General features: G+C 44.5%; 1 protein-coding gene across 1 annotated transcript; it reads right to left on the minus strand.

Moving 5' to 3' along the window:
- Window positions 1–25,855: 25,855 nt before the first annotated feature.
- PCP4 (Purkinje cell protein 4) lies at window positions 25,856–234,342 on the minus strand. Its single transcript, XM_078655934.1, has 3 exons — window positions 234,229–234,342; window positions 114,547–114,598; window positions 25,856–26,230 (listed from the first exon to the last, which is right to left on the minus strand). The coding sequence occupies exons 1-3, from the start codon at window positions 234,235–234,237 to the stop codon at window positions 26,094–26,096; spliced, it is 198 nt and encodes a 65-aa protein (XP_078512060.1). The 5' UTR covers window positions 234,238–234,342; the 3' UTR covers window positions 25,856–26,093.
- Window positions 234,343–288,358: the final 54,016 nt, after the last annotated feature.

The raw sequence follows: 288,358 nt of genomic DNA on the forward strand, positions 1-288,358 counted from the left end.
CTCCTACAAGGCAGTCCCCAATTCAGTGGGGAATAAGCGCACTGGCGCCGGGCATGAGCACTACGCTCTCTCTCTCTCCTGATTCCACCGGGCGCTGACACAGAGCGCGGTAGGCGCCCCCGGGGTCCCGTTCACGGCGCTGGCCTCACAAGACTGCCCAGGCTTAATGGGACCTTCCTCCAATCTCCAACACCTTGTCAGTTAGTAAAGTGTCGGCTCCCTGCCAGTCCTGACACAGGTAAGAGATGCCCAGTGCCACCCAGGCCAAAAGCTTACTTCTTGCCCTCAAAAGGGAAGGGGGGATCAAAGGGGCTTCCACAGGACAAAGCCACAGTGCACTTTTTCAGCTCTAGAACACCAGCCCTCCTTACTGGACAGATAACAGGAGTCCTCTTTAGTTCAGTTCCTACCACTGGGCAGAGGACTGCGCTCCACAGCGCCGCAGTCTCCTTCTCCTGCTTACACCCCACTATTTTGAAGCTAGGGGTCAGTCAGGCGCCCAGGGTCTCCCATAAACTTCCACAGCGGGGACAAGACAAGAAACCCACAGGAGAAGTAGAGAAGTGGAATAATTAGGCTGCTTCCCAGTCCAGGAGCTCAACCCTTACACTAGTCTCCCCGCACCTGCCAGGATAGCCTGTCCTCCAGCTGACTCTCTCAGGTAGACAAAATGGCTGCCCCGCATTCCGCCTTATATAGGCTGCCCCTCAGTGGTCCAGAATGGACCAGAAGGTTCTGGAACGCCCTATACTGATCTATGGGCAAGTTCTGGGTTAGGCAGTTAAGGCAGTTGGTAACCACCATTTTGTGTGGTTCCAACTTTTCCTGTCAGAACAGGCCTCTGGGCCTGAGGTGAAAAACTATGAGGGACAAAAGAACCCCTATCCCCTTGGCCAACACCTATAAAAACTAGTGGACACAAAAAATATTAAGGGTATGAGGGGCAAAAAGGGGACAAAATAAATAATAATTTGGAGGGACTACGAAAAAAAAACCAGACAGGTCTAACACCCACCATTCTACTTCCTTCATCTCTTTACCCCAAATACCTTATCATCCAACACACTCCCAAAAATCCTATGCACGCAGTTTAACAATGAGGGCCTCATTTATGAGGTTTTGCTGTTGTGCAGCATCGCAGGCCTTCCTTCTACACTGCCCTACGACAAAGCACTCCTGCCCTTTTCCCTTGCGCTGGCACACAATCGGCTGCCACGTGCCAATGCAGGCACCTTTGCACCATGGTGCAAGGGTGCCTGTGTTGCGGGGATGATTATTTTTGTGTAGTAAGGGAAACCTTCCTGCACAAAAACAATCACAAGAGGCATTTTTCTCTTTCTGCAGTACACATAGAAAAAGGAAAAATCAGGAGAAATAAAGATATTTCTCCTCGTTGTGCCTCCCTTACGCCTCCCTTAGAGAGGCATATGTTTTTGGCGCTGCCTCAGAGTTACGATTCCTCGTAAATCTGGGGACTGTCAAAAAGCCATGGATGTTGCTGGGAACGCCCCCAGCAACCCCCATTGCACGCCCCTTCAATGCAGAAGTCTGTGTTAAAGGGAACGATATTTACGAGGCAGCAATAAGCCCAAAAAAGTGGCTTAGTGCTATCTCGTAAATATGGAGCAGGCTCCTGCCCACGAATGTCACAAAAAAGTGACATTCCGGCGGTGCAATGGGCCTCATAAATGAGGTCCTGAGCATATAGCAGTGTTCATCCATTTCCTCAACCAAAAAGTTTACCAGGTTCCAACTAACCAACATAAGAAACAACTCCCCAACCTCCCCTGTCTCTAGTCAGATCACTGATGTATACACTGGATATATGCATAAGCAAGGGGATTGCAACTTTTCTCTTACAGGTCTATCCAATTTGCCTTTTTCATTGACAAAACATACAGTTTTACCTCTTCCAAAAGACGTTGTCAAGACTATTTACAGCGCTTCTGACCAATACAGCGCTCTGATGCCATGATGGTCATGTTCACGCTTTAGAAAACACTATAAATAAATAAAACTATCGCACTTGTTTTCAAAGACATTGGCAGCACTAGCGCAGAGGTCCTTTCTGCCATTCATGGTCCTTCTTTAGGGCAATTAGCCAAACCCTCTCCCCTTTGTTATACACCATTTAAATGTATTCAAATTGCTCAGTCTAAAATCGTGATTCCCAACCAGTTTATTGACACCTACTCCTGTTCTGAATTTAAACTGACTCTGACAGCTTATTTCATTAACTCTGAAAGCACCACCTTCCGAGCATCTCAAATGTGCCAGTTCCCTGCCAGTGACATGTACTCTTGTTTCATTGTTTCCAGTTCTAGGGGGTTTCTGAATAAATTCAAAAGATATAAATGCCCTTTATTCCTAGGGGCTGCTAGCTTCTGCTTCTGGTCCAACTGGAGTGACAAGGTTTGTGGGGTCACCATGAGCTTGGTGTTTTCTTCCAGAGTTGCCACCTGCTTCCAGCAGCCAAAATGTCCAGGAGAAAAACAATCAAGGCAAAACACACATAGGGCCTGGCACGGTATTTCGAATCACTTTTAATACCTCATTTCTTAGTGGACATTCATGGTCCAACTGATAATGGGACAAACTATTCCATTCCCAAATTTACCAGTACCCCTGGTATTGGACACCTCAGGGATAGAGGAATTCCAGCCAGTTCCCCAGGCCACTTGTAATGAGTGAGAACCTATCTGGGTGTAGCATAAATATTAGGGAAGTTGGGTTAGGGTAGGAATGGAAATGGGAGAGGGGTGGGTGAGGGATTTCTTTTGACTTATTATTCACCATATCAGAAAAGGGAGCTTCAAAACATGCTTAACTTTGTAGGATCTAGTCCCAGACGGTAAGACAACTGTAATTGTACTGTGATGTATTCCTATAGGTTCTGTATCGATCCCCCTATTCCTGACCCTGTCCTGGTAAATAATTAACTAGCAGCCATCCCACGGTACAAAAAAAACGTTATCTGATTAAGCCACACCACGGCACAGGAACGCGTTATCTGATTAGGTAATAACGCTTGCCATCTAATTAGGCAAGCACTATTCCTCCAGCCCCTGATAAGGCATACGGTGTTCTCAAAACAAATCAAACCTATGACAACCTGGGAAAATCCCTGCGGCCATTGTTTTGATTTCACCAAGAACTTCAGTAAAGAATGTGCTAACGACCAGTCCGTATGACATCCTTATTGACGTATCTATGTTCATCCATACGTCAATCTCGGCACCATACAGGTATAAATATTACCGACATTGCCTTAAGCAAACACACGCGGTGGTGACGAGATCGGAGCAGCGAGACTTTCCGAAGAGGCCAGCACAGAGCGGACCCCGCTGGCGCTGCCCCGCCTTCCTGACGCGCTGAGAACGAGACGCTGCTTTTCTCCTGCCGAGAAATCCAGCTACGGCGCTTCCAAGCAGCCCTCGCAGGCAGCTGGAATATCAAGACCAGGGACGAGAGATACCAGCCCTCAACCATTCTAGATCTCAGGTACAGAACTGAATAACCCCTTGAAGAGAATTCTTGAGTCAGTCACTTGGCAAAACAAACTTAACTTAAACTGCTACTTATCTACTCCCGCCCACGTATTAGGCTTAGGTCAGGTACACTGGGGTAGGCGTGGTTAGAAGCACCAGTTGAGTACGATTAGTCAAATGTATATAGGTATGTATCTATTTTATCAGTTTTAAATATCATATGGCTTAGAAACCATATCAATGCTTCTGCAGTATTATTTTATACTCCTGCTTTTATTGTATGCACTTTACTTAACCATAAGTATCGCAATAATATCGATTCATTTCTCTTGTACGAGAAAAGAGACTGATCAATAAATAACATCTTTTATTGAACACGCCCGTCTCTTCCGTTTCTCTACAATCTGGTGAAACTAAGAATGCACTGAACTGACTGAGTAAAATAAGTTGTCTTTTGTTTTCACACGACTCTAGAGATACACTCTTGATTAGGGGAGAGCAAAGTTGTCATGTTCTATGGTTGTCAGAAACTAAATCCCTTCTTGTCTATCCAGGGAGGTTAAACTCCTCCGTGCCTATTCGAGAAAGTTTCTAGTGAACTCTGAGCTAGCTGGCAAAACCAAAAACTTTAAGTCTAATATCGTCAGTAGAAGACCTAGTTAACCTCTGTCCTAGGTCTATACTATTGAAGGTATTATTCCAATGCGCAGAGCCTATTGGGATAATAGAAACTACACTACATGGCGCCCAAACGTTTGGATAGGCGATAAAACTAACGCAAGACATTAGAGTAACTCAGTCGTGCTTTTTCACACAGAAACCCTTTTTTCCCATAATACTCCAAAGACGTCTGGAGTGGGTGAAAGGTCATATCCGCCAAACCTCGCAGGAGGAGACTCCTATGTATGGTTCTTGGTTTAGTCAACGTTGAAGGATACACTGTTCCAAAATATTGTGCATCTAATCTTTGTTTCCATAGAAACCTGATCTGCAAACAAACAGAATAACCTTCCTGTTGGTAAAATGATAGACAGTGATGAAGAAAGGGAGACAGCTAGAATAGCAGCTGACCTCCTAGTAGCAGACAATACTCTGCTGGAAAATGACCCAAATGCAATACTCATCCCGGTCAACATAAGGAAATCTATAACCTTAAAACTTATAGAAAATGGACTGACATCGAGAGGTGGTACAGTCATATTCGTAATTGAGGCACACGAATATCGGCAGACAGAGGTATTCTATTCATGGATAAACTTTCCAGCAGCAAACGCTGTAACAAAAGAGTTCCACTATTATAAAATAGAGGAACCACCGGATATCTACACTCCTTTCGAGGAGGTGGAAATACCACTCAAATTCCAAGAGCACCTGCTCTTGTTTCATGGCACCCTAAAACATAATAATCACATCACCAGGCTCGGTCCACTAGGTAGACCAGGAGCAACGTGGCCGGTCCTAGCCGGATATACACCACATCCAGACATTGAAGAAATGCCTGCAGCAGAGCTTTTAATACGGTTAAAACAACTAATCAAAATACATAGACAATTAGTCCAATATGTAATGCGGACTTCAACAGTCCAACCAGCAATTAAAATTCCACAGCTGAACCCTCATCAGGGTAACACAAATAAAATTACACCACAGAACATACAGTCCTGTCTGGGTAAAGTACCCGCAAAACGGGAACAAATACCTTTCTGGCTAGCACAAAAAATCACTCAAATAGAGGCGGTGTTTCCAGACACCACCCCGGTAGAAAAACACAGGATTCTGACTATCTGTCTTCCAATGGGAATCGCACCACACGTGGAAGACTGTGACACTTGGGGTACAGTCTTTGCTTCCATATACACAAAAACACATGGTGTACCATCCATGTCAGTAATACCAGATGTGCTAAAACAAATTCAAGATGAATATGGTCCAGAACCCGCCTTAACTCTTGGTATGAAATTACTGAAAGACTTCAAGCAGGTCTCGGCTATATTATTAGCCAACATAAAGGGAGAATCAGCAAACGTGGCGATCCGCCAAAGGTTAAAAGAGACAGATATAGCAGACCAACCAACTGAAATTGCCAGAATCATAGAGAAATCCTTTGAAGAATTAGGAAGAGATAGTCTGGGTGGAATACCGGTAAAACCTCAACTGATTGAAAGTCCTGAAAAGGTATTTATTAAAAATAATTTAAACACTCAAAAAAAGAGCTGGGATGGAAACAAACAATCCAATCCTAAAGAAACAAGATTCCAGTCCAGAGGAAGGTCTCCTCGGCGGAGAGAAAGATCTCCGAACCAAGGACGCAGGTCTCCCCAAAGTGAGCCCTCTGGGAAAAAATACAACCTTAGAAATAGGGATAATATAAAGAAACCTGATAGATATCAAGATAATGATACACGTCCCTCTCAATCTTTTCAGACTTCCTCGCAGAAATCGGAAAGAAGAGGACGATCAGAACACAGGGAAGAGCACGTCAAGTCCAAAGACAAGGAACCTACTCATCCAAATAAAAAGTTACAATTTCCAAAAAAGAAGGTAGCCAGTATTAAAGTAATCAAAGATGCCGAGAATACTGAGAACACAGCTGAAAAACGGAGAATGGGCTCAGACAATGCTAGACAGCGCAGCAGAAGTGAGCATAGCTCGCAAAGTCCTTATGAATCATCTGGAGACAGTGGACACGAATGAATACATTCAGGTGGAAACTGCAGATACCAGAGTTAGCAAACCTCATAAAATATATGAAATTACATTGCGTATAGAGGGGGATAAGACTAGAAAAATAAGGGGACTATTTTGGGATAATCTGTCCAAGGGCTATGACATCCTTCTAGCTGAACGAGACTGGCCTCCAGAGTTTATCAGGGAGTGTCCTCATGGCGAAGAAATAATTATATGCTAATCAAATGGATGGGGGAGAAGGGAAACGCTGATCCCTCAGTTTCCTTAGGTAGTTACAAATAATCAGAAGGGGAGGGATCACTTATCCTGCGTGAACCAGGGTATGCAGGAGATCGTACAACGGTGTCTCCAAATAAAAACCCTCATGCACGTGTTGGGTAGTGTGGTAAGCGGTATATCTTGGTTCTCCGCTCTTCAAACACGTGTGTGCATAATCATCGGGTTCGTTTCGGTATGCAGCCTCCACCAGGAGGATCTTACCCTCGGTAAAAACAGTAGTGACCCAGTGATGTGAAGGGAGTGTAGAACAATTAAAAATCCCCCGGAGACCCAGTGGTAGGAATTTTATTAGGTCTGGGTTCGGGTGGATCCCATTAGGGGAATGCTCAAGTGGCGTGCGCTCTATTGAAAAGGTTAGGTTCTCAGGACGCACTAGCATTAAAAATGATTTAAAATGGCCGACATGTTTCAGCCCTCTATGCCGGGAATCGGACTTTAGGGCTTTCTTCAGGACCCGTGGTGAAAGGTGACAGTGATACTAGTTTACTAAATTATAGCAAGCAAGTGTATAGAAAAGGGAAATTTTCAACCTGTTTCTTTTTTTCTCAAGGTCACGATGTACCTGAAATGCACATCAGTTACACCTCCTTCGGGTGTGACAAGGGCTTCGAGGGGGCTAACGCTCCTCTCCTCGCGCCTCGCGTTGCGCTGCAGCTGCCTCTTGGGACCCGGGACCCAAGAGGCAGCTGCAGCGCAACGCGAGGCGCGAGGAGAGGAGCGTTAGCCCCCTCGAAGCCCTTGTCACACCCGAAGGAGGTGTAACTGATGTGCATTTCAGGTACATCGTGACCTTGAGAAAAAAAGGAACAGGTTGAAAATTTCCCTTTTCTATACACTTGCTTGCTATAATTTAGTAAACTAGTATCACTGTCACCTTTCACCACGGGTCCTGAAGAAAGCCCTAAAGTCCGATTCCCGGCATAGAGGGCTGAAACATGTCGGCCATTTTAAATCATTTTTAATGCTAGTGCGTCCTGAGAACCTAACCTTTTCAATAGAGCGCACGCCACTTGAGCATTCCCCTAATGGGATCCACCCGAACCCAGACCTAATAAAATTCCTACCACTGGGTCTCCGGGGGATTTTTAATTGTTCTACACTCCCTTCACATCACTGGGTCACTACTGTTTTTACCGAGGGTAAGATCCTCCTGGTGGAGGCTGCATACCGAAACTAACCCGATGATTATGCACACACGTGTTTGAAGAGCGGAGAACCAAGATATACCGCTTACCACACTACCCAACACGTGCATGAGGGTTTTTATTTGGAGACACCGTTGTACGATCTCCTGCATACCCTGGTTCACGCAGGACAAGTGATCCCTCCCCTTCTGATTATTTGAAGAAATAATTATGCCTGCCTTCTCAAATCATATTCCAATTCATAAAAAATATACACTTGCTAGAAAGTGGGCAGTAGCTCAAGCTCCTGCTTTATATAAAAATCATGTAGGATGGGATGAGGACTCTCCTCCCCACAAAATCCAGTTAAAATCACAACCTACTGCACAGAGGCAGTACCCAATTAAGCAAGAAGCTAAAAAACAGGTAAAAGAGATCCTAGATCAACTTGAATACCAGGGGGGGATTGAAACTTGCACCTCACAAATGAACAATCCTTTGTTTCCTGTCTCCAAACCAGACAACTCATATCGTCTAGTTTTGGACTACAGACACCTTATCTCATGTTGCAAAACATTTTCAGTACAAAACTCGCATAGTGCTGCACTAATGAATAACATAGTGCGCAAAAAATACAAAACAACATTAGACATCTCTAATGGATTCTTTTGTCAAAATATAGCACCAGAGAGCAGATATTTGACTGCGTTCTCGGTAAATGGCTCGCAAAAAGTTTCTGCCGTTTACCCCAGGGGCACAAGAACAGCCCAGGATTATTCTCAACGAGAGTAACAGAATAACTACAAACATACGATGACGAGGCATTATCATATGTCGACGACATTTACCTAACAGATGATGACTTGGATACTCACTTGAAGAGAGTGAACACCATAATACTTGGGTTCGCAGCAGAGGGTTACAAATTCAACTTTAAAAAATCAAGAATTGCCCATCTAACAGTCCTGTTTTTAGGATATGAATTATCAAGTGAAGGCAAAAGCCTGGCTGACAATTTCCTAGAGAAATGTGCTGTACTCCAAGCTCCTAGAACACTAAAAAACTTACAATCAATTCTAGGCTTCCTAAATTTCGGAAGAACATACATTGCAAATTACGCAGAAAGGATCAAACCCCTTTATGATCTAATAAAACCAGATTTTAAAAGAATCAATTGGACTCAAAAACACACAGAAATTTTGAGATCTTTACAAACAGACATGTTAATTAAAACAAAATTAGAAACACGTGACAACACACGCAATCTTGTGATTCGAGTCATCCCAGGAAGATGCGGATTCACATACCTGACCTCTAATGAGGGAGAAAAGGTACCAATTGCATACAAATCACACTTGTACACAAAGGCTGAAATGAAATTTAGTCCAACGGAAAAAATTCTGACCGCGGTACTGACTGCTGTAGCAAAGGAGCGGGCCCTAGCACAAGGTAAACGAATAATCATCGTGACACCGATACCAGCCCTGGAGGCGGTAACAAAGGCAAGCATTCCGAATGCTAAAGCACTCCATCCAAGGTGGATACAGTGGGCTAATTCTCTTGCTGCAACAGACGTGGTATACGAATTTGATCCCAACTTAAAAACACAAGAATTTCTCCAATACGAATTTGAATGTCCTCCGCCAATCGAAATTCTGCCTCTAGAACATTACGGCTGTATAATATATACAGACGGATCAGCACAACCCGCAGTTGGGGGTAAACAAGCTTACAGTGCTGCGTGCGCGATTGTTAAAGGTCGCTGGCACGAAGGGAAATTTAAACCAGCGGTCACTAAAACACAATCTCTAGGAGATTGTACAGCTCAGCGAGCTGAACTACTGGCATTCAAGATGGCGCTTGAAAATACCGATCGAGAATTCCCCACACTCATAGTGTGCGATTCGTATTATTGCGTTCAGTCTTACAATGAATACTTGCAGATCTGGCTTCAGAATGGTTTTAAGGATGCAAAAGGAGGCACAATCAAGCATAAAATGCTTTGGGAACAAGTAGTTCATTTGCAAAAAGAACTACCAAAGACTCACGTGATACATACACTGAGTCATCAACGTGATGGCGTTCACGTTGCAGGGAATTCATTGGCTGATGAGGCCGCGAAGGCAGCTGTGCAAACGGCTTCCGTAGCTGCCATCACACGGTCAAAAACAAAAATAGACAGCGATATATTGCAAGCTGTCAGCGCTACAGAAAAAGATTCGATAGAAACACTCCCGAAAGGCTTTCCAGTGAAGTACTCATATATAACTGATACAAACAATGTTCCGTTTGCTCGAATCCCTGGAGTGGGGGATAGGGCAATTCCAAACATGGAACATAGGTTAGGACTAATCATAGCGGCACACGAAGGACTTGCTTCGGTACATGCTGGCGTCTCAGCCACAGTATCGTTATTAAAACAGAGATACTGGTGGCCACAAATGAGAAGACAAACACGGAACTATGTTCCAGAATGTGAAATATGTCAAAAAATGAAAGTATCAACAGTGAGACGACCAGCGCAGACGCCCCTTCTAATCTCGGATAAACCATTAGCCTGTGTTTACCTGGACCACTGTGGTCCCTTACAAAGGGATGGTAACTATAAATATATCTTGGTTGCAGTGGATTCATGCACGAGATTCATATGGATGTGGCCCCAGCGATCGGCTGACGCCAGAACTGTTATAAAAGATTTGCGGGTCTTTATCGGCACATACGCAATTGGCATGCTGCATTCTGACCAGGGTCCTGCTTTTAGCTCTAGAGCTTATAAGGAGGCCATGACCAGCATGGGCATTGCATTGCGGTATTCTTGTCCATTTCATCCTGAGGGAAACGGAATTGTAGAAAGAAAAAACTGTGACATAAAGCAATCTATAACAACAAAGGTATTAGGTTCGGGAGCTGGGTGGGTCAAACATCTAATAAGTGTCCAACGTAGTCTAAATAACCTGCCAAGAAATTCTCTGAGGGGATTCAGTCCGTACGAATTATTGTTTGGAACTAGAATGATGGTCTTAGATCTTGACAGTCAGACTTCAGTGGTTAAAGAAAAAAGCTTTGATATCAAAGATCGTTTGGCTATTTTACAGGACTTAAACGAAACAAGGAAAGACCTGAGCAACATAAAGTTGAAACAACAGCCAACGACCACTGAAGAAAAACCACCTGTCCCAGCAAGAACTGTCTGGATTCCAAAAGTCGGGGATCTAGTCAGAGAAAAGATCGCGGTAAAGAAGGAATTTGGGCCTTCTTACAGAAAAGCAGTTCCTGTCTTGTCTATCAACGGGACAAGATCAGTAGTACTACCGCCCCTTGCTGGTAAAAAGGAGAACAGAGTTGTATCCATCGACCTGATAAAACCACAATCATGTGGCCGATAACGAACAGTAGGCCGAGTGGACTCCCGATAAGTAGTAGAACACCAAGGTTTGCTACAAACACAGAGGTTCAATCTAAGAGGCTACTCACATTTGAAATGCCAACAGAACAACAACAAGGACTATGCAACAATGCTATGGAACTTAAACCTCTAAAAACCCAAATAAAAACATTTAGCAGAGACACACCAATCTACAATGAAGTAACAAATGACTATGCTGCTGCAACAAAACACAATAATAAAGCAAACAGCAATCCTGAAACAATAGGAACAATAGACAGAACGGCATCCAGTTACTTCATCAACTTCAATGATTCATCTGAAAACCTGAGTGAATCAAAGGAACAAACATCAACAAAAACCTTTAAAGACAAAGCTAAGGAACTTTTTCAACATCTGAAAGAAACCTATCTGATTTCTCCATGTATTGAATTCTGGGTGGCCTTAGGTGCACTTATCCTCATACTTTGGCTCATCATGGTACTATGTTTGGGACACTTCATTGAGGGAAAATATGCTAAAATGGACACAGCAAGCCAGAAAATCAACTTGGTCCTCAAACCACACACGTCTTCACACGTCGAGAAAAGAGAACTTTCTTCAGTCAACTTCACAGCCAATCCTATACCCGGTGGGGTAGCATGGGACAATACTGATTATGAAATCTATGGTCCGGTTGAAATCCTGAAGTATCCACATCAAATCAAGATCTCATTGAGTGACTTTGTAAAACCAGGCTCAGTTGCTGATGATTGGGACGTTGAAAGCATTAATAATATGATGTCTGACCTAGTGATGTCTGCTAAATTTACAAAACATGATTATTTGCAGGGTTCGTCTAATTATGATAAAATGTTCTGCTAAAATCACTATAGTAATCATTATCTGCATAAATCTGCACAACCTAGAAATGTTTTAAATTATAATCAATGGGAACACTGTGCAACCCCTCCAAAAGGTAGCTCAAGACCTTTTTATGACAAATATTCATATTTTTCAGGGTTCAACACAAGTAATGCAGAAACATTTTATTTCAAATTATCAAATAAGACAGGTACAAAGACCATGCTTACAAACACTAAATTGATATATTCAGACTCATTTTTTGAGCAAATGAGTACATTTGATTTTGAATACTGGGACAAAAATGTTGAAGTAAAAAGTGTTTGGGGTACAAAGGAATGGCAAGTACAAGGTATAGAATCATTGTTTAGAGCCTGCATGATCCCAGAACAAATTATGTTTTTGAATGACACTGTTCAACAAACTACCTGTCTTGGCCTAGCCAAAATCAAAGACTTAAACAAACCGTCTATTCCAAAGCCATCAATGAACGGTAATATATCTTTAGATGAGGAGATAGACGTAAACCATATATTAAGCCAAAACAGAACACATCCTGATTGGAAACAGTGGTTGATCTGGCCCACAGATACTAATAACTGTCAAGACAGATTCCTGAACAAAATCCAGGGGTTCAAATTGACAAGGCCAGACCCTAGATATTCCCAAAGACAACACCCAGGGATAATTACCACGTACAGTGTGGGCAAGCTCTGCCTTCAATGGCTACAAACATCCACGCTGGCAGAAATTAAGCAACACCTGACTTTACTTACTGGTGGTGCTGACTTGCGTGATTTCATTATGGGACCGCGCAAACAGCGTCAAAAATGCTTCATAGCAGCCTCTGTATATGCAGCTTATAATGAAGCCTGGAAAATAACTCAAATTGAAACGTCAGAGAGAATACGGGAAATTGACCGTATTAATTTGGAAAAATCACTTTCTGTAGTGGACAATGGGTTAATGACTCTGTCCTCCAGAATATACTCTTTGGACAGCATTGTGTCTTCAGCAATCGACATAATATCGCAAGACTTACTGTTGTTACAACACGGTCAGTCCCAATTGCGTTCTATTGTACAACTTGGCTGGACGTTACAAAATCTGCGTTCAGGCTATGTGCCTTGGCGTTTAATCAACACAACGTCACTATTCAATATCTTTAACCTTACTGATAAACAAATCAGTATGGCACAGAAGGGTGCTGATTATACAATCCTGAGCATTGAGAAACTCGAGAGATTACCATTGACAATGTCAGAACGACCTGTCAGTGAATGGATAATACATGGAATAATTAATATTCCAATATCTACTTTCAGGTTTCAATACTGCCAAAAATATATACAGGCTGGCATGTACGAAAAATTGGGTAAAGGGTACATTAAGTCAACATGGAACTTGCCCTATTCACATGCTTGTGCCAGTAATAAAGGCCGGAAAGTGTTTCTTAGTGGCAATAATTGTGCGATGTCACTAAGCGGTACACTTCTGTGTAATGGTATTAGTTTACACGGAGCCTGTGAAGGGTCCTCAAATAACCTTTCATGTCACCAGCTAGGCACACCTGCGACACAAATAGAACCATTCTTTAGGAGACTATCGAACGGGAGTTACATTATAATTGTAGACCGCAGATGTTGTAGCTTGGTGCCCGGAATACCTTATCTCATAACTACGACGGCGAAGGTCATGTGCTGTGAACGAGTATTGTTCCCCAGCGCAATGCCAGACAGGGAGGCAAGGTTATGGCCGAATTTGAAAATTGCTTCCATTCGAGTTGATACCTTAAGCAGAATGAAAACAGTGCTCCTTCAGACGCCGACCAGGCTCACGTCATCAAAAGAAACGTATGATCTCCAAGTTGCAAGGACAACGGCAGAGATTCATTCATTGTTATCAACTAATTCCCCCATACATTTCGCAGAAATCCTGAACGAAATCTTAAATATTTCTGATACCAGTGGAGTCTCAAATGTATTTAAGACAGTGTTTTCGGGGGCTTTAACACCATTTAAAACCATTCTGGGTATTTTTCCGGACTTTGTCCATTCCATCTTTGGTGGACTTCCGCTCCTTTTGGGACTAGTGGCAGGAATCCTATTTTTGATCCTGTTATTTCGCTATGGCAAACCGTGTCACAGACAAAACACCTGCGACAAGGGAAGAAACAATCCTAGCCATTGGATACCGGGACCAGATATCTAAAATCCTTGGACTGTCCCGGCTTAGAGACCTGAACATGACTTGGTTTCTTTCATTTAGACCAATGTGGCAAAGCTGTGTTTTACCTGTATTAAGGTGCTTGCTATGCGGAGAAGAATGCGTGTTGGACACCTGTCTGACGCTACAATCGGATGCACCAATGGATGCAGAAACTTTGTTGGGTCCGGTCACGGCTCATGCATTGTGCTGTCCCCAGCGGCTACCAATCCTGATGACGGCATTCGTGGAGACTTCACCACTACGATTGAGGGGTAGTGAGGTTCAAGATGAAAGCAGCATCGATCAGGTACGACCTTCTGTCAGCTATGCTGATCGAAACATCAATGAAGGCAATCATGCTCATGAATGCATGGTAACATCTTTTTCCGAGTTAATGGAACTTTCACAGGAAGCTGTTGACAGCTTTTTCGAGAGTCTGAATGATATGATGTTCTCACCAGAGCAGAAATAATGGCTTTTGAGCAAGCTAGCACACGGCGTTCCCAACACCCTGAATTTGGCCTTCAACTTTGATAATAAAGTATTGTGAACAATTTTTCTCCAGTTTACGGACAGCGGAACATAATTTTTTCAGCGGCCCCAAAATATGTTGCAATTTTTCGGGACACTTATCTTCTGCTTAAAGTAGAAACTATTCTTAGAGAACTAAAATTCTATTTTAGGAACTTTAGAGACATTAGCTGCCCTCTGGCATGTTCATATATATTTTATTTTGTGATGAAATGGTCTCGCATTTTTTTCTTCTGTCTTAAGAGCCATTTCATGTGTAATTTTCATATTTTATTAATAATGATGTATGAATATGCGTAATTTATTTAGCATTGTTATACTGCTTGAGTGCATATAATGCATATATATATCTTTTCGTATATTTCATGGTTTCAAAATGCATATGGATGTATTTTGGGGTGGTACGGTATACACGTGCTCTACTAGTATATTTACTATGCCTAGATTTGTAAATATGGACATAGTCTGCGTGGAGTGGGTGTGATGTATTCCTATAGGTTCTGTATCGATCCCCCTATTCCTGACCCTGTCCTGGTTAATAATTAACTAGCAGCCATCCCACGGTACAAAAAAAACGTTATCTGATTAAGCCACACCACGGCACAGGAACGCGTTATCTGATTAGGTAATAACGCTTGCCATCTAATTAGGCAAGCACTATTCCTCCAGCCCCTGATAAGGCATACGGAGTTCTCAAAACAAATCAAACCTATGACAACCTGGGAAAATCCCTGCGGCCATTGTTTTGATTTCACCGAGAACTTCAGTAAAGAATGTGCTAACGACCAGTCCGTATGACATCCTTATTGACGTATCTATGTCCATCCTTACGTCAATCTCGGCACCTTACAGGTATAAATATTACCGACATTGCCTTAAGCAAACACACGCGGTGGTGACGAGATCGGAGCAGCGAGACTTGCCGAAGAGGCCAGCACAGAGCGGACCCTGCTGGCGCTGCCCCGCCTTCCTGACGCGCTGAGAACGAGACGCTGCTTTTCTCCTGCCGAGAAATCCAGCTCCGGCGCTTCCAAGCAGCCCTCGCAGGCAGCTGGAATATCAAGACCAGAGACGAGAGATACCAGCCCTCAACCATTCTAGATCTCAGGTACAGAACTGAATAACCCCTTGCAGAGAATTCTTGAGTCAGTCACTTGGCAAAACAAACTTAACTTAAACTGCTACTTATCTACTCCCGCCCACGTATTAGGCTTAGGTCAGGTACACTGGGGTAGGCGTGGTTAGAAGCACCAGTTGAGTATGTAGTCAAATGTATATAGGTATGTATCTATTTTATCAGTTTTAAATATCATATGGCTTAGAAACCATATCAATGCTTCTGCAGTATTATTTTATACTCCTGCTTTTATTGTATGCACTTTACTTAACCATAAGTATCGCAATAATATCGATTCATTTCTCTTGTACGAGAAAAGAGACTGATCAATAAATAACATCTTTTATTGAACACGCCCGTCTCTTCCTTTTCTCTACAATCTGGTGAAACTAAGAATGCACTGAACTGACTGAGTAAAATAAGTTGTCTTTTGTTTTCACACGACTCTAGAGATACACTCTTGATTAGGGGAGAGCAAAGTTGTCATGTTCTATGGTTGTCAGAAACTAAATCCCTTCTTGTCTATCCAGCGAGGTTAAACTCCTCCTTGCCTATTCGAGAAAGTTTCTAGTGAACTCTGAGCTAGCTGGCAAAACCAAAAACTTTAAGTCTAATATCGTCAGTAGAAGACCTAGTTAACCTCTGTCCAAGGTCTATACTATTGAAGGTATTATTCCAATGCGCAGAGCCTATTGGGATAATAGGAACTACACTATAGTACAATGGCTTTGTAAATGGTTTTGTCCCTATGATGGTGAAAATGCTCAATTAAAGGAACTTTGAGAAAAAAATATATATATTAGTGCAGGTCCAATCTGGAGGCCTGTTAATTTATGTTTTAAATGGGACTAGTCATGGTTTCAGTGCTTTCCTCAAAGTTCGGCAGACTACGACCCCTTCGATGTTGCCTAAGAGAAGATCCACTTGACAGTGGGAGGTTCCAAGAATGAACATCCTGCTGTTTGGGTTTTGTGGGAGCCACATGACCGTCATGGAAGCTTCTGATGATCACAGAGTATGCATCTCAACAGTCTGGTCCTCCCTCGAGGATGGGGTCATGTGACTTTTAAAGGTGAGTCCATTGACTCAAAGGAAATTAAGCTTGGCAGTGATGAAGATTTTAGGGCAAGTGATCCCTGGCAGTTGATCCTTTTGGCGAAGTCCAGATGGAAGGCATTTTGCTTGTTGGTTACCAAGGGCTTTGGGTGCAATTCTGCAAGCAATAGGATTGGCAGGAGAGAGCATGAAGTGCTATTCTGGCTCTTCTGTTGACAGTAGAGTCCACTTTAAGGGGCATGTTTATGAAAATGTAATGCAGCACAGCAAGTCACACTGCTGCGCTGCGTTAGAGGGAAAGGGCAAGAATACGCCATATTTATCACAATACTGCGCATTCCTGTCTTTTCCCTAGTACTGATGCACAATAGGCTATTTAGCGCTATGGCAGGCACCCTTGTACCATGGTGCAAGGTTGGCTGCATTGCATGCAGGATTATTTTTGTGTAGGAAGGGACGCTTTGCTGTGTTTGCTTTTGCCGTGCTGTTTGGAATTTACCTGCAACTGCTCGCGGAACCCGCTACGCGGGTCCCGCTTTGCAGGGGTGCTCATTGCTGGCTTTAAGACTCTGGTCCTGGAGCTTGAGGGATTTTGAATCGAGGAAGAGGATCTGTAGGCAGGGCTGCGAGCGTGCAGCGGGCTCGGGACTCCAACTCCCAGGAGCGCCCGCCGCCAGTCCAAATCTCCAGCACCTGGGCCGCTCTCCCTGCCTGCGCCTTCCAATCAATTGTCTTTAAAAAGCCCAGCCCTTGAAACCAACGTGGGACGCTTTGCTGTGTTTGCTTTTGCCGTGCTGTTTGGGATTTACCTGCAACTGCTCGCGGAACCCGCTACGCGGGTCCCGCTTCGCAGGGGTGCTCATTGCTGGCTTTAAGACTCTGGTCCTGCAGCTTGAGGGATTTTGAATCGAGGAAGAGGATCTGTAGGCAGGGCTGCGAGCGTGCAGAGGGCTTGGGACTCCAACTCCCAGGAGCGCCCGCCGCCAGCCCAAATCTCCAGCACCTGGGCCGCTCCCCCTGCCTGCGCCTTCCAATCAATTGTCTTTAAAAAGCCCAGCCCTTGAAACCAACGTGGGACGATTTGCTGTGTTTGCTTTTGCTGTGCTGTTTGGAATTTACCTGCAACTGCTCGCGGAACCCGCTATGCGGGTCCCGCTTCGCAGGGGTGCTCATTGCTGGCTTTAAGACTCTGGTCCTGGAGCTTGAGGGATTTTGAATCGAGGAAGAGGATCTGTAGGCAGGGCTGCGAGCGTGCAGCGGGCTCGGGACTCCAACTCCCAGGAGCGCCCGCCACCAGCCCAAATCTCCAGCACCTGGGCCGCTCTCCCTGCCTGCGCCTTCCAATCAATTGTCTTTAAAAAGCCCAGCCCTTGAAACCAACGTGGGACGCTTTGCTGTGTTTGCGTTTGCCGTGCTGTTTGGAATTTCCCTGCAACTGCTCGCGGAACCCGCTACGCGGGTCCCGCTTCGCAGGGGTGCTCATTGCTGGCTTTAAGACTCTGGTCCTGGAGCTTGAGGGATTTTGAATCGAGGAAGAGGATCTGTAGGCAGGGCTGCGAGCGTGCAGCGGGCTTGGGACTCCAACTCCCAGGAGCGCCCGCCGCCAGCCCAAATCTCCAGCACCTGGGCCTCTCTCCCTGCCTGCGCCTCCCCTTTGGGTCCACCCCTTTAAAAGGACTGCTATTGATCCCGCTGCGCGGGAGCGTGCGGGAGTGACCGGGAGAAGCCCGGGACAAGGGCGGGACCGTCTGTGGCCGTCAGGGGCCGAAGGAGGCCGGGCTGGGCCCCCCCTCTTTCACATTGGTTTTTATCTCTGTTATACTTTTCCATTGTTAAATTGTTGTGATTTATCTATACAATTACTGCAAAGAAACTCCGCTCTGGTCGCTTACTTATGGGGAGGTCATGTTCTAAAACTAAATCGAACCCTCTTCGGAATAAGATTAATTCATCTTTGGTTTTAAAAGGGCAATGTCAATTGTATAGTTTATGGGAAAGAGGGAAGGATAGAGTAACACTGGATAGTATAGATCCTGACGAACATATAATTAAAGAAACAGAGGTAGCCACTCGTCCCCCCAAGGATAATATTGATTTAATTGAAACTCCCTCTCCGCCCCTCTTTGAGATCCTATCATCCGAAATAAACTCTGAAAACTTTAATGACATTTCTTCAAAAATGCCCGATTTAACAGTGCTTAATATATTACCGTCTCCTAGGGAAGAACAAAAAGTCTTGTTTGACTTATCTAACACTCCTGTAATCCCAGAGGATGACTTTACATTACCAGACATTGACCTGATCTCTCAGAAGAGGCGCTTGGATTCGTTTCGTGTTAAAACTGGGGCTAAAACAAATACTAAGGAAACTCTCCCTCTCCCTAATCTTCATATCCTTAGTAGCACCCCTACTAATAAAACTGATTTTTCCCTAGCCCAATTAAATCTTACATCTAGCCCCGGATCTAACCTGAACCATTCCTTGCCAAATCCCCCTATAGAAAATGATAATTTAATCTCAAAGTCTCTTTCTTCTGTGGTAGACTTGCTCACATCTATTTTGCATTTATTGGAAAAATTCGTAGGAGGCTCTGACTGCGTCCTCGATACGGTAACTAAGATTCTTAGGGTGCTCCTTCATAATAAAGGTGGGTCTGTTTCAGTACCGTTCTCCGAGCTTGATAATATATTCCCAAATTTAAATAAAGCTATGAGGTCCCCACAAGAGGTGTTAACTTTAGACCCAGCTTTAACGATTTTAAGGCCGCCTTCTGAAGATCGAATTGGAAATAAGTCTGTGGTTTCTCCTAAGGGCCCCATTATCTTCAAGGCATTGTCAGCTGGAGGAAATTGTATTGCCCTAGCTGACGAAGCGATCGAACCCATGATAGATTCAGCCAACGTACAAAAAACGGAAGAGCAACCCATATTTCCGATATGTACTGTTCACTTAAACCCTGATGATGAGGCTGTCCCTTTAAAGCAAAAAAAGAATCGTTTAAAAAAAAGGAAACCGATTCGAAGATTTTATCAAAATAAACAGAGAAAAATACTTTTTGATAATAATCTAGTGGTCTCTCCTGAAAAAGCTTGCTTGAAAGAGTCATCCTTTGATATACCAGGTGATATAGCTGGTGTATCTAAAGGGGAATTTTTAAATCCTACTATTGTTACTGCAGGTCTTTTGAGTAATTCCTATACTGCTGAACCGTCACTCGCAGTAACTGCTTTTCCCTCAAATCTTAATCCATTAGCTACTCCATTCCAAGATTTTCAAGCAATTGAGCCTGCCCCCGCTCTTCCTGTTCAAGAGAAAGAAAGTGTTGATACCTTTTTCTTAGTATTTACCCCCCTATTTGATACAGATCTTATATTAAATAGATCAGCCCTTCTCAAATGTTTTAATGATATCGATAGTTTGAAATTAATTCAAACTTCCGATTTGGACTTGGTAAAGCTCTCGAATTCTACCTCCGGGAAAACTGCCAGGGTTAAATTCCACTCCAAGCTGGTTTAAATCACATTTTACAGCGGGCAGAGGAGCTACAAATTAGAGGGATAGATGTTACCCCTCTATTTATTAATGCACATGGTGACAAATTATTTTCCAACTTGTCCTTGACCTATGATACACATTTGAATTCTATAGATAGATTACCAGCTAAAACTGAGGATCTAAAAATCTGTGTATCTCACAACAAACGTCAAGTACTATACAAAAATCCTCCTCCTTCTAAACCATTTTTAATGGATGACACTACTAAGTGGGGATGGTTGCCTGGTGTTCTTTCAAATAAAACGACCTACTCCGCTAAACCGCAATCAAATTTTTAACAGTGATTTAAAAATTATCTCCTGAAATATCGCAGGGCTGAAGAATAGTCCATAAAAATTGTTATTTTTACAATCCTTAGAGGCTGATGTTATCTGTCTTCAGGAAACTTGGGTGGAAGGAAAATTAATAATTGCAAAAGAGTATTTTGTTTTAGATGGTAGTGCATCACCCTCTAGGAGAGGACATGCAAAGGGTGGAATAGCATGTCTTCTCTCCAATAAGATTGATTGGAAATTTTCTTACTTTCTAGACCCAAGTAAACTGTTTCAGGTAATATTTTTAGAAAACCTGATTAAGGATGGCACTAATAAAACAATAGTTTTGATAAATACCTATATTCCACCTAATGCTTGTTTTAATGTTGCTCTAAAATCACTGTTTTCGTTTATTTCCTCTCTCATGGATGTTTGTTCCCCGCCACATATAGTATTAATGGGTGACCTTAATTGCAAAATTTCAAATTGTGGTCTTGATTTATTCAGGAATACGCTTAGGGAAGAATCTCTCCATATTCCTCAAGCCCAGTTTCCGGCAAATATCAAGTCTGATAAAAGAGGGAAACTAACTCTGGAAGGTCTCTCTAAGGTAGACTGTTTAGTAATAAATGGGAGGCTCCCTTCTGACTGCCCCGCTACATTTACACATAAAACAAAAAATGGACAATCAATCATTGATTATGTGGTATCTGATAGTGCATTCTTCCGGTTTCTAAAAGATATTTTGGTTATGGATTCTGATTTAAGTGATCACAGGGTTTTGATTGTCTCAGTCTCCCTAAGTCCTCCTTTGTCGGATTCTTGGCAAATGGATTCTGATCGGGTGAACTTTGGTACTAAATCTGGGAGATGTTACTGAAATCCTGTGATTTTTGAGACTCTGTTGAGTACATTGGTCTCTACCGTATCAAATTTGTCCCATTGGGATGGGAGGGAATTTGCATGTCTTTCAGAATTTTGGGAAAAAATAATTTTAATAGCAAAGAAAGTTCCCTCTGACAAAAAATATATAGTACTACCCAAACAATTTCGGCAACTAAACATTGAAATAAATAAATTGATAAGGGGACAATATTTATTATTTGACCAAGAAAGGCACCATAAATTGGCCTTACTAAAAAGAAGAAGGTCAAGGCTAAAAGCAAGTATAAAAACTCCGGGAATCCTCATATAAAGGGCAAGCTAGGACTTTTTGGTCATTAATCGGTAAAGGCTGTGGTTCTAGAAGTTGTCCTATGCCCATCTCTATTGATGAGCAGATCTGGATTCAATATATAGATAAACTATATAGTAATAATGGTTTGTTATTGGTCAAGGATCTTCTATATGAGGACAATTTTCAAATTGTCTCTCCTTCTGAAAAAGATATTGAGCTAGCCATTAGGGGTATGCGCTCTTCTGGCGCAATGGGTCCAGATGAGATCCCGATTTCTGTTTTAAAACAACAGAGTGAATTATGGAGCAAAATCCTTTATCCAGTGTTTAAATTTTACTTCACCAGCGGAACTGTACCTACTTCTTGGAAAGGGAGTATATTAGTCCCTCTTTTCAAAAAAGGGGCTAGAGACCTACCTCAAAACTATCGTCAAATTGCCTTACTAGATGCCATCGGTAAGGTATTTGCAAAATGCCTCCTTAAGTTAATTAATGAATGGGTTGCTATGGCTAAAATTTTGCCATTTGAACAAACTGGTTTTAGGCAAAGGCACGGTACCCTTGAAAATTTGACTGCTCTCCAGATTTTAACGGAGAAATATGTTAGGGTACGTGGTGGGCGAGTTTATGGCGCCTTTATCGATTTCTCCACAGCTTTTGATAAGGTGGATAGAACATTGCTGTGGGAGAAATTATTCGACTTAGGGATGCCTTCTCCTCTTATTAGATCAGTACGTGCCTTACACTCAGATACCTGGTGCAGAGTTCTGTTGGGTGGAGAAAGAGGTTTATCAAGAACGATTCCCACATGTAATGGGTTAAAGCAGGGTTGCTTATTGGCTCCTTTGCTTTTTTCCCTTTATATTGCTGATTTACCCCAGACTCTGTCTGAAAGCACAGGTATAGCGCCAACCTTGGGGGGGTCTCCTATTGTTTGTTTAATGTATGCTGACGATATTTTAGTTCTCGACTTAACGCCAAGGGGACTGAATAATCGCCTGCATGCCTTACATTTATACGTAGGAAAACATCACCTATTGGTAAATATCGCAAAAAGCAAAGTGATGTGTTTCTCTGGTAAGAAGAAATTTAAATACCCTAACTTTTTTTGGAATGTGGGGGGCCAAAAACTGGAAACAGTGAAATCTTATCCTTTTCTTGGCAAAATTGTTATGAGTAATTTAAGTGAAAAAACACATATAGCTAATAACATCCGCAAAGCTATTGTCCAGGGAAAGAGTTTGTTGTCTTTATATAAAGCTACTGGTAGAAGGCATTTTCTAATATTATTGGATGTATATCGAGCAAAAATCCCCGCGTCATTACTCTATGGATTGGAGTTAATTGATATAAAAAATTGGAGCTTTTTGAACTCTACTGAAGGAAAAATCCTCCGTAGCCTTCTATCCGTCAATACAGCTAGTCCTACCGCTGCTCTTAGACAGGAATTTGGTTTACGTAGCAGTTGGGTTCAAGGCTTAGCGGGGAGTGTGCGCTGGGTCTTTTAATCTATCAAAAGGTGAGCCTGGCACATTAAGACATCTCATTAAAACTGAGCTGCTGGGAAGTCTTAATGATCATTCTCTAATTCTAATTTTTTTTAGATATGCTGTAAACCAATTACGATTAGATAAAGTTGTCTTATTTTCTCTTACGCAATTTCAGTTAAAAACTCTTCTGAAATCCGCTTCATGGGATTTAGGGTGGAGATTGGATAGAGAGTCCCGTAGTTTGAAAAAAGGTCTTACTCCTGTTATTAATTCATGTCTGGTAAGGTCTGCACAACCATATGTTCACTGGAATATTCCCCATGGCATTAGGCGGTTACTATTCTTACTAAGACAGGATTTACTTCCTCTGAAATCGCTCTTATCTAAATGGCACGGAACCTCAGCAGTTTGTGACCTCTGCCATATGAAAGATCAGGACTTGCTCCATGTTGTATTTGTTTGCCCAGCTTTATTGTCGCATAGGCGAAAGCACCTAAGATTATTTTGTCTTCAGCTGAATATTTTGTCTGCTGCTGATTTCATAGTTGCAATGAATAACCCCCTCAATGAAATGTTTTGTTTTATATTGTATACATTTTTTTAAATGTTTTTTGAATTTGTATTAAGGTGGTGTCATTATGGTTTGTTTTTATTCTTGTATTTTTTAGGTGATGTTATTACTATTCAGTTCTATTTTTGTATTTCGAAAATGTTCTCTTCTTTACGTAATATTGTTTCTTTTGCATTTGAATGGTTGGAATGTATTGTTTTACTCTTTATGTGGACATCTTTTGAGTTCCATTATCATAAATAAAATAAACTAAACTAAGTGTAGGAAGGGACACCTTCCTGCACAAAAACAATCCATCACCCAAGAGCATATTCCTCTTTCATTCTGCAGCACACATAGAATGAGGAAGTAAAAAGGAAAAATTTAAATATGTCTCCTTGTTACGCCTCCCCTGGGAAGGCATATCTTTTTGGCGCATTCACAGGTCTACCACTAAAATGGACTGCAAAAGACAAAGAAAAAAATAGTTCCCAGATGTCATCAGTGGATCGGTAGAACTAATGCAATCAAAAATATGGTAAAGGACTATGCTCCGGGGTCAGGGCAAAAAAATAGGAAGGGAAATGAATGAATCTAGATCATCCACTTGAGATAGACCCAAAAAACAATCCAGTAATGTGCAAAGGGTTGACCCTGCGCTGTATGTAAAATATGCATGGATTGTACAATAGGTCTTCGACAGCAGGCAGATAAAGCAGTCTTTGGGCTAGACCTAAAATTGCAGCTTCGAAGCTGGAAGAATTAACAAATATATTACGACTTGCATAACATAACACTGTTAACAGCAGGCGGTAGCGACAAACTTCTCTGCACTTCAATTATCTATAATAGAATGATTAAATATTTACACAGCAGCTGCACAACAAGGAAGGCAATGCAAGGGCGAGATACCACAGAAATACAAAACAGGGCGAAGAGATGGGAAAGTAAATAGGAGGGATCAGAACTTCTGCTATACCAACAGACTGCACGCCACAAGCGGCAGACAGACTTCCTTGTACACTACATTTCAAACTCATGTGGCCTTTGCTGTGGCAACTGCCTGAGCAGAACCACAAGATTTATTTTGGAATAGATGCGCTTGGTTGATAGAAGTCTGACGTCCTTAATTCGTGTTTATCATAATCCGCCTGATTTGCGCTTTTTCTGAAACTGCCTGATCTGAATAAATCAATAAACTGCTTGATTTGTGTTTCCCAGAGAGCTCCTATCGGATCAATTATTGAGCTGTTTGTTTGATTTTGTGTCTGACATTTGATTACCTGATTTGTGCGAATTCTATAACCTCCTGAACAGATTGATTTTCGCCTATGACAAAACTGCCTGATTGGGGTTTATCAGAGGTCTGTTTATCTTGGAACCAGTTGACTTGTATTTTGTGTCTTCGGTTGATCACAAAGCGGCGTGTTTTTTGTTGATCCAAGAATCATCCTATTTGTGCTCATAAAGGGGCGCTTTATATGCATTGATCCTGCGTCTGCTTGGTTGATGCTGTTTATGGATTTTTTTTCTTGGTGTGTATGTGTATCAGAACTGTCAGAATAGTGTTTTTCTCGTTATTGGCTGATTGCTTAGGTCTGGTTGGCATTTAGTAGTGAATTGTGCTTTAAAAAAAGATGCCTGATTGGTGCCTCGCTTAAAACTGCCTGATTTGTGCTTCTCAAAGACCTGCATACCTTTTGTGTCTCACCCCACAGAAGCACAATTGCTCCACTGTGTATGGGCCTAGTGTGACTCTACTGTGAGAAGACAGGGATGTACAACTTTCACGAAACCTTTGACCCAGTGGGACTATTTTGTCTGTGGAAACACTCCGCGCGCAGTGGTAAGGAGACAACAGACCTCCCCCATCCAGCGATGAACCCCTCCTGACCCCGGCAGCGGCTCCTCATTGTCACTAGAAAGAAACAGTTTTATTGCCATCTCTAGAACCTTGGTGCACCAGAAAGGGCTGGAAATGTGTCCCAACCTCCATAACTTCTTCCCTCCTGGCTAAGGTCAACTATAACCTCAAACATCTGGCCACAATTCACAAAGGCAGCCTCACACAAGCTCAGAGAAGACAGTTTAGGAAACAGTTGCAAGTTACTCATCTTAACCATGTTTTATTACAACACCACGTGAAATAGCTGCTTACAGATTGGATGAGAATTGAGATAAATTTTTGCAAGTCAGTCATCAGCAAGATCCTTGCTGTCTTCCTGCCTACAGGGCTATAAATAGTTAGGACGTCTGTACATGCATTTTAATTTAAGTATTTTTATTTCCTGACAGAGCACTCTAGATTTTTTTGGGGTATACAGTTCAGCTACAAGATGAGGTAGACACTAGGAGTCATCGCTCCCATGCTCCTTCTTCTTCTGGAACTTTCTGAACTGAGACTGTATCGCCACCGCTGCGCGTTCTGTCTCTGGAGCTTCCATGTCTATGTCAAAATCCTCTTGAGCTTCTTTCTTCTGGTCATCTGCGAAAGAAGAACATGCCATTTAGTCCCATAAAGAAGGGGTGATGGGTTACACTTTGGAGAGCACACTACACAGAGCTCACCAACATGCAAAGCCTCTGAATCAAAAAGCAATAAGCAGTACATTAGGGGAGTTTGAAGTGAGATGGAACAGGAAGCAAGTCATGTTGCTTTTATTATTATTGTTGAGCATCTTTTGTGTGATTTCTAATTATGTTATGTTATGGTATTCTTCTGCTGTTAAACCAATCCTTAGTTCAGTTAACAATTGTGTTGGCAGAATGTGTGCTCTACAAATGCATGTAACATAACATAGCAATTATACTTCATGGATGCCTGGACAGAGTTCGAGAAGTTCGGCGTAAGTGAGATCCGCAAACAGCAGAGTATGTAAGGTCGTGCTGTTTGTGTTGAGTTTTAGTGCCAGGTGTTTGTCCTGCTCTGGAAAATCAGCGTGAACGGCATCATGAGCAGCGCAAGAGGGCGCTGCTTTTTTTTGCCTCCGAAGCAGATGTTCAAGCAGCAGTTTCCTCAACGTGAACAAAAAGTTTCTCAACGTGAGCGGTAGCGGGCATCCGCAACTGCACACGCTAAAAAATCTCACCGGGAAGTGGTCTGAAGTAAGATTTTCCTCCCTCGCCAACTTAACATTGGCGAGTGAGGAAAAAACTCCGCTAGGTGGAGATGAGTTTTTCAGAACTCCGCGCACTATGCAGAGCGGGAAAAACTCCACAAACTCCACGAGCAGAATTTCACACTTAGGCCTAACTTCATACTAACTTTGATACTGTTTATGTTACCTGCACTCCTGCTGAACTGAGAAGTATCTAAACTGCCACCTGTTTCAACCAAAGAAAGGATAATAAAAAACAACCCAGTAAGCCTGACACTTCTGACCACTCTTGTTTAATCCACACTCTTGGCTGATGCCATTCTCCGACCCTCACCCACCACATCTTCAACAGGCCCCCCTATTTATATTGTTTCAATTTGACCTCAGCACTAACTCCCAGGTCGCCTAATTTGCCAATTTTTCAGACGCCATCATGCAAGAGCCCTTACAGAACCCAAATCCCCTCATCCCTTTGTGGGATCTTCAGGAATCCTCAAGTGGGAATTGCAGTCAGGCATGCCAATTGGCTCAATAGACTGCCTTCACTGTTGGTGAGAGACAATCATCTTCACATAGCATGGAAGAGGCACTGCTAATCTGCAGTACTTCATGTAATGTACAGGTACGGAGAGGGAGCAAGGATGGATGGGTGGTGGGGAAAATATATGGATGAATAGGTGGGAGGGTGGGTGGACGGATGGTTGGATGGGCGGATGGATGGAAGGATGGGTAGGTGGACGGATGGATGGACCGATGGGTGGATGAGTGGATAGATGGATGGATAGGTGGGTGGGTGGATGTATGGCTGGATGGATGAATGAATGGATGGGTGGGTGGCTGGGTATGGGTGGATGGATGAACGGACAGATGGGCAGATAGATGGGCTGGCGGGTGGGTTAGCTGAGTTTTGTACTACACAGGACAGCAGCAAAAGATTGCAACATTTCGGAGCATGGAAGATGCCTGGAATTGAATTCATCTCAATTTGTCATTTAGATAAGTGGAGAACCAACAGAGTTAGAACGTAGAGGCTGGCCAATCTTAAATTGAATATAAATTTAGTCACCGTACACTGTGGCAAAGGATGCTCCACTGGACTGACGCTCAGGTTAAACTGCAGCTACATTTCCCCATAAAATAGCTAAATTATGTTGCATCATTTTCTTAAGACTATGGCAAGCAAAGGTCAAATATTTATTTCCAGGTCAAAGTTAATAATTTGATTTCCTCGTATTGTTAAGAAGTGATGAGGATTGTTTTCCCAATCAAGAGTAAATTCTTGTTTATAAATAACTTTCTGTGCCCTGCCTGGAGTTCCTATACAATGGGAAAGGCTATTCTGACTTTTTGGCTGCAGGAGCCTGTATAAGGACATACAAGTTCCTTCTATCTGCTTTGTGAAATATCAAGTTCTTTTTAGAGCAAGTCTTTGAGGCCATTAGAAGACCACCACCATTTTCATTTTATCCACAAGACTTTTGTGAGATATGCCCAGACAGAAGTCAAGTTTTACTAGATGTGCATTACGTAATTTGCATTTGTTTATCCCATGGCATAACAGGTGTTTACTTTAACAAAAAAGAATTTTGGGGACTATCACTGACAGAAATCAAATTTGAGTAGAATTGCACTTCATCATTTGGGTTTTTTATCCAATGGCAGAAGAGGAATTTAATTTAACAACAAAAAACAGCTCCGCTACAAATTCTGCATTTGTGCTTAAACAGGTGAAGAGCAATCTAAGAAATGCCTATTGTACATATGTTAATCATCTTTTGCTTGGGGTGAAGGGCCCATGAAAATAGAGTCTTGTTCTTGTCAGTCTGGCTGTCACATATTACAGATACAGTCACAGGTAAACATGTACACTCCAGGGATTTACAGATGAAGCCAACCTGGAGGTACCCGGTACAAGGTCTAGATCCATAAACTCCCTTGAAGAATGTACTCATTTGGCAAGAGGAGGAGTAGAGGAAAACCCTGATCAGGGTGAAAGGGATTACAAGTACATGGCTGGAACGATAATCTATTATGTGCACAGAGACCTAGACCGGTCTTTGACAATGCGAGGTCTAGAACCTGTCCTTTGGCCTAGCGGGACACACCAAGCAAGTCCACTCTAGAGACAGTGGACTACTGCCTCTGTCCTGAGTGTACCATATCATGCAGCAGTGGCAGCATGTGGTTTGTGATTTATAATTTGACCAGACCTTTCTCTTTGTGTTACCAAGAGTGTGGTCTACTTATCCCACTTGTGTAAAGATCTGCTGCTATTTGAAACTCTAAACTGTGCAGTGACATACCGTGAGCATGTCGATTGTGTGTGAGTGTGTGTGCAGCATGCATGTGATACCAGCATGGTAGTACGACCTTGAGTATGCCTAAGTACTAAACCCTGTGGGATCTATCTTGGATGGCCTTAGTTTGGCATGGCTCAAGTTGGAGGATGAGGACCGCTTTTTCATACAGTGGAACTGTATTGCCTGCGTTCATGTGGCTGAAGGGTGGAGATTCAGCTCCTGAAGTGAGGAAGATGAACACAGAGCTTAAATTAGAAATTCCAAAAAGGCTTTGTTAGCAAGGAGTTTTAAAAATCCCATTAAGAAGTTGTTAGAAGGGGCTGCTGATTACTTTTTTCTGAGTTCTGCCATTTGGATGATAATTGGGGTCAGGGATGGGACTGTAGTCTCTATTATTCAAGGTGAGGATGTTTGTAGGTCAGACATGCTCTTTTGACTGCATCTGATTACTGCTTCAAGAAGGCTGATACATTGAGGTGCAGAGAGTTCACACCCCATTATGGTCATGTTTTGGCTATCCCTTGCTTGGAGCCAGAACTATGTTTGATCGGAGCAGTGGGCCGTGGCCTGGTCCTCTACAGCTCAAGGATAAACCTGTGTGGGTGCAGAAGTAGGGGTGGTTGCCTGGAAAGGCGGCGCCTACCAGGGACACATCCTGAAAGACCAAGCAGTCATCTGGAGGCTGCAAATGCATTGCTATAAAGCCTATCTGCTATAGGGCAGGGCCACAAATGCAGAAGATGCCATGACTGCGACGACAGGACCTGCTGTGCTGCATTTGTATGGCAATTCCTGTTCCAAAGGGAGGCCACAGACATAGACTATGCCCGATTTTCCCCACCACAACTGCTTCATAACCAACAAGCAGGTAACACAAGACTCTGACTACTGTCAGAACAGAGAGACTGGTGTGTGCGGAAGATTTGAGGTTGAGGACCTGGCAATATTGAGGGTAAAAACGAGCGAACTAACTGAACATCTGAATCAGTGATTTCGGTATCAAATAATCTGTACTCATGCCTAACACATGCCACTGCCACAGAATACTGGGGGGATCATAACTGAGGGAGAGCGAACTGGAGAGAGAGTGTAGCACTCACAGGAGTTTCTGTAAACAATTTTAGCAATGTAGCAAGGATGCCACGGGCCCTGGTGCAAGCAGGGGAAATTGCTCCTTTGATTGCTGTTAAGGAAGTAAAATAAAGCATTATTAGGGTTTAATGGACTCCTCAGGGCTCTGGTCCCCAATGCCACTGCACCTGCTGCACTGATTCGTAGTTACGCCCCTGATCACATTGTTTTGTATACCATTTAATTCGGCGGTGTGCTTAAAAGCCCTTTCTTTTACATAAAACAGTCACTGGTCTGGATGTTGAGTTGTGTGTTATTTGGCTCTTACGTTCAAAGCTCGAGCCCCCACACTACCTCCCTGAGAAGCCTACAACTGCTCGCCTTTGATATCCTGAGAGTCAAGGGCAGAAAGGATTGTACTTGACCTAGTTTGTAAAGCTATAGTACCACTTGCTCTCCATGACCAACCACAATTCCAAGCTGCATACAAGGTCCACACTCAGGGCCCGATTCATAGAACTAACTTAAGACAAACTCCTAAATTTACTACCATTTTCGTATTCACAGAAGGCACTTACAGATGTTGGTATTCACAGAAGACACTTACTCATTTTGGTATTCACAGAAGTTAGGAGTCCTAACTTTAGGACTCCTAAATGCCTTCTGTGAATACCGAAATTCTTAAAATTAGGATTTTTCTCAGTTTAGGAGTCCTAACGTTAGGAGTCCTAACTTTACTACTACTAAATTTAGAAAAATCCTAATTTTAAGACTTTTGGTATTCACAGAAGGCATTTAGGAGTTCTAAAGTTAGGAGTCCTAACTTCTGTGAATACCGAAATGAGTAAGTGCCTTCTGTGAATACCAAAATGAGTAAGTGCCTTCTGTGAATACCAAAATGGTAGTAAGTTTAGGATTTTGTCTTAAGTTAGTTCTGTGAATCGGGCCCTATGTCTTTAGTCCATGTTTAACCAGAACCTGATGCTCAATCTGTACTCAAAGCTTAACATGAATTCCATGCTCAAAGTGAACTCCACAATCATTATTTATATGCTCTATGGTCAGCCTGAGATCCACATGTAACCTCAACTCCATGCTCAACCTGAACTCCCTGACCAGCTTTCATTCCAAACCCAAACTCAACTCCGTACTTAGCCTGTACTAAACTGGAATTAAATTCTCAAACAGAACTCTGCATGCAATCTGACCTCCATATACAAACTGTAATTCAAAGTAAATCTGCAACCCACATGAAATCTGTCCTTCAAAATAAATGTGAACTTTACCTGCAGCTCAAACTCTGTGATCAAACTGAACTCATCAGTCCTATCCTTACCTCTAGACCATCTCTTCCAATCTCACTCTCTATCTGGGCTAACCTAACATCATATCCTGCTCCCCAAAACCCAAAATGAACTCCCTTTCCTAACCATAATCTTCTCCTTACCAAACATTCTGCACTTAAACTTGAAGATAGGTGGCCTTGTAGTTACACTGTCAGCTGTGGGAACAACAACCTCACTTTTAATCCCATGTGACTCATTTGATCAAATTATAGTATATAAAGGCTAGGCGCAGTTCGAATCTGGTTAACTCTCAAACTTATACAGAACTATTAATAGCGTCTGAACTCCTGCTCCTAACGTGAACTACTGCTCTGTGATCCACACCCATCCGAACTAACATGTTCAGTGGACCTCACTCTCTTCCTGGACTCCACTAGTCATCTGAAACTTCATTAACTAGACACCCAGGGTGTCTGGCTTACATCACCACCCCCCTTTTGTACCACTTTTGGCCGCCATAAGTGTGGCAGGGTATGCTCAGACGTGAGTCCCTTGCTCACTTTGCCACTGGATTCAAGCAAGCCGGGCTGAAGATGGCTGGAATGCCAGAAGCCGGTCCTCGGAAGCTTGTTTCCGGTCCAGGGAAGGCATGGCTTGGCGGTTCGGGCTGGACTATTCCCATGAGGCACAGGGTCAGACTGATTTGCATATAGCCATGTCTGAACTGGGGTGGCAGAGTGGGCTAAAGAACGGTGATGGATCCAACCCAGATCTTTTGACTGGGTGTGAGTGTTTGATTGATTCAGATGCTCCGTCCATCACCACCCCCTTTTGTACCACTTTCGGCCGCCATAAGTGTGGCAGGGTATGCTCAGACATGAGTCCCTTGCTCACTTTGCCACTGGATTCAAGCAAGCCGGGCTGAAGACGGCTGGAATGCCAGAAACCGGTCCTCGGAAGCTTGTTTCCAGTCCAGGGAAGGCATGGCTGGCGGTTCGGGCTGGACTGTTCCCATGAGGCACAGGGTCAGACTGATTTGCATATAGCCATGTCTGAACTGGGGTGGCAGAGTGGGCTAAAGAACGGTGATGGATCAAACCCAGATGTTTTGGTTCTGATGCTCCGTCCATCACCACCACCTTTTGTACCGCTTTTGGCCGCCATAAGTGTGGCAGGGTATGCTCAGACGTGAGTCCCTTGCTCACTTTGCCACTGGATTCAAGCAAGCCGGGCTGAAGACGGCTGGAATGCCAGAAACCGGTCCTCGGAAGCTTGTTTCCAGTCCAGGGAAGGCATGGCTTGGCGGTTCTGGCTGGACTGTTCACATGAGACACAGGGTCAGACTGATTTGCATATAGCCATGTCTGAACTGGGGTGGCAGAGTGGGCTAAAGAACGGTGATGGATCTAACCCAGATCTTTTGACTGGGTGTGAGTGTTTGATTAGTTCTGATGCTCCGTCCATCACCACCCCCTTTTGTACCGCTTTTGGCCGCCATAAGTGTGGCAGGGTATGCTCAGACGTGAGTCCCTTGCTCACTTTACCACTGGATTCAAGCAAGCCGGGCTGAAGACGGCTGGAATGCCAGAAACCGGTCCTCGGAAGCTTGTTTCCGGTCCAGGGAAGGCAAGGCTTGGTGGTTCGGGCTGGACTGTTCCCAAGAGGCACAGGGTCAGACTGATTTGCATATAGCCATGTCTGAACTGGGGTGGCAGAGTGGGCTAAAGAACGGTGATGGATCAAACCCAGATGTTTTGGTTCTGATGCTCCGGCCATCACCACCCCCTTTTGTACCGCTTTTGGCCGCCATAAGTGTGGCAGGGTATGCTCAGTCGTGAGTCCCTTGCTCACTTTGCCACTGGATTCAAGCAAGCCGGGCTAAAGACGGCTGGAATGCCAGAAACCGGTCCTCGGAAGCTTGTTTCCGGTCCAGGGAAGGCATGGCTTGGCGGTTTGGGCTAGACCGTTCCCATGAGGCACAGGGTCAGACTGATTTGCATATAGCCATGTCTGAACTGGGGTGGCAGAGTGGGCTAAAGAACAGTGATGGATCAAACCCAGATATTTTGACTGGGTGTGAGTGTTTGATTGGTTCTGATGCTCCGTCCATCAACACCCCCTTTTGTACCGCTTTTGGCCGCCATAAGTGTGGCAGGGTATGCTCAGACGTGAGTCCCTTGCTCACTTTGCCACTGTATTCAAGCAAGCCGGGCTGAAGACGGCTGGAATGCCAGAAACCGGTCCTCGGAAGCTTGTTTCCGGTCCAGGGAAGGCATGGCTTGGCGGTTCGGGCTGGACTGTTCCCATGAGGCACACGGTCAGACTGATTTGCATATAGCCATGTCTGAACTGGGGTGGCAGAGTGGGCTAAAGAACGGTGATGGATCCAACCCAGATCTTTTGACTGGGTGTGAGTGTTTGATTGATTCAGATGCTCCGTCCATCACCACCCCCTTTTGTACCACTTTCGGCCACCATAGGTGTGGCAGGGTATGCTCAGACATGAGTCCCTTGCTCACTTTGCCACTGGATTCAAGCAAGCCGGGCTGAAGATGGCTGGAATGCCAGAAACCGGTCCTCGGAAGCTTGTTTCCGGTCCAGGGAAGGCATGGCTTGGCGGTTCGGGCTGGACTGTTCCCATGAGACACAGGTTCAGACTGATTTGCATATAGCCATGTCTGAACTGGGGTGGCAGAGTGGGCTAAAGAACGGTGATGGATCTAACCCAGATCTTTTGACTGGGTGTGAGTGTTTGATTGGTTCTGATGCTCCGTCTATCACTACCCCTTTTTGTACCACTTTTGGCCGCCATAAGTGTGGCAGGGTATGCTCAGACGTGAGTCCCTTGCTCACTTTGCCACTGGATTCAAGCAAGCCGGGCTGAAGACGGCTGGAATGCCAGAAACCGGTCCTCGGAAGCTTGTTTCCGGTCCAGGGAAGGCATGGCTTGGCGGTTCGGGCTGGACTGTTCCCATGAGGCACAGGGTCAGACTGATTTGCATATAGCCATGTCTGAACTGGGGTGGCAGAGTGGGCTAAAGAACGGTGATGGATCCAACCCAGATCTTTTGACTGGGTGTGAGTGTTTGATTGATTCAGATGCTCCGTCTATCACCACCCCCTTTTGTACCACTTTCGTCTGCCATAAGTGTGGCAGGGTATGCTCAGACATGAGTCCCTTGCTCACTTTGCCACTGGATTCAAGCAAGCCGGGATGAAGATGGCTGGAATGCCAGAAACCGGTCCTCGGAAGCTTGTTTCCGGTCCAGGGAAGGCATGGCTTGGCGGTTCGGGCTGGACTGTTCCCATGAGGCACAGGGTCAGACTGATTTGCATATAGCTATGTATGAACTGGGGTGGCAGAGTGGGCTAAAGAACGGTGATGGATCCAACCCAGATCATTTGACTGGGTGTGAGTGTTTGATTGGTTCTGATGCTCCGTCCATCACCACCCCCTTTTGTACCGCTTTTGGCCGCCATAAGTGTGGCTGGGTATGCTCAGACGTGAGTCCCTTGCTCACTTTACCACTGGATTCAAGCAAGCCGGGCTGAAGACGGCTGGAATGCCAGAAACCGGTCCTCGGAAGCTTGTTTCCGGTCCAGGGAAGGCAAGGCTTGGTGGTTCGGTCTGGACTGTTCCCATGAGGCACAGGGTCAGACTGATTTGCATATAGCCATGTCTGAAATGGGGTGGCAGAGTGGGCTAAAGAACGGTGATGGATCAAACCCAGAGGTTTTGGTTCGGATGCTCCGTCCATCACCACCCCCTTTTGTACCGCTTTTGGCTGCCATAAGTGTGGCAGGGTATGCTCAGACGTGAGTCCCTTGCCCACTTTGCCACTGGATTCAAGCAAGCCGGGCTGAAGACTGCTGGAATGCCAGAAACCGGTCCTCGGAAGCTTGTTTCCGGTCCAGGGAAGGCATGGCTTGGCGGTTTGGGCTAGACCGTTCCCATGAGGCACAGGGTCAGACTGATTTGCATATAGCCATGTCTGAACTGGGGTGGCAGAGTGGGCTAAAGAACGGTGATGGATCAAACCCAGATATTTTGACTGGGTGTGAGTGTTTGATCGGTTCTGATGCTCTGTCCATCAACACCCCCTTTTGTACCGCTTTTGGCCGCCATAAGTGTGACAGGGTATGCTCAGACATGAGTCCCTTGCTCACTTTGCCACTGTATTCAAGCAAGTCGGGCTGAAGATGGCTGGAATGCCAGAAACCGGTCCTCGGAAGCTTGTTTCCGGTCCAGGGAAGGCATAGCTTGGCGGTTCAGGCTGGACTGTTCCCATGAGGCACAGGGTCAGACTGATTTGCATATAGCCATGTCTGAACTGGGGTGGCAGAGTGGGCTAAAGAACGGTGATGGATCAAACCCAAATGTTTTGGTTCTGATGCTCCGTCCATCACCACCCCCTTTTGTACCGCTTTTGGCCGCCATATGTGTGGCAGGGTATGCTCAGACGTGAGTCCCTTGCTCACTTTGCCACTGGATTCAAGCAAGCCAGGCTGAAGACGGCTGGTATGTCAGAAACCGATCCTCGGAAGCTTGTTTCCGGTCCAGGGAAGGCAGGGCTTGGCGGTTCGGGCTGGACTGTTCCCATGAGGCACAGGGTCAGACTGATTTGCATATAGCCATGTCTGAACTGGGGAGGCAGAGTGGGCTAAAGAACGGTGATGGATCTAACCCAGATCTTTTGAGGGGTGTGAGTGTTTGATTAGTTCTGATGCTCCGTCCATCACCACCCCCTTTTGTACCGCTTTTGGCCGCCATAAGTGTGGCACGGTATGCTCAGACGTGAGTCCCTTGCTCACTTTACCACTGGATTCAAGCAAGCCGGGCTGAAGACGGCTGGAATGCCAGAAACCGGTCCTCAGAAGCTTGTTTCCGGTCCAGGGAAGGCAAGGCTTGGCGGTTCGGGCTGGACTGTTCCCATGAGGCACAGGGTCAGACTGATTTGCATATAGCCATGTCTGAACTGGGGTTGCAGAGTGGGCTAAAGAACGGTGATGGATCAAACCCAGATCTTTTGACTGGGTGTGAGTGTTTGATTGGTTCTGATGCTCCGTCCATCACTACCCCTTTTTGTACCACTTTTGGCCGCCATAAGTGTGGCAGGATATGCTCAGAGGTGAGTCCCTTGCTCACTTTGCCACTGTATTCAAGCAAGCCGGGCTGAAGACGGCTGGAATGCCAGAAACCGGTCCTCGGAAGCTTGTTTCCGGTCCAGGGAAGGCATGGCTTGGCGGTTCGGGCTGGACTGTTCACATGAGACACAGGGTCAGACTGATTTGCATATAGCCATGTCTGAACTGGGGAGGCAGAGTGGGCTAAAGAACGGTGATGGATCTAACCCAGATCTTTTGAGGGGTGTGAGTGTTTGATTAGTTCTGATGCTCCGTCCATCACCACCCCCTTTTGTACCGCTTTTGGCCGCCATAAGTGTGGCAGGGTATGCTCAGACGTGAGTCCCTTGCTCACTTTGCCACTGGATTCAAGCAAGCCGGGCTGAAGATGGCTGGAATGCCAGAAACCGGTCCTCGGAAGCTTGTTTCCGGTCCAGGGAAGGCATGGCTTGGCGGTTCGGACTGGACTGTTCCCATGAGGCACAGGGTCAGACTGATTTGCATATAGCCATGTCTGAACTGGGGTGGCAGAGTGGGCTAAAGTACGGTGATGGATCCAACCCAGATCATTTGACTGGGTGTGAGTGTTTGATTGGTTCTGATGCTTCGTCCATCACCACCCCCTTTTGTACGGCTTTTGGCCGCCATAAGTGTTGCAGGGTATGCTCAGACGTGAGTCCCTTGCTCACTTTGCCACTGGATTCAAGCAAGCCAGGCTGACGACGGCTGGTATGCCAGAAACCGGTCCTCGGAAGCTTGTTTCCGGTCCAGGGAAGGCAGGGCTTGGCGGTTCGGGCTGGACTGTTCCCATGAGGCACAGGGTCAGACTGATTTGCATATAGCCATGTCTGAACTGGGGTTGCAGAGTGGGCTAAAGAACGGTGATGGATCAAACCCAGATCTTTTGACTGGGTGTGAGTGTTTGATTGGTTCTGATGCTCCGTCCATCACTACCCCTTTTTGTACCACTTTTGGCCGCCATAAGTGTGGCAGGATATGCTCAGAGGTGAGTCCCTTGCTCACTTTGCCACTGTATTCAAGCAAGCCGGGCTGAAGACGGCTGGAATGCCAGAAACCGGTCCTCGGAAGCTTGTTTCCGGTCCAGGGAAGGCATGGCTTGGCGGTTCGGGCTGGACTGTTCACATGAGACACAGGGTCAGACTGATTTGCATATAGCCATGTCTGAACTGGGGTGGCAGAGTGGGCTAAAGAACGGTGATGGATCTAACCCAGATCTTTTGACTGGGTGTGAGTGTTTGATTAGTTCTGATGCTCTGTCCATCACCACCCCCTTTTGTACCGCTTTTGGCCGCCATAAGTGTGGCAGGGTATGCTCAGACGTGAGTCCCTTGCTCACTTTACCACTGGATTCAAGCAAGCCGGGCTGAAGACGGCTGGAATGCCAGAAACCGGTCCTCAGAAGCTTGTTTCCGGTCCAGGGAAGGCAAGGCTTGGCGGTTCGGGCTGGACTGTTCCCATGAGGCACAGGGTCAGACTGATTTGCATATAGCCATGTCTGAACTGGGGTGGCAGAGTGGGCTAAAGAACGGTGATGGATCAAACCCAGATGTTTTGGTTCTGATGCTCCGTCCATCACCACCCCCTTTTGTACCGCTTTTGGCCGCCATAAGTGTGGCAGGGTATGCTCAGACGTGAGTCCCTTGCTCACTTTGCCACTGGATTCAAGCAAGCCGGGCTGAAGACGGCTGGAATGCCAGAAACCGGTCCTGGGAAGCTTGTTTCCGGTCCAGGGAAGGCATGGCTTCGCGGTTTGGGCTAGACCGTTCCCATGAGGCACAGGGTCAGACTGATTTGCATATAGCCATGTCTGAACTGGGGTGGCAGAGTGGGCTAAAGAACGGTGATGGATCAAACCCAGATATTTTGACTGGGTGTGAGTGTTTGATTGGTTCTGATGCTCCGTCCATCAACACCCCCTTTTGTACCGCTTTTGGCCGCCATAAGTGTGGCAGGGTATGCTCAGATGTGAGTCCCTTGCTCACTTTGCCACTGTATTCAAGCAAGCCGGGCTGAAGACGGCTGGAATGCCAGAAACCGGTCCTCGGAAGCTTGTTTCCGGTCCAGGGAAGGCAAGGCTTGGCGGTTCGGCTGGACTGTTCCCATGAGACACAGGGTCAGACTGATTTGCATATAGCCATGTCTGAACTGGGGTGGCAGAGTGGGCTAAAGAACGGTGATGGATCTAACCCAGATCTTATGACTGGGTGTGAGTGTTTGCTTGGTTCTGATGCTCCGTCCATCACTACCCCTTTTTGTACCACTTTTGGCTGCCATAAGTGTGGCAGGGTATGCTCAGACGTGAGTCCCTTGCTCACTTTCCCACTGGATTCAAGCAAGCCGGGCTGAAGACGGCTGGAATGCCAGAAACCGGTCCTCGGAAGCTTGTTTCAGGTCCAGGGAAGGCATGGCTTGGTGGTTTGGGCTGGACTGTTCCCATGAGGCACAGTGTCAGACTGATTTGCATATAGCCATGTCTGAACTGGGGTGGCAGAGTGGGCTAAAGAACGGTGATGGATCCAACCCAGATCTTTTGACTGGGTGTGAGTGTTTGATTGATTCAGATGCTCCGTCCATCACCAACCCCTTTTGTACCACATTCGGCCGCCATAAGTGTGGCTGGGTATGGTCAGACACGAGTCCCTTGCTCACTTTGCCACTGGATTCAAGCAAGCCGGGCTGAAGACGGCTGGAATGCCAGAAACCGGTCCTCGGAAGCTTGTTACTGGTCCAGGGAAGGCTTGGCTTGGCAGTTCGGGCTGGACTGTTCCCATGAGACACAGGGTCAGACTGATTTGCATATAGCCATGTCTGAACTGGGGTGGCAGAGTGGGCTAAAGAACGGAGATGGATCTAACCCAGATCTTTTGACTGGGTGTGAGTGTTTGATTGGTTCTGATGCTCCGTCCATCACTACCCCTTTTTGTACCACTTTTGGCCGCCATAAGTGTGGCAGGGTATGCTCAGACGTGAGTCCCTTGCTCACTTTGCCACTGGATTCAAGCAAGCCGGGCTGAAGACGGCTGGAAGGCCAGAAACCGGTCCTCGGAAGCTTGTTTTCGGTCCAGGGAAGGCATGGCTTGGCGGTTCGGGCTGGACTGTTCCCATGAGGCACAGGGTCGGACTGATTTGCATATAGCCATGTCTGAACTGGGGTGGCAGAGTGGGCTAAAGAACAGTGATGGATCCAACCCAGATCTTTTGACTGGGTGTGAGTGTTTGATTGATTCAGATGCTCCGTCCATCACCACCCCCTTTTGTACCGCTTTCGGCCACCATAAGTGTGGCAGGGTATGCTCAGACATGAGTCCCTTGCTCACTTTGCCACTGGATTCAAGCAAGCCGGGCTGAAGATGGCTGGAATGCCAGAAACCGGTCCTCGGAAGCTTGTTTCCGGTCCAGGGAAGGCATGGCTTGGTGGTTCGGGCTGGACTGTTCCCATGAGACACAGGTTCAGACTGATTTGCATATAGCCATGTCTGAACTGGGGTGCCAGAGTGGGCTAAAGAACGGTGATGGATCTAACCCAGATCTTTTGACTGGGTGTGAGTGTTTGATTGGTTCTGATGCTCCGTCCATCACTACCCCTTTTTGTACCACTTTTGGCCGCCATAAGTGTGGCAGGGTATGCTCAGACGTGAGTCCCTTGCTCACTTTGCCACTGGATTCAAGCAAGCCGGGCTGAAGATGGCTGGAATGCCAGAAACCGGTCCTCGGAAGCTTGTTTCCGGTCCAGGGAAGGCATGGCTTGGCGGTTCGGGCTGGACTGTTCCCATGAGACACAGGTTCAGACTGATTTGCATATAGCCATGTCTGAACTGGGGTGCCAGAGTGGGCTAAAGAACGGTGATGGATCTAACCCAGATCTTTTGACTGGGTGTGAGTGTTTGATTGGTTCTGATGCTCCGTCCATCACTACCCCTTTTTGTACCACTTTTGGCCGCCATAAGTGTGGCAGGGTATGCTCAGACGTGAGTCCCTTGCTCACTTTGCCACTGGATTCAAGAAAGCCGGGCTGAAGATGGCTGGAATGCCAGAAACCGGTCCTCGGAAGCTTGTTTCCGGTCCAGGGAAGGCATGGCTTGGCGGTTCGGGCTGGACTGTTCCCATGAGGCACAGGGTCAAACTGATTTGCATATAGCCATGTCTGAACTGGGGTGGCAGAGTGGGCTAAAGAATGGTGATGGATCCAACCCAGATCATTTGACTGGGTGTGAGTGTTTGATTGGTTCTGATGCTCCGTCCATCACCACCCCCTTTTGTACCGCTTTTGGCCGCCATAAGTGTGGCAGGGTATGCTCAGACTGGAGTCCCTTGCTCACTTTACCACTGGATTCAAGCAAGCCGGGCTGAAGACGGCTGGAATGCCAGAAACTGGTCCTCGGAAGCTTGTTTCCGGTCCAGGGAAGGCATGGCTTGGCGGTTCGGGCTGGACTGTTCCCATGAGGCACAGGGTCAGACTGATTTGCATATAGCCATGTCTGAATTGGGGTGGCAGAGTGGGCTAAAGAACGGTGGTGGATCAAACCCAAATGTTTTGGTTCTGATGCTCCGTCCATCACCACCATGCGTCCATGTACCGCTTTTGGCCGCCATAAGTGTGGCAGGGTATGCTCAGACGTGAGTCCCTTGCTCACTTTGCCACTGGATTCAAGCAAGCCGGGCTGAAGATGGCTGGAATGCCAGAAACCGGAGCTCGGAAGCTTGTTTCCGGTCCAGGGAAGGCATGGCTTGGTGGTTTGGGCTGGACTGTTCCCATGAGGCACAGGGTCAGACTGATTTGCATATAGCCATGTCTGAACTGGGGTTGCAGAGTGGGCTAAAGAACGGTGATGGATCTAACCCAGATCTTTTGACTGGGTGTGAGTGTTTGATTGGTTTTGATGCTCCGTCCATCACTGCCCCCTTTAGTACCACTTTTGGCCGCCATAAGTGTGGCAGGGTATGCTCAGACGTGAGTCCCTTGCTCACTTTGCCACTGGATTCAAGCAAGCCGGGCTGAAGACGGCTGGAATGCCAGAAACCGGTCCTCGGAAGCTTGTTTCCGGTCCAGGGAAGGCATGGCTTGGCGGTTCGGGCTGGACTGTTCCCATGAGGCACAGGGTCAGACTGATTTGCATATAGCCATGTCTGAACTGGGGTGGCAGAGTGGGCTAAAGAACAGTGATGGATCAAACCCAGATCTTTTGACTGGGTGTGAGTGTTTGATTGGTTCTGATGCTCCGTCCATCACCACCCCCTTTTGTACTGGCTTACAACTGAGAGCACATCAAACAAGACTTTTACACAGGATGGGATCAAATAGAAATTAAACATGAAGATGAAACCAATTTCGATAAAGTGGCCCGACAAATTGTTCACTATTTTATCCTACATCAAATTTGCAGAATGTTACTTGTTAGACCTGTCAACCTTAGGGTGGTGTTTCCCCAAACGTTTTGCCTTACTCCTCCATTTTGATCTCATTTTTGTTGGCCTTAGGACTCTGTGCACTTTACCTCAGCTAACCAGTGCTAAAGTGAGTGTCCCCTCTCCTTTAAACATAGTGAATTTGTCTTACATCCACATTGAGTTTACATGTAAGTCCTTAGTAAAATGGCACTACATGTACCCAAGGCCTGTAAATTAAATGCAAGAGGGCCTGCATCACTCTTTGTGCCAAACACTTAAGTAGCCATTTGAGCATGTCTCAGGGCTGTCATTGCAGCCTGCATGTGCAGCTCTAAACTGTTAGTTCAACATGGCAAAACAAACTTTTTGGCAGGCATAAACCTTCCTTTTTAATACATACAAGTCATCCATAGGGTAGGCCCCAAACAGCTCATAGGGCAGCGTGCAATGCATTTAAAAAGTTGGGCATGTGCTTTTAACTTTTACATTACCTAGAAGTGAAAAACTTTTACACTTGTTTTTCACCACTGCGAGGCTTATCTTTTCAATAGGATAACTTCGGATTACCTTATAACATTTAATAATTGACAATTTTCAATTCGGAGCAGGTTGGGATGTGGAGTTTGGTGTTTAAAGAATTGTAATTTGAACCCTTAATTAATGATAAAGTTGGATTTTAAGTCACAATTCTGAAAATGCCACTTTTAGAAAATTAAGAGGGTAACGCAGCAGCGTTTGCACTCGATAATCTAATTAATCTGATTTTAACTAGTTGTTTTGCGTGTAATAACTTAACAGTGGCGTGCAGCAGTCTTAGGGGTTCTGCTAGAGCCCTTGTTTTGAAAATATCAGTGGAGTTCCTGGATTCAGTCCAGGCTACTGTTGCACTGCTATGATCACTCGCAATGAGTGTAAATCCAGAATTTCAAAAAGTATACAGACTATTTCATCTTAATTCGTTACTTGTACACATTGTAATCATGCATAGTTTCACAATTTAACTCATTTTCATTTTATTCAATTGATAGTTTCATATATAAATACACAAGAAAGCGCAATATGTGACGTTGTTGCAAATTCACAAGCATCTACATGTAAACAACAATATGATTATACGCATCCCAATGCATTTCGGGCAGATAACAGTGCCCTTCTTCAGGGGAATCTGTGAAATGATATAACATAATGTAAGTATCTATTGGCGGCAGAATATACAAGGAGACATACTAAAGATTGTCAGGATTTATCAAACTCAACTATCTGTGCCAAAGTAACTAAAACAGTGTTTGAAAACATGAGCAAACATAAGTGGTTGGTGATTACTAGAGCAAGAGAGCATACTCTTCATAAACACAACAAGTGTAGTGTGCTGTGTCCTATATTAGTATCCTTAGTCGAAATGTTAATATGTGCCAATGCAATTTCATGCTTATGGTGACTAAAGTTTTGTGCCATGCAGGTCTTGACTTAGTTGGAAACGGTGTCAAGCAATTTTGGTGGCCCGAGGTGAGCATGCATGAAGTGAAACTTAGGCGCTTATGGAAAGCCTTACTTCAGTGCGCTAATTCGATTTCCGGATATCAGGAGATACCCTTCTGTGGTTCCAGCCCTATTATGGATAAAAATAACCCAACATATTTAAACTAATGGCCATGAGGTGTACTCCCATATTATTAAAAAAACAGACAGACGCGATTACCGTATAGGCAGATGTACACGATCCTCTGTGAAAAAACAGACAGCACGGGTCAATTAGTTATCGTATGCTGCTACGGCGGTGCTCGACATGTAACGTGTGCCATTGTTGGGCTTACCGTGAATGTTAAACGCGGGTGCTCTTCAGCGTAAACGACGGTGCCGGTATGGTGGAAAATGCTAGCAGGAAGTGACTATTTGTGTGGTGAATAATAAACATAAATGACGGACCGCGGTCGCGCCATGTTGGAAGAGTGAATAAGGCTAAAGAGATCTCTACCGAACATACAAACTTATCTGGATATGGGAACCCAATTGAGCGCAATGTGTCGGTCCATGTGCAATTCATTGCAAAAAACTTTATAAAGATGTCTGCCACAAAAAGTGTGCACAATCTACTTAATTAAGTCGGATACTTGGCTCTCTGTCAAACAAAGGTGAACATTAATGACAGACTATTGGGTTCCCATATCCAGATAAGTTTGTATGTTCGGTAGAGATCTCTTTAGCCTTATTCACTCTTCCAACATGGCGCGACCGCGGTCCGTCATTTATGTTTATTATTCACCATATTTACGCTGAAGAGCACCCGCGTTTAACATTCACGGTAAGCCCAACAATGGCACACGTTACATGTCGAGCACCGCCGTAGCAGCATACGATAACTAATTGACCCGTGCTGTCTGTTTTTTCACAGAGGATCGTGTACATCTGCCTATACGGTAATCGCGTCTGTCTGTTTTTTTAATAATATGGGAGTACACCTCATGGCCATTAGTTTAAATATGTTGGGTTATTTTTATCCATAATAGGGCTGGAACCACAGAAGGGTATCTCCTGATATCCGGAAATCGAATTAGCGCACTGAAGTAAGGCTTTCCATAAGCGCCTAAGTTTCACTTCATGCATGCTCACCTCGGGCCACCAAAATTGCTTGACACCGTTTCCAACTAAGTCAAGACCTGCATGGCACAAAACTTTAGTCACCATAAGCATGAAATTGCATTGGCACATATTAACATTTCGACTAAGGATACTAATATAGGACACAGCACACTACACTTGTTGTGTTTATGAAGAGTATGCTCTCTTGCTCTAGTAATCACCAACCACTTATGTTTGCTCATGTTTTCAAACACTGTTTTAGTTACTTTGGCACAGATAGTTGAGTTTGATAAATCCTGACAATCTTTAGTATGTCTCCTTGTATATTCTGCCGCCAATAGATACTTACATTATGTTATATCATTTCACAGATTCCCCTGAAGAAGGGCACTGTTATCTACCCGAAATGCATTGGGATGCGTATAATCATATTGTTGTTTACATGTAGATGCTTGTGAATTTGCAACAACGTCACATATTGCGCTTTCTTGTGTATTTATATATGAAACTTTTAGAAAATTGACATTTTCTTAACCCAACCATTTGGTTCCTGCATCCTGTAACATGGATCACACGATTAGGTGTAGCTGGCAGTTATCTTTGTATATTGCTCCCAGACAGTGCGACAAAGGGGTATATTTGGCAGGATGGGCCTTCTCTGACATGATAGGGGGAGGTTTTTTCGATTCTCACCTCAAAATTACGATAGGAACAGGCTGTATTATAATTCCGTTAATGAAGCGGCGCAAGTGACAATTATTTACAGTGAAAACGGTGAATAAAGTGCCCAAGTGACAGAATCAGTGTATTGTACATATAAGTGAAAACCTACACATTGGTAATGCACTTACAAGTAAGGAAGGAAGTTTGAGAATAGGTCCAATTTCATAGTATAATACAAGTGTCTCTAGCTCAAGAATTGATCCACAGTGATTTGTAAGCTGCGAGACCTATTGATATATGGGCATCTAAAATTGTTGACGTTTCGACCCTAACAGGAGCATTATTAAGGGGTTGTCATGGCGGGTCTTCTTCAGGACAAAGAAGTTGAGCGGCCAGCCCATTCCACAAGTTAAATGATGCCAATGCACATGTCAACGAGTGTTGAGGTGGACATGAAAGTCCTAGCAGTCGGCCTCGACTAGCAAAAGAAACCTTCTGATGAATCTTTATAAGTTTAAGTAAAATACTCTTTTTGAAATTACGAATTACTTTGTCACTTTCTATGTGTTCTAGCGTTGTCTTCAGATTCACTAATCTACATAAATGTTAAGAACTACAAAGAAACTTCATCACCCGACAGAACCAATTGTTATTTGTATTATACATACCCAGGTTCTGATGGATACTGGGTTACCCCTCTGCTTTGTGTATGATAGGGGGAGGAGATGTCACCTACCACACTTGCACATCACAAACCCTCTGCCACAGCACACTCACAAAGGGTTTGAGACTCGTCTTTTGTGCCCCAGACAAGCTGGGGCCAGGGCAGGGAGGCAGGAAATTTTAAGCACCTCTGTAGGTAGAAACCTCCAGAACCTTCTCCTACTTCAAAACTGGTACCAAGTATAAATATTGGACCCTGAGATCTAACTATTCAGTACACCTCCGTACCTGTGGAAGACTCAGAAGGACTGCTGTGCTGCTCTGCTGCAAGATGGACTGCTACTCTGCTGCCCCGCTGCCTGAGTGAAAAGGACTAGACCTGCATCTTGATCCCAAGACCACCAGAGTGACTCCAAGGTCTAGTTGGCTGACCTCCTTATCAAAGCCTCAGGGATAGAAAAGGCTCTAACCAACTTGAACTCAGCATCTGAACTCTACCTGTTTTGTGTCTTGCCCCCGCTCCCCCCAAGTGGTGTAACCCTAGCACTGGACCCTTGGACCCATGAGACCACAGCTGGACTCAGCCAGCCCAGCTGTGGTCTCATGGGCAGAACAGACGCTGCGCAAACTGACGTAGCACAACCCATCACTTTGTAGCCTCACAACAGAACCCCCGCTGCTCAATTAATTTCAGCGCACCCTAACGCAGGTCTTTGCATTGCAAGCCTGTGTCAATGGCATCCTCTATGAAAATGTAAGGTCTCACTTCGCAAGCCTCATTAACTGCTTCATTGGTACCGTCGCTGCGCAATGCTTTCTCGACGCAGGACCTCCCATTGCCACCCACACCTCCTCAGAAAAGCCTTTGCATAATGCACCTTCAACGCAGGATCTCTCACCTCTCTGCAACCAGGGAAAAGGTACTTTATTCAGTGGGCCTAACTTGGTCCCTGTATCCGGCTCCAACACGGTTGCCCTGAACTTGTGACTTTGTCCTGGTCTGGCACTATTCCCTCTTAAATCTTTAAAATATCTCTGGGACTACTCATTTGACTTTTGCCGTTCTAGTCTCAATTTATTACATTTTACTCTAAGTATCTTTTTGATTTTTTTTGTGTGTTGTGTTTTAACGTAACTATTGTTTGTGTCCTGCATAGATACTTCACACATTGCCTCTAAAGTAGGCCTGACTTCTTTGTGCAAACTACCAGAGGGTTAAGCACAGGTTAATTGTGAGGTGTGCTTGTGCTTCACCCTGACTGAAATTGTGGTTGCTGCTTGAGCAGGATTCTAACCCCTCAGCCAGTAAGCCAATTTCCTACAGTACTGTAAAACCTTTTTTACAAGTGTTTTGCTTCACCCACTGTGTTCACTTTTGTGCATTTTGTTCAACTTACATTTAATCTCTACCCATCATATTGCTCTTCATTAACACAAAATGAATGACTTAGTCAGTCGCATTACACAAAATGATGGATTTCCACCTGCCGAATGTAATGAGGCCCCCTTAGCCAACTATGTCATTGAAATCTTCATAGGCATTTAGTCAGAATAGGGGGCCCCTTACGCTACAATGGCTGCTGGATTCTGCATTATGCCTCTGGATTTAGGCCCATATTTATGGAAAAATAATGCAATGCTGCGCAGAATCTAATCATGCTACACTGCATTACAGGAAAAGGGCAGGAACGCACCGTATTTAAAAGAAAACAATGAATTCCTGCCTTTGTCCCTGCGCTAGTGCTCTTTTGGCTGCCTGCAGGCACCCTTGCACTATTGTGCAAGGATGCCTGTGATGCATGAAGGATTGTTTTTGTGTAGGATGAGACACCTTCCTGCACAAAAACAATCCCCTGAGGGATTTCACACTTACAAAGAGAAAGTAACGAGGATAAATAAAGATAATACTCCTTGATACATCGCACCTGAGAAGGGCTATCGTTCTGGTGCATTCCCAGGTCTGTCACCTTTGGTAAGTAAGTTTAGGAATCCATCAAAAACTAAGGGAGTTGTGTGGGAAGCTGGGAGTACTTTCCCAGGGCAGAGTAAAGTAACGCAACGCAAGGTGGCCTTGTGTGGTTTCATAAATATCATTTTGAGTTGTGTCGTGCATGCACCACATTGCGCGATGCAAGTGTGACCAAACTGGCCTCATAAATATGGCCCTTAATGAATACAGTTACTGCATATCTTTCTGATGTGTAGTGTGTAACCCCTCCCTAGCTTTGGCAAGACATTCTTCATGACAAAGACATCCAATAATATCACACAATCAGTATTCCTGTCTGTTTCCTGTGCAGTAGAGATGCGTGAACCTATGCAATCGTTTTATGAGACGAGAACAATAGCTGAAAGAACATAAATTCCCCCAAATGAAAGGAAACATATTTCTCATTGACTTTTTAATTTTTAACACGCTCGCTGAGAGAGAGCCTGTTTAAAAAGTAATAGCAAACCATAGAACAATGCTATAAATTTACGAGCCCGCTTCTCAGTTTAAATGCCTAATGTGCCACTGGCTCTGATACAATATTGATCATCGGAAAATCTACTCCCCGTGAAGATGCAAACACAATTTCTCAGTGACCTCGACCTGCCACGGGCTCCAAGGCGTGGGCTCTGTAACGAGTTTAGTAAATTGCCTCTGGCGTTATTATCCCACGCGTGGGACATTTGCATGCAAATCTCAAATGGCCACAACAAATCTTTGCAGCCTGATGTTTATTGGAGGACTGGCCGTGCTAATGCTTGGGGCTGTCACAATGATGTAAGTGGCTAATAGCATCTCCTACTAAATGTGGGAGGCAAAATGTCAGACAGCGGGGAGCCTAGCTGAGCACGATTGCATATTAGGTTAACCATGTTTGTGGGTTAGCATGCATTAAAATGAAGAATTCTTCCTCACATCTGAAGCAAGGATGGGAGCATTATTTAATGGCACTCCTGCTTTCTTAGACCACTGTGGCATTTCAGCTGAAAACACCCTCTCCACGGACTTTTAAATAGAAATTTAAAGTGCTCTAGTTACAGTATGTGTTTCCTCCTGAGAAGTGTGGGTACTCTCCCATCCATTAAATGTATGGCGCTAGTGCTGAGAAGTGCAGGTATGGTCCCATTAGATGTATTGTAGAAGTGCTGAGAAGTGTAGGTATTGTACCATTACATGTATTGTAGATGTGCTGAAAAGTGCAGGTACTGTCCCATTAGATGTATGATTGAAGTGCAGGTACTGTCCCATTAGATGTAAGATTGAAGTGCTGAGAAGTGCATTTACTGTCCCATTAGATGTAAGGTAGCAGTGCACATAGAAGTGTAGGTACTGTCCCATTAGATGTATGGTAGAAGTGCTAAGAAGTTCATTTACTGTCCCATTAGATGTATGGTAGAAGTGCTGAGAGGTGCAGGTACTGTCCCTATAGATGTATGGTTGAAGTGCTGAGAAGTGCATGTACTGTCCCATTAGATGTATGGTAGAAGTGCAGATACGATTCCAATCAACAATTATTATTTAACTGAACATGTTTTATCACATCAGTACTGGTATTTCACTTTTTAAAATGGAGGCTGCCGTACTTGAAGGTCACTAGTGTTCTATCCTTTGCATTTATCTATATGACCCATTCTGAGGAACCGATGCATTCTCTTATTCCATGTAGCAGGACCGGACTGATGACGCAGACCAGCCCAGGAAATTCCTATGGACAAGACCCCCAGGGGGGAATAAGGGTGGGAGGTTTGGGGCATGCTGGTGGGAACACTGCTGCTGCGCTTTTGTTACAGAGGGCCAATATTGCAGCACTGCTGAAAAACCGCTCCCCAGTAACAAAAACAGCCCCCACCAGTCCAAAACTGGCCCCATCATTCAGGCCCACTGGGAAAACGCCTGGTGCCCGCTACGGCTAGTCTGGCCCTGCTGTATCGGAGTGTTCAAAATTTGTATTAACAAAGCAATGTTTCGGAAAATCCCTGATTTTCAGTCTTTGCATAGTTTGCAGAATTTCCTGCTTTACCTTTATTTGTGTAAAATTGCTGCACTTACCAGTACAGTGTAATATTTTCTTCTTAGAGTTAGAAGTTCCCAGAAACTAGATATCTGTTTCCTACTGTGAAACTGCTTGTGGGCTGAACTTGCCATATTTTTCTTGCAACAGTGAAAATGGATGGACAGCACTAACACCGGGGAAAGGTACACTAAATTATCACACTACGGTACAAAGCAAGCATTGGCAAAGCAAATAGGTCTCGACTTTCAAAGACATTAGCTGACCTTTCAGCTCTATCAATGTTTCTTAATAGCATCGGCAGAAAGAAACAAGGATTGGCAAATCCAATAGGTCTCACCTATGAAAGAGCTATTCGCTTTGCCAATATTTTATAGCCATGTTGTTCACCAGCGTGACTGCTGCTCAGCATGGCTAACAGTTAGTGGGGTAAAGGAGAGTGGCAATGAATGGAGCATCCAAAAGTGGAGTAGAGTGGACTGTTATGGAGTGGCATAGAGTGGTGTAAAGTAGAGTTGATTGGGTGAAGTGGAGTGGAGTGGTGTGTCATTGAGTGTCATGGAGTGTTGTGGATTGTCGTGGAGGGTGTACAGTGTCATTGAGTGGAAGGGCGTAGAGTGGAGTAAGTTGAGTGGCCTAGAGTGGAGTAGAGTGGAGTAGAGTGGAGTGGCTTAGAGTGGCGTAGAGTGGCGTAGAGCAGAGTGGCATTGAGGGTGTCACATAGAGTGGATTAGAGTGTTGTAAAGTAGAGTGGCGTAGAGCAGAGTAGATTGCCATAGTGGAGTGGCATAAAGTGGAGTAGTGTAGAAGAGCTGAATCGCATAAAGAGTGTCAAAGAGTGGAGCGGGGTGGAGTGGAGTAGAGTGGAGTAGTGTGTCATAGAATAGAGTGGAGGCAAGTGGCATTGAGTGGCTCAGAGGGAGGTGCATACAGCATCTTAGAGTAGAGTAGTGTTGAAGAGTGGCATATAGAGGGGGATAGTGTTGTAGAGTGGAGTAGAGTTTAAAGGAGTAGAGCATAAAAGAGCAGAGTATCATAGTGTGACGTAGAGAGGAGTAAAGTGGCCTAAAATGAAGTGGCATAAAGTACAGTGATGCAGAGTACAATGGCACAGAGTGATGTGTCATAGACTGCATTGGTTTTCCGTAAAGTGATGTAGTGTGCATTGGCATAGAGTGCCGTCACGTACTGTAGAGTGGCAAAGAGTGCAGTTGAAAAGAGTAGAGTGGAGCTTAGTAGATTGCAGAGGCTTAGAGTAGATTGTTTCAGCGTACAGTGAAGTGGCGTAGCATGGAGTGGTCCTGGGTAGAGTGGAGTGGTGCAGGGTGGAGTGTAGAGTTGAATGCAGTGGCGTGGAGTGATGTTCTGCAGAATAGATAAGAGTGGCGTAGAGTGCATTGGCATAGAGTGCAGTAAATTGACGTAGAACTGAGTAGTGCAGAGTAGAGGACAGTGGAATACAGTGCAGTAGCACAGCGTAGAGTGGTGCAGAGTAGGGTGGTTCAGAGTAGAGTAGTGCAGAGAGCAGTGGCATAGAGTACAGTGGTGCAGGTTAGAATACAGTGGTGTAGTGTGCCATGATGTACAGAGCAATAGTGTAGAGTGGCGTAGCTTGTAGCGGTGTAGAGTGCTGTGGTGTAGAGTAGAGAGGTGTCGAGTTCACTGGTGGAGAGTGTGGTCTTGCAGAGTATACTGTAGTAGATTGCAGTGCTATAGAGTAACGCAGAGTAGAGTGGCACAGAGTAGAGTGGTGCAGAATAGAATAGAGTGGTGAAAAGTACAGTGACAGAGGTCAATAGTGTAGCGTGGCATAGCGTGCAGTGGCTTAGTGTGCAGTGGTGCAGAGTAGAGTGGTGTTGAGTTCAGTGGCAAAGAGCTCAGTCTTGCAGAGTAGAGTGTATTAGAGTGCAGTGGCGTAGAGTAGAGTGATTTAAAGTAGTGTGGCACAACATAGAGTGGTGCAGAGTAGAGTAGTGCAGAGAGCAGTGGCATAGAGTACAATGGTGCACAGTAGAATAGAGTGGCTTCACATGCAGTGGCATAGATTACAGTGGAGTGGAGTGATGCAGAGTAGAGTGCAGTAATGCAGAGTGAAGTGGAGTTGAGTGGAGTGGAATGGTGCAGAGTGGAGTGCTGCTATGTGCAATGGCGCGGAGTACAGTGAGAGTGGTGTTGAGTGCAGAATAGATTGGAGTGGCGTTCAGTGGATTGGTGTAGAGTGCACTGGCATAGAGTGGAGTGGTACAAAGTAGAGTGCATTGGCATAGAGTGCAGTGGCATAGAGTGCAGTTTTGCAGAGTAGAGTGGCATAGAAAGCAGTGGCACAGAGTGGAGAGGTGTAGAGTGCACTGGCATAGAGTATAGTGTAGAGTAAATAACATAGAGTGAAGTAGCGTAGAGTGGAATGGTACAGAGAAGGGTGCAGTGATGCAGTGTGGAGTGGTGTGGAGCAGAGTGAAATAGTGTGGAGTGTTGCAGAGTTAAATAGAGTAACGTAGAGTAGAATTTGCTTGGTTTAGTAGCACACTACCATTAAAGACAACACATCTTTCACTGAAATTACCATTACATTTTCACAGATATATAGTTTTACTAATAAAAGTATAGAGCACAGAAACGATAATGTGTGGAAATGTCATCACCTACTGTATTTTTTTTTATCTTATTCAAATATTTGTTTCCACCACACTTCAGAAACATCAAAAATGTGCATCATTTGTGCTGTTCTAATTCTGAAATATTTTGAAATATTTGCACAGTTCATTTACAGACATTTAACTTTTGTTGTTTGCTAGAAATAAAATACCATTGTACAGGCTTCCTCAAGCACTCCCCATGTAGCCAACATGATTGTCACATACATTCTCCCTCTTTGAAGCAAGAGAAAGAAATGAAAACACCAAGCTTCCTGGAAGACAGAGCCTCACAGTTGAGCTCTGTAGGTGAATGCACTGCAAATGCGACAAGATAAGAACAAACCTTAATGTCATGTTTTCAGGAATCCAGCACTGGGGAAGAAGACAGAAAAAAGGTTTTGGGAAAGGGAAGGGACGGACTCAAGCTGGACAGCCTAAACGAAATAGAGCCAGCAAATTGAAAGCAAGCAAATGTGAGTTACAAACCACAAAGCCAATGGTAAACAATGGGTGGAATGTATTCCCAGGGAAGCTTTCCAAATGTACCCTGGAAGTTATTGTTCTTTTGAAGGTTACAAGGTACACTGTCTACTATTTGACTTACATCTGCACTGCTGCTGTATTGTTTTAGGTATTCACAAAGTCAAGGGTTGAGAACAGCAAACATTACTGTATTAAAGTGAGTTATTAGTTGAGAAGAATGTGTGTAATAAGTTTGCAAACTTCATCAACTGGGAACTACATTTCACATTGTAGCACCTGACTGTCTCAGGATAGCGAGTCAGAGTATTACAGGTGATGTGGTTAATACCCCAGTCCTTAGGCATGCCAGCAAAAATGCCTAAAAATCTTGTCTAGTCAGTGCTTTTACTTATGAAAGGAAACGTTATTTATTAAACGCACACTAATCAAAACTATGCATTTATTTACAAATATGTACATAATGGCAGGTGAAAATACCTAGGGTGACAGACAGCTTATTAATGATTCACATCCCTTACGAGCCCTACCCTCACATATGCCAGACACCATACAACTGGGTCAAGTTACCAAAAAGCAGGCCTGAAGGCTTTGTCAGGTTGTCATCACATTAATAAAAAGCATAAATATATCACAATAAACCACTGCAACACCATTATAACCCACTATGAATTATACCATCTAACAATGACATCCATAGAAGCATGTAACGATTCACTGTTAACTTTGTGCTTGCCAATAAAACATTTCAAGTACCTTCATTCAGATATATGATTGTTAAATTTGCCTTTCTCAATCAAGTGTTTCAATGTTCAATAAACTAGGTGCATGTGTTTTTTCTACTATTAAGCCTGCTGCACAGCAGTCTTATGGAATAGGTGACGTTATAACGCATGCCATTACATAGCATACCGTTGCAATGCAAACTTTTACTCCGGCTTTCTGTTGGGGGTGCTGTAAGTTGGAATAGATTTTTATTTCAATTCCAACTTCAGTGTGTGCAACAGTAGGGAATGTGTTGGAGTTAAATCCAACACCTTCTACCCACTACTGCACAACTGTTGCGTTGCAACGACATGCGATGTAATGGCATGCGTTGTAATAGTTTTGTTGTAAAGGTTGTCTCCCGTCTTATGACCCACCCACAGGGGCTACTGCAGTCTAGTTGTGTTGGGCAAAAGTCCAAGGTGCAGGAGTGTTTCAAAGGTGAAAGCACGTTTCCCCAGGTCAGAATTCAGTGCACATATGAGACTTAGGGTGGTACTCCTACTAACAAATCAGAGGGTCCTGCATTGAAAGGGACTACCACTGTCCAAAGTGACCCCCACAACCCTTTAAAGGTAGCACCCCAGTGAACTGCCCACTGGGACACCATGGGCTAAATATGAAAACGAGGGCTACTTCACCCAAGGCTATGCTTTTTTTTCTTTCTTTTTAGCCACTGCCTTGCACTGCAGCCAAAATGCCTTTTATTTTTATTTAGACTTTTGGAAAAGGGCCCCTTGAGCTTCAAGGGGGCACCGAGACCTGTTCTACCAAGAAGCTGTGCAGGAGCCTAACCTCATGTGCCCCAAGCCAGCTCGCCGCCTGGCCAACACTGCTTGGGGTCTGGCGCAGGAGATGGCAATCCAATCTTCTTCTGCCTGCTTGGCACACAGCTGCTTCGCCTCTCCTGCTCCTGCAGGAGAGCACCAGTGAGTGAATTTACAATGCAGTTTTACATCTATAACGTCTGGCATCTTTAGTCATTATTTAATGTGTGATTTCTATTGTTTGTGTTACATTTGTACAGTAAATGTATGTATTTTTCATTTATTATGCAAGCGTTGTATACTCACAATTCTGGCTGGGCACTCACAGCTAATGGCCTCATTACGAGTTTGGAAAAGGACCCTATGGGCGCTGAAATCCAGGTAAATCAGTATTGCAGTATTTAAGCATTGACTGGACTCATGTGGACACATATGGAGCAGACTCCAGCAATGGGAAGGTACTCGTAGTAGGTATTTTTTCACATTTGTCATGCATATGTGTAGATTTAACACTTGTGCAGTCAAAATGTACACCTACGAAAAAATATTCCCCGCCCACAGTAGCACCACTGCTGACCCGTCAGTGACATTGTAATATGGTGCGGCTGACTTCTTGCAGCCGCCGCCGCGGGGGTATGGCAGTAAAACCCCTAAACTCATAACCAGACCCTTAGTTAATTTATTTGTACTATACTTAGAATCTATGTTAGAACTGAGCTGGTCCTACCACCAACCCCCCAGCCCATTGCAGTTAGCCTGTACCTACTCACCCACACAGTCTTGGCACAGAGGTAGATGTGGCATGAGGAGGCTACAGCAGCAGGAAAGAGCAACATGAATGCTAAAGCCATTCTGTGATGTGGCCATCGACACAGCAAAGTGCGCCGGGAAACAATAACAGGCAGGGAGATGGAAGCCACAAGCAAGGAAACTCGGTGGTTTTAGTGCGGGTCTTTCTGAAGGTCTCTCGCTGTGTCTCACACACAGGGCCGTTTCTAGGTGTTTTGCCGCCCTAGGCGAGAATTGAAAAATGCCCCCCCTCCCTTTTACTACCATCACTCTCTCCCCTGTCTTAAGAAGCCACCGGCTGGCTATGCTATAAAACAGTCTAGGCTCCAAAACTGAGAGCCTAGTATAAAGTACTATATAGACGCTCATGCACGTATTATTCAGAAGCATCCGAGCAGGCTGAGGTAACAGCGAGCAGACAGACTCCCTCTCTGACCCCACTAATGCCCTCGTCTCTCCTTCGCTCGTGGCCCATTCTTAAAGAAATGCAGGCCGCCCACATCAATGGACTGCAGGCAAGGAGCGGCCTCCAGGGAAATGTCTTTACTCTGTCCCTCATTTCAATTTCTGGACTGGAGTGTCGTGGGGTCCTCTTGCTGATACAATACCAGTGAAAGAAAGGAGGGGTATTGCAACCCCAGGGCACCAGAGACGCATACACCCTCTGGAAAGATTCAGCTATACAAGGATCTGTCATGATACTGACACACAATCCTGCTTCATTTTTTATGCAAATGATACTGGTCTCTTTTCCGTAAGCTACTTGGCTCGATGCTTCTTTCTTAAGAAAGTACAATTCGATTCCCAATCACGATCCCTAGTAACAAAACAATAATCGACTCCTAACATAGCACAAACAAAAACTGAAAATTGTACACGCAGATCTCTGCCGCATGTACACTAATCCACTGAGCTGTCCAGTCCGCACTGGGCGGCCCTTTCTTTAGCTGTCTAAACATGGGAGGTGTTAAGTTGAAAGGTTACGTACACAGACACTGTCCAAGCACCCGGAAGCAGCCCTGTGCTGAACGCAGTACTATACAACACTCACAATAACAATATTGGAGTAGGGCATTTCATAGGTTTCTCTTATCTTAATTTTGTGAAAATGTATTAAGCTCAAACCCTTCAACACCAGTTCCTTCTAGGCACGTTGTCTCACTGAAATATCTTGTCAGTTCAATTCTAAGTGATAGGGGGTCTGATGCCAAATGGTGCAGTTTTCTATTCTGCAGTGTGGGAAACTAGTTTCATAGTTTTGCAGGGTGTCTGCCAAGTATGCATAGCTTGGCTATGGATGAGAAGGGGGCATCTAGACTTCAGCATGACACTTGTAAACAAGAGACACCGAGATCCACAGCTGCCCTCAAAAAAAGTTTGTCACTGTATTCCAACCTGTCCCCTAATCCCTCACTGCCTCCCACATACTCTCCTAACCCATCACGGCACTCTCGCACATTACCCAAGTCACACTAAGCACCCCAAGTCCCCTAGAGGACCCTCACCACCACCCCCTATATGCTCACACTTCAGGTTTTCACTCTTCACATCTCCCTTAGCGCCTTGCGGATCCACCTCCCTTCTGGGTTCTCTAAGTGCCCACAGCTGGCCTCCTAGACCCATACCTGCACCCCACTTCAGCTCATCCACATCCTGTCAGCACCCCTCACCTGCCCACACATACTGTCCCACACTCCTCACATGCCCTCCTCCACCACACTCCTGCAACCCTTCTGGACAATCTTTCTGCACCCCTACACCTCCCTGCACCCCCTCGTGGGGAACTTCAGCCCCGCTGCCAACCTGAAACTGGCCTGAATCTTGTGCTGTGAGTCTTCTGGTGAGATGTAGCACAGCAGGATAATGCATCCGAGGCCTGTCCTGTGAGTCTTCTGGGGGAGATGTAACACTGCAGGATAATGTACTCGAGACCTGAGCAGTGTCTTCTGGGGGCAGATGTAGCAGCGCAGGATAGTGCACCTAAGGCCTGTGCTGTGAGTCTCTGGGGTGATGTAGCACGGCAGGATGATGGACCCGAGGCCTGTGCTGTGAGTCTTCTGGGGGAGGGGTGTGTAGCACGGAAGGATAAGACACCTGAGGCCTGTGCTGGGAGTCTTCTGGGGGAGAGGGGTGTAGCACGGAAGGATAAGGCACCTGAGGCCTGTTCTATCAGTCTTCTGGGGGAGGGACGGTGTAGCACACAAGGATAGTGCACCTGAGGCTTGTGATGTGAGTCTTCTGGGGGAGGGAGGGTGTAGCATGGAAGGCTAAGGCACCTGAGGCCTCTGATGCGTTGCGAGTCTTCTGGGGGAGAGGGGGTGGAGGAGCACAGAAGGCTAATGCGCCCGAGGCCTGTGCTGTGAGTCTTCTGGGGAGACGTAGCAAGTCAAGATAATGCACCTGGGACCAGTGCTGTGAGTCTTCTGGGGGAGGGAGGGTGTAGCACGGAAGGATAAGGCACCCCTTAGGTCAGTGCTAGGGTACCAGGAGAGCAAGAGATTGTAGTGTGGAATAAAGCACCAGTCCTGAGGATAGCCAGAAGGCACCCTTGAGGCGAGGGCTAGCACATCAGGAGGATAAGTCACACATCCACACAGTAAATCTGACACAAGTTACCAATTAAGAAAATGCCTATAAAAAGGCACATCCTTAGAGGGAAACTATCCCAGTAACCTCTTCAATATGAAGTTCAACTTGCTAAGACTGCTCTTGTTCTCCAGACCTGATACAGCTTCACCCCTTACGTAGGTATTTAGACCTTGCTCCAGTTCCTGCGATGCTCTCTCTCCTCCACTCGGATATTTCACTTTCTCTTGTTCCTCCCTACTTTGTGACATTGTCGTAATCGAACGTGATGGGGCCCCCCTGAAAAATGTTATGAGGGGCATGTGGGTCTTCCATAGCTCCATTCATGGGCTTTGGGCTGAATGGGCCCCCTGAAGGATTGAGGGCCCCCTGAAGGATTGGGCCCCCCACTGCTTTGGGCTTGCTTTGGGCCCCCTTCCTGCCAACCTCCCATGCTGACTCATTGCAGTCATGATCCAGAAAATCTGTTGTTGGGGTTCACTATGACTGGCTCCATTCACTTGAACCTGAAGTTGCTGTTGTGGCCTTAAATTATCAGCAACAATACATTCTGTGTCAGGTAGTACACTTGGGAAGTGTAGCCATGGGGGCATTGTGTTGATTATTTAAGGCCTTGGTTTCACTTTGTACCATGAGGCCATCTTACTGTTTATTGCTCTTGTTTAATTTAATCTCCCTTGGTATCACTGCTATCTCTTTCCCTAACTCAGCATGAAACCCTGTGCTGTCCAGTCGTATATACTGCTGAACAGGGAGTAGTAGACAACTCTTCTACCAAAATTGTTCATACATTTCCTACAATACCCAAGACATCTAAATCAACAAAAGTGAAAAGGGAATCATGCTAGCATTTAATCTGCCTGCGGTGGCGAGGATCAGACACCTGCCCTACAGAACCACCCTAGAAGGCCTTAACTACCTGCCCATTCCTACAGACAGCTAAGTAGGCTTTGAGAGGCCAGCTGTCCTTAGCTGACCAAGGGGCATATTATTGAGGACAGCAAAACACACAAGATGATGGACAGAATGTTGCACATTGGCAAAACATTCACCCCCAGTCACAGATCTGGGTTTAATCCATCGTTATTTTGCTCACCACACCACCACAGTTCAGACAGGGCCATATGCAAATCAGTCTTGACCCTGTGCCTCATGGGAACAGTCCAGCCCAAACTGCCAAGCCATGTGTTCCCTGGACTGGAATCAAGCATCCTAGGACCGGTTTCTGGCTGTCAGCCGTCATCAGCCAGGATAGCTTGACTCCATTGGCGTAGTGAGCACGGGACCCACGTCTAGGCATACCCTTCCCACATAGGGCGAACAGCAAAACACACAAGATGATGGACGGAATGTTGCACATTGGCAAAATATTCACCCCCAGTCACAGATCTGGGTTTAATCTATTGTTATTTTGCTCAGCACGCCACCCCAGTTCAGACATGGCCATATGCAAATCAGTTTTGACCCTGTGCCTCATGGGAACAGTCCAGCCCGAACTGAGAAGCCATGTCTTCCCTGGACCATATTATCAAGGGCCTTATCTCCGCTTTTTTGGCTTTAAAAGCCAAAAAAGCATAGATATTGTTCTTGCCCTATTTACAAGGCAGAGCTAACATGCATTAACGCATGTTAGCAGCCTTTTTACTGACGCCTCGCTTTGCATCTCTAATGAGATGCAAAGTGGGCGTTTCCTTCAAACACAACACGGGAATCATGGCTAACAGCACTTCTTCCTATCAACAAGCTGGCCCAGGACACCCATACCGACATTAAAATCCGCGCTAACTGCGGATATCGCCGAAAACATAACGTCTGCAAAAAAGCAGACTTAGCTATACATATGATGGGAGGTGGATCCTATGGCTGAATCCACATCTCCCTATTTGCAAGGAATACCTTATCGCTTCCGTTGTTGCGCTGGATTTCCAGCGATGTTCGCGGTTTCGCCGCTATCGCTGGATTTAATATCGCCGCAGAGATATGCGCTGTAAATAACGCGATATCTCGGCGATTAAATCCGGCGATAGACGGCATTAAGCAAATCCGTGCTAAGCACGCTCAGCGATATTTAACGCTGTTCTTTGATGATGTGCCCCCAAGTGCCATATGCTGTGGTTAAGAGTGACCTTAGCATTCTCATTTTTGGAGGGCTTCAAGACCCTGCAGCTGCAGGATCTGGACAAAAAGACAGACATTACCAGAGACTCCCCTGCAGGATTTCTGTAAAAGTAGCAGGCAGATCTGAAAGGACTATTGGCCACATGCATCATTGCACCCGTTTGCGATTCCTAAATTGCGAAAATTAGGGAATCGCAATTTAGAAATCGCAAACTGCAATGCATGAAAAATTTGCATTTTTTTTTGCGATTCGGTATTTTTCCTTAATTGCGATTCACAATTTGTGAATCGCAATTAAGGAAAACCCTTCCCATTGATTCCTATGGGCCAAAAGGCCCATAGGAATCAATGGGAAGGCATTCACATTTTGCGAATTTGAAATTGCGAATCGCAAAATGTGAATGCAATTTCAAGGGTGCAGGGAGGGTCCAAAGAACCCCTCCCTGCACCCCTGAAATGTAACTTCAAATGCAATTTACACACACACATGACCCAAGGGCATGTGTGTGTGTGTAAATTAATACTTTCAAAAATGCAATTTGTGCATATTTGAACGTTTTCGGTAAATTAGCATGAAGGTCAACTTCATGCTATTTTACCACTTCCAAATTGCGAATTTGCAATAAAAAAATGATCGTGCATTGCATTTAAGAAATCTGAAATTGCGATTTCTTAAATGCAATCGCAATTTTAGAAATCGCAACATGGTTGCGATTCCTAAAATTGCGAAATGCATGATGCATTCAAAATTAGTCAATTGCATTCGCAAACGGCCGAAAATTGCGATTCGCACCGTTTGCGAATGCAATTGACTTTGATGCATGTGGGTGTATATATTTTCATTTTCAGCGCCTTGAGACCCTCACGGGTGAGTAGTCGCGCTATACAGACCCCTGATTGATTGATTTCGTATACATTCTCTTTCTCTTTGAGCCTTTCCTCGCTCTTTATAATACAACCATTGGCTGCATTTAGACTATGCACATGATTCTGCTTCCTAAAAGGGGAAACATGAAGACCGATGTGCAAATGGGGTGCAAAATGATGAGGGAATTTCCCCCAGCCACCCCATGGACATACACTAGTCAATGCTCCTCATACTGACCCCCTCCTTCAAACACCATTCTTGCTTGTACCTCACATAACATAACGTGTATTTGTAAATCCGCGTTCACCCAAGGGTATCTTGGCACTGAATAACAGATGCTTATTGTTACCCAACTAAAAGGTACTTATTTTATCGACCTCAGGAGGATGAAAGGCCCATGTAGATTTGAACCTGTGATCATGAGGTCAAACACAGCCCCTATAGCGGATGCATAATTCCACTAAACCACCAGACCCAGCATCTTGTACCTCCCCCCCTACCAGATATATGCTGGGCTCCTGTCGGTCTGATCTGGGTGTCGATTTTGTCATGACAGTTCGTATGAAATGAGCTTACATTGATCCATTGCCTGCCTGTTCTCTCTCCTAATTCGTCACGAAAAGGACACATTTCCACTAAAATTCATTAGAATTACTTAATCGATACACCTTCTTCCCCATTTCCTACAGACGCAGCCCTTTACTGCCATTTTTGCCTCTGGGAAGGATGTGGTGTTGTCTTTTGCAGGGAGTTCAAGGACAGGACGCCCAATGTGCAGTGTAGGCTGGCACTGCACGTTCTGACAAGTGGAGAGCCTCCTTGACAGCAATGGCCTTATTCTGTGCCCCTCATAAGTTGTAAAATTGGGTGCCAACGTTGTTTGCTCCTGGTTTTACCTTGTGTAGGGCAGAAATTGCACGCAGTCGCAGTGTTCTTAAAAACACACTGAATTAAATTCCTAACACAACACAGGGGCAAATTTACAAGCCCCCTGCGCTACTAGTATGTCACTTTTTGTGACGTACTGGTGGCGTACCTTACTGCTCCATATTTACAAGGACAGGAAAAGCCACCCTGCGTGGCTTTTCCTATCCTTGTAAATACGTTCCCTTTACACGCAGCACTCTGCGTGGAAGAGGCGTTCCATGGGTGTTGCTGTGGGTGTTCCCAATCAAAACCCATGGAACGCGACACATTTCCAGATTTACGAGGAATCGTAAATCTGGAAATGCGTGTGAATGCTATGCCTCCCCAGTGGAGGCGTAGGGAGATGCAACGAGGAGAAATATTTTCATTTCTCCTCGTGTTTTTTCCTCTTTCAATGCATGCTGCATTCTACAGGATGCATTAAAAGAGGAAAATGCCTGTAGTGATTGATTTTTTGCATGAAGGTGTCCCATCCTGCACAAAAACAATCTCCCCACGACCCAGGAATCCTTGCACCGTGGTGCAAGGGTGCCTGCACCAGCGCATGGCAGCAGTTTGTGCGCCAGCGCAGGGGGAAGCACAGAGATGCGACATATTGTTGTAAATATGTTGCATCCCTGTGCTTTGAAAGTGACTTAGTGTGGCGCAACCAAATGGCTTGCGGAATGCACTGAGTCGCTTTCATTGTAAATCTGCCCCACAGTGTGTTAAAGAAAATGCCAAGTGGTAATACCAGTGGAAAAAAAACAATGGGCCCGATTCACAGAATGAACTTAAGACTCAATCCTAAACTTACTACTATTTTGGTATTCACAGAACGCACTTGCTACTTTTGGCATTCACAGAATGAACTTACTACTTTTGGTATTCACAGAAGTTAGGATTTTGTCTTAAGTTTGTCTTAAGATAAACTTAAGACAGACTTAAGTTAGGATTTTGTCTTAAGTCTGACTTAAGTCTGTCTTAAGTTTGTCTTAAGTTTGTCTTAAGACAAAATCCTAACTTCTGTGAATGCCAAAAGTAGTAAGTGCATTATGTGAATACCAAAATAGTAGTAAATTTAGGATTGAGTCTTAAGTTCATTCTGTGAATCAGGCCATTTGTTCTCAAGTTAGTCCCCTTTGCACAGGTCAGAATTCAGACATTCAACTTATCATGTGTATGTTTGGTAGTAATATGTACGTTTTTTTGAGTCATGAGCTTGCTTGCCACTGAAAAACCTTTTCAGATTGGGCGATTTGCTTTCAACAGTAAATTTGTTAGAGTCATATTCGGGTCTATTGGCTTATATATTGTTCAAAAATGTCTAAAATATCGTAATGATTAGGTTTAAAGAAGAAACAGAAATTGAAGCTAAGTTGACAACGTGTTAGTCCGGTCCATATATTTCCCAAAAACACGCGGGCATATTTAGAAGAAACTGGTGGAGTGAGGTGTTACACCAAAATTGTTAACACCATGCTCCGACAGTTTCAAAATGCAGGGATGCGCCATGTTCACAAGAATGCGGAGCAACCCTGCATTACCCCTAGCGCTGGTGCTATAAAAGCTGCCTAGCACCAACGCAGGCACCCTAGCGCCATTATACTAGGGTGCCCGCGCTGCAGGGGCAATTGTTCATGTGCAGGACAGGCCACCTTCCTGCACATAAATAATCTTTACAGGCAGTTTTCCTCTATCTATGTATACAGCAGCATGCCGTAAAAGTAGAAAGAGCAAAATACAAGGAGAAATAAAAAAATTCTCTTCGTATTACCTGCTTAAGACCAGGTATTCCCTGGTGGTATTTTTTGGCCCTGCCCCGTACCTTGTAAATATGGGGCAGCGTCAAAAAGCAATGGGTGTTGCGGCGGAATGCCCACTGCAACACCCATTTAATGCCAAGTGCTGCGTGAATAGGGCCATTATTTACAAGGCATATGTAAATAAGGGGAAGGAGTTAACGCCAACAGAACGTCGTAAAAAGTGACGTTCTGGTGGTGTTAAATACTTGTAAATATGCCCCACAGGGTCTAATATCTTTTTGGAATAATCAAGAAAGGTATGGTGAAATGACGCAATAGACATAAGCAAAATTTGTTTTCTGATGCGTTAAAAACATCTTTTCAGTTACTCAACATTCTAAGAAATAGCTAATGGCATCTGTCAAAGGAGTCCTTAAAAGTTTGACAAAATATTATTTTTACCAATGTAAGTGATTATTCCTAGTGAGTTGAATAGTAGATATAAAAACTTGAGATTACATTTTCTGAAACAGACAACCATTGCTAGGCACCAGACGCCAGGTTCAGGGGTGTCCAAAGTTGCATAAATTCACAGCTCGCAACTTTGCGTTATGTTTTTTTGGGCAGCTTCGGGGCACCAAGGGAAATGGGGAACTGATGCTGCATACCAGTTGCCCATCCTGGCGCCCGAGGCAGCAAGACAGATTTAGAACCTCTGTCCAAACCAGCCCAAACCACCCAAGATGATCCACAGCCAACGTCTTGCCCTCCCACAGTCTTTGCCAAGGCCCCGTAACACCCTGGCCTCTACCCCCCCCCCCAAAACCATCTGCTTCATAGCACTGCCCAGGTTCCTCTCCCTGCACCTATCAGTGTTCCGTGAGGTTACATCTTGTCCCACCGAAGAATGTCTTGAAGCAGAAATATGGCAAAATTCTTTGCTCGACATGCATTGACGGAAGAAGCTGAAAAAACTTCAGGTACTTTGCATAGCCGCCATTTTTCCATTGAAGTCAACTACGCATGTGCAGTGTAAATATTTGCGCAGCTCTAGCCCTATCGCGTAGATTGACTGACCTACATACAGTGAGTCAAGCACATCAGGTGGGGCAGTTTACCCCCCTCAAGCTGCATAGCACAACTGAAGGATTATACAAAGTAATCGATCTTTAAAAGTAATGTCGAAGCTCAGCTGTAGTGTCGGCAGCAAACTCATCTGGCTCGGTGGGATTAGCCGCATTCCCTTCAACCGAGGCCTGACCGGAACGAAACCCACTCCCACCTCTCACTTACCCAGCTCAAAATATTACCAAAAATATCCTGGTACAGCTGGTCCTATTTGTGTGGTGCTAGTCCGTGCTCTTTCACATGTGTAATATGGCACTGCATTACACCACTGATATGTAAATTGATACTTGTATAGCGCACCACTCACCCGCAAGGGTCTCAAGGAGCTTGTGCGAATACCACTGTGGAAGCCATCCTGGCTTTCCCTGTGAGGTGTCCACTCCTGGGCACCCCCAAGGTGGAGGCCAGGCATCCTTAGCGTTGTGGGGGCCGTTGTGGAGATTAAGCAAGCTATCGCCCAGAGTTGCAGAGTGGGACTCAATGATTGGAATAGGCACCAAGGAGAGAATTATCAGGTCCGTGGAATTTTTGAGCCCAAGACCCGCCGAGGCGTGGAATTGAACCCTGGTCCCAGGCTAGACCTCTGCATCAGGGTCTGCCGCTCTAACCATTGAGCCACACTTCTCCACAATGAGGCAAATGGATAAGCTCACTTGCAATATGGGCACAACCTATGCAAATTTGAAGCACCACTGCAGAGAGAATTGCTCTGGTTCGCCCCATTGACAGAAGACGAAACCCAAGACCCAAGGCTGGCTTTAGCGCTGGTGGCGCCCAGTGCAACAATAATTTTTGGCGCCCCTACACCCCATGATCGCCTCCCCGGATTCTTTCACTACCACCAGGCATAAGTGCCCCTTATCTCTCCAATCACTTACTGCTCAACACAGCGCCCCCCCCTGAGGTTGGCGCCTCGTCCACAGGTCAGCGCCCTGTGTGGCCGCACCAGTCGCACTGCCCTAAAGCCGGCCCTGCCAAGACCCACAATCCACCTCTCTGACCAGCTTGCATAATGTGTACGCCACTGTTGACACTGCCAGTGGTATACACCATATTTCACATAAGCATGAGTACTATTTCCAACAATATCCATTTGGAACAACTTTTACCACCTACATTTTGGCGCCCCAGACTCCCTAAAATAATATACGAGGCTCTGAAAAACATCGCCCATGAGTGAATGTGTCAAATGTCGGAGCTCTTTATTATAAGACTGACAGCAGATCTTTCTGGTGATGAACTCACGAGAAGCTTGTGGGTACAGCTGCTCTCCAGAGGGCGCCCTAAAGAGCACATCTAAGGAAGCTGCCTGACTACAAGCAGTGGGACAGGGTCTGATCTCGCCCTATTAAAGTCCACATTAGAATTTCGACATGGAAAGAATGCCTTCATTAATCAAGCCTGATCGCTCTTTCTGGGATTGACCTTTACTTTGAAAATATGATATTCTTATCTAAAATGTGAAAAATGGGTTTAGGGCTTCAATGAAGAAAAAAGGTTGCTTTTATGAGCTTTGTAAAATGTTATTGTAGTGCTGGGGCCTTTGAAGTGCCAGACTAATCTCTTTTTTCTGTCTTGTGATATGAAAGTGATCATATTATTTCTGAGGCAAAATAAATGAAGGCACAGAAATGCAATATGAGTATTAAAAATGACTATAGTTGTGGAATCGAAATGCTAATTTCAGAAAATTCAATAATATACAATTGAATCAAAGTGCTGCTCTGTTTCTGTTGAATATGGTGTCAAATGTTTATTTTGCTCGTAGTTGAATGTTACTGTTTACACACAAAGGGGCAGATTTATGTTGGGAATGCGCCACGTTTGCGTCACGCAACTGCGGCGTAAAAGTTGCGCATCCTACGACCCATTTACAACGTGACGCATCTAGGCAGATGCGTCACGTTGTAAAGCCTTGTGGGCGTTCCGGCGCAGGGTGGGCGTTCCGGGGTAGGTGCGCCTCGCAAAAGTGGCTGAGTGAAATCTATAAGATTTCACTCAGTCACTTTCAGGCCAATGCTGCGTCAAAACCCTGCGCCTGCTCGAAGCAGGCGTAGGTCTTGACGCAGCATTGTAAAGATGTTGCACCCCCGAGCCTTGCTGGAGCTGCGTCACCAGCAATGCGCCACCTTTACGGCACAGATGCGTCACGCATCTGTGCCGTTTCTGCCCCATGGTGCGCCGCATTGTAAATGTGGCGCACCATGGCTGGCGGAGCAGCGGCGCAAAATAACTGGCGCATCCCTGGGGATGCGCAAGTTATCATAAATCTGCCCCATAGTTTATTCTTCATTCCACAAATTACGATTCATCAAACTTGTACATATGTGAAAGCAAATATATTTATTGTTAAAAGATACGCTTATTAATTAGGTCAATTCTGCCGAAATGTAATGCACAGACAAATTTAATGTAAAACATTGTTTGCATATTGCCCCTTGGGGTAACGCCTATACATTTTGCTCGAGTCAATATCACATAAACCTTTCTTCAACAAGGGAAAAGAATTGAAGTCAACAGATCGTATTGTTTTGTACTAGCATTTATATAGTGATTCACATTGCTGGCAAGGCGCTGAAACACTTAAGTGGAAGGGTAGCAGGTTAGTCTGTAGAAATGCAGGTTAGTCTGTAGAAATGCTTGGATGAAATGTGGGTGTCTGTCATATGGGGTAGGTAGTGTTTTATCCTCTTGCCTGAGAACCAGATGGGTGTCGTTAGTTTGTTTCACATTGTGAATACGGAGCAATGTAATTTTGCAATGCAATAAAAATCGCAACACATTCCCTTAGACTTTCATGTTATGCAACCAGACAATAAAACATTAGCCTCTTTTGTTAAGATGAAGACTTAACTAAAAGGGCTGGTTCTATGGCGGGTCTCCTGAAGGCACTGGAAGTTTGATGAGTGGCCGCCATGTTTCATGCAGCAGCTCAAGCAGCGGCGGTCCATGCAGGTAACAGCAGTGGGGCGGTGGGGCCGCCTGCGGGGGTTTTCGATGGACGAAGCCAAGGGAAATTTAATCAATTATTTAATTTTCCCTCTGCATTGTCTCTCAAAATCCTCACCACGCGGCCCCACTGCTGTTACCTGTTCGGACCGCGGCTGAGCTCAAGAAATGTTCTTGTTTTACAAAAACAAATTCCCACAGCATAAGTTTGTTTTTGGAAGCAATAACACTAATGGTACTGGGAGTTTTCTCCAAAGGCGTGGGGTCTGTTTGGGCAAACAAAAAAACTTACATTGGATTGCCCACGTTAAATAGGGTGTATGTTCTGAGGTACTTCCCATGACCGCCTGAGTCCATTGGGTTGTTGGTGTAAAATGTCTGCCGGCTGAGCCAGCGGGACCACTGCTACCTGAAACATGATGGCGTGCCTCACTCTAAATAGAGAAGGTGACCATCAGTGTGGGGGACGGGGTCCTCCACCACATCTGTGGCTGAAAGAGTACCCTGTCTGCCGAAGTAAACATGAGACCCTTAATGTCAAATACCCCCCCCCCCACCTTCCTACACTTCTATAGGCTTTTTTTTTTTACATGTGCAGATCAAAGGTACGGTGGGAGCAAGGAAGGCAGGGCATTTGGCTTTATGTTTTGTGATTGACAAGAAAACTTCATGCAAAAACCTCATTCTTGTCCGTTTCTCCACACAGAGTTCAGGCTGATTCATGATCTTGTGGCAGCCACACCTACGGCTCTCAATCAAGGCCATGGGACATTTGTGTCTTCTCTTTGTGGGATCTGTCAATGCCATCCATGCAAAGTCACTTTCTTGAGGGATGTATGACGTTACAACGCCCCCCAGCGCAATGCGTTGTAATGCCATGCGTTGTAATGCCCGCGTTGTAATGGTAGTGCGGAGTAAAAGTTGCGTCGTAACGGGTGTATACCTTTCTTGAGTGCCACCTTTGTCTTGCATGTCCCAGTTCTTTCCAAACCAATACAAAGAAAGCATCTTCTTTGCTTAGCTTTTTACCAAGGGCTGTGCACACAAATACACCACTGAGTGTGATCCTTCTGAGAAAACAAAGCAATGTTTTCATGTAGGGCACTCAATTTCCGTTTGGAGACTCTGGCAGTTTGCGTGGACCAATGGTTACTGTTCATTGTATAGATAATTACAGACATAGAGCTCACATACTAGAACCTGAAATATCGTTTCAATTAAAAAAGGAAATAAAAGGCTAATTGTTCAGTCTAATTATCTTGAGATAATTGTTTTCTCCCAGACGTGTTCAACCATTGTTCTTTATTGGAAGTGAGCAGAACAGACCTAAAGTCTGCTGACAAAGGCGGCCTTTTTTGTTCTTCAATTTAACAACTGCCATGATGAATTTTCCCAAGCTATGCAATTTCAGTGTGTAATGAATAGTTCGATGTAAAAGACAAAAATAAAGCCTGAAAGAGAAAGACTAAACTACTGGAAGTTGTTACCTTTATGGCAGAAGGTGTCCTTGGTAGAGGAGCTGAAGAAATGGGGTTCAAGTCTCAAGCTACTTGGGCAAGATGGAGATAGGCTTCTGGGAAAGGGGTTCGGCAATCGTAGAATAGGGGAACATTCCCCAAAGTTGGATGGACATCACCAGAAGTGAAAGTCCTCACCTGGAGCAACTCTTCACCGCCAGCTAGAGACTAGTTTTTGAAAAGGAGGCACAGCACGCATCTCCTACAGAGAGGCTTTATAGAGCTACATTGATGTCCAGCTCATACAGAGTGGATATCAGGAAAAGCAAATGGACAACTCTTACAGAACAAATATAATGATATTTATCGATGTACTGCGCCAGAAGTCGTATGGAAGTGTGTGCTCTTGTTCCACCTGTGAAGGCGGACAGAAACTAGTACCGGCAAAGGATAGTGCAAGACAGGTCTCTTACAGAGACTCGGCATAAGGAGAGACAGTCGGTAATTCTGGGTCAACACTGTGATGCTAAAGCACCAACCAAGACCCAATACCTCATGAGTCTCTTATATTCCACACATAATGGAGGTGGCATGGTGACAGGATAGTTGTGCTAGCATCCAGGGCACAATGATTGCAGAAGCAGCTTGAGATGAGAATGGAATCAATAATTCAGTGCTCCCAGGTTAGTTGTGATAGGATAAAAATCAAGAAGAACAACTCCTCTTCGTCTGGAACTGAACATCTTGTTGAACTTTTTGCTTCTAACCCAGTTCGCACCTGGCTGTTTCATCGCTGCCACAGATGACATCTCATGATCCTTGACAGAGAAGACAGAGAAGCCCTTTTTCACCTGGACCTCTCTATAGCATTTAACACAGTCTCTCACCCAATTCTTATCAGGTCCCTGCACGAAATTGGCATCCAAGCATCTGCTCTCCACTAGATCTGCAGTATCTTAACGAACGGAATATAAGCTACAGGCCTGGCACTTTATTCATCGGAAGCCAGAACCTCATCTGCAGAGTGCCTCGTGCTTTCTTGCTCAGCCCCACCCTCTTCAACACATACTTGATCCCTCTGGCCAAAGTCACTCATGCACATGACATCAACATCCTACTCTACACAGATGACACACAACTGACACTATCTCATCTCAACGCATGAAACAGGTTAACGGTCTGCATGTCTGAGGTCACTAACTGAATGAAAACCAACTGTCTGAAGCCCAATACTTACAAGAAAGAAGCAGTATTTGATCTTCAGATCGTAATAATCATCAACAGCGAACTGAACATGTCTGCAAAAGTCAATGCTGTCACTACATCTTGCTTCCACACACTGAAGATTGTAAGGATTGCATCTCAGGATAGAGGATAAGTAGGTATGATGGAAGCCCCATTGGGAGCAGCATCCTTGCTGCTCAGCCCATGCATCCAACTGACACTCTCTGAAACCATGCACACACCAGCATTCTAATTTCATCACAGTCACTCTGGCTGAGCAGCAGGGGACATGACACTAAGAGGAGAATGCATGGCAAAGAAGAAGATGCCACGGGAAGATTTTCCAAATGGCTTGCAAGCGACACTAGAAAAACTGTCATTCATGCCCTAGACACCATCAAATTGTACTTTGGGAACACCTGTGCTGGACGTGGCCCTTTCTGCAGGGTCAGTCCTAAATCTTTTGCCTTATCCATCTGGTTTCGGAACCCATTGTTGTTGGCGTTTAGGAGTCTGCACACTTTCCCAATGCTAACCAATGCTAAAGTGATTGTGCTCCCTCCTCTAAACATGGTAGAATCAGCTTACACCCAACTGGCATATTTAAGTGCCTGCAGCCTGTTATTGTGTAACAAGACTAGATGTAGCTGGCAGTTGGTATTTGTGTATTGCTCCCATACAATGAGAACAAGGGAAGATAGGAGTTGGCAGGATAGGCTACTCTGAGTTGATGAGGGGGAGGAGCTGTCACCTACCACACTTGCACATTACACAGGCTCAGTCTGGGCACTCTCACAAAAGGTTTCACACTAGTCTAACGTGACCCCAGAGAAGTTGGATTCCTGAAACCTCAGGGGGGTGATCGAGCAGGGTTTCACAAAAACGAAACCTGCTCAAATTGAGTACCCCTCTAATATGCACTAACAATAAGTAGATATAGTAAAATTAACAGGCACCCAACATAAACATGGGAAAACTGCATTGCGCATGCCTGAACTAACACGTAAATCAATATTAACGTAATAGCTTTATGGTTTAAAAGAAAATGCAAGAATGCATGTGCTCCAATATATTGCCTATTGCATCATGCTATAAAGTAACGATTATTGGCGCTTTTCGCGCTAGGCTTATGCTAGGTAACATTAATGGGAAGTAGTGAATGGTGGGAGGTAAACAGTGATGGTTTCATTATCACATAATTAATAAATGTTCATTTCTATTTACTTTAGTGTGCTGGAGGAAGACGCCATTTTATTTAACTTAGCTATGGTGGGAGGGGGGAACTGTTAGGAGAGAGTTTGTTCTGCCATGAGGCGAAAAAGATGTACTGTGCACCGCGGATGACATGAAGGAGTGGAGTCCAGTGTGTGTCTGTCGCCCGCCATCTACTGTACCCAAGCGTGGGACCGGATATGTTTTCTGCAAATAACTTTAATTCATAATAAAAAGAATGTAAATTTGTAACTGATGTGGGGAACATGTCAATAATCTGAGATTCAGACCATAGGAACTGTTGTACACAATAAAGTTGTTGAATAGAAGGTGAATTCATGGTGGCGTAACAACGCCACCTCCCCAACCCACCAATCCCTGTGCAAGTTAGAGGGTAAAATGCAACATTTGAGGGATGGACATGTCAATTTAGACTATAATTAGGGTGCCTTTAGGGGTGTGGGAAAAGTAAGCTTAGGATGACAGGAGAGAAGAGGGGAGATGCGTTGTTGTTTGTTGGTTGGCAGAGAGTCCTAGCTGTTCCTGTTGTGTCCTGTTTCCTGTCCTTATATCTTTTGTTTCCTGATTCCTTATTGGGAAGCCTGCATCATCTCGTGGGTCCAGGGGGTGTTTTTTCTTACAGACCAATAGGTTTGTATTTAGTATATATCGGTCTCAGAATCTCAGCATTAATGTATTTGTCTCTGAATCTTTTGTCTCTCCACCTATCCACTACATCAACAATATATTGATATGCATTTTTAGATGACCCTATTGTCTCTTCATCTATCCCTCAATCAGGTATATTGTCATCTGGCATAATTATTTGCTGAACCCTTTGTCTCTTACTCTATCCACTCCTGATATGCATAATGTCATTGCATAATGAGTCTGTATAAAATGCATACATTCTCCTGTCATGAGATTCAATGTTTGTAATTGTGACCTGATGAAGATGAGCATTTACCTTTAAATTGAGATAAAATGTCATTATTAACCTTACCGAGTCCGTAATTAATTTTGACTAAATACTTGGTAAGTTAGTAATTATCATTTCCATAAACTATTCAACTAATTGGTCCATCGACCAAATAGAAGGAAAGTTGATATCAAGATTAGTTATTTAACGGATGTCCCAAAGGGATCTATAAAAAGAAATATTTGATGAAACAAACAAATTGACCCCAGCACATCAGGGATACTGGGTGAATGTATATGGGCCATTGTAAGGATGTTGTTGAGTGTCGATCCCTGATCATTTATTAGTATTGGCGGTGGATCATCTCTAGAAGCTTCCTCCACTTCAAAGTGGGCACCAGATATAACTATTGTACCCCAAAAAACAACTCTTTAATACACTTCTGGACCTATGGAAGACTCTGTCAGGGAGAAGGACTGCTGTACTGCTAAAAGGACTGGCACTCTGCTGGACTGCTGACCTGAAGAACTGCTGCTGCTGTGCTGACCGGCTTCTTACCTGGGTGAAAAGAACTGGACCTGCAAATTGTACTGAGGACCACTAGAGTGCTTTTAAGGGCTAGTCTCTTGCAACCAGCAACTGTGAGTCCTACCCTGCCAAGTGGTGCCACCCCTGCCCTGGACCCTTGGAAGTATTTCTGCAGATGCTCTTCCAGCCCACTGGTGTATCCTGCAGAACCGACACATCCCCTCTGCTGCGCAGCGCAACCCTGAGCAGAACCGAGTCATCTAAGCAAGCTGGAGCACCAGTTGGCTTTTCTTTCTACTATATATTTCTGATACATCTGCTCAAAAAATGTTTAGTTGTGTTAGCAGTTGTTTGAGAGTTTCCATCTTTCAATTAAAGATGGCGTGGAGAAGGAGCATTGCCTCTTTCACATGACAATTCCCATTCTGCCCTAAATGAGAGAAGATCAAAGGCAAAAAACATTAAGAGAGTGAGGCTACCCAATCCTAGTCTCTGTCCCCCGCTCTTCCACTTATAATGCCTTTTATAAAAAAAATATATGACCTGTATGTATGATTTTATGGCTTAGAGACATTTTCATTTGAACAGCCTGTCCATTGCAGTTCCATTAATATATTCTTACTCTGGAAAGAATGAAAAAAATACAGTTTGATAGCTGTATGGGATAGTGCTGTAAAAGAAGATGAGCTCTTTTATAGAGGGGAGTAGACAGTCTATTTTATTAAGTAATATCATTTACCATAAATGTCTTTTTGTAAACAGGATCACCAATAACACCAATTATTAGAATCTCTCCTCCAATAGCCCTTGGATCAGAAAGAACAGTGTGTCCTTCTCACCTTGTGGTTTGTTATCTAGGGACAGTAACTGTTTGCTGGACAGAAGCCTGGAAATTGTGCAAGTCAACAGACAGCACTGTGGGCTTCGTCCTTCCTGCCTAGTGTGATTGTATTTATCGAGTGTGGGATGGTGGGAAAGGGTAATGCAATTTTGCAAGCATCTTCTGAACAGAAGGGATTAATAGGCAAGGTCACCATCCAATGATTATTGACAAAGGACAGCGTGTTCAGCTTTTCTTCAATAACGTCCTGGAGGTCTAAACACATTGCAGTCATTTGAATATGGAAACGGTGAAATGGATGACTGCCACAAATGAAGAATACAAGCCCAGAACCACTGAATATTATAGCATGATGAGTACCACACAAGACAACATTCTAAATATTGGTAAATAACACAGAGGAAAACTGTAGGCATGGAATCATTACAATCCATAAAGTGGAAGCTATTAGAAATTAGCAATTTCAGCATGGAATGGTAAAATTCCAAAAGATGGGAACTTTCACTGATGAGCAATACAAGCATGGAATGGTCAGATTACAGAGGTGGAAACTATCGGATGTGAAGGATGCAAGCATGGAATGGTAAGATTCCAAAAGGTGGAAACTATCAGAAGTGAACAATGCAAGCCTGGAACGGTAATATTCTATCTGTGGAAACTATCAGAAGTTAAAAATGCAAGCCTGGAACGGTAATATTCTATCGGTGGAAACTATCAGAAGTTAAAAAGACAAGCATGGAACGGTAATATTCTATCGGTGGAAACTATCAGAAGTTAAAAAGACAAGCATGGAACGGTAAGTGTCCAAAAGGTATGAACTTTCACAAATGATCAATGCAAGCATGGAATGGTAATATTCCAAAGGTGGAAACTATCAGATGTGAACAATGCAAGCATGGAATGGTAATATTCTATCGGTGGAAATTATCAGAAGTGACAATGCAAGCATGGAATGGTAAGATTCCAAAAGGTGGAAAATTTCACAAATTAGCAATGCAAGCATGGAATGGTAAAATTCCAAAGGTGGAAACTATCAGAGGTGAACAATGCAACCATGGAATGGTAAGATTCCAAAAGGTGGAAGCTTTCACAAATTAGCAATGCAAGCATGGAATGGTAAGATTCCAAAGGTGGAAACTATCAGATGTGAACAATACAAGCATGGAATGGTAAGATTTCAAAGGTGCAAACTATCAGAAGTGAACAATGCAAGCATGGAATGGTAAAATTCCAAAAGATGGAAACTTTCACTGATGAGCACTACAAGCATGGAATGGTCAGATTCCAAAGGTGGCAACTATCAGATGTGAACAAAGCAAGCATGGAATAGTTAGAGTCCAAAAGGTAGAAACTTTCACAAATGATCAATGCAAGCATGGAATGGTAAGATTTCAAAGGTGGAACCTATCAGATGTGAACAATGCAAGCATGGAATGGTAAGTTCTATCGGTGGAAAGTATCAGAAGTGAACAATGCAAGCATGGAATGATAAGATTCCAAAAGGTGGAAACTTTCACAAATTAGCAATGCAAGCATGGAATGGTCAGATTCCAAAGGTGGCAACTATCAACTCTGAACAAAGCAAGCATGGAATGGTAAGATTCCAAAGGTGGAAACTATCAGATGTGAGCAATTGAAGCATGGAATGGTAAGATTCTATCGGAGGAAACTATCAGAAGTGAACAATGCAACTATGGAATGGTAAGATTCCAAAAGGTGGAAACTTTCACAAATTAGCAATGCAAGCATGGAATGATAAGATTCCAAAAGGTGGAAACTATCAGAAGTGAACAATGCTAGCATGGAACAGTAAGAGTCCAAAAGGTATAAACTTTCACAAATGATCAATGCAAGCATGGAATGGTAAGATTCAAAAGGTGGAAACTATCAGATGTGAACAATGCAAGCATGGAATGGTAAGATTCCAAAAGTGGGAACTATCAGAAGTGAACAATGCAAGCATGGAATGATAAGACTTTATTAGTGGCAACTATCAGAAGTGAACAATGCAAACCTGGCACGGTAAGATTCCAAAAGGTGGAAACATTCACAAATGAGCAATGAAAGCATGGAATGGTCACATTCCAGAGGTGGAAATATCAGATGTGAACAATGCAAACATGACATGGTAAGATTCCAAAATGTGATAAACATTCACAAATCAGCAATGCAAGCATGGAATGGTCAGATTCCAGAGGTGGAAATATCAGATGTGAACAATGCAAACATGGCATGGAAAGATTCTAAAGGTGGAAACTATCAGATGTGAACAATGCAAGTATGGAATGGTAAGATTCCACAGGTGGAAACTATCAGAAGTGAACAATGCAAGCACAGAACGGTAAGATCCCAAAGGTAAGCAGGCAATCATCTGATTTCGAAAGGTGGATATTTTGACAAATGAACAAAGCAAGTGTGGAGACATCACTTGCAAACTACAACAAAGGAACAATGGAAATAAAGATAATATAGAATGCGATCTGATGAACCAAATGGGAGCAACCTATGCAGGGAGAAAACCTAGGGTGTATAGGGCCTTACGTCACATGATGGATTTGCATGGACTAATCGATGCTTGGGCTTATTTCAGATCTAAGGACCCTGGTTTTACTTATTACTCCGCCCGATATAAAAGGTGTTCTAGATTAGATTACTTTTTTATCTCTCCTACACTTACTGATAAATCTAATATCTTCCGATACCCTAGAGTAATGTCGGACCATAATCCGCTCGTACTGGAGATTGGTGGGCAATGTAGGAGTGATAAACCAGATGTTTGGACATTCAATCGGGGTTTGTTAAGGGACTGCAGCTATGTTGAAGGTATGGCCTTACGGATTACTAGATTTTTGGAGGACAATTTAGGCAGTACGGGGATACAAAATGTATGGGACACATTAAAAGCCGGCATTAGGGGTGAGACCACTCTCTTTGGCTGGGAGAATCAAAAAAAGGAAAAAGCTGCACTTGCCAATTTAGAGAAGGCTGAGGTTAATGTGGCTAGTGCACTTGCTGAGGAGGCAGACAGTGACTCAGGTCAAACCCAGATTGTCCTCGCTAAAGCAGCAATAGTAGAAGTATCTCAGAGAAAGGCGGCTAATAAATTTATGGCTTGAAGGACGAAGATGTTCGAAAACAGTGAAAGAGCTGGAAATTTACTTGCCTCTAGAATTCGGGATAGAGAACAGGTAACGCGGATTAAAAATATCCGTGACCCTGATATCGGCCTTGTGTCTGAGGAAGATGCCATCGCTGCCACATTTCACAAATTTTATCAAAATTTATATAAAGAAGATATCCATGAAAACGAGATCATACAGGAAGAAATTCTGAACTATTTGAGAGAAATAGAGGTTGAGGCTCTGTCCGCTGAGGAGAGAGATATGCTAGACTCTGATATAGGGATGGAGGAACTGTGGCTGACTATTGACTCTCTCCCGTCTGGCAAGGCTGTTGGCCCTTTTTTTTCTACCCGGGGAATTCTATAAATGTTTCCGCTCTCAGCTGTCACCTATTATGATAGAAATGTTTCATAAGATTCAGAAAGGAGATTCCCCCCCTGAATCGTGGAGAAGTGATCGAATCGTGACATTTCTGAAGAAGGGTAAGGAACTTTCGGACACAGGGACCTATCGACCCATTACACTTATAAATAGTGACATAAAAATCTACGCCAAGATATTAGCACATAGGCTTTCTGGTGTCATTAAAAAGTTGGTCGCCCCGCAACAGCATGGGTTTGTTCCCGGACGGGAAACAATAGACCACATTTGGCGCACAATTACGTTGTTTGATTTTACTGAGGTTTCAGTAGACCCTATGGCTTTAATCCTACTGGATGCAGAAAAAGCTTTCGATAGGGTCTCCTGGCCTTTTTTATGGGCAACTCTGAGACATTATGGGTTGGGGGGTACATTCATAGGGGCAATTAAGAGCATGTATAATCAACCCAAAGCCCAGATCTCCGTTATGGGAATACAATCAGGTACAATCAACATCATGAGGGGCACTAAACAGGGCTGTCCCTGCTCGCCTTTATTATTTGCTATTTACATAGATCCTTTAATTAGAAAACTTCTTTTTAATAATTTGATTCATCCAATCTGTGCAAAAGGGGGAGACACTAAAATTCTTGGCTACGCAGATGATTTAGCTATATTAACTAACTCCCCTCAGGCGGCTCTGCAAGAAATCCAAACCCTAACATCACAGTTTGGGGCAATTTCTGGCTATTTGCTTAATGAAGCCAAAACCCAAATAATACACAATGATAAAATTGATCTGGTAGATTCTCGGGTGGTCCATCACGCGAAGTATTTGGGGGTAGAGATTTGTGCGAATCCGGAGCAGATAATACCGATCAATTTAAGTCCTTTATTAGATAAAATTGAGGTAGATGCCCGCCGATTGAATAATCTCCAACTAACATTAATGGGCCACTGTAATGTGGTTAAAATGATATTCCTCCCTAAAATACTATATTTTCTAAGAGCCATCCCTTTATTTTTTTGAGCAAATTTGGTTCACCAAACTGGATCGAATCATTTCTTGGTTTCTATGGGCAGGGAAACGGCCCAGACGGGCCATGAAATATATGACACTGCCTCGGGAGAGAGGGGGATGGTCTGTACCAAATTTCCAGATATACTATTGGGCAATTACGGTCAGGCATAGTGCGGAACTTTTAGATTCTCAAGATTTAGAGTCTATGGATACCTCCATTTATCATTTAATTCTTCTAGAGGCATGGGGGCTTCTATTTACACACATTGATTTTGCCTATTTTAAACGGGTTAGGTTTAAGGTACCGATGGGGGGCTTCAAAGTCTGGTCCAGGATACGGAAACTGTGTAGTATCGGACGGTTGCATATTAACTCTCCTTTGGCACGGAATACTCTTCTCCCTGATATCTTTCATGATGCATACTTTAAAGAATGGGTCTCACGAGGAGTCTCTGTAATTGGAGACCTAGTCTCTCCCGCCGGCCTTCTAACATTTGATAGTATAAAATTAAAGTTTGGAGCTAATCATAGGCATTTTTTTAAGTTTTTACAGATCAGAGACTTTTTTTCCAGGAAAACAAATAGCTGGACCCAAACTCCGCTTATCGAAGCTATTAAAATTGGACAACCGACTATATCTAAGATATATAAGATAATAAACGAAACTCGGAAAGATGATCTCGATAAGCATTTTAGTCGTTGGCAGATTGGTTTAAATGCTGAACAGAGGGTATGTGAGGAATCTTTAGGCTATATGCTAACAGCATCTATTTCAGCTAACATTCAGGTCCAGTGCTATAAGACTTGGTTCAATCTCTACATTACCCCACATCTTATTCTACAATGGGGAGGTACAGTCGGGGTTGATTGTCCCAGGTGTGGAGAACATGATGTGGATAGTATCCATATGTTTGCATCTTGTTCCTGCTTGACTTCCTGGTTAAATAAGATAGAACAATATTTGGCGCAAATGCTAGAACGAAGGATTCCCCTGACACCTCAGGCTATGATGTTGGGTGTAGTAGATCAGAACTTATCCGAACCTGAACGTACATTTTTTTTGTATAACTATGGCAATCCTGCGGCTTGTAATAGTCACTATATGGCTGGATTCCATCCCCCCCGAATATACATGTATGGCTGGCCAAATTGGTTAATGTTTCTAAATGGGAAATGTTGGTTTACAGGAAAAGGTGCTCGAGGGCTCGCAGGGAGGGAGAACGTATTTGGGAACCATTAAATAAATGGATGTCTGCTCAGAATTGAGGGTGAAGGCTCTTATCCCCTTTAGCAACCTGGATAGTTTGAGATATTAGACATACTGCTATGCCTTCTCGGGATATGTCTTTTTGCTTTTTATTCTCTTTTGTGTGTTGATGTTATTACTGATTTATGTAGTTTTGGTTCCTTTCTTACTCTCTGAGACCTTCCCTCTTCTGGGTGTTGGATGGGGGTGAAAATGTGAAAAAAGTGGACGCTTGACATGGCCAAATTGTATAATTTCCGGAACTTTTGATTGTATCAAGTATAATGTCTTGTGTCTAATAAAAATTATTTAAAAAATTTTTTTAAAAAGGAAATAAAAGTCAATGAACTATGCAGGCACAGAAGTATCAGCGTTACAAAGGGGGTGATTTCCACCTCCTCCTAATACGGAAACATATAATTGCTGAGTAATACACATGAGTAATTCCAGTAAGCGAGTACCACGTAGCACATTAGAAAACATGGTTTTCCACAGAAGCAGCACTGCATTCAATTAAAAAATATGGCTCCACAAAAAGTGAATGGTATCATCAGATGCCAGGCTTGTGAATTTAATAAATGATCGCATGGTCTCCAGTAGCAGAAGGTGTTATTGACTAGCTGGCATGGCAAGTCGACTGGTTGAAGCTTCGCTAAAGAGGAGAATCTCTGATAGGGTCAAGGTTGTTTTGGAAGTGATTGAGCGAACCACTTAGACTGCTGGGAGTACAGTGGACAGCATCTTAAATCACTTTTGCCGAGCTCTTCGCTTGTAGAAAGGGGCAGACGCCTTGCTCATCTATCCTGCATCTACTTAAATGAGCTGTCTGGTCCGAACAGTTACAACACCGCCCCTCTACCTAAAAAAAAGAACTTTTTCTAACATTGATTTCCTCACATGAAAGTGTTATCCTGAAATGTACATAAAAGGCACAAATCAAAATGTATGTGGGCTCAACTTAATGTAGCGAAGTGAGATCCACGGGGCAGAGGAGGGGAACCTCAGTTTTTGATGCTGCAAAGAAATGCCATCTGTAAATGTCTGCTAGGCCATCTGAAGCACATTCATTACCACCAGCACTTGCCTGTAGCTTAAATTGTACTTCAATGCCATCATGGTATTCAACTTGGTAATTGACACAAATGCATGTCAGAAGGGCCATAAAGATGTTGAATAGTATCCTAGAAAGAGTGATCCTAAAGGCACTCCACATTTGATGTTGTTGGCCAAGGAGTGAAAATGTATAATGTTCAAGTAGTGTTGAGTTAGTTTTATGAGGAAAATCATTTAGCTCAGTACAAGCCCACTCCTCATGTTTAACTGAGCTTTATGGAGGCGGGAGAGACTAACGTGATCCAGAGTCAATGCTGCAGAGAAGACACCCAAGACTAAACCTCTGGCCTACACTTTTAGGCAGCTCTTCTAAGTTTCTAAGTTGCCAAAATAAACTTTTCAGAGTCATTGTGAGGGTTCAAAGCATTACGGGAAGTCATTTGCGGTGTGGCTTTCTGCTGCAAACAGGATGGGAGTTGTGCGGTGACTATGGTCGAGGGCTTTAGCTATAAATGGAATTTCAGAGATGGCTCTGAAGCTTGAAGAATTAATTTCAGGGTTGAAATGTCCTTTTCAGTGTAGGGGTGATAATGATGTGCCAGGAATAGTTCAGATCCCTGCTTTGTCGATCTAGGCAGTATTTTCTGTTTGTTTGTGGTACCTAAATCTATTACTAACACATCACTGAAGACTGCCACAATTAAAATGTGTCACCCCTCTTGTACACCACATTATGAAGTGGCACAAGGCAACATCTGTTGCCCTACCAAACAACATAAATAAAAACTGCACATGTGATAACCCTCCTATTGAGGTTGAGATTATAAGAGAACATGAAATGGGAGGGCACTGAAAAATGATGATTCATTTTGGCACAGAGTAATTCCTGGACACCTTCAGAGTTAATTCCAAATGAAACTGGAAAATTGACAAAAGCAGAACTGTGATCCATCAAGCCCCCAGCATTGTCCTCTCTACCCGCCTCTCTCTAGGGCACTGAGAATAACCCCCTACTAATTACATAGCAGCTGTAAGGAAGGACAATCTTTCTTTCTGTGATCCCCAATTCCTTTCCTTTGTGGTTTTTCTTGCTTTAGCTATCCCACTACCAAAGACCCCAACAACCTCCGACCAATAACCAACATTGCCATGCTAGCAAAGGTCTTGAAAAAATTTGTTCAACAACAACAGATTTTACACATCCCAAACTTCAATTTATTGAACATCCACCAATCGGGCTTCAGACCTTGCCATAGCACTGAAACAGCCATCCTACATATAGTAGACAACGCTCTCTTAGCTCTTGACCGCAATGAAACATGCCTGCTAGTCTTGCTCGAACTCTCATCAGCTTTCGATACGGTTAACCACAACAAACTTCAAAGAAGACTAGAAGACAGGATGAGCTTTTCTGGCACAAACCTTCTATGGTTCAAATCCTTTCTGGAAAATAGAACACAATCATTCATGACCAACAAGATCCTTTCTCTATCTTCACCTAACCTACTAGGAGTACCACAAGGCTCTACCTTGTCACCCACTCTATTCAACTTATATGTAGAACCACTTACTGATCTACTATCAGCAGGCGAGCATCTCCTAACAAATGTACACGGACGACACCCAACTTTACATCAAAATCACTTCCATTGAAGCGATAAAGTTAATGAATCTAGCTCTCGAAAAAAAATATACAATGGCTAACAACAAACGTCCTCAAGCTAAATTCACAAAAAAATGAATTTCTCTTAATCTCCCCCCCCCCCAATAACTCGCAGGAAATAAAAGAATGGACCAAAATGATCACCACCCTGAATTGCACCCCAACGCTGGTGGACTCCACAATATCACTTTGAGTCATACTGGATAAGAATCTTAACATGCAAGCTCACATTAACTTGATGGCTAAAAATGCCCGCTTTCACCTCAATTATCTAAGAAAAATGAAGCCATTTATCAAGATCCCTGACCTCAAAACTGCAGTTCAGGCCTTAGTCATCTCAAGGCTGGAGTACGGTTGCTCCACCCTTTCTGGGCTTCCAAAAATTTCCACTGCACCTCTAAAAGCTTGTCTCAACGCCGCAGCTAGACTCATTACAGGATCAAGGAAATTCGACCACTTATCGTCACTCCTGAAGGCACTCAGCTGGCTACCCTATGAAGCTCGTATTCACTTAAAGATTGCCTGCATTACTCACAAGGCGTTACACCACAATACCCTGCAGTTCCCAGCCCAAAAACGTACTCTATCTGGAGGAAACAGACATTCCAGGAGCATAGATAACCTACTCCTGAAACCCGCAAGGTTCAACTAGACTAAAACCTCCAAAAGAGCATTTTCGGGAGCGGCGCCTAGAATTTGGTACCCGCTTCCGCCATTCATCAGAAAAATCGACTCAATGCCCCTCTTCAAAAAGGAATCAAAATCATTCCTGATGAACAAATTCCTCCATTAAAATCCACACAAACACCACGCCAGCTTCAACTTCTAACCCGTCTATACTCTTCTTCCTTTAATATCTCGAAGATAAGACTTGCTCAAGCTCGATTTGACTCCCTCTCGCTGAGCTGTTCTCTACTCTGTATGTATCCCCGAACTTTATTATGTCCTTGTTATTATTATTTGCGTTGTTTTTTATCTGCTTTGTTGGTAACAAATGTGCTTTTCGTCCCCTGCTCACTTTGTAAAGCGCCCTGTTACCCTACCTTGGTTCTGGTTCGCGCTATAGAAAACTTTAAAATAAATAAAATGAATGCCATAGTGTCTGTGTTTCCCCTAAAACATGCCCTGCACATTCAGGTTCACATAATTGACTTATTTGATTGTCTTAGATAGCCATGGTAAATGTAGCAGAAAATGCACCTACAGCATGAAAGGTAAATATGTATCTGGGCTGCACCCACATATACTACAAAAATATACAGCTTCCACGGCCACCACCGTGGTCTGGCTGGACTCCATTTTGAAGGCACTGCAGTGCAATGTCACATGGAAAGAAAAGTGCCTTTGCCAATATGAAAAACCTATTTTATATTTTAATAATAAGTGACTCCTAAAGAGTGCCTGTAGCCCACACTTCTGGAAACTCAATATTTAAAAAAGTGGGAGAGAAATAAACAGAATTGTGTATGCTGTTTTTGTCACGCTTTTAAATTACCTCAGAAAGTAAGAGCAAAAATGTGTTTTTAACACTAAGAATTCTGGTACTTGACATCCTCTTCCTCAGATATTTATAAGCCCAGAAGTATTAAGGGCCTTATACATTGCTTACTTTTGTACATGATTTCCACCTGTACCCCACTTTCTATCCATATATAATCAAAAAGATTCAAATGTATTATACATCCAGTTTGAAAAATCTAATTTAATGGTATAATTAGATTTTTGATAGCTCTATTGGACAGCCAGTCTTTAAATGTGTACTTTGTGCTGGCTGGGCCACAACTGGCTTAGAACCAGCACTCAACCCCACTTCAAAGGTCCATTATACACATTTCTGGCTAAGAGTTAACAACTCTGCCGCAAGAGGACAATAGCTTGGCCGCATGGTCCAGGAAGCCAGGGGTCATATCAATAAAAGGTCACTTAATAAAGATTAGCACCGGCGAGAGGAACAGGACGGTTGGTACAACAAAAGGCAGTCTCCACACTTTCTCTTTTCACTAGCGGATACCAAATGAAGCTAACTGGATCTGCTCCCATTGATTATTAGAGCACTTTTAGACTTTTAGGTTCTAATAATAGCAAGTGAGAAAACCAGTTTTTGACCCTGAGAGATGAGTAGGTATTACATAATAGGGGGATTGACTAAGAGAAAGTCAGATCCCATTCAGATGGAAGAAGGGGTTAGCCATTTTAAATTTCTGGCACCTGGGAATTGATACAGAAGAGCAAAGAGGAAGTGCTACAAGAGGAGGTGAGCATGAGGTGAAAAAGTACGTTTATTTTGGTGGGAAAATTCTACAATAATTAGCTAGTGCACAGAATAAGATTAGCCATGCCCCATTGCTTCCTCAAACAATCCTGGGCCAAAGACAACACTTGAAGAAAGAAAGAAGACCCTGATGGAAGACTAGATCAACAAGACTTCTGAATTTTGCTGGCAACCGGGGGCTGCATCTGCTCCCCAACGGTCAAGTGTATTCCCTCCTGTTCGCTTGCAACAGGCACACAATAAGCAGAAGAACTCCTGACTCCAAGAGTGTATTCGAAGTCTGTTACATCGCATTCAGTCTGCAACCATGCATAGATCCCAGTCAACCAAAAATTAAGACTTCGCTTTGGCCTATAATTTTTCTTGATACTTTTTGCCTTAAAACATCAATATTTTGATTGCTCTTAACTGATTTTGAATCTTTTAGTCTTCTTTGCTAATGAAAGTTTTCTCTATTTTTCTAAACTGTGTTAAGAATTTTAATGTGCTGTTTTGTTGACATTAAAATTGTTGCTATTGTTTAAATATATCAATCATTCCTTTGGGGTATTGTCTACTGGTAGTTCCATAGGTTCAGGGTTAAGCAGCAATTCTCGAAGAATTAATGCCCAGATTTACTTTTGTTACACAAACCCGATGTAAAATGTTATGCTGGGATTTGCTACCCAATGCAAATCAGGATTAGCATTTGATAGTTTTCCAAAGTAATTGAAAGTGGCGCTATGCACGGCTTTGCATTACTTTGCGTCAAGGTGACATTAAATGGGTGGCACATAGGTATTCCTATGCAACCACCCAGGTGTTTTGATGCAAATCCCTATCTGCAAACATTGGTACACAGGGATTTGCAGCAAAATCTTATACCATCTCGACGAAGGCATAACGAGGAGAAACGTTTTATTTTCTCATCATTTTTCCAACTTTGTATGTGGTTTGTACTATACAGCACACATACAAAGTGGAAAAAGACTTAAAGCATGGTATTTGTACTGGAAGGAACCCCTTCCAATACAAAACCTATGCTTGAAAGAATTCACACACCCATACACTATGGCAAAAGGGTATAACCATTGGCACATGCCAAAAGTGTGCCACTGCAGAAGGAGAGAAAAATTAACCATGTCATAATAGATATGGTGCATTATTTCTCTCTTCCTTTGACGCAAGGTAGCGCAGCAACTTTCTTTGCAGCATTGTCTTGCGACAAAGGATCATAAACCTGAGCCTGAGTTTTCATTTAACCAGATTGTGTTTATTAAGTTGATAGGATTACCTCCTCCCAAATGAATAACCCAGTTTCCGATAAAAGTCAACTTTAAAAGTGTTCTTGTTTATTATTTAGCATATGTTACGATTTTAATAGACCCACAACCGTTTTACTTACAATTTTTATAGGATCATGTCCAATTTACTCAATATTTTTGCATAAAATGTAAGTTTCCCAGAGTAGGCTTTAAACGACAAATTCTCTGAGACTCTCAACGGTAAATCTCCATGACCCTGCTCTAAACTGATTACACATTCATGCACTTGACATTAGCAGAAGGCATTAACCTCCATTAATTTAAAAACAGTGAGAGATAAATGAAGCTAATAAATAATGATAACGTAAAGCTCCAGTGTATTAGAGATCTTCTACTTCACCAGACTTTAACTTATGCTTGGTTTATGTTTAGCAATCATTGATGGGCAGACTACAGAACAACAATGTCTACTAATATGAAATGCGTACATGACACAATCTTTTCTTAGTGAAAAACATGTGCAAATTGCAATCTCAAAAAGGTACTTAGTTAAAAATGAAAGCTAAAATGAAGACTAAAATATAAACCCTATAACAAAATTGCCAATTACATTTTATATATCTATATCCTGTAATATTCGAAAAGGGAGACATTCAAAATATGTCAACCTCATAGCAGGCTCCAATTTTCGGGACAATATGTGTAAAATTATATTCAAAGGTAATCTCCATAGAGCTTCAAAATAGATTAGGGTCTGAAAATTCAATAACATTGCGATTAATCAGCTATGACTTGTAATGATAAAATAATTACACGTACCTAGGGGTATCGTGAGATTTCACTTGTAATTTCAGGTTGACATTTTAAAAGAGATGCCTGAGCATGAGTAACAATGCCTTATGGAGGTCTACAGAGTTGCTTCAAAATTCTGATTGGCAGGCTTGAAATGTTGGGCTGCACTTTGTAATAGTGAGGAGTTCTGTGTTTGCTTCTCTTTTTTTCAACATAAAGAGTTACATTCCCACAGCCAGTACAGTGTGAACCAGAAAGGCCATACAATCATGAGAGCAAATTGACAACTTAGTAAATATCCATAACTTGGGGTGTGTAATTTGCACATCAACCTGCGTTTCGTACCTCTGGTTGCGGGATAATATGTGAATTACTCATATTGTCCTCCATTCCGAGGTGCACAAATTCAGAATCCACGGAGTTTGCACACAAGACCTTCACCATGTTTTACCTGGCAAGGATGATGTGGGCAAACACCCAAATGGTGCATAAATAGCGCCGAGTCTAAAACCCTATTTTGGCACAAACGCCTCCTTTGGAAAGAACGCCACAATATGCAGTGTAAATGCTATGCATGCGTTTGGGCATACTTCACATTTTTTCACTATAAATGCTCGGTCACTTGAGGCTCATGCATCATGTACAGATTTCCTAATATTCATGCATTCATGTATGCTATTCACTTATGAAGCTATTCATAAACGTAACTTACATTTGTGAATATGTTGAGTAAGTTTACTATTTTTGACTTTATCACAAATGCAAAAATACTAAAAAGTGTAGACGGACGTGTCTCAACCCTGGAAACAAGGGGTGGAGCCAAATGTATGAGTGTAAGTTACTACTACCATAAAAGAGCAGCAGTAAGTCCAGCACCACACATGGCAAACCACTCATGCTGCAACACCTTCCTATTTAATATTATTTCCAATGGGGTTATATTTTATGTTCCTCCCTTCATAAAATATCATAAAATTATATTGATAAATTATATATATATATATATATATATATATATATATATATATATATATACACACTAACACACACACACACACATACAAATATATATCCATATGTGTATATTGTGTATATATATATATTAATGCCAATGTCATATATATATATATATATATATATATATATATATATATATATATATATATATATATATATATATATATATATATATATATATATGTATATGTATATATTACCTACTGGCGATAGCCAGTAGGTGTATATAGTTAGGATTGTTTTCCATAGGGAAATCGCAACATTCTATTGGGAATAACTTTGGCGCCGGTTGAGGAATCTTCCTGAGATTTTCCTTAACTTTGCCTCGCGGCGCTCCGGTCCTTCCCTGTAAGTTTGGGGTGGATTCGTCAAGCGGGGGCCGAGATAAAAGGGGGGTCCCAAAAGGTGTTTTCCCCATGTTAATTTCCTTAGGGCGGTTGGACTCACTTTTAGCCCGAACGGCTGAATGGTTTTCCACCAAACTTGGAAAAATTGTAGGGACTGGTAGCCCAATGTGCCTTTGCTATGTCTCAAGATATGTGCTCCAGTGGTTTTTACGAAAATTTACTTTGAAAAAATATATATTGGGCTACATTGGGCTATATATATGTTAGAGCCCAATGTAGCCCAATGTAGCCCAAAGATGGCCACCAGAGACAAAAAAACACATGTAGCCCAAATATCAGCCAGATGTAGCCCAACTATAGCCCAATGACAGAATGTCCCAGAGTGTTCTAAAGAACAACTAGAGCGCTAACAGTCTTACTTATGACAAAAGTATGGCACACCTGAAGTTATCTTGATTGGAATAAAGTGTTAACACTTAAAACATTTAATTTGCAAAGGAACAAAATGAGGGGGTTCATTTTGCCATAGAAATTATGATTAGTGCTGAAGAAAGAAAAATTAGGGCACATTTTGAGTGACTTCTCAAATCCTCTTATATTTCATTAAAAAAATTCTGATATGCAGTCTCCCAAGATGGCCACCAGAGACAAAAGAGCCTGTGCTTAAAAACTCTGTTAGCAAAGCAGGCATTTGAGATTTAAAAAACGTTTTAATATATAAAAACGTTATCCGCTAATAGAATTAGCATTTAAAAAACCTTGCGAATTCAATGAAAAAACCATAGGTTTCAGGCCTTATATAGTTAAGAATTAGCATTTAAAAAAACTTGCGAATTCACTGATAAAACCATAGGTTTTAGGCCTTATATAGTTAGGAATTAGCATTTAAAAAACCTTTGAAATTCACTGAAAAAACCATAGGTTTCAGGCCTTATATAGTTAGGAATTAGCATTTAAAAAACCTTTGAAATTCACTGAAAAAACCATAGGTTTCAGGCCTCATATAGTTAGGAATTAGCATTTAAAAAACCTTGCAAATTCACTGACAAAACCATAGGTTTCAGGCCTTATATAGTTAGGAATTAACATTTAAAAAACCTTTGAAATTCACTGAAAAAACCATAGGTTTCAGGAGTTATATAGTTAGGAATTAGCTTTTAAAAAACCTTTGAAATTCACTCAAAAAACTATAAGTTTTAGTGGTGTTATAGTTAGCTGGACATTTTACTCATACAAAACCATTGAAATTGCTCCTATATAGTTAGTTGTACTAACTATATTTCGCACACCCGCAATCCACTGCTGATGATGTCACATATTAGATCATTCATGACATGGTCAGTGACATCACTGATGACATCTCAAATGACATCACTGATGACATCACTGATGACATCATCCACGTGACAATCACATACACCTTTTCATACACTATTACAATTTTTCATCACTCTTTGTAAAATACAGAGTATCATATTTAAATCCATTGTCACAGCAATACAAGTATCTAAAAATCCACTCAGTGATTCATAGATGTATACACACATCTAATCACTTACCTATGGATTCACTAATACATGCTGTCAATGAACAATAGAACACTATCAAAAATACTTATACATCTATATCGACATTAAACAACAGCACGCATCCTATTCACATATGAAGTCATCCTACTCACTTATGCAAACAATGGATCATACTTACATATTTACTTAGCAAAACACTTATACAAACACCACTTCTTCTATTCATTTAGATAGTAAGTCATACTTAGTGAATTATAAAATCATTATTACAAGTATACAGTTATCCATACAGTCACTCACACAATCATTGTGTCTTATGTATACTTATTTATATACAACAACTGACACATACACTGTCTTTTATTTTTCTAGTTTGTTGGACCTGTACCATTGAGAAATATATTTGCTCATCACCACACCCATAAAGATATTCACTCACCCAAACAACTGTTGGAACATGTAGTTTTAACTTCATATATCTACTGAATCAACTATTCACACATCTTTGGACAGTCACACCCCCCCCACCGAACCACACACACTTTCACACTCCCATACAAATACTCAGTTAACTAATCAATAACTAATATAGACTTTCACATAGCTAGTAACCAACTGTAGAATCAGTTTACACAACAACTGACAAAGTGATACAGATATTCACACAGTTTAGTCACTATCCACTATATTTAGTGAGACATTATAAATTGGTCAAGTAAACAGTAAATTACACTGCTACTAAATCCTCCATCCAAATATTTATTTATATATATCCACTTATTCTTCAATGCAAATTGCTATATATATAATGCATATTTAAATAACGAAGCAAACCACATTCACTGGATGATGTCATCAGTGATGTCATCAGTGATGTCATTTGAGATGTCATCAGTGATGTCACTGACCATGTCATGAATGTTCTAATATGTGACATCATCAGCAGTGGATTGCGGGTGCGCGAAATATAGTTAGTACAACCTACTATATAGGAGCAATTTCAATGGTTTTGTATGAGTAAAATGTCCAGCTAACTATAACACCACTAAAACGTATAGTTTTTTGAGTGAATTTCAAAGGTTTTTTAAAAGCTAATTCCTAACTATATAACTCCTGAAACCTATGGTTTTTTCAGTGAATATATATATATATATATATATATATATATATATATATATATATATATATATATATATATATATATATATATATATATATATATATGTTGAATATGAAAACTGTAAACATAATACAAACAAATATGGTTTTATGACACAATATTTGTATAGCTTTTTAATTTAAATGTAACTTTTTTTAATTCATTAAATAATTTTAACTTAATTCTACACAGAATATTTTTCTAATTATAATTCAGAATTCATAGTAAATACATATAAGCATTTTATGTTAGATGGGATTGTTTTTTTCCACAATTAAGGCAATAGTACTGTAGCTTTTTTACTTTGTTTTACATTTAAAATTAAATATTAATAAATTATTTATGCTAATATTTATAAATATTATACTAATATTTCTCAAGTTTAATGTACTATTTCACTTTTCCTTATAGTGTCCCAGTGCCAGTGATGGAGATCTCCCTATGGGAAAATATATGGAAAAACAAAAACGTTTTAACAAACTTGAAAAATAGTAAACATATTTCTATGGTAAAAATTTATGTAAATTAATGTAATACATTATTTTGAATGTAGAACATGCTACAGCATTTAAACTGAATTTGATATAAAAATTTAATCGTTATGAATATATTACATAAAATAGATTAAATTGAAATGATTTCTCACCTAAATTTTAAAAATATATGTTCTTATTATGTATTAAAACTTCATTAAAATGCGATTATAGTTTAATAAAAAAAAGTATACTTCACATTAATTTTTAAATTCTAAAAAGGTTATTAAAGTATTTTATTATAAAATAATATTTGTTATTTTTAGATCATTCTTAACATTAAATTACATTTATTCATATTTTTAAATAGTTTAAATAATTTATTTTTAAGAATAATTCCGATGGGGGACTTATTTTAAGTCCCTACCAACAATATTTTCTAAATTAATTCTACATTTTTCTAAATGTGTTGCAGTACAAGTGGTTTGCAATGTCTAGTGTTGGACTAACTCCAGCACTGTGCTGGAGTACATTTACTTTATTGAGTCCTTTTTGACTGCAGTAACTTTAGAAGTGCAGGTTGTGGGTAGTAATGGGCTTACACTTTATAATGTGGGTGTCTGTCCCTCCCTCATCCCCTCCTTTGCACTTCCTGAATCTCTCTTCAGTCCTCTAAACCCTTTCACTTTAGTAATACGTTTGCCCCTCTTAAAAGCCACTCCCCTTGGGCCCGCACACATTTATTACTAAGTGGTAAACTTAATGCATGAAGAAGTTCCCATAGAAAATATGTAGGTTTGTGAACTACATTTTGTAGTAAGTAGTGCTACTGTAGTACAAAACTGCATACTACAAAATACAGTTTGTGAATCAGACCTTATGGGCCCCATTACGATGGCGGTGGAACCGCCACTGTCAGGACATCGGTGGCGTTCCCACCACCGTCGAACCCTGCAGGACCGCCCCGGTATTACAATGGCAGGAGGTTGGAGGGCGGGAGGAGAGACTGACCGTCACGAATCCGATGGGCTCAAGGAGCCTGTCAGAGGGACTGAAAACGCTACAACAGTGGCGGTGCCTGCTCAGGCACAGCTGTAGGGATTACAATGTACCTTTCTGGCGGCTATTTCATGGCGGTCAACCCGCAGGCAGGCAAAAAGTGATTTGGGGGCCCGTACCGGGCCACCCCTTCTCCCGTGGCTCTCCGATATGGGCCCTGGGGAGCACCTATGGTGCCCCCCTACATATCCTTGCACCATGTGGCAGTAACCATGTGACAGGCACCAGAACGCTCTTTTTAGCACCCTTTTGCGTATGCTCACTTTCCCAATCGTATGCTCAATTTACGAGCCCGTAATGGAGGCATGCCCTGTATGCATTAAGCTGAAGTTTATCATATGTGCAACTATCAATTTCTCACTATGCCCGTGCGAACGTCCAGATGCTCCTTCCCCGAGTTCTGTCCCCCCAGTTACTTGGCAACACCAAAGTACAGCCTCTGCAGACCCACTCCAATGCTCCCCATGATGTTGATTCACATGCTTGTGCCTTTTCCTTTCTCCTTGACTTTCTTTTATCCTACGTTTCCTAGCATATGTGATTACTTACATGGTCTGTACTGCTCTAATAACGAAATGCCAATAAAACCAAGTTTAAAAAAAATAAATATGTGCAACTATCAATTGTTGTGATTCATATGCAATGTACTTTTATAATTTTTCCTGCATAAATTCGACATTATGAAATTAGACAAACAAGCATTGGCAAAGCCAACAGGTGTGGCCTTAGCAAGCATGTAATTTGTTTTTTTGCTGGAGTCCTTTCAGGCAGCTATGCAAATGTGATCTAAGCAAATGTCGTCACTCACAGTGCAAGAGAGTCAGTGGACGAAGTGGGTGTAACTTTGAATCCATGCAATAATTGAATGATGCCTGAACAGACCAATGGAAAAAGCGGGCTGATAAAAAACCCAGCACATATATGTGCATAAATATTATGATTCTTGCAATGCAGCTAAAGCTGTCTCTATGCCATACCTAAAAGGGGGGACTTTCTGAGACTGCCCTCCCTTGCATTTAAAGTTATTTGTACATGGAAAATTAGAGAAGAGGTTCTTTTGGCTGAAAACCAAACTAGTGATATAAAGTGAGGATTGCTTAGTTGAGCAGGGTCACCTTCCTACGATTTTCATCATTGCTAGATTATTATTAACCTTTTTTTGCAGTTTTATATAGCGCGAACTCGACTCTAAGGTATCAGAGTGCTTTACATGAGCACCAGTTGCATTACAGACGGAGACATTCATTTTAGGCATAGGGAGATTAAGGGGGTCATTAGGATGGCGGGCGGACTTAGTCCGCCCGCCATCCCATCGGTGAATTAGACCGCCCGCCATAAGGGCAGGAGTCCCGTGGGGGGGCATTATGATGCGCCCGCCACTGTGGCGGGCGCATCCTGCATGTTTAACATTGTGGTGGGTGGTGCACTCAGCCCCACTCGCCACAATGATAAACATGCTTGTGAAGCATTTGCATAAACAAAGCGGCAGGCACCGCGCGGTGCCTGTCGCTTTGTTCATGCAAATGCAGGGGGGTACCGCAGGTACCCCCCGTGTGCACCCCCACCCCTCATCCTGTGTGCACCCCCATCCCTGCATGTTTAGCATTGTGGTGGGTGGTGCACTCAGCCCCACCGCCACAATGATAAACATGCTTGTGAAGCATTTGCATAAAAAAAGCGGCAGGCACCGCGTGGTGCCTGCCGCTTAGTTCATGCAAATGTAGGGGGGTACCACAGGTACCACCCGTGTGCACCCCCACCCCTCCTTCACTTTGGGGGCCCGCAGGGGGCCCCCAAAGTGAAGACCACATGCCTTTCCGTGGTGGCATCACCGCCACAGAAAGGCATCTGTCCTGGCCCATCTGAATATGTCTGGCGGTGTCTAATAGACTCCGCCACCATATTAAACCTTTTCCACCCCGGCCGCAAGGCGACCGGGGCGGAAAAGCGGCAGACGGTCTTTCCGTCCGCCGCGGTCCCCCCACCATACTAATATGGCGGGGGGGCATTCAGGAGAGGATGTCGGGCGGATTTCCCCCGCCAGGCCGGCGGTGGCTACCGCCAGCCTAGCGGGGGCAATCCGCCCGACATCCTAATGGGCCCCGAAGTGATTTGCCCAGAATCACAGGATATGTGTGCCTCCTGCCAGACTTGAACCCGGTTCTCCAGCTTCAAGGTCGGCCTCTCTAGCCGTTAAGCCACATCTTGACATGTAAAGTCACATGTTGATGTACAGCAGGTTGGGCTTCAAGGAGCAACAAAGTGATTTACATACAACATTTGGATAGCAGCACAGACGTAAACCAGTAAATTGCACAGTGAGGGATGTGGGGATCACACAACTGGGACAGTGATAACCTGACTTTTATCGATTTATAATTTCATGCACAAGGATATAACGGATTTTGCCCACAATCACACAATTCATCAGTCAAGTGCCGAAGCCAGGACTAGAACTCTAGGTGTCAACGTCAGCCACTAGACAATAACTCCTTCCAGCTTGTTTGCCTTGAGTAAAGTTTAATACACTTTTAAAGCCGCTGGTATGATTTGAACGAGAATCCGGAATACTTTCAGAATCTTAATAAAAGTGAATAACTCTACAGTTCATCTCAGGCAGCTCACCTACCAAAGAACCTTCAAGAGACACAACCAGGGAGGCAGATCTTTAGGTCTTGGGCTTCAGACACATGAACAACTTGAACCGACAATTTATGATGGAACCCAACTAGACAAGTGACTAGTGATTGTTCAGAGCCGTAAAATGACAATTTATCTGGTGAAAGGACATTTTTAGCACTGCACCACTAGTGGCAGCTAATCAGAAGGTAAAATGTTAATGCAGCACAATGTGAGGTATTACTGGAGTTATGAGAAAATGTTGTATAGTAGGTGCACAACCTGTTTCTACTAATAGAACAATTGATGATTCAAGTTTAATATTAGATTGCGTGCTCCCTGGTAGGTGGGCAGCCAGCCCGAATGAATGTGCATCAGCTAGTGGAAAACCACTGGTATACCAGGTGCACTGCTCGAATTAAAGTATCGTACTAGATTCTAAACAGTCTTATCAACAGTTATTGCATAGTACTCAATCAATAAACAAGGAATCACAAAATGTTTTTCAAATTCGTTTCATATTCAAATTCAATGAACATAAAACATTATCAAATGTCGAAAATCACTGGTATTTTTGTGATTTCTTTTTGTTCAATTATTTACAAGAAATGATAAATCAATTGAAAATAAACACTGCTGCATGTAATAACACAAATATCATTTACAACAGCTTCTTTTTTGAGGCCCAATGCATTACTGGAGTTGTCAGTTACAATTAAAATAGCTCGGGGACACACCAGTAGGTTTAACCAGGTGCTCTATAAACCTATAAATAAATAAATTACACATCCTGATAATTTCCACAGATGTGTCTAGCAGTCTTATGCTAGCTGGTGAGACTCGTGGCAATGATTGCCTCTGGAATAACTTCCCACATTTCCTAGCCATCTTCTAAATGTAGCACTAATCACATCCAGTAATGGTCTTATTTTCACAACCATTTCATGGCATTTGTCAACCTGTTCTTAAATGTTATGTTATGTTAGCGGATTTGTATAGTGCATGGCTGACCCAGCGACGGGGCGTCCCAGCGCTGGATCCACAGATTACCAGACCGAAGTGGGAAGCAAGAACAGAGGATTATTCAGGGAAGAGCCAGGTCTTTGCTGCTCTCCTGAAAACCCCATGATCCTGTATGCTCCTGATATTGCATGGGATAGCATTCCAAATCGAAGAAGCTAACACCCGTAACGACCGGCCTCCCGCCTGTGCTCTTCTAACATATGGAACACGTAACAGATGTTAATGAGAGGATTGGAGGGTGCGTTTAGGTACACAGGGGAGGAGAAGATTGGCTTAAATGGGAGGTGCTTGGGCATGAAAAATTCTGTGAGAGATGCACAGGGACTTGTAGTGAATTCTCCTTTCTACTGGGAGCCAGTGCAATTTACATATGAATTTTGAGGTAGGGCAGGATTTCGGGAGGGCGAAGAAGTGCCATGCTGCGGCATTTTGCACTCTTAATCAATCTATCTGGGGAATTGTAGGCGCGCTACTCACCCGTAAGGGTCTAAAGGCGCTGCGGGTATGCAACTCTGTTCAGTTGAAGAGCTAGGTCTTGAGCGTCTTCCTGAAGATGTTTGGGGAGGGGGCATGCCTGATGTCGATTGGGAGCTTGTTCCAGTTCTTGGCTGTGATGTAGGAGAAGGGTCTTCCGCCCGTCCTGGCTCTGCGGATGTGAGAGATTTTGGCGAGGTTGGTGGATTGGAGGTTTCTCTTGTGTACGTGGAATGAGATTCTCTTGTTGAGGTGTTGGGGCGCGTTGTTGTGGAGGCATTTGTAGGTATGGGTGAGTATCTTGAGAGTAACTCTCTTCTCAACGGGGAGCCAGTGTAGGTTCTGCAGGTGTTGGGTGATGTGTTCGTGTCGAGGGATGACGAGGACAAGTCTGGCTGTGGTGTTCTGTATGGTCTGGAGCTTGTGGAGCAGAGACTTGTTGATCCCGGTATAGAAGCATCACCTCTACACCCTCTGAAGCTGATTGATGCCTGCTTTATTAGCACCCAGGTAGAGGGAGTTTCAATAATCCAGTCTACAGAGGATAGTAGGCTGGATGATGGTCTGGCGTATTTGAGCATCGAAAACCCCGAGCTGTGGCTTCAGTCCGCATAGGATTCCGAAGCAGCTGCCTGCCACTGATTTTGTTTGTACCTGAAAAGTAAGTGCACAGTCAGACCAGATTCACAGGTTTTTAACCATTTCCTTGGGAGTATGGGGAACTCCCAGGCCGGCAGGCCACCATTGATCACTCTAGAGATGCGTGTCTCTTCCTAGAAGACTCTCAGATTTGCTTGCATTCAACTGAAGGCAGTTGGCTGCCATCCATTCCGCGATGGCCATCATGTCATTTCGGAACTTGGTGATGTCTTGGTCAGAGGTGTTGGATAAATAGATCACCAGCTGTTTCTGATTTCTTGGACAAATGCTTGCATCTGACTAGACTCTTGGGACTTTCGGTACAACTAGAATTAAGTGTGCAAACATTCACTCCCTCAGAGGCCACTTAAGGTGCCCCTTGGAATTCCATAGTATTCCCACGCCTTGAAATTACTGATACCCGAATATGTAAATCTGAGTGCAAGGTTGCCGCATAGGACCCAACCAACCATAATCGTTTACTTTGCTCTGACTCAGTTATTTGGTATAGGACACTACAAAGGGCTCAGAATTAAACAGACAATGCGTAGATAAAGAGAGATGCCCTATGGTATCTCCACAAAAGATGCATTTCGTGAGTTGATCAGCTGGGCCTTCACAGACAGCAGGGCTTTGTCACTACAGCCCTTTGAGAGCAAGCAGGGAGCAGAGGCCTTTGCCGCAGAACAAACACAGGTGCGTGGACTTGCTATAGAACGCTTCAGGCTTCATGCATGAAAGCCAGACTGAGTTATGGAAAGACGAGGCCACTCATTCACAGGAGCATTGATGGCGCCAGCCTACCTTTAAAGGATTGTGCGCTTTTGGAGGGAAAAGATATATGGACTAAAGTCCCCCCTGCTGTACATTGTAAGGCTACTGCGAGTCACTGAGTTCCAAGGCTTCATGCCTCTAAAAGGATCTCTGAGGTGACCTGCAATATCCTTAACATGTCCAGCAGGGGATAATTTATTTCTTATAATACATGGTCACATCAAAACCCTTCCCTCTAACCACTTGGAGCCTTGATGTAGCACTCTTTCATATGAAAGAGATACAATGTTTCTAAACATGAAGAAGAAAGAAAGTTAGAGTATCTAGTGCCAAATTAAACACGCCAAAAAGCAGTTACATATATGTTGCAAACAGATATTATAATCAGTTTTGTAGGAGCCAGATTTATATTCAATTTTTCCTATAATTTGTGTGGAAATCATGATGCAAAATGCGATGCAGGGTGCGCTACGAAATTCGTTTTATTTATTAAATTGTTTACTTACCTTCAATTATTCAAACTCCGGTTATTAGCACCCCGCACCCTGACCCTCCCCCGCCCCGCCTCTCCGCCCCACCATAACTCCCTCCACGGGCCGTGGGTGCACTGCAAACACATATAACACACACTAAACACAAAGCACTGCAACTCAAACTCACAAAATTACAATAACCACGACTCGTTAAAAAACAACGACTTCGCACACATTTAACAGTTACACCACAAAACAGCCACACACATGAAACAAGCACCGTGACATGTTCTCTCTCATCATGAGCACACTAAGGATGCCTCCCTCACTTTCTTACTCAGGCCAACACTACCCATGTTGTCACAAGCACACCTGCCAAGTGTCACACCAAACATACCAACAGCCCTCTCACAAACATACATGACGGAGGCACACACAGCTCTCCTTGTTTTCACACGTAACTTCCGTCTCTCAGATACATACATCCAACACCACCCTTACTCTCAAAATAAACCACCAGGGCTATGTCAAAAATGGTAATAATCTTAAACACCATTATGATAGCTGCAGACATATATGATATCATCCACACCCTTCCTCACCCCACAAGCTGAGAGGAGACTTTCTATCGCCTCTGTCAGACTTCCTGCACCAGTACTCAAGACTCGAGAAGCAACATCGCGTTGTCATGTCGCGCGATGTGAAGTTGCCGATGTGACACGCTATCCAATTACATTTGCGTCGCAGCAACGTGTGATGAAAACATTGCCACTGTAATCGCCGTTGCGATGTAAGTGCAGCGCTGTAAACTGCCGCGATGTAAATGTATGCGATGGATCGTCATACAACCACGTTTTGTGATCTACACTTCCACCCTAAGCTCCTTCCCACCTCATGTCTGATGAGTCCATTGGTGCACCAGGACAGGTAGTGTCTTGATGGTGAAGAGCAAGTGCCTTGTGCTGCTTCTGACATTCCCAATACCCTCGGTCTAACTGGTCATTTCTACCTTCATACCTAAAATTCATGTCACCCACAGCCCAGATAAAATACTTAACACAAGAAATTAGCAAAAAGAACCTGAGAGGAGGATACTTAATGCCGCTACAGCCAGGACCAGATAAGATCAGGAGTCCCACCTCCACTCACATGGAAATCCGCTGGAGTCCTCTGTATTGCAACAGAGTCCATATAAAGACATACTAAAACCATATATTGCAAGCAGCATCTTTATCTCGCTTTGCAGTTTTCAACGACATTTATCCAGAGACATCGCTTTTTTTCCCAGGAGCTGAATCTTCACTGTGAGTGGTAAATGTAGGGATGTACTTTCAGAGGCTCAGTGGGTAGAAAATATCCTTAACATCGTTTTCTAAAGCATTATAGAGGCACAGCAGAGTTATCAATGTGTAAGAGCAAAGAAAGAGCTGGAGACTAAGTAAAATATACGTTAACATATCCAGAAACAAGAAAACAAGTGTGCAACATCAAACCGCAAACTGCAAATTCTGAGCCAGTCTGACATAATGATTCTTTAAATGGACTCCAAGTACATGGTTGCACATCAGAGGGACAATGTACCGATGGGATACACACCTGATTTTGAAACCTGGTAGTTGTTGTACTAAAGGACTAAATGATTCCCTAGAACTAACAATGTGAGGCACTCAAGCAGATTGTGTGTCTCCATTTTGCTTACCAAAGCGTCAATTGGTAGAGGGTGGATTTAAACACCAGGCAAGCTCCATATTTACTTTCCCTGATATTGTGTAAGTCGACATCTTGCATCCAATAGTGTTGCACGTTGATATTTAAAAGATGCTATTATGGTACCACACCTTCCTCAGGTGCTGATGTTAGTTCCATTTGCTTGAGAGGATGTGATCTCCCTTTCATTTTCTCATTTAAATCTATTTTTAACCATTCTTTATTTATTTATTTTTGCATTGCATAACATCAGAATACGATACAAGGTACATGCTCTACCAAGTAGTTGGAGTCGGTCTTTCAGGTCTAACAAGGCACCTCTAAATGTATGTCCATCATATGCTCGCCAGAGCCCTGGAATCTGAATGTGTCTTCCCTATGTCACCTACTGTGGTGCATCAAGTACCAGATACTCAACCCCTCGACCATGACTACGAGAAAGTCATCATCAACTATGTAGCCCTCTAAGGAATGCCCACGCTACTGAAGGGTGAGCAATCTAGAGATTAGGTGATTGAGGCTGGGTATGATAGGTCATCACCCTATCTCAGCACACCACAATGACAGGAGCGACAGGGGGAAGGTGCTCCCGCCCACCTCGAGCTGATAGACTCAATTTGTATGTTCGACCTTCCTGCCTATCAGTAAGTCCCCACAGGAACCTGTAGCGATGATACCAATCCGGTGTATATTTCATCTTTTTCATTATTTTCTTTTTTTTTCATATCTTTATTAAATTAAAGGCAAAACTATAGAATTGTGCTGACACAACATAAATGCTCCCTCTGTTCCATGTGTTCCACCTCCAAGAGTTTAGGTTCTGTCCCACCATGAGTCATACAATGTGTGGTTAACTCCTCACTAGTGTGCTTTGGCAGTAAGAGTTTCAGTGTGCTCCATCCACAAAAATCTCTGCATGTACGTGGTATTTATATAGTACAAACTAAGCTGAAAGGCAACAGAATGATGTACAGGATTAAAGATTAAAAAACAGTCAACATGCAATAGGTGTGGTAGCTGGTGTGTTGACTGTCCCTCTATCATGATGCAGTGTTCTTTGAACAGGTGAGTCCACAGCTTTTTAATAAATTGGAGCATGGCTGGGGCAGTCCTGATGCATACGGCGATACCTTTCTGGGTCCTAAGTGCACAGATAGTGAATTTCTGTTGCCACGCTTTTTCTTTTTTTACGTCTTGTCAAAATTGAAGGGGGGGGCACTTGCTATAGTCATGGGAAGTCTGGAAGAATAATTGATTTTAAAACTTCTGCTAGTGGCACTGCTATAATTCTCAATCTTCGCTATCTGGCATGTCAACAAGGCATTTACAACTCCCACCTCCCCCCAGAAAATGCCTAAAAAACGGTGATCACAAAAAATATGTATTGCGACATACACCCAGATGCATTACTCCTTTGTAGCTCCAGAGACATCTATCTTTCCAGGAGAATTACAGACCTGCCAACACATATGGTGCCACCCTGTGTCACACAATATCTGCTCCTTTTTGACGTATTTCGATGGTAGAAAATGTGAGTGGAAACCCCTGCAGAGAGCATTTTCAGATCACATTGCATGAATGATGAGCAAAGCTGACCAACCTTCCCGGGACATCAGCAGCAGCTGATACACTCAAAACACAATCACTCATGCACAACATGCTCACAGTGATCTTCAAACACACACACTTCCACACACCCAATTAGCAGCTCGCACTGCTATGTAACATGTAAAAAAACACTGAGAAACCAATAGGTGAAACCTATTGGCTTTGCCAATGTTTGTTGGATTTGAAACTGTGTACATTTCATTGAAAACCCGAAATAATTCAAACGAGTAAATAAGGATTCAGATTGATTTTAAGCATACACGCATCACGTGCATGCAGCCAGTAAACACATTGTGTCTTGTTCTACATTCACCTATGGCTACGCGTCTGTGTCACCACCACATATACATCATACGCCTTTGTTCCCATCATACGTCAGAATAAAGTGCCAATGTTTGTCATGCTTCTGTCATAAGCAAATCTATGTTTTTTTACAGGTGATCTTTGTCATACTTCAAGCCACCACATTTCACAACCCTTTTTGTCTCATTCACAGTACGATTAGATTCAAACTCTCTAACGCTCTAAATTTGAGTTAGAAAAAGTATTATAAAATGTGAGCTTCACGATGAAACAATTAGCAGCTGTTGGTCAGGAATGGCTGTCTGATATTTTACAGTCTGGCTTTGAAAATAGCAAATACTGCCAGAGGAAAAGCAGTCCAAATGCCTTGGATTTGCACATTCTCCGTCTGGCCTCCATCAAGGTCATTGGTGCATGGATGAGCAACTGCCACGCCCGCGGTTCGAGGCCCCTGTGCCATTTTAACCTTTGACCTTTCCACTCAAATTACATATGAAGGATTCTCTGTTCCCCAGTGGAACAGCTATGAAATGGCAATCGCATTTGGAAATAAAAACTCCTGAATCCGGACAGCTGTCTTCTTATCACTGTGCACTTCTTTGAACTAACCCACTTCAATCCATGTGTTTAGCATTGATGACGTCTGTAAAAAAATCCTATAGCAACAAAAAACGCAAATTGCATTGATTAAATATGAATCAACTGTGTGCGGCTAATGGGAGTGTAAAATGAGGTTAGCCAAATGTCAAGTAAACAGCAAGCGGTCTTTAAACAATTTAAACGTAATTAAAAGCCCGTATACATTATTAATTGAAAGGCGGTAAGTATTATCGGTAACTCGCTGCTCTTCAATTAATTACTAAACATCATATAACTTTTATGACTTGTATGATGCAGCTCTGAGTGCGATGGGATTTAAATGTAATCAGGTAACGGGTTGGATCTTTTTCCCGTTCTGCTGTACCTATAGAAAGGAAATGGAGGTGTCTATTAAATGGTCTATTTTGAGCAAAGTGGCCGTAAGCCTCGGTTAGATAACTGGATGGCAAACAAGCTCCAGAAAAACGTAAATCAGTAGCGCCTGGATGCCCTCCCCGGTGAGATGGGCGCTATACAAATTTTAAACAAGCAGGGAGCCTAAGAGGCATTGATTAAGAGACTCATTTACTAACTAGAGTGACCTTTGCTTCTCAGATATAAAAATATACAATACAACATTGTTACCAGTCCTTGGGTGGTGGCCACCTTGTATAAACTTGAACACAAATATTTCCAATATCTATTGGAGAAAAAAAAACAACCGCATTTTTTAGAAGAATTTTAGTGGTTGTGATGTCTCAGTAGGAGTATATAATGAACAAGATACTATATTTAAGAGGAATATCAGTATTTGCCGCCTAAGGGTGGGAAGTACAATATTGTAGATGATATAGTGAGAGTCGGTGTTATGGCACCGACACCTATACAGGTCAAGATTACTGATCTCAATATTTATGTATTCATTTTAAGGTTTTTCTTAAGCGCTCCTCCTCACCCAAGTAGTGGCCTTGTGGCACTATATTGTGACATATAAAGAATGCCAAAAGACTGAAACCAAACCACATACTGTGAAATCCAGGTGGTGCCAAGGGGACTGAGAGCACTGAACCCTGCATTAACACAAAAAGTGCCATCATAAGTGGGGCAAAGCTGTAGGATATGTAGGGCGTATCGCTAAGTAGGGAAATGGGCAGAATACTCGGATTTATTGGTTCTTTCTCTTGTAAGTTTGTACAGGTAAATTGATACTTTTGCACAATTAGGAGCAGAGGACAGAGATCCCCGGTCCCAGACATGGAATATCCCATACAGTTAGACGGTAGGCCAGCTACTCCATTGAAGGTCTAAGAGGTCTGCTAAAATTGAAGAGAAATCGACACAAGATCAAACACAGCAGATCACGATCAAATGTCTCCCAAGAAAGAGCGGGGGTGAGACCGGATGGGGACACACAACAGGCAAAATCAGTGCGATGGTTCCACGATCACACACCATGGTTTCGGACTTCCATAGGAACAACCTGACTGTGGAAAGGTATACCTAGCACTTATGTAAAGGCCACTGTTGTGGTCGTATCTATTTTCTATAGGATTATGATAGATACTACTGCAGCTAAATCTTCATTGTCTTGTAACTGGCAAAGTCTCCTCGATGAAGGCTTTTGCTCACTGATTTAGAGCACGCCTGCATGGTGGAAAGGATGCTAGCGGAAAATAACTCTACGTGATACTTTTCCAGGTTAAAAGATATTATGAATTTCCCAAATTATTGTTACTGTAGTACACTGGAAAAAAATATTCCTTACCAAATCCGTCACAAAAACATTTATGACAACACTATGGGTTAATTCAACGTTTGGCACACTGGCCGAGGAGCCGTTGAGGCAGGCGACATTCTGTTTCTGCCGTCCCGCTGAGAGACTGGCCCACTAGATTTTGGTTGCTCCTCTGCTTGAGTGGGAGTTTTTCTCAGTTAGTGCCCTCACCAACATAGCAAGTGCAGTTGTGGTGAAAATGTAATGCCGGCACGCCACCATCTCATCAAGGGTGCTTCTGGATTGTAATTGAGTCACAGGTACAAACCCCAAAGCGGGGATTGTGTTTGTGGAAGAACATTGCAATGCTCCTTGCAGGGAGTTTTCTTCCAGACACATTGGGTGGAGGTCATTGCATGCCTTGCATAATGGATTTTGTCATGGGAAACCATTCTGAGAAGCTCCGCCCTCACTAGGGTGGGCCTCCTGAAAAGCTGGAGCTGGTGGGCCTTTTTCACATGGGCTGCGGGCAAGGGTCCAATGGCAGAAATGGCGCTGCTGGAGGAAACTAAGCAGTTCTCCCACCTCTGAATGTGCTGGGATAACCAAGAGTATGGCAGAACAGGACATCTGTTGATTTGTAGGGGCTGAAGGTGGCGCTGCACTCTAATCAGCACTCTCTTTCTGTACCTCACCTGGGCGGTTCCTTATCTGTATGAAGCCTCATGGTATTTGCATTACAGCTAAGAAAGTGAGTGGGATGCTTCATGCTGTTACATGATATCACATGCCAGACACTTGTCATTTCTAAATCTGATCACAGGGATGTGAGTCTGTTCTCACAGCGAAATACATGGATGGAAGCTTCAGATTTCTACCTCTGTTCACATCAGCAGCGGCTCCTCCGCTATGGCGGAGTAGCGTCAACCCATCTGCCAGCAACCAAAAAAATGAAAAATAAAACAATAATAAAATGTTGTTTATTATCGTTTTACTTTTCTCGTAGAGCGGAGGCTTGGAGGCGGGGCCAGGGTGGTGACAGACTGGCGGGGGTGTGTTGGGCACTGCTTTTACTATGCATGTGCGTTTGGCCGGCTGTCTCAGGCTGCCCAAACCCACATGCGGAGTGAAGCTCTCTCCAACTGCAGCTGCATTGCTGGGTTGGGGAGAGCAGGCACAAGCTCCCAGACTTGTGTGGGTGTGCAAGTCATCAGCGCTCAGGCCAATCCTGATGCTGCTCAGCAGCATGAAAGAAAGCAGCGTCAGGAGTGGCCGTAATGCACTCTGGGAGCCTGTGCCTGGTGAAGCGAGGAGCGAGATGCAAGCAGGTAAGGTTTTTTTTTATTTTTATTTGTCTCCCCCCGTCCCCGTTCCCCCTTCAACCCTTCTTTGACCCTCTTCCCCACCACTCCCCGCCCTGCCACTCTGTCAACTCGCCGGCTGCAACTGGGTCACATACGTGGGAGAAATGACCCCTGAAACTGAGCATACAAGTCAACAGTTTAATATTCAACCAGCTGAGCAAGTGGGTGGCTTTTTGCTTTGAATTGCAGCACGTGTAGAATGGTTTAAATGCCCAGACTGGAGGCCTGTGGCTAAACAGAGTTGGTGATAGGTGCGTATAGACACGCCGCCTAAAACAAGCTGTAAGAGCTCATGGCTCCCACTGGGTAATCAGTGAAAAGATCTTAGTAGTAGATCTTTAGCACTGATACTTAGAAACAATTATTCATCTGCAATATATATGGGCCAAGAATGCTAATGGATTCTCAGGTCCAATGTTTGTTGGTGAGCGTCCTAAAGGTCCAACATTAAAGAATAGTCCTGTCTTGTGAATATGCTTCTCAGCATCAGGTTAGTTGGTCTCCTTGGTGAATTACACCAATGAAGGTCTCAGCTGTTGGTTGTATTGCTGCTGGACATGCCATTCTGCCCAGAAATCTAAAGTCATATTTAATACACCAATGATAAGCAGGCATGGGTCTCAAGCTCAGGGTGCACACAGATTGCAGCCATTTCTAACTGTCTATCTACAGTGGACATTGGACAAAGGAGAATTGACAACAGCTCAATCCTGAAAGCTGCCATCCTCAGGGCGAGGTGGATCAATAGCGCTTGTTGGTTAGTGATAGTCAACTCTCCCTGTCCTCAAAGGATACAAACCTGGTGTTTCCCAATATATGTTCACCACTCGCAGCTCTGATCAGAACAGTTTATCATCTTCCAGGGTACTTTATGGTGGGATTTGTCTTGATTTTCCTATTTTAAAGCTTTGAAAAAGTGCCTAATATGAAAAACATAATACTCCACTTTACACATACAACACTGACTATTTTCAATGTTGGGTTACAAACATTTCCACTTCACCACGTTCTTTTGATTCAACAGGTTACAGAACGCAGTCAGGGGCACATTAACAAGGAAATGATTGAGCAGCTCTCCCCCATTTCTAAAACGCTAGGATGCGCAAATTTATAACAACATGATGCACCCCTGTGTTTTCCCTAGAGCTGGCACTAAAAATAACTGCCTAGTACCAACATAGATACCACTGTGTCATACTGCAAGGGTGCTTGCATTGCAGGGAATGATTGTTTATGTGCAGGAAGGTGTAAACAACTAATAATGGTGGTTTGCTCTTTCAATGCAGCACACATAGAAAAAGCTAAAAACGAGGAGATATAAAGGTATTTCTCCTTGTTGTGCCATTCTAACTCCTGCTATTGCATGCCATTAGTTTATGGCTATGCCTCAGATTTACAGATTCTTGTAAATCCAGGGCAGCATTAAAAAGCAATGGGCAGAACACCCACAGCATCACCCATTGCACGACCCTTTTACGCAGCTACCTGCCTGAACACGGACCATATTTAAATGCCACTTTGTAAATATGGTGCAGGGCATTGCGCTACTGAATTATCGGTAAAGTGACATTCCGGTGGTGCAATCCCCTTATAATTATGCCCCACAGTGTCATCAATAGGTTAAAAACATTGCACAGTATGACCAGGATGATGTATCAAGCTGTCTCAGTTGTTGCTGAATGTATTGAAGTAAGATGAAAAACGCAAAATGTCAAGGATTTAATGATGGCCCAAGGCAATGATTTATAGACAAATGTGCAGGGAAAATATAAGCACAATCTTAGAATCATATCAAGGGATGGATTAGGTCAACTAGAAGATGTTGGAAGATTTCACAATAAATTATCTGTGGAGCTATCCTTCTTTTTCAGAACTTCTCCTAAAAAAACAATTTTGACAAATGATAGTCAAATAGGCTGATCTTGAAAGGTATATCTTCATCTAGGATGGATTTTTATTGATTGAGAGCAATAAGAGACATGTCACTGTCGCTATAGATACAGAGAGAATGGGTGTTCCGTGCTTATGCTTTGCTTTAACCACTGGGTTTAAATAATGAGAAAGATGTGGGGTTTGTGGTTGGAGATTTGACTTTCTCTTTTCATGGGGACAATAATTCATGTAACAACTTCCCCAGTTTTTTTCACTAGCAACCTCATTAATGTCATAGCTGAACAACATGGTCATATAGTGGCGGCTCCTCCGCAATGACAGAGAGAGTCACCCCACTGCCTGGCTCATTTTGCATTTGCTGGCTCTTAGCCAGCGATGTAGGGAGGGGCGTTGCCAAGGCAAGGGAGGGGGGACGTGGGAGGAGGAGTGCTACGTGCACTCCACACCCTAAAATCTCATGTGTGTTTGGCTGGCCGTCTCAGGCCGAGCAAAACACACATGCACACCTAGGTTTTCTGCAGCCCAGCTGCATTGAGTAGCCTGGCTGGGGAAACGCCAAGGACTCCATGACCAGGGCGGGGCGTTTTCTAGTCAGCTCAGCAAATCGCTGCGCTGCTCTACATCACAGGGATTGGATGGGAGTCTGGCCCAGGGGCTACTGGGACCCAGGAAGAGGAGAGGCAACACTGGAGGCAGCTGGCAGCTAAATGTAAGTAAAAAAAAAATTAAATGTAGTATTTTTAACAGCCCTCCCATGTTCCCTCCACCCGCCCCACAACCCCTTTGTTTATGGTGGCCGCCGCTGTGGAATTGAAATATGGAATTATACCTGGATTTGTTGAGGATTGAATAAATTGCTATTACAAATAACAACAATATTGGACATGGCCCCCTCCTGCGGCCCTTCACCCGCCCCCCAACCCCTTTGTTTATGGCGGCCATTGCTGTGGAAATGAAAATTTTAATTATACCTGGATTTGTTGAAGACCGAATACATTTCAGTTACAAATAACAACAATATTGGACTTGGCCCTCTCTACAGAGTAACCCCCAAATGTTTTGCCTTCATCCCAACAGTTTTCTGAATTCATTTTGTTGGCGTTAGGACTCAGTGCACTTTGCCACTGCTAACCAGTGCTAAAGTACTTGTGCTCTCTCCCAAAAACATGACAAAATCTGCCTACACCTGACTGGTACATTTAATCTACTTGTAAGCCCTTAGTATACGGTAGTATATATACCCAGGGTCTGTACAAAATGCTACTAGTGGTCCTGGTGCACTCATAGTGCCACCCACTCAAGTAGCCCTTTAACACAAGTCTCAGGCCTGCCACTACAGCTTGTAGTGTAGTTTTAAACTGCAAATTTGACATGGTAAAATACACCTTTTGCCAGGCCTAAACCTTCCTTTTTTATTACATATGTCACCCCTAGGGTGGCCGCTAAACAGTCCCTAGGGCAGGTGCACTGCATTTAGAAAGTGTGACATGCATTTTTAGGTTTTACATATCCTGATAGTAAAAGCTCCTAAATTGATTTTCACTACTGCAAGGCCTAACATTGGGTTATCTTATTACATTTAATAAGTGCTAACTTTTGATTGGGAACATATCGGTAAAGTCAAGTTTGGACCTATATGAATTGTAATTTAAAACCTTCTTTAATAGTAAATTCCGAATTTAAGTCACAATTCTGAAAATTCCACTTTTAGAAAGTTGCATTTTATTGTCCTACCCATTTGGGGCCTGCAACCTGTGTCCTTGGTTACATGACTGTGAATAGCTTGGCAGCTGGTCTTTGTGTATTCCCACCCAGAGAGTGAGACAAAGGGGAACTAGGTGATGGGTAATCCTGCCAGGATGGGTAGGATGAAGCTGTTCCCTGCCCCACTTACATTTCAAAGGACTTCCTCCAGCACACACAGAAAGGAACTTGATACCGGCCTTTTGTCACCCTAGATTACCTGGAGCAGGGGATTGAAGGAGCTTTCCAGAACTAGATGGCGGGTAGCCTTAAAGATTCACCCACTTCTAAGGATGGTGCCAGGTATAAATATTGAACCCTCAGACCAACTCTTCAGTGCGCTCCTGGACCTGATGAGGACCCCAGAAGGACTGCCTTGTACTTCAGAGTACGGCCCTGATGTTTGAAACTTGCCTTGTACCCTCAGAGGGCTTCCTTGCTGTCTGAAGCCTGAATAGCTGCTTGAACCCAGTACTGCCAAAGTGACTCAGTGGGATACTTGGCTGGCCTACTTTGGGAGCTAAGGGACATAACTAGCTCAAGAGACCTTGAACGCTTCACCCACCCTCTGCCTCGAGGGTGACCTGATCCCCCAAGGTCTTGAAATTCTTAAGTGGTGCTAAAAGTGCTCCTCCTGCCAACACCTGAAATTTGGGACCCCCGAACAACAGTATTCAGCCTCATCTGCCACAGCCTACAGCCTTGTTCTGCTAGAGATTTTCAACTTCCACAAAAAGTGACAAAGTCCACACGTAGAAATCTTCAAGCCAACTTTGTTCAGCAGCTCCCTGATGATGACAACTCCCATTCTGACAAAGCTTGTGGCCTTGCCCAGGTGAACTTTACCTTCTCAGAGACTTTTCTTTTAAATGTCTTCTAACAACAAAGGTTAGCTGAGAGAGGGCTCAATACACCTCATGTAACCACGCTCCATCGTAGTTGGCCTTACCTTTTGACTTTGCCCTGGTCTCACGCGACCTGATTCCTGCATTGGCTCTTCGATCTTTTAGTTGCTATATTTCCTTAAAACTTTAAACATTTATAGTTCTGGTTCTACATTTTATTTGTTTTGCTGTCATTTTATTTATTACATTTTGCTTCATTTAAAAAAAAAATGTGTGTGGGATTTTTCTTGAGTTGCATTTTCACTTTATTACAGTTTGTGTGCTGCATTCATGCTTTACACATTGATTCTAAGTTAAGCCTGACTGCTTTGTGGCCAATTACTGGAGGGTGAAGCACAGGTTAATTTTCGGGACTCTGTGATTCACGCTAACAAGGATTGTGGATGTTGCTTGAGAAGGGCTTCCACTCCTCTCAACCAATAACCCAATTTCTTACAATCTGTCACTCTTGGCATGTTTCCTTAAAAAGCTATCAGGAAAAAGAGTGTTCTGTGTTTTCAAAGCAGTGTAACCTTGGTGCTGCTATTTAGTGATGCCAGTTTTTCCCTACCACATGAGCATGTCAGCAAATCCTAATATGTCAAATCAAATCAAAATAATCTTAATTTGATCAAAAAAGGCCATAAAAGCATGTTTACAACAGTTACAAACATATCACACACATTAAAATCACAAGAGTACATTACTGAATTATACATCATCATTGCCCTTCGATGGCATTATCGCTGAGTCATAATGCATATTTTTTCCTTAAGCTCCTCGCTTGAGTAATAAAATTCAACACTGCGTAACAGATTGTTCGGGACTTACAGCGTTGTAAAAGCAACAATCCATCTTGATGTGCTTTATAACCTTCCCCAGCGAAAATTGGGTATAAAAACTGAGTTCTAAAATCAGCATATAAAGTGCAAAATACAATAAAGTGCTTAATGGACTGTAAGGACATTCAATCGCATGGGCAGCAGAGTAATTAAGAGCACCACATCCCAGTTAAGGGGAAGGGCACCAGGAAGTTAATCATATTTACTCGAAGGCTGGTTGAATAAAATCTATGCTCTGGTGCCTTTATCTATGATAGAAGGATTTGCAGGTTGACAAAGGGATATATGAGCGAACAGTTACCATGTCTAGAACTTCCTCATATCTCTCCTTATCTCTACGGGCATGTTATGTATCCTTTACCCAGGCCTTCAACCATGAACCAATATCACTAGTGTTCTCAAAGACACTGGGTAATCCTAGGTCATAAAAAGTTTTTTTTATATACTTAATCCATGGTGTATCTAGCATATTAGTCTGTTTCAGACAATCCTCCACTATTCCCCGAGTGAAACTTAACTCTGTAGTGGACCTGATTTTTACCCACAGCAAGATGTGTGCCAAGCTCACCGTATCTTCTATGAAATCTAGACCCATTTCCTTATGAGTGATAAAAACTTTATGTAGATCTGGGAAGTCCTAAAAGCCTTGTTAAAAACTTGGTTTCTGCTGCCATATGTATGTCCCCCAAACTCCTGCGCTATATGTACACACCGACAGGCATTTACTTCTGTACAGCATGTTCAGTTCTTTGGGGGATTTATGTAATAAATGTTTTGCAAATCTAAGCAAAGATTCACTGGCCGCCTACATTGACCGGGATTTTGGAATAATCAAATGGTACCATTTGAAATATGGGCTAAATAGAATTCCCTGTTAGCTAAAGTCCAATGTTTTCTTTATCGGTGTATGGCCACTAAAAAACATCTTTGAGTGGGTGGTCTTTCACCCGCATGATAAAATATAGGATTTATTATTATTTACTTTGAGGTTTAGCCTCTGCATAAAACTATAAAACCCACAAAAGACCATTATCAATCAATCAATCAATCAGAACATTTGTAAAGCGCACTACTCACCCGTGAGGGTCTCAAGGCACTGATCAGTACGGGCCAGGTGGATGGCTTTGTCAGCGTATAGTTAAACAGGCTAGACCTATACCATGTTATCAATGCTATTGAGTCATGCCAGTTTTAACCTTCCATGTGAGCATGTCAGCAAATCCCAACATGTCCTATTTTAATTTAGTGTTGTAAAATCAACATTTTCATTTTATTTGTGTGACTGGTTAGACTAAACAGCTGTGAACAAGTTGTCTCTCTTTCATTATGAATTAATTCAGACTCAGAACAGGGATTAATTAGCTGCTGTCAAACTGAGGGAACACTTGTACTAAAGAAAAACATTGTAGAAATATGTTCAACATGAACATTCATGTCACCATTGAGCAGTTATCAGCATTTAACAAAAACACATTACAGTGAGTATTGAACTCCCGCAAAATTATTTTGGTTAAAACTAAAATAAGAAAATTCTTGTTGAATCGGCAAAGCAACGAACAGTCACACATTTTTTAAGAAGTGTGAAGGTTTCTCATTTTTTTTACTAAAGTTATAGCAAGAATTTCATTAGTGGTGGATTTATAAATCAGTCTTTGGAAGGGATTAATAATGAACAGATGGTTTCACTGAACAGCCCTCAAAAACAAATCACGCGGATAGCCATTTTCAGGCCCAAAATAAATATTTTGCATGATTATAAAATTAATTAAAAATCAAACATTGACGACTAAATCCTAACTATGTGTATTCAGAAAGCATTGAAAAGGCAACTGTTTAAAAAAGAGAGAATAAAGAACTCTGAAGCAATCTTGGAAAGACTTTCTGATTTGTTATAAGTGTGAGTAAACTGACATTTTATTGGCTCTCACTTACCCGTATTAAAGTCTTTCATTGAGTCTATGTCTTTTTTGTACCTTACTCTCCTCGTGTGCACTGTGTGTTAAATATACATTATCTAGCCATTGATACATATATTTTGTCACAGTGCTCAGTAAGTACAGCACTGCGGGATCATTCAATGCATATAATCAAATGAGAACAATATGACATGAAGTATACATACTCTGTCTTAAACCCATTGATAAGTCACTTTTCTGATTTTAGTCCCTAAAATCCCTTTCCCTAAATTAAAAAAATATTTTTTCAAGATGGTTTTAGATGAGAAGTCATGTGGAAACATTCAACACTGCAATAATGGAGAAATAAAATCATTATGGCAGAGCTGCAACCCTTATAACTACTTGGACTTGTAAATTGATTAAAGTCCCAAAACACAGACCATTTCAATATAAATTGCCAAATATGAGTGTCCTAACTCACAAAAGGCATTAAAAACACTTCAGCAGGGGCGGCTCTAGGCTCATGGCGGCCCTGGGCAGTGAGCGTAGGTAGGGGGCCCCGGAAGAGGGGGTCCGGGCGGGGCAGAGCCCACCGGAGCTCAGGAAGGGGGTCATTGTGTTTGGAAGTGGAACAGAGCCGGAGGCCGTCAAATCCCTGCCACTGGGGCCGCCACGCAAATATGTATCCATCCTCAGAGGATTATTATATTAAGGATATATATATATTGGCGTGGCGGCCCCTGGGGTTTGGCGGCCCTGTGCAGGTGCACAGCTTGCACATGCCTAAAGCCGGCCCTGACTTCGTTAACTGACATCTAAAAATCTATGAAAATCGTAGATTTCGGGATGGATTGTTGCATTGGGAACCAGCCACTGGGGTGCGCCAAAAGAACCTTTTACTATTGTTTTTCCACATGGAGAAACCTATTCCCACGTATTCCTTGCCCTCTTCCCCCATTAAATGTACCACTCTGGACATGGATTTTCTCATGCTCTTCAAACAAGCATTGGTAATGCATCGGTGTCGCCCATGTAATGAATAAAGAGTCGTTTTCATGAATCATTGTCCAGAAAAAAGAAAGAGCTCCCTGACAGTTGACATGAGACTGGTGAGGATGTGCTGCAGCAGCCAGAGCTGCTGACTTGAGAGCTGGGGATCCCGGTTCGCTTAATCTCTCCGAGTGCTAAATTGTTATCTAAATATGCTATAAGAGGAAAAGGCAAACCTTTATGAAAGCAGATGTTAACAGTATTTTGGCAGCAGGAAAATGATAAGAGAAGCAGAAGAGGAACAAGCATTGGTAAATGCAGGAGAATATGCTACAGGAACCAATGAGAAGCCTGGAAAGACAGGAGGCGGGATTTAAGTCCCTTTTAAGTTTATACTAAAAGCAATAGATTTCTCAAGCACAGCACAAGTGCTGTGCAGGCATACCTTAAAAGTAACTTTGAAATTGTGTAAATACCCACAAACCCACAAGTGTGCAGTGTTGGTGCTGGTTTGGTCTACCTAACCACTGTAGAGCTCCCATGTTAGTAGATTTTCCCAGAGTGACTCCTACCAAATCACCCACAGTAGTAAAACCTATCAGCAGGGGACAGTGTTGGCTGATTCTGATAGAATTTCTTCCGACAGAGCAATTCCCTGCGCTACAAATTGTAAAATAGCTGTGGTAAAATATTTGTGAAACAGCTTCTTAATCCTTGTATCTATACGTTTCGGTTCAATCGTACCAAGCAAACCATCACAGGATATTCACAGTTATTTCCAAACTGAGATAGCCATGGACTTACCATTCCGACCAGATGTCTTGTCTTTGTTACCAGTTGCCCCAGTTCCTTTTCTCTGAAAAAAGAGGGGGAAAAGTGTCAGACAGTTTATTTAATTCTTTTTAAAACCTAAAACAGGTGAGTACAGGTAACTGTCACTAGAACTGGTCGCTTTTCACAACCTCTAAGCACTGGAGTGAAATAATTCAGTGGTTTAATGCCATCTGCAGATGCGTGGAGCACTCCTCAAAATCCCCATAGAATACAGATGTTCATAGGCTCTAGAATGAATGGGGGCCCTCTGAAGGGGGGGCACCCCCCTGCAAGGCAGCTGCTGCCGGGGCCTACACTACACGTCTAAAATTGTGACATCAAGTCTAGTAGTCATTGAGTGCCAGACTGAACTGGAAACTGAAGTCCTTGGCATCTGAGCAGATTTTTTGCCACCTTTGCAGAGCTGGACGGGTCTCTTATTAGGCAGCAATAGCTCAAAATGATTAAATGTGGAGGAAACCAGAAGGAGTGCAGGGCCCCAGCCTGCGCAATGAATCCTGCTCCCAGAGCAGACCCTAAACATCTACATTTAAGGAAATGCCTGAAAACAGAACTTTTCTGAACCATCACAAAGGGGGGAAGCACTTGAAGAAATAATAGACCAGGTCCGCTCTGCACCAACTGGATTCTAACTTCCCCCATCAACTCAATAATCTGTGGCTGTCCACTTTTAGCAGTCTGTGATAAACGACAAGAGACCCATAGTGCTGTATGAAGCTCCAATATATAAATAAATGTCCTAGTTAGCTTCGCAGGTGATAGTGCGCTCTACACATCTGCGTAGCATAACATGATATGATTCTCAATTTAGCGCATGCCGGGCTACCCAATCTTGTGAACACTTAGCCCCGATTTCAAAATTTTGCTGTAATCTGCAGCAGTTGGGTTCCATTTTTTTCTGGAGAGGGTTAGGCTTCCTTACTAGGCTTCAAAGCATGGTTGAGTGTGACTATCAAACCAGTGCGGCGCTGACCACGCTTACTAGCATGAACCCATTGTTCTGAAAGAGGTTGAGAGGGAGGTCTGCTTTACAAGGTTAGAATACCCTTGACTTATCTGTTATGGCAACAACCAGAAAAATCAATCATATTTTGGCTTCTAAGAGAGCGTCCTTCTAGGAGTATTGAACTGAGGCCAGTATATGTTAACCCTGGGCAGAGTTCGCGTAGTAGCTCTACGCGTAGCTATGCAAAGTGCACTTTGCACTATGCAAGATACGCGTAGCTATGCGAAATACGTAGTGCAGTAGGGAAAATGCTGTTCGCACTGATTGCACAGTGTCGGATGCTTGTCCACACTGTGCAATCATTGCAACGGCATCTTGCACAGTGCAAGTGGTCATTTTCTGCAGCTCGAGTAGATTTGTACTCGAGTGGCTCCTTTCTCAACGCGGACTGGTAGTTTCTCATCGCGAGTGGTCGAGAGCATACGCGACCACTCGCAATGAAAAACCTGACCTCCCCGCATTGAGAATCTCGCCTGGAGGTTTATTTTCCACGCTCGCGATCGGCAACTTGATGTTGCTGATCACGAACGAGGAAAAAGTCTCACCGGGATGGTGATTTTGCTCGCTCGCGGTCGCCAACTTGATGTTGAGGACCACGAACGAGCAAAAAATGCCCGCTACGCTATGTGTTCTTGCACTGTGCTACATGCAATTGGTGTAGTGCATAGTTGCGCAAAGAATGCACTCTCCGTGAGCGTAGCGTAGGATTCCGCCCAGGGTTAGTATATGTCTGACACAAACTTCTTTGTATTGTGTTCTAGTTTTATATAGCGCCTCCTATTCTTTACTAGACACTGATCGCTATTCAGGCTGGTAGCATGGTATTTCATGGAGCCTAGAGGCAATCTGCAGCGCTAGATATAAGTGTTGAAGTTAGTCATATACAATGCAAAATTATTAGAGTTGGTATACTAATTAGTTGCATGCATTTTGTAATCTAGAAGAAGGTTGTAGATTGTTGTTATTGATGCATATACTTTAGTTAAGTATCGATTTGCATTCCTAATAAGTCTCTGTAATTAGAGGGAATGGAGGGTATGCGTTATAGACTGTGTAATTTACTACTGTCCGCTTGTTCCATTATAGGGCCTTATTGGATGACAGTAGTATAGTTAGAAAATACAGTTCTACTACTTTTGGGTAGTTCTTATACAGGCTGGGTCAGTGAGTCTGGTGGAAATAGCTCAGTAAGATTTAGTTTAGAAGGTCAGGCAGTATAGGACAGAAGGAGATATAGTATTTTGCTTATCCCATATTAAAAGGTCACATATGCCTAAAGAATACAAATACAAAATGTCATCAGAAAACATATAAACACATATGCTGGCTGACAATGTATTCTTTATTGGGAACAGAAGTATATAAACACCCTCCAGTGTCCACGTAATGTGTTGCAGTATGAATGCTGGTTTGGTGTCTGATTTGTGAAGTGGCCAGTCTTAAATTTCTCTGTCACAGCAGGAACTTGCTAGTTTCATATGCATTATTTTAAATACCCAATGCTATAATGGCCTGTGGGAGGCTGTGGACTTTAATGTCCCCCCCAGAGGTCAGGCAGTGAGTAGAACTGAGTATGGAGGTCAGATAGGTGGCACTGATGCCATCTCACTTTAAGTAAAGGTCTGTAGCCAGTTAGGTCAACGAATTGACATATACATTTCTAGGTCTCATCATAATGTACAACCAACAACTAGTCTCATTTGAAACTTCCCAAATTGACCAAAGTTAACAAACATATGTCTACGAAATTCTATTTCATTTTATTATTCAGTCTGATTCATATTTTTAAATTATCATTTTTTTTCTTTTTTTGGTATATATATATATATATGTATAAAAAATATTTTATCTCATCAGAAAATTCTTTGCAAAACAATCATATAGATAATATGTGACAAAATTCATACTGTTCAATACAAAGAATTGCAACATTGATAGACGTAACGTTGATGGGAGCAATGCGGTAGATGTGGACTACGGGCGTTTCGGCATTGCTGCCTTCTTCAGGAAACCGTCTATTGCACTAGAATTTAGTATCTGTAAGATGTATTCAGAGACCCCAAGTATATGCTGACACCGAACGATAAAAGTAATCACCATAAGTTCATGAACTTAAAAAGGCCGAATGGAAATCCAAAGTAAGTGTCCTTATTAATTAAGACTCCTCTGGGAGATGTTTTTTTCGTGCCACCATGGGTGAATGATAATTCGTTTATCACGAAGTTGCTGGTAATCTGTGGCTCGATCGCTTTAAGACCAGATATTGGGCTCCCAGAGTAGCGGCTATTTTATTAAAAACAACAACAGGAACATGATATCTTCGTATATCATGAAATTGCTGATGGTCTGTGACTAGATGATAGTAGACCCGAATATTAAACTCCCAAAGTTTGCAGTAATATGATAAAAACCACCAGGAACGCGATGTCCTTAAAAATACTCAAGTAGCTGCTCCACAAGGGATCCAGTATGTTAACAAACGTCCATCTGTCAAGTTGAAACCGCCATCTCATACAGCTGGTACCACCTTCAAGCCAAGCCCTCAACTCGACTTCTGATGTATATCATAATTAAAAGGAATACCTTTGTAGAGAAATTGCTTTATACAGAAACCACTGTAGAGAAACATCATTTTTTTAACTTAAGATCAAGGACTCATAAAATGAACCTGTTATGATGAATTCCTTCAGAGCCAAATTGCTTTACATCCACCTTAACTTTAAACAACCCCTCATTTAAACTCTGTCCATGACACTGAACCTACCCATAACTCTATAACTGATCCAAACTGAACGCTAACACTGTTATCCTTACCTTAACTATAACCCTTAACATAACCTCTACTTAAACCCGAACTCTTACGCTAATCTGTGGCCCCAAAATTACACCTTAAAGTCAACATTAACCTATTAATTTAGAGCATATATAACCCTTTATTTAAATAGTTATTCTTTCACTAGTTTCAAAATAAATACTTTAATGTTTTTTCATAGTAGCACTTACAATTATTTATCACAGTTATACCTTTCAATGAATCAGTTTCTAAGTAAATATTTTACTCTGCAAGTACACCTATCGTTTGTGGTTACTCTGTAAAGTATTTATTTTCCATAACAAAATTTCTCTGAAAAGGCTGCTCGGGTTTCTACATAATGACATAATTACTTTCTCTTTGCTTCAATCCTTTAAGGCAAGTGACACTACTCCCTCCCCACTTAGGGTAAGCACGCGCAACATGTACTGATGCAGGGGCCAACATTAGTTGATGCTGCTGAGGCTGGGGGCACATGCCCTGTGGCTTTCAAAGCGGGGGCATTGCCTGGCAGCGGGTCCGATCTGCCTGGACAACATCATGCCCAGTGAGAGTCTGTTTTGTCCTGTGTGTCGGGAAAGGGGATGAGGTAGTGGCATGATGTGCCTGTGTTTGCATGGGCTGAGTGGGCATGTTGCAGAATGTTGAGTGTGGTTGTTGTGAGGATGTGAGGATGCATGCAATGTTGGAGTCTGAGTGCAGGGTGAAGCTGGGAGTTGGGGACAGTGGGAAGTATGCGACCCTCACAGACTGTGGCTGTAACCTAAGGGCCCACCATGAAACAAAGAACTTCCCTCCTGCCTATGTGGCTCCAGCCTCTAGTGCAGAGGTCTTCAAACTTTTTGATGCTGAGACCGGTTGAGCTATAAACACATTTCTTTTGTTAAAATCAGCAGCTTATGTGGCAGATGATTTGGCCTAACGGCTAGGGCAGTCGACCTTGAATCTAGGAAACTGGGTTTGAGTCTCGGCAATGACGCTGAATATCCTGACACCAGTTTGATTAGGGGGAAGGATGTTTGGTAACTGTGATGGTGAATATCTGATTGCTGCAATGAAAATCAATAACATATGTTTACAAAAAAATGACGCTGAACATCCTGTGATTCTGGGAAAATCACTTAATCTCCCCCTCCAACTACAGCATCCTTCTCAGAAGGTCATGCTTTCCCATTGCTGGACTGAAAGGCCTCTGCCTACCACCTCAGGAGGCTTCTATGCAGATGCACCTGCTAGTATTTCATCGCTGAGAACTGGTGATAGAGTCAATGAGTTTCCTTCCCTGAGGTATTGTCAAATGGTCAATCTCACCCTGGCATTTAACACTGAGTTCAGAGGCCCAGGATTCAAGACTAGGAATTGTGACAAAAGGAAAGGCACCCCCACTCTAAACCTGGGCTGATGGGATACAACCATGTCATTGACTCTTCCTCCATTCATGGGCATTTGACAGTACTCAGAATACTCAATGAGCCAGTTCTGCATACAGAACTTTGTCAGCCAGCAAGGTCTCACAGTAAAACAAATCCTGCCTCACTCCCAGGTCTGACCAGAAGTGCCTCCTGCTGCGGTGGAGAGCTCTGTCTCTGACTCCCCGTAGTCTCCTTCAGACCCTTGCTGGGTCGGCTACACAGCATCACTAGAGGAGCATGTTGAAGAGATCTGGTGTGGTGGTGTGCCAGTGAGGAGGCATGGGCGTAATTGGGAGAAAGGATTGAAAGTTTATTAGAACATTGGAATTTACGGAGCTCCATTGAAGACAAAGGAGTGCTGTGGGCTTCTAATGCCTGGTAGAAGCCCGGACCATCAACATTCCAATGTAGTTCATAGCTGCTGCTGTGAACAAAGGTCTCACAGAGTCCGACTCCATGAGGCCTTTGTTTTACAAATTAGAACATTCTGTCCTCTAGGGGCGGAATGTTCTAATAGTCTTACAGCCATCCGTAGTGGGCTCTACCTGCCATTTAAGGCTCGCTCATTTGTTAAAGGCCCGAGCCGAACGTAGCGGGCCTTTAATGGCCGGTAGAGCCCACTACTATGTGGCTCTAAGGCTATAAAAAAATATTGATGAAGAAAGAGTATTATTATTCCCGGTGGAGGTTACCAATTTACAAATATTGAATGTTACGCAAACCCAGGGGCATTAAACAATCAGGGAATACACAATTTGATGTTCATCTTTTATTGAATGCTATGATGATGGGAGTATGGGGTGTTTCATGAGAATGGGGTGCAGCTCTCAGAACAATGTAATGACATTTGTGAACACATTGTTTCCATTTGCATAGACTCTGACAGCAGGTGTTGTCAGAGTCCACTGTTATTGTTTTTCGACTAGTAAATTGGTGATTTTCGGACAAATTTACATATCGTTTTCTCTAAATGTGAAGCTTTTGCAAGGATATGGTCTCCCCCCTCCCAAAGGGCAGGCGAGAGGGATGGAACTTTTTGACACATATATACTGGAAATCACACTTTTTGTCCCTTGGTCACTAATCTGGAGGCACACTTGGTAAAACTGAGCTATACCCATGGTATTTACCAGCAGTTGCCAGGGACAGTTGTAAGGGTAAAGGGACTTGAGTATTTGTGCATGGCTTTTTTATTTATATTTTGTTTGCAAGTGTAAGTGACTGCCCATGTGTCTGTGACTCATCTTAAAATTGTTTCGATATCGCAAAGTGATAGCATAATGCTGGCTCCATAATTTTTATTGGGTAAAGATACACATGCACCTTTATGGAGTGTTAGATTTTAATGATTAATTCCGGTAAAGTTATTAGGATATAATTTTCAGTGAATAAATACAACCCAAAAGCGTCATTGCTTTGTGTGTCTTGTCATGGTGTGCAAAGTTGTAACATTTTGTAGGGTCCACCACAGTCTACCAAATCAGGAACTTGGGGGCTTAGCTAGTATCCTTAGCCTGATGTTGGGCCACCAGCTCACAAACTTCAGGTTATGCAGGACACAACCAACATCACTACTGGTGCACACGCCTAATCCCTGCTGATGAGCATTAATGAACGCGAAACACGTGTCCAGGGATGGCAAGCACACCTGTGAACACCCTCAAGACTTAAGACTTGGGTAGAAGCGCACCCGCTGATACCGACCACATCGACCATCATGCTCCGGGGTCACACGCTGATGGGACGAGCAGTGTGCGACCTCATTCGGGCATACTATTTATACAGGCTCCCTTGAGCCGGTGGAGGTGACGACCTCGAGACAACGCACCTGCGCGCCTTAAGAGGTATCTGGACCTACGAATATTTTCAGCAGCCCACGCAGCAACCCCGTGGCAAGCACACCTGTGAACACCCTCAAGACTTAAGACTTGGGTAGAAGCGCACCCGCTGATACCGACCACATCGACCATCATGCTCCGGGGTCACACGCTGATGGGACGAGCAGTGTGCGACCTCATTCGGACATAACATCACTACTGGTCCCTGCAGATTATGCGGCGCCATTTCCAGGTGGTAGGCATCGATGAGACCCGACATGTGTCACTGTGTTGTAGCAGGTATAAAAGGGTTCATAATATTCCTATTGTGGTGTGAACCTTTCTTGCCTCCTGGTTGCCTCCCTTGGACTTTTGCTATTTCTGCTGGTCTATAAGCGGTTTTACCACATCAGAGTGTAATAACATTGTAACATCATTACATAAGTTTGTAATAAGCTTCTTTTTGTGATTTGATGATTTGATGATGAACTCATTGAACACACACTGCACTGCGTGTATCTTGGCATTTTGCCCAGTGTGTGTACTTTGTGCCATATCAATACATGTCTTCTGGCATCCCACTTCACTAGTATGTCGTATAATTGTCCTTCTAAATTTCTCCTGAAAAAGTGATGGTGATGTGCCCCATGTTGTTAGCAGTATATAGAGACCACCCTTGGCACTCAAGTTTGAGTTTTACATTAAGTGCTGTGAGGTTTCTAGCAGCAAGCTACCTAATTGTTGATTATATCATGCAACGTTTCATCTTCGTATAATATAGCTTTTCCCCTTTAAGCAGTTCTCCTTCTTACATTGCGTCAATAACCATGGTTCTGAAACCAATCAGTACCTAATCTCCTCTAGCCCAACTATTAATCCCACCAATCATCTGCATGAACTCACATACCCCCACTAATGATCACACCTAATTCCTATTAATTAAATCTACTGCCAACAAACAGGAGTAAATGCCCGGAATAGTTTCCTAGAGAGCAGAAGACTAATCTCAGTAGCCAACAATAACGAATAACACTGGATTAACCACTAACCTTGGGTTCAGAAGGAGCGTCCTCCTGGTGTAAATGCTGCATTAAAGTAGGAAGCACTATATAAAGGCTAATACAATACAATGGGATCCTTCTTTAACAGTGGGGGTGAACTCTTTGTGTAGATGGATATTAGTGAATTGGGAAAGTTATCAATCCCGTCTTTGCTGAAACCTGATCGCAAAGATTTAGAAGAGTTATAGAAGTGGTTATCGTTAGGTCTTTTGTGCCGTCACATCCATAACAAATCCCATAATACTCTTCCCATAACCTGCTGATCCTGATCCATGTGTATTCTTATTTTATTTTGGATTATCATAGTTCGTTATCATATTCCTTTTTCAGTCATTCATACAATTGAATTTTCTAAACTAAGTAGCCCTCAGGCTTACCCTTAGATAGCTAATTTTTACACTTGGGAGACTCTAGCAGTCTGGTGAGGAGTCTAGGCCCTGTGCCTCCAAACATAAAAGCAAGTGCACTAAGTTGCAGAGGTGGGAGACTATCATTCTGCATGACTACAGGTAGTATCTGGAATTGATATAAAAAGCCCATAGGATATTTGTCACATTGTCATCTGTCATTCTCTTGACTGCTATCCTTTTAAACCTAAGAGATATCATTATTAAGGGTGACCTGTAATAATATCCAAGGCATCTTTTGCTGCCCCAAATTTAATATTTCATTTAGAGTTTGATGGACAGTTGTAGAGTCAACCAGGGAGAGAGAGAGAGGGAAAGAGAGAGGAGGGGAAGAGAGAGAGAGAGAGAGAGAGAGAGAGACAGAGAGGGAGAGACAGAGAGAGAGAGATAAATAGAGAGAGAGAGAGAGAGAGAGAGAGAGAGGGGGGGGGGTGGAGAGGGGGAGACAGAGAGAGAGATACAGAGAGAGACAGAGAGAAAGAGGCGAGAGAAAGAGAGATAAAGAGAGAGAGAGAGAGAGAGAGAGAGAGAGAGGGGGGGGGGTGGGGGAGGGAGAGAGGGAGAGACAGAGAGAGAGATACAGAGAGAGACAGAGAGAAAGAGGCGAGAGAGAGAGAGATAAAGAGAGAGAGAGAGAGAGAGAGAGAGAGGGAGGGAGAGAGGGAAAGACAGAGAGAGAGATACAGAGAGAGAGACAGAGAGAAAGAGGCGAGAGAGAGAGAGCAATCAGAGAAGAAGGAGAGGAGTGAGAGAGGTGGGTGAGAAAGGGAGAGAATTAAGAATTAATGGATGGAAAAAGAGAGGTAGTGAGTGGAGACGAAGGGAGCAGGGCTGGTTTTGAGCATTTTGCCAGGACAGCTATAAATTCCACAGTCCGGCCCTGTGCTCAACAGACGCACAATCAACATGAACATAGAAGGAAAAAAAATTACTTTTAGGGCCATCAGCTTTCCTCCAGCTCCCAAAGGTGGAAAAAAGGAAACGAGGAGGAATATGAGAAACATTAATACTTAAACTGTTTCATTTCTCTGAAAATCATTTGACTCGCGCTCTGTAATTATCTTCGTGTGTTTTTTATGAATGGGGCTAAAATCACTTCCTTCTGCACCTCTGGGAATTGTGCGGCAAGCAGGCGCTTAATTATAGTCGGTTCTAATTGCTTTTTTTCCATCTCCAGCTGTGATTTATTCTTGCAATAGCTTTGGGAGGAGGAGAAAGAAAGCGCCCAGCCCGCTGGACCCCATTTCACGCTCTGTAATGAGCTGTGCAAATTGTGCAGTTAGACCGGCTGGTAAGGGGTTACATTGTATTGTATTGTAATTGCACTTAGACCTGTTCTCATTTGAGTCCTTCCCACGTCATGAGAGCACACGAGCAAAGCCTGCACCGATCTATAGGAGAATAGAGGGAACTGCCTTCCATTAGCCTCAGTTTAGTGACCGTCGCGAGCCCTCCGCCCACAGGCCCTGGGCGAGGTCTCTAGATGTAAGACAATATTTTGCGGAAGACTACAGCGCAAGGTAAGCTAAGGTTCCCGGAAGTAACACGAGCCCTGCTTTGCGTAATGAAACAAGGGTCATTCCGCACTTCTTGACGATACTTTGGGCAGCGGAGGTGATCACAGTGAGCTGACAGGAGAGAGGCAAGGCTTGCTGCCTGTGCGATGTATCCATCATAACTCATCAGAATTACTTGACTACTTACCGGTAATCTTCATTACTTGAAGTCCTAATCATACTCGTCCCACACTCATTACCTAAAGACGCCCAGAAAACAAAGAAACAATCACCCCACAAAAAAAAAACAGGGAGGGAGGGAAGGGCTCAGGAATGGGACGGGAAGACCAGGACTCGGAGTAATGAATATTATGGGTGAGTAACCGGGCATTACCTATGAAGTGATCCCACCTCCCTAAGACAGGAAAACTAATGAAAATGGTGGGTGCCATACAGAGGCCTTCCTTCCCAGGATACCTCTGACGTACCAAGCCCAGGCGAAGGTCATTGATGCTAATGTAGGAAGGGTGGCTCGCACTGACTGGGATGAGCACGAATAGGACTAATACTGCCCACTCTCTGGGCAAACGTAGCACAGAAATCTATGGCCTACTGGAGGAGGGCTCAACTGACGTTCTCTATGTCTGTGAGACATTTTTTTTTAACAAATGTTTTTATTTAATTTTTTTCTTCCTTTACATCTCAAATATTGCAAAAAGCACAATAGTAACATTTATAACTGTAACAAGATTCGCATGAGGTACATTTCAGAAGGAACGTCCTAATATTATACCAATTGTAACTATTAAGTGAGAACATTTATCTCGACATTGTATATAGCCCATCGTTTAGATCTTATATACGTATACAGTGGATTTTCACCATGTGTTTAGCTTGTCCTTAAAGACCTACAGCCAGATTCATCAAAGTGAAATCGGATCGCAAAGGGCCAGATTCTGAGAATCTGGCCCTTTGCGAGCGCTATTTTAGCATTTGGGATTCATCATCCCAAATGCAAAAATCGCAAATCTAGAAAACGCTAAATTGTGATTAATTGCATTTAAGGAATCTCAATTTGTGATTCCTTAAATGCAATTCATGAACCATTTGAAAATTGCGAAATCGCAATCTGGGGCCGCTATTTACCGCGAAGTATAACTTCGTGGTAAATAGAGAAAACTTAGAAAAATGCACTTTAGTGCATTTTTCTAAGTTGTATGTTACGGACACACATGTCCTTTGGACATGTGTGTGCGCAACACCAGTGTACATGACCATTTCAGGGGTGCTACAGGGTGTCATTTGGACACCCTGGCACCCTTGAAATCGCTTCCTTATTTGCGATTCGCTAATTGCTAATCGCAAATAAGGAATGACTCCCCATTCATTCGGCCCATAGGAATGAATGGGAAAGCCATTCCTTATTTGCGATTAGCAATTACTGAATCGCAAATAAGGAAGCAGTATAAATCGCCAAAAATATTGCGATTTCTACATGCATCCCGTTTTGCGAGTCTTTAATAGCGATTCCTTAAAAATCGCTATTAAGGACTTGCAAAACGGGACATTGATGAATCTGGGGCCTGGTTTGTTCCATGGCATCCGTGTGATTGGCTATATGATGTTTATTGTATGGGACATTGCCTTGTAAGTCTAGCCCGTAGTATCGTCTCCATGGACCCCAAATTTTGTGGAATTTACATGCGCATCCCCTGGTAGTACAGGTCACGTGTTCGGTGGCCATTTAGAGGTCCATACCCTTCCTCCATACTTTCCTCTTGGGAGTTTCCGCCACCTCCCACCACCTCGCTGCGTCTCTCTTGGCAACATTAAGGCCTAGTGTTACCAGTGTCAGCTGAGCCCTGTCAATATCCACTTCGTTAGGTATACCCAGGAGGATAAATGTGGGCTCTGGGGTCTCTGAGACATGGTTGAAGGAATCATCCTACCTCAGGAATATATTATTTTTGCTAAAAACAGAAAGAGTCATAAAAAAGGTAGGGGGGTGGCAGTAATCCCCCATCCATCTTTAAGCATCTTGTTGGTAGATTGCAATTCTATCCTGGAGGTTGATATAGTTGCGTTGAAAATTAATTTTCCCTTGTGCTGTTTAGCCTGCTATAGCCAACTTTGCAAAATCTTATTTTTAAATTAATCTGCTCATGAAGAGCCTCTTACAATCACCTGGTAGTAGCTGGAGACTTCAATTACTATTATAAGAAGCCCCTGAAAACTTGAAAGATGCATAATTATTTTAGTTTATGGTCTACATGTCTCATAGCCAACACATCCAAGGCCCCACTGATGTTGAGGGCCACATGTTGGCTCTTTTGTGGTCTTATTACACACGCATTAATCACGTCTTTTACTTCCCTGTATGTAGTCTTATTACCACCTTATTACATTTGAATTATGCACTTTTACATAACAGAATAGCTTCTTTACCAAAACACACTACGGGAAAGCAGAGGTGTTCCCTAGTGGCGGCTTGGTGTAGTGGCACGACAACTACATCTAGTGCAGTGTCCAACATGGGTCCAGGTGGGCACAACCCAGGCCAGATTTGAAGACTATGAAGTATGCATATCAGTTCCAATTAAATTCACTCTATTCAGATTTCTGTTACGTAGTTATCCTGGCCCTCGTGCACCTAATTTGGACACCTCTAATACTGCTGAGTAAAACTAGAGAAGGGTGCACCATCTTCAGCAGTTGCTGGCTGCATCTGCCCTTGAAGGCCATTGCTTAAGAAGGCAATTTGAGAACTGCACGGGTTGCTGAATGTCTTTCCTGCTCCCCTTGTAGATGTATCCCAGGCTCGCAGCATCCGTCAATGTCAGGATGAATCTGCAGCAGTGCCCTGGAATGACAGGCCTGCTGAGGGTATTGACTGGAGCCCATAAAACACTGTATCAGTAAATAATGTACCTTTGTGGCACGTTCACCATGTGACAAGATACAGTGGATTAGGCGCATCTCTGCAGATTAAATCGTCTGGAGAGAGTGGTGTGATGGGAGAGACAGCTTTGCTGCAGCAGCCAATGATCTGCTTCCCTGACCACGAGCCAAAATGTGTCAAATATTATATATGTTTTAATAAAGCCTCTAAAGGGCAGTGAGATTCCTTTAAATGCAGGCAATAATAATATCCTTCGTTGTGGCTGTCCATTGTGGTTCATGTTTGTATATATGTATCCGTGTGTCTATTTAACATAGAGTTTAGTACAGTGCTGCATGTTCACAGTGGCATCTTCCGAGCGCTGAGGCGAGCAATGAATTGCACGTCGGTGAAAAATGATTAATTGTAGGAAAGCTGAAGGATGTGAGGACTGATTAGAGACGACCCTTATTTGGTCGTGGCATGCATTCAGTGAAAGCAAATCTACAGAGCTCAGTTTTAAGAGTCTCCTGAGGAAAATATAGGAAGTTTAATAAGTATATTTGATATATTATTGTGATCACTTTAGCATCAACATCGCCTCCTTCCTCGTTCTAAACTAGCAAACTCTGAGAACAGGAAGTGGACTGGGATTTTCCATCGCTGACGTCGCCTTGCCATTGCATCACAGATGAACCCCCTTTCTCCTGCAAGAGCGGGGTGCACCTTTCCAAAGCAGAGCAAACAAGGCTGCTGTGCGGGTCTGTAGGTCAAAACAGGAGGCAACGCACAGATACTCAAACACTACCCTGATCATCTACACACCCAGAGAGTTAGGAATTTGGAGCCAGATGTACAAAGCCATTTAGTGGTCACAAAGCATGGGATTTATAAATCACAAAGTCTATGAGCGCTAATTGGCTAAATGTAGTAAGAGTGTTGCAGCAAGGGGGGTTTGGAGGGGAAGTCTTCCCCAGGTAGCACAAGTTTTGGGGGCAGCGGCCACCCTCCCCCCTTCCGCTTTTACCTGCGGCGGTTGCGGGGCGGCATACGCAGGAATCACCAGCACACCCACCCTCCTGCGCTTACATTACATGCGGGCGGCCAAAGGTCCTACACCCACTGTGTTGTAAACCCATTTTGTGACTCGGTAACTATGTAACAAATCGCACAACAGGTTTACAAAGCATGAAGAATCGCAATTAGGAAGGGTCATGCGTAGGGCGTTCCTTCCAAATTGCAATTCTCAATGCTATGCATCAATGTTGTGGTCACAAAAGGGGTGGGACCCCATTGGAGTATTTTCCACTTTGTGAATGGGAATAAAATGGGAGTTTGCAGTGGTTCTGGGGACCACTACCAACTCTAAAACAAACTCAATTTATTTTAAGCGAAAGAGCCCGGATTAAAAAATATATATGTATATATTTAAAAAGTGCTCATAGACACGATGGTCTGCTGACCCCAGCAGTCCACCATCTCCATGATGGACATCAATTAGAGTGAGTTGTAATTTGTGACCTACCTCATGAATAAGTAATGACTAACCCCCAGATTCATCATTGTCCCCTTTTGCGAGTCCTTAACAGCGATTATTAAGGAATCGCTATTAAAGACTCGCAAAACGGAATTCAGGTACAAATCGCAAATTTATTTGCGATTTCTACAGCTTCCTTATTTGCGATTAGCAAATTGCTAATCGCAAATAAGGAATGACTCCCCCTTCATTCCTATGGCCTAGCCCATAGGAATGAAGGGGGAGTCATTCCTTATTTGATGAATGGGGAGTCATTCCTTATTTGCGATTAGCAATTTGCTAATCGCAAATAAGGATGCGATTTCAAGGGTGTCAGGGGTGTCCAAAGGACACCCTGTAGCACCTCTGAAATGTAAATGTAGACTTATGTTGCGCACACACATGTCCAAAGGACATGTGTGTGTGTAACATACAACTTAGAAAAATGCACTAAAGTGCATTTTTCTAAGTTTTCGTTATTTACCACGAAGTCAGACTTCACGGTAAATAGCGGCCAAAAATAGCGATTTCGCAATTAAAAAATGGTTGATGCATTGCATATAAGGAATCGCAATTTGCAATTCCTTCAATGCAATCGCATTTGAGAACTCGCAATTATTTGCGAATTCTTAAATTGCGAGAGCATGAACCATTGATGAATCCCAAATGCAATTTTTGCGGGCGCAAGCAGACGATTTTTGCGATTCGCACCGTTTGCGCTCGCAAAAATGCTTGATGAATCTACCTGTAAGAGACCAGGAGGGGGCAGGTGAAGTGACGAGTGTGATGGGGAGAAAAAATAGTAGTGCTATATTAGAATGGAGGAGCCAGAATAGTTAAGTTTGCTTTTTCATGCCGTAAAATGAGGAGCAGGCAGGATAAGCAGTGCAGAACAGTATTTATTCCATCAATGAGAAATCTCCTTTTGTCTTGAAAAAACATGTAAGCGATAATTTTAAATGTTAAATTAATTCTTGTGAGATAGGACTATCAAACACGCCCCATCAGATTCCTTCCTACTGTCCAAAACAATCAGGCTATTATTACTCTTAAGAAAGCTTGGCATCCTTAAGTGGCTGCGATTTCGACACCGAGCAAGTCTGTTTTATAGATTCTATTTTTAATTTGATGGATCGTAATTGGAAAAACGACCTTCAGGCCAATTTCTTTTATCTAAAGCTGGGCTCAGCTAAAGGCCCTCACCTCAATTTGTGATCCTAGGCTTCTTCCCCGATGTCATCAAGGCACTAAGAGGAATAGTCTCCTGGGTCATTAGCGAATGAGGAAAACAGTGTTGGGCTAGAGCATGTGATGGCGACGCAGAGACACAGCGTGAGTCAGTTTCCATCACCTTATTAGGGCTGCACATGTTTCACAATGGTGGCTCTCTAGTCCACACTAAGGGCCTCGGAAGTAGCATCTTTGCTCTCTAACTTCCGGTGATTCTCAATAGGATTATACCTGCGACCAGGAGGTCACGGAGTTTTCTGCACGCGGTTTAAGATCTGTATTTTTGCTCCACTTTTAGTTTATTTCGAGGCAAAAATGACTATAGTGCTAGAATTTTTTTTTACAAATTTACCGGGGAAAAATAGCACGTCTGTTTTCTGCACTGATTAACGTTTCAAGGAAATGTTGTCAAGTTGCATGGAAAAAAGGTGCAAAGACGTGGACCATAGGCACAGAGAAGCAAAGATCTCTGTGAACTTCGGAATGCATGCAAGAATTTGCTCAATGCATCTAAATAATCAACCAGTCAATAAAAACCCTTAGATAAAATAGCTCAGTGCACTATGCTAATATCCATAGAAACCCAAATGTATGATCACCCTCCCGCACCCTCCAGCCCCCCTCACCCAGTCTGTGCTTTGTTCAAATATTAGGCATGTTATAAAGCACAGGATAGACCCATGTGGGCATCCAGGCAGTGCATCTACAGATGCCGATGAAAGTAACAAGAGCAACCCTCAGCTAGACAAAGTGCAACAATAGTAAGACCTAGAAGGAATAAACATCAAAAATATATAAAAAAAATATGGTTTGAAGAACCTTGTGGTCAAAAGAAGCCAAGGTTTTAAACATAGGGGATCTGTAAGAGTGTTAAAGAATGTATCAAGCAGGGAAAACATTGTTGGCAAGTTCCAGTCTCAAAATAGACTGTCTTCTTAAGATTTAGGAACCTCTAGAAATGGTCAACTTTTGGAGTAGGTAGCTCTTGGAATCTGTTTGTCTATGTGGTGGCTAGGCCAGTGTCTCACGTTTTGACGCTGTGGATCAAGTCTGGTCCTCCGCCGTATTTAGTGTTATTTCTTGTCAGCCCACGAGGCCCTTGTGATCGCTTCAATTTTATTGTTTGACTTTCCATGTGTATACTGTGGATTCCTGTCAACCACTCCATGCGGCTTGCTTGTGCATTCTTCGCCTCTTGTTACCATGCCCTTCTCTGTGCTTTAGCCCCCTTGCAGATGCATCAGAATGCCTCACATCTTAGTTGGTGGTCACCGTACTTCCTGCTTATGTCTCATTCCATCTCTCTCGTCCATTTACCTTCCCGGTAGTTTTCCCTCTATTATTTGCCGAGGTCGTTGCAGTACCTGCCGGAGTTCTGATGAGTCTGAATCCGTCACCATCACACCAACACAGCTGGAGAAGTGGCCAGCCAAGTGCTCCGCATCAAATAATCGGGGAAGTTCAAACATGCAATCTTGAAGGCAAATCTTGCACCAAGATAGGCTCAGTGAAATACTCCACAGTCAAAGTACAATTGTACATTGTGGACCCACGTAGCAAGCAGTACTTGCCGTACAATGTGAAAGTGAGGAATTATAGTGCTTTATGTGGGTTGGGTCCTCCGAGAGCACTGCACGAGTCAGTCGACAATGGAGTTGTTAAGATAGGTCCATACCAGACCCTTTATATTTGTCCATGATAACCTCACCATCACAAAAAGTATACAGAACATGGCTTTAAAACAAATAACCTTGAGGGATAAGCTTGGAAACACCACATGACGGACCTCAGTTCTGGTTGACAGTACCTCCCCCTAGATTGCATAGGGAAGGCCCGGAACATTGCTCAGACGTATCCTGGAAACTGCCACCATATTTTTCATTTTCTTTCTCTACTAATATGCAGGTACTACTGTACCCTTCAGTGGAATCACAAAGGTAAGCAAGGCAAAGACCCATGGTTTTGCTAGGCATCTGTGGTGGACCAAGAACTAATAGAAGCCCTGGAAAATGAGTTCATATCAGACCCATACAATACCAAATGATTGTAGCGAGTGAGTCCAACTGTCCTCAGGAAGAATTGAGGGGACACAGTATGCATGTGTCTACAAGCAAATTGTGTCTGCCCCCTCACATCTGTTTGTCAGGCTGAACTGCCATCCACCCACCCCTGAAAGCAGCCCCTGGTTCTCAGCCTACTGAGGGTTTTCTGAGCCCCACATGGCCAGCTTTACCCTTGTAACCTTGCCAGAGCTAGCATTGTGTTGTGTGTTAACAAAGTTATGCTTACTCATATCTAAAGCAATGGGAGATCTGATGAGGTCAAGTGCAGATCTGCCACACACAGTTAGTCACCGGCGGGCTCTAATTTAATAAATTGAAGTCCCAATTAAATACATGTTATGACCGCTTCTTGACTTCTCACAATGACATTCGTATACGGGATTATTTTAATGAAGTCCAACCGAGCACATCTCCTGCATATCTTTCCCTCCAATTTATGCCTGCTCTGCACCATAAACATAAAAAAAATCCTCAGACTGGACGGTCCAACCAACTTAGTAGCCTGCGAATGTAAGAAATACCATAAAGGGACCTGCAGAACGGTGAACAGCAATGACAACGCGGGGATTACCCCGCACTGCCATTACAACTCAGGAATTACAACGAAAGTCATTACAACAACTTTCGCTGGAGGGCGTTCTAGGATAGGGAATAGTTTAATTTAATATCCAACACCTTCCCTACTATCCACGGGGACTGGAGTTGGAATAGTTAATTAAACTATTCACTATCCAGCACCCCCCAACGCAAGTCGTTGTAACGACTTGTGTTGAAAAACCTGCGTTGTAACGGTACGCGTGGTAATACCACTCGTTGTACCGTCATACATCCTGCCGAACTCATCACAGCTGCCAGTTTACCAAAAAACATAAACTGTGCCTTTATCTCATAGTTCTTCACCTATCACATTGCTGAGCACTGTGTCCCATAACACCATAACTGCACCTCGGTGGTCATCTCACACAACATGCAACTTTAAGTGTTTAAATCTTAGTTTATCCATATATTCATATGTGTCTATATCTATATACACACATATAAAGACATATACACACTCAATGAGATTTCGCACATTTAAACACTTTAATAAAACACACACACAAATATGTGTGTGGGTTTGTTCCAAGCTTCAAATGATATATACGTCAGCACTTCGGGGTGAAGCAATCCCATCTTTATGATTCTATTTACAAAGATTCCAGAACTTTGGACAGCAGCCTAGCTGCATGTTTCGGATATTTGTATATGGCCCCACCATTTTTATATGTCACCCATGTCTAACCCCCACTTCTAGAGACGTCACTGCATGCACAGACCTCCCACATATGGTCAAAACAAAGACAACACATTTCCAATCACATCCCCTAATTGGCGTTCCATGCTACCCATGTAAGAAAGAGTTTTAGCACCCCCAGTGAGACTTATCTAAATGGTACAATGCAAAGATAGTTTTTTTTACTTGAACTTTTTGCCAGCATTCTAGGATGTTCTGCTTGAGTGTCTGCGAAGGTACACCACTAATATGATGAAAAGAAGGTGACTGAATCTTCTACAGATCCAACAGGAAGGATCAGGCAGAGAAGCTCAGTTTTGAAAGCCTTTGATGTTTATGCCATGCTGTCCTCAACCTCAGCTTCAAACAGTTTTATAGGATTTTTAAATTTAGCTCGGGCTGTCACGCCATGTTGCCTAATTGCACACCATTCGTGGTAACATTTACCAGGGCGCAAGCGGTTACCGTTTTTTACAACATTTCCTTGCAGGAAAAGCATCCTCATGTCCATTTCACTTTAAAATATAGCATGAAATGATGCTGTTGTATTTTACATGTTTTCACATAATTTCTCCTAAACTTTGCATTATTAAGCAAAAGCAAATTATGTGAATATTCCACACCCTAAATTTAAACGTCATCCTAAATTACCTTGGCATATTGCCCAAATTAAACTCTGTCACCCTTTTAGCGGTAGCCAGCCTGATTGCTCTTCACTTCTGCGGCAATGCCTTCAGAGATGTTTTCAGGATGAATGTCTTTACTTGTCGCAGTATGTGCCTTCAAAATAGTTATTCCCTCTTGCTATTATTGAGTGAATGTATACAGTGCCTGGAAGATGCTCAATGTGTCCCTGCAGCTATGCTATACTCGAGAACTGGAAATCAGGTGTTCATCATTTCAAGTTCACAAAGTCAAAGTTTGCCAAACGGGTTGGGTTTATTTGTTTAGCAACTCAGTGCATTTACCCAGTTCTAGTCTGGATTTATCTCAAATTAATCAACTGAATTTAAGATTAAAGTTTGTAGAAGGGAAAATATGCTGGAATATGGCATCCCCAATGACCTTGAGGCACCTGATAATATTTGGGGACATAGGGGGTCCATTCACAAACCTATTCTATTCTTAGCCCCCTGCTTTTTAACATCTTTATGGCCCCCCTTGCAGAGGTTGCGGAGTCGTTTGGCGCTCAGATCGTGTCTTACGCTGATGACACCCAGCTCTTGTTCACCCAGAACAAGAATGAGATGTTTGATGGGGCACGTATCAGAGGCTGTTTAGAAGCAGTCTTTGATTGGTTCAAGAGACACGGCCTGAAATGCAACTCCGATAAATCGGAGCTGCTTTTTTTTGGGTGTGTCTCTGAACCAAATTGGAAAAGTTGGTGGCCTCAGGATCTTTTCCCTCCTACCAATGCTAGTACCAGGGTTAAAAATCTTGGTATCATTGTGGACAATGAGTTGACTTTTGGACCCCAAATAGCCAGTCTTGCAGGGAAATGCTTCGGTATCCTGAGGATGCTCAGGAAATTTCTTCCTTTGATTTCCGTGAATCATCGCAGGGTTATCGTTCAAGCACTGGTAGGGTCTCGCTTGGACTATGTAAATGCCCTTTATTTAGGTCTTCCTAAATACTTGGTAAGGAGACAGCAAAATTCAGCTGCACGGGCCATTTATGGTCTTCCTAGACGAGCGAGTACTTCTAACCTGCTTAAGGAATTGCACTGGCTCCCTATAGCCAAAAGGGTGCTGTTCAAGAGCCTGACTCTAACTTATAAGGCTCTTCACGACCTGGGCCCCAGGTATATTAGTAAACGGCTCGCTCTGTACAAACCGAGCAGAGCTCTTCGCTCTGCCTCCCTGCTCAAATTGTGCGTCCCATCCATCAAACGCACTCGTCAAGGGGGGCGCTCGTTTCACTACCTGGCTCCATGTGCCTGGAATGAATTGCCTTTTGATCTGAGACAGGCCCCTAGTCTGATGTCTTTTAGAAAAGCATTAAAAACCTGGCTGTTTAGCTAGGAATTGTGAAGTCTTTTACTCCCAGTTATGTTTTCTTTCCAATAAAGGTCCTCTTCGCCAAAGCGCCGGGACACTCCTTTGTGAGTAGCCGTTGCGCTATAGAAGAACCCAATTAACATAACATAACATAACATAACATAACATTTTGCAGTGCATTTAGGAGTATTACAGAAGAACCACTAATGTACTAAAAAATGCTATTCACAAACTTTGAGGTTACGCCTCCATCTCGGCTATCTATTTCTGTGCGAAGATCTCTGACCCAACTGCAAAGTTTCCGTGCACAAACATATACGAATCTGTACTAATATAATAAAGAGAGAGCCCAAACCTTTGAGGCGGGTAATCTCAGGAACCACAGCACCAATCACAACACCCAATACAGCGTTGGAAAGGGCAGTTGCAGCAGAAGGACATAGGCTACGCAGACGCCCACAATATACATTTAAAAGGTAAAAGAACCATGCCAGCAAAGTAGTCCCTTGTGGGCGTGTCTGTGTTGTGCTGTGGGCATGTGCTGGGGGCGTGACAAACGCTGGGGGCGTGTGGTACGTTTCGCCCTTCATGCCATGTCTCATATCGTGTGCTGTGGCCGTGTGCTGGGGGCGTGGGCGTGTGCGGGACGCAGAATTACGGGGAAAAAAAGCGAGCGTTGTGCCCAATATTTCATTGTTTTTTCTTCCCAGGTTCTGTACATTCCAGCTCCGGGTGTCCACCCTGCGCCCTTTAAATACCCCTGCACTCCATAATCATAACCCACCCTTACTCCTCAAAATACCCCAACACCCTTAACACTAACCCATCCTAACCCTGTACCCCAAAACCCAAACCTATCCCTAAACCCTAAAAATACCCCTGTACCCCAAAACCCAAACCTAGCCCTGAACCCTATAAATACCCCTGTACCTCAAAACCCAAACCTACCCCTGAACCCTAAAAATACCCCTGTACCCCAAAACCCAAACCTACCACTGAACCCTAAAATACCCCTGTACCCCAAACCCAAACCTAACCCTGAACCCTTAAAATACCCCTGTACCCCAAAACACAAACCTACCCCTGTACCCTAAAAATACCCCTGTACCCCAAACCCAAACCTAGCCCTGAACCATAAAAATAAACCTGTACCCCAAAACTCAAACCTACCCCTGAACCCTAAAATACCTCTGTACTCCAAAACCCAAACCTAGCCCTGAACCCTAAAAATACCCCTGTACCCCAAAACCCACACCTAGCCCTGAACCCTTAAAATACCCCTGTGCCACAAAACCCAAACCTACCCCTGAACCCTAAAAATACCCCTATACTCCAAAACCCAAACCTAGCCCTGAACCCTAAAAATACCCCTGTACCCCAAAACCCATACCTATCCCTAAACCCTAAAACTAACCCTGTACCCCATAACCCAAAACTATATCTGAACCCTTAAAATACCCAAACATCCCAAAACATATACCTCGGTACCCCAAAACATATACCCCTATACCCATACTTACCTTATCCAAACATTAAAAAAAACATGCTTTTACCATTCATGCATTTACAACGAATTTCGTTATAAATGTATGCGTGGTAAAAGCATATAAAATGTAATGCCATGCGTTATAATGGTATTGCGGAGTCATGGTACTTTCGTAATGAAAGTATGCGGAGTGATGGTATGCGGAAAGAAAGTTGCGGAATAATGGGTGTTTACCCTCCCCCGGTAAGTACATTGGTGGCACGGCGGCCCACATCTCCAGCAACATACTCATATTTTTTCACCACCGATTTGAAAAATGCACAGGTCTCTCTCATTGATGGCCAGCACCGACATACACTTTTAGACACACCTCCCGCCACAAGTTCTAGAATTGCGAACTTTAGAGCTGGGGAGCTACGTTCGAATCTCGGCATCAGCTCAACATCCTGTGATTCCAGGCAAATCGCTTTGTCTCCCCGTGCCTACCACAAATTAATGTGTTCTTCTGTAATGTAAATTGTGCTCATGCCATGTTGTCGAGTTTGCGCTATATAATATTGCAAGGAAAAATAAAGTAGGGAAACTCGAGTTCACACACTACTGAACGCGCACTCTTAAGTGCATCAGCAGTGCACTGTGAATCGGAGCGTTTCACAGGCCTGTCACAGATAATAAATGATATCAAAACGAAATCCTACAAAACAATATACTACTGGCCGGCAGCAATTCATACCCGGACAACGTCGGGACGGGCTGCTAGTTAGTAATAAATTTGAGAGGGACAGACAAGAGTGGGTAATGGGGAATACTAATGACCAAAGTGGATGGAATTAGGGAGAAGTAAGTAAGGGTTTGGGGATGTTAGAAAGGGATTTACACCCACCTACAAAAAAAAGAATCCTGTTAATAAACTGCACTTTTAAAGTTACTGCAACTATAAAAGGGTCCCATAACAGTAGCAAATTACTCTAGCTTAGAGTTAGCTGAAGAATGTCGAGCACCTCACATGGCCAACCACTGGTACTGCAACCTCCTTCCATAGAAAATAATAAAGGTAGGGACTTAAAATAAAACACAATAGTAAATAAGGTTACATTAAATTAAATGATTTAAAATAGTTTAAAATCTAAATAAATATAATATACTACTGATTCTTTTTGGTAATAGTACTTACACTCGGACATTTGTCTCCACCTCCTTTTTTGGGGATTGGTGATGTGCAAGTCTATACTTTTGAACAGCTTTACACTCAGATTTCGTGACTGGACAAAATTAATAAAGTTCCTCAAAAGAGTAAGAGTAAACTTACACATGTAACTTACTCACAAGTGTATTCTAACATTATGAATAGATCCAAAAGTATCCAACATGTGTAAACTCATTCATAATATATAAGACAGAAAATACACAACACGGCCATACCCACGTGACTGTTACTAAGAAGCCATTACCACACATATGCCTTTACCAGCCATACCTATAGCACGCATGATCTTACCACGAGTATGCATTCAGCAAGCATATCTTTAAAACAAATTTTGTTTCAAAGCTTTGAATGATAACGGCATATGCGTGGTAATGGCTTCGTGGCTTAAGTGTTTTCAGTGACTACACGTGAACAAAATTGCACGGGGATAACCCTCTGACGATGAGCAGGTCCCGAAATGCATAGGGGTGATATGTAACCCTGTGGAGAATACAGTTTCGAATTGAATTAACCCATGTATGGTTGGAATATGAAATACAAATACAACATTGATTATTGATGTTGGTGGGAGTACCGGCCGGGCGGTGACGTGATGAGGGGGAGGGGCAGGGTGGGGGCTAGTAATGTATGGAATCTGGACCTTAACAGGTAAGTAAACATAAAAATAAATAAAACGAATTTCGTTGCGCGCACTGCATCGCATTTGGTGATGCAGTGCGCGTAACGAAATTCATTTTATTTATTTTTATGTCTACTTACCTGTTAAGGTGCGGATTCCATACATTACTAGCCCCCCCCTTGCCCCTCTCCCTCCCCACGCCACCGCCCGGCCGGTACTCCCACTACCGGCGGCAGCTGGTTTTTAGTACTTAATGTTCGAGTTTAGGGGTTAGGGGTAAGTGTCGACCCAATTAGAGGCCTCTTGGGTGCATGGTAATGGGGTGCATAGTAGTGGGTCAAGTGTGGTAGAGCACGTATTGTAAATGCAAACATGATGAATGCGTGCGTTGTTCAATCATACAACCAAATACCTTCCGCTGATAACCTCCATGTGCTGGAAAAAACATATTATGTTCATGGACTTTGGATGTACTGTATCAAATGTATTATTACTAATGGACGACAATCAGGACACTATATAAAATGATGAATACATATTCTATCACTACCTTTATTCAGTTTGTAAAGATCAGGTCTATTTATCAATTTCTCAAGCATAGGATTCTAGTCCACATGTACTAGTCCGCGTTGTTAGTTACTTAGTCAACACGCCTTACAAAGAGTTCATAGATATGCTTTTTAGACACCTGACTTTTTTTTCACTTAAAGCTCTGGGATACAAAGAGGCCAGAAAGTTCTGTCTTACAACAGGTCAGGTAGTTAAAATTGAAACTGGAGTTTACCGTCATCAAGACAGTATTATTGTTATTGATTCTTTAATGCTTGTGCTGCCATCACCTTTAGTATTTTGATATCTGCTACTCAGTGAATAAGTTGTGACCCCTCTTTAATTGCAGCATCTGAGATGGGATGATATATTACATTAAGTGCTGGTAGGAACACATGCAGCGAAAGGGCATAATCACAGAGTACTGGGTACGGTAATACAGGACTGTTTACGTGCCGTTAGTCTTTATTATAGGGCTCACTTGCGGGAAACCAACATGTAATGTGCATATTTCATAAAACTGACACTAAAAAAGTGAAACCAAAAACGAAAGAGAATGCTTCTGTATCCAGCTATACACACAGAAGACTTGGGACATTTTCTGTCATTCTTTGTGGAGGTATTTGTGTGCATTATTTATAAGGGTTCGGGATGTGGCCAAGATGGCGGCGGGTGAGGGCGCGTTTTGCTGAGCTCCGCACTGAGCCCAGTGGTATCCTGCCACATCCTATGCTTGGTGTCTGGGTGTCCCTGGTCTGTAGACTGGGGCTCGCCTCGGTTGGTTGGGGGTGCCTGCCCAAAGTTTTGGAGACTGAATGGTCAACGGGGCATCGTGGCAGCCTACTGCGTAATCAAGGCCTGATGAGAGTGGCATCAGTGGTGGGTGTGGCTCGGCAATTGGGCTGGCGTGGGGCCAGAGGGTCTGGGGAGCTGCCGCAGTAGAGGTGCCGATCGCCCCCGACTGGCTCAGGCGAACTGTCCCAACCACTGTGGATGTATGGACAGTGCAAGGCCACAGAGGAGAGACCGTGTTGTGAACGGGGATTTCCTGCCCCACCTGGACGGTGGTTCACATTATTTGTGAGGGGCTTCCACCCCTCTAAAAATATAACATAATTTCTTACAAAGAATGTGACAGGGAGGGAGAGGAGAGAAGAGCCCATGGGCGTTGCGAGTGTGGTTCATACATGACTTAGGGCCAGATGTAGGAGCCAAAATACCGGTCGGTAACGGCCGATTTCGGCCGTTACCGACCGGTATTTAGAAATTGGCATGTAGGGGCCTTTATTTTACAGAATCGGTAAATGTACCGATTAGGTAAATTTACCGATTCTGTAAAATACCGAATCGGTAATTTTACCGATTCGGTAAATCCAAATGTAGGTGGGACTCTTCTGAGTCCCAAAGGCCTTTCAGATTCGGTATTTTACCTCCCAATTCAATTGGGTGGTAAAATACAGAATCCAGGTGTGCATGCACATGTGTGCATGCGCACCTATGCCATGTGACAGACAGACATGCCCTTAGGGCATGTCTGTGTGCCACATGGCACACATGCCTGTATTTGGGGTGCTAGAGGGTGTAAAAGTGACACCCCCTGCACCCTGGCAGGAATTGGTATTTACAGATTCGGTAATTACCGAAGCGGTATTTCCCATTGATTCCTATGGGCTTCACAGCCCATAGGAATCAATAGGAAATACCGATTCGGTATTTACCGAATTGGTAAATACCGAATATTAAAGATTCGGTATTTCAATTTCTAGAAATACCTACATCTCCCCCCTTCATATTTACCGATTCATAAATACCGAATCGGTAAAATTCGGTATTTATGAATCGGTAAATACGAATTACCTACATCTAGCCCTTAGCTTCATAAAACTCAGGACTAACTCATGTCTACCATCTTTAAAGCTGTGTGCTACAATTGCAACTGGAAGGTATACACATACGTGGATTAACATATCCAGAGTCCTCCTCGGTGGAGTAACAACAAAAATGAGGCCCCCTGCAGAATATGAAAAGACTCCTATATCTCATGATATTCCTTGGCCTTGTGCTGAAGGGGGGCTCTCTTCAAGGTTTGAGGGGCTCAAATGGTCAATGGGGCCCTTGAGCTACAGGGCTTCCAGGAGCCCTCTGAACCTCCTTAGCTATGTTTACATGATAAGTGATCAAAACAGTTTAGCATGATACTATGTAAAAGAAATACAAGGAAACACAGATGGAGCATGGTCTAGAGGTTTTTGTATCACATCTCAATTTTGTGAGACTGTATGAGAAAATAAAGATACCCCATTTGCATTGTTGGAAGTTCAGAGGATGTCTGCAGCACTCTGGGTAGTGACTTTAGGTCAAGCCCTTACTCCATAAAGAAGATGGTGAGATAGAGAAAGAGGGAATAAGGGAATATGGGAACACGGGTGCTAGTTAGCGAAGAAGAGTGTGAGCGAGGAAGAAAAGGAGGTAGGAGGGAGCATGGGCATTCAGAACAGCAGGAGGAAGTGATAAAATCATTGATGGAGGAATGAAAAGGAGGAAAGAGGAAAGCCGGGAGGGAGTGATGAGGGTGTGGAGAAGGAGGAGGGAGTAAGGAAGTTGATGACGGGAGAAAGAGAGAAGAGAGAGGAAATGACGGAGAAAGAGAGGAAAGAAGAGTATATGGAGACTAAATTAGGCAGGAAATGATGTTCCTTCCCCCAGTGATTGGATCCACCTCGAATTACATGCATTTCCATAAACCTCTGAAGACTTGCCTCTTCCGACAAGCCCATGACTAAACCATCTTTAACCGTATGTTGCCTTCTGTTACCCAAAGCCAAAGAACCTCTCTGTTGAACGAGCACTTTATAAAACCATATAACATAACATAACGGAGGAGGGTAGGCAAGGAAAGAGGGAGTTGGGGGGAACGATGGAAGAAGGGTTGAAGAGAGCTGATGATTGAGGGCAAAGGGGGGGCATGGAGACATGGAGAGAGGAAATTAAGGAGGGAAGAAGAGAAGAAAAGAAAAAAGAAGCTGAAAAGGGAGTGTTTTGAGGGCAGAGTTAGAATAGAGGGTTAGGCTCAGTCCTGCCAAGTACCACACATCAGGTATTAGACTAACGCATTTCAGTGTGGTGCCCCACATCACTGCACTGAAATGCATTGTCACGCAGATGATGCATTCTGAATAGTGTCTCAGCTGAAGCCTGTCTAAAACTATTTTGGATTGTGAGGCAGCTGTAAGCGCCCCGCATGTGGGCTGCATATGCTGCTTCCGTAGGCTTGTGGTGATTCCAGCTGAGTTAGGGCTGCTACCAGGCTGACTGTGATGCCACAATGTATCTTATTCTGATGCCTGGGGCGCCACTGAGGCAGGATGTAATGCAAAGTCTGGCCGCAGTGCCACGGGGGAACGTCACCTCCGGTCCTGCTGCCAGAGCGGGAAGTTTGTGAAGCAGGCAGCTAGCTACTGGTTTGCGGCACCCAGGCGGTGGCTGCGCAGCGCTGCTCGCCTGGCCCGCCCACGCTGTGCCTGTAATTATGGCCGCCACCCGCAGCAAATTGAATTATGGGAGAGTTTAAATCACATAGTCAATGTCTGACCCAGTTGTGCAGTGCCCGCTACGACAAACTATGTTTGTGTGCTGATTGGTTTCAATGCCGGGCAGCCTGGATTTAGGAGGCGGGTGGAAAACCAAAATGATTGCCGTTTGCGTATGTCAGCGGTTCACGACCCGAAGAACCTGGCTGCTGCCTCGCAGGTGATGGGCTGTGGGGCTCTGGCAGGTGGTGAGGAGGCAGAAGGTAAAGGGCAGCACCATCGCTTGTTCTAGCCCTAGTCAGCCGGAATTCCAAATTGCTGCTAAAAACTGTTTACAGCTCTCAGCCTACAATTGGTAGTCAACAGGTTTCAGCTTACAACTACAGTGACTACAGTGAAGACTGCAAAGACGCGTTGCAGCTGCATTGTATAATGACTGATGCACCTGCTACTTGTGCCGGCTTTGTGATAGTTAGGCACCTTGACACCAATTTGATCTCAGCTCATTAGGGTTTGTTGGGCACTGTGACAAATCCATTCCACGGTCTCCCTGGACTTGCATGAGTCGTGTTGGTTAAGAGGTGGATAAAGGGATTCTGGGAGGGCTGAGGGTTCACAGCCCTGGGCACTGAAAAGGGGTTGTAGTGGAAATTGTGGTAGCAGGCGACCATTACGGTGTACACAAGGGGACAAGCTGCATCAGGGGTGACTGAGAGCATCGTATAGCCTACATTCTTTGTACTATAGGCTTTTGTCCCGTCACTGTTGCATTCTGCATTGATGAACATAATTACCATATTGGGCCAAACATTATCACCTGGATTCTCATCAAGCGAGCGCAGCAAGACGAGAGCAGGAGTGATCCTTTGTAATTTGTATCACCTGAACCCTTGCAGACTACTCACCGACGCAGTCACACTGCCTGCTATTAAAGTGCGTAGTTATCAGCCACCCGCCGCAATGTGTTCCAATGGAAGCGCGCTATCAGAAAGGTGCCGCTACCTACATCCACGTCTTTGCAACCCCCTGCAGCCCACGTGCAGTGGTGGAGGTTCTGAGGCAGCATCTGCCTACTATGACATTGGCTAAAAAGGAAAAGTCAGCAAACAAGAGCCCTTTCGCGTGCCCCTATTGGCCACCTAACAGCACAGCACCTTAGCCTTGCAGCGTAACTTTTACTGAACACTTTCATACCTCCCTCCACTCCCTCCCCGTGGCCATCACACAACACTGCATCTGGAGGTAACAGCACTTACGCTGAGGAGGACATATGAAGACATGGCCACTGGGCACTGTGACATGCTCTGATTTTTAGGTCAAGAGTGGTTTCAAAGGCTCAGGCGGTACCCAGCAAACAAATGGCCCCAGGGTGGACCCCGACTCTCTGATTAAATCAGACGCTGCCAGTCACAGATTAGAGCAGGATGTTTACCAGCACAGGGGAGAGCGATCGCATGGCTCTCTCCACTTACTCTACCTGGTCCCCAATCTCTCCCCAGATTATACCGACTAGATTAATTAGTTGACACCAACAACAACATTTTATTCGACTCAGCAGATATGCTGTTGTGTGAGGGGTGATCCAGGTGTTGCGCTTTGCTCTCCTAGCCAAGCACACAGCACTGTTTGTGTGACACACAGCTGATGGGGAGAGTTGGGGTTCAGAGTCTGCAGCTGTGGTGCACCTCTTCACAAGCTCTTTCACTTAAACTGGCAATTTGGCATCCATTTATCACAACGAGGACCTCCTGCGAAGTTAGTGCCCTTACATTTCTGGTGTTTTGCAGCAGTTTGGAGATGATCTTAAAGTTTCTCGTTGCTCAAATGGGTGTACCTTCTGATATTTATATGTTTCCCTTGTCTTCATTGCTTGATTTTGCTTGCGAGAAAGTGTCTTTCATGGTCGCTGAATGTCACTCATAAGTAGGCAGAAATGATGAAAATGTCACACATAAGCAATCTGAAACCTTGGCAGCTATGTGGGCTAACCTGGCATTTATATCGGTGAAGCATTCCTTTTAATATTGTTTCACAGTCTCACTGGTGATGTGCTCTTCCACTGCTTGACTTCAAAGGCTCATCATGAGAAGTGGAAGGAAAATATAAATTCCCTCCTGAGCTGGGCTAACCAAAGGGAAGGGCATGGCTTTGCAAACAATGAACTCCTGTGTAGGAAAATAGCACCACCTGGGAGCAGAGGCAGCTTATCTCACAGGTCTGTCAGCTTACAGGATAAACAAAGGAAGAAACTGCCAATTACTCTTTGAAAATGGTGCTCTTCTTTTCTGCTTAATTTACGACACTCAATGGTTTGCTGTATTTACTTGTTTTACAGGGTGCAGTGGAGAGCTGCTAAAGTGGGAGCCTTGGGTTGAGCATGTTATGGAGTCACATTCAGAACTGTCAACTGTTGCTTGCTGAACTCTGTGTTTGGTCTGGTGCCCTGCACTTCTGTTTTTTAACCCTATTCACTAGTCACATTAATAAAATATTAGTGACCTTGTAGGCAGTTTTAGTCCCTTTTTCTGTTTTCCCTGTCCTCCCATCCAAGAAATGAAATGAAATGAAATGATGATGAAATGATTACGCACTTGTATAGCGCACGACCGCCGAGGAACCCTTCTTGGCCTTTCCCTGTGAGGAGCCCACTCCTGGGCACCCCCAAGGTGAAGTCAGGCATCCTCAGCGTTGTTGGGGCCGTTGTAGAGATTAAACAAGCTATTGCCCAGAGGTGCAGAGTGGGACTCATGATTAGAATAGGCACCGAGGCATGAATTATCAGGTCCGAGGAAATTGAGCCCAAGACCCGACGAGGCAGGAATTGAAACCTGGTCCCGGCCAGATTACTGCATCTGGGTCTGCCGCTCTAACCATTGAGCCACACTTCTCTACTGACAAGACACCTCATCAACATCCCCTAGAGAAATAGGATCTAGACAGCTCCCCTATGAAGGGCTGCAGCTCACACTGATTCAGCATTCTAGACCTGTGTGTGGAGGGGGCGTAGATGAAGCATGTCACCACGAGCAGGGGGAGGGTCGTCCGTCCTAAATAGGAAGACATTTTTAATTTTGACAGAAATTTCAAATTCAATTCCTAAACACTGTGGATAGGACAATAGTTGGATTATTCAATTTATGGGTTCCCTCATGCGTCTTCACAGAGTACCTTTTGTTCTGCCTACGTATTCGCCGATAGGGCGAGAGAAGTGCTCTGGGAATTTGTCTTGCACCTCCCTTGTGGCAATTGATGCCAGGAGGTACTCTGCATTTTTTTAGCCCTCCCTAAGAGGGTGCTCTGAAAACTGGCATTGAATAGACGAAATGACTAAAGGTGCGCCAATACTTTCAGGTACAGTCCAAGCTACAAAACATCTGCAAAAGAAACTGACATAATAAACTTATTCCAGTATCTTTTTGCAGCAAATACTAATTGCTGTTTGATGTACTACTAGAGTTGCTGCGCTGAGTTGCATGATAGGGAGAGAGCAGGACAGTTCCATACCTACTAACATATGGTGCTCCTGCTCTCTTCTCTAGCGCTGGTGCGCAGTAATGTTGCCTAGCACCACACACACACCTTTGCACCACAGTGCAAAGGTGTATGAATGATCTATAGTATCAAGGGTACCCTTCCATTACAAAATATTGTGACAAGAAAAACTTTTAAACTTTGCCACTTTGGATGTGCACTATACCGTGCAGCATGCATGCAAAGCCAGAAAGGTTTGGAGAAAGAAAAGATTTGTCTTAATTTCAGCCTCAAGAAGGCATCATTTTTAGGCGCAAAGTGCGTATCTAAAAATGTTAGTAGATAGGGCTTTGAATAAAAAAAACATGGATGTTTGTATAGGAACACTCATGTAACACCCATGGCACACCTCCTTGATGGTCAGTGGCGGCCGGCACAGCTCTCGGGTGGCAGGGCGGCCGCGCGGCAGTGGCTGGGGGGTTGCGTGCATGGGTCGCAGTGAAAAAAACAAAACAATTACAACTTACCTTGCCGCCGGGTACGTGTCTCTGCTTCTGCTCTCCTGCCACCAAATCCATGAACAGGAAGCACAGCCAGGCTCCCCTGACCAATCACAACACTCAGCCAGGGGCTGGAGTGGTGGGCATGTTCTCCAAGCAGACTGTAATGCAGCCTGCATGGAGAACAGGAAAATTGCACATGACTGTTTTGGGTGGCCCGAAAGGGCCAACCAAACAGTCAACACGCACTTAGGAGGGTTGTACTACTCCTCCCCTGCTCTGCAGCACCGCCCCGCACTGCCCTCCCACGCAAACTGCTGCAGCAGGAACACAAAATAGAATGATAATAACATTACGTTATTATCATGTAATTTTTTTCTTTCTTTTTCTGCTGCAGAGTAGTGGGGCGACGCTCCTCCACCTTAGCGGAGGAGCCGCCACTGCCTGATGCAAAGGAACACAAAGCGGGGCTACCGCTACTTTGTTTTAATTTAGGGCTACTTTTCAGCATAAATAACGTTTTGTGCAATTAAGTAAATCCTAAATAAACATTTTGCACTGGTTAGCATTACTTTTGTGATGCAAACCCAGTGCAAAATGTTAGTAAATCATCCCCTAAGGATTCAAGCATTTTAGGGAAGGTGATGGTAGACTTATGTACTATAAGGACCGTACATTAAAAGGATATTACGAGTCACCTCAGAGTTCCATGACCATTAAAAATTTACTCAGCCTTCTACCTGGTTCCTCTGTGTGGTCACAGAACTCCATGGTGACTTTCAATATCCTTATATGTACCACAGGGTGTATTTTGTCCCATGTGTATTATTCTGGATCTAATATCCTCCTCGACATCCCATGGGAAATCTGGGAAGCTATAAGGAAATTCAATTTAAGATCCAGTAGAATGCCATTGCCTGTTTTCTTTTTAACAGTACTAGAAATAAACTCGCCAAAAGCAATTGCACTGTTGGTGGCTAAGCGACAGGTTTCTTTAAATTGGGGTGGAGTTGCGCTGCGGTTGGTGGGGTCCTGGATGAGGGATCTGATGTACTGCGACACTACCAGTGATGTATATGCGTCCCTGCTGCCTCTCACTTCCTGCCCCAAAAATGCCTGGCAGCCACTCCGTTCTTATTTGTTACTCCACCCTGAACTCACTGACTGAAATACATTTTATGTAGACAAGATTGCCGGATTAGCCAACTGTTCCTGGTGCTCAGGACTGCAAAAAGATGTTTGATATCTTAGCCTGTGATGTTGTGTTATTGTTGATGACTATGGAGCTAATGCTGCTATAGAAGACTTTACTTGATATCCGTCAGCACTTGCTTCATATGCTCAGCATATGCACAGTGATTTTGTTGTATGATTTTTTGGAAAATTGCAATAAAAACAAGTAAAATAAAAAGAAATAAACACGCCAAAAGGTGAGTACTTTGTATTTTAAATCATTTAAAATGTTAGTAAATGGTGACTTGTTAAGCACCCAGTGCTTGCTGAGAGGCCTCGGTATCTCAGAACAGCCATGTTTGGAGTTAATGATGACTGTATACAGGTTATAAAAATAAAAAAAATGTAAACTGTAAATGAGCAATTGGTTGAATAGCCAGGCCATTTGCTGAACAGGAACTGGTGCCAATTTTAGATTAAGGGACAGAGTAAGAAAGTCAGAATGTGGACCTGTGTCCAAGAAGGTAGCAATAGTATTGTGTATGACTTGTGAGCATGGACATGAAAGAACACAGAAGAATCTGACATCTGGTCTCAGCCTGTATGTCATCACAGTAGTGCAGAAACTGAGTGTTTGTACCTAAGCATGATGTCACTATACCTCTACCACAGGAGAAGAGTACTGCTACCTGCACATTCCAGCAGGTACCTTTTTAGGTCTGGCTATGGCACAATTTTCAGTAGACCTTATGTCAACAGAAAAAGAGCTTTAAGAAGTACTATTGAGAGAGGGGTGTTGGCTTTTTCCACGCGTTGATCTTCCTCCGTACACTGTGTTAAAGCTTTAGACATGGATTCTCATAAGTTACTGTAACAGGCAAGGGTTTTGGTTAACCCCCCTTTGACAAACCTTTTTTTATTGCAGTTTGTTGGAACTGAGGCGTCGCTTGACATCACAGCTCTCTGCAAGGGCTCATGCCATTATATGGAAAAGAGCTGTAACAAGCCTCACTGAAAGAAGGGCTGTGGCTGTGTCCACATGCTGGCTTCCTGTACAAGTATTTGATTTAAATATAGTTGTGATGATCCACCTAAAAAGCAAAACTTATAAGGATGCAAACCCCAGATCATATAGAATCAAAAGGGGCTTTGCAGGGTGTACCCCATGGAAAGTACAGTAAGGAAGCGTTCCACTCCGGGAACCCTCTGGCAGATATTATAGAAAGGGGTTTCGCTTGCCAAAAAACATATAACATGGCTTTACATTGTGAACTCTCTGAAAAAAACAATTATTGCAAACTTCTTGCCAAACAACATAGACAATGTTAATCATCTAGCAAATTCAGTAGGAAGGGGCTTTAGATTGTGAGCTCTGTCAAATACAATTGGAAGGGGTTTTACATTGTCTAGCCAATGACAACCACCAAAGAAAGACGCTTGACATTTGGAACTATTTGACAAGTAAAATAGGAATGGTTTACATTGTAAACTCTGACAAATACAATTGGAAGGGGTTTTACATTGTCAGCCCCATTGCAACCACCACCGGAAGTGGCTTGACATTTGGAACTATTTGGCAAGTAAATTAGTTATGGATTTTACATTTTGAACTCTCTGACAAATACAATTGAAAGAGGGTTGGTTAGTTCGTATATATACATTTTTAAAACCAGCCACAATAAATAGTTTAGTGTCTCCAGAAGGGGAGTTAATATTTACGTCAATGTAAACTTTGAGTCTGTCGGAATGGCTTGATGGTTCTCTCTAGGCAAGGATGACGTGATCATGTTTATGTCCAAGATATTTATTGATTACTAAATGCTATAGGCCTCTCATTACACGTCGTGCATGACTTTGAAAAGCTTGTACACTTAGTCTTTGTGAAACGTCTCACTTTTTGCAATAGGCTGACATAAGACCATTGCTGTAGTGTAAATTGCCACAGTGTACCTCACACGGAATTGAAGCAGAGTACATTTGGAGGGTTAGTTGCCGCTTGTGCTATTTCTTAACGCTATATGATTTACACTCAGCAAGACCAATATAGAATGAGCTTTCAATTTGCAATTCTACCTGAAATCAGGTAAATATTTCCGAATTTGATTATAATATTTATTTGTATGTGTATTAACCCCTTCCATGCTGCCGTCGCTACCTCGCTGGTGCTGCCGTCGGCCAATGGCCAATGGCCGACGCGGCCCCGCCCGTTTTGCGGAAGTGCTGCACTTCCGCAAAATCGCGGGCGCATGGGAGGGGTTAAAGTACTTTCCATAATTAGCGAAAATCAGAGGATGGACCCCGATTTAGTGAGTGTCAATGTTGTGAATTGATATGGTCTGGGGTTTTAGGCCAAGGCACATCCCCAAATCAGCCTTCGGCAGATATGCCTATTTACCTTAGGAGACACGCGCTAAAAAGGAGTGCTCGGTCACGAATGCGATGGAGTACCCAGTCCCCAAAACTGACAATCCGCCGCCTCATTTAGGGAAGGAACGTCAGCTATCAGTTGAAGAGGCCCCATTGGCTCCCCAAGGAAAGCTAACAGATTGATCGATGGAGTAGGGACCATTGGAGTAAAGGATTACACCGCCCACTATATTTAGAATGGACAGTCTGATGTATTTTTTTTTCTGTCTGCCACCACCAGGAAAAACCTGGTGGTGAGAGACATGAAAAAAAAATTAACCCTGGGATGGTGGTCATTCGTTTCTTGTTTTTCAATAAGAAACTCCCAGTTTGGGAGCTTTCCTATGATAAACAAATATTATTTATTTGTATATACTTTATTAATTTTTATTGACTAAGCTGCTTAATATTATTTAATTTTATAGAAGTGTCTCGGAAACTTCATGTAGTCCTCAGGTAACCCCTAGGGGCCCTCAGAACATAGGTTAAGAACCACTGCCTTAACCGACCACTGCAAAAGCGATATTTGCCCTGAATTTCAACTGCCGTTTTGCACTTGTCAGCTGGTGCAAATACTAGTGCCGAATTACCCTCACCAAAGGTGCCACGTGAAGCCATGGCTCTGAGAGAGCGCAAACTGAGATAAATATATGAGTACATCACACTTACCTATAGAGAGCATAATTCATGAAGAGAAATGCCATGAGTGCTAATAGTATCTGAAATTATATTCTAAATGTATAGCTAATATAAAGATTTAAGTAGAAGTGGAATTAATACAGAAATGTGTGACATTATATGATTTTATTAGACGTGATTATTTTGAATCTATGTCTTGTAGCTGTTAACATATAAGATGGTCCGTGGTAAAACGCAGAACGTGGTAGGCCTCAGGGCCAGAGCTGGAGCTAAAAGGGAAGGTGTTTCTTTTCACGACACAGATTGTTTAACGTTTTGGTCATTGCATTAATGGGCCATGATTTAGAGTAATGTTTTCTAAATAATAGAATAAGAGTTTTAACATGCTTTAATTAAATGAAGAAATTGAATGCTATAATCATAATGTGAAATATTGTAGGCCTGAAATGTTTTAGCATTGATTTACACGTACATGTCTGGGCTGAGAAATGTTGCAAGCCTTTTTAGAAGTCTATGAGAGTTGGGTTCTTGGCGGCAGATATCTGTCTGCAACAGGAAAGGGGGGATCCAATTATAAGTGAATGAATAGAGGCCTGTTCAGTAGACGGCCCAGACATGGAGGAGGGTTCTGGAATGTTTAAGGGGTATCAGCGGGCCGGAGAAGAGACTGAGAAGCAAGGTCAACTCTAACGTCTGAGGCCCAATACAAAGCATCATGGAAAAAGCCTGAAGTTGCACCACGTGAGAGGCGTTTCGCAAGGGGCGTCTCAAATGTTGTTGACTGTTTTGTATTAGGGACAGCACCCCTGGGTGGAGTTAGAGCAGAGACCTGAGGACCCTTTAGAGAGCGGATGGGTAGGCAGTGAGGGGTCATGACTGGAGAACTTTAGGTTTTCACCAAGAGACTTAGAGTGGGTGACTTCCCTTGGGGGTCATTCATTGCTGACACCTTTGTTAGGTTGGGACTTGGTTAAGTAGGGATACCATCTAGAACAGGGTAGGGACGCCTAACCTGTGTTTGTTTTCCTCCAACCTAAATGAAGGAGAGATATGCGTCTATGCTGATAGCTTTGCTATTTTTAGAACTTGTGTTAGTGATTTCTGTTGCTCGTCTGAGGGCTTTTCGAGAGCACATGTATGTAATTGGACCTGTGTATCTCGTGAATCTCATTCTGAGATGCTTGTATTTGCAGCTCATTATATCTTTACAATAAACTTTTGAAACCTAGAAGTTGTCCGTGATCTTTGAGAGTAGAGTCCTTTCTTGGGTGAACTAATTTGCAGATAGGTGTACTGTTTCCTTTCAAGACAGGCAATAAAGGTTCAGTCGACCAGATCGAGGTTTGGATCAATAGATATAAGGTATCGATCAAAATCTCGCCCTTTCAGTTGGTAGCTATAGAGGATGGTTGCCTTCTTGAGGACGGTGACCTAGGCCAGGTTAGCTTACCCCAAGGCCCCTAGAAATCGATGATCGGAAGAACAGCCCGCAGATGAAGATCCGGATGACGTGAGACAGAAAAAGCAGCAGTATCGGTTGAGAGTGAGTATAAAGGGTTATGCGTGTTAGATTGCGGTGTTTTTGTATTGTATCTATGTTGTAATGTCTGGCGGAGTTGAATGTTTGTAGAGTGACTGTGGAACAGGTTGTGAGCGCGCGCAACCGGTGGAAATCTTAAGTTCAAGGAGAGCTTAAGTGGTTCGGGTGTATCGGACACCCAGAGTAATTGTCAACTAGAGTGAAGGGGGTCATGAGGTACCATTGATCGCCCGAGAGACCGAGATAGGGGGAACGTAAGAGTGAGTGCGTGAGTAACGGACGCTGGTCGGAAGTTACTGTGTGTGTAAGTAACCTATCAGAGAGACGATAGACATCTCGTCAGTTGTGTTGACAATTACAGATAGACTGTGGACGTACAGTCGAGAGAAGTGACCGCTTGGTCGGAAGTAGTCATTTTTCAGTGTATGAATGGGACGCATGCATAACCGGGAGACGAGTTGAGAAAGGAGGGGTGCTGCTGCGAAGCGGAGAAAAGAGACGTCAGGTGGTGTCGCGCAGTGATTGGCTGACCGGAGAAAGACCGCGCTGTGATAGGCCAGCTAGCGAACACGTCATACAGGGTCGCGACGTGATTGGCCAACAGGAGAAAGACCGCGCTGTGATAGGCCAAGCTAGCAAAGCCGCGACAGGATTGGTGGATTGTCATCAGGAAGTAAACAGAGTAGCGAGGCTGAATTTTGTGCGCATAATTATGAAGTGTTTTAAATGGTTGAAAGCGCTGTTTAAGAAAGAGAGGCGAGGATCGTATGAAGGGGAAGAAGCCCCGCCGGAGGGTACGCCAGCTCGTTATATGGCAGTAAATGTTGGGTTGCATACGATCCTTTGGATATCAGAGTGGAGTAAGATTACTGAAGGAAACGAGGAACTGACGTTCCCGAAGTACGGGACGTTCAGATTAGAGGTGTTACATCGATTGAAATCAGTCATGACCTCAAAGAGACCCTTGCCTAGACCAACCCAGTTTGAAGCCCTTGAAGCATGGCTTAGGGCAGCGCATGAAAGGAATATGAACAGACGACAAGAAAGGGTGAAACGCTCGGTAAGGGCAGTACAGGATGCCAGGTGGGATGCGGATGCTAAAAGATGGAGAGTGCATAATTTGGAAATAAATAAACTGTACCCAGTGTTAGAGGCGCCAGTAAATAAAAGCCCCCTAGAAGAAGATGATGAGAGCGAAACAGAGGACAGCCTGATAAACAGATTACTGACAGACAGGCCACCCCCGTATAATAGAGCAGGGGGAGAGGTCGAGAATACTGAAGGAGAAAAGGGGGGCAATGCAGGAGAGCATAGACCGCTTCCCAGTTCACAGTGGGATCCTGAGCCAAAGAAAGAGTTGCTCCAGCCTAGTCAGGTGCAACAGGTAGTCGGTAGGTTTGTGGTACAAAGAGCGCCGGAAACGGAAAGCGCCACATCCTACCCATTACCAGATGCACTACAGGTACCTGTTACCATAGGTCCTATAATATCGATATATGACCAAGAGAGAGCAAAAGGGGAAGAACGGAAGCGGAAAGACAGAGAAAGAGCAGAGCAGGCAAGGAGGAACGATACCACTAATTCCCCAAGTCAGATGCCGATACCCAGAGAGTGGAGTACCCCGATGCACACAGCAGGGGACCCAGGGGGAGATCCTGGGGGCCCCAGATGGCCAATGGATCTGAGGGGATCTGGACGAAAATCCTTTCAAGAACTAAATGAGTACATGAAGCAGTGGGATGAGGCAGTGAAGGCTCAAAAGTGCATCAATGCTGCGGAAGCAGAAAGAGAAAGTCAGGACAGCAGAGCACGAACTCACTGCGGGGCTGGGGAGAGTAGCCCGGAGTGGGACTGTAGAGGGAGTAGGGGAGTCACCCATTGGGCCCGGAATGGAGGTAGAACAGACCTGGAAAACGGGGGCCCCGGGAGTGGAGGGGTGGCGTGCCCGATACTCAGTGAAGGGGAGAGGAGAGCGCAAGAGTACAGGAACAGCTTTAAGTGTCCACACTGTGTGCCTGGCACCAGAGAACAGAATGGGAGTTGTGAGAGGTCGCACCATAGTCCCTGTGATGACAGAAATGAGCGCAGCCCAGGGAATATGGGGAACCAGGAAGGATCGTATCGGATACTGAGCGATACGAGGCAAAGGGAGTGTACCGACCAGAGGGAAAATAACAGAGAGATGTGCGGTGAGAGGAGAGAGGAAGACGAGAGTAGGCAGAGAGAGAGTAGGGATAAAAGGCCCGTGTTCCATCACCTTCCAAGATTGGATGGCCGAGCATGGGACCTGGAGAGATGGGAGCAAGGGAGGCCACCCATTAATTCTCCTGAGCCCAAACGCAGAGCTCGAAGTTGGGATGGTAGGGAGACCAGTGAGCCCCCTTCGAAAGACATATTGCGAGCTGAGATAAAAGCCAAGAGACTTGATGTCTCCAGCTTAAGGTCAGATCTGGATGACATGGTAGATGGTACCCTGCCTTTGGAAAGAATGGAAATGTATGAACAGGATGAAATACTGTATATGGCAAAGGACATCACACGAAAGGCGAGAGCAGTCCATGAGAAGTTAGTCGAACTAGCAGGCAAATATATGGTGGACTTGTCAAGAACCAAAGCATTACAGGGTAACCACAGGCTACATTACTCAGATCGGGATCTAGATGAGAGGAGAACGATTGGGCTGAAAACACACATAAGGGAATTGATTACTGGAATAAGGACATGGAGGGCACTAGATAAGTGGGAAGAGAGGTGGTCCAAGAAAGGGACCGGCAGAAGAAGCATGATTGGTATAACACCAGGACAGCAGGGAATAGAAGCTTACCCTTTGCGTGAAGTTGCCAATGGGAGCTATGTACATGTCCCTTGGAGTAGGGGAGATTTAGCTGCTTTTACCACATCTTTCCCCAAGTTACGAGAGAGCCCCGTGGAGTGGTACAAGCAAGTCGAGAGGTTTGTAAAGATCTCAAAAGTCCTATGGATAGATCTGAACACGCTGTTTGACATTGTAGTACCAGGGGATCTGTGGACAGCATGCAAGGTTAGCGCTGAGTGGCCCACAACGGAGCCAGAGAGAGATGCTAGGACTAATGGGCCGTCCGAGATCGTGATGGCAAAATTCGAGAGAGTGATGACTTGGCTGAAAGAAAAAGTGCCTATGCAAGACATAGATTGGGTCAGAATAGACAGAACGAGACAGGAACCCAAAGAGACAGTCCATGAATATTACGAGAGATTGCTGAAGGCGTTTAAACAGTATAGCGGCTTGGATGTAATGGATCCAAAGGACATAGGGCAATTCGTGTCCAAGTTCGTCCTGGGACTGAGACCGGATATTAGTTTAATGATTCAGCAACACTCGATTTGTTGGCAAAGTAGACCCCTAGATGAAATACTGAGATATGCCAGGTACTGCTGTGATGAGGTAGACTCCAAGGCTAAGAAACTAAAAGAGAAGCTGATGGTGGTACAATTGCAGGCAGCAGGAAAGGGGGGACCGCAACAACAGCAGCAAGGGACAGGTACAGGAGGTAAGAAGCAGTACAGTCAGAACAAGGGTAATGAGGAGAGTACTACCTTTAGACCCAGAGTAGACATAGCTACCTTGAAGAAAACGACTAGGTGCCACCAGTGCAACGAGTTGGGGCATTGGAAACGCGAGTGCCCTTACAATGTAGAGATCGGAGAGCAAGAGATAGAGGAGGAAGAGGTCCAGAGCGCACCTATGAGAGGGGCGACGCCATACCAAGGAAAGGTGCTCAAAGGGGGGGGGGCTCCTCCCCGAGCCCAGTTCCCGCAACCTCCTCGAGTAGGGAGTATGGGTAAGACCTATAGACAAATGCCCCTGTTTGTGGAAGGTGAAGAATGCTATTATGTGGACCCATTAACCGGACAGAGAGTGGAAAGAGAAGACTGCACCCTTGGGGCAGCCCTAGAGGTAGATCAGAGGGGACCCTATGTTGAAGCAGAAGTAGCAGGGTGCCCTACGACATTTCTGGTGGACACAGGAGCCACTAGATCCACGATCAGATCAGCTGCAGTTCCAGACCTGCCCATGTCTGGAGAGACCATACAGGTGGTAGGGGTCGCAAACAGGAGAATAACCAGCCAATTGACAGAACCGGTACAGGTGAAAATAGGGAAGTACAGCGATGAGCACCAATTTGTGGTTTGCGATTCAAGCCCTGTGTGTCTGCTAGGAAGAGACCTGTTGTGCAAATTGAATTGTACTATATATTGTACACCCCAGGGAGTGGAGGTATTGACTAATGATGATGATGCAGATTTCAAAGTTGCAAACTCAAGAATATGTGTGGAGCTGTACCCTACTTTGACAGTAGACGAGCTTCCCTGGGATTTGAGAGAGACAGTGGCATCAGAGGTATGGGATTTCACTGGGGAAGAGATTGGATTGGTCAAAGGGGTGGACCCAGTGAAAATTGTAGTGAAACCGCATGCTGAGTTCCCAAGAACACCCCAGTATAAACTGACTCCAGAAACGATTGCAGGCATAAAACCCGTGATCGAGTCCATGATTAAACAGGGAATACTGAAAGAAATCGTGGGTAGTCCATGTAACTCCCCGATTATGGGTCTGCAGAAACCAAATGGGAAATTTCGGATAGTGCAGGACCTTCGAAAGATTAATAACATAGTCGTTTCATGTTGTCCAGTGGTACCGAATCCATCAGTGATACTGTTTCAGATTCCATTCCAAGCTGAGTGGTTCACTGTGATAGATCTTTGTCAGGCTTTCTTTTCGATCCCTTTGGACGAAGATAGCCATTTTCTTTTCGCATTTAAGCTGGAAAATCGCGTCCTAACATGGTGTCGTATCCCTCAGGGGTATACAGAGAGTCCATCGATCTTTAACCAGCTTCTGAAGAAAAATCTTGAAAGTCTAGTGCTGCCCCAGAAGTCAGTTCTGGTCCAGTACATAGACGACCTCCTTGTGGCGTCAGAAACAGAAGAAGCTTGCAGGGAAGACTCCATTGCTTTGTTAAATCACCTAGCTGCCAATGGGCACAAGGTGTCCCCGGGAAAATTGCAGTACTGCCTGACAGAAGTACAGTACTTGGGACACAGAATTGAGAAAGGCAAACGAAAGGTGTCACCAGACAGGATAGAGGCGATCATGAAAATGAACGCGCCTCAGACACAGAGAGAGGTCAGGATGTTCCTAGGGATGGTGGGTTATTGCCGACAGTGGATCGTGAACTTTTCACTGAAAGCAAAGCCCTTGCAAAAACTGACGCACAAAGAGGTGAGTGATCCAGTACCATGGGACAAAGACTGTTTGATGGCATTCTTACAGCTGAGAGAGGACCTGTGTCGTGCTCCGGCATTGGGAATGCCTGATTACAATAAACAATTCTTTCTTTACTGTTGTGAGAGAGAAGGTTGTGCGTTGTCTGTGTTGGTCCAAATCCATGGGAATGCCCGTAGACCAGTTGCTTATTTCTCGGCTACTTTAGACCCAGTAGCCGCAGCGTTGCCCGGATGTCTCAAATCCGTTGCTGCAACGGGTGTCAGCATTGAGAGATGTGAAAATATCGTCATGGGGCACCCGTTAGAGGTGTGCGTGCCACATTCTGTTGAACTGTTGATGACCAGGACCAAAACACAGCATCTGACCAATAGCAGGCTCACGCGCTATGAGCAAGTTATTCTTGCTGCAGAGAACGTGACCCTCAAGAGATGCTCTGTTTTGAACCCTGCTACCTTAATGCCACTTCCAAATGATATTGATGATGATGATGAATATACAGACCATGACTGTCTCGATGTGACTGAACTATGCACCAAACCCAGACCCGACATCGTAGATGAGCCACTGACCGACCCAGATGAAGTTTTCTTTGTCGATGGCTCATGTGTAAGAGACGAAGTTGGGCAGTTGAGAGCAGCTTATGCTGTTTGTACAATTGAAGGAGTTGTGGAAGCAGGGTGCCTGGAAGGAGTACACTCCGCTCAGGTAGCCGAGATTATTGCCCTAACACGTGCTTGCTTAGCAGGCAATCAAATTCGAGTCACCATTTACACCGACAGCCAATACGGGTTTGGGGTAGTTCATGATTACGGGCAGTTATGGTCTCAAAGAGGGTTCATGACTTCTTCAGGCTCTCCCATTCGCAATGGAGAGTTTGTGCGCTTGTTGTTAGAAGCATTGCAATGTCCAGCAAGTATCGCAGTTGTAAAGTGCATCGCACATACCAAAAATGAGGACTTTGTTTCAAAAGGCAATAGATATGCTGATGAAGTTGCGCGGTATTGCGCAGAACAAGGTTACTCTTTCACAGAGGTGGATGTGGGTGGAATAAATGTAAGAACTGAATTAGCCATGATACTGGAAACTGTTGATACTTGGGATGAATTGTCAACCATGCAAGAAAATGCTCCTGATTCAGAAAAGGAAACATGGGTAAAGGCAGGATGTGTAATGGGTGAGACTCATTTTTGGGTCTCAGCAGACGGCAGAGCAGTGTTGCCCAATGAGATGGTGAGTCCAATGGCTAGACTCATACATGGTCCAGTACACTTAGGGAGAGATGCTATGCTGAGAGTGTTTAGACAGACTTGGTACAATCCTAAGTTTAGAATAGCAGCAGAAGCAGTGTGCCAGCGTTGTGTGACCTGCCAGCAGCTGAATGTAGGGAAAAGAACACCAGTTGCACTAAGTCACATAGGAAGGTCTGGAGGTCCATTCAACAGAATGCAGATAGATTTCATTGAAATGCCAAGATGCAACCGCCTCCGCTATGTCCTGGTGGTTGTTTGTGTGTTCTCCAGATGGGTTGAGGCATACCCTACACGTAGGTGCGACACCCTCACAGTGGCTAAGTTACTGCTTAGAGAACTTATCCCTCGGTTCGGGGTGCCGGCCTTTTTGGAATCAGATAGGGGAACACATTTTAACAGCGAGCTTGTGAAGATGATTTGTGTTGCACTGAATATAGACCAAAAGCTCCATTGCAGTTACCGACCAGAAGCCTCAGGAATTGTGGAACAAATTAATGGCACGATCAAGTCCAGAATAGCGAAAGTTTGCTCCTCAACGACCCTGAATTGGCCTGACGCCCTGCCATTAGTACTCATGAGCCTTCGTAGTACCCCAGACAGAAGAACAGGGTTGTCACCACATGAGGTGTTAATGGGGAGAGCAATGAGACTGCCATCTATTCCAGCTACTGCACTGTTAAATATCACAGATGATATGATCCTGGACTATTGTAAGGGGCTGTCTGACGCCATGCGTTCTGTGTCCCTTCAGGTGCAGGCTGCAGAGGTTCCAGCGTGCCAGGGCCCTTGCCATGACCTGTATCCTGGGGACTGGGTCCTGGTGAAGAAACATGTGAGAAGAAGCTGCTTGGATATTCGTTGGCGTGGGCCCTACCAGGTCATCCTGATCACAAGTACAGCTGTAAAGGTGGGAGGCCTGCCCAACTGGATACACGCGTCGCATACGAAAAGGGTTCCAGCACCTCTGGAAACAGCTCCTCTCTCGGATGGACGTCCAGCAGAGGACCAAGAAGCCATAGAGGGGGCTAGCCAAGCTGTAGAGGTGCCAGTGGAAGCAGGGAATGAGTCTGACCAAGCTGAGGACGGTCAGTACAACAGCGAAACAGAAGACGCTACGGAAGGAGAAGACAGCTGGGAGTACGAGTCTGACCCTGACAGGTCTGAAAGAGAGCGAGAACAGACCAGAAGGAGAAGGAGTAGAAGGGCACGTGGAGAAGCAAATTGGCCGCAAAGAAGAAGTTCTAGCCTGAGGTCAACTCCAGAAGCAACCCTTCCTCCGATATCAGAAGACTCAGACCCAGAAGAAGGTGCTCAGGGCGCTGAAGCACCAGACCGAAGAAGGTCAAGAAGAGTGCGTGTGCCTAACAGAAGATACTCCACACCTGAGTGGACATATCTGGCGACAAATGTCTGTGAAACCGGAGACAGGGAGGATCCGAGCGGTGGTGGTGTCCAGTTCTGAGCCCATTATCACCGTGGAAATACAACTGTTGGTACCCGGTGTCGAACAAGAAGGGTCACTAACATTCGTGCTCCCCAGACCTCCCCGCCTCAGCAAGTTAAAACACATGTTTCTTACAGAATTGAAATTCCCCGACTTTGGTACCACGATAACAGCACATGAAGAGCATACTCTTCGCATGGAAATATTGAACTATGCTATTGAAGCTGCAACTACAAATCTAATAGTCGATTGTTAAAGGACTTTGTAAATAAAGCAAGCAGAAGGAAAGAAGATTACCTAGCGCCCAGGAAGCAGAGAATTTTAGGGAACCCCTTGAGTGGATGGAGAAGGGCTAGGGTTGTCTTTTTGAACTGTGAAAGGACTTTTTGCGAAAAAGGCTGTCAGCCTCCAGCTGTGTGGATTCTAAAGACAAAAAAGGATTGAAAGAGACTGTAAAGGAACGAGAGGAAAAGAACTTTTTTTGCAAAGAGAAAGGGAAAAGCTAGATTGTCTGACGAAATGGAGGCCGGCACCCCGAACCGCAGAGCTAAATGTATAATAGGTACACTAATAGTAGGAGTGATAATATTAATAGCTTTAGTGGTAACAATTTCTTATGTAAAGGGACATGAGGAAGAGGTAAAGGTAACTGATGCGAATTCTGTAGTAACACTTACACCCACTGTTGCAGGTGAGAAAAGGGAAAACACTCAAGAGAAAGCGTTATTGGCTGCAGAAGCCCGCAGGTTACATGTAGACGAGTCCCAAGGAGACTTTAGGTCAAATGCTTATGCTAAACTTTTGTATGAATACGTGGATGCCATGGAGGTTAAGGATTGCTACGTCTGCATGCAGTTGCCTGCGTCTGTAGATGAAGGAATTCGATATCATCACCTCCCTCTGACATATGGCATTACATGTAGCTTATTGCTTAGTATATTTTATGAGAGAGATAGTTTTGAATACTATTTCTCCAATTATGATTCTGTGTTGCCAGAAGTCCCGAATTATAAGCAGATGAATAAATGGGATTACTGGAAGAGTGAAGACAGATTGGCCAAGTTCTTCATTCCTTGGATTACCTTAGATACTTCACATGCCCGTAGAAATAATCTGACATGCAAGGTGTCCGAAGTCGAGAAAAAATTCATAGGGCAGGTGGATGATCGTTACAGGAGACAAAAGATTTTGAAAAAATCAGGACAAGGGAAATTAGATTGGACCGAGGAAGAGAAGTCACATAAGAGAAAGGGTAGTAGTGGTCCAATAGCTTTAGATAAAGCACAGAAAGGAAAGTTATGTCTTCACCGAGCCAAAACGTATTATGAAAATGTATACGTGGGTGAAGTTGACTGTGAACATGCTTTTAATTTAGAGTACTACACTAAGGATTTCCTGAAGGGAATGCAAGTGATTCCAAATGTGTATTTTGTATGTGGAAGAAATGCTTACGTGAGACTACCTGACAACTGGTATGGATCATGTTACTTGGCAATTGTCTTCCCCAAAATATATCATGCACAAGACTTATTGATCATTGAGGGCCAGACATCATCGAGGGGAAGGAGGGATTTAGGCGATGCAGAAATGGTTGGAGATGTCTTTGGAGCTATGTTCCCTCTTTTGGGAATAATCCTTAATGATGTTAAAATTAGACGATTGGCAACAGTTGTCGACAGGTTGTCTGCCAGCACTGCTCAGTCCTTAATGCTGGTAGAAGGAGAGATGCAATCGATAAGGGCTATGGTTCTTCAAAATCGGCTTGCATTAGATGTCTTATTAGCAAAAGAGGGCGGAGTCTGTAAGGCTTTGAAGGTTCAGGAATGTTGCACTTACATTCCAGACCTTTCAAAACCCCTTGAGAAAGTTATTAAGAACATAACTAATATACACAAAGAGATCGAAGACTTGAGTAGAGAAAATGTCTGGGAAAAGGTGGGCCACGGAATGAGTACAGTTGGAGGGTGGTTTTCCACCTTGGGCAAAAGCTTTATTTGGTATATCCTAAAGCCTATCATCATAATATTGATCTGTGGGATAATATTGTGGGGATTGGTGAGGGTATTCAAATGGTACAGAGCAAGAAGGTCAGAAAGGGCCCAAAGAGAACAGTTGCAGAGATTGGCTGCCATACAAGATAATCAGTACAGGAGCCTGAGAGCTCTGGAAGCGCAGAGAATGCCAGCAATAACTGCAGTTTAAATGTTAGTGATGACCCCGAGAGGTCATCAAAGGGGGGAACTGAGAGAGCGCAAACTGAGATAAATATATGAGTACATCACACTTACCTATAGAGAGCATAATTCATGAAGAGAAATGCCATGAGTGCTAATAGTATCTGAAATTATATTCTAAATGTATAGCTAATATAAAGATTTAAGTAGAAGTGGAATTAATACAGAAATGTGTGACATTATATGATTTTATTAGACGTGATTATTTTGAATCTATGTCTTGTAGCTGTTAACATATAAGATGGTCCGTGGTAAAACGCAGAACGTGGTAGGCCTCAGGGCCAGAGCTGGAGCTAAAAGGGAAGGTGTTTCTTTTCACGACACAGATTGTTTAACGTTTTGGTCATTGCATTAATGGGCCATGATTTAGAGTAATGTTTTCTAAATAATAGAATAAGAGTTTTAACATGCTTTAATTAAATGAAGAAATTGAATGCTATAATCATAATGTGAAATATTGTAGGCCTGAAATGTTTTAGCATTGATTTACACGTACATGTCTGGGCTGAGAAATGTTGCAAGCCTTTTTAGAAGTCTATGAGAGTTGGGTTCTTGGCGGCAGATATCTGTCTGCAACAGGAAAGGGGGGATCCAATTATAAGTGAATGAATAGAGGCCTGTTCAGTAGACGGCCCAGACATGGAGGAGGGTTCTGGAATGTTTAAGGGGTATCAGCGGGCCGGAGAAGAGACTGAGAAGCAAGGTCAACTCTAACGTCTGAGGCCCAATACAAAGCATCATGGAAAAAGCCTGAAGTTGCACCACGTGAGAGGCGTTTCGCAAGGGGCGTCTCAAATGTTGTTGACTGTTTTGTATTAGGGACAGCACCCCTGGGTGGAGTTAGAGCAGAGACCTGAGGACCCTTTAGAGAGCGGATGGGTAGGCAGTGAGGGGTCATGACTGGAGAACTTTAGGTTTTCACCAAGAGACTTAGAGTGGGTGACTTCCCTTGGGGGTCATTCATTGCTGACACCTTTGTTAGGTTGGGACTTGGTTAAGTAGGGATACCATCTAGAACAGGGTAGGGACGCCTAACCTGTGTTTGTTTTCCTCCAACCTAAATGAAGGAGAGATATGCGTCTATGCTGATAGCTTTGCTATTTTTAGAACTTGTGTTAGTGATTTCTGTTGCTCGTCTGAGGGCTTTTCGAGAGCACATGTATGTAATTGGACCTGTGTATCTCGTGAATCTCATTCTGAGATGCTTGTATTTGCAGCTCATTATATCTTTACAATAAACTTTTGAAACCTAGAAGTTGTCCGTGATCTTTGAGAGTAGAGTCCTTTCTTGGGTGAACTAATTTGCAGATAGGTGTACTGTTTCCTTTCAAGACAGGCAATAAAGGTTCAGTCGACCAGATCGAGGTTTGGATCAATAGATATAAGGTATCGATCAAAATCTCGCCCTTTCAGCTCCAATGACACACATTTCACCCTCTTGCCAAATGTTAACTGCATTCTAAGCCGCACAATGGGCGCCTGTTCGTTTACCACGGCTGGTTTGGAACTGTAAACAAAAAGGCTATATTCGGTCCTCCGTGTTTCCATGTCTTCCCCGTGCAGGTTTCTTGGCGGGAAAGCACCGCCTCGAGGGCTGGCTCCTATTGTACAAACCCCGGCCGTCTGCCTGGAGGCTGCGTCGCTAACGTGCTCAGACATTTCCATAATGCAATCGCTGCAGTATGCGCCTCCGCGTTAACCATAAAAGAGAATCATATCGTTCCCACCCACGCATCCAGCGGGGCCTGGAAACCGCCGCACGCACGCAGGTGCGGACAGAGAGCCGGGAGAAAGAGCCATTTATTCCAACCTTTTGGCTTAGGTTATAAAAGATGTCCCTCGGGCGCCTCCTGTGCTGCCGAAGGTTTTCATGCTGCCTAATCTTCGAAGAAACTAACATCCAACAAGCATTTGCGAAACCAAGGCGCTCAGTCTGAGTTTTTTAAGAGCTCATTTAAGTGCCTTAAATGGCCGCAATCAGCACTTCGCAGGACCAGGATGTAGTATTTTAGGTATGCATGTACAATCGATCTAAACAGCAGCTGTGCCTTGCCCCTACTACATTCTGGGTCTGGTGGCTTGGTGGATTTATATGTCCACTGTAGGAACCTGTGTTTGACCTCATGGTCACAGGTTCCAATCCTGGTGGGTCATCTGAGCCTTTCATCCTTCTGAGGTCGATAAAATGAGTACCATTTAGTTTGGTATCACAAACCTCTGTTATTCAGCACCAAGATACCCTTCACGTTGAATGTGCGCTTTACACACACACGTTATGTCACATGCAGTGGGTTTACCCCAACCTTGCCCCACGCAGGCCAGTCCCACTCCAGATTTTCAGGATAGACACATAAGATAATTGTATCTAAATGGAAATCTTTAAATAGTCGGTTGCTATGAGATAATCTTTATGGTAGTGGAGTTCATGGACCAACATTGGACATACCTGACCTAACTCAATGCAGCAGATCACGTGCAGACTGCAGGAATACGCAGAATTCGCTACAGTGGGATTGGCAGGGCTCTCAGAGCTGGACAAGGCATGCAGCTGGACCACTTGTGTAAGCCTGCCAAAGATGTCACAGGTGAGGGCCCTTGAGTGCTGCTATTTAAGTATGGTGATGTAGCACCTCCGGACCGATGCCACAGCAAGGGTGCCAAGGGCCCTAACTCGTTCAAAGAAAATACCTCCATTGTCTTCCTATTGGATAGTAAAACAGCCATAGTTGGGATGCAGTTATCCCTACTCCACTAGTGAGGATGAACCCCTGCTTCTGACGTTACATGTAGTCAGTAATTACAGAGATTCCTTACACCTCCCTCGGCCAAACAATCAATCATTTGTAAAGTGCAAGGCCACCACTGCATGAGAGCAGAGAGGTTCTGAAAACACAACGTTGGAGTGGAAGATTTTCTAGAAAAAATGCAACGGAGACGTCAGATTGTTCAAGAGTGAAGATTTGTGCCTTTCGTATTTTCTATGAATAATTTTGGAGTTGTCGCATTCGGAGTATGACACCCCGATTCTGGATAGTGGAACCTATAACACACGGATTCAACTCAGCAGGGCGAGGATTGAACCATGGCATGTGCAGCCCAAATGAACCGGCATCCTTCCAGCTCACGATGCTAGAAGGGACCATCCCTTCATACTAACAAGGTGTTCCTGGCGAGGAATCTGCCGTTGCTCCAGTCACTCACTCATTCTTTCTCTGCCACAGAGCTTTGTTTTGTGAACATGTTCAACAACCAATGTGGGTTGCCATGTATGCTCGCCCTCAAAAATAATGTGCAGAGGATCAGAAGAGAATCGTAGACTAGCTGCTGACTATGGAGAAAGCATTGGTAGTGGAACACGCAGCGGCCATTTTAAAAAGAAGAATTGGACTGCTGATGTGCTGAAACGCACCATCTTATTTGACTATGCAATAGTTTACTCTTGTGATTTGTGGAAGTCACTTCCTAGAGCAATGACCCTAGCAGACAAATGAAACAAACAATGGCAAGGAAATCGCCTCTGTTTTTGAAATCAAAATAGTCAGCCTGATCGCCATCGGCAAGTACATTAGTGAGAGGGCTAATTCAGCAAGATCAGGGCTGAGTCAGAAGGGGGAGAATGATTGTTTTTGGGGAAAACAGAACAACATGTAATAAGAGCGATTCTTAATGCGAATGGCACACTGGTTAATTTGAGCCGGTGGTTTCCGGTGCTCAGTAACGGCACTTGATTGGAAAAAAACAAGCATCACTAGCGCTCAAACATTTGTGCTGTTGGAGGGACGCCCAAACTCCCTAAGATGAGTGAGCCCGAATTCCCTAAACAAATACATCTCAATGAAATATAGAGACGAACATGGCACAAGATGAAAGCTATATTAAAAAATGCATCGGTGATGTAGTGTGAAGAAAGGCATTGATACCTAAGAGTGGGCAGGTAAAAAGGAAAGAAAATATTCTGATCAAACCTGCTGGGCAGGTATGGGAATGACCATGAAAGGTATGGATTGAAAATTAACCATGTATTTTGATACATTCCCTTGTCTTCTATCACCATGTATCTCCACTCAGGCATGATATGGTTAATTATTATGAGAGCACCTCGTTTGCCACAGTTCCTCCACCAATCAACAGACTGCAACCTATCTGTAATACTGTGCATCTAGAGCAGAATTTTCTAAATGAAGTCATTTGTCTCCACCTGAAATGGCAGGGCCGGCTCTAGGGTGGTGCGATTGGTGCCACCGCACCGGGTGCTGACTTGGGATGGGGGCGTCATGTTCATCATTTAAAAAGCACCTGATGCCACGTACATGTCCCAGCAATATTTAGGCATCAATAAAGATGACAACTACGGTGATTAATGTTCTTCCTGGAGAGAGACCAGAGCTTTGTCTAGCAAACGTTTTGACTCATCATAGCTCAGAGGGTTAATATGCCTGCTGCAAAGAACATGTCCCATTCACATTACAACGTGCATAGTATATAAATAGGTCAATAGGTTAATGTTTTTGTCAGACATCCTTTTGATACTTGCAGTTTATAAGCTAAACTCCTGATATAGACCAGGGAGCTATTAACTGCCATCAAAGAGCTGCATCCAAACTGCAAGGAACATATTAGAGCTATATCGTTTTTGCCAATTCTTTCATTGTCCTAATATTGCAAAAGTGGTTAATTTGGGTAGAAATCAATTATTATTATTAAGGAAAAACCCCAAACAATGGTGTTACATTTTAAATGAACTGAATTTGTGCTTTTTTAGTCCAAGGACTCTTAAACATATACGGCCTACCAGTATGGATGAAATGTGACTCCTACTCCTTGTAGGCCTCTGTCTTATGTAACATTTCCTACATACAGATTTACAGACATAAGATTGTCTCTGTGCAATGCGTGTGTGATGTAAAGTGTTCTGACAACTTAAACTGGTATGAGTGGTGCTATAAAACTAAATTAATCTAATAGACAGTGGTTATGGAGACTTCAGGGGCACTGTCATATGGTGGTAGTGAGGGAATCCGTGGCAGAGGTGGTCATGGGGGGGGCGCCAACAAACATTGTCGCACAGGGCGCCACCAGTGCTACAGCCGGCCCTGTGTAATGGTTATTAAATGCTAGAGCACCCACAGAGTTGAAAAATGCACCCTGCTAGTCGGTAGAAGCTAAAACTTGGACTGGCTTCCGTGGTCCTTGAACTTTCACACCTGGCACTCGTTACCGTCCTCTCACAGCTATCCTCGTTTCAGCCATCACAATGCTTTCCAACAGCACTTTGAACCAACATGCAATACATCACACACAAACATCCAACAAGAGCAAATTAGATATGACACCTTGCACACAAACCCAACAAAGTATAGAGAAAGCGCATTAACAGTTTCGATATCACCCCAAAGGACTAGACGCCAAATATACCAAACAGATGCACCACACAACATAGTCAGTCACTCACTCATTTAAACCTGGATTACAAATTGGATTGAAAAGTGCATATATTTCCATCACAGTTCATATAAGTCATGTAGTGGGCTATCACAGTGCTACTTACTGCCCCAGTCATTGTGAGGTACCACACAAACACACAAACCACAAACATCTCTTTCCAACCCCACATAGACACATACCAAGAGCATTAACCAGTATGGAGATGTGCACTGCTAACATCAGTGTTAGACCTGACACCATTGGCGTGGGTCTCCCTTAAATTCTTTTGCTGTTGCCTCATGTATTTTGCTGGTGTTAGATGCTTTGGGCACTGTGCCATTACTGTCCAGTGCCACAGTGCAAGTGCTCCCTATTGTAAATTAATGTATTAATTGATGATTTCATGATTGACTATTTGGTTTACTTGTAAGACCCTAGTACAGTGCACTGAGTGTGCCCAGGGCATGTAAATCCAAATGCTGCTAGTGGGCTTGCAGCACTGGTTGTGCCACCCACAGGAGCAGCCTGGTAAAATGTGTGTAAGGTCTCCCATTGCAGAGCCTGCGTGCAGTCTGGTACTGTCATGCTGACTGGGCAAATGCACCCACTTGCCAGTCCCTAAACCTTCCCTTTTCTTCATATCAGACACCCCTATGGTAGACCCAAGGGCAGGGTGCATTGTAAGTATGAGGTAGGACATGCCCTGGTGTGTGTGGCATGTCCTAATAGTGAATTACAGCCATTTTCGTTTTTCACTATTGCAAGGCTACCTGTTCTCCATAGGCTAGAATTGACAGTTAGATTATTACATTATTATAATCCTAACTGACTCAGAGAACATGGTAGAATTTCGAGTTTAGTATGCCTGGACTCAGAATGATAAAATACATCTTTTAGTGAAGTTGGTTTTAACATTCTGTGTTTGAAAATACCACTTTTAGAAAGTAGGTATTTTCTTGTCTAACCATCCAAAGTCTGCCTCTGCTAGGTTGTGTATTCTTTTGTCAGGGATTTGTGAGTGACAGGGCTGGGGATTCCAGGAGACAGTATGAGTCAGCCCAGTGATGAATAGAGAGATCTGCATCTAGATGGTAGGGAGGAGTTGCACCTGAACCTTGAATAAGGCTGTGCCTGCCTTCCACAATACTGGCTCCACCTCCTGGGGTGCAGCTGATGTCTCTGCCCTGCACACTGAAAGAAGTGAAGGAATCCTGTCAACAAAGTGCTCCAGGGCAGTGCTTGCCTTCCACAATGCTTGCTCCACCTCCTGTGGGGCGTCTGATGTTTCTGCCCTGCACTGTGAAAGGAAAGAAGGAGTCATGTAAACAGAGTGCTCCAGCACTGGTTTGGTCTGGTCAAAGGCCCCTCTGCCTTCAGAGGACAAAGGATTTTGGGGTATAAATATTGGGACCCTGATCCCAAGAAATTAGATTACTTTTGGACTACAAGAAGAAACCTTTACTGGGGAGAGAAACCTGAAGAAACTGAGGAGAGACTATCCCTAAGCTGAAGTGCTGCTTGGGGGATTGGCCTGCAGTGGTTGCCTGACTGCCAAAGGAAGGAGAAAGGAACTTTGTGTACTTTGCTTTCAACTAGTGAAGGATCTCCAAGGGCTTGGAATAGAGCTTGCCTCCTGCTGAAGTCTCAGGGAAAACAGACTTCAACCCTCAGCTCCCCAGATTTTTTTGGGAAGTGCCTGCTGCTGTTTTGGGCCTCCTGAGGGACTGAGTGTCGCAATGAGCTGGAAGTGCAACTCAACAAAGCCGAAGCGTGTCGCCATCGCTGCTACTGCCGTCACACTTCTGAACAAGGGTGTCGCCGCTGGAGTTATCGCACTGCACCGCATCGAGAGAAGCGTCTCGCAACGAAGAGGAAGCTTGTCGCCGTCACAGCTGCCTGCCGTCGCACTTATGAGCATGGGTGTCGCCGCTGGAGTTGTCGCACTGCACCGCATCGAGAGAAGGGTCTTGCAACGAGGAAGAAGCGTGTCGCCGTTGCTGTTGCTGCCGTTGCACTTCTGAACAAGGGTGTCGCTGCTGGAACTGTCGCATTGCACCGCATCGAAGAAAGCGCCTCGCATCCCCCGGGAAGCGCCCCGCCGTCAGAGCTGCTGCGTCGCATTTCTGAACAAGGATGTTGCCGATGTAGCTGTCGCATCGTGCGGAAGCTTCATGCAAACGAGGGAGCAGTGTGTCGCAGCTGAAGCTGTTGCCGTCGCACTCCTGAACAAGGGTGTCGCCGCTGCAGTCCACGCATCGAATAGAGACTTCTCGCATCCCCGGAGAAGTGTGCCGCATCTGGAAGATCTTCACGTCTTTATTTCTTTGCACCTGAACTTTGCCGCATTCCCATCGCTACGACATTGCTTGTCTTGGAAGCGCAACGCATCATAAGGTACATTGACGCAAAGTGTGCATCTTAAGAACTGAACTGAACTAAGCTAAACTACCTTCTTAAAGTAACAGTATTGTGTATTTTTGTCGTTTATGGTCTTGTGGCAAATCTATATAAAGTATACCTATTTTTTTATATAAAACCTTTTGTGGTGTCCATCTGTAGTGTTGTCACTGGGTTACTGTTTATGGTCACACATGCTTTACACACTGCCTCTGAGATAAGCCTGTCTGCTTGTGCCAAGCTACCAAGGGGGTGAGCAGGGGTTATTTTAGGAGTGCACCCCCTCACCCTAACTAGAGGCAAGGGTCCTTATTTGTCACAAGTACCTCAGCCCAAATGACCCAGCAACTTGATGTAACAGAATGTCAAGCCCAGGAAAGGCTGGACATCCAGCGACATGAAATCATTCACTGCTGAGCTTGGACCAACCCATCAAGGGGTCTGGTAAATGGTTGACTTATGGTCGTGCTTGAATAATATGCTTCCAATAAGTGATGTGTAAAGCAATACTCTTTGGCAACCTGCGTATTGAGTTTACCCTGCTCTGACGCTTAGCCTTGGGTTGGAAAGGAGCAATCTGTTTCATGAACAAATGGCCTTGAAAAGGCACATGGGCCCAAAATGCCTGAGCGAAACGAGTGTCTGCTACATAGATTTCAAACTTGTTTCGTTTCTCTAAGTAAAATAACACTTTGTTTTTGATATACGAGGATTGGAGACTTTGGGCCCAATTTAGAGTTCGGCAGATGGGGTTTTACTCCACCAAGGTGACAAGCAAAGTACTCTGTCGACCCGAAGGAGTCCTGCCTGCAACATTTTGGGAAGTTCGCAGGTCCACAGGACAATTCTAGCATTGACAGGAACCACCGTTACAGCGGTTCCTGTCAAAACATTGTAAATTAGAGTAACGTCTCCGTCAACATGACGAGGACGCATGGCAAACTTACAAATGTTTTTAATTTTCCAAAATAAAAAAACAAAGTGGGATTTCGTTTTGGAAAATAGAAAAATGCAACAGGGTCTTTTTCCAGGGTGAGGGGGCATTTTGCAGTTTTAATGGCCCCTTACTGCCAGGTAACCTGGCAGTGACAGACAGTGAAAACTTGCCATGTGTTTGCCCACTCTAAATCAGTTGGGCAGATACAATGCCAAACCTCCAATGGCCCTTACTCAGTCGGGCCATCGGAGGTTTATGGGTGAGGTAGAGATGGAGTAGTCTTCGCCATTGACATAGAGAAGGTCCGCCCGACTCTAAATAAGGCAAGTACAGCTTCAGTTTGAAGGAGATGGTACTCTGTTGCCACTGGAATGGAGTAACCTGTCCACCAAACTCTAAATTGAGCCCATTATTGGTAACAGATTGAGTGCTGCATTTATTCCTGCCCATGGAATCATTTGTGAGAATCTAAGTAAGAGGGTTTAAGCCAGTAGAGTTAAGCCCATAATCTTCAACTAATCACTGCTAATGTTCCAAGGGCAGTCATGACACTGGCCATTCATACACCCTCACTGAGTGGTACTCTTTGGGTATATGGAGCAGGAGGTGTGCGGCCCCAAGCAGAGGACAGCGGACAAACAGTAGACTACAGGGGCGTAACCCAGGCCCCCGCAGCCCCCGCGGTGCGGGGGGCCCCCGAGCTGCAGGGGGCCCCCTCAGCACTGCACTTAAGCCCAATAGCTCCAGGTTAAATCCGGAGAGGGGGGCCCTCCGTGTGCGTCGCACGGGCCCTCTCAACTTTCGTTATGCCATTGGCAGATTACCTGCTGTCTCTTGCGGAGCTCGATGTTTGTCCACTAGCAAGTTGTGTTGCTAATGAGATCAACTTTGCTGCCAAGCTTCGCAAGAATTACACTTGTGAAGCTTGCACAGGTAAATTAAATGTACCCTGAGGTGCGAGTTGGACAACTTTGAACCATTAGATTGCCGTACTGCACAAATGGTAATAACATCACCTATCAAGAATACATATGTTTTCATCGGATTCTATAGCTATAAACTTATTGTTTGGGATTTTGACTGAATTATTATTTCATGTACAGAAATATGATGCACTAACAAAACCAGACATACAGACTGAACCCAGAGAAATGCAAGGTCTGGCACTAAAGAAGCTAATAAGATTGGGAATTAATTTCAGCATTTCGGCGCAGATGTTAGTTGCTAATGCAGCCGTCCTTCCCTGCCGAGGCGTGATTAATTAGAAACCTTCAGCTGTGTTCATGTCTTATTTAGGAGGCAGTGTCCTCACTGAACCCAGCAGCAACATATGCAGGTAACAAAGAGCTCTTTGAGCAGACACCAGGGGCGGCTCCAGCACAGCCCGCACATTTCAAAGCACATAATAGTGCACAAGAAAGCTGAGCAGCCGGGCCACTTTGCATCAGATAGTCCACCTGTTTCCAGCACTAGACACAGGCTCTCGTTGCAATGGACGCAGGAATCCCAGGATGTAATACCACCTAAGGGACTACTGATGCCACAGGGCGCAGCATTACCCCTGCATTCTACTGATGCGGGTCAGACTGGGGCATAACACAGTGCAACTGCATGTTTACCCCATTGTAAGCAGCAAAAGTCTGGATCTTGATGTTTTTCTTGCTTAAATTGTACCAACTTTTACTTGTAGAAATTTGAGAATGGAAAAACAGCTGAGACAGTGAGGTATTTGCACACACTTAGCTGTATATTTATTAGGGGAGAGAGCCACCAGAAATTCACTTTTAGAGACGTTCTAGTGGCACTATGCCCTTCTCCGTATTTACAAAGCGTAGTTGCGCCACTTTTGTGGCTTATCACTGCCTTCTAACTAAGGCCCCTTTACACGCATCACTTAGCATGAAAGGTGCGTGCAATGGGTGTTGCTGTGGGCGTTCCACCGCAACACCCATTGCTTTTGTAACTGCCCCAGATTTACAAGGGTGTGTAAATGTGAGGCAACGCCAAAAACGAATGCCATGCAAGAGCAGGCGCTAGCATGGTGCACGCGGAGGAATGCTTTTATTTCTCCTCATTTTTGCTTTTTTGCTTTTTCTCTGTGTGCTGCAGAAAGAGCAAATCTCCATTATTTATTGTTTATGTGCAGGAAAGAACACCTTCCTGCATATAAACAATCATTCCCTGCAACACAGGCACCCTTGCACTATTGTACAAGGGTGCCTACTTTGTGGCTAGGCAGCTAATTTTTGCATCAGCGTTCGTGAAAACACTGGGGTGCGCTGTATTGTTGTAAACACAACGCATCCCAGCATTTTGGAAATGTCGGAGTGTGGCACTGCCAAATTTTGCACTCCAACATTTCCTTGTAAAAATGCCCCATAGAATCCTAATTCAGCCGCAAACACTAGTTTGCGTCTGAAGCAGGATGGATTTCTGCAGTTTTTGTAATGAGGGCCACAGGAGGGACAAAAAAACAATGGTAGTTTTGAAAATATACATGGATGTATGGACCTATGCGTCTACTGGTATTTGCAGGGCATGAACCTAGCTGTGAAAACACCAATATGTATGTCAGGGACTAGCCGGGGTAGCGTCAGGTACAACAGAAAAGAAGGGTGAGGGTGGGATGTTCTGTTCGGGTCCTTACTCAGTATGAGGGAGGTGTTCCCTCAAATGATGGGTCATCAGATTCTTCTGGCAAGAGTGGTGGTGTATACCTGGTGTGAAGGGGAATGTTCTTATAAACAATTGGAGAACTTCAAAAAATAGAATCCAAAAGATATACTATATACCTGTGGGTGTCACTGTGGTGTCTAACATCACTATTTTGGAGAAGGTATAGGGTGCTCAGGAAGGCTTGTTACAAGGGATCAGCCATGAAACAACAAGAACATTCACACACAAGTGTTTGACTCAGACACATTAACCGAATATAAGAAGAAACGGATTTACTCTACTGATAACTTCTCAAACCGACTCAGACTCGGGTCTGCAATAGAAACCTCAGCAGCATGTGGAAAGTCAGTCCGGGCTATCAAAGGTTCTGCACAGTGACAGCTCCTTCACTAAGTGGAAGAGCATCGCCCTACTGCCAGGAGCAGCAAAGAAAGGAAGAAATAAAATGATAATAACAGAATTTTATCATTTAATTTTTTCCTCCTGCTGCCGCAGTGCTGGAGGGGACGGGCGGAGCTGCAAGGGAGGAGGGGTAGAACACTCCTGTGCGCAATGACTGTTTGGTCGGCCCTCTTGGGCGCTCAGACCACTTACAGCGCTGCATGGCAGAGTTGTGATTGGCTTAGGGGTGGGAGGCTGGATGCCTCTTCTGCCTGGTTCCTGCTTCCTGTTCCAACCTGGAGTCGGACACAGGTAAGCAGGAGAGAAGATGCGGGACGGGGCAGCAAGGTATTTGTAAAAACATTTTTACAAGCACCCGCGCCCTTCCCTCTTCACCACCTCCACTCCCCTCGCGCCCCACTCCCACTGCGCAAGCAGTGCCGGCCACCACTGGCTCTGCAATACTTCACCTATGGTGATCTGTGTGCTATACAAAATCCAATATCACTGTATCACAGCATTGTATAAATGCAAAAGATATCAGTCTTAATGTCCTCCTATTAAACTGCTTGAGCATATGTGTAGTAGAATATAAAATTAGATCATTTGTTTTAAAGCTATTTAATAGAGATAACATGTACTTAAGTGTAAAATCTGATTAGGTTTGTTCTGGACAATCTTTGCACGTTTGATTATTTTAATAAAACACATTCCAAGGAAATGTGGCAGATTATTTTGCAAGACATATTTTCACTAAATTACAGAATAGGCACTAATTTGGCGATCAGGGGCTACTCCAGGTGATAGGGTCGATATTCATTATTGTTTATTGAGAACTCTTTAAAGATAATCTGGACCAGGCTCCTCCAAGGGGATTATCTCCCGGCTAAACACTACCCTGAAGTGTGATAAGCAGGCGAACGTTGCACTAAGACATGCCGCATGGGATGAGGAGTTGGAGACCCCCCTCACGGATGGAAAATGGAATAGGGCCTTTGGAGAGGTACACAATGTAGCAAGCAACACTCAATTTAAACTGGTACAGTTGTCTATATATATATATATATATATATATATATATATATAGAGAGAGAGAGAGAGAGAGAGAGAGTTTGAGAGTTTACCTGACACCAAAGAGTCTACATAGGGTCTGTACGATGCATCCAGGGGGCTGCAATCTGTGTGGGGAAAATCCAGTGGACTTTGAGCATGTTGCATGGGACTGCACGCTGAAACAGGAGGTCTGGGGTGAGGTACTACAGGAGGTGCGTAGGGTGACAAAAGTGACTGCAGAGCTAACAGCCTGACCCTGTTTGCTAGGAATGTTGCCTCCTCCTAAGAAGGGTAAAAAAGGTGGTACAGATTCACACAGTTGGGGCTGGTGCTGGTGAGACGGGCACAGCAATCCTTTGGGCTAGCCCGATCCCTCCGACAGGTGCTACATGGCTCACCGACTTCCGAGAATGGGCAACAGTGGAAGAACGAAGCTTCAGAGGGTCCACACTGATAACAACTCTGAGTGTGATATTGAAATTGGGGGAAATATGTTGGATGGGTTGGGCGGTCGAGCCACAGAACTAGGCAGCGACTCGTACTCTGGACATTAGAGGCAGATATCATTGACCCCTGTTTGTTGACCGGGGCTGTGTTCAAGCTGAGAAAACAGGCAGCCTTACCCCTCTGTTCAATCTCCCCCACTCCCTCTACTGCAAGTGGGCCCTTCTGAAGGTTGAAGATGGATCCCCCCTGCACAGTAGCCCTTTCCACAATACCCAAATAAGTGTATCTGACTGATGCGAGCCTGAGCCTATTTTTTCTGGTCTACCCCTGGAGGTCACCCCCCCACACCGATCCCTCCTTTTCACTGCCTTTCTTGCTAATGTTTGTAGGATAACACACAACTGAACTATTTTGTATTGTATTGTATTGAAAACCGAATAAAAAGATATTAAAAGATAATCTGGTCTAAAAAAATGGCAACCGGAAGATTTTATACTCTGGCTGTCAGAAAAATATCTTTCTGAAAAGCACTGATAATGCCTTGAAATATGGATTCATGAATGCAGAGACTCCACCCTATTTATAATGGGGAAGTCCCTTGATAATGGAATAAGGGAGGAAGGGGACACTGAGAAATAGGAAGACTTCCAAATTGATGTGAAGTAATGCAAGGTCAAAGCACTGAGATTTTTTAGGTCAGGGTATTGGTGGTGAGCCTATCAAATAGACCAATTGTTAACAATATACATAAAGTGGGATTTGGTTCCACCCCTTTCAACCTGTGGCTCTGTTTGATCAGCCTCTTCAGCCACTGGATTAAACTTTGTCACTCATGTCTTGGGTAAGCCCAGGGGAGTATGGAGTATGGAGTCTTACCTAACCCTATAGGCAGTTTGGGTGTATCCTTCTCTTTATGCCTCCAGTCTAGCGCTTGCATTGAACTTTGCATGAGACTACTGTGCAATTATAGACTTTTCTGGCTGATCCTGATGCTCCATCCTGTGCATCTCACTCTAATAAACTAACACTGCCTGATTTAGAACATTAAAGACATGTTGACTTTGGCAATGTTTATTGTTTCTACTATGAGTATAGGGGGTCATTTAAGATATGGCTTCCAGTCCTTCAAGCCCATGGACCTCCTGACAGATTTAGAAATGTTGAACGACTGATTCCCCACCAGTGGAGCCCCTGCCATTCTTGTGACTGTCTTCCCAAATGAGGCAGATCTCCTGATAGATGAAAGTACCCCATGCCCCACCACTACTTCTCATGCACGTGTAGATATGCCCCTATTTAGGGCTGATTTCATGATGTATATTATCTTTGCATGGTATCGTGACTGCCTAGGGCATAAAATATGAACTGGTCCCACACCAAGGAGAAATCGCCATGCATGGAGGAGCCACTGATATTTCAGTTTTCAAGAAAAAAACGATGCTTTGAGGCCTTGCTTCTGACAAAGGAAAAAAGGCCAGTGTTCTGCTCCAACATGGTTGCCCGCAAGGCATCGAGCCATGTTGAACGTACATTCACCACACAAGCAGATGCACTTTTAGCCAAGAGATCCCTGCCAGGCAGGCAAGAATCTCTGTACAACAGGTGGCCCTGGGCTGTGAGGGGTAGTCTGTCAGTAGAGCCGTGGCACAGCTAGCCCTTGTGCCGCCTGTGGTAGTCCCTATGGGGTGCTGGTGATTCCTGCGATAGCCGCCCGAGATGGCCACAGGTAATGGGCGGAGGTTTAAGGGGGGTGGTGCTGGCGATACCCGGGACGGCCGAGCAAGGGGCACCCAAAACTCGTACCACCTGGGGCAGACAGCCCCCCACCCCTGTTGCTGCGCCACCGGTTCTAAGGCCACCCAAATGGGTCTAAATGCCCCCTGTAGTGTTGAAGGGGCTTCTCCAAATAAAACTTTCATAATAACACAAAATGCAAAGCACGTGGTAAGGCATACTCCGATTCATCAAGAAATCTCCCACAAATATCTGCCTTTTCTGCTTTTACCAAATATGTGCTTCCTGTCCTGTCGTTCCTATTCACAAATGCCACAACTCAGCAATTTAATTTAATAGCAAATACAGCAGTAACTTGCTTGCATGCAGTCTTCAGGGGATGGCAGAGTTATTAATGGCAGGGCATTCCTTTGCCAGATTGCTTCATATCTGTAAATATTGATCCCAGACACATTATTAAGATAGACCTTATCTGCAGCTGCTGCCTGTAGATTGAAATATTTTCTTTCAATTGACCTCATAAATCCATCCTCTGCTCGCCCTGCTCATTTCAAGGCAGGGGAGGGAAAGGAGTATTTGCTTTAAACATTGGGTTGCAATATTCACCAAAATGGCAGGAAAAGAAGATGTATAGAACAGATAAGGCACATAGGAGCACAATGTACTGCAATGTAGTGATTTTTACATTCTGCCTCATTGTAATTTTATGATTAGAAGAGTGTGTTTATGTCCTGTGGGTTATGTGTGTGCTGCTGATAAGAGGGCCTGAGTTGTCCTTTTATTGTGTTATATCACTGTGCTTATGCCTAAATTTGAAGTGAAAAAGAGAGAGAAAAGAGATACTTAGGGGCTTATTTACAAGCCCCTGTATGCCACCAAAGTGCCACTTATAGTGACGGTCCAGCGGCGCACACCGCAGGGCCATATCTACAAGGCCACGGAAAGACACCCTGAGTGGCTTTTCATGGCCTCGTACATATGGACTGACGCAATGCAGCGGACGCAGCTGTGTTGCCTCACCCTGCGACAGGGGGTGCGTGCCATGGGCGTTACGGTGGGTGTTCCAACATAGCACCTATGGCATTTGACACATTCCCAGATTTATGAGATTTTGTAAACCTGGGAATGCGTCAAAAGCCCATGCATCCCCAGGGGAGGCGTAAGGGAGGTGCCACGAGGAAAAGTAAGATTATTTCTCCTCCTTATACCTTTTTCTATGTGTGCTAAAGAGGAAAACACCTCTTGTGATTGTTTTTGTGCAGGAAGGTGTCCCTGTGTTGCAGGGTTGATTGCCTTTGTGCAGGAATGGGCACCTTCCTGCTCAAAAACAATCATCCCTGCAGCATAGGCACCATGGTGCAAGGGTGCAAGCATTGGCGCATTGCAGCCCATTGTGCACCAGCACAGGGGAAAAGGACAGGAATGCGCCGTAACTCATAGATATGGTGCATTCCTGCCCTTTTCTTTTGACACAGGGTAGTGCTGCAAGATTCCTTCCGGCCCTGCCATGCACCAAAACCTTGTAAATACCAACATCTATCCACTTGGAGGTGGTCTGTGTCATACATTTGAAACCACACTAAGGGGTCTATTATGATGGCGGGCGAACTTTGCAACACTGGCAGGCACATCCTGCATTTTTTGCATAGCGACGGGCAATGCTGTTAGCAGCACCCGCCGCAATTCAAAAAAGGCATTTGTGCATTTGCATGCACAACGTGGCAGGCACCGCGCAGTGCCTGCCACGTCGTCCTTGCAAAACCCCCACGTGCCCCCCTATCCCCCAACACACTGGAGGCCCGCAACGGGCCCCCAACTCAGGAATCTGTATGCCTTTCCCGCCACGAAAAGGATGCTTCCCACTGGCATTCTAATATGATTGGCGGTGTCTAGCAGACACCGCCACCATATGCAACCCTTTTCCGCCCAGTCGACCTGTCGACCGGACGGGAAAGCGGCGGACGGTCTTCCCGTCCGCCGCGGCCCCCCCCCCTCATAATATGGCGGGGTAAATGGGAGGCGGGCGGGGGATGATGTAGAGCGGATCGCCACCGCCATGCGGGCAGTGTCGATCCGCCTTAATTCATAATAGACCCCTAAATGTGGAGAACAGAAAAATGTCCAGAGTTTCAGGGGGCTATCCTTGGGAGATGCAATCTAGCACCAGCTACAGTACATGCACCAGAGTCCAGACAGAAGTGTCAGAGGAGCAACCTCTTAGAGTGAGCATTATTCAGCCAGACTACGTACATGCTCTTAGGAGTCCAGCTAAGAGCAGCATCTAGCAACCCATTGGAAAAGGCAGTATATAGCCAGCCACAGTGTAATCTCTGAGGGCCCAATTCACAGAACTAACTGAAGACAAAATCCTAAACTTACTACCATTTTGGTATTCACAGAAGGCACTTACTCATTTCGGTATTCACAGAAGTTAGGAGTCCTAACTTTAGGACTCCTAAATGCCTTCTGTGAATACTGATAGTCTTAAAGTTAGGATTTTTCCCAGTTTAGGAGTATTAAAGTTAGTACTCCTAACTTTAGGACTCCTAAATGCCTTCTGTGAATACTGAAAGTCTTAAAGTTAGGAATGTTCTCAGTTTAGGAGTAGTAAAGTTAGGACTCCTAAACTGAGAAAAATCCTAACTTTAAGGTTTTCGGTATTCACAGAAGGCATTTAGGAGTCCTAAAGTTAGGAGTCCTAACTTCTGTGAATACTGAAATGAGAAAGTGCCTTCTGTGAATACCAAAATGGTAGTAAGTTTAAGATTTTGTCTTATGTTAGTTCTGTGAATCAGGCCCTATAGGTCCACCCATGAGTGACTGAGGACCTATCACTCTATAGGCAGTGATAGTGTATGGAGGAGACAACTGCTGGGCAAGAACCTACAGCAATGCACCTTACTCGACCAGCAGTAGTTCATCCAGAGAGTGGCTCACCTGATGAGAACCCATACATCAAACTACAGTGAATTACCTGTAAGTCCATCCCATAGTGGCACAAAAGATCCCATGGAAACTGTTCTATACAAGCAGACACTGTTCTTAAACCCTTTTGTAACGCTGCTGTCACCTTTCCTTTTGTTGATCTCTACCCCGCAATCTATGACTATAAGAAAATCTGAGATACCCCCATATTTTCCCCGGTCTCCGTAGCTTTTTCAATGGGAATTCCTGATATATATGTTTCAGGTTTTTTGATTTGTTACTGCAAAATCAAACTTCCGCACACTTATACAGCTGTGCAAACCATTTCGTTATTCATCCCTTATCGACTTTAGTGCAGGGAATATTAATAGAAGTGATGTTGTTAGGTGCTTCTTTTCCTTCTTCCTGCTTTCATTGGTTGCGTTTCTTTTGTAAAGAGCTCGCTCTCTGTCACAATCTTCTTGCTGTTCATAACTCATCTTTAGAATTACTTGCTCGGGGCCCGATTCACAGAATGAACTTAAGACTCAATCCTAAACTTACTTCTATTTTGGTATTCACAGAATGCACTTACTACCTTTGGCATTCACAGAATGAACTTACTACTTTTGGTATTCACAGAAGTTAGGGTTTTGTCTTAAGTTTGTCTTAGGACAAACTTAAGACAGACTTAAGACAGACCTAAGACAAAATCCTAACTTCTGTGAATACCAAAAGTAGTAAGTGCATTCTGTGAATACCAAAATAGTAGTAAGTTTAGGATTGAGTCTTAAGTTCATTCTGTGAATCGGGCCCCTAGTGTTTTAGAGAGCCTCAACCCGCAATTCTGGGGTTGCTAGGTGCTCTCAATAACAGATTTTACTATTGCCCATTCGTATGATTCTCATTTCATCAATAACACAGGAGGGGAGAAAAACGGAAGGCAGCAACCTATAGCCACATGGTTCAACAGAGGTCCCACCAGCTCCTGCATGAGTTCACAGTGTAAAGAGTATCTGTCTGCATGGAAAGGCCCTGATTACGAGTTGGACGGAAGGGGATCCCCGGGAGGGATCCCCCAATTGCTCTTCTTATGTTATTAGTGCATCAATGACAGTTTGTGTATTTTTATGTGATTTCTGTTTTTTTGAGGGTGCGTGTGTTTTCCTGCTTTTTGAGAGGCAGTGAGAGAGGGTGTTTTCTAAGATAAACTATAAGTAGTTGTTATGGGCCTAGGCTAAGTTAACCTCAGCATTTATTTTCCTTTCATAGCCTGTGTGATGTTATTGCCTTTTTTTTTAACAGTTGTTTGCTTAAATAAATGATATATTAAAAATAGATCTGAAGACATTTCGGGTGATGCTACATGCTGATCTATTGTGGAGAAGAAAAAAAAAATATATATATATATATATATATATAAAACAAAAGTTTGCCTGTTGAATATATATATATATTAATCGGCAGGCTGATAAGAACTGATACAGTCTAACTTTGAAAGAAAAGTACAAGATTGACTAGCAATAGTCACCCTCCCTTTACACTACTTGAACAGAGTGATTTTTTAGAAGGGTTGACAATACTCTTGTGGTCTTTCCACATGGTCTTTAGAATCTTGAAACACGGCTGGCACTTAATTAGATGTTCTATTGCCCATGGTTCTTTTTATTAACTGAAAATATTTGTAAACAAGTATTAAAAAGATTTGAGGGCCACATGCATACCTATTGGAAATAGCGATTACCTAATTGCTATTTTCTGCGAATCGCAATTAGGTAACCGCTATTCCTAATGTATGAAACGCCATGAGTTTTATTTAGCGACACCTAGTGGGTTGCAATTCGACCTACCCCAGGAATATAAATGAGGTAGGTCGCAAATTGTGACTCATTGGGAGTCGCAAAAATTACAGTGATGGTGGCCTACTGGGGTAAGCAGACCAACATGTCTAACATGTCTGTGACTGCTTTTAAATAAAGGAAACATAAATGCAACCCGTTTTCCTTAAAGAAAAACAGGTTGCATTTAAAAAAAAAATGAAAACATTCTTGTTTGCGAATGGGTTACCACCTACTTGAAGTAGGTGGTAAAATGCAAATGTTGTGCAACCGCATTTCGGTCGCAAAACATTCTTACATAGTGCTGCGATTCGGTATTAGGAAGGGATGCCCTAAACATGGCCCTTCCTAATACCGAATCGATATGTATTCGCAATTCCAATTGCCGATTCAGTAACATATTACCAAATCGCAAATTGGAATTCATACATACAAAATGCATTTTACTGGTCGCTAACGTCCCGATTCTGCAAATTGGGGCGTTTGCGACTGGTAAAATGCATGATACATGTGGCCCCGAGTGCAGCTTGTTCTAGTTAATGTATGGAAGTATAATCTCGAATTCCGGTTCGAAATGTACAGAATGCTAGAAACACAGCATTACGGGATAGCTTTATGTTCATGTTAGATAGCAACGCAATGCAAAGATGCTTCATTTTGATTGGCTCCAAGCTGGTCGATATCTGCCTTTGCAAACCACTACCTGAAGCAGCGCCATGCCTCATCTCTGACACAACCCACAAATCACCAGGCCTTGTTTACACAACACCAGCCTGTTGAGATTGAGCGCAGTGGAATCAACTGTCAAACTGACAAATCTCTCTTCAGTCTGGGTGACCTCTGAAGAGACCTGCATTTTGATGGTGTGACCCTCATTTCACCCTCATTCTATGCCAGGAAATTACTAATCTCATGTTGTGACACTTAAAAATAGCCACAGGTGGCAATGCATTTCAATTGAAAGTTCACATTCCAGCAACATTTAATTTGAATCCAGTAGAAAATAGGCCTTCTCCCATGTACCAAAGCAATTCTGTATGGCAATGACTCTCATAGCCTTCCACCTAAAACAGAACATGGGAAAATACAACATTTTACACAAAGTGGGCGGAATTGCATACAAATTAGGTGGTGGTGTGGTAGTATAACAAATATAAGTATGTAAAAACTAAGGGGTTCACCGCCATCAAGCGGCCATTCTCTGCCCGCCAGATAAGGATGGCGGGCAGATTGCTGGCGGAGACAAAGCCCGTCCGTCATGGGTCCGACTCAGGCAATCATTACGATTGCCTGTCCGACCTGGAAACCATACCTAGAATGGTGGCGGTGCCTAGCAGGCACCGTCTGCCACATTAGGATGATACCTCCCCACCAGCCTTGAATAGTAGTTCACCCGCCATTCAAAGGCTGGCAGAGATTGACTTTAGGGGCTCGTAGCGGGCCACCTTTAAGCAGGGGCACTCCAGTTTTGCACTTGGGGGGCACCTATGGTGCCCCCAACATTTCCCTGCACCATGTGCCTGCTACGTACCTGCCACGTAGTGCAGGGAAATGCAAAACCTGCATTTTTACTATTGCAGCCTGTGCTGCAGCCTGCAGCACCTGCGGCAATGGTAAACATGCCCAATGCGACCGCCACAGTGGCAGTCATTTTGTTATTCCACTATTCAGGACCGCCACCATATAGGCGGCTGCTCCCAATTCCTGTGACGATGGCGGATGGACTTAATTCTGTCCGCCATCATAATGACACCCTAAGGGTCTCATTACGAGTGCAACACTCCTAGAACCGCCGTATTCGCGGTGGCAGTCCGACCACTGCAGGTCCACCAGTCGTATTTCTAGTGTGGCGGTGAGACCAGCACAGGACTGACACCTCCTCCGAGATCTAGGATCCCGCGGCATGCGGCGCAGCGGAAAGGGACAGGAATATGCTGGTAGTGCCGCTGAGGCACTGCCGAGTATTCTAAGGTGCATTTCCACCACCCATTTTATGAGTGGTAAGTCCGCCATGAAAAGGGTGGCAGAGATGCAAGTCGTCTGCTTCTGGGCCTGGAGGTGCATGCGTGGGGGGCACATGTTGTGCCCCCCTGGAATTGCATGCCCATTGCTGCACGGTGTGCATGCACTGCACGCGCAGGAAGGTGCTGCAGGTGCTGTCATGGCGGTGGTCGGCTAGTAAGGCTCTCCTATGAGCCAAACACAGCCGCTGCCATGAAACCACTGCAGCAACTCTTACCCGCCCTGGATTCAACTCAGAATCCGGCGGGCGGGTGCACCACGGGCTTGGCAGTCCTCCTGCCAGCTTCAGTGGTGGCAGTGCTGCAGGAGGACCGTCAAACTCATACTCGGCCTTTTAATGTTATCTTGTCATAACGCCTAAATATACAAACAATTACTAGGTGTGTGGTACATTATGAAAGTGTTTTGAGGTTGCATGACACTATTCAGTAAAACAAGGCTAGTGTTTGTTTTGGGGATGGTTAAGAGCTGTGTCTCAGCTGGTAGAAGCAGCTGAGCCTGAGTGATGCACTTCTGGGATTTGGGCACTTCTGCAGCCCTGTTTAAGGGCCAGGATCAAGGACCCAACCAAAAACGATGCATTGTGGGTGATGGAATCAGTAAACAAATATCCTTCCAAAGGTAAAATGCTGCCACACACATACCCCACTGCAAGGAGCCTTGGGCACATACAGTAAAGCCTGAGTGATTTTGCCTCCAAGTCTCAGAGGTTTTAGAAAGGAAAGGTGTATTTTAAGTTTCAAAGATGATGCTGTGTTCTAGGTTATGGCAGTGCACTCAGAGCCAGACAGAAAACGTTCAGCTACTATAAACGTCAGAGTTATTGAGGGGTCTGTACAGAGCTAATGCCAGCAATCTGGACGCGCCAGCAGGTGTAAGGGTTTTTTTGGTTCTGTAATGCTTCTGTTGATTTCGCGATACCTTTGAAAAAAGTCACCTTTTATGCAGCATGTGATAAGATATCCTCTGATCTCCCTCTTGACTCTAGCGTTCACAAGAATTCATTCAGTTATTTTAACACTCTTTCTAGGGGCATACATACCACTGTGACCATGTAAGGTTAGCCCAGACTCACTGGAATAACATCCATGGAAAATAAACTTCAGGATATTGATTATGGAAATACCGTGGGACACAGTAAATGAACCACAGTGGTTCTTATCTGATTCTGCTGACTATGGAAGATACAAGAAGCAAGTCATCTAAAGTTGTAAGGAAGAGCCTGTTTGATACACATTGGAAATGAGTGTAATTCTCACAAAGAGCATTTTGTAATTGTGAAGAACTTCAGCCAACATGCATCAATGTCAAATGGAATTTGGCGAATTCATTGTATCTTGACACAGAAAGTGTTAAGGTTTCCAGGTACAGACAACACCATCTCTTCCTAAAAGAATGAACCTTGCTATAGCCTGTACCTGTTCTCTCCTACTTTGTTTCATTCACTGAAGAGCCTCAAGGCAGATGCTTCTCTGGACTAATACCTTCAATCTCTGAAGTCTGTAATGATTCCTTCTCTTCGCCATCTCAGTTCACTTCCATTTAGTTCACTGTAGTGCAATCAGCAAAGAAAAACGAGCACCATGTACCTACCTGAACAAACAAGCTACAGACCTATATCTTAGCTTCCAAAAGCCGAACACTGGGGGTCATTAGGATCGCGGACGGACTTGAGTCCGTCCGCGACCCCAGAGTAGGAGACAACGTCCGCATGGCTGCGGCGTTCCCTCCGTGCAGATTAGAATGTGACCGCCAATCTTTAACATTGCGGCGGGTGCAGCTTCAAGCTGCACCCGCCGCAATGTTAAAAAGGCAAGCACCGCATTGCGTGCACAAAGCGGCAGGCACCGCGCGGTGCCTGCTGCTTTGTGCACGGAAATGCAGGGGGGACCATAGGTACCCCCCATGTGCACACCCCACCCCCCTTCACCCAGGGGGCCCGCAACGGGCCCCCGAAGTGAAGGTCCGTATGCTTTTCCACGGCGGAAAAGCCGCCGTGGAAAAGAATACATACATATTACACCATCCTAATATGGCTGGCGGTGTCTGATAGACACCGCCAGACATGTTATAGCTTTTCCGCCGCGGTCGAAAGGCGACCGCGGCGGAAAAACTTTATCACAACTGGTAATTACCAGGTACACTAAAAAATCAACAGACTTATAATTGTAACCTCTGTGCAAACAGCTGTTCACGCAGGGATTGCAATTTAACCGCCTACCTGTAAGTAGGTCCATAAACTCTTGCTTTGTTCATTATGGGGAATGCACATTTTACATCTAGTCTAAAATGTGGTAATTTGACTGGTTGTGTTCTTTAAATTCGGGTCACATCTTTCTTGCTAATGGCAGTCTTGACTGGCTTCTGTAGGACAATCACATTTCTTTGCATTTTAAATCCGATATTCACTTTTAACAGCTGGTTATTTCTAGTTTGTTAACATTTGAAGACCCTCTAGGTCAGGTCAATGGCTGCATTGGTGTGGCCTTATAGTAGGGGCTCTTGATTTAAGAAAAAGAACGTCAGACATTGGCCTACTTTGCTTACGCACCATCCACATGAAACTTGTTGCCTCTGAGAATAATTTCTCTGTCAGCTCATACAGTTACAAAGCTCTGCCTCTACCTCACTAAAGAGCTCTAATTGGGTCAGACATTGCTTTTATTAATTCCAGGTCGACTTGGATGATATTTCCCCAATCCAATGATGTAATATTGAGCTTGGAGTGGTAAAAATCTTTTGTCATTTTTCTGTTCGGTTTGGATAGTACTGTGCTAATCCTATGCTTAAAGATTTTGCTGTAAATGGCAAAAGGCTTTGTCACTTTCTAGCCCAGCATGGATGGCTTTGTGCTACTCGTATGCTTAAAAACTCTGCTATAGAAAAACAGACATTTGAGGTCAGCAGAGAGAGTGTGGCTGGTGTTGTAGCATGCTCTATATAAAGGAGCTGCTCTCCGCGTGACTTGGGAACCACCCAGAGTACCCTGCTCCTTTTTTTCACACACACACACACATATATATATTACTCGAACTTGTAACACTTCTCACTGCTTTCTTGCAGAATGACAAGCGTAGACCTTCTAGTGTGCCAGCATTATTTTATTGTCACGACGTGTTTCGGCCATCCAAGCGGCCTTGATCACATGAGACTGTGCTTAGTGAATGACCCCATTTTTAAGTGCTAGTGCCTGCCGTCATTAGTAAACATAGAAGAAATATTATGTATACCATTACACAATGAGGTCATATCAAAACGGCATCATAATTAAAAGGTACCTTTTGTACAAACAGTTATATCAGCATAAATGCTTAATGATGCTGAATCATCCCAAATTCAATAACCAGATGTATCCACATTTTAAATATTTTGTTGGCATAAATGTATATATATATATATATATATATATATATATATATATATATATATACATAACCACCAGGCTTCCTCCAGGTAAGGACAAAGTACGAGACAGCTTGGGATAGGCTTCAAGCTGACTTTAATGATTTTAGGAACTCTGTGTGCAACAACCTTGAAACGCACGGCAGACAGGTTTCGCTTAATTAGCTTCATCAGTGCCCATTTCAAAGGTTAAAACCTATATGTATATATATATCACAATCAACAGCAGGAAAGAATTTGGAGGGGGTCACAATTACTAGTACCACTTCAATGTGAGCCAAAGCTGGACTTTGGAGGAGTTAGAGTCAGTAGAGGCTCGTGGAGGGAGTGCCGCAGGCGGTGAGGCGGAGTAGGGGCAGGGTGGGAGGTAGTAAACTTCGGCTCATGGCCGACCGGAGTGATGTAAATAAATAAAACGAATTTCATTGCGCACGCTGAAATGCCAAATGCGTTTCAGCGTGTGCAAAGAAATTTCTTTACATTACTCCGGTCGGCCGTGAGCCGGAGTTTACTATCCTCCACCCTGCCCCTCCCCCACCCCACCCCGCGGCACTCCTTCCACGAGCCGCTACTGTTAGAGTTACTATTCCCACTCCAATCTTAGCAACAGTAGAGAAAGTGATGGACTTTAGAGGGGTCAAACGTAACATTCCCAATCCAATGTAAACAAAAACAGGGAAAGTGATGGGCCTTGAGGTGGGGTTAGATTTAATATCCTCACTTCAATCTTTACAACAGTTGGGAATGTGCTGGACTTCGGAGGGGTTAAATAAACTATTTCCACTCCAACAAAAGCAAAAGCAGGGAAAATGTTGGATGTTGGGGGGGTCCTTCTTTTCAACAAACATTAAATATAACACAAAATACAGATTTAAAAAAAAAATATCTCTATTGATTTTTTAAAATTCATGAACAATCATAAACAGGTAAATAAAACACCGGTCAAGTGGGTGCGGCACATCCATAAATATCCATACATTTAGTTTGTGTTCCACATATCTCGTGCAGAAGATTATAATTCTAGGTCCATTTCTCCTAAGGTCTCCCCAAATTTTAAACATATAACTACAATATTTATTACAAAATAAGTAATAAAATGTATCACATTATTTTCAATAAATAAAAACGATTACAATTACTTTTTAAAATGTATAAATGAAATATCATGAATTTCAACTATTAAATAAAACAATGAAAATGTAAAAAAATTATAAATATAGAACCCTTTTCCAAAATGTTATACTTAAATAAAATTAACAATTGTTTAAAAAACAAATAATTTAAAAACACAATTAATCAAATACATTATTTACATAATGCCTCGTCTATAAATAATTCAATAAATATAATAAATGTTTTAAAAAAAAATTATTGGTATAGTAAATGACCCCCACCCTATTCCCCTACAAACCCAATGACCACTACTAAATAAAAATTACTAATTACATTTGAAAACATTAACTTTCATATTAAAATATTCAAACTGTACTAACATTATCAAAATAACACTAAATAAATTGAATAATTTCCATATTTTCTTCTAATTAATCATTAATTTAAATATCATAAAATAATGAAAAATACAACATTATAATTTATATTTCCCACTCTAACCCACTACAAACCCAGTGAAGAACTATTAATAAAATAATACTATTTACATTTTTTAAATATGTTCACATTACAAAGTACAAACTTTCCTAAAAATAAATATGATCGTAATAATAATCATCACACCTTATTATATCTTATAAATAGTATATACCAATTAATATATAAAAGATTTTTTTAAATGATTTTATATATCTTAAAAATAATATTCTTACACTATTTTTGAATTAACAATATATCCGACATGATATTATTACATTACAATATTTTTTCGCTGATAAATAGCAAAGTGCCTAGCCCGCGCGCCTCTCTTGCGGAAAACGGGACCGCCCGCCTCAAGGGCGGGGGTCCCGATGTGTGCATTAGGATGCGCCCACCATAGTGGCGGGCGCATCCCCCATTTTTAACATTGTGGCGGGCATGCATTTGCATAAACAAAGCGGCAGGCACCGCGCGGTGCCTGTCGCTGTGTTTATGCAAATGATGGGGGGTACCACAGGTACCCCCCGTGTGCACCCCCCCACCCCTCCTTCACTCTGAAGACCTCATGCCTTTCCGCCACAGAAAGGCATCCGATTTGGCCCATCATAATATGGCTGGCGGTGTCTATTGGACATCGCCATCATATTAATCCTTTTCTGCCTCGGCCACAAGGCGACCAAGGCGAAAAAGCGTCAGACGGTTGTTCCATCCGCTGTGGTCCCCCCCGCCATACTAATATGGCGGGGGGCATTTGGGAGTGGATGTCGGGCGGATTGCCCCCGCCAGGCCGGTGGTGGCTACCGCCAGCCTGGCGGGGGCAATCCGCCCAACATCCTAATGGGCCCCTAAATGTATGCCAACAAAACACCAAGACACAGAAACCACACCCAATCCATGACCTATATTTGAACCAAGAATCTCTGTCAATGGCTTGAATCACCAAAACCACAACTTACACCCACAGGAGAGAGGTTGGACATGTCATAGGAATTGAACAGCTTCTATGGGTATCAAAAATTCCAGACACAGTCATTGAAATAAATATATGACTAGTATGGTAGAAGTTTCAAAGCGAAGTTCAGACGAGGCCAAAGCTAGCAAGGATGCTTACCTTGCTCTCCGTCTACTAGGTATACTTTCCAAGCAAGCAACATATGATTCAGCTCCTTCACTCTAATTAAGCACCATATTGGAATTCATCGGGACGCCCTCGACTTCCCGATCCATAGACTCCCTTGGGGGCGTATCTTATTGCATGTTTTAAGATTTGTTGTCCAAATCTCACATCAAATAATTCACCAAGAGAGCCCTGACCAACTCGCCAGTTTTCATCCTGTATGTCAAGAGCTGTTGATAATCTATAAAAAGATAATTTAGGGAACCGTACTGTAGTAAAGCAAAACCTCTACTTCAAGTTAGCCAAGACCTCATTCAGCATTTTCTTGTTCATTTATTTATAACTCCTTTAGTTGCAAAGATCAAATTCACCCTCAGCAGGAAAGAAGTAAAAATACAAATCAGATGCAAAGAAGAGACTTCAAAGAATTGTTTGAGTCTCAATCCACAAGCAGCCCCTTTATCTCTACTTCTGATTTGAGACGGTAGTCTCCACTAATAGATAGCCTAATCTGAGACTCCCCAGCATGAGAAAGCACCTACGGTGTAATTTATAGGTGGGTCTCTGATGCTTTGGCGATAACAGTGGCTCAATGTTCTGAGAAGGTAATAAGGAAGAAGATGGAGAAGAAACTGTCCTGGCAACAATATGGTTAATCTTCTGAGAATGATTCTCCATTTCCCCAGACTGCACCAATACATGCAAATGCACCATTCTGCCTTCCTTCCTAAATATTATTCACCAAGAAGGATCGCTGCAGGCGTGCTTGACCTCACCATCTGCTGCATGCTACTTGGAAAGCTGCAGATGATTTCTGGCTGCAAGAGTCTATCCATCGTTCTGACACTGGACAATGGTGAAAGAAAGAGGAATGGGGAACAACCGAACATGTGCACCACCAGTAGTCAAAAAGTGCTATCAGTTAAAACCTGCCAGGACATGCCATCCACCTCGCCCTGATCCAGGCCATTCAAGACCAGAAGCACTAACCTGTTGATTGACAAAAGCCCTCAAAAGCAGGCACCTCCACTCCAACACCTAAGTAAGCCCCCCTTCTAAGAACGAAAGATACATGACATCCAGAGACCATCAGTCTCAGACAGGAGGAGGGTTATGTTAAATTAGGAAACTTTAGGAAATATTGTAAGGTCAATTATATTCTGGATGGATTCATGGCCACACGATGAAGGTCATTTGCCATGGGAGGTCACCACGCATCGATGTCTGTCCACCTCCATAGCAACGGCATTACCAATTCTTGAAGAATTCAGATGAATCTGGAGCCTGATGGTTTGTCAATGTTTTCATAGCTAACCTGTGAAGTTCTGTGGAAAATTTTACGAATTTTTGAAGTTTTACAGTTTCCCATCATTTGTGTGAAAATTGGGATTTTCCCGACTATTTATATTGCAAAAGATAAACCTGCACCGAACAATTCTGTACACATTTGCCACTGTTTGGTTAAATGAAACATTATCTCGCAATGTGGTAAATGTGTCTTGCAATGAGCCAAAAGTTATGCATTAGCAAGGGTGAACTTAAACCAACGTCTTAAATCTCGAAAATAAAGGAAATCTGGCACTTTACAAAACTTTGCCTTGCAAAAATCTTTACACATCATAAGACCCTGGCGCATCAAAGTTGGAATATTTAAAACAAATAAGCAAGTGATGAGCCAGAGAATGTCTTCTTGTGGGGTTTTGACAAGTGCCACATGCACTGTTAGCAGCTTTATGTCTAACACTACAGAACGTGCACTTACAGCAGCTGTTTAAGAATGTAGTTGAATCTCAGATTTGAAAATCAAATGCATTTTACATTTGCTATTAATTACTCCCTCCCAACACCCACAGAACTAAAAATAGTGAGGATCCTAAGCTTGCAGCTTTTCCACCCTCCCCTGATCCCACCCCACCAATTGAAATACTTATTTCAAGTTGAGTTTCCACAGAAGTTAGAAACAAATATTACTTTGCCATCAGTCTTCTCAGGGGAGACTTGTGTTTTCTGCTAACATACCAGCAGCAGGGTGCATTGGCTAGCAAACTGCATTCTCTAAATCCTATTTAAAAAATAAATCAGTGAACCAGAAGTAATGAGCTTAAATCCTACTCTTGGCTGCCAGCGGGTAAATATTTAAACGTAAACTGGGTAGCTGTCATATATTCTAATTATGAATTTTTGGCACAGTTCGAAATTGAAATACTGCGAGAGGTTATGCAGAACGATTAGAACACTGTATTAGAATCTGACATATACCGTGATAGATTAGCCTAGATGTGTATTTATTATGTGTGTGTCCTGCAAGGAGTTATGAGATAGGTGTACGCACTTCTGTGACTACGCACTTCTGTGTCCCGCAAGGAGTTATGAGATAGGTCTACACACTTCTGTGACTTTGCACTTCTGTTTCCTGCAAGGAGTTATGGGATAGGTCTACTCAATTCTGTGACTTCGCACTTCTGTTTCCCGCAAGGAGTTATGGGATAGGTCTACACACTTCTGGGACTTTGCACTTCTGTGTCCCGCAAGGAGTTATGGGATAGGTCTACCCACTTCTGTGACTTTGCACTTCTGTGTCCCGCAAGGAGTTATGGGATACGTCTACACACTTCTGTGACTTTGCACTTTGATGTCCCGCAAGGAGTTATGGGATAGGTCTACCCACTTCTGTGACTTCGCACTTCTGTTTCCCACAAGGAGTTATGGGATAGGTCTACCCACTTCTGTGACTTCGCACTTCTGTTTCCCGCAGGGAGTTATGGGATAGGTCTACTCAATTCTGTGACTTCGAACTTCTGTTTCCCACAAGGAGTTATGGGATAGGTCTACCCACTTCTGTGACTTCGCACTTCTGTTTCCCGCAAGGAGTTATGGGATAGGTCTACTCAATTCTGCGACTACGCACCTCTGTGTCCCGCAAAGAGTTATGGGATAGGTCTACACACTTCTGTGACTTCGCACTTCTATTTCCCGCAAGGAGTTATGGGATAGGTCTACACACTTCTGGGACTTTGCACTTCTGTGTCCCGCAAGGAGTTATGGGATAGGTCTACCCACTTCTGTGACTTTGTACTTCTGTGTCCCGCAAGGAGTTATGGGATACGTCTACACACTTCTGTGACTTTGCACTTTGATGTCCCGCAAGGAGTTATGGGATAGGTCTACCCACTTCTGTGACTTCGCACTTCTGTTTCCCACAAGGAGTTATGGGATAGGTCTACCCACTTCTGTGACTTCGCACTTCTGTTTCCCGCAGGGAGTTATGGGATAGGTCTACTCAATTCTGTGACTTCGAACTTCTGTTTCCCACAAGGAGTTATGGGATAGGTCTACCCACTTCTGTGACTTCGCACTTCTGTTTCCCACAAGGAGTTATGGGATAGGTCTACTCAATTCTGTGACTTCGCACTTCTGTTTACCGCAAGGAGTTATGGGATAGCTCTACACACTTCTGTGACTTTGCACTTCTGTGTCCCGCAAGGAGTTATGGGATAGGTCTATCCACTTCTGTGACTTTGCACTTCTGTGTCCCGCAAGGAGTTATGGGATAGGTCTACACACTTCTGTGACTTTGCACTTTGATGTCCCGCAAGGAGTTATGGGATAGGTCTACCCACTTCTGTGACTTCGCACTTCTGTTTCCCGCAAGGAGTTATGGGATAGGTCTACGCACGTCTGTGTCCCGCAGGGAGTTATGAGATAGGTCTACGGCCTTCTGTATCCCGCAAGGAGTTATGGGAAAGGTCTCATAGGCCACGCAGGAAGAGTGACTGACCTAGACCACGATGTGAATGCTTCATATACGCAAGTGCTACTTGAAGTAAAATCTAGATCTGGCCATTTTTTCTCTGTGGAAATACCATCTGACCACCTGCGCATGACTTCAACTGAATCAAGATGCATAAAAATTGATTTATGGACGTATACTGATCGTTCCAGTTGTACCATGCAAATTGTCATTGCCTACTTGTGCCAAAAGGTGCCAATTGGTATCCGGTTGGTGTTTTTACGTAGCCAGTAGAATACACATTATCTAATCACCTGTATATATTCTTCGAAATCTCCAAAAACCTATGTACGTCTGCCGGATCCAAGAAAGGCACTTTGTAACTGGTCATCTGGAATTCCACTAAGTGTCAGCAGCACATGCTCTGCTCTTGAATATCATCCCCCGATAATTATATGTACACACAGACATAATACGAAATGCAGAAACCACAGATCTGGTAGGATCATTGCCTTTTCTGCATCCGTGTCGAACATGATGTATCACCCTGAACCCATAACATGAAGAATGGCCAACTCATTCTGGTGAGACACTAGAGAAACAGTAGTGCTGAGGTGTTCAAGACAACTTGCAGAGCAGTCAAAACCAACCCTCCACCTGCTGTAAACATTGAAGTCCTTCTAGAGAACCCCTGCTGCCACCTACCCAGCACATTTGACATTTTCTCCCTATTTAGAACAAGGAAACCAATGTTACTCGTCTAAGCTAATGAGACGTTCTACAATAGATAGCTGACCAAGCTGAAACATGCGAGAACAGGACCTGGAACAGTAGCTGAGCACATTGCAAACCCAAGGTTTAAATAGCAGTTGTAAGAGACACACAAGAGTCTGCTGTAAAGCTTTTAAAACAGTCTGAAATGCCTAACTCACGAAGCCCTCCTAAGGTAGCCAAACAAGGGTGTTATTCACATTTACCATTTATCATTTTCAATCCCAAGTGTCCTACTCCTAATGTTCTAAAACAACATTAGGGTGGATTTAAAATTGTCCGCACGAAAGAAAATAGTAGAGACTCAGAAGAATTTGTTCATGAAACGTTTAATAGCAGCATGTTTTTGTGGTAAATAACATGTCCTGCATGAGGCTTCCGACCATCCAATCAGGGCAAGGGATTTTTTGGCTTGCATCAGTAAATAGGTTGTACAGAATGAAAAAAAAAATATATATATATATATATATATATACACATACACACATACATTATCATACTTCCCCAATAGTCTTGAAGTTGATATCCGTGATTTCATGAACAGAGCCCCATAAAAAATGATTCTGCCATGCTAACGTTATTTAATTCATTGTACAGACCACATTCTCAAGTAATATCCATATACATTTGGTATTGCAGGCAGCCGCGGCCCGTGGAGGGAGTTCCGGTGGGGCAGGCATGTTCCGGTGTTCATCACACACCACTCTGCCCCTCCCCCGCCCCGCCTGCCTGCCCCACCGGAACTCCCTCCACGGGCCGCAATACCAAATGTATATGGATATTACTTGAGAATGTGGTCTGTACAAAGAGTTAAATAACGTTAGCATGGCAGAATCATTTTGGGGCATATGTGTGCGCAACATGTGTTCACATTACAATTTCAGGGGTGCAACTAGGTGTCCTTTTGGTACCCTTGCACATGCAATTCCCATTCATTCCTATGGACCTCTTGGCAAATTGGAATGAATGGGAAGCAATTCCTTAATTGTGACTCGCAATTAAGGAATATGTAGGAATTTGTAGGAATCACAATTTTATTTGCGAAGCCTACATGCATAGGCAATAGCGATACTCTAATTGCGATTCCTTATAAATCGCAATTAAAGAATCGCTATTGAACTCTTTGATGCACGTTCACCTTAGTACTTTATTGGCGTCTCTAGGGCAGTAGTCACCTTAGAAGTGCGTTTGTGAATAGTAATAGTCCCACTCATTTGTGGGTGTGTGTTTGTATTAGTAAGTCACTCCAAAACCCAGTGCAAAATGTCCTTAAACCCTGCACATTTAGGAGTAAGGAGTGTCCACTTTTCAGCCACTCCCCAATGTGACTCCCACATTTACTACTAAAACGCATAGCTACGTGAATCGAGATCCCCATCACCATTGCTGATATCTTCGCACACAAAAGACAACAGAGGCGAAGGTCTCTGTACAAAGGTTGAGGAATAGCATTATTTACTACTGTAGTACTACTTTGCGTACTACAAAATGTAGTTTGTTACTAGGCCGAAGGTGTGTATTCATGCATGTGAAAATGTATCATAGTCTTGCAACTGCGCTTCAAACCTGGATGTTTTTTAAAGAAAAATAGAAAATATTTTCCTCGTTGGGGAGCCTCTTCCATCTTCCCCAAACAGACTACCACCATTTATTTATTTTTCATTCCATTCCAGGAATGCTTTGCTTCTATTCTGTGCACCACAATGACTAGGCGCTTCCCTTTGAACCCCTCAACAACTTCAATCCTGGTCTGCAGTCTCTTTCCAAATGAATTGCATTTCCTCACCTTTCACATTGCCTTAATGATGACGTGCAACCTGCACTTACTTGCAAAGCTGTTGCAAAGATTCCTTCCCCTGCCCCATCCAGGGCAGACAGATACCCCCTGCTGTGTCCCCTAGGACACCAAATACTTATTTCAGCTTAAAAGCGTGAAACTTTGTTGCCTCTGCATTAGCAGCTTGGCTTTCTGTTTTACAACCCAATTTGGTGTTAAATTGTTCTACTGTTACCAGCATTCCCCATTCCCCGGCCTCCTACTAATTGTTGTGCTCCTGCCGCCCCCTTTGTCACAGGATGAAGAGCCCTTTAGTTGATCTCAAGTCCCCTGTGTCCCAGACACCAAAAGCGCCTGAAGGTGCTGTTGGCACAATTAATCAAAGTTTCCATTTTAAATGACTTCTCTTCCTGCTAAAAAAAGTGCTCGAGAACGAATTGTGCTTTGCTTTTCAGCATCAGGTGAGGTATATTTACGCTGCATGCTGTGTGGAGTTCTGGTAGGCAAGTGAAACAGTGTCCTTTTATGGTACTGTGCAGACAAACTGTGGACACAGAGTGTGCACATCTTTACAGCGAGCTCTTAGCGTCTCCTCATTAGAGAGTGTGTGTCCTTGTGCAAGGTCAAAGCTGTCCTTGGTATTGTGGGTGCAGTGGCGCGAGAGCCCAGAGCGTGAGGTGCCCACTGCTCCCGAAATTTGGCAGGACTGCACTACCTAAGCAAGTTGCAGGGGAGCCATTTTCCTTGCCTAAAATACCGGCTCCTAGGTAGCCCCAGTCCATGTGAGCATGCACATGGGTGTGTTTATGCACGCATACATACAGGCTGAGACGCCGCAAAGATGTGTTATATGAAAAGAAAACTACTATTATATACGGGATGAAGTACCCCTAGCCATACATAATAAGGATACTGCAAGTCACCAAGGAGTTCCGTGACCATATAATGGAACATGGAAAAAAGCTGAATTCCTTTATAAGGGCATGGATATCCGTGTTAACTTGTAATATCCTTAAAATGTACAGGAGGGAGTACTTTATTTCATATAATACATGTTCACACCAAAACTCTTCAAATACACAAACCGCAATGGGAGGAATACTTGAGGTAAGTCTAACTACTGGCAATCGCTAGGAATAGCATTCCAATACATCATTCTTTTGCCCGCCATGCCACCTCAGTTTGCACCTGGTCGTATGCAAATCAGTCTTGACCTTGCACCAACAGGAACAGTTGCAGGCCAGATTCAAGCAACCCTTCCCACAAGTCACTTAAATTATTTGTGTTGTATTTTTCATATGAAAGAGATCAGTGTTCATTAAAAAAATTAGAGCAGGAGAAGGAAGAGACATTTTTCATTATTGTTTTTTAAACTGCAGCCATAATTATGATGTATGACCTGTTGTGACTGTAGAAACAAAAGAAGGAGTACCACCAGCGAGAAATCACAGATTCATATTGGGTTGGATGGTTAGACAAAAGGCAAAAGTTCTCCTTTTGTTAAGAAACCCCTCACTCATCACCTAGTGATGACATGCTTCATCATCGGGGTCCACCCTAATGACCTAGCGTCATCAGGGTGTGCTACAACACCTGATTACAGTGGAGCAGGTTGTGAGTGAAGGTGAGTGAAAAAGGAAAAAGTAAGTGAGTTAAAAATTGTCCTGGTTTGAACTTGAGGAAAATAAATTTTTTATTAGCAAGCAACTGGACAATGTTAAAATTGTGGCGAGATAATGTAAGGGCAGTAATGAGCCCGTGTATCTCTGTATGTGTGTGGTCTACATGTTTCAACCATGAAGGTTAAGATTAACCAGGTTTTCTTCAGGACCACAAAACCAGGGGAGTGGACGGTCTACGTCCCCTAAAAGACGCACCCAATCCTACTCTCTGGAACCACAGAATGGCTAAAATGTGCCCGTGGTATCAGCTAGCACCTCAGTGGGTGAGCTTAAAAAATAAAAAATACCTGTAAAGGAAGATGAAGACAAATGTCAGATATTGGACATTGTACATGCCTGTTACGTAGTGCAGTGCTTCAATATTGTGCCTGCATGCTATCACTCCCAATGAGGCTGTGAATTGTCTTGTAACACCAATCAATGTGGCGCGATAGGGGTAATATTCGACTAAGACCATAGTCCGTGGAAGGATGTGAGTGTGTATGGCCATTGGGGGGCGGTGGAAATTAACCGCAACTTGCACACTTTATAATTAAAAGTGCTGTGTGTTCATTTATATCTACACAACTACCGCGCATCTCAGCAATTTTGGTGGCGTGGTACTATCTCGCATACCGACTAATGTGTGCGAGGACATATCAATTTGATGATGCATGCACTGCCATGCTAGTTTGCTAAACATAAAACAAACACACCAACAGTACATAAACATAGACCAAGGCTCACTCTCAATGGAGCAATTGTAGACTTCATGGGGCAGGGGAGGTTATCCTCGTATTGAAACGTATTCTGAAAAAGAAAGTATTTCCAGAAAAGACGTTAGGGCGAGGGAGACCGGCTTTGAATGCTAAGAGCCGTGTCCAGGAGGCGCGCCATGGCGCTCAATGAGTTTGTTATGCCCTTGTGTTGTGGGCATGGCTGGCTGGGTTTTTACTTACAGTTTAACTGGGAGGTCTCTGGCCTGTAACCTACTTCCGTCCTCAGCCCCGTTAGTATTGAGCCGGGCGTCCGAGGTAAGAGTTATTGCCAGCGCGCTTCCGTGATGGGCGGGGTTCTGGTCCCGATCACGTGAGCGGTTTCCTGGAGCCGGGGAAAGCCACAGTTACGGTGGCTGTGCTGGGACAAAGTGGTATCCTCCGGTATGAGTTCGATACCCGGTCTGGGTGCCAAGAAGGGGTGAATTAAGAATAGGAAACTGAAGATAATGAATCTCTGACGTAAATTAAATTAAGTTATAAGGAAATGCTAAATAAGTTAGGACAGATGTCAGTACATATAATAATGTCTAGGAGGCATCAACGGGCGCAGTAGGAATATTCGAAATGTGACCAGATGTGGTCAGACAAGGGAGGGGAGGCCAGGATCGGAATGGGAGAGTACCTACTCAGAACTGTGTGAATTAGAGGTGCCTATGTAGCAATGGCATGTATTTCTGAGTACTCATAAAGACTGCTATAGAGGACATGCTGGTGGCTGCTGGGCGGGACTGTAAATATTCCAAATAGGAATTAGTAATACTTCATACTCATGATGGAAATCATCATATAACTTTGGTTTCTATTGGGCGTTTGGTCGACTGCCCAGTGGGGAGGCCATATACTGGGGTGTTCAGTACTGGAGAGAAATATAATGGTTTTATTTTAGTACTGATGCCCACGGGATATTGTCATTAAGGCCTGTTATATGGGTAGATCATCTGTAGACCCAGCGTTGTTCTTTTTCATACAAAAGTTGTTGCGAGTTTGGTCCTGTGGGGATCTGTTCAATGACGGTCCACCTCATGTCATTGGGAGTGTGGTTTACATCTAGAAAGTGATCCGTCAGCTTTGTTGCATTTTTCTTGCAGCGTATGGTGCTGCGGTGCTCACGGATACGCTGCTTGACTTTCCTGGTAGTCATGCCGATATATGCCTTCCCGCATGTGCATGTAATCATATATACGACATTTGTACTGTTACAGTTCGTATGTTTACGCTGTTCCCATATTTTTCCTTCTTATAAGTTCAATGTCTTTGTATTCTCCGTCAAGTGGCACACACTGCAATCCACGCATTTGAAGTGTCCTGTGACTGGTGGCAGATTCCACAGTTCTGTGACGCTGGGGTTCAGATTGGTGGGTTTTGTTTTTGGTCTAGTGTTGACTAGGCTGTCTTTTAAGCTTGGTGCCTTTTTGTAGGAGAAGAGAGCAAACGGAGAATACAAAGACATTGAACTTAGAAGAAGGAAAATATGCGAACAGCGTAAACATACGAACTGTAACAGTACAAATGTCGTATATATGATTACATGCACATGCGGGAAGGCATATATCGGCATGACAACCAGGAAAGTCAAGCAGCGAATCTGTGAGCACCGCAGCACCATACGCTGCAAGAAAAATGCAACAAAGCTGACGGATCACTTTCTAGATGTAAACCACACTCCCAATGACATGAGGTAGACCGTCATTGAACAGATCCCCACAGGACCAAACTCGCAACAACTTTTGTATGAAAAAGAACAACGCTGGGTCTACAGATTATCTACCCATATAACAGGCCTTAATGACAATATCCCGTGGGCATCAGTCCTTATAACTTAATTTAATTTACGTCAGAGATTCATTATCTTCCGTTTCCTATTCTTAATTCACCCCTTCTTGGCAACCAGACCGGGGATCGAACTCATACCGGAGGATACCACTTTGTCCCAGCACAGCCACCGTAACTGTGGCTTTCCCCGGCTCCAGGCAACCGCTCACGTGATCGGGACCAGAACCCCGCCCATCACGGAAGCGCGCTGGCAATAACTCTTACCTCGGACGCCCGGCTCAATACTAACGGGGCTGAGGACGGAAGTAGGTTACAGGCCAGAGACCTCCCAGTTAAACTGTAAGTAAAAACCCAGCCAGCCATGCCCACAACACAAGGGCATAACAAACTCATTGAGCGCCATGGCGCGCCTCCTGGACACGGCTCTTAGCATTCAAAGCCGGTCTCCCTCACGTCTTTTCTGGAAATACTTTCTTTTTCAGAATACGTTTCAATACGAGGGTAACCTCCCCTGCCCCATGAAGTCTACAATCGCTCCATTGAGAGTGAGCCTTGGTCTATGTTTATGTACTGTTGGTGTGTTTGTTTTATGTTTAGCAAACTAGCATGGCAGTGCATGCATCATCAAATTGATATGTCCTCGCACACATTAGTCGGTATGCGAGATAGTACCACGCCACCAAAATTGCTGAGATGCGCGGTAGTTGTGTAGATATAAATGAACACACAGCACTTTTAATTATAAAGTGTGCAAGTTGCGGTTAATTTCCACCGCCCCCCAATGGCCATACACACTCACATCCTTCCACGGACTATGGTCTTAGTCGAATATTACCCCTATCGCGCCACATTGATTGGTGTTACAAGACAATTCACAGCCTCATTGGGAGTGATAGCATGCAGGCACAATATTGAAGCACTGCACTACGTAACCGGCATGTACAATGTCCAATATCTGACATTTGTCTTCATCTTCCTTTACAGGTATTTTAGATTTTTTAAGCTCACCCACTGAGGTGCTAGCTGATACCACGGGCACATTTTAGCCATTCTGTGGTTCCAGAGAGTAAGATTGGGTGCGTCTTTTAGGGGACGTAGACCGTCCACTCCCCTGGTTTTGTGGTCCTGAAGAAAACCTGGTTAATCTTAACCTTCATGGTTGAAACATGTAGACCAGACACATACAGAGATACACGGGCTCATTACTGCCCTTACATTATCTCGCCACGATTTTAACATTGTCCAGTTGCTTGCTAATAAAATTTTTATTTTCCTCAAGTTCAAACCAGGACAATTTTTAACACACTTACTTTTTCCTTTTTCACGCACCTTCACTCACAATCTGCTCCACTGTAATCAGGTGTTGTAGCACACCCTGATGACGCTAGGTCATTAGGTTGGACCCTGATGATGAAGCATGTCATCACTAGGTGATGAGTGAGGGGTTTCTTAACAATAGGAGAACTTTTGCCTTTTGTCTAACCATCCACCCCAATAGGAATCTGTGATTTCTCGCTGGTGGTACTCCTTCTTTTGTTTCTACAGTTACACCCAGGGGTACAGGAGTACTCCCCGTTCATCTCGGTGAACATAACCCTTGCTCTCCTTTCTGTTCCTTTATGACCTGTTGTGACACCAGAACTCAACTATAATATGTTATTACAGTTCAGCGGCTACGTCATTTCTTTATTTCAGGTGACTGGGGTTGTCACAAGTTGCCTGTAATAAGGAAAATAGAGACTGGCTTTTATACAGAGATTGTAGCCTCTCATGTATTCTCTTCTTGTTAAATTAGGTAAAATAATCGTTTTTAGGCCCAGCCTGAGTCAGCGCGATTGCGCTGCTCAACGAGACTGCTGTAGTGGAGTATGGAGGAGAAGCCACGCACACTCTCTGCCCATGTTTGTCATTGACTTGTGTCATTGTCCTTCCTAAATGCTGGCGTCTGATTCGTAAAGAGACTTGTTAGTCCCTCCTTACTACCGCCTTGTTTTCACCTGTAACCTCCCAGGGCGACTGGCCCCTTTACTTCGGTTGATACACAGTACATGTTCTTAAGTGTGTAAGCACTATTTTCTTTATTGAGTTTCCCCGCTCACCTGGACCCCCAACGTCTCCCTCACTTCTCCCATTGCCCCTAGGCCTTTCACAAGCCGTTGCCCTCACAGCCCCACTCTTCACTGTCCCCTAACCCCAGCCCCTGGCGGCCCCCACCCCCAGCCCATGGTCACTCCGATCGGATGTCCCAGCCAAGGAGTATTCTCCTCGCTAGTTTTAAAAGTGGAGTAAAAGAAGGTCTTCTTGATACATGCATAGCATCTAGTGGTGTTAAACCGTGGGTGTGTTGACCGTGATGGACCACCACCGCAAGTCCTTCTTCGAGTGGGATCATGGGACCGCTGGATTGTTTATGCCTCTCTCGGGGTGCATGAGTCCTAATTGTGTAGTCACCCCAGTGTACTGATGGTTTCACAAGGCGCTGGTGCGTTTCTCTTGTTCCGATACGTTTTTCTATGGATCCAAGGTCTATTTCTTTGTGGTTATGGGGTCGGTTTCTCAATGGACTCTTTGTGTTTTAGTGGATCCTTTCCTCTGTGTGGTACCGTACACCTGATGCTCGCTTCGTGCTTCTACTTTGTGCTTTTGTGCTTCTGTGTTTCTGCTGTGTGCTTCCGTGCTTCTGCTATGTGCTTCCATGCATGTGCATGCACTGTGTGTCTCTGTGTCATACATTGTGTTGCATGGACCCTCTCTGTTGTGTGTTTCTGCTTATTGCTTCTGATGTGTATTTCTCTGATCTCCTATGCCGACGACACGCAGCTCATCCTCTCCCTCACCAAGGACCCTCACACCGCCAAAACCAACCTCCACGAGGGAATGAATGCCGTCGCCGACTGGATGAGGAGCAGTCGTCTGAAGCTGAACTCGGACAAGACGGAGGTACTCATCCTCGGACCCACCCCCTCAGCCTGGAACGACTCCTGGTGGCCGACCACACTGGGAACAACACCGACACCCACCGACTACACACGCAACCTAGGATTCATCTTCGACTCCTCCCTCTCCATGGCTAAGCAGGCTCCGCAGGATCTACAAGTGGATCCCGACTGAAACAAGAAGAACGGTGACACAGGCCCTCGTCAGCAGCAGACTGGATTTCCGCAACGCACTCTACGCAGGAATCCCAGCCAAACACCTATGACGACTTCAACGCATCCAAAACGCCTCCGCCCAACTGATCCACATCACCCCCCACCTGAGAGACCTACACTGGCTCCCTGTCAACAAGAGGATCACCTTCAAGCTCCTCACCCATGCACACAAAGCATTCCACAACACCGGACCAGCCTACCTTAACAGCAGACTCAGCTTCCACACCCCCACCCGCCAGCTCTGCTCTGCCAGCCTCGCCCTCGCCTCTGTCTCCCGCATCCAACAAACGACCTCAGGCGGCAGATCCTTCTCCTACTTCGCCGCCAAGACCTGGAACACCCTCCCTACCCACATACGGCAGACCCAAGACCTACTCGCCTTCAGAAGACTCCTCAAGATCTGGCTCTTCGAGCAGTAGCAGCACCCCCTCCCCTCAGCGCCTTGAGACCCTCAAGGGTAAGTAGCACGCTCTACAAGTACTCTGATTGATTGATTGATTGATTGATTGATTGGATCCTTTCTGGTGTGTGCTTTCATGGATCTGGTTTCTGTTTCCATGCCTCTAGCACATGTTTTCTCGGATTCCGTGTGTATTGCAAAGGATCAGTCAGATCCAGTTTGTGCTTCCGTGGATCCCTTCCGAAGTGTTTTTCTGTGGATCTTCCAAGGTGTGCCAACCTAGACCCGGTGTGTTTCCTAAGAGTCTGTGTGTCTTTCCTGTGCTCATAGCTTGGTTATTATTATTTCTTTTTAAAACATATTTTACTGTCAGATTGCACAGAAGTCGCAGGGCTGGGTATCCCAGAGGCCACTGCAGTATCGGATTATACATTTGCAAGACAGCAACTGACTTTCTTTTTCATAAAAGAAAGCAGCCAAAATACTTGACTTAAAATATCTGTAGGATTTAAGCCCTCCCTCCCAACTTACCTCCCCCGCACCCCACCCCCGAGTTGTGCAAAGCCCACTGAGACCAGTCCATACGCATATAATATCGGGCTAGAAGAAAAAATAAGAACAGCAATAGAAAAAAACAGCCTTAGCGCACACACACCCCAGGCTATCCCTCTATCCCCGTGCCAGATCCGACCGACCCGCCCCTGCCCTCATTCCACTGAAAGATCATCCACAGCAATCTGGGGCTCCAGCCACAAACCCCTATAGTCCGTCCACCACTTCCATATTATGTAGTGCTTACGCGGACATCCCCAGGCCACAAAGATTGGCTGTTCCAGCCCCATGCAGAAGTCAAGGCCATTTTTCCAGGCGGCCACTGAGGGGGTCCGTGCATCCTTCCACATCCTGGCTATATCACGTTTCGCCAATGTGAGGCCCAGCTGCATAAGATGCAATTTATAAACATTGCCCTCAATCCCTTCCATCACATGCAGCAGGGCGAACTGTGGTGTGCGTGGAAGTGTCCACACTAAAACCTCCGATAGACAGGAGAATACCCCCCTCCAGAATCAATCAAGTGATGGGCATTGCCAAACGGTGTGCAAGAATGTGCCCTCCTCCGCGCCACACCGGAAGCACTCCGGGGAGGCAATCAATCCGGCCCGCCATAGTCGTACCCAAGTAAAGTAGACCTGGTGGGGGTATTTAAAATGAATGAGGCGGACCCGCATCGCTATGGCTGCTCCCCGGGGGGTGGCTAGGACCTCCCTCCAGTCTTCATCCTCTAGCGTACCCACATCTTCCTCCCTTACCCCCATAGCTTCTCAAGCGTAGGAGCGCAGTGGGTGACTAGGGACTGATATATCCGTGAGTTCTTCTTGGTCTTCTTGCACTACTGCATGCATCTTATTGGATTATGGCCTTTGCGTCCCGCCTCATGTTCCCGATGAGGTCCCGTAGCACTTCCAGGTGATCGAGTGAAGAGGATACTTTGCTGTGCATGGATGGTTGAGTGCGGGTTATTAGAGTGGCCTAAGTTAAACAATACCCTTGAGTCTCTACCATTGCTGCTATTTCTGACCCGGATTTATTCATCCGTTATTTTAAGGAGTGGTAGGGTATAAAAAAGACCCCAAAATATCATTTTCCCTTCTGCACAAGGTTACTTGTCCATTCCGCTCGTGAACCCAAGAGAGGAGGTCAGAAAAGTTATTTTCCTGGAAAAGATCAGCAAGTAATTGTGGGAGAGGAGCTCGCTGGGAGTCACATATCACCAGGGCCACTGGAATTAAGCAGCAATGTAGGACCCAACCAATGTGACAGGTATGAGTAAATTATGTGGCAACAAATTATGAGGCTTTATGTGGCACATTTTGTGATAGTATTGCTTCATTCTTTTGTTAATTTTAAACTTGTTCACACTGTCTGGATATTAGCTGCCCCCCTTTAGCACCAATTTACACCCAAATATTGCAATAAGCAATAGAAAAGTGACCAGTACAACTTTGCAAAGGGCCTTCCGCTGCACAGCAACACATGTTGTAGCGTTTTTAGTAACTTTTGAACCATTTGAGCTAGAAACATTTTTTTTATTAAAATCTGCAGATTATGCAGCAGATAATAGATTATGTGGCAAAAATGCGGGAAATCGATAATTATGTGAAAATTGTTGCGGCTGCAAATTCGCATGATTCGAATGGCCCTGCATATCACACATTTCATGCGCATACCAACAGAGCATGATGCCTCTAGCGTGCAAACCACACCACTCTACACAGCTTGTGTTGGAAGCACCGCATGTAGATCACGTGCATACCATACAGGTATCACATTTGAAATTAGAGCTATAAATATCACACTTAACGACACGGATCACACATCTAGTGTGCAAACCATACAGATGGCGCTTCTAGTGTTTGGGCAATTCCGATCACACAGCCAGCAGTTTGTGCACACCACACACATCACACATCTCAATTTAGAAGCATGCAGATGACACATTCCGTTTCACATGAAAACCACACATGCATATGGGCGTAGCTCCCCGCCATACAAATGTATTTTCAGATGAATAGTTGGGTACAGGTGCTTTCAGTCGGGCATGGCATGGTTTCTGTCCTGGGATTTTTGCATACACACACTAACAAAAACACACACACCCTAATTTTTTTGGAAGCCCTAAAAACGTTTATTTTACAAAATATTATGTTTCTCTCATTCAGTACCCCTATTAATCCGTATTCCTCACCCTTTTCACTGCCCCCCCGATGCACCCTGCTTGTCATATAATGTATTTTAACATTATATGCCAGCGTGATGTCTGACATCTGATAATCAGCCCACCCCCTCATGTTACTAACCAAGCTACACCCCTGCACACATATTGTATATGTCAACTAAACTAAACACATTTCAGGTCGGAAAACAAATTCATATGTAGTTTGGAATTGGAGTCCGCCTTTTTTTTTACATTTTGCATGCTGACAGTATCCTCGAGCACAGTGACACAACCGAAGCATTGTTTTAGCCATACATAAAACACCTACACAAACATTTGAGTAAACAGCAATATATTTAATTCCTTTGGAATAAAATAAACCATGATCACATCAAGCAAAAAACCTATTGAACATATTATGATCTGTTTTGCATTGTTTACTTCCATCTTGTTTTTACCTTGTGGTAGGAACACATCAAGTAAAGCATACACTTTTACACCCCCCTTTGTAATATTTAATTATTTGCTATAGGATATGCATGTAGAGAAAGTGGGCAGTGCTGCAGTGCCTCGCCCATTATTAGCACTTTCTATAGTTGTTGGGGCACTGTTACTCATCCTTTGTTTTGGACACCCTGTCCTGCTGACCTGGGAATGTCATCTTTAGAATTAGTCTGTTTGTTTGTTGGTGTTTGGTTGTGACAGGTGAGAAAGACAAATCTTGCTCTGCTCCTTCTCCTAGTACAATCCCAAAATCTGGAACTCGCTGACTGAGGATTTATGTGACAATCAATCATTCCCTCACTTCAAGAAGAAACTGAAACCTCTCCTCCTCCACAAATATCTCAACCCTCTCCTCAGAACCACCTGACTGATCTGTTCGCTCCCATCCCACACTGCCTAAATAAATCTGAGCATCACTACCTCAAGGAAACAAAATGTGCCTCTACTCTTCCCACCATCTGAACACCCTACCTTGCTACCTCAGAAATATATCGTTAAACTATACCACTACTGCCCGTCGTAATTTCCTATATATATTGTTTACTATGCATTTTTATTTACTTCACACTTAACTAGTGCAATTGCTGTTCTGCCATCTATGTAAAGTGAGCTATATATATATATATATAATATATATTTATATATACCATATCTACCTCAAAACTATATCGTCAACATATCCTAATGTCTTTCGTACACTTTGTTTTAATACTGTCACTGTGTATCTATGTTTACCCCATTTGCAACTCACGTAATTGCATCAATGCTAACTCTGTGAAGCGTGGTGATACCCTCAGGCAGGCGCGCAAAGCCCATTGGGCTCAAAGTGCTTAAGCCACCCCCGACGCGTGTGTCAGCCCGGGCTGAGACAGCTTCCCAGGCACACACACAGCTGCTCCTGAGTACTTCACAGGTCTTTAAAAGACCATTTTACTTGTTAACAGAGGCTTTTCTGTTTTTTCACCCCTTCTTAGAACTCCGCATCTTCACTCTGCTGGTTGCTGGAAGAACTAACCCCCCCCCTCCGAAATTTGTATTATCCCCTCTGCCCTTACGTCTAGTTTGCACTGTACAAAACTCAATAAATAAATAAATAGTTTGTTCTGAGTTTAGCTTACAAATGGTTGTGTGGGTTTTTGTGATCGTTAAACAAGTGCGATTGAGGTAAACCCTCCTCTTAGTGTTTTATATGTAAGGATGGGTGAGCCAAAAGATGCCAGCATTTTTGTCCTTGGATTGGGTTTTGGCAAACCCCTTCAAGATGTCCGATTTCAGATATATAACAGATAGCTGCTATCTCCAGTGAGGGGAACAGGCCCTATAATGCCTTTTATTTATCTGTTTTAAAAACAGCACATAAATAACAAGCATTGGCTTAGACAATAGGTCTCGCCTTTGGGACCTTATAAGTGTTTAGCCATGCAACAGTTGATGTTGTTGAACTAAGGATATTGTGCTGCATTACTAAATACTTATAAGGTCCCAAAAGCGAGACCTATTGGCTATACCAATGCTTGGTTTTAATTATATGCCCTGTACCAAGTAAGCACCAAAGCAGTAACGGTCGGGGAAAAATCAAGTCATCACGTCTAACACAAGTTCTGTCATCTGTTCCCAAAAGGAACGTATCAGCGTGCACACCCACACCATGTGAAGGAAGCCAGCTTCATCTGACCTGCACCTCAGGCATGTGTTAGGGGCTCTGGGGGAAAACTCCTGCTGATCCGTTGTGGTGTGAGATATGCATAGTGCAGGTATTGGAACTGAATGAGGTGAAACTGCACTTTCCGAGTTATCAGTTTGACCGATTGCAGGCATTGGTCCCACTGTTTATCCTTGATATCAGTCCCATGTGTAAATTTCCAACAATCCAGAAGCTTTGCATGTGCCCCAGCTGGTCTGCCCTGTAAAGTGGGGTATAGGTGTGTAATGGCCTTTGTGGTATTCCGCCCCTCCCCCCTTTCAAACCTGCACAGAATCCCTCTTCAGTCACCACTTCCGCCCAGGTTGTGACTACCGCTTCTTCCCAGTTTTGGAGTCGATGCGCTGCCCTCAGGCCTGAACATTCCGGTATGGCCAAGAGCAGAAGACTGGGTGCATAGAGCGTTCTACGCCACCAGTCACCTGCGAAGCACCACCAGATATATGATACCATTCATAATACGCTATCTGTATTTTGAGGGGGGCTCTGTCAAAGAGCCTGTGCAACAACCATCTTCCCGCAAGCTCATCTAGAATGCCTGCATATTCGATGGACGTCGCTCCTACAAGCCATCACATTTACCACTGCATTTGTGCTGCAGCGTAATATTGTTCGTAATCATGGGCACAGAAGCCTCTTTCATCCAAAGAGATAAATAGCTTATGATGAGCAACACGAGTCCACCCTTCACCCCAAATCAAGTCCATCAGTATGCTCCGTAGGTCTGTGCAGAAGGTTTTCCGCATAATCAACGTAAGGGCCGCAAATAAACAGAAGAGCTGTGACAGTGCAAACATTTTGGGGATGGTTATCCTGCCCATAGGGGACAAGGACAGCATGGTCCAGAAGGGGAGGGAGCAGCGAACCACTGTCACTGCCTTCTCCAAGTTTCACTCTAGCACGTCTTGCGGGTCATAGTACACCTGCACTCTTAAAAATGTAATGGAGTCACACTGCCAGGTCAGTTCCGTGCATGGAGTGCATCTCAACCAGTGATCGATGTGGGCGGATCGGAAGGGCACAGCGTGCCCCTACTTCTTTGATTAAAACAATTCCGTTCCCCTACCTTTTCTTTTCAAAACTGTGTCCCAGGACGGCAGAAATAGCAAAGGCATTCAGATAAGGCTCGGCTTGCTTTTGTGTACGTTCGGGGACGGGCAGAGAAGGAAAAGGACTCTGTCTCTTACTTACTGCCAAGAGAAGATACGGACAATGTCCTCTTCTTTTCTGTGCTGGCAGCTGCCCCCCACCCTCTTCCCATTGTTCCCTCTCTTTCTGTCTTGTTACTCACTTACTGAAAAGCGTGACTTGAAGAAACGATTCACAACCTCTATTTCTTTCTTCCATTTAGTTGCTTCCCTGTGAAATGGATGCAAAAAAGAACAAGTGCACGCCTCGCGCTAAAGGGGGAAAAAAAGATGAGGAGAGGAGGAGGCAGCAGGGGGAGGGGAGAAAGGAGGGGGCCTCCGCCTGTTTCTCTTTTGGGAGCGAGGAGGAACCATATGTTTGTAATTAACTCATGGTTTGAAAGCTTGCTCCCGCAAGGGAATCGCTAAACGTTCACGCGTTGCATTCAAAGCAATGCAATGTGTGCACGTTTTTGGCAGCAAAGCTGAAGCGATTGCTAAAGATCTTTTCCTAAGCAGCGCATGCAGGCTGCGTAGGCGAGACCTAAAAAGCATTGTCATATACAATGCCAATAGATTAAACTCCCGTAAATGCGAGACCGATTGCATTACAAATGCTTGTTCTTCTGTGATTGATGAAAATCACTGGATTTTATGAGTTACTCATGAACTATTTCTCTGTAATTCTTATGACGTTTTATTAAGAAAAAGTGAGAGAAGCGCACATGTGATCTGATTCTCATTTCTATCTAATAAGCTGGCTTCTGTGATAGGTGTAGTACAGAGACTGAAATCTTGCAGAAGTAAGATGAAGTCTACCACATAAAGCTTGAGGCACATAACTGCTTTGTATACCAACTTGTTTATAGATAGCTCTTCATATCCCACTTCCACAGTTGCTAAGCACTGCATATAACTAGAATTGTTATTACCCCATTTAATAGTCCTGAGTTTACCTACCATGGACAAATGAAATTCTCAGTCAACACTAGAGAATGCAAACTTCTTCCATGCAGCTGGGGTCAATGTCGTGAGAATTGTCTCAAAAGGAGACTGTCTCGGGGGCTCTTCAGAGAAAGGCTTCTATATCAAAGCAAGGAGTTCCTGATTGTTACACTGAAGAACATTTTCATATGGGTGAGCGTTACATCTTTTGGTTTCCCAAAGCAGACCAAGTGAGGTAGCTAATGCCATTATATATTCATAAGAACTCCAATGGATCATTTCCACTGACATATTTTAAACTTGCAATTGAACAGTTCACGATGCCCACAGGTGTCCAAGTCATCATAAAACCTCATCTTCAAACCTAATTATGATTAATAATAACTATGTGCATCAATGTGTTTATATATCAACAGCTAGAGGGAATGAATACCGGAAACACGATTCCATGAGCCTTCAACCAACAGGTCATTTCCCAGGTCACATAATTTTAAATACGATTACTTTCAGGCACTTTTACCCAGATGAAGACTCCCTTCAAGAACTCAGGGCACGGAGCCAAAACATTGGCATTTGAACGTTCTGAATATATGCAAAACTTGCATTAGACATACTTGTATCCAAACAACATGGAAGCATATGTGAATTTCGTGTGGTGATTAAAAAACTGAGGAACATATACTCATTTTCTTTTTGACTTTTGAAATTCAGCATCTTTCAGATGATGTCTTGAAATACACTTTGATCTTATGTATGTATTAATTGCCTGGCCATTGTCACATGTGAATCTCGGTAATAATACGAAGTGGTGTTCTAACGTTATTCATTTCCTACTTGTTTACTAGCAACATTGGATAACAGTTGGATGTCGGAAAAAATTGTGCAATGCTAACAAAAACAATTCTCCTACCTACTCGATAAACTGTTTTGAGGACTCTAAAATGGAGTAAGACATAACATGGCAAAAAACCAAAGGCATGCCTTAAGGTACTCTATAGTTGTTAATAAAAAAGCATAATCAATTTCCAATAAGGCGAGATTTTTACTCCAAGTTGGTAGCGTTAAGGGTAGTCTACAATGTTGCACCTTCGAGAGTCTGAGGCACATATACCAGTTCACCAGAACCCAGATGACAGACACATAGATATGTTTTCTGATGTCATTCATCTCGGGTATGAAACAGCATAATAACAAAGGGCCAGATGTAGGTCGGTCGGTAACGGCCGAAAATCGGTATTTTCGGCCGTTACCGACCGGTAAGTAAGAATTGGTATGTAGGGGCATATTTTTACAGAATCGGTAAATTTACCGATTCTGTAAAATACCGAATCGGTATTTTTTACCGATTCGGTATATCCAAATGTAGGTGGCACTCCTGAGAGTGCCACAGGCCTTACAGATTCGGTATTTTACCACACAATCCAATTGTGTGGTAAAATACCGAATCCAGGTGTGCATGCACATGTGTGCATGCACACCCTAGTCATGTGACAGACAGACATGCCCTTAGGGCATGTCTGTGTGCCACATGGCTCACATGCCCGTCTTTGGGGTGCTAGAGGGTGTCAAAGTGACACCCCCTGCACCCTTGCAAAAATCGGTATTTACCGATTCTGTAATTACAGAATCGGTATTGCCCATTGATTCCTATGGGCTTCAAGGCCCATAGGAATCAATGGGCAATACCGATTCGGTATTTACAGAATCGGTAAATACCGAATCTTAAAGATTCGGTATTTACCGATTCTGTAATACCTACATCTTCCCCCTTCATATTTACCGACTCTTAAATACCGAATCGGTAAAATTCGGTATTTAAGAGTCGGTAAATATGAATTACCTACATCTGGGCCTTAATTCCTTGGGGGGGGAGGGCGGTGTGATAACTGATTGCAGACCGTTTTTTTATTCAACTCCATCAAGACACAGATCTTGCTTATTTCTAGTAAGAATTGTGTCCTTACTGTTGAAACATACCTTTGAGAGTTGGGTATTAATGCCCATGCGTCGTTTTTCACCTCTTCTTCAGATGAAAGTGGGTGAACATTGAAAGCATTGCCTGCAGTTGCTCGTGTTCCCCTTGAGAGGGGTGCTAAGAACCTTGAGGTCTGGGTGGATTGTTTATATTAGAGTAGGACCATGCCTGAAGTGGCATAGCTTGAAGTGCTTAATTTGTGCCTGTGTTTTCAGCTGCTCAGCACCGCCACTTATTTGTAAACACCGGCACATATTTATGAGAAACCACCACATTGTGATGAGGTGTGTGTATTTTTAAGTAACATTCATTAGTGAAGCATTAAGCTATTTGATATATGCAAAGAAATGATAAAACTTTAACTTAAACTTGCATTTTAAAAGTTACATGGATTGTGCCCGCTGCAGTGGACCAGGAAGTAATACTTTCAGCCCCAGCCTTAATTGTTTACAAATTAAGCCCTTCTTCAGGGGCTATTTGGGGTGTTTCACTCCCCTTAATAAATGCATTTTCTGATGAATAGTTGGGTGCAGGTGCTCTCAGTCGGGTATGGTGAGGTGCAATAGCGGTCAGTGGAAGGAGTCCCATGGGACGGAAAGGCGGGGCGGGGGAGGGGCAGGGTGGGGGGTAGTAAACACCGGAATATGGATGATCGGAGGTAAGTAAACAATTAAATAAATAAAACTAATTTCGTAGCGCGCCCTGCATCGCATGCAATGCAGGGCGCGCTACGAAATTTGTTTTATTTATTTATTCTTATCCCTTTCCGCTGCCTCTTAGTCCCCTCTCATGCGCCCTGCTTGTCGTATACTGTATTTAAACATTTGATGCCAGCGTGATTGACGGGAAATCTGACCCCCCCACCCTTGATACTGCTTAGAGCTTGATACTGTATAGAGCTTTTGCACTTGGTTCGTAATATAACTAGAATATAAGTAAAATAAATCCATTCTTAACTCATAAATCATGAAATTCGTATAACTTCTTCTGTGACACTCCTGTCTCAGGGCTCATTTCATGTTTTAGCCTCTTTTCTAATAAAGGGAACTTTCCATCATTTCAAAGAAACAGTGTTACATAAATGTATATATATTGAATACGAGCCTCTGGGACTCGCGCGTGGGGTTAATGGCTCAAATTTTGTTAGACAGTCTGCAAAATGACAGCACATTTATTCACTGGATGGCAAAAGCTCTTCTTTACTGATGAGAATTTTGAATCCTGAAGATGTAAGCATCCGTTGGGACATAAAAATACCTAACACTGGTTCCCATGAGCCTCTGTTCTCCAAAAACAGGAATGTGTGATATTAAAATGGCACAGCAAGGCCCGGGATGCATCTTAATGTTAAAATGTGGAAAGAAAATAGGGGCAGTAACATGGAACTCATTCAACCTGTTTCATGTGTTTAATTCGTAGAGGAGAATGGGCCTTTTCTTCTCAGTCAATGTTAAGACTAGGCTCATTCAAAATTTCCATTAAGTAATCTTGTGTCATTTCGGTAACTATGTGTTACCTTTGTTACGCAAAGTTCCCAAAAGTACACTATTATGCCTCCTTGCATATTCATGCGTCATTCATTGCAAAAATTTAGTGAATGGCAAGGGAACAACAACCAGAACGCAAGTAACTGAAGTTTGTGGTGGTTGTGTTTGTTGCACTATATTTTTGGCGTGAATATATGGGACATTTTTGCATTTCACAAAATTACTCGTAATTTTCCAAAATTTTGCTTAGTTACACAAGAGCAAGTTACGCATATTTTACACATCCCTAGCTAAGACTCTTCCTGGTTCGCTCACCAGGCATGAGTTGCATATAAATGTGATTCACATACCGAAAAGGGAGAGGAGTTGGCCTAACGGCTAGGGCGCTCGACCTCGGACCTGGGGATCTGGGTTCGAGTCTCGGTAACGACACCAAAAACATCCTGTGATTCAGGGCAAATCACTTAATCTCCCGGTGCCTAAAAAATGAATGCATGTCCTCATGTAACATAACTAGTGCTATGTAAAGCGCTCTGATACCTGATTCAGTTCGGGTCTTGTTCGCGCTATATAAAACTCTTCAAAAAAAGAAAACCTGACTACAAAGCAAGGGGCTGCTGTACTGGAGAGTAGTTAACAATATAGGCGGGGTGGAAGGGGCAGACAAACACAACAAGCTGTTGGGCGGAGTGCTGAAACTTTTCAACCACTCACCCCTAGTCTAGAGATCTGGGTTGAATCCATTGTTCTTTTGCCCACTATGCCACCCTAGTTTGGACCCAGCCATATGTAAATCAGTCCCTCATGTCCCTCATGGGAGCAGTCCAGCACGAACTGCCAGGTCAGGTCCTCCCTGGACCGGGAACAAGCATCCTGGGACCGGTTTCAGGGGAAGGCCACAGTAGTGTGAGTAAGTAAGGAAGGGATTGAATAGTGAGCGACCAGATTTCTAAATTGATGTGAGACAAGGATGTAGGGATTAACTCAGAGGTACTATAGAGGAGCAGGGAGCAGGTAAGATGTAATTTCAGCGAACGGAAGTGAGGTACTCAGTGGCGGCTCGTATTGGGCGTGCTGCGGGCGGTGAGGCAGGTCGGGGGAGGGGCAGGGCGGGGGGCTGGTAAACTCGGACATACGACAGAACGAGGGAAAATATTGATTACGTTCCTCGATTCCGTCATATGTCCGAGTTTACTACTCCCACCTTGCCCCTCCCCACCCCACCTCCCTACAGCACGCCCTTTGCAAGCCGCCACTGGATGTACTCCTTGGAATGATTGGAAGTGTGGAGATTGTGGTCAACTGAGAAGTCAAGCGGTCCCTCTCATTTCTTGCACACTGTGGACATGAGCTCTGAAAAAGAGCCAATGACGAGCCAGCATTTGTTTATATGGTAAATGGGAGGGGAGGGGTTGCAGCACAGAAGACGTCCCGCAAAGCACAGCTTCCAAAACATGTTTTTACCTTTAGAAATGCTATTCAGGAGGAACGTGAACATGTACAGTGAAGTACCTCTGAATCCAGCATTTGAGTGTCTACAAACCAACAGAGGAATGGCAAAAAGCCTTTTATGCAGTTTCGCCAATCTGGCATTAGCCCAATTGAGTTAATAGCAGTGCTTTAAACAGTGGTGTAGCTAGACCTCCTGCCACCCGGGGCGGACCCTAAGTTTACCCTAAGAGTGGGGGGGCGGGTGATGGCTGACATGTTCAGGCTGGGGGTCTGGTGACCGACGGACAACTTGTTGGACCGTCTCCGTTGGACCCAGGTATTATAGGATAGTAAGTGTCTGCACTTCAGTTTTTCCATATAAAGCACTGGGTAATGCCCAGTTACTCACCAGTAATATCCATTACTCTGAGTCCGGGTCTCCCCGTCCCATTCCTTAACAGTGAGCAGCTAGTCTGCTCCACAGAAACCTATAACCTAGCTGAGCTTTTTGCACTTCCCCCAACATGGCGTCACTATCACGTGACAATAAAGGGGGAAGTGCCGGATAGAAACATCCTGAGAATACCAAAGAAATTAATCCCAGAAAGCGAAACAATCACCCCAAAGAAACAATGCAACCCAGGGAGGGAGGGAAGGGCTCAGAAATGGGACGGGGAGACCAGGACTCGGAGTAATGGATATTACCGCTGAGTAACCGGGCATTACCTCCTTGTCCTGTCTCCCCGTCCCATTCCTTAACAGTGAGCCCATACCCAAGAACACGGTGATTGCAAGAAAAAAACAGACCAAAAAGTGCGAGAAAAACAGGTCCATTTTAATCAACAGAAAACAGTACATCTTACAAACCATGTACTGCAGACAGGACATGAGCCCCAAAGGCAGCATAGGCCGCCATCCCCAACTGAAGATGATAATTAGAAACAAACGTATGGGGAGCAGCCCAAGTGGCATCATTACAAATGTCCCTCAATGAAGCCCCCCTGAACATGGCCCAGGAGGAGGAAAGGCCCCTGGTCGACCTACCCTGAACAGAAGAAGGGAGAGGACATTGGGCAGAATCGTAAGCAGAAACCACAGCACCCTTGACCCAACGAGACAAGGTGGACAAAGAAGGCCAAAGACCCAGCCCCGAGAGGCCATAGATGACAAACAAGGAATCAACCTTACGGAAACCAGAGGTACGCTCCAAGTAGATGCGGAGAGCCCTCAGCACATCCAACGAATGGAGGTCCACCTCCTCAGGAGAGGCAGGATCCGAAAAAAAGACCGGGAGAACAATATCCTCCTGACAGTGAAAAGAAGACAACACCTTAGGCAGAAAAAACTGACTGGGACGGAGAATGACCTTGTCAGCACAAAAGCGCAAAAAGGGGGGAGAAGCCATCAAAGCCCCAATCTCACCAACCCTCCGCCCAGATGTAATGGCCACCAGGAAAAGAACCTTAGCAGAGAGGTACTTCAGGGCCACGGAGTCCAAAGGCTCGAAAGGGGGGCCCGTTAAAGCCTGGATAACCAAGGGAAGATCCCAAGGAGGCACAGGAGAGCGAGAAATAGGAAGCTGAAGCAAAAAACTCCTCAGAAGGCGAGCCACCAACGGGGAGACAGAGGACACAGAGGAACCCCGAAAGGCAAGAATGGCAGCCCACTGCACCTGCAGGGAAGAAACCACAAGCCCCAAGATGAAACCATCCCGCAAGAAGTCCAACGCCGTTACAGCCTCACAGAAGGCAGAGGAGAGACCCTTCCCAAGACACCAGGAGGAGAAATTCTTCCAATGACAGGCATTGGACCTCAAGGTGGAAGGGCGCCGAGACAGCTGGAGACATTGCGCAACCGCCAAAGAGCAACCCTGACCCAGCAAACTCAACCTTTAAAGTGCCAAACCCCCAGCCCCAGGCGTCGCAGGGAGGCAATCCCGAGAAGCGGAGCCCGCAGAGGGGAGGGACACAGGGGAAACCTCCAATGTGTGCAAGCAGACAAGGTCAGCAGAAGGGGAAACCAAGACCGACGAGACCACTCCAGCACCACCAGGAGAACCTCCGCCCGATCCAACCGATTCTTCCGGAGGACCCGCGAAATTAAGGCAAACAGAGGGAATGCAAACAGCAGCCCCGTCAACCACAGAACCGAGAAAGCATCGGTGGCCCACGCCAACCGGGAGGGAACGAGGCTGCAAAACCGAGGAAGAAGGGCAGAATCCTCCAAGGCAAAGAGATCCAGCCAAGGACGGCGGAACCTGAGGACAATCTGATTGAACAGATACGGGGACAGACACAGAGACACCGAGGAGGGGAACACCCTGCTCAAAGAGTCCGCAGGCCCATTCTCCTTCCCCGGAAGATAGACCGCCGTCAGAGACAAGAGATTCTACTCGGCCCAAAGCTCGATCTTCTGGGAGAGGAGAAAGAGAGACCGACACATGCCCCCTTGGCAATTGATATATGCACAAACAACCTGGTTGTCGGTCTGCACCGAGACCGCTTGACCCCAAAGGAGAGGAGCGAACCACTGAAGAGCCAACCAAACCACACTCAACTCTTTCCGGTTCCAGGACTGGAGGGACTCGAAACGGGACCACCTACCCTGAGCCTTGGAGGCACCCAGTACGGCACCCCAACCCAAGGCACTGGCATCCGTGGACAACACAACCACAGACCGAGGAGGAAGGAGTTCGAACCCCAGGGAAAGAGACTGAGGGGAAAACCACCGCTGGAGATCCGCCCGAATCCCCGCAGAGACAGGAATCAGAGTCTCGTAATCCAGGGGGGCAGGATCCCAGTGCGACATGCAACAGGGGATACAGATGCAGCCTGGGCCAAGGGAGGAGATGCAAAGTGGACGCCATCTCCCCCTGACTCCGCAACCATAGACGGGCGGACACCAGGGACTGGGACAGAAGCCAAGAAAGGTGATGAAACAAAGTCAACTGGCGCTCCAGGGAGAGGAACACCATGCCCAGATCCATGTGGAAGAGAGCCCCCAGGAACATCAGGGACTGGGAGGGAACCAGGGAGGACTTCCGGTGGTTGATGAGGAAACCAAAAGAACCCAGGAGAAGACACACCTGATCCACATCCGACAGAGCCTGAGAAAAAGAAGGAGAGACAATCAATCAGTCATCCAGATAGGGAAACACCTGTAGCCCCCTGGAATGAAGAACACCCACCAGAGGGGCCAAGAGCTTGGTGAAAATCCTGGGCGCCGAGGAAAGGCCGAAAGGGAGCACCCGGAACTGGTAGTGAAGGGAACCCACAGCAAACTGGAGAAACTACTGGTCCGCCGGATGGTCAGAAACGTGCAGATCTGCATCCATCAGATCCAGGGACGCCAGTAAGCCACCCAGAAGCACCAGAGGCAGGATGGACTGCAGAGTCACCATCTTGAATGGACGATGGAGAACGAAGTGATTGACCCACTTCAGATCCAAAACAGGACGCAGATCCGAAGTATCTTTCTCGGAGCCCAGAAAGAGGATCGAATAGCAACCCTCGCCCCTTTCCAGAGGAGGAACCTCCACAACAGCCTTCTTCTGCAACAGAAGCCGCACACCGGCCAGTAACGCCTCCCTTCGCAGAGGATGACGGGGCAGGGGAGTCAGAACGAAAACCGGAGGAGGAGGAGAGGAAAACTCTATCCGGCAACCCTCCGATACAGACTGAACCGCCCAGGCATCCGGAACTGACAACCACTGGGATAGGAAGGAATGGAGGCGACCACCAATTGGCAAAGGCAGACAGTCATTGGGAAGAGGAGGAAGCGGTGGCAGCAACACTGGCAGGGGCCCGGGACTTGGCAGCTCCAGGGGCCCCCCGGCCACGACCCCTGCCACGAAAGGGCTGTGAAGCACCCCAAACAGGAGGCCCAAAAGCACGACGGTAGCCAAACCCACGCCCCCCACAAGGAGGGCGGACCGGAGCCACAAGCTTGCGGTTCTCCGCCGACTGCTTGACCATTTCCTCCAGCTGAGGACCAAACACCTTGGAACCCTCAAAAGGCAACTTAAGGAGGACCGACTTCTGGGGAAGACTCAGCCTTCCAGGAACGCATCCAGATATGACGTCAGGCAGCGATGGAAGCACCAAAAGCAGCCGTCGCCGCCCCCAAATTGTCAAAGGAAAGATCCGACAAGTACCGCACCTGCAACTCCATCATAGACAAAAGAGGTGTGGCATCCTCACCGTCCTGCAACAGAAGGGAGAGGGACTGAAAATCCTTGAGGAGGGACTGGACCATGTAGTTAGAATAGGCAGTCGCACGGACAGAAAAATTAAAAGCAGGATAAGAACGCTTCAACATGCTAACCCACAGCGTCCGCAGGAAGGGCGTCATCCGAGAGGACCAAACCTTGAGAGGAAAGACCAGCCATCAAATTGTCGATCTTCACAGCCTGAGGGAACTCAGCAGCAAAACCCTCCAAAGGGTAACGCCTGGACAAGAAACGAGGGAAGGTGGACTTATCCACCTCATTCCACTCGTGAGCCGGCACCTTGCGCACAGCCCTGTGCAAAGGAAAAGACTCAGCAGCAGGCTGGACATACTGCGTAAAGAAGTCATCCTCCAGAACATCAGCAACAGGAGGAGAAAAAACCCAAATTGTCCCGCACATGGGTGAACAGGTCAGAGAGCTCAGCACCCTGAACAAAGCGCCCACGGACACCCGCATCCTCTTCAGGACCCATCTCCTCATCAGGAGCAGCCTGCGGATCCATGGAACCACGAGGCACCTTGGGAGGAGGTCCAGCCGCGTCCCTAGCCAGAAAAGCAGCAGCCACCGCCTCATTAATTAACAGGCACACGGCATCAAGAGGAGCAGCAGAGGAAGAGGCATCAGAAGCCATGACAGCAAACAAGCCAAGTCCCAAGAACCAAAAACAGGCACACACAGAGGACAAATGCATGAATGCAAGGACCCCTTTATAGCAGCAACGAAGTCCCGAGGAGCCGAGCTCCCATGGGACCAGAGAAAAGGGGCTGGCATAAAAGCACAGAAATTTGCCCCCATGAAGTAAAGAACACATGCGCTGCAAGGAACACCCCCGCAACCCCCGCCTGCTAAAGCAGGGCGCAGCGGGACCGGGAAACACGGGAAAATGGCCGTTGTAGCAGGACACATCCCAAAAGGTGAGGGCGCCAGGTAGAGGCAGCCGCTAGAGCGAACTGCGCGAAACACCGGCAAAACAGGCAGCGCGGGAGCAAAGCAAAAATGATAAAGGCGGCCGCTAAGGCAAGCCGCCCCACACAAGAACAAATTCAGGAAAACAAATAGGGAACTTACCCCCAGCTCAGCCAGGCATCCAAGGCATACCGCGTAGGCAGAAAAAAAAGAACAGGATGTTTCTATCCGGCACTTCCCCCTTTATTGTCACGTGATAGTGACGCCATGTTGGGGGAAGTGCAAAAAGCTCAGCTAGGTTATAGGTTTCTGTGGAGCAGACTAGCTGCTCACTGTTAAGGAATGGGACGGGGAGACCAGGAGGAGGAGGTAATGGTCATCCACTCCTGGGAGGCTGGAGGTGGTACTGTAATGAGTGTAACGAGATGCTGCTTGAAAAGATAAGTTTTCGTTTCCTTCCAGAAGTTGGGAAGGTGTAGAGCCTGCCAGAGCTGAACTGGGATGAGTTTGGTAAATATTTTTGTGAGTGTCCCTGAAAACGTCTAAACTCTTTTCTCCCTTTCCATCAAGAGAGGAACCTGTGATGTCTGACTTAATGCTCACACCGGCAGCCTTCCAAGAGGCTGCAGCCCTACCATTTTATCGAGTGCTTCAAATATTTAGCATGATTTTATTGGACTGTAATAAATCGAGGAATGTGTTGGTTAAATGCCTGGCACCAGGAAACAAATATATTAAGATTTGATAGACTTTCCGAATTAATTAAAGGCGGCTCTCTGCCAAACAGGCTCTTAAAGAGCATTATTTTTAGAATGTGTAGCAACCGCTGGGAGCAAGAATGCTCTTACCTGTGGGCTGCTTTTGGTTAAGAGAACAACATGGCCTTTAAAGGGATGCCAGGAAACCCCCTAACAGACAGACGAGGAGCCACCCATGTCCCAGGATACTGCTTCTGGAGCTGGGCCACCGCTGGACTGGGAACCGAAACCGGCCCTGGCAAACAGCTCGGCCAGCCCCAGGTTGGGTTAGTTGGAAGCACCACTCTCGTCTCACCGCTGCAGCTTTTGTTACAGTATACTGTTGTTTACTTTCACAAAAAAACAGGTCCCCTGTCGAGAGGATCTAGCTGTATTTTTTTTAGAACCTGTTTTTTGATCCTTCCTGTAGATGTTTCCTACTGAGCCGCCAACTATTGGCTCCCGCACATGGAAGATGCGGAAAAATCTGTGTAATGAACGAGAAAGGTGGCATCGCTATTTTTACCTAGGAAAAAACACCAGGCGGCTGCACGACCAGAGGGAACTACATCGTGCTTCACCGGGAGATGCAAAGTGCAAAAACTGCTTTCAAGAGTTAAAAATAAATCACAGACATCATCAGCACTGCCTGAGGGAAGTAGAAGGGCCATTTTAAAGCTGTGATTCCATTGGCTGAGACCAGTACAGTTTGCCATGCTGAATGTGTACCATGAATCACAGGATGCTGTGGCCTGCACATCAGCTCTCATCAGGACCAGTGAAACGAGAGGCCAGGAGGCCTCCTAGGCTTGAGGTTTGAACTCAAATGGGACCTCTGATGGAGTCGTTTGTCAAGACTAAAGGAGCCTTTTCAGGTTTGCCCCGGGCTTCAAACGTTGAAAATAGCCTGGAACACCCCTGAGAGCTTCTGCCCCTTATAACGCGGGCACCACAAGAGAAGATATTTTCATTTATTTAATAACTGTGAGTTTAATATAGTGTCATGTGTTGCTGCTCATTTGCTTCAGAGCGCTATAACAGACAACACAGAGGTATGTGAAGAGACGTAAAAGAAGGGAGAGAGGAGTTCAGTCAGATGAACAATGCTCATATCTAATGATCTTCAATTACAACCCATGCTCACAAGAGTTTCTGCATGATTTACTTTTGATTATTTCAGTGTTTATGAGTTTCCTGTACTGAGTATAAATATGAATGTATTTTTCATGTAGTGCTTCGTACTGCATTTCTGCCATTTCCAAGCACTCTAAGGGGCACATGCATCATTGTAGGAATTTGCGATTCCTAAATTGCGAAAATTAAGGAATCGCAATTTAGGAATTGCAAAATCCTATGCATCAAGAAATTTCAACATTTTTAGCGATTCCTTAATTTTCTGTACTTGCGGTTCCTTAATTGCGAATCGCAATTAAGGAATCGCATTGCATTGATTCCTATGGGCCTAAGGGCCCATAGGAATCAATGGCAAGGCATTCTCATTTTGCGAATTCGCAATTAAGGAATCGCAAAATGAGAATGCAATTTCAAGGGTGCAGGGGGGGTCCAAAGGACCCCCCCTGCACCCCTGAAATGTCACGTAAGTACATTTTACTCATACACATGACCCAAGGGCATGTGTGTGTGTAAAATAGAAGTTTCAAAAATGCACTTTTGTGCATTATTAACACTTTTCGCAAATTACCATGAAGGTTGACTTCATGGTAATTTTCCCCTTCCTAATTGTGAATTCGCAATTTAAAAAAAATCATGCATAACATTTAAGAAATCGCAAAATTTGCGATTTCTTAAATGCTATAGCAATTTAAAAAATCGCTAAGAATTGCGATTTCTTAAATTGCGAAAAATGAAAAAAAATGATGCATCCCAAAAATGGTTTTTGCATTCGCAAACGGCCGATTTTTGCGATTCGCACCGTTTGCGAATGCAAAAACCAATGATGCATGTGCCCCTAAATATCAAATGTTATTATTAACCAATCTGTTACCCACTCTAGGAGGACACTCCTTCTCCCACCTCGCCACCAAAGCCTGGAACACCCTCCCCCTCCACCTTCGCACTGTACCATCGCTGACCCACTTCAGGAAGGGACAGACTCAAGACCTTGCTCTCAGGATGATACCCGCAGCAGCACAACACCCTGATACCCCCCAGGGGGATTGGCCACACTATACAAGGATGTATGTCAGTACAACGCGATCTTTTTGATCGCGGTACTTGACAACGCTGCCATTACAACGCAAGTTGTTACAATGACTTGCGTTGAAGGGCGCGGATTGTGGAATATTATAATTTTATATTCCAACACCAGTCCACATAACAGTAGGAAAGGTGTTGGAATATAAAATTACAATATTCCTTAACCAACAGCGCCATCCAGCGCAAGTCGTAGTAACGACTTACGTTGTAATGGCAGCGTTGTTAAGGTAGTGCGGTGTAAACACCGCGTTGTAAACGATGTTCCCCCTATACAAATACGACTTGATTGATCGATTCAATTTACCCCCTTAAGAAGACTGGACGATTGAGGGCTATGCACAGGTCACTGTCAGTCAGGGTTGCGGAGGGCATTTCTTCCACCACCCTAGTTGGACTTCTGCCATATTTTAAGATATCCACCGGCCTCAGAGCTATCTCTGTGCCTTCAGAGGAGCCGTCATCACAACAGAACCTCTTAAGGCATGAAAGCTTGGTGAGCACCCACAGTGCTCCATGCAGAAGCTCATTAAACGTTATTGTTTTCCAAAACCAAACTCTGCAACTGGAAGTAAGCTTTTGAAAAACAGGAAATAAATACCCTGACACCCAGGGAATTTTCTCTAGGGTTGGAAGATGTTAAAATTATTCCAGCATTAAATTACAGCAGTGTTAAGTTTGCATTATGCTTGGTATATCAAATTCCTGGAATTATGCCATTACACCACTTCTCGTAATTACATGAAATTCATGGCAAAAATGTAACACAAATGTGCCCCGTAGTAAAAATGTACCATAAACGGACAGGAACAATAGAACACAAGCAGCTGTTGTTTGTGTTGCTTTTATGCTTTTTTGAACTTTTCTTTAGAGCAAAATGCATTCTCACATCACAAATTGATGCAAGGACGCATTTCACGCTAAAATATAGCCCTAAATGACAGATTAGTATTTTGCATAATCACACGTAAATTTGTCGACATTTTGCAAAGCACAAATTACTTGAACTTCACACTCTAATCGTTTTCTCCCAGGGAGAGGTAGGCATTTTTATGTTTTTTCAGTTTGGGATTGGCAGGGTTTACCTGGTGGAGTAGAAGTGCAAAAAAGGCACCAGACCGTCAACTTTAAATAAGTAGGATGCACCTACATCGACACCCCAGCTCCGTCAGGCAGTAGCTGTAGGAATTCCAAAAGTGGAGCCAGCTGGGGCACGGCTGTCAAATCCATGAAGTTCCTCCTGACTCAAAATAGAGCAAACTGACCATCAACTTACCAGACAGGGTACTCCAGTACATTTGGCACAGTACCCTGGCTGCCAAATTCGAAATTTGGCCCTGTGCCTCTATTGTTAAAATTTGAATCCATTAACTTTAGAAGCCTACACAAATGTTCAGGGCACTGAGTCATCCTTCTCATATGTAGTTACTTCAGTGAGGATTTAAGGGAATCCCACAGTCTGACACCCAGTGCTACCAGGACTTTGCCTCCATGTTCTAATCTCTTGAATGGTTGTTCATGGACTAGGTGGGTGGATCCTGATCAGAAGTTATTGACTGTGGTGTTGTGATGGATCAATTTCTGTAGATATTCTGCCCAGAAGGATGTGTGAACTATGAAGAGAACCTTGAATGTGAATTTGGCTTCCACTTTGAGGCAATGTTGAGTTTTCAGAGTGAGTCTAACAGTACTGTGGTTGCAGTTGTGGAGATTTAGACATAGGGGGTTATTTAGAGTTTGGCAGGTGGGGTACGCCAGGCAGTTGGTGCATTTAGTCCAAGTATGTGGTGATGATTGTGGGAATGTCTAAATTCTGCATGTCATCCGCATACATATCGAAGTTGATTTTGTGTTCATCCAGTGTGAGAAATGTGGTTACTGGTTGAGGAAGGTAAAACCCTACTCAAGCAACAACCACAATTCCTTTCAGGGTGAAACACAAGCAAACCTCAAATTAACCTGTGCTTAACCCTCTGTTAGATTGGCGCAAACGCAGTCAGGCGTAACCTAGGGGAAATATTTATATTATTTGTGAAGCACACAAACAGTAATACAGTGAAAACAAAACAAGAAACATACCATGGCAAGTAATACAGTGAAAACATACCACAAGAAAATTCTCACACCAATTTAGAAAAATAGAGTAAAGTTGAGTAAACTATTCAACAACATAAGTCCAATGAATAGAACTGGAGATATGCAGTTTTAAAGATTTAAGTAAAAATAGTGCTTAAAAGCACAAAGTGCCAACCGTGATTATCTAGTTGTGCCAGACCTGGACAAAGTTATGAGCTCGGGTTGATCGCAATGGAGCAAGGGCCGGATACCGGGACCAAGTTAGTCCCACTGAAAAATGTAGCTTAAATCCTAGTTGTGGAGCTTTGCGCCACACAGCGGGGGTACCAAGAAGCGCTGTGAAGCCTGTATCGAGGATGCATTGCGCGGTGGTGGTTCCAATGAACTGCAAGGGCTGCAATAAGGGCTTGTATCTAGCCTTTGTTGCGTTGTGTCGGTTCAGATAAGAGGCTGTGAGATCCACGTAGGTAATGCATCATGCAGCAGAAGTTCTGAAATGCTGTGCAGGCTGCGATGCGGGCTTGTGTCGAGGCTGGGTCGCTTTTCTCAATTCCGATGAGGCGTTGTTAAGAGCTGCATCAGGTTTGCATCGCACTGTGTCAGTCCTGATGAGACACGAGCTGAACTGCAGCAGGAAGTGTCCATGTGCAGGGTTCAAGATAGTTGGCGCCTTTTCTGTCCTACAGGCTGTGATCAGGAGGCCAGCCAACTAGCCCTTGTAGTCATTCTGGTGGTCCTGGTTCAAGGTACAAGTCCAGTCCTGCTCAATCAAGCAGCAGGGAAGCAGAGCACTCCATCGTGCAGCAGAGCAGTCATCCTTCTCCTGAGTCTTCCACATGTCCAGAAGTGTACTGAAGAGTGGGTCTGAGGGGCCCCTTTTCATACCTGGTGCCCACATTGAAGTGAGAGACTTTTTATAGTCCAACTTTTTTTATATAGATTGCACCATTCCCTATGGGCTGTTTAGGGCATAACTTAGATGAATATAAAAGGTTTAGGTTTATTTTACCAAGTCGAATTGACAGTTTAAAACTGCACACACAGGCTGCAACTGCAGGGCTGAGGCATATTTAGAATGGCTACTTAAGTGGGTGGCATAATAAGTGCTGCAGGCCCATTAATAGCATTTAATTTACAGGGGCTGGGTACATGAATTACCACTTTACTCAGGACTTACAAGTAAATTAAATATGCCAATTGGGTGTAAGCCAATTTTACTATATTTAAGGGAGAGGTCACACGCACTTTAGCACTGGTTGATAGGGTTAAAGTGCACAAAGTCCTAAAAGTCAACAAAAACAGGTTCAAAAACATCAGGGTGAAGGCAGAATGTTTGGGCATGACCCTGCAAAGAGGGTCCAACATCTAGTAACTAAGACAAATGTATATATTGAAAAGTAGTCAAGAGAGAGTGGACGACTTGTCTAACTGGATTCAACATTTTTGGTTGTGTCTAGAAACAAAGTATCCAATCTAAGACATAGCAGATCCTGATATTACTTCACAACAGCTTTAAAGGAATCAAAGGGTGCAGAACACCAGCTGACCCTTTGAGTGTGAATTTCGCCTTCACCAGTGATGACTCAAAGTGCATTCTCATGCATACTTCAGCTGGCCGCCTACACATGGTTCATGGCAGATTCAGTTGCTGAAATATGGGGCTTTTGACAATTTCCTCAGTGGGTATGGAATACACACCTCTTAATCTCAGTTGAATCCTGGAACTGGCTATTCATGTCTTTTGGTTTCAGCTGGTATGTTAATTAGAGGTGGGCGGAACTCGCTGGGCTTCATTCCATGGAATGCCAAGGAGTTATCTAAAAACTCCATGAGATTCTGCAGATTTTCGCGACCAGGCGGAATTTGGCAGGTAGCGCTGCTTGTGCTGTTTTTAATGCCACAAGCTTGTTCAGTGTTGTAAAATCATGCAAACTGCACCATGTGGCGTACCCAACGTGCCCAGCAAAAATGCAGAGATCCTAAATCCAGCGGTCAATTTGGTTCTGAACTCCTCATTGCAACGGGAGCTGGTTCCTGGCCACGGGAAAAGGGCCAAAATCATCCCCTTGCTGAAGACGCCTTTTGCAGACCCCACTGTGGCTGCAAATTACAGGCCCGTCTCACTGCTGCCATTCTTCTCCAAAACCTTGGAGAAATGTGTCAACCTACAACTGACTGAGTATGTAGAGGCCAACCATATTCTCCATGATAGTCATTCTGGTTTTAGGACCAATCTCAGTACTGAAACAGCTGTACTGGAAGCCTCTGAAACAATTAAAGAGCAATTGGACGGTGGAGGAAGTGCTGTGTTGATACTCTTAGACCTTTCCGCAGCTTTTGATACCGTGCCCCACGACCGGCTCTTGCAAAGCCAATCGGATTGTGGCATCAGGGGCACGGTACTTAAGTGGTTTGCTTCCTTCCTTAATGACCACCATCAAGCAATCTGGTATCCCCCTTTCTCAGGCTCCATCCCCCCCTATGAAAGGGGGGTCCCGCAGGGGTCCATTTTGAGTCCATCACTTTTTAACATCTATATGGCCCCTCCTGCTCTTTTAGCAGAGTCACACGGCGCTAAGATAGTATCTTATGCCGATGATACTCAACTGCTATTCATGCGTGATAAAGGTTGTGATTTCAGTAGTGAGGAGATTAACACCTGTTTGACGAAAGTTTTCTCTTGGTTGCGGCTCAATCAATTGAAATGCAACCCTGAAAAATCAGAGATTATCTTATTTAGCTGTCCACCTTGTGAATCATGGCTCAATGGGTGGCCTGGTGACATGTCTCCTCCTGCGGCCTCTGTAAGTGTTGTGAAAGACCTATGAGTAAAGTTAGATGTCACCCTATGAAAGCCCAAATTCAGACTGTTGTTGGCACGTGCCCGGAAGACAGTAGTTCAAGCCTTGATCACCTCCAGGCTGGACTATTTTACTGTACTGTACTTGGGTCTTCCCGATTACTGACTAAACCGCTTGCAGGTGGCTCAGAATGCGGTACAAAAGGGGGTGGTGATGGACGGAGCATCTGAACCAATCAAACACTCACACCCAGTCAATAGATCTGGGTTTGATCCATCACCGTTCTTTAGCCCACTCTGCCACCCCAGTTCAGACATGGCTATATGCAAATCAGTCTGACCCTGTGCCTCATGGGAACAGTCCAGCCCAAACTGCCAAGCCATGCCTTCCCTGGACTGGAAACAAGCTTCCGAGGACCGGTTTCTGGCATTACAGCCGTCTTCAGCCCGGCTTGCTTGAATCCAGTGGCAAAGTGAGCAAGGGACTCATGTCTGAGCATACCCTGCCACACTTATGGCGGCCACAGCGGTACAAAAGGGGGTGGTGATGGACAGAGGATCTGAACCAATCAAACACTCACACCCAGTCAATAGATCTGGGTTTGATCCATCACCGTTCTTTAGCCCACTCTGCCACCTCAGTTCAGACATGGCTATATGCAAATCAGTCTGACCCTGTGCCTCAGACCGCAGCGGCTAAAGCTATTCTCATGGTGGGACCCAGAGCACACATGTCTACTCATCTAAAAACCCTACACTGGCTCCCAATATGTAGGAGGATCCAGTTTAAAGCATTGGTTCTGGTGTTTCTGGCCTTTCATGGCACAGGTGCTGTTTACCTTAGGAGACCGGTTCAACACTATGTGCCACATCGTGCCCTGAGGTCCTCTGGTCATGTCCTGATACTTACTCCTAAAGTTTCCCACTCACGGGCAGGCGGGCGCTCATTCCAAGTGCTGGCCACCTGCCTATGGAATAGGTTACCCCTTCATCTTAGACTGGTTCAAGACCTGCTTGTTTTCAGGAGACAGCTAAAAACCTTGTTTTTCCGGATATAATGCCTCTGTTCTGGCTTTAGTGCGATTATTTTGAGCTCTGATTTCTCTGTCCCTAGTTGGCCCTGTAACGCCGGGACACTCTGTGGAGTAGCCGTGCGCTTTACAAATACAATTTTTCATTTCATTTCACTTCACCAGAGGGCGCTGTTTTTGTTGCTTGTGTAGATTTTCTACTCAAGCAGCAGCTTTCTCAACGCAAACTATAGCGACCTGCTGCGACCGCCTGCATTGAGAAATTTCTCCAGGAGGCATTCTAGCACCTGAAAATGACACTAGGGGACCCAAATTCTCAATCGCGCTCACCAACTTAACATTGGCGAGCCACGTGCAACAAAAATCTCCACCACTCAAGGATTGGCGCAGTTTTGCCAGAACTCATCGCTCCAAGCGGAGTAGGCAAAACTCTCTGAACTCCGCCAGCGGAAAGGAATTTTTCACACACCCCTGATTTTAAAGTCGCCATTGTAAGTCTCCTTTATTTTTTATCCATGTGGCAAAAAAAACAAATGTTACATCCGAGTTCTTTGGGAAATGCTGTTGATTGCACAACAAGTAGTTTCACCTGCTTTTTGGGCTATCACCTTACCGGCAGGGCTGCTGGGATTATACTGAAGGGCAAGATCAAATCATGTGGTGGGGTGCACTAAATTATCTGGACAAAAAAAGCTAGTTATGCAGAGTATGAAGCGAATTGTGTATAGTATCACTTCATTCTTTAGGAATTTTTACACAGGTTAACACTGTCTATCTACCTGTCTAACTATCTATCATCCATCCATTTGTCTATCTACCTATCTATCGAACTATATATCTATCATCCATCCATTTGTCTATCTATCTCTCTATCTACCTGTCTAACTATCTATCATCCATCCATTTGTCTATCTATCCCTCTATCTACCTATCTATCGAACTATATATCTATCATCCATCCATTTGTCTATCTATCTCTCTATCTACCTGTCTAACTAGGAGAAGTGTGGCTCACTGGTTAGAGGAGGCAGACCTGGAAGCAGAGGTCAGCCCGGGACCAGGGTTCAATTCCCTGCTCAGCGGGGTCTTGAGTCCTAAAATGTCCATGGACTCGACAATTCTCACTCCGGTGCCTACTCGATTCACGGGTTCACACTCTGCGACTCTGGGCAATAGCTTGCTTAATCTCCACAACGGCCCCTCGCAGCGGGATGCCTGGCGTTCACCTTGCGGATACCCTGCCGGGGTTATCTCACAGGGGAATACCAGGACGGGTTCCCTAAGCAAGCGCTTAGAAACCGCTTGGTGATTTGCACTATATAAATTCCTGTACATTTAACTATCTATCATCCATCCATTTGTCTATCTATCCCTCTATCTACCGAACTATATATCTATCTATCCCTCTATTTGCCTATCTATCGAACTATCACCCATCCATTTGTCTATCCATCTATCTTTATTTCTATCTATCCAAATTTCTGCCTATCTATCAATCTACCTACTTGTCTATCATCCATTCGTGTTTATCTATCTATCTGTCCTACTATCTATATATCTATCTCCCAATCATCCATCTACCTATCTATCATCATTTGTAAATCTGTATATCGATCTATATAAACCACCTATTTGTAAATCTATCTATCGATCTTGCTTTCTTAGTCATCACTCGCCTCGTGTATTCTCTCTCGCTCTCTCAAACACACACGTTTCCTCATAGCCTCCGTGGCACTCTCTTGTTCGCCCTTTCACACGCACACGTTTCGCTGTCAGCTTCCATGAGTCTCTGTTGCTCCCCTTCTTTTCCTCTTTCTCTTTTATTCACACTTTCCGCAGCCTACCTGACCCCATAGCTGTCTCATTTTCTCCCTCATACTCTGCCCCCCCTTCTATGTTTTTCTCTCTCAAACACGCACACACACACGCGCTCAGAAAGATGCCTGGAAGCACACGTGTACTGCAGGCTGGACTACGAAAAACATCTGAGTGTGCCAGGCTACATTCACCGATGGATGGCTGCACAAAACGTGCTTCTGCAGCAATCGGTGCAAATGTTTTTGCACGGATCATTCTGTGCAGATTTTGGTGCAAACGTGGTGCACGAGTGCCATGGTACTATGTTGGTCGTTCACAGGTGGATGGTTTCAGATCTTCGTTTCGGTCTTCTCTCTAGTTTTGACAGCAAAGCAAATGCGACCCTGAAAATGTCCATGAAGCATAAAACATCTTAATGTAAATTGTCCGGCAAATTGCCTTTGCACATCTGGATAGGAAACTGCATTGCTTGGCCGTAAGTTTGCCTGAACCCTCATGACATAAAAATAAAGATCCAGTGAGCAAGTCAAGAGGAATACTGTGAACCTGATGCATGAAGCCCCGTGAAGCACAAAACATCCTTGATGTCTGTTGCGGGGGCGTTATCTTCAGCTCAAGATGCACCCTCTCCCTGCCCCCACCTCCCCAACACAAACACGATCACACCTTATTCACTCGTGTTGGCATTTTACAAACCGCCTGCATCACTCCTTTTATGATAAATGCGGAGCTTGGGCTAAGATGAAATACACCTCTAGATAGTTCCAGGGGTTGGGCACGAGCTGTGACCATCAGGGGCAGCGTCTGGGTCTATAGACCTTAGTTAACGAAGGAAAAGGCAGGGCTTGACTGCAGAAGTGATATATGGCGAAGACGCGGTCCCGAGGTAGGCTCTAGATTCACAAGACTTGGTTTCGAGTCTCATTTTCCTATTAGACCCCACGGTGTGACTCTCGGCAAAATTCTCTGCCAAATATTGCAAGCACGGTGAGGCAATGGATCTTCCTTTGTTAAAAAAACACTCGCTCTTTCATGAAGTTTAAGGTGAAGTGTGAGATGACAGGTATCCCACGGTGATGAGACTGTGCACTCAATTCATGCTGAAACGGACTTGTCAGGAAGGAAAAACAACAAAATATAAAACTGAACAATATAAAAAAGCATATAGCGCTTGCTGTCAAGTCATTGGTACTTTTTTGCAGCGCTGAAAGAAACAGGTTCGCACGTGCAAGGTAATCTCGACCTCTGCCATAATCTAACCTGCAACCTCAACATTATATGCAGAACGCCGCAGAAGGCGCTTTAACCCAAGGACCTGTCTTGACAACTTCTAAATAACCGGATTCGTTTGAATGCGCCTAAACGTGCCTGTGCCATTTCAATTCAAAATTGATGGCGTATTGGCGTTAAACTGTACTTTTTGGTGAAACTTCTAGTAAAGATAAAAAATACCCCAGTTTCCTACACCCTCACTTTGTCCACGAATTCCCGGTCGTTGCGTTGCCTGATGACATCTGGTTGGGTTTGCTTGAGTGCCCCATTAAGGATAAATACTCCTCTGCATTGCACCTGTCTCAGAGTTTTCGAGTACTGCTGTCAAGTGCCGGCGGTCTAGCTCCCTACCCTCGCAGCGCTCACTCAAAGCACTGCAGCGCCTGAGGTGCGGTCCGGTCCCCTCGAGGCGCGCGGCGGCATCACTCACCTCACTCATGTTTGCCTTTGGGTGACAGCTCGCGGGTCTCCACGTCGTCGGAACAGGAAGGAATGCTCGGAGTCACCACTCTGTCCCCAGATGTTCTTTAAAAGGGCCGTCCTGTGGCATCATGGCTTGTGTACAACCAATAGGAATCACCCTGTGCCCAGCCCTCTCGCTCAGAGCGCGTGGGAGACACCTGGCGGCCTGCGCGGGAACTGCACGCTGCACTGCCTCGGCGGCTGCCAAAGGGGAATTCAGGGCAGAGACACCGAGAGCCAGGATCGACCCCGGTTGGAAGGCAGGATGCACGCAGCATACTTATGCACCGTGAGGGGAATCCCAAAGATGCTGCTATGGAGATGACTGGTTCTCGTGCACCGCGTGCTGCCACCGCCTCGCGGCTACGTGCTGCAAACCTCTGTTACTATGCCATTGGCCATAGCTGCCAAGGTTTCAGATTGCTTATGTGTGACATTTCCATAATTTCAGTGTAAATATGAGTGACATTCAACGACTACGAGTGACACTTTCTCGCGAGCAAAATCAAGCAATGAAGGCAAGGGAAACATAAATATATGAACCCACGCGCTCCACTATAAATACATTAAATGAGTGGCACAACTTTGCAGACAGTCGAAGGAGGCTTCTTGTTGACGATGAATAGTGCTCGGACAGTTCGCCTAGGCTGGGTCTCAGATAAGTGATTTAAGGGGTGGGGACATTACACTGCAGCAGGGTCATTAACCCGATAGGCAATTACAGCGACTTTAGGGCGACTCCAACGGAAGGAGCGGTAGCGTCTCATTCTGGACCAGGATGCGTCGCAGGGGATTTTTTTATTACACACGCCTCTTCGAGCCTCCACAAGCCGCAGTTCCTGCTGTGTCCTCAAATGGCCCATGCATAGAAAGAACACAGAGGGGGGCGCATAACTTGCCTTTTCCGCCGAGAGCCTGTGCTCGGGCCATGGATATATTTATTAGCGCACCCCAGCATGGATTAGCATCCCCCAGCATGGTCAGGTCATGCCAGTACTGCGGGATTCCCTATGGCTGGCAGCGGCGTAGCTAGGTTGCCATGGTCCCCAGTGCAAGCGAATTAACTTGGCACGCTCTAGGGTTGCCACCTGACGGTTTCTACTCGTCGCATCACCGGTATTTTAATGCTCCAGCCGGTACAAAAAGAAGCAAAATCACTTAAAGCTGGTATTTTAGCCCATATCTGTACATACTTCAAACAGCAAATATAAAGAGAAAATATTTTAAATGCGTTCTAGTGCTGAGTAAACAATTACTGGCTAATAATTAAAGTAAACAAAGGCACAAAAGTTATGTTACAAATTAATACATTTGAATTTGTTTACAGTCCTATTTACTATCTGGTCCGGGCCTTTGCAGAGTCTTAAAACAATAAATGACCAGTATTTTTCTCTTGGAAAGTTGGGAACCCTAGAACCTTCATTAGGGTGACATTCTATACCTGGGCTCCAACTTAGCTGTAACCAGGCGGTTACAGCTGGTCCAGAACTCCGCAGCCAGGCTGTTGTGTAAGATTCCTAGGACAGCAAGGATCTCGAGCCACCTTAAAGACCTACACTGGCTGAAAGTTGAGAACCGGGTCCGGTTTAAGGCCTTGACCTACATGTTTAAGATCAGAGCGGGAACCGCACCACGGTATCTGCAGAAACTGGTTAGGCCCCATGTACCTGTACGAAATCTTCGCTCTTTAAATGGAGCAACATTCACGGTACCCAGATTCAAACTGGCCCGAATGGGAGGTAAATCTTTTTCCCACCTGGGACCAGTTCTTTGGAACTCCCTTCCTTTAGCTCTGCGCAAAGAGGAGAACTTCGCCAGTTTTAAGAAACAAGTTAAAACCTGGCTGTTTAATAAATAACTGTTTAAATAAACAGCGGTCATTGTGTTGCCAGTAGTTGCTTTCTGTGTCTTGTTCTCTTAGCCTTGGCGCCGGGAAACCCTTTGTGGGTATCTGTGCGCATTACAAATGCAAAAAATAAATAAAATAAATAAATAAATAAATTCCAGCCTGTCAGCTGTCCTGACACTCCCCAGCCTCCTTCGACAGAGGCTGCACCTGACATATAAACCCCTTCGAGGCTGATGACGATCTCAGCTTGTCATGAGTTACGCCTCTCGTACGCTTGAGCTCGTCATGAACCGTGGGGTTTTTGAAAAACGTAGCTCACAGCGGGAAAACGCTTAGCACGCATTTGGTTAAAACTCACTACAGTTCTCCCACTCACACTATTGTATTTTCACTCCTATACACTGCACTGCACTGTATTTCTGCAAATCAAAGCCATAACCCTAAAAAGCATCACCAAAGCTAATAGGTTTGGCTCTCGTAAAGTACATGCACACCAAGACATAACACGCAGGGACCCCACACCTACACTGTTGCCCTCACTTAGATACATCATCCACACTGCACCTCAACAGGCATAGCCTTACTCTACTCTCACACAGGCACAACTTTCAACCCGTAGACTACTTGCCCTGCACTCGAAAAAGCCAATTTTAATCCTGCGGTCACACAGGGACCTCCCTTGCAATGCACTCACAAAACATGGTGTGTATGCATCCTGCACTCACACAGGCACACTGCTCACACAGAGGTACACCAACCACTAGGAAGGAGCAGACTTTGGACAGATGGTGGCATAAGAGGCACAGGCAGAGTATCTGGTGCATCGGCCCACTAGTGTAATTCAAGCATCATTTCAGATTTGGTGTACGTGTAAAGAACAGCATTGGGGTGTATAAGTGCAAGATTGACTCACATGCATAGCAATATTTCCACACAAAAAACAGGCGTAGCACCAGGCAGGAGTACACGCTTCCTTCACACCCATAGTGCACAGACCAATCCGGTCAGAAACAATGCAAGCGTCCCTCGCATGCACAGAACATGAACAGCATCTGCAGCAGCAGTCCAAGCCTGTGAGTAACATTTTGCAGCAGTGCGAGTTCCCTTCACTTGCAGCACAGGCACAAGATGGTCGTCAGCAGTGCAAGCTAAGATATCCTCACATACAAAACTGGTATCACACTGGCAGCAGCATCTAAGATCATTTCAGGCGCAGAATACCCAGAGTAAAATATAGAGGCTGAGGAGCCACAGAAGGCTCAAGCCAGATGCTAGACACTGGTTCAGCTCAAGGTGCTCCTAAGGGCTTGAGCCCAAAATGACTTGATTGTTCTTGTGGCTTCTGCCTGCTACACACAATCTAACCTAATCCACCAAGAATGAAAGACAAAGCATTACATTTTGTTTTCAAACAGAAGCGAGAATGGGATACCAATCTACTGGCTGAATTGCACAATGTGAGACTGAAAAACCTGGGATCAGTCCCAGTTTAGTCACTTTACCAAACTGTGTGCTCTGTGGTAAATAAATAATTAATTACCGGTACTATTTTTGACTGGATTAACAAGAACAGATAGCTCAATAAATAAGAGGCAGGATCCGATGTGTCCGAGTCAGAAGGATTTATTCAGGCAAAAGGGAAGGGACTGGAACGGGACAGCCTGAAATAAAATAGGAAGGAAGGCAGCTGCCGGGGGCAGGGAAAATGGCAGGAACGCCAGGGGAAGAAGTGGGGTAGGTAGAGTGGGCACATCACATTAACAGTATACAGTATATATACTAAAACAATTACATTACATTCAATACAGTAGGCGTAGCAGTAGGCGTAACTCGTAGCAGTCGCGAAAGATAAGGACAGAATGGGTGTAACAAGAAGGCGTGTACAGGGCGTATACATAGACATGTGGTATGAACGTCACAGAAGTGTCATGAATGGGGCGGAAAACATGGAGGGGGCTACTCGAGCAGCTGGGACCTTTAACCTAGTGGTGCGCACAAACGGGCAATGACGTGTTACCAGGGAGAACTGGGGACTATGACTTCTGCACTAGAAGAGGAGACTAAAGTCTGCAGTGTCAGGACGACATGTACCTATATCATATCTGGTATCTGGTGTTTGGGGTACATGTTGATAGAATCCAAAAGTTATCAGGGCAAAGGCTACTTGACACTAAGGCTGGTGCATGCATTATTCTACATGTATTGCGTGTGTTAGGAATATTCTATGAATATTAATACAGTATTTCTCTTGCATGGAGACAGAAAGGCTAGACCATGGCTGAAATTATTGATGCGATTCAGTAGCTTAGGAATGCAAAGAAGGAGGGCTGGACTGATAACTAGAAGCATAACATACTCTTGGCAGACAGGCAGGCAGAGCCAGGCCGGGCCGGGCACTGTGCGGCAGGAAGTGAGTGAAAGGTCAGGGATGCAGGTGGGGGCTGTATCGCTCCTCGGAGAGGGTTCAGGAGACAGGAGCTTGAATCTGGTGTCCGGGCCCTTCTGAGGCCTAGAAACGGGGACATTTTACTGAATTAACGTGCACACTGTAAAACGTGGCAACATAGGCCTAATACTCGTTGCTTTCACGAGAACTGGAAACTGGCATACTAGAGCTGGACACAACTATATTTGCGTCTTTAATCGATCATAGGGGGATACATGCATATCGATCATGCACATATAGCATAAAATGGGGAACACGTAGGCACATATAACATGGCAAAATTTACTTTTCCACATTCCCTCCTTGTGCCCTACGTTTCCATCAGGAAACATCTATATTCATGATACCATCTATCATTTCATATAGCATCATTTGCTCGTCTCGAATTGTCTTGGAACGGGACTTAGGACTAGGACTAGGAATACAAGAGGTAGCACACATGCCGCAAATCGCAGGGCCACATTGTAAACAGAGGCAGCAACTGAATATAATCATTACTGCTATACCTAGGAATGACAATACTTTCCATCCCCAGGCAGATATGATACTCCAGAGCCAACCGGACCATGTCCAGGTGCCTGGATTCTGGTGTAACTGATGGGCAATTTTATGAAGTCTGGTTATAGCTGAATAAACAGACGGTGCGTTATTAGGAATGAAAATGCAGCAACTAGATCCGATGACTCTACAAGCTCCTCCTCTATCGGCCAGTATGACGTCAAGAACGAGACGATTTTGGAGCACAACAAATCTCATAGCAGATTGCTCTTCGGTTAGGTTACCTAGAGCGGAAGTAGTCTCATTTACTACTGCTTCAAGGGTTCTGGTTAACCTACGTATTAGCTTACTATTCTGGACAGGGCCTATAAAGAAGAAGAAACCTTTATTGAAATCTTGATACTGTTCTAGAGTAGTTTCAGTTTGATCGACAATTGGGGACTCGATCTCCCTTTTATGTCTAATGTGTACTAGATGTGTGTTTCTGTGATAATCAGATGGGGCTAGAAAAACTGGTGGCAGTAGGAAGGCAATATAACATGTTCCATCCCAATCGAGGGGCAGACGAACATATGCGGTCTGACCACAAATAAAATAAGAATGACGTGAGGCTTTGAAAATAGATGTCCCACTGTCACTATACTGGACCACAGTAGTACAATCACTATGTCCTACATGTGCGGAACCATTCTTTCTGACACATAATTCGCCTTTGACTGGTAGAACTGAAATAGCAGGTAAATCTGGAGTAGTATCGGACTGGACATTCAGGACCATGAAATTCGAGGAATAATTACCTAAATCATATACTTCATTTTCTAGATCTAACCCTGTTCTATGGGAAAGACCCTGCTTGTCTGGGAAACATGTGCGATTCAGGAAGGACATATCAGTTGAGGATGACGTTAACGTGGACCATGCTCCACACGAACCATTATGTGAAAACGGATAAGGAAAGAGTGGCAGAACTCCCTTCGGCGTCTGGAAAGGGGGGAGTCGACCACACACCCAACAATTAGTGGCATTGCTAGTCTGGTGTGAATAGTGCAACATTCGGATAAAGGTGTTGTTACGCATAGCAAGACGATGGGATAACTCGTGAGGAGGCAGATCACTAAATGTGTGCTCTACTGTAACATTAGAAAACATATGTACATGTGAAATCGGAAAACATAAATGTAACGCATAACTTATGCATGTAACCATAAGACTCAAGAATAATAAAAAGAATAGAACGATAATACATCTCGTAGAGTTTTGACTAACTCTCTCACTGTGTGGGTCTGTCTCATACATGTCAGGAACCTGTCTAACCGTTTCACCCGAGAGGGACTTAGACAATTAAACTGGCTGACTTATTTTACTAGACCGGAGTTTTGCTTTATACTCCTGCTGCGGAGTTTTCTCTAACAGGGGGAGTTTGAATTCAGAGTCTGTGTCTGGGCAGTCCTTGAGAATAGGGCAGTCTTTGATAAATGTCTTTTGTCGTAATCCATGGAATTTCTTGATGTGGCTGGTATGCACCCAGCCTTTGCGTCCCTCGAGCTTGACGGCGGTCCTTGTTGTTAACAACACCAGCTGGGGTTCCTTCCAACGGGGCTCCAACGGACTTGAACAATCAAAGTTGCGCACCAGGACGACATCCCCCGGAATGACTTCATGCGGTTTCACCTCAGTGTTGTCTGGAAATGCAGCGGCAACCTGTGAACGACAAGATTGTAGTGCAGACATCAAGGAAGCTAGGTAATCTGTCAGCATATTACTGGAAACGTCTGTAATCTTTCGGGGCATAGGTGTACCCCACGTATTTGGAGGGCGGCCGAATACGACCTCGTACGGGGACAGACCTGATCTGGAATGTGCAACCATTCTCATATAAAAAAAGAGCAACTGGCAGGGCTATTAACCAATCTACACCTTTTTCTGTACATACTTTAGCGATGCGGATTTTCAAAGTCTGGTTATGTCTCTCTACGAGACCGGCTGCTTCAGGATGGCGTACACAATGGAACTTCCACTGGTACCCTAACAGAAGGGATACTTGTTTCATGAGCTCGGATGAGAATGGCTGGCCGTTATCTGAATACACGACCCTAGGTAATCCATAGCGGGGAAAATACTCACGAACCAACTGCCTGGCAGTGGTCGCAGCTGTGTAATCTGGAACTGGATATGCTTCTGTCCACCTGGACAAAGCGCATACAACTACGAGGACATACTTGAAACCTCGACATCGCTCCATCTGAATGTAATCCATCTGGAGGACTTCAAAAGGGTGGTCAGGGGGTTGGAATCCACCTTGTTCCACCGGGACACTTTTACCTGGATTGAACTGACAACATATCATACAGGTACGGACTTTCTGCTTGGCTGCTGCTCGTAAATGCTTGTTGAACCAAAGGTTCTGAATACTGTCTAACATGGCTTTTTCTCCTAAATGTGCCGGACTATGTGCGGTGTTAATAATGATTTGAACCATAGAGTCGGGGAGAAACCATGTGGCTTTTCCCTTCGTCAACCATCCTTGATCTGTCTGGACCCCTCCTTGTTCGGACCATTTCTTGATTTCCTCGGGAGTAGCATGTGACTGTATATCTATGACATCTTGTGTAGGGTCCTTAACTGTCATACAAGTAGTCTGTTCTGGAGTGTATGTCAGTGTCGTGTTAACTGGAATGTCTGGAGTCTGAGCTGTGAACTTGGCTGTTCGATCTGCTAGATCGTTACCTTGGGAAATGATGTCAGTGACTTTCGTATGTGCCTTGCACTTCATGATAGCGATAGCTGTCGGTAAATGTATTGCATCTAACAGAGCTTGAATAAGGAGACCATGCTGAATCTTGGTTCCCTGAGAAGTCATGAAACCTCTCTCCTGCCAGAGCACTCCGAAGTCGTGTACGACTCCGAATGCATAACGTGAGTCTGTGTATATATTTACTTTCAGGTTCTTGGCACGTATGCAGGCTTGGGTCAGAGCGACGAGCTCTGCTGCTTGAGCAGACAGGGTGTCAATACGGTGTCAGTAGTCACTGCATACGCGGCTACTAGTTCTCCTGTACTTGTTCTCATACATGAACCATCCACATAAAGTGTCAGGTCTGGATCAGGTAATGCAATATCTGTCAAGTCTTGTCTTGGCTTTGTCATGGTGTTAACAACTTCCACACAGTCATGTGCGGCAGGATTTGAAGTAACTGACGGTAACAGTGTAGCTGGATTTAAAATGTTGCAGCGTCTGATTTCTATGTGTGGTTGGAACAATGTCAGTTCATAACCTGTTAAACGTGCAATTGTCAAGTGCTGAGTCTGGGTTCGGTTTAAAAGAACTTCGACGGAGTGTGGAACTTGTACTGTCAGGGAGTGTCCTAACACTATGGAATCACTTTGTCTGATAGCTAGTGCTGTGGCTGCAACTGACTTGAGGCACACAGGCAGAGCCTGGGCTACTGGATCTAATGTGCTAGAAAAATAAGCACAGGGCTTGTATTGGCCTGCTTGATCTTGTGTGAGAACAGATAATGCAGTACCATCACGTTCTGTGACAAAAAGTGTAAAAGGCTTACTGTAGTTCGGTGTTGCTAGGACAGGTGCATTACATAAAGCTTTCTTTAACTCGTTAAAAACAAGTGTATGTTCCTGGGTCCAAGGGAGGACAGTCGATACGGCTGCCTCCTGTGTCGTTAACTGTATCAGTGGCTTGGCTAGAAATGCATACTGAGGAATCCATTGTCTGCAGTAAGAAGTGAGGCCGATAAAAGCTCGTACCTCCTTCTGAGTCTTGGGCTGTGGAAGACGTGCTATTAACTGGATACGGTCAGGTGTCAACTGCCTACCCCTCTTGGACAGTAAGTGTCCTAAGTAGACCACTTGCTGGACACAGAATTGTAATTTGGACGGGGACACCTTGTGCCCCATCTCGGCCAGAAAATACAGGTCTGTAAGTGATGCACGCTCGCAGTCACGTTCAGAACGGGCTGTGATCAGTAGATCATCGACATACTGGAGCAGCGCAGTGTCAGTTGGCATGTGAATATTGTCTAGTTGTCTTTTAAGTGCTTGACTGTAAATGCTAGGACTTTCTGTGAAACCTTGAGGAGCTCGTGTAAATTTATAGCTCCTTCCATTTAAACAGAATCCGAAAAGGAACTGGCTGTCTGGGTGAATGGGGACACTGAAAAATGCGTTCTTGAGGTCAATAACTGTAAAGAATGTGGCTTCGAAATCAATGGCTGTCAAGAGGGAAGAAATATCGGGAACCAATGGGTACTGGGGTATGATACATTTATTAAGTTCATGAAGGTCAATCACTAATCGATAAACTGGAGGTGCATTTGGATCAGTACGTTTCAGAATTGGGATGATAGGAGAATTACATACATTGGAGTCAGTTTCTACAACCACTCCTTGAACAATAAGCTCGTCAATAATTTTGGATAAGGCTGCTACAGCCTCAGGTGGCAATTTGTACTGTCTGATTCGTGGTAATACAACACCTTGTTTCAGAGTCACACGATGGGGTGTGATATGCATACTACCTACATCAGTTGGACCTTGCGCCCATAAATGCTGTGGTACATTCAGTAATCTTGGATCAAAATCACGTAATACATAATGACCTTTAAAATCTCGGAGGAACAGACGTACTCCTTCTGGGGAGCAGCATATGACTGCTCCTAATTCTTTTAACGTCTTAATGCCTAACAAATTTTCTGGACAAGATTTCGTTAGTAATAGATCTGTAGTTCGGGACAATGGACCAACTTCTAGAGTAACTGGTTTCGATATTTCATTAACAATAGGCTTTCCTGAAAATCCAAGGGAAACATTTCTAGAGCCTGAGAGCGGAGCCCCTGGAACCTCGTCATGACTGATGGTAGTCCTACTTGCCCCTGTATCAATCAGAAACTTTCTATCTTTCCCTAATACTTGACTGTGTACATAGGGACCCTCTTGATCTACAGGAATCTCGATGAGAGGCAAGCCTACCTCCCTCTCTAGGCTGTTTCATGAATACGACTGATAATCTGGGTACTCGGACTGTGCATACTGGTACATCTGCTGTGTAACGTGTTGTGTGGCAGCGATAGGCTGCGGTGCTGTAACTGTCTGTTGTGCATTCTGTGGTTGTTGGGAAGTCTGTGAAACTTGTTCTTGTCTAGACGGACGTGGTCTTTCTTTAGTCTTACCAGTAGCTATGTTGTGTTTCAGAACTGCACACTCGTTTATAAAATGACCGGGCTGTTTACAATAATTACATGTCCCTTTAACGGGAACTGCAGGATGACTGGCTTGATTCGTACCCCTCTTCTGACTGTCTTGTGGAACAGACTGTGCAACTAATACTTTCATTTTCGTGTCTTTCATACGTCTCCTTTCGTGTTCCTGCTCTTCCCTGATTCTGTTCTGGTGGTACTGGAGCATCTGGAGCATCTGTGACGGAGAATTAGCTTGCCAGGTACTTTCGACTTTCAGTACTCGATTTTTAACTTGTGGACTTGAATTCTCGACTAGTTTGGTAACAAAAAGATGAGGGTATGATTCACTACTTGTTTTCAGACCACTATTAATAATAAAACATTTCTCAAATCTAGAATAAAAATCACTAGTATCTTCGTCTTGTTTCTGTTTACAGGCTGAGATGGCATCCCAGTCTTCCTTTTTCGTGGCTAGTAATCTTGGCAAAACTTGTATCAATAACTCGGGCAATTCTTTAGCTTTATCCCCAAGACCGGTACCTGGTACTCGTGTATTATCTTCAGCTTCTAGAGCTGTCCAATCTATCTTTTTCTCTCCCACCTCCCATTCTTTTTCTTTGAGTTTTTCATATATGCCCGCAGGCAACAGGACCTTTAACATTTTAATGATATCTGGATACGTGTATTCTCCCATACGGAGCATGTCTTTTAATTCACGGTGGAACCCTGCTGGATCTTTATCATGCCAGGGAATTAACTTCTTCATTTCTAAGAGTTCCATCTTTGTGATGGGGGTGTAAACAAATACTCGTTCTAGACCACCACCCTCTTTCTTGACTGGATGTACTTCCCGTAACGGATTCTGTCTGTCTATGTAAAATGATTTACTTTCTGGGGGTGAGACGTGAACAAAATGCGGATTCAGAAACGTTCGGTATTTGTGGCGCTGTTCTAGAATGACACTAATTAAATCGGTACCTAGACCTTTCCATCTGTACTGGAGTAACTCGTTTAATACATCATGTAGAGGACCTGGATCAGAATGCTGATCCTCATACAGTGTAATGAGGTGCTGGATCATATACATACCCACCAGTCGTTGCTCGGCTGGGGGCAGTTTCAGAAACATTTGTGCCACTATTTCGTCTGGAAAAGTGGTAGAATCAGTAGTCCACCGGACTGCTGATCGGGCTAGTTCTTGTTCATGCATGGTACTGAGCTCACTATAACCTATTCGTGATTTCAGAATGTGATCGGTAGCTTGGAATACTTGTTCCAGAGAACATGGTTCTGGTGCTGGAGAGGGAAAAACTTTCTTGTAATCCAGATATGAATGTCGGTCGGAAAGCCTAGTTCTACCTACATACGCTATTCTGGAAGGATTCTCGCTGTCTACCTCTTCACTGGAAGAGTCATTCTCTTTCTCGGTTGCTCTACTTACTCTCTCTTTCTCGTGTATACTTACAATTTCTTTACGGATTTTCCTGTACATACTTTCTATACAACCTTGTGTCTTGTGTTTTCCCTCGGCTATATTGTCACTCCACCTAGTCAGGACTTTCATTTCTTCCTTGTCTTTATCAGGGTAATCTTGTTCTCTTATTAAACAGTTAATCATAAATTGCAGAATCATACTTTGAATATCGACCTTTCTGTGTGCCATAGCTTCGTGAATACTTCCTGGATTCTCCCCTGTACGGATAAAACGATATATTCTGTCTAGATGTTCTTTCATGTCGGGCAGGGTGACCAAAAAGTTGGCAACTCGTCTTAAACGTATTGAATACAGGAGCATGTGATCCTCGCCTGGTACTGGATCATATGCGCAATCAGTAAGGTTTCGCTTGAGATCTGCGTATGTAGTTACTTTTGGCGTACGCTGTAACGCTGCTTCTCTCAGCGTCATTCGTTTTGTTTGAGGCGGGGTGATAGGGGCACCTCCTATCGCTCCTCCTGAACTAGAATCGTCTATTAAGGCTGGACGTGCTGGTAAAGTAACCGGCATCCCACGTGGTGCGGACTGGTCCGGGGGTACTGGCACATTAACTTGGTCCCCGGAACCAGTGACTGGAGGAACAGGAATTACATTATTAACAGGAGCAGGCGGGACAGGATTTGCATATGCTGGGACTGTGTCGTCCAAATAGGACGAAAGAAAAATATCAGCTGCGGTCGGTTTATGACGTAGCTTAATCGGGACCAATGGCGGTGGAAAATTAAGGGATGCTTCCGGGGTTGCTTTTGGCAAGCCCTCGGCAAGAAGAGGATACATACCTTTAATAAGGGCTTTTCTCTGTCTGTCTGACTGTTCTGCTCTAACTCGTTCACCTTCTTCGATTAATTCCCTTTCTTGGGCTTTCTCTGAGGATTCCCTACTTAATTCTGTTTTTCTGAATTCTTTTTCGGTTCTTTTGTGAGATTCTTTGCGCCATAACTCGATGGCATCTTTCTGGGACTGTCTGGCTTTCTTTTTCCATAATGCTTCTTCTACTCGCATGATGCACTCGGCATCCCATGTACCTGATACAGGCCATCTATATTTCTCTTCGAGATCTTTGGTATAATCAGACCACAAGTCTAGATATATTATGGCATCTAAGCCATGCTTGTGATACATAAAATGTCCTGGACTGTCCCTAGGAGGGACAGGAACTGCTTCTTCTAGTAACCCTTTTCTAGTTTTTAACTGACGTAATCTTGAAAACAGAGGCATTTTTCGGAATCCACAATACACAATAATCACAGAAATACTATAGCAAACAAATCTTTCATACCACGACATAAAAATACATGAATAACAGTTCGAACAGAAATACTACCTGATACACTGAAAACAGAACACATGAATTTCTTGAAAATGAAACTTACTAGAATTACTGGATGCACTGCTAAAACAGTACAGAACATACCGGTCCCATAAAGAGACACGTCAGGACCCGTACCCACCTAGGTGGATACTTCGTGCTGGGTCTGCGTATCCAAACCCATCGGACCAGGAGCAAACTAATGCTCCTGTCTAGATACCCCCCTGTGACGGTACTCACCGGGAAAGCAGAAACTGGAAGGCCTCGGACTGGACTGGACTGGACTGGACTACTACGACGTCGGACTACGAACTTCGGACTTCAGTTACAGGTGGGCCTCCAGATACTTCGGACCTTGCACTCTCGGCTTGGGCTCTGGTCGGGACTCGCCGCGTTCCTCACCGCCTCGTCTGGATGCTGGACCGCAACCTCCGTCTCCTCCGTGGGCCTGAGGGATACTTGAAGCAGAAATATCTGCACGTGCACGGTATGGTTCCGTCACGGCTGCAGAGGGTCAGGGGGCCTGCGTGGCTTCGCCGGCGCGTGGGGAAAGGGCAAGTCCCTATTCGGGCGCCATTATGTGGTAAATAAATAATTAATTACCGGTACTATTTTTGACTGGATTAACAAGAACAGATAGCTCAATAAATAAGAGGCAGGATCCGATGTGTCCGAGTCAGAAGGATTTATTCAGGCAAAAGGGAAGGGACTGGAACGGGACAGCCTGAAATAAAATAGGAAGGAAGGCAGCTGCCGGGGGCAGGGAAAATGGCAGGAACGCCAGGGGAAGAAGTGGGGTAGGTAGAGTGGGCACATCACATTAACAGTATACAGTATATATACTAAAACAATTACATTACATTCAATACAGTAGGCGTAGCAGTAGGCGTAACTCGTAGCAGTCGCAAAAGATAAGGACAGAATGGGTGTAACAAGAAGGCGTGTACAGGGCGTATACATAGACATGTGGTATGAACGTCACAGAAGTGTCATGAATGGGGCGGAAAACATGGAGGGGGCTACTCGAGCAGCTGGGACCTTTAACCTAGTGGTGCGCGCAAACGGGCAATGACGTGTTACCAGGGAGAACTGGGGACTATGACTTCTGCACTAGAAGAGGAGACTAAAGTCTGCAGTGTCAGGACGACATGTACCTATATCATATCTGGTATCTGGTGTTTGGGGTACATGTTGATAGAATCCAAAAGTTATCAGGGCAAAGGCTACTTGACACTAAGGCTGGTGCATGCATTATTCTACATGTATTGCGTGTGTTAGGAATATTCTATGAATATTAATACAGTATTTCTCTTGCATGGAGACAGAAAGGCTAGACCATGGCTGAAATTATTGATGCGATTCAGTAGCTTAGGAATGCAAAGAAGGAGGGCTGGACTGATAACTAGAAGCATAACATACTCTTGGCAGACAGGCAGGCAGAGCCAGGCCGGGCCGGGCACTGTGCGGCAGGAAGTGAGTGAAAGGTCAGGGATGCAGGTGGGGGCTGTATCGCTCCTCGGAGAGGGTTCAGGAGACAGGAGCTTGAATCTGGTGTCCGGGCCCTTCTGAGGCCTAGAAACGGGGACATTTTACTGAATTAACGTGCACACTGTAAAACGTGGCAACATAGGCCTAATACTCGTTGCTTTCACGAGAACTGGAAACTGGCATACTAGAGCTGGACACAACTATATTTGCGTCTTTAATCGATCATAGGGGGATACATGCATATCGATCATGCACATATAGCATAAGATGGGGAACACGTAGGCACATATAACATGGCAAAATTTACTTTTCCACAGCTCCTAGGCAATTATTTTATTTTTTCAGGCCACCTATTTTTTCATATTGCTTATGAAAAAATCTTGAAAGGCATAATGATGTGTTCTGCACAAAACTATCTCTTGCGTTTAACTTAATAGACTATAATGTTTCTCAGTGTAAAATAGGAATATAGCCCACTAATAGGGTGCACATGACAACTTACATGCCTCTTAGTTCACTGACGGTTTTGTAATTGGAGTGGGGTGTGGGGGCATGAATGTGCTTAAATTCATATTGAAAAACTATCACTTTTAATAAAGTCCTCTCAATGTGGTGATATAATTTGATATACTAAGGTGAAATGGTTGTCAAAGAAATATACTTTTTTTGAATTTTGAAGACTTTTTATTATATTTTCACATAATATTTGAAGCACAAATTCCATGGCAAATGTTCCCATTGCTTAGCTCCTGCCTGGCATCTTAGAGCCAAGATTGTCTCTTATTGCCAAGATAGACCCTTAATATCTGCTCTCTCTGTTTAGCTGTTGTCTCACCCACCTCTACTACAGTACTGTTTAGAACAGTTACTCATATCATACATCATCTTTATTTGATTCAAGAAAAAGAATCATAAAAGTATGCATTTCAGTAATAGAACAAACAATATTAATCACAATTTGAAAACAAATACCATAAAAAGACAGGGAACAACATATTTCAATTAATGTCTTTCTTCTAATAATCACAGCTCTCAAATACCTTGCTAATACCACAGATATAAACAGATTTGGGAGAAGTTGTAGAAATAAGTACGCTGGTCTGCGCTGTCTAAAATTTAGAAATTTTAATAGGGGCTTGATTAAAATTATTCTTAAGTCAGTATAAAATTTGCAGAAAAACAAAACATGAATAGTCGATTGGCTGGACATCTTGTGACAAGGGCTACTTAATAAATGACGTGAACAATTGTTAATATTGGGAAAGCTTGTCAAGTGATGAAAAATATCCAGTCTAAAATGTGTCAGGACAAGCTTGTGTTGAGCAATTAAAACATAAAATAAATATGGTTGCATTGACAAACTGGTCAGTATAATTTGATTGTGCTGTACAGTTGGCTTGGCCAGTTCCACCGACAATCTTGCTTCCTCTAGGTTATTTATATATACTCTTTTTAAATCATTCCTCATCATATGCTTCAAGGATTCAGGGTTGTCATAAAATTCAGGGTGGTCAATGCCCAAGAGTTACTCTACTTCTGCCTCTCTCAGTGTTTCACTCTGGGGAGCAACATCTTGTTTTTCAAGATCCTGTCTGGCTTACACAGGTCTCAGAAGGAAAACTATTCATACATCTGGTTTTAATAAGGAGAAATTGATGGTTTTAATAAGGAGAAGTTGTTCATTAACGACCCCAAGAAGTTGTATAAAGTTACATATGCATTGTTTTAGAATAAAAATGTTGTTTAAAGTTACCTGTGCAATGTTTTAGAATAAAATAAAACAAGCAAACATGAAATCATCAATTTCTCACTTACAGTACTCTGTTCTAAGTAAATGTACGCTCTTTTACCACCCTCCATCTTTTGACCTCTACTCGCCGGGAGGAACACAGTGATTACTGTGACTGTCGTATCTTCAGAAACCACCCAGTAGAATGGGCATAACTTCTTCTTTGACATCTGCTGATGTCAGGCAGTCAGGGCAGAATAGTACATTCTGCATTTACCAAAGTGAGCATGTGCACTGCTCGGCCGTTCAGTGTACCTGCAATTAGGCCTCTGCAGTGCCCCCACGGGTGCTTCAGTGGATTTTGTAGCTGGGAATTTGATTCATACAGCTGAGGGAATCGGATGGAGCTAACAGCAAACTCCTAGTGCTGTAAAAGTTTCTGTGGCCCTAGTAGGCAGTGGTGCTGGAACAATTTTCAGAATGGTGGTGCTGCCATCAAACGTTGCTTCATTGAAATTATAGGTATTCTAAAAAGCCAAGCATCACGCAGTAAATAAGTGTTGCAAATGAGCCACGCCCATTCTCAGGAGAGTGGTAAGGTAGTATCGTAGCTGGTGTTGCATTTAGGAGCACACTGTCACAAATATATAACTAAAGCACGGTGTGGTAGCCACTGTCATTTACACTATCTGGGTCTCAACCTCAATGACAGGAATGAACTTTGTGTCTTGACAATAAATCTCCAGGTTTTAGGGATCAAGGCTTGTACAGGACTGTAAAAGAGTGCTTCTTAAGTCTGAAAAGTCACTGACTATTGTTTGGATGACAAGCCTTAGATTATATGAATAAAAGACTTACATCCTGTCATTACTTGACATTTGTGACTATTCAAGTAGAGGAGAAAGTGAAACACCACCAGTTGAACACAATGCTCACTCCCTGTCTCTGAGTAGGGTTTTTCTCCATTGGTGTGAACACTCGCTGGGATAGCTAACACATTCTCATTCCTCGCAGGGATCTCTTTGTAAAAGTCATGTTCCCAGACCAGCAGGGCTGGCATAGATGGATAATTCAGTGTTTTTAGTCAGGCTAGAGTATTGCTAAGGGGTGTCTGCTGAAGGTGTCTTTTCTTGCTTGAAATTCCTGTAGGGCTGTGTTATCTATTCGGAGGTAGCTGCCACCTTGAGGAGGTCTCAATGGCCAAATAATTCTAGTAAGAATTCAGATGAACCTTCCACCATTCCAAAGAAGCTTCTCACTTCGGATACAGATTTGAGCGGCGCTGCTGATTTCACATCTGTGATCTCACTCTTTTTCTGATTCAGGCTCATATCACAGTCCTCTTTGAGACACTGGACCACTGATCGAAACCACACATTCTGCTAACCAACTATTTTCTCTAACTATGGGCCAAAAATCTGTTTCACTTGCGAAATGTGTGGATTTTTGGCAATTTCGCGATCCGCGAATCTCGGGAAATTGCCGCAAAATTCGCAAATTCGGTCGCGGGCGTTTTTTTGCATTTTTTTGATGGCCTGCTCATTCAATGGACCAAAGTTACAGGCACACACTGTCACTGGAGGCAAATCTTTTGTCCCTTTACGCAGCTGCAGTGTAGGAAAAGCACCATATATTTACCCTACGAGGTAGCACTTACTGATTAGCCAGTAGAAAGTACTCCAGTTAAGTAGAGGTATTTCACAAAACGGTGGCATCTTCGAGGATAACTATGCAGGGCAGGATTCATTCTGGCACGAGGCCCCTGTCACAAAATTTAAACCTCAACAGGAAGCACTTACAGATATAGCAGGTGCCCGAGTTGAAGCTAACTTTGTAACCATTTTAGAATGGCGCCGGCAAGATGCCAGAGTTGAAGTTGCTTAGTTGCAACTTCAATTCTGGCAGCTTGCCGGCGCCATTGTAAAATGGTTACAAAAGTTAGCTTCAACTCGGGCACCTGCCTTAACTGTGTAAGTGCTTCCGGGCCAAACATTAAACCTCAACAGGAAGCACTTACAGATATAAATAAAGCAGGTGCCCAAGTTGAAGCTCAAATTCAGTAACGTTTTAATCAGCCCAAAACATTAGTGAGCACGGTCGAGGCTGGGCAAGTGTGCTTTAACCCCATATCTGCAGTCGAAAATTAGCTGTAATACCCGAGGGAGGTCTTTGCATCCCTGAGTTTCTCAAGCGCAATCCCTGTGTAGTTCCTGTGACCAGGAGGCAGCTTTCTCCTCACCTGCTGCCCTGCTCGCTCTCTGACCCTTTATACACAAGAGGCATGTTGACATGCATAGAAGCCACGCACCGACGGTATCAAACGTCTTCCCGCCCTTTCCCAACAATGATGGACAGCTCACTCAAGGGACGTCGGCGCCTTTTGGCGCAGTGGCAAAGTTACAGGCACACATGGTCACTGGAGACAAATCTTCTGGCCCTCTACGCAGATGCAGTGTAGGAAAAGCACTTTACATTTACCCAACGAAGTAGCACTTACTGATTAGCCAGTAGAAAGTACTCCAGTTGAGTAGATGCAAATCGCAAAAAAATCCGCGAGTTTGCGGGAAAATCCACGAATTCGCGGATTGTTTTGTGATTTCGCGCGAATTCTCGGACCGCATATCCACAAAATTCGCCCATACTTAATTTTCTCATGGACTAACATGTTGTGAGAGACGTTGATGAACAAAACTGCCCCAACAAAACATCTTGCATGCTATTTTAAAGCACCTTTGCCACACGGAATGCCAACATTTGGTTCTTTGCTCTGACCCATATGTGTGGAGAAGGTGGTGATATATATTGACTCAAGATCTAGTTGTAACTGGTGATACCTTGAATTAAGCCCCATCAGCACCATTAATGTATATGACTAAGTCATCCACTGTGGGGTTCAAATGACATTCTGCTCTAGCTGCAGTATTAGGAAGCAGCATATCCACACAGATGCACAGCTCGTCTGGGTTGCTTAGGTGTCTGAGCAACAACATTCAGGGAAACTCAATGGTTATGTCAGCTCTTATCAAGTTTAAAGAGTTCTACTTCCACTTTCTTCCCCCTATGGAAGGTCACCCAGTGGTTGTGCTAAACAACTGGGCAAACCATCTGGTCAATCTGCAGTTCTATATTTAGTAAACAGCCTATGTCTTTGAAAAGTTCCCCAAAGATTTTCAGCATGTCATCCAGTTCACAGATGCTGTCAGTCAAGGCAAATTGAATAAAGTAGAGGCACTGCAACATCCCCCAACTGATCAGTGTGCCCAGCCTCAATCCTGTGACAAAGATCTTCAATTTGACTGAGTTATCACTATGAGGAACGTCCAATATAAAGATGCCACAGTGTTAGAACGGTGAGGGTTTTTTTTGTATGCAAAGATTCAGCCTGATGTTGGACCAGTGGAGGTGAAAGAATGGTGAACTGTGACTTTGTCATGATATTAATCAACACTCTCATGTTGATTAGTGCACTGATGGGTTTAGTCACAGATATCCACTTTGCATTTTGGCTCCGGACATCAATGAGCCTCACACCTGTCACATGCATACACCACATGGGCCATTCCTTCACCATCCTCTTAATCATTTTCTTGCCCTCAAAGCCATCAACTGGCAACTTAGGAATTACTGGTATTGTCACATGGTCGCTACTGCTAGGAACATTGTTGACATCTTTAAGTTAGAATGAGCCCGGTAGCCATGATGCTGCTTTTGCGCACGTTACTACATGTCTTTTTTGCAAGACTCTGTTTATGCCTTTCACATGAAAATTCTCCGCTGTACTTGTTCTCTGCTTGTCCCTGGAGTTTAGTCTGAACATTGTGAACAGGGTCGATAAACACTGCCTCTTGTTATTCTGTTCAGGTCAGGCCATGGCACCTAGACAAACCATACCAATGCAGCTGTTTTTGCTGGAAACTCATACTTTGATATTATGGGGATGCATGCTTAGGTAACACTCACTTGGAGAGGGACCTTTCCCGGGAGAAGAGCAACACGCACCTGTGATGTAGAAATACGATCTATGGCCTGCGGTATGGGGTCTTCTGACAAAGCCCAGCGATCTTCTATTATATAATAATACTTCTTCATATGAAGGGGTGAGAGCATAGGCACTGTAGTCCTTTCTCCATAGTCTTTGTATTAAGGACGTCGCCCATTATGATATATGGCCTTACTGCAATGCTAACGATATTGGGGTTATGCATCTTTGTGCTTGTTGTGGCACGTATACTGCATTTTAGAGCATGTTAGTTAAAATAAATGTTTTAAACTATCTTCGTGTGTCTGTCAGATCTTATGGTGGACAATTACGAAAAGGTGTGTCTTGTTACCGTGATTCCTGAGAGATATGAGGGTGTTGTGTTCTGGGGTGTCTAATCATTGGTTTATCCATTTGTGAGTAGGAGAGCGAGTTGGACACTGTAGCTAGTCAGACCTGAGCTCATGGGCACTAAGGTGGTAGGAAGGCTTAGCCCCTATACACCGAGGTCCCATAATCCTGCACATTGTTCTGTGTATTTGCAGAATCCCTGCAACAATATGGCAATCTGAGGTGGTGATAAACTGATATGCAGGGCAAGATGTACTGGAGTGGCAGATTTTTGCAAAGTGGTTTTCTGTCCTGTAACAAATTACTTCAGAAGGAGTGACTGTGTCATTATAGTGGTCAGAGGTTGATCGTCTAGATGGATTTACTGTGGACTTAAGCTTTGGAATTTTGGTTGCCTGGTTCAGTTTTGATTGTTCGCACAGCTAACGTCGCTTCAATATGATACTTTTAAGACTTCGACAGTTTCAGTGTACCTCAGTGTGAGGATGTTAGGCAGAATGATTCATTGTTCTTGTTAAATGAGTCACTGCAGTTTTGCTGAGGCACACCCCTTAGTTATCTGTGCTTTTTTTCCATTACCTTGTCGTGCAAGATGCCCATCAACTCATTAGGTCACAAATAGAAATTGTTTACGGTTTCATCCAAGCTCTGTTTAGCATGGCGCAGGGGAAAGACAGCAATAGCAGTGGCATATATTAATAGTGGGGCAGCCTAATTAAAGATTGCAATGCTTTAAAAATTCCTCTACCTGCTTGGTGTACCATCTTTGTGTTACATCATCCACTTTGATTGTTTCATTTTTAGAAATGGGGGTCTCTGGTTGGCAGTGGTTTGCACCCTGTCCAAGTAGGAACCCTTCCTTCTCTTCAGAATAATGGAGTTACACACCTAGATAACCCCTCCTCGACTACTTGGTAGCTTGGAACGAGCAGACAGGCTTATTTCAGAGGCAATGTGTAAAGCATTTGTACATATCACACACAGTAACACAGTGAAAACACTACAAATGAAGACCACACTAGATTAGAAAAATAAAGTAGCTTTATCTAAATAAAACAAGACCAAAATAACAAAAATCCAACATGCACAATTCAAAATATGACTTTTAAGAGGTTTCAAACAATTCTGTCCATAGAAATCTATGGATTTGTGATTTCGACACAACATACCTCAAATGCACCAAAATCCACAAGGCCAAATAGTCGCAGAGAAGGGAAGCATCAGAAAACACAGCGATGCATCAGTTCCTGAGGGAGGCAATGTGACAGTTCTGTAGAAGTGATGCACAGAATCCGGACAGTAGAGGGAGATGACACATCAATTCCAAGCCAGTTCTGGTCTGCAGGATCTTAGTTGGAGATGGGTGGCACACAAGAGCAATGTGTGGAAATTCAGACACGCTGGAGGTCAATACAGCGGCGGCTGTAAACAGGCGCAGCGTCGATCTCTTCAGCTGTGGTTCCACGATGCGCCATTTCTTTTAGCCGCACAGCAGGACTTGCATTGGAGTCAGGGCTGTAGACTTAGACTTCGGAAACCAGTGCGCGGGACTCGGCATGCGGTGATTCTTCGTGCTGCAGGCAGGTGCTGCTTGGATTTCTATGGCCGCACAGGGCTGTGCAGCAGGAATTTTTCCCGCACTGCGGTGCTGCACTGGAAAATTAAGCTGCAAAAAGGGTGAAGCGTCGATTTTGCAGGTTTCTTCAGTTTTTTGTTCTTTGCAGCAACCTTTAAGAGCCCAGAAATAGATTTGGCACCACAAGGCAGGTCAAAACTCCCAGCAGTGGAGTTCAAGAAAACTGCAGATGAAGACTTTGTGTCCTTGTGACTTCTTAACTTGAGGCAAGCTCTACATCAAGCCCTTGGAGATCTTCTTAGGCAGGATTCCACCACAAGGCAAAATTCCAGTCCTTTCTACTGCCCACAGACCAAAGCAGCAACTGTAGGCCAATCCAGCAAAGCAACACTCAGCAAAAGAGCAGTACTCCTCCTGGCAGCTCTTTATCTTGGCAGGGTCCTCTTAGTCCAGAAGCAATCTAAAGTTCTGGGGATTTAGGTCTAATACTTATACCCCTTTCCCCCTTTGTAGTCTTAATTCAGGAAGTATCTCTTGCTCAGTAAAACCAGTTCTGTCCTCCCTGACCCAGCCACACTACAGGGGGCGGAGACAGCATTGTGCATGGCAGCCATGGCCTATTCAGGTGCTAGTAACAGCCCCTCCCACCATTGTATCCCCGGATGGCTCATCAGCAAATGCAAGGCACATCTCAGCTCCCTTTGTGTGAGTGTATGGAGTGAATGCACAAACAGCCCCTGTCAGTCTAAATTAGCACCGAAGGAGTATGCAGTTCTTGTAGGGCAGGAAAGAAGAAGGTGGCTTGGTTGGTCAACACCCTTACTGAGTAGTGGAGTATGGGTGTCTCCCAATTTCGGAAGTGAGACCCTCACACACGCATTTGGGTGTCATGCTTCATCATAGGGCTTTCTCCTTGTCAAGCTGGTGCTGCATTGCCTGATGGGCACCCTATGAGGGGCTTTTTGTTGGAGATCTTTTTCCCAAGCTGTTTAGGTGAGGTGCGTGTGAGGGGCCTAGTGGTGTAGATGTGAGGTGATGTGAGGAGAAATAAAATGAGGCAAGGTGGTGCTCCAAAATGAATTTTAATCTGCAAGCCCACTCGTCTCAATTAAAACCAGAATAGGGATACCGCTGATTATAATGGTCGGAGATATCTATATGTGTGTAGTCATGGTCAACATGTTTCTTGCCCTATGTGTGTAAATCACTCAGCAATTCTAATGCACTATCTACACGGGTGGTTGGTTATGGAAAATGAACCAATCACTCTGATGACCTTTCTATGAGGTACCTTAATAATACAAATCATGGGACCAACTTAATGAGATTCAAAACAGAGAGAGAAAAACAATGGTACATGAATGAGGTATGCACATACAGTAATAATGCTTCAAGAATGAAATTAAAATCATGCCACAAACACATGCACAAGTGGTTAATGTAACTCAAAAGGTGCATGGCCAGACAAACATAATAAGCCGACTTGTGGCACATATACAAAACATACTGGTGTCATTGGTGGTAACCAACCACCATAGGAAATGGCACGATGGAACTCACCCAATTTGGGTTCAAGTCACGCCTTATCAATAGTTAGGCAGAGCAACAATCGTTACAAAGGTTAACGGCATGCTGGTTTTGAGGAAAGGAAGGGGGAATATAAAAACACAATGGGTATAAGCAAAGATGGAAGGCTGCCCAAGGAAGAGCATCCTGTGAACATGACATAGATCCCTGGTGCCAAAGGGGAGGGATGTGAAGGGGAGGAGTCTAAAACCAGATGGTGAATCCACAAGCAGGCAGAGGCACACAGGGTGGTTAAACCAGAAAATACTCACTTTCTAAATGTGGCATTTTCAAACACACAGCTTAAAAACCACATTTACTAAAATGTGTGTTTGCAAATTCTGAGTTCAAAGAGACCAAACTCAATATTTCTAACTGTACTCAATCAAAAGGTACACTTGTAAAATGCTACAAGGCATCTCCAATAATAGCCTATGGGAGAGCTAGTCCATGGAATAGTGAAAAACGAAATACACAGTATTTCACTATCCGGACATGCAAACCACATTAGTATATGTCCTACCTTTAACATACATTGCACTGAGCCCATGGAGGTACATGGGGCTTACCTTAGGGGTGACTTACATGTAAGAAAAGGGACTATTAGGGCCTGGCAAGGTGGTCCAATGGCCAGGCCGACATGGCAGTTAAAAACTGCATGCACAGACACTGCAATGGCAGGTCTGAGACACATTTGAAAGGATACTGGTGTGGGTGGCACAATCAATACTGCATGCCCATTGTAACATTTGATTTACAGGCCCTGGTCATTCACAGTGCACTTTACTAAGGAATTGCCAGTAAATCAAATATGGCAATAATGGATAACGAACCAGAATTACAATTTACTCTGGAAGCACTTGCAGTGAAGAAAAAACAGCCCAAATTACAACCGATGCCCAGGCTGCTGGCACAAGATGCCTCTTAGTTCCCATCTTGAACAGTTACCAAATAAAGAGACGGGCGCTGGTAGCGGGAAGGCAGGAACAGATTTTTATTTCTCATGAGGAGAGCCTGTCATTTCGGACACACGCACAATGTCTTCAAGAGGTGCTCTAACAAGTTTCTCTGAGGCTCCGTCTTTTATACCCAGGTTTATGATGCACAAACATTCCTTATTGCAATAAAGAAACTTTGAAGTACGAAAAGGCATGTTTGGAATCCCAGCTTCAGGCCTATTCCCACACACGTCGCTCGGATGTTGTTTCCTCTCCCAAATGTAACATGTGATTGTAATCTAGCAGCCGGACATTCCAACAGGACACGAGGGCAAGAGGGGGTGGTCAGATCTAAGGTTGGGCAGGCGATAAGATCGGGCACTTCGGTTGGTGTATCACGTTTCGCTATGCAGGGCCAGGTGGGGGGGGGGGGTACATCCATGAGGCTTTGTTTTATGACTTGGGACCGGGTCGGGAGGCCAGGTGTAGCCGGGGGGGGGGGTCATCAGAAGAGGGGAAGGGTGTTCCTGGGAGGAATGTAGGGGGTGTGGGTCAGGCAGGGGTGTCATTTTTAGAGCAGGGTCGCGCAGAGGGAGAGGGTTTTATGGCCTATGCATGAGAGAGCGGGGGCTGTCGGGGATGCTTGCGAGGCTGGGGAGTGAGGGGGAGAGAGAGAGAGGCTGGCTATCGGGAGTGGGCAGCGAGGGCTTGGCGCCTAAAATGGCTGCCGTGTACGTGCGTGCATGGGCCTATCCTGGCGAGATGATGCGGGCAATGCTTCGCGGTATTCGTTCTGCTTACAGCGAGGGGTATGGTGAACACAAATGAACGCCGCTTATGTACATATACATTGTCATTTTCCACAGTCGCCGCTTTTTAACATGAGTTAGTTCATTTCCGTGTTTATCATAACTGACGGGGTGTACATATAGCCATGTGTGGTCAATGAAATAGCGTTTGTCAATACTGGCGGGTTGCACATAACCCTGTGCAGTCGATGCAATAGACGTGGTGCAATACATATGAATTTACATTTGTCGTGATATATATACGAGTCTAGAGATCGGTATACAACTCAGTCGAAATCAATCAAGGAAATGTCTCGACACATTATGGAACCATGTTCTGACTCTCTTTCCGGCGGTATCAATGTACAGTTAAAAGTGACCGATGAAACATTTTGAAAGCAATAAAAAGTGGTTGAGGGAGGAATTCAGTTCAATACAAGCAATTAGTCCAGGGGGGGGTAGAAAGTCCAGAAAGGGGAGGGGGGGGTCTTCGCCACAGTGTATTTTTAGCAGCGAGCCAACACTGGTAGGTTCTAGTAGTTCGTTTTCTTCCGTTGGTGCTGTTGAGCACCGGCGGTGGAGCTATAGGTCCAGCTCGGATCCATCCTTACACGTCGCAGGGTGCGATCTGTCCTCTGATGTTAGACCACAGTCCTGTTTCCTAACTAATCTTTTTTAAGGGTGCCTCATGCTGGGCACCTGCATTTCTTTCTCTTTTCGTGGCAAACCCTATTCTACCTAAATGCTGTTCTTCTTCTCAGAGTCAATATCCATGTGAAAGAAAAGGGGGGGGGTTGTCGGATAATCGAGGGAAGAGAGGGCGGAGTGGGATCAGATCTTTGAGACAAACCAAGGGAGCAAAGGATAACGAGCAGGCAGGCCCATCAATCGGGCTCATAAGGGCGGGGACTTCTGGCACGCGTGGGTCAGCAAGCAGAGGGCTTCAAGGCAGCCCTCCATCCTTTCAATTTCCGTGTTTGAGAGTGGTGCCTCGTCCCGCGTCTCGTTGCTCTGCGGCTCCACCTTTGGTCGAGGTCACATGTGCTTCATGATCTGCGGCTAGGCTGTGCGTCACGTCTGGCCCCTCTCCTCCGGTGATTGTGTATCTTTGAATGGGTACAAAACAAGCTTTAGAGAACTGGCAGGAGAAGACATTTATACATTTCAATTCCGCCCCCAATCTTAAGTAGTTGGGGGTACGTTCATCGGTCACGTTCAGAAGTTATCACTATGGAGTATGTATGCGGGCATTTCTACTGAGTTTGCACTAAGTCTATTTGGCGTTCATTCATGACGTATATGGAGAGAAGTCAGGCTCCTATCAACTGCGTATTCCATCAAACTCGAAATCGGATCCTTCGGTAGAGACTCGTCTTTCTAACCCAAACCCTGGCAGTCTTCTACCATCATGAGAGAGGGACAGAGGCTAAACATTCTTTTCTCGGGGAGCAACGGTTAATCAGGGTCATCAGTTATACTTCGGGATATGGAGCTGGGGTCAATCGGGAGAAACAAGGACGCTTTGGACATCCGTACTTGGGTGCAGAGAGGTGGGGCAATCTGGGCATTGGGGATTGTGTTTCTAACGAACTGAGAACAGAAGGCCATTGACATATAGTCCCCCGATAAAAAGGGCCAGATTAGGGGACATCAGTCGTCTTACCTGTCCTTTCCTCCTTAGCCAATTCAAGTTTCATTATTTTACAGAAAGGAGAGGTAGTAATATGGCAAATTACAATTGTTTTAGTTTCTGTCAATTTTGCCGAACACCTTTGTGCTCGAAAAACCAATTAGGCTTGTGCCGGCGGGGCACAACGTTACCACACAAAGGAAGAGGGAACAGGGGGACCCTCAGAGAGAGAGAGTCGTCCGCATTCTAAACGAACTATTCGGTACACGTACGACATGGAGAGAGAGAGAGAGACGTGTACAATAATAGGCCATTTAGTGCGCACACAACACAGAACAGCAGGGGTCAAGTTATATAGAAACACAGGCTGAGGGACGACGTAGATCCATACATTACGTACACATGAATTCAGGCGGGGGGGTAGCACATGCATTATATACAAGAATCCAAGACAAAACATAGAACAGTACTTGGCCAAAAAGATTTCTTCCTGCATGCTGCGCATCCTTAGTATCCTACTTAATTCCTCTGGCTGCCTTTGCTGGTGGCCTCGGTTGCAAATACTTACACCTTTGTCAATTGTTCGGGAACTAACCTGGTCGGGCTAATACTCACGGTGGAATCTTCGAATCAGTTTTAGCGAATGGGCATCCGGGCTGAGGCAACGGAGGGTGTCAGTCGGGAGAACAATGGGGCAGCTTTAAGGTTCATGTCTATGAGGGTGCAAGAAGGAGGTGGTAAATCTTAAACATTGACAATATTCCTAGTCTTCCAGGAGGAGGGTACTTGGGCAAACCTCACCCCGGAACATTCCTGAACTTTTCCCTATTTAGTCACCGTATGAATTTACTCATGGGTGCACGTCATTCTTGGCTGCATTATTTGGGGTGCCGGTTGGAGTCATATTTCATCATACTGCAATAACCCGTCAAGTTTCTGCTTCAGGTCACCCTCCCAGTCGCTGGGTTCAGAGAGAGGGAGACAGTCGTTTCTAAGTAAGGGAGTGCTATATCTTTGTTTGTTCGTCGTGTATAGGCACCATGTTCAGACCCCTTTTCCCCATTCCATCGGCCGTTCGATCATCACTTAAGTCATACATAAAAAATTTCTCTTATCAATCCAAACGTGTGCAACGCGTATTCAGTCGAGCTATACACATCAGGGCATACACGCGTGCATTCATATCACACAAATTCGTCACGTTCTCAGGGGCAGTCCCCATAGACAATATACAATTTTCCCGTGCCGAACCATGGCGTGTTGTTTAGGCCTTCTCCATACTTCGGTCGACGTTCCGATGTGTCCTGCAGAAAGAAGGGAAAAAGAAGGGGGTGGGGGCAGCGTTTTAAAACACATCAGCGCGCATAAACCCGAAAATGCTTTTACTTACCACATACTCGACCTATCTCCGCGGGATGCAGTCCCTTTCATCTCGGCGTTTAAGCCCAGGGGGACCGGTAGTGCGGGAGAGATAATCTTTGATGGACTGTGTATCGCATAGATCGCCCAAGTGTGGTACTACGGATCGTGTGTAAGGAAGGGTCAAAACAAAAGGCAGTCAGTGTAAAGTGGGGGGTGAACTCGTGCTCTCCTTCGAGGAGGAGGGATGGTCTACAGTGGTACAGGGTCGTTTTTGTTCACTAGGCACGGAGACTAGAGGGGCTAGGTGGCATTCCTTCGGAGTGGCTTAGGGGCATCTGAAACAACTTCCCTGATACATGTGGCACATAAGGTAAAGGCTAAATACCGGGACCTTTATCGATTGCTTTACGTTGCACAAAAAAAAATATATATTAAAAAAACACATATACACAACAAACCTGGACCATTCACATTTGCGATATTTCTGTGTACTTTGCTTTTTAACCTTTAAGTAATCGAGTTGCTTCATTTCACCTGTATTTTACTTATATCGGAAACAGTGGCCATTTATTCGAAACTTACCAATTTAAGCGCTACAACTAAGTTTGCTTTTCACAAAACCTTTATTTAAAAATGTTGGCGCACAAATACGGGTCTACAACCACGTGGGCCAGCCACGGAGCAGACTGGAACTGTACATGAGGGGATATTTATTTGAACGGAGTCGGTGACCGTTGATTTCATAAAGGTGCGACAAGTGCAATAAAATCATATCGAAAATTCATTGTGGGTAAGTACCATAAGTGTCGAAAATTCGAACTTTCAATAATACGGTAAACAGTGACGCGTCAGAACTTAATATCAATTCATTGTCCGAATGTTCGATCAGTACCCATCCCCTCCCACCATGCACTTCAAACATTGCATACATATCTCATGATATCAAGGCTGAGTAACCGGAACACAACAGGGAGTTGCGAGTTCCATTTGTACCGGCGCCATTTTGGGCGAGGTCAGGCAGGTCCAAGTATAGTCAAAATGTCTCCACCAACTCGTGGTTGGACCAGAGCCTCTTTCTGCAGTCCAAAAGTTTCGTTAAAGGGCAACAGAAGGGGCCGTCGATAAGAACCATCAGTCAAAAAAGGGGGGAGGGAGGTAGCAATCTTTCCTACCGGGTCATACTGGCGTTCCACCGGAACTGATCAAATTGGTAGTCGGCAGGATTTCGGTCATTCAAACTGAGGCTGGCGCCAGCATGAGAGCGCCAACGTCTCGTGGCTATGTCTTGGTCGTTTCACGGGCAATCATGGCAGTCATTCTCCATCGGGGGCCCGCGGGGGTCGGGGCCCCTGCGGCTCTCATAGAATCTTCAAAGCTGAGGAGAACGCCTCTGGACGGGGAACTCTTTTTTCTAGCTGGCAAGCGACCTGGTCATCTTTGCACGCCAGGCCCAATCCTGCAGAGTCGACCGTCATGTTACGAGTTCCGCGGCAATCAGCAGTCGCTGGCTCGCAAGAGCAGACGGACTCCAGCCTGTCGGGTGTGGTGCCGGACCAGATGATGAGAGAGGGGGGGGAGGGGCGGAGGCATAAGCAAGACATCCCCCCCCCGTGGCCTGCAAGGCGCTAGAAGAAGAGGATGGGAAGACCAGTACATCCCGGGCCATCCACCCCTTCTCCTCTCCAGCCGATGGCGGCCAGCCGGGCCCCGCCCTGCACGTGTCGAGGCCTCGTCTTCCGGATGGCCGTGACCGTGGACCTGTTGCACTTCGGGATTTTCCGGAATGGGGGTAGGTATCTGCTGACTTGTATCTGTCTTATGTTACCGTTATTGGGCGTGGCGGGCGGTGGGACAGACATGTTTGGAGCAGTGAGGGGCGGCGGAGCCTAGCTACCTCGTGGCTGCCGTGATGTCAAGCTTGGCTTCTCTCACCACTTTCATGTTTCTTATTGCGGGCTATTTCTAACGTTTCTTATTTCTAGCGAAGTCAAAAAAACTCATCAGTGGCCTACTGATTTTGCTCGATTTCTTTTTCCTTCCTTTTCTAGTGTGTTTTTGCGCTACAGTTTCTGTTAACAGGATACGGTGATTACTTCATATTTTACGTATGTCCTTTTTATTAGGGGCGCCCTCCGGTTGAGCCAGATGGTCTACCTCTAATAAATGGTCCGGGTGGAACTAGTTTACCAATCAGTGGGGAGTAGATAGGCATGACAGATTACAACGGGGGACAAAGGTCCGCATTACCTACCCTTCACTACTTGCAAAGACTAGACAGAATATTTCTATTCCACGTTATTTGCAAACAGAGAATACCTCAAAAGAACTATTCCTTGAACAATAAATGTCCAGACAATCAATCAATCAGTGGGGAGAAAAACAGGCATGACGGATTACAACGGGGGACAAAAGTCCGCATTACCTATCCTTCGCTATCTGCAAAGGGAGACAGAATATTCCTATTCTTTTCTGTTTGTAGACAGGGAATATCTCAAAAGAGCGATAATCGATAAAAATCGATAACAAACAATCAGTGGGGAGAAAGATAGGCATGACGGATTACAATGGGGACAAAAGTCTGCATTACCTACCCTTCACTATCTGCAAAGGGAGACAGAATATTCCTATTCTTCCACGTTTGTAGACAGCGAATGTCTCAAAGAGCAACAGAGCAACCAATCAATCAGTGGGGAGAAAAATAGGCATGACGGATTACAACGGGGGACAAAAGTCCGCAGTACCTATCCTTCACTATTTGCAAAGAGAGAGGAACGTTCCTATTCGTCGCTGTTTGCAAACAGAGAATGTCTCAAAAAGAACCAATACTTCAAGTAGCAACCAAGGCTAAATGAACCAATCAATGAACAATACCAGTATTTAAATGCCGATTATCAGACGTAAAGACGTCCTACTTAACCTTACCCGGACCTGACCGTGTGGACAGTTCTTCGCCTTCCCTTTCCAGCGCCCGATCGTTCTCTTACTCCATGTTTTTACCGCAGCATTCCTGTGGGATCCCAGTCAGGACAGTAGGTCGCTTGAGAGAGGTCCATTCGGAATCGGTGAAGTTCATTCAATCGGCAGCCGGACGAGGGCCCTCTCAAGGCAGGTATACTCCAATCATTCAGATGTTCACCCCATCGTCTGGACCTCTCTTACCAGACCTTATGTCGCTGATGGGCCCCACGTGGGGCGCCAATTGAAGAAAAAACAGCCCAAATTACAACCGATGCCCAGGCTGCTGGCACAAGACGCCTCTTAGTTCCCATCTTGAACAGTTACCAAATAAAGAGACGGGCGCTGGAAGCGGGAAGGCAGGAACAGATTTTTATTTCTCATGAGGAGAGCCTGTCATTTCGGACACACGCACAATGTCTTCAAGAGGTGCTCTAACAAGTTTCTCTGAGGCTCCGTCTTTTATACCCAGGTTTATGATGCACAAACATTCCTTATTGCAATAAAGAAACTTTGAAGTACGAAAAGGCATGTTTGGAATCCCAGCTTCAGGCCTATTCCCACACCCGTCGCTCGGATGTTGTTTCCCCTCCCAAATGTAACATGTGATTGTAATCTAGCAGCCGGACATTCCAACAGGACACGAGGGCAAGAGGGGGTGGTCAGATCTAAGGTTGGGCAGGTGATAAGATCGGGCACTTCGGTTGGTGTATCACGTTTCGCTATGCAGGGCCAGGGGGGGGGGGGGGGTACATCCATGAGGCTTTATTTTATGACTTGGGACCGGGTCCGGAGGCCAGGTGTAGCCGGGGGGGGTTATCAGAAGAAGGGAAGAGTGTTCCTGGGAGGAATGTAGGGGGTGTGGGTCAGGCAGGGGTGTCATTTTTAGAGCAGGGTCGCGCAGAGGGAGAGGGTTTTATGGCCTATGCATGAGAGAGCGGGGGCTGTCGGGGATCCTTGCGAGGCTGGGGAGTGAGGGGGAGAGAGAGAGAGGCTGGCTATCGGGAGTGGGCAGCGAGGGCTTGGTGCCTAAAATGGCTGCCGTGTACGTGCGTGCATGGGCCTATCCTGGCGAGATGATGCGGGCAATGCTTCGCGGTATTCGTTCTGCTTACAGCGAGGGGTATGGTGAACACAAATGAACGCCGCTTATGTACATATACATTGTCATTTTCCACAGTAGTGGCAAAGTGCTTAGTGTACCTCAACCAGCAAAAATTAAATCCAGCAAACAGTCAAAAAAACATAGGAGGTAGAGGCAAAAAGACTGGGAAACCACACCATGGATCACAGGTCTAACACTTCAAAATATATTTCTACTAGGAGGGGTGGGTGTAACATGTGCAATTTGCTGTGGTGTAATTATGTGCACCTACAAGATTATGTGGAAATATGTATTTAGCACTATATTCTTCATGCAAAATGCACCCTTGCATCTAACATGGAACAGAAGATGGATTTTGCTAAACAAAAATACAGCTAAATGCAGAAGAATAGGAAAATCAGTAGTCAGCAGTCACTCCCGGTCTGTTCCCGTGTCCTTGGTTTGGCCTTTTCTGCCTCAAATTACTCCAAATTACGTGAACGGGTATTATCACATCATTTTTGGTAATTTCCCATCAAAAACTCATGCAAAATTTCAGCTATTACTCAGCTTACTCTGGTATAATCAAAATTTCGTCCAGGTCTAATTTCTAGTCATTCCACCAGGAGTAACAATTTATGAGTCTGAGACAATGGTGTGTCTATGAATTCAAAAGAAGTAATTTAAAGAACGCCTGCTATGATATCTTGAATATATGCAGAAGGGAATGCAGTGAGAGCATCAGTACGAGTTGCAAGAATGATCATACTTTACAGAAGGCAGAATAGCAGTGGGAGGCACCTCCAGAGAGATTCACTTTACTAAGAATATTAAGGTTTAGATTTTGTTCTTGGGATATTGACTTTGTTTTGGACCTGTACGGGTTTTCTTTATGCACCTCTCCCTCATGGGCAATCTTTAGTTCCCTCCTCCTCAAGCACAGAAAACACAATGAGGCACCCAATGGGCGAGGTACAGAAGGGAGGCAAGAGTTGGTCTCTGCCTACACAACACATCGCAGTATCTTGGGCGAGGGCCAGAGCTGTGGATTACTGTGCCTGCTCTGATTTTGCCTCTTTTTGGTGTACGGGCCGTGGCTAAGTTAGTTAGTCTCAATTATAATTAGTGCATCTATCTTTTACTTACCTGCACCCTTCACACCAACAGCTGCTGGGTCCCATAACACGAAAACCGCACATCAGTGGTCATCACGAATGACATAAAAACAATTCCCACAACGGCTCAAGGCAAAAACAACACCCTTCTAACCACACACCCACATGGTGCAGCTTGCTCTAAGCCCTTCAGAACTCCACATAGGGGTAGTAAATGCTACAGAAATGCTACCATTTTATACAATACATTAGGTAGCTAAATACAGCTGAGAAAATAAGGCGAGGTAAAATTGCTGCCCAGGCAGAGAAGCACAAGCCATTAGGAGTTAGACAGTGGCTGGCGTAGGCACTGCAGGACAAACTCTCCTTAAGGAAGAGGCTAATGAAAAGTGTATGCCTAGACCCATGCGATGGCAGTACATAGTTTTTGCTATTTGCACATGGAGTAGCTGTGACAGAAGAGGCTGGCAGCAGTGAAGGCATGGGGTGTGTACTCAGCTGGTTGCATGTCAAAACCAATAATATTGTCTGACAAAATTATCAACTTCAGAATATCCACTACCTCAATATCATGAAATGAAGTATATAGATTTACTATGTTTAACTCCATATTTATGGTTCTTTAAAATGTATATATCACCAAGTTAAGTAGATGTGGAGTTACGAATAATACATATATACTTACCTATATACACTTACTTTCACAAAATTGTGGTAATGGATATTTGGAAATAGATAGTTTTGTAGGATGATATTTAAAACTCAACATTCCGGTAGTACATCACACAGGTAAGACCCTCCCCTCATTGCTGTGTCCTCATCATAGTACGCAGGGCACACGTAGAAAGTGTATTGTCATGTGAGTTGGTAATGGTGGAACCCTTGTGACTCCTGATGGACTTCATAGTACTGTGATGTAAGCATTAGAGCATAGTGAAATTAATGCAGGTTTAAAATGTTGAGTTCGCGAACACACGCAGAAGAATAAAGGTGTGTTATACTAAGCTCCGTGTGTGGCATAGTCACTGGCGAGTACCTGGACTCGGGGGGAGGCTACAACTGGCAGCAAAATAGGGGATGAGTAACCCGAAGATCGACAGTGCTCTCCCAGAGAGTTTGTCGTAGTCTAGCAAACTTATTGTGTGTGCCATGTGTGCCTCCAGTGAAGTGTGGAAATGACATTTGGTGTATGTGGAGTCAAAGTGCAGCACTAGTTCTGTGTAAAGCATTTGAAGTTAAGGAAAGCTTCTCTGAACCTGCTGGGAAGACCGCAAAGAGATGTACTGCGCTACTACGCAACTCAAGCCATGCATCACATGGAGTGATAATACTGCAAACAGAAGAACTGTGAGGCAGCGGTGTCAGACAGCGCAAAGAGATGCTTAAAGTCAAAGGGATACAAAAATGATCATCTGCTTACTCGTACTGAGTAAAAACAGTCATCGTGCCACATAGTTGGAGGGACTGACCCCAGAAAAGGAAGGTTGTTCTTGTGGAGCCGTCCTTCTCTGAGGTGGCACCCCATCAATGCTGCTGAGTGGGGCTCTGAACAATTCCAAAGGTTTCAGAAGTGCAGAAAGTGAGAGCGTGACTGGAATCGTGACAGTTTACTTCTCCAATGGAGAACAAGAAAGGGGTCCTGTTTCCTGTCATTATCAAAGATGATCCAGAGGCTAGCCTGTCACAAGGCCTCAGAGATGGTTTGCATAAACTAGACCACCAAGCAGTGTAGGAGAGAACTATACTGTCAACATCAGTAAGTTCCACCAATGGTTACAATGCCGTCACCTTCTCAAAACCACCACCGGCATTTGATACCAGATGGACTGCCTGGATAGAGACATTTGATAATTTCATTGATGCGACTAAAGAAGCAGATAACCTGAAGATCATCAAGTACATTAAGAATCTTGCCGGTAAAGGTGTAAAAGAAGTCATAAAGAAAATGACATACAGTCAAATCAAAGCAGCCTTGGACCTCAAGTTCAATCCAATGGCAAATGTAGATTCCGAAAGGTACATCTTCACCCAAGAATGACAGATAGCTGGTGAGACCATTGATGATTTAGTTGAGAGACTCGATATGCACATCAATTAATTTAATGATGAAGAAGGTATAAGCCTCAGAGTGATTGATGGATATTTGGAAGACACCGTTACTAGTAGAAATATATTTTAAAGCAATACAAGTGGATGATGTAAGAAAAAGATCCATGTTGGTGCACCTAGCAGGTAGGGGAATTTTGGAAGTATTGCAAACATTGATTAAGCTGCCCCACTATTAACATATGCCACTTCTATTACTGCCTTTCTCCTGTGCCATACTAATCAAAGCTTGGATCAAACTGTGAACGATTTATATACATGACCTAAAGAGTTGATGAGCATGTTGATGTTGCACAACAAGGTAGATGAAAACAGAGCAGAGATAACTAAGAGGTGTGCCTCACAGTGGTAGCTGGCATGGATTGGTGGTGGTCGGCGAGGCGGAGAGGCGTGGGGGGACGGGCGGACAGGGACAAAGTGTAAATTAAAAAAATACAAATTCAATTCAACTTACCTCCTTTCTGCATCCTCCCTCACAGAGTCTCTCCTCTGCTGGCCGGTACAAGGCACCGGAAGCACCCAGGCTGAAGCTCCCCTGAGCCAGTCACAACATTGCATTGCAGCATTGTGATTAGTCTGAGCGCCAAACCTTGGCGCTCAGACGAGGATAGGGAGCCTGGGCATGTTCTCCGCCAGGGCTGTAATGCAGCCTGGGTAGAGATCATGCTAAGTGTGCGTGAATGTTTGGCAGGCCCCAGAGGGCTGACCAAACATTCATGTGCACTTTAGTGAGTGCAAACCACTCGTCTCCTCCCCTGATCTGTCAGCAGAGCAGCCCCTCCCTGCCCCACCTTGCAAAGATGCCATGCCTGCAATAGGAGAAAACAATCATTTTATTTTTCCTTCTACTCCTGAAAAGCAGTGAGCGACGCTCCTCCGTCTTGGTGGAGGAGCTGCCACTGGTGCCTCAGCAGAAATGCAGTGACCCATTTGAAGGGAACAATGGATCACGCTGCCCAATATCCTCACCCTGAGGCACACTCAAATTTTGAATTCCTGAATGTCTCATATCGAAGTGCTATTAGCTGGTCAAACCATCAAAACTGGACCAGGCAACCAAATATTCAAAGCTGTTTAAAAGCTGAAGCCCACAGGTCATCCAACTTGATGATCCACCTCTGACCACTGTGACGGCACAGTCCCTCATTCTGAAGTCCGTGTTGCAGGAAACAAAATCACTTTGCAATAGTCTGCCACTCCAGTACATATTGCACTGCCTATCAGTTTATCACCACATCAGATTATCATAGGAGTCATTCCTATGCTGCCAGTTCATGGCTTTGAAGACAAGAAAATTATTAAGAGGACAAAGTAGGAATGGCCCGTGTGGTGTATGCATGTGACACTTGTGAGGGCCATTGTCGTCCAGAACCAGAATGCAAGGTGGATATCTGTGGCCAATCCATCAAAGCACTAATCAACATGAGAGGGTCCATTAATGTCATGGCAAATTCATGGTTCGACAATCTCTCACATCCACTACTCCAACAGAAGGCTGAGTTTTTGCATACAAAAAACCCCTCACCCTTCCAACTCTGTGGCATCTTCCCATTAGACGTTTCTCATACTGATCACTCAGTTGGTCATTCAGATGACAAATGCTCAGACAAACTGTTAGTCTGGAGGGAGTTCTCATGGCTGCCAGAGCCAAAGTGCATACTGATTGACAAGCTGCTGACATGGAGGCCAGAGGGGATGTATGATGTAACAACGCGTGTTATTACAACGCGTTCTGTTACATCGCAGTCGTTGCAATGACTGCATGTTACCACGCTATGCCTTTACAACGCACGTCTTTACATCGACTTGCGCTAGGTGGTGTGCAAACATTAATACAGTGTAATTCACTATTCCAACTCCAGTCCACTTATCAATAGGGAAGGTGTTGGGATAGTAAACTACACCATTTTTAATGTTAGCACGCCATCTAGCGCAAGTCGATGTAAAGACTTGCGTTGTAATGGCATAGCGTTGTTATATGCGGTTGTTGTAACGACCGTGATGTAACAGCATTGCGGTGTACTGACCGCGTTGTTAAGGATGTTTCCCGGCCAGAGGTGGCCAAACTGAGTCAGTCATGAACGTGAAAAGTAAGCAAAGCACAAGGCCGAGGAACAGAGAGTGTATTCTCCACAGAAAGAGAAGTTGTGCTTCAGGTGTGAATTTTCCATTTCCACACAAATGTAAATATCCTGCCATTAGGCAAATCTGCAAAGGCTATGGAAAGGAGAACCATTTTGTGATGGTTTGCAAGGCAAAGGAAAAAATAAGTGAGTGACGGCGTGAAGGCAAAATGGCCACCCAAAAGTTCCAGTAGTGACGTTCGACGAATGCCCATAAAGCCAAGCGACTGCATCAGCTGAGGCAAATCAACACCAAATGAAGTCGATCTACATCTAAATCTTAATGAAGCAGTACCTCTGTATCGATATCAAAGTGAAAGTGAAGAAGATGGTTGTGCCATGTCAATGTTTACCTCAGAGATGCTGGAACTGCTGGATCTGTCAGTGGCATTTGACACCACCTCACCCACCTGCCTGGTACAGGGTCTCCATCAGGCAGGTGTTGGGGGAAAGCCCTTAATCTCATCCATTCTTTTCTCATCAACAGGGTCCAAGTGTTCAGTTGTGGGGGCTTTAAAGCTAAGGCTTTTTGTCTTCTTTGCAGGGCCCTTCAGGGGTCCTCGCTAAGCATCGCTCTTTTCTATCTGTATGTTGCCCCCTCGCCAAACTCATTTGTTTGTGCAGCTTTTAAGCACTTTCTTACGTGGACAACACACAGATCATAGCATCGTTCTTTGACAACCTGCCCCTATTGGCCAACAGATTTTATCTCTGCATGACCAGAATAACCATCTGGACGAAGGAACATTTCCTTAAACTGAACATGAAGAAAACTGAGGTGCTGGTGTTTGTGGGGCAAGAATCCATCGGGTCTGAAAAGCTAGATGGGGCAGCCCGTCTTTCTCCAGTGCTGCTGATAGGCTCGGGCCTCCCTGCCAACCAATATTACCAATTTGGATTATTTTACTTTGCTTAAAAAATACCCGAAAACGCAGCTTTTATCATTTTAATTCTCATAGGTCTGCTGTGGATGAGCCCTGTTTCAGGAATAGCACTTAGATACCCTCGGGTTTAACGCGCTTTTTAAAATTTGTTTTTCATTTCAGAGAAGCATGTGCACTTTAGATTGGCAGCATGTGAAGAAAAACACCGGTCCAAGAGAAATCAACATGACAAAGCACTAAAGTCATTCAAACATTGTCCAAAGATCACACTAAAGGTCAATGGTTGTGCAATACCTTTCATTATTGATAGTGGTGTGTCAATAAATATCATTCCTGAGGAGAAATATAATTAACTGTGTCACTTGCCCCGAATTACACCATTGAAAACTAACGTGAATGGGTGGGCTGCATCGACGCCATTAAACAGTCAAGGTTCATTTGTAGCAACGATGAAGCATAAGAAAACAAAAGTACAACCAATCGATCAATCAGGACATTTGTAAAGCGCACTACTTACCCGAGAGGGTCTCAAGGCGCTGGGGGGTGGAGGGGTAGTAAGTGCTGCTACTGGTCGAATAGCCAGGTCTTGAGGAGTCTGCCATTGAAAGGCATGCAGTCACTGCATGTGGGGGCTTATAGCGGGCCCCCAGGGTATTGGGGGGTGGTAGAGGCAAATGGGGGGATACCTATGGTACCTCCCAGCATTTGCATGCATAACGTGTCAGGCACCGCGCAGTGCCTGCCACGTTGTGCATGCAAATGCAGCCACAGCCTTGTGGCGGGCGGTGCTGTGTGCACTGCCCGCCACAATGTTGTGGATGGGGGATACAACCGCCACCGTGGCATCCTAATTGCCAGTACGGGACCGTCGGACCACTGGCAGCCGGTCCCAGCACCGCTAGGGTGGCGGGTGGATGAAATCCACCCGTCATCCTAATAGGCCCCTAAGTGTCATCAGCAGTGGAGCTATTTCAATAAGTCATTTGACGTATCATATAGCCTGTCATGAATGCTTTCAATTATAGTGATGACATATTGGTTTTTGGAGTTAGACAGAAGGAGCACAACGGAGCTCCTCTGCAAGTGTGTCAGTTCCAATGAAGTTTTAATTGAGAAATATGAGTTCCATAAGACGAAGTTAAAATTCTCTGGCTATATCTTTTCCGATGGGGGCATGACACTTGCTCTAGCTAAAGTGCAAGCACTGTCAACTGCAAGTCCCCCACAAGATGTTTCCATGTTACATTTGTTCCTTGGCATGGCCAGCTATTGTTCTAGATACATTCAGGATTTTGCAACTGTCAGTGCGCCAGTAAAAGACTAGATGAAAAATAATTTTTCTTTTCTTTGGGCACATGAATGCAAGCAAAGCTTCTAGAAAATCAAACAGGCTACTCAGAATGCTACTGAAATGGAATACTTTGATCCAAAGCTTCATACTGAGGTTGTTGTTGACGCTAGTCTTATCCGGTTGGGCGCCATCCTTGCACAGCGAATACTCAAATGCTCGGAGGTGTATTGAAGCACCTGAAAGCTGAAGTTTGTTCCAAACTGAATGTGATGATTCACGACGTAAGGAAGAAAGCCTAGCAGTGGTGTGGGATTGTGAACATTTTCATGTGTTCTTGTATGGTTAGCCGTTCATGCTTGTGACAGATCATCAAGCATTGTTGACTAACGTTTACAATCCAAAAGCAAAAATGCCTCCTCTCCTTGAACGTTGGGGTGTCGATTGCAGGAGTACACCATTGTGCATCATCCAGGGAAAGATCAGAACCCAGATGACTAATTCTCATGAGTGCCTCTACAATGCCAGGCACTCATTCTATGACGGCTGACGCTTACATAAATTTCGCTATCAAATCAAGCACATGAGCAGCCATTTCGTTGGAACAAATTGTCACTGCCACAAGTCAAGCTAGCGACATGCTGAAATTAAAGGACATTACTGTGCATCAGTCTTGGGACCCGCAACCTCGACCTCCTACCAGTGACAGTGAATATCAGAAGATTAAAAATAAACTGTCTAATAGTGAGGAAGGTATCTGTTGTGGTGAGCAGTCAAAATATCGCAATTTTAATATCGACCTACACTAATATCGAGTTTTTAATATTGTAGGGGCAGAATATCGAAGTCAAGAATATCGTTGACCAGAATATCGACTGCAAGGTAAGTAATATCAATTTATTTAACATCGAAGTAAGTAATATCGCAGTAAATAATATCGTTAGTATAAATATATTTGTAAATATTATTGAATTTCTTGTTTAGTGTTATGTATTTGAGTATGTATTTTATAAAGGGAGAGGTGTGGCGCTGCGGCCAGGGCGACTGCCGCTGGATGCTGGGGATCACGGTTCAATCCCTGGCTCCGGCGGCAGGGTACTGCCCAGCACCATTTGACTCTGGGCAATAGCTCGCTTAATCTTCCCTACGGCCCCCAGCGCTGAGATACCCCTTAGGGGGTGATTTGTGCGCTATAAAAGTATTGGATTTACTTTTTTTTTTCATATGTATGTTTATCATTTTTTCATTAATTTTCAATATATGCATTAAATGTTTAGAAAATAGTAATTTTTTTAAATAAATGTTGCGTTTTAGTATCAGAGCGAGTTGTGGGTTTATAGAGGAATAGGTTGGGGAGCAATTTAATTATAATTATTTAATTATTTTGTTTTTATTTGCTGTTATTGATAGTTAATTTATTGTTAATTAATTATTAATTGGTAATTCGTTTTTTTTAATTGGTGAATTTATAATTATATTCAATAATTATTTATTGTTATCGTTAATTAAATTATTGTAAAATAATTATTAATTGGGAATTATTTTTATCAATTGAGTAATTGATAATTAAATTAATTATGTTATTTTAAATGTGTAGCGGGTTGTGGGTTTATAGGGGAATAGGGAGGGAAGTAATTTATATATAATTAATTAAATAATATGTTTTTATTTATTGTTATTGATTACTTTATTGTTAATTAACTATTCATTGGTAATTAATTTTTATTAATTGGTTGATTTTAAATTATATTAATTACAATTAAATTATAATTCATTTTTATTTTTTGTTATTGTTAATTAAATTATTGTTAATTAAATTTTAATTGGTAATTAATTTCTATTAATTATATAATTGATAATTAGATTAATTGTTTTATTTTTATGTGTAGCGTGCTGTGTGTTTATAGGGGAATAGGGTGGGAAGTCATTTAATGTTATTCAAGTAAATATTAATTTATTAGTTTATTAATACCTTTTTTGTTAAATAATTATTAATATGGTATTTATTTTATAAAAAATATTCAATTGATAAGTATGTTAATTTGACTCCTCTGCTATCCTACACTTTCCCTACTGTTGCACTCACTGGAGTGGGAATAGTAATTTTTACCCTTAAGCTATCCAACACTTTCCCTATTGTTGCACTCACTGGAGTGGGAATAGTAATTTTTACCCCTAAGCTATCCAACACTTTCCCTAATGTTTCACTCACTGGACTGGGAATAGTAATTTTTACCCCTACACTATCCAACACTTTCCCTACTGTTGCACTCACTGGAGTGGGAATAGTAATTTTAACCCCTACACTATCCAAAACTTTCCCTACTGTTGCACTCACTGCAGTGGGAATAGTAATTTTAACCCCTACGCTATCCAACACTTTCCCTACTGTTGCACTCACTGGAGTGGGAATAGTAATTTATACCCCTATGCTATACAACATTTTCCCTACTGTTGCAGTCACTGGAGTGGGAATAGTAATTTTAACCCTTACGCTATCCAACACTTTCCCTACTGTTGCACTCACTGTAGTGGGAATAGTAATCTTTACCCCTACGCTATCCAACACTTTCCCTACTGTTGCAATCACTGGAGTTGGAATAGTAATTTTTACCCCTGCACTATCCAACACTTTCCCTACTGTTGCAGTCACTTGATTTGAAATGGTAATTTTATTTCCTCCGCTATCCAATATTTCTTTATTGTAGTGTATAATTAATTTTTAAAAATAATATTTATTTTTTATTTTTTACTTGTTACATATATTTATTTAATTTTTACTGATATTATTGTTTTATGTGAATAGATGTATTTATAATTTATAAATTCTTTTACAATTTATAAGTTATTAAAATAAATATTAAAACATATTAATAAGTATATATATTATACAGTATATGTATATGTTTCATGTATTTTTAATTGTATATATTACTTATAATTTTTAAGCATTTTAAAATATTTTTAACTATGTTTATTTTAATTATATGTATTATTTACTTTATTTTACAATATTTCTTAACTGAAATAAAGAACAATATTTTTAACAACGATATTTTTTGTCGATATTTTTGTACTTACCATAATGTTGATGGGATGGCGAGATTTTTGACTTCGATATTTTTGCTGCGATATTTGTGTAGGCCGATATGGTGACCTTCGATATTTTGTCAGTGATTCATCTGTTGTAATTGTTGAGCATATATTAAGTCAAATGGGGGTGCGCAGCTCAAATAGTCCAGTACGACAAAGTAGATGGAAAAGTCACTTCTTTATTTTGATATTAATTAATTTTAAGAACATTCCAAATTCATAAATCAGCCAACGCATTTCACTCCCATGCGGAGAGCTTCCTCAGGGCGAGAATATTAGTATAATTCCCTCTGCAGTCACCATATATATGAATTTAGGGAGTATCAGTGCTCCCTATGTCCCAATGTATCAGACGCTGTTTTCGGACTGCTCATGGTTTTCCGTAGTCTCCTGTTAAATCTTGTGAAGCCTCCAGAAAGGTCAATAATCAATTCGTAGTCAACAGTCCGGAGATGATCTGGTCTAGTAATTCCAAAGTATCTGTTTTCAGGATGTCACCGCCACTGGCCAAATGTGGTAGTCGGGAGTAGCTATTGAAAAAGGGCGCCCCCTTAGTTTGGCATCGAATGTTAGAGCTGAGATTGTTACTTAATCAGTCCAAGGGCAGAAGGGCAGAAGGGCGGAAGCTCTCCGCATGGGAGCGAAATGCGTTGGCTGATTTATGAATTTGGAATGTTCTTAAAATTAATTAATATCAAAATAAAGAAGTGACTTTTTCCATCTACTTTGTTGTACTGGACTCTTTTTTTTCAGGGTGTCACTGCCTCTGGCCAAATGTGGTAGTCGTAAATTGATATTGAAAATGGGCGCTCCTTAGTTCAATATCAACTGTGATTGAGAGGTCCTTGTGCAACCTCCTGGAGACAAATTGCAACCCTAAGAAAACAGCTGTTAGGATTAGGCACTAAAAATATGCCTGTAACATGCAATGTATAGGTAATAATCCATGCAGGTTTCAACTCAAGCTTTCATCGTTCCAAGGTTACTACAATGAGTACAAATGAATAGTAATTAGCACCTAATATTGAGATTAATTTAGAAAGCATTATGTGCCACAATTAGTATATTCAAACACACACACCTACATACAAATAGTTACATGTCATATCATGTAAGTTGAATAGATAATTGATTTGCCTTCTTTATTTTCTAATTTGGAAAACAAGACACAACATACATTATTAAACTCATTACTGCTGCCTCTTCTTGTTCCAGTGTGATCACACAACTTTTCTTCATTTTAATTTGTGAATCTTTTGTATTTTTCATACAGCTCGAAATACCAAAGTGATATCTTGTTTTATCTCTTGGCCAGGTTTTGACATGGCACAAGGAGTGTAGCTCTACGTGATGGACAGCTGCATCTGCAGACAATTTGTGGCGGAGTCCAGATGTGCTCCTTTTTGACAATCTACACCTGCTCCCTACCGGAACCCTCCGAAGAAAGGAAATAATCATTTACCGTTAAATGAGGTATTTGCTGCCAGCTGTGCCATTGGGATTGGTGGAGAGCCTCCAGCGAGGGCACCACGGCCCCAGCTGCAAACTAGTGCTCAGAATTGCACAACACATACAGAAAGTGTCATAGCACAGTTGCAGAGTTTGCTGCTCTACCAGTGTCAACTCACTGCACTCATCAGGACTGCAGACAGACCCTGTTTCAGCATAAGAGAAGCTTCTGAAATCAGATTGCATCGGCTCCCACTCTATGTCAGCACTCATTATGCTTTTTTATTTGAACCCACGTCTACACAACTGCAAGGGGTTCACGCGGAAATTAAAATACAAACGTTATATTTACTTGTTTTAGATACCACCCGATATGCTGCAGCTTTACAACCCTTTACATATTATGCATAACTATTACAAGTCTGAGTGCCACTCGTTTTGTCGACCTATGAAGGGTGAGTGTTACGGTTGGCCCTGTTGTGCTGCAAATTTATGGCCTGCAGTTTGTACACATATTTATTGCAGCAGAGGCATTTACGTTGTTACTGGATTTTGCTCATTTTGTCATATAATGGTGAACCGCTGTCTTTTTTCAAACATCGGGGCATATTTACAAGGAAATGCCGGAGCGTCGAGCTGTGCCAAATTTGGCAGTGCCGCCCTGTGGCATTTCCAAAATGCAGGGATGCTTCATATTTACAACAATGGGGCGTACTGCTGTGTTTTCCCTAGCTCTTGTGCTAAAATTAGCTGCCTAGCTCAGGCACCCTTGCACCTTAGTGCAAATCAATAATGGTGATGTGTTACTTCAGCACACATAGAAATAGCAAATCGTCATTATTTAATGACTGTTTTATGTGCAGGAAGGGACACCTTCCTGAACATAAACAATCAATAATGGCGTTTTGCTCTTTCTATGTCTGCTACAGAACGCAGCGCACATTGAAGTAGCAATTTGTCGTTATTTAATGATTGTTCCATGTACAGGAATGGACACCTTCCTGCAGCACATAAACAATTATTAATGGTGTTTTACCCTTACTATGTGTGCTGCACGATGCAGCACACAGAGAAAAAGCAAAAACGAGAACAAATAAAAGTATTTCTCCTCGTGGGCCATTCAAACGCCTGCTCTTGCATGGTGTTAGTTTTTGACGCTGCCTCAGATTTACACATCCTTGTAAATTTGGGGCAGTGACAAAAAGCAATGGGTGTTACAGTGGAACACCCACAGCAACATCCATTGCACGCCCCTTCCACACAAAGTGATTCATGTAAAGGGGCTGTATTTACAAGGTGGTGTTCAGACACAAAAAGTGATGTTCTGGTGGCGCAATCTCCTTGTAAATATACCCCTCTGTCTTTCTCCTCACACTCTCCCACATAACATAAACCATAACCATGCATGCGCAAGCACGCATCGGCACATCCGTATGCACGGGGACACCTGAAAGCATTCAAGCACACTTACGCTCAGGCAACCATATTGTACTGATGTTGAGTGAAAGAAATCCCACTGTGCAGCATCCGAAAGTGCAGTTCTGGTAGCTCCTCTGTTCATTCTGCAAACCTTTTCCCACCTAGCCTCTAGCAATCAATTCACCTTTACCTTTAGTCACAATCTTTCCTCCTCAAACATCACTCACTCTTATTACTCTTGTATCGTGGGCATTCCCCAGAAGACTGGTGTTTTTCTGCCTTGGAATTAAGGAACCCTTTATCTCTCTCAGCTATCTTCCATTCCATTCATCATTTCCTTCCAGCCCTTCTTCTTTCTCATCCATCATTGCAGTTTATTACCACTCATTACTCACTCACTGCCGCTTGGTTCTTTCTCATTCCCTGGCCACATTGTCCCTCTTCTCTGCCTCCACACGCCTACCTTCAGGGTCAGACTGGGACAGAAAATAGATCCGGGCATCAAAATAAAAACGCACCCCCTTAGCAAATCAAAAAAGTGTCCCACGTTTCCAAATCCTGGCAGTTTTGATTTTGTAAAGACAAGCTGTATAGTTCGTTTGTTAGTTTTGGTAAACTGCATGCGTGTGTGTTTGCTGCAGGCAATGCCTGTGATAATATCAGGGAAATCAACATTAAAAACAGGCGAAGCAGATCATAAATCAGGCCCACAGGCAGCCAAAGAAAACAGCCCACACACTGACCTGTCAGACCATCCATTTTGGCCCTGAGTGATTGCCCATTAGACAAATCCGACCCAGGTTTTCTTCTGCTGGTGTTCAGTCCCACAAAACAGTCACACACTTTACTTGTTCTAGGCTCCTCCCAGCGCTCTGCGCGCCACACAGAAAAGCTTACACCAGGGTCGGATGGGTAAGGCAGACAGCTGGGCAAGGGCGATAGACCAGTATCTTAGTTGCAGCTTTGGCCGCTTTTTTGGGTGGCTGGTGGCCGATTTGGGAGCTGTCTGTGCTGTTCAGATGCTGCCAGTGGCCCAGTGGGCCTGAGCGGTCCTATGGAAACGTATCTGGATGCAGATGGGCCTCTTTTACCCCCCCCCCCCCCCTCCCCCTTTCCCTTTTTCTTTATGGGTCCAGAGGTGCCATTCCCACTCCACTGCTGTGCTGGCCCATTGGTATAAGAAGCTGGATTGGGCTCTCTACGGGCATATTAATGTATGCAGATGGGGCAGGGGGCCTCAGCAGAAGTGGCCTCACTGATGTCTGGGAAAGATAGGCCATTATCGCCCCCTTTCTCTGATGGTGGTGGCGGACAGGAGGAGGTGGGCCAAATGCTTTAAGTTCCCCCTTCACATGTATGAGAATATCTGGGCATTGCAGCCCAGCCGATCCCATTAAGCAGTCAGGGTTACAAGTTCCAGAATGAGAAAAATAAACCTAAACTGGATGAACTATTTAAACACCGCCCCAAAAAACTGGACAGCTCTGTAAGATCGGCATATACCTACATAAGAAGGATGCTCTCTCCCTTGGTCTAGTCTAGGTGCTGCTCCTCCGTTGAGGCACAGGAGCGTCACCTCACTAATTAAAATGCCCCAGGATGAAAAATAAAATTATAATAAACATTATTACCATTTTATTTTTCATTAACTCTGCAAACCTGTGTCCCGAGCCGAGTGTTAGGACGGAGCAGGGTTGCTGCTGCATGGCAGCAGCAGAGAGGAGTGTTGGGCACTTTGGGGCAGATTTATGAGGCACTTGCGCCACGTTTATGCCGCTGTTGCGTCACGCAAGGCGGCGTAAACGTGGCGCATCCCTACGAACGATTTACAACGTGACGCATCTAGGCAGATGCGTCACGTTGTAAAGCCCTGCGCCGCTTGTGGGCGTTCCGGCGCAGGGTGGGCGTTCCGGGGCAGGTGCGCCTCGCAAAAGTGGCTGAGTGAAATCTATAAGATTTCACTCAGTCACTTTCAGGCCAATGCTGCGTCAAAAGCCTGCGCCTGCTTGAAGCAGGCGTAGGTCTTGACGCAGCATTGTGGAGATGGGGCACCCCCGAGCCTTGCTGGAGCTGCGTCGCGCTTGCCAGTTAACATAAATCTACCCCTTTAAGTTTAAAGTGTGCATGTCTCTTTGGCCAATTGTCTTGTGATGGCCAGCCAGACATGCGCACTTTTAACCTCTCAACCTAGCTGTCATGGACACCTGAGCTGAGAGCATGCAGAGGCCTCCAGTGCCCTCTGGAGCGCTGAGAGAGCGTGCTTCATCCAATCCTGGTGCTTCTCTCATGCTGGTTAACAGCATGAGAGCAGCGGCAGGATTGGTTAGAGGAGTTGACTGGCCCCGCACTGAAGAAAGAGAACACTGGGACGGGGTGAGGACCTGCAGCAAGCGAAGTGACTTGTATGTTCTCTTTTAATGTTTTTTATGCATGTATGTATGCCCTAAATTACCCACATGCATTGCATTATCATTTTAAAGTTAACCATTTCAACTTGAAAAACGATAATGTGATGCATGTCAGCATGAATTTAGGTAATATAGTTTTGCCCGTGCATGCACCCATCACCCATTTGCCCGCCGCACCACTCCCCACAGCTTGCAGCCACCACTGGTCTAAACAACTATACACTACAGTTACTTCTCAGTAATATTTAGGTGTGGTTGACTTCACCAGTGTGGACAAATCAGAGCAAAAGGAGTGCTAGAAACATTTGGAGTGTTAGAAACATTTGGATTTTTTTTATTGCAGTGAAGTTAAGAAAATAAGCCTCAATATGTACTTGAGAGATCCTTACAGCTAGACTGACAGCCCCATAGGTTAATGCGCTTACTCAGGTTATATTAATGTTTACTGCAGCCACAAGCGCCAAGTCCTATGTGCCGGGATGCATATTCTGATGCTGTTTGGGATAATTTTTTTCTGCTGAGACTGTGATAATGCATCTGAAGGGTTAAGGGTTAAAAGGAGCGTTGAATACTGCTCCCCTTTGATTATGGCTTCCATGATTGATACGTTTTTCATGGTTTTCTGCTCATCTAATAGTGAACTTAGGAACACCGTCTGGCTGCAACAGAAAAGTCACAGCGAGCGGCCCTAGGAGGGACCCAGGGAGAGCCGTGCGCGAGCCGGTCTCTCCCTGGGTTTGTTCGCGCAGGGACGACTGGGCGCAGGACAGGTGGTGTTCTCCTTGATTAGGAGGAAAGTTATATAAGAGGTCCAGGGCAGGCGGGAAAGGAACGCGCTAGTGGGAGGTTGGGGAGGAAGGTTCTTTTGCCCTGTACCTGTATTCTGGGGGCCATGAACGATTTTGCGGCGGGCTGTGCAAATCATTTGAGAGGCGGGGAGAGAGGCTTTCCTTTGTTATGGAGTTCCTGGAGCGGCGTGTTTGGGTTTGGCCCGCCCCCATCGCAGGGCGGCCGTAGGCGTGGCACAGGCGGCCACGGCGTGTCTTTCTCAGCGGCCGGAGGATGGCGAGGACGGAGCTGCGGCCCTGCCGGCTGTTCCCCCGGTGGTGGCTGCGGGTTTCCATGGTGCCGTGGCACCCTCCCCTGAAGTGCCGGGCGCCCACCTGCAGGTATGTTTGGCCCACACTGGGGCTGCCGGCTTGCGAGGGGCGCCCGGCGGGAGGCGTGGTCGGTCTGTAGGGGGCATTGTGCAGGGGTCGGGAGTTTTTTCCGCCTCTTTCACAGCTGGGCAGTCCTCCGTGTGTGACGGGGCTCCGCGGGGGAGGAGCCCCGACTTGTTGTGCCTCACCCATGTTTCTGGTTTTGCTCAGGTAGAGGGCAGGCGCCCTGCGCCCTGCTGGTTGTGTCCCCAGGTGCTTCTTCGTACTTTTGTTGGAGGGGCAGTGTTCCCTCTTGTCCCCTGCCCCCCCCCCGGCTCCCCCGGCTCCCCCCTCCCCTCCCTCCTTTGTCCACTGCTGCAGGGGGGGTAGGCTGCTTTTCGGGTCTGTCTCCCTGTCCGGTCTGGGTGGGGTCCTGGCGGGGGGTGCTTCCCTGGAGCTGGTTTTCTCCCCCGTGGCCTGTCCGCGCTGTCCATTCCCCCGGCCCCCGGGCTCCGGTTATGGGGCTTGCTGGGCCTTGTTCTGGTTTCCGGCGGAACACCTGTGCTGGTCTGGGGTGGGGCGGGCTCGGGGGGGGGGGGGTTCTTGCGCCATCCAGCCTGGTTGTTTTTCCCAAGCATTGCGTGGGGGCCCAGTGCCTTGCAGGGTGGTCTGGCGGGCGGTTTGAGCGGTGGCCCATGGGTTGTGCCTTGTCCTGGTGGGTTGTCTGTGGGCGTTTCCCTTGGCTCCAGTGGGGTGTCACTCTCGCTGTTTCCTCGCAGTCTGGCTCGAGCGGCCCTCGTTTTCCCGGTTTCGGCTCCAGCTGGTCGGCTGGTGGCTGGTGAGAGGCTTGCGGACTGACCATACGGCTGTCTCATGTGGGGGGGGGGTACGGGAGAGTTATCTGGAGCGGATTACTCTTCTGCAGCGATGTGCGCAGTGCGCTATGATGGCATTACATGGCAATGTTTCGATGGGGGATGGTGAAGGGGCTCTGCATAGTGGTAGTACGCAGTTTTCTTTTTCTTGATGGGGCGCTGCCAAGTGGCAGTGCGCAAGTTGCATTTTCTGGAGAAGCTTTATATTTGGATTTACAAGATGATGATTTGGAAGAAGGGGAATTGAGGGATAAAGATGCTGGGCTTTTGGCAGCACGGGCCCAGTGGGGTGGGCTGGGGCAACCCCCTGTTTCTCGTATTTTGCAGGAGTCACGTGTGGACCATGCAGCGGTACGTGAGGCAGTGAGGAATAGACCTTCTAAAGGGGATCATGTTGATTTTCAGCAGCAGTCGGCGTCGTTGCCAAGAGGTAAGGATGGATGGTGGGCCGTGTGGAAACCAAGGGAGAGTCTCCCTGTTAAGAGTACAAGATCAATTGGTACAGGTGATGGGGTTCTTGGTGAGCGAGTCGCTCTGGCACCGAGGCTTGAGCGGCCGGTGGGTTTGAATGTTTCTACTATGCAACCTACGGGGGAAGTTTCTACAGTTGGGGATGGGGTGGCTGTGCCAAAACCTGTTACGGAGGATAGTATCCTGCCAAAAAGATTGCCCTGGTGATGGGGTGATTGGGGAGCGAGTCGCTCGAGCACCGCTGCTGGTGCGGCATGCGGAGGTGAATGCTCCTGTCAGCGACACATATGGAGCAGGTTGCGGAGGATAGTATCCTTCCCAAGACAGTGCCTTATTCTGGAGTGGGATGCCTTTGGGTCTCATTTGTTTGAGAACACTAAATTTAGAGTCTGGAATGGCGGAGGATAGTATCCTTCCTAAGCGATTGGCAACAAGGGGAGAGTCTCCCTGCTCAGCGTGACAGATCTATTGGTACTGGGATGGGGTGGTTGAGGAGCGAGTCGCTCGAGCACCGCTGCTGGTGCGGCAGTCGGAGGTGCATGCTAATGTTGCAGGGGATGTTTCCGCCAGTGGCTTGTGCGGACAGGGGACTCAGCGGCACCTACGAAGCAGGTGGCGGGGGATAGTATCCTTCCTAAGCGAATTGCCTTATTCTGGTGCTGGGATGCCTTTGGGGTCTCATTTATCGGAGAAAACTGAATCCAGGATCTGGGATGGTGAGTTTGTGGATGTGTTCGAGCTCCTGCATTGTGTTGGGCAGGCAACGGCAGGGTTTAAGGAAGATTTTGAATTGGCTTGGCGGCCGCGAGTTCCGAAGTCTATTGACAATTGGACCAAGGGAGGGGTACAGGGGGCAGAGGACAGCCTTCGCATTTTGTTTCCTACGGCTAGGAATACCCCGATTTGGAGGTGGCCAAGACTTTGTCCTGGGGGTTTCCGGGTAGGTTTCCAGATTGGGTACCAGGGTCCTCGGTTGGGTCGGTGGTCTGATAATCAGAAGTCCGCCGCAGAGTGCCCCCAGGTTGTGCAGAGGATGTTGGAGTCTGAGCTTGCTGCGGGTGGGATCGCTGGTCCTTTTTCTTAGCTGTCCTTTCCCGGATCTGATATTTTTTCCCCTCCGGGTGTTGTCACCAAAAAGGCGGCTGGGGATTTCCGGCTCCTACACCATTTGTCCTGGCCGGAGGGTCCTCTATCAATGATTTCATCGACCAGGCAGTTTATAGCGTGTCCTATGCTTCGGTTGCTGACGCCCTGAGGCTGGTTTGCACTGTGGGCCCTGGTGCGCTGCTGACGGACAGTGACATTCGCTTGGTTTTCGCCTTCCGCCCATTCATCCGTGGGATTTTTTGGTCTCTTGGGTATGCACTTTGGGGACGTTTTCTATGTTGACAGGGTTTTGCCGATGGGCTGTTCGGTGTCCTGTGCCCTCTTCGGGACTTTCAGTATTTTTTCTGCAATAGCGCTTTCACTTTCATCAGTGGCCATGTTTTGGTATGTCATTGTTTGGATGCTTTCCTTTTCATTGATGCACGGTCTGGGCGGTGTCGGTTGGCCCTTGCGATTTTTCAGGCTATGACCATGGAACTGGGTGCCCCGTTTGGGCCCGATGAGACCACGTGCACATGTACCATGTTGACCTTTTTTGGGAATTGCAATCGATACCACGGTTGTGGTTGCGAGGCTGCCTGCTGGCACGGTGCGTGAAATCTCTGCTTTCATCGGGTTGGTGTTGGGCGAACGCAATTGGAGCTCCGTGCGCCTTACCGCACCTGTCCGTGCAGCTTTGGGTATCGGGTTGCACATTTTTGCAGGCTTTCAACGGCGTGTCCTTGTTTTTGCGGACGAGGACATTATCTGACAGGTGTCGCTCTTCACGGACGATTCTGGAGCCCACGGCTTCGGCATCTTTTGGGACGGGCGTTGGTGCGAGGCTGGCTGGCCTGTTCATTGGCGGGCGCAGCATGGCTTTTTTAGGACTGTTCCTTTTGCTGGCGGCTCTGTACAGCTGGGGGGAAGAGTTCCGGACCCGATCTGTGTTGTTCCGCGTGGACAATATGGCGATGGTTGACCTTGCTAACAGGCAGAGTGCACGGGTTTTTTGCGTGTGTTGACACTGTCGCGTGCTTTCATGTTGTGGTATTCGCAGCTGGATATTGTATTCACTACTCGATATGTTCAAGGGGTCACTCATTGCATTTCTGATGCTTTATCTCGCTCTAAGTGGTTGGAGTTCCGACGTTTGGCTCCTGGGGCAGATCTAGACCCGTTAACGATCCCGCAGTACGTATGGGCCTTGGGGGATTGAGAGTTTTACAGTTGGTTGAGCATTCAGGGCTGACACCACCCGTCGGAGCTATTTCCAGGATTGGGGGGAATCATTGCAGTTCGGTGAGAACAATTTTTCGGTCTGGCATCGGTGGTTTTTTTGTCTGAGGAGCGTTTTTGTTGCATTTTGTTTTGCATTGGTGGACGGAGGCCTCTCCCTCACGGCAATTTTGAGTAAGCTGGCAGGGACACCCTTTTTTATGGGCAGCTTCGGTGGGGGAGGGATCCTGCTGGGGGGGGTGCTGGTCATGCAGGTTTTGAAAGGTTTGGGTAGTTTGCAGGCCGGTGCCCGAAGGCTGCGGCAGCCGGTGAATTTTGATTTGCTTCAACTGCTGTTAGCCCAGTTGGCTGTCTGCTGTTCTGACGCTTTTGAGTGCCGGAAGTTTCGTTTGGGTTTTGTGTGGTTGTTTTTGGGGGCATCCCGTGCTTCTGAGTTGTTGGGTTTGTTCAACAGGGCGGGTATGATTAACAGGTGGAGTGGTGCTGGCACAAGGCAGGGTTCGCCTCTGGTTGCGAATGTCTAAAACAGTTCAGTTGGGAAGGGTACGTGGGTTTTTTCTTGGGGCGGAGCGGTTGTCATTTCTTGTTGTCCTGTGGGGGAATGGGAGGCTTTCTGGGCGTCCCCCCATTTTTTCCACTGGGGGTAATTCTCTGTCCCGCTGATGGCAGTCGGATTGTTGTTTCGCAGTTGTTGACTGTTCTGAGAAAGGTGCTGTTAGGTCTGGGGCGGGATCCTTTTCAATTTGGTGCTCATTCCTTTCGGATTGGGGCGGCGACGGAGGATGACAGGTTGGGGTGGGACTGGTCCCAGATTTGCTGAATTGGGAGATGCAGGTCGAGATGTGGTGCAAAGTATGTAAGACAATGACTCGTCTTTGTTTTCCTAACATTTGTTTTTCTCCTAGGTCTTTAAAAAAAAAACAAAAAAAAAAAAAAAAAACCTGGGTGTGCACCATGGTGATCTGGACGGCGTTTGGGCCATGCTTCCAATGGACTGGGGCGAGGACTTCTTCAGCCATGGAAACGGCGCGGGCAAAATATTGAATTGTTCGATGAAACTGTTTTGTACAGACTTATGCATTTATTAGTTGGCTCACCCTCATTTGCAAATTTCTGAGAAACATTTCTTTTGCGGGGTTGGGGTCCACCTGTCGCAATTGGGTCT

Source organism: Lissotriton helveticus, chromosome 8 (genome assembly GCF_964261635.1).
Source record: "Lissotriton helveticus chromosome 8, aLisHel1.1, whole genome shotgun sequence".
Classification (NCBI taxonomy): Eukaryota; Metazoa; Chordata; class Amphibia; order Caudata; family Salamandridae; genus Lissotriton; species Lissotriton helveticus.

What these genes read in the sequence shown, in the direction of transcription:
- PCP4 (XM_078655934.1), bottom strand. An exon ending in CAAGACATCTGGTCGGAATG is followed by an intron (nt 26,231 to 114,546) that starts GTAAGTCCATGG and finishes CTTCTTTCGCAG; the next exon opens with ATGACCAGAAGAAAGAAGCT.